A 288,358-nucleotide genomic window follows, 5' to 3' on the forward strand; every position below is an offset into this window, starting at 1 on the left:
GGGGGGGAAGGAAACAAGATTAAGGGGAAAAATTGTAAAATTCAAAAATAAATAAAATCTTTAAAAAAAACATGTTCCCTACAAGAGTGATTACAACTATTCTGCTTTAGATTCCCACTCATTATAGATTCTATTTATTTGTGACATATTATATTTCTCATTTTAGGGAAAATGTCTAATGTATTTACCATAGCATTTGAGTACCTGTCTTTGACCATAAAATGAGTTTACTGATTTATTATTAGGGGAGCATATAAGATTGAAGGATAGTTCAAAGATAGTTACTAATATGGGATTCTAGGTCTCTTTAAGCTGTAGAAATAACCCTACTGGAAACCTGTCCTGCAGGGTCATGATGAATTGAATGACTAAGCATAAAAGAGCTTGATTCTCAGGTTTATCAAACAATGATTTAAGGTAATATTTCCTGCTTTTTCCTTATTTAATCTTATCTTTCAGACTTGACATTTTTAAACCATTACTATGTAGATTTAATGAGTTTTGTTGAATGCAACTGATCTTGCCTTATGCCAGAGCTAAAAATTGTCTGAGGGCAATTGATACCATTTTAAAGAGGACAATTGAAAACCAATTTTAAAAAGCATGTTGATTGTAGACATCAAAAAGAACTACCTGACTCTGAACCCAACTAACTCCATAACTGAACCAGGTGCAAACATGTTTCCAGTTGCTGCTGCAGGAGCTTGGGTATATTCTTGTTAGATGTTACCCCATTCTCTAGTCTCCCTGGTCTTCTCTATGTACTTTTACCTGTTATGCAAAAAAATTTATATAATATCTCCAGGCTGTATCACCTATGACACTTTGTCTCTTTGTTTTGTGCCTCCTGTGCACTCCAATACTCTGATACTGTGTGGTGACTCCAAATTGCAATTCCTTTACCTTCATTAAAGATCCTAATTTTTCCTACTTTGGTAGACTTCATTTGAAGTTGATATTATTTATGGAATGTTTTGGGGTATGGAAGTACTATTTCCCTCTCATTTCCACCTTTTTATTTCATTATTTAATTTGAGATTAAAACTTTAATTCTTCCAGATTTAATTTGGTAATATGCAGAATCTCTTTGATAATTTGATTAGGATAGTATTAAGCATGACAATTAAAATAGAAGTATGTTTACTTTTATTATATAGAAATAGTCTAACAGGACTATACTCTTTTCAGTTACTGTCATTTAAAATTGAGTATTTTACAGCTTTTTATACATATTTATACATACATACATGTATATGTATACACACATATGCACACATATTATATATATTATATATGTATATACCTATGCATTTGGTGAAGGTGTGTGTGGGTGTGTGTGGGTGTGTGTGGGTGTGTGTGTGTGTGTGTGTGTGTGTGTGTGTACATATTTGCATGTGTAGATAGATTTGCTAATTTTCCCAGAGCATAAAAGTCAGACCTGGGGTCAGGAAGACGAATTTTTCTGAGTTCAAATTCAGGCTCGGACACTAACACTGTATAACTCTGTATAAGGGTCTTAACACTGTCTTTGTTTCTTCATTGATAAAACGAGCTAGGGAAGGAAATGGCAAACCACTCCAGGATCTTTGCTAAGAAAACCCCAATGGGGTCATAAAGAGTTGAATACAACTAGAATGACACAAAAACAGCAATATAATATATATAGTTTCCCATTTGTCATTAAAAATCATTCATAATCAGACATCAGCCTGTCTGTCCTGATTGAATACAGAGTAGTCCCTTTGTCACTTTTTTCTAGACAAACTTGTCTATTTACTGTCATTCATATCTGACATTCCATTGCCCAGTTTCATATTAGTGTATATACTGTTATCAATGCCTGGAATGCCTTTCCCTCCTTATTTCTTCTTTCCCAAGTTCATGGCTTTGCTTTAGCTTTCCATTTGAAAGAACTTTCTTCACTTCAAAAATCACTCCATATTGTAGATGCATAGGTGTGTGTGTGGGTGTGTGTGTTTATGTGTGTACACAGTCAGTCATCTTGACCTCTGTTTTGCCAGCATTCTTCTGATGACTCTGGAGGCTAGAGTGAGACTGATAACTTTGCACAATTCTAACTCACTGAAACTCAATTCAAATGCAACTCAAGAAATATCACTAAAACATCATTGATGCTTTTAGAGAAAGCAAGTCAAATAAAAACAAGAACAATTGACGAAAAGAAATCAAAAATGTTGACCTAGGAAATCTGGGTCCAGATAGGGGACTGCGAGATTGAGTTTTACTAATTTTCTAAAAATAATAATTATTATTGTTAAAATATGAAGGCCATTTGAATACTGTTTAATAGTTTATAAAATATCTTAGAGTTACTATATCTTGCAATGTTACAAGAGAAAGTTGAGAAGAAAATAGACTATATTTACCATTTTCTCATAGAGATGTCTGTTGAAGTTGGTACTATGATCACCACTTTTCTCATTGTTGATTTTGAGTCAATATTTAAAATCCAGAATATGGTGGTTTCTTGGATAGTACTTTTCCCATAAACTAACTTAAAATAACTCTGTTAGGCTATGCAAGATACCTAAAACAAATGCCATCCCCTATAAAATGTTTAGTGACAAATGTTAAGTCAATTTTATGCATTTTGCTTTGTTTGTGCAGCTTCCAAGAAAGTCATATTCTTTTTATCTGATATAGGATCTATTATATTGCTAATCTTTTTCAGACTGCAGAATGCTTGATGAGGGAAGACTAGAGAATTGTTTTGCCAATCATTTGATTCCATCTCTGTTTAGGTGGTTTTATTTTATTAGACTTATAATTTATTTGCATCTTATTATTTAAGACAAAAGTAAAATGACATAAAAATTCACTGAAAGATATTGCAAAAGGAATAATTGTTTCTAAGTAGACATTTTGATTGAGATATCAATGCAAGGTAAATTATTTTGGATTTGATCCCTATTTCCTTTCATTGATGGTTTTCTAGTTAGTGTAGCCCTTCTAAATATCTCCAAAAAACATGAGATCTCCCTGAGTAACACTTCCCTTTGCATTGCCATGGGGATAGAGACCCTGAGAAATAAGGGAGCAAAAACCCTGAGAAGTTTCACTTGGAGTCTCATGGTACAATGTCCTGGATAATGACCAAAGAATACAGTAGGAGAATAATCATACCTCTTTGCAAATCATATGACCCTGGAAGCACAAAAAATTAAAAAAAAAAAAAGAAATAACAAACGTGTTTTGAAAACAGAAGTGAAAAAAACCTGAAGCTTGATACACTGCTCCCCAAGTAGAGATAATAACCCAACTTTACTAACAAGTCAACAGGTAAAAAAAAACAGAAAATGAGTTAAAAACAAAACCAAGGAAACTGAATATGAAAAGCTACTCTGGTGACAATAAATGTCAAGACAAAAATTTTTGAGTAGAAAATGATATAACAAAGCTATAAGCTAAGTGTCAAAGAGAAAGAAATGAATTGGACTCAAGACAAACAAAAAAGTCAAGGATAGTTAAAACATAATTTTCAAAATCAATAGGATAAAAACATAAGTTAAAAAATGAAAGCAACGTAAGAAATTTTGGAAATTCAATTAAATGTAATTTGATAAATAAGTATCATAAGTATTGAAGAAGATATCTTAAAAAAAGAATTGCACAAATGGGAAAGATAAAATAAATTGACTGAAGAAAATAATTATTTAATAAAATAGATTGGCCAAATGGAAAAAGAGATATTAACAGTTCAGTGAAAGAAATTATTCCTTAAAATTATAATTGGGCAAAATGAAGTTAAGGACTCTATGGAACATCAAGAAACAAACAAAAAAAGTCAAAAAAATGTATAACATAGAAAAAGTTTTAAATATCTCACTGGAAAAACAACTGATCTGGAAAATAGACCAAAAGCAGATAATATAAAATGTATTAGACTACCTGAAAGTCAAAATCAAATAATGAGTCTAGATATCATAGTTGGAGAAATTACAAAGGAAAAATGCCCTGATATTTGAGATAGAGCACTGCTCCTGGAGTCAGGAGGACCTAAGTTCAAATCCAGCCTGAGGCAAACATTTAATATTTACTTAGATTTGTGACCTTGGGCAATTCACTTAATCCCATAGACTTGTGACAATCCCCCCCACACACACACATACAAATTTAACTTCCAGGAATAATATACTAAAATCAAAGAACTCTCAGAAAAAAGAGAAATACTGTGAAGAGGGCAGCTAGATGGCAAAATGGATAGAGTACTGACCTTGGAGTCAGGAAGACCTGGGTTCCAATCCAGCCTCAGACACTTAATAATTACCTAGCTGAATGACCCAGGCAAGCCATCTTACCCCATTGTCTTGCAAAATCAAAAAGAAACAAAACAAAAAAAAAAAACTATGAAAAACCCTCAATTCTTATAGAGCCACAGTCAGGATCACACCACATTTAATAGCTTCTGTGTTAAAGAAAAATTGTAAAGTTATAAACCAGAAGGCAAAGGCTCTGGGATTACAACCAAGAAAAATGTTATGTTGTTAAATCATTTTAGTTCTATATGACTCTTTATGTTACAAATTTTGGTTTTCCCAGACAAAGATACTGCAGTGATTTGCAATTTCCTTCTGTACTTCATTTCACAGATGAGAAAACTGAAGCAAACATAGTCACCTAACAGTAAGCATTTGAGGCCGTGTTTGACCTCAGGAAGTCAAGTTGTTCTGACTTCAGACTGTGGACTCTATCCACTGAGACATTTAGTTGCCCCTAAGAATTACCTGCCCATCAAAATGGAGTGTAATCCTACAAGAAAAAAAGTTTTGGTGTAGGTGCCACATGCTGTTGAGAAAAAGATATATTCTTTTCTATCCCCATTAAGTTTTCTCCAGCAGTCTATCATATCTAAGTTTTCTAAGATTTTATTCACTTTCTTAACTTCCTTCTTGTTTATTTTGTAGTTACATTTATCAAGTTCTGAGAGAGGGGGATTGAGGTCTCCCATTATTAAATTTTTCTGTCTATGTGTTCTAGTAATTCATTCAACTTTTCCTATACGAATTTGGATATAACACTAGGTGCATACATGTTTAATAATGATATAGCTTCATTACCAATGTTACCTTTAAAGAAGATGTAGTTTCTTTCCCTATCCCATTTAATGAGATTGGATTTTGCTTTTACTTTGTCTGAGATTAGGATCATTAACTCAGATTTTTTTTTACTTCAGCTGAAGCATAATATATTATGCTTCAATCTTTTCCCTTTTCCCTCTGTGTGTTTCTCTGTTTCAAATGTGTTTCTTGTAAACAACATATTGTTGGATTCTGGGTTTTCATCCATTTTGATATCTACTTCTATTGTATGGGATGGTTCATCCCATTCACACTTACAGTTAAGGTTACTAATTCTGTTTTTCCTTCCATGTTCTCTCCATTTATATTTTCCCTTTCCTTTTCTCTCATTCCTCCTCATCAAAATTTCTTTACCTTTCCCCTTTGATTTTTCTTTCAAAAATTTAACTTTCAATTTGTTTTCACTTATACCTTCCCTTCCATTTTTATCTGTCCATTCTCCCTTATCTTTTACTTTCCCTGTCCCCCTACTTCCCTGTAGATTAAGTTAGATTTTTAAATCCAGCGGGAATGTATTTTATTCCCTCACTGGGCAAAATCTATTGAATAGAATTTACTCAACATTCATACTCTCTCTTCTTTCCTTCTAAAATTATAAATCTTTATGCCTCTTCCCTTGGTGTTATCTTTCTAATATTTTTAATTGGATATCATCCATTGGATTATTTGACTGCTTGACAAACTCATATTGTTATCAAGATATCATCACAGATTGTTTACTTGATTGCTTAATAAGCAATAGTGACACAAATTGCATTGAATTATAATAATAATCATTTTTTATCTTACTCCCCTTTCAAGTATCTTTCATGTACACATAATCCTCCTCACAGTCAAGGTATCATCCCAAGCCTTATCTTTTCTTGAACTATTTGAGCTAATTCCCTCGGGCTATTTCTTTCAACACTTTACCTCCTCTCCTCCCCACATAGGGTACTTAACACCTTGTTAAGTGAAGCAAAGCCTATTCTCTCTTCCACTTTACTCCTGCCCCTCCAGCCAGGTACTTAGCTCCTCCCCTGTCCTGAAGCACTGGTTAAGTCAAACATAGATCTAACTAACTATAAGAATATTAAAGATGTCTATGTTCCAAGACACCCTGGAAGTCTCACCTGAGAACCTTACAAATGATTGTAAGTTAGAGAGACAACTGACTCAAGTCTTTCCAGTTTATGATGCCCGCATTAGACAAAGTGCTAAGCACCCGTGATTAAAGTGAGTCAAAGAAAATGATACACTTAAGATTAAAGTTAACCCCTTTTTCATCAGGGATTTTTATTTCAAACACAGTGATGTCATCCAGGATCTCTTCAAATGAGAGATAAGACCCAATTATACCCATATCCTTTAGGTCCATTCTCTTCAATTATATTCTACCCTTTAATTGCCCTAAGACAAGTAAAGTTCAAAAGAATTAGAAGTGTTATATCTTCCCTTTTAGGATTGTATACAATTTGATATTCTTGACCAAAGTTCAAGTTTTTTGTTTTGTTTTTTCCTTCCCCTTTTCCTCCCCCCCCCTTTTTTTTAAGGCAACTCATGAGTTGTGTATTTGTGATTGAAATCTCTATTCAGTTCTGGTCTTTGTGTCAGGAAATTCTGGAAGTCTTCTACTTTGTTGAACATCCATCTTTTTCCCTGGCAGTATATGCTGAATTTTGCAGAGTAGTATATACTGGGTTGCAACCCCAGGTCCTTTGTTTTCCAAAATATACTATTTCAGGTCATCTGATCCTTCAATTTTGAAGCTGATAGGTCCTGTGTAAGTCTGATTCAGTTTCCTTTATATTTGAATTGTTTTCTTTTTGCATCTTGCAATATTCTCTCCTTTATTTGGGAGTTCTGGAATTTGGCTATTACAGACCTTGGAGTTTTTATCTTGGGGGTCTCTTTCTGGAGGGTTCTGTGGATTCTTTTTTTCTTTTTTTTTTTTTTTTTTTTTAGGTTTTTGCAAGGCAAGCGGGGTTAAGTGGCTTGCCCAAGTCCACACAGCTAGGTAATTATTAAGTGTCTGAGACCAGATTTGAACCCAGGTACTCCTGACTACAGGGCTGGTGCTCTATCCACTTCTCCACCTAGCCACCCCTTCTGTGTTTTAGTTCAATGGTTATATTGCTTTCTTGTTCTAGTAGATTTGGATGGTTTTCCTTTATAATTTCCTATATGATATTTTTCAGATTCTTTGGGGGGGTTTTTTTGGTAAAACTGTGGGGTTAAGTGACTTGCCCAAGGTTACACAGCTATGTAATTATTAAGTGTCTGAGGCTATATTTGAATTCAGGACCTTCTGACTCCAGGGCCAGTGCTCTATTCATTGTGTCACCTAGGCGCCCCTCAGGTTCTTTTCTTGATAGGCTTTCTGGTAGTCTGATGATTTGTAGATTGTCTCTTCTAGAGCTATCTTCCAGGTCATTTGTTTTCCCAAAAAAAGGTACTTTATATTTTCTTCAATTTCTTCAGATTTTTAATTTTGTTTGATGGAATCTTTTAGATGATAGATTCATTGGTTTTTGTTTTGTAGATTCATTGGTTTTTATTTATTCAATTCCAATTTCTAAGGTTTTATTTTCTTCAATTAACTTCTGTGTTTCCTTTTCTAGTTGGTTATTTTTACTTTATGGAGTTCATTTCTTTGGTCAATTTTTCATAATTTTCATTCATGATTTTCATTTCTTTTTTTTTCCATTTTTCTTGTTCCTCTCTTCTTTCCTTTTTAAATTCTTTGTAAGCTCTATGACGAGTTTTTGTGTTTGAGTGCAATTTTTAGGCTATTTTGATATTTCCGCTGTGAGTGATTTTTCACTGCTTTCTTCTTCAGACATGGCATTGCAGTTATGGTTGTCTATAAAGTAGTTTTCTATAGTGAGTTCTCTTTTAGCTTTTTTGTTCATTTTTGCTATTTTAGCTCTGCTCTTGGGGTACAGAGAGTATAGAACCAAGATTCTTTTTTTATTTTTATTTTTGATTTTTTTTTTGATTTTTTGTTTTTTTGGCTGGAGCTGGAGTCCGATCCCAGAACTGTAGTTGTCTAAGATGCTACCTATGCAGTTCAGGCCTTGCCTTTGCAAAGGTTTTTTTTTCCTTTCTTTATGTCCAGATTCTAACTTAACAATGGTTTATTCCTGACCCAGTTCTGTCTTTTACCCTGGTGATCTCAGGGCTCAGATTTTGTTTGGTCTGGAGTCCCCCCTGCTGATTTGCTATTCAGCTGCTAGGAGCTCTTCTGTTTTTAAGCTGTTGGGACCTGGATTGTACTGTGGCTAAAAGTCTGCTACTGGCTTTCCTTGTTCTCTTCCTTCCTCAACTTTATTTCCACTTTTCCCCCAAGAGACAAACCTTTGCTGTAGATCTTCCATGATGTCTATAGTTGAAAACTTCTTTGAATCTCCTATTTTGATCTGTAATTTGAAAGTCAGAGTAGAGATTTCATGTATCTTTGTTAGGGAAAAATTCTGGGAGCATGTTAGATTCATACCTCCATCTTGACTCCACTTCAGAAGTCCAGTATATTAAAAATTAATAGGAAATTAAATTATATAATCCCAAAGAAACAGTGGATCAAAGAATAAGTTATAGAAGCAATCAATCATTTAATTAAAGGCAGTGACAAAAATGAGATAAAATACCAGAACTGACATGATTCTGAAAAAGATATACATAGGGAAAATATTACATTTTTAAATATTTACGTAAAAAAGAGAAGAAAAAAAGAGAAATCAATGATTTAGTGCTTTAAAAACAACAAAATAATCTCAATTAGACATAAAAATGGAAATCTCAAAATAAAAGAAAAAGTTAATAATACAGAACATAATAATTAATAAATAAAACTCTCATCATTTTATAGAAATAAATAAAACATGGGTTAATTTGATTATAAAAAAGAAAGTAACCAAATTATCAAAATGAAAAGGCTGAATGTTTCAGCAATTGTCATGAAATTAAAGAAATTTGTAGTTATTTTGCCAAATGCCAGTAAAACTGATTCTCTATATGAAATCAATGAACATTTACCAAACATAAACTTCCCACATAAATTAAAGATGAAATAGAATACTCAAACAATCGTATCTTAGAAAAAGACATAAAATAAGTCATCAATGTGCCCCCTAATAAAAAATTCCCAGGGGCCAGATTAATTTAAAATTTACTTCTATCAAACATTTCAAAACAATTCATATATACTATACAAATACATAATGAAATCCTACTTAATTCTTTTTTGACATAATTGTGTATTGATAATAATTAAAACAGAGAGATTTAAAAAAGAGAGAAACAATTATAGATAAATTTTCCTAATAAATACCAATGCAAAAAAATATTAAATAGGATTTTAACCAGAAAATGCCAACAGTATAACATCAATATTATGCCCCTAAAACCAGTGGAATTTATTTTCTTAAATTTTTTTCCTGATGGGAATTCAGCTATGGATGATCGATTTTTTAATTTATTTTTAAAATTATGTGTTATAAAAGTTTTTCAACATTCATCCACTTGTATATCTATGTTGCACACTTTTCTACCACCCTCTCTTTTCAACCCCCTCCCCTCAGGTTCAGTGTGTTAAAAATTTTCCTATACATTTGTGTTTAACATTTTTACATATTTTACATATGTTTGCATTTTGCATCATTTTGTGTAAGAGGAATTAGGACTAAGGGGAAAAAAAAGAAAACCATAGAAAGAAACAAGATGAAAGATAAAAATAACAGCAGTTTTAAAAAAGTGAACCTATTTTTACCATTTAGATTTTGGGTCTTTTTTATTTTTGTTTTTGTTAGTTCCAAGTAGAATTTAAATCAGGACTGTAGGATTGGTTCAGTATTAGGAAAACTATGAACATAATTTGCCATGGCAATGAAAAAAACAAGAACCATCTGGTTATGTGAATAAATGCAAAAAAATCTGACAAAATATAACTCTCAGTACCATAAAAATCTAGAAATTATGGGAATAAAAGGGATCATTTTAATGAAATGTTAGCTTTAGCAATTTGACAGGTAAAAAGAAATCAAAGAAATAAAAAACCTATCATTTTGTAGATGACTTGATGTTACACAGATCCCAAGAATTCCTATATACCACCAACTAAAACCAGTAGTAACATAGAAAGAAAAATTCTATTCTAAATGATTAGAGATAATATAAAATAATTAAAAGTTTGTATTCCAAGATAGGTCCAGAGGATATATGAACACAATTACAAAACATTTTATACCCAAATAAGGACAAATTTAACAAATGAAAATTATTGGAGCAGCTAGGTGGCACAGTAGATAGAGTACCAGCCCTGGAGTCAGGAGGACCTGAGTTCAAATGCAGACTCAGATACTTAATAATTATTGTGTGACCTGGGGCAAGTCACTTAACCCCATTGCCTTGCAAAAAGAAAGAAAATTATTAATTGCTCCTTTTAGACATTCAATATAATAAAAATAGAAATTCTAATAAGCCCTATCAATCAAAGTAGGACTAGGAATGATGAAAAAAACACTTGGAAGAGCAAAGTAATAAGATTTTCAAGGAAATCGATGAAAAATGTGAAGGAAGCAGTCTATTATGTCCAAATTTCAAACTATATTGCAAAGTGATAATTATCAAAACAATCTGGTAATGGCTAAGAAATAGAGTGTTAGATCAGTGGAAGAGATTAGATACATTATACAAAGAAACAAATGAACATGGTAATCAGGAGTGATGAACCCAAAGATTTAAGCCTTGCCTCAAGAATTCAACATTTGGTAAAATTCATGGGAAAACTGGAGAGCAATTTGGCAAAAACTAGGCATGGACCAATATTTCATATGATAGACAAAGGTAAAGTCAAAATGAATTAATGATTTAGGCATAAAGTGTGCTATCATTAGTAAATTAGAGGAGCACGAAAAAATATCATTTTTATAAGGTTTAAGACTGAGAAGAATTTATGAATAAACAAGAAATATTGAAAATTACAGGAAGCAAAATAGTTAATTATATGAAATTAAAGAGTTTTTGCACAAACAAAACCAATGTAACCAAAAATTAGAAAAAGAAAACAGGAAAACGGGAAAAACTTTACAGCAAGTTTCTCTGAGAAAAAGACTTATTTCTCAAACATATAAGGATTTGAATCAAATTTGTAAAAATAAGAGACATTCTCCACTTGATAGTCAAAGGAGAGGGCAAGTTGTTTTTAGAAAAACAAAAAAGCTATCTATAAGCACATAAATAGGGCAACTAGATGGTGTAATGGATAGAGTGCCAGGTCTGCAGACAGGAAGACTCCTCTTCCTGAGTTGAATTCTGATCTCAGAGACTCTCACTTCATGTAGTTTGTCCTAGTTCTTCATGTATAAAATGAGTTGAAGAAGGAAATGATTTTTCTATCTTTTCCTAGAGAACCACAAATGGGGTCACAACAAATTTTGCATTATAAATATGAACAACAACAACAACATTTCCCTCAGTAAATTCTTTTCTAAATGACCACAGAGTAGAGAGATGCAAATTAAAGCAACCTCAAGATACCATCTTACTCTGATCAGTTTGGTCTATGTTGCAAAAAAAGTAAATAACAAATGTTGAAAAGGATGGGCAAAATTTGGGTATTAAGAACTAATCAAACTATTGTGGAGAACAATTTGGAATAATACCCAAAGGATTTTAAAACTGTGCATGACCTTTGACTGAGAAATGTCACTACCATTATGTATACACACATATACATAGGGGAGCTCTTGCTGTCATAAAAAGGAATTAGAAATTTAGGGAATACTCATCAATTAAGGAATGTACGAACAGGTTTTGGCATATGATCATGACTGGACACTACTGTGCTATAAAAATGATGAAGAGTATGATTTCAGAAAAATCCTAAGAAGAGTAAGAAGTGAAGAGAACCAAGGCAGCATTGTGATAGTAGCAGTGATATTGTAAGGATGATCTACTGTGAAAAAATTAGATATTTTGATACAGATAATGATCCAAGACAATGTTTCAAAGAACCCATGATGAAAGATACTATCTGCCTCCACAGAGAGAACTAATAAAATCAGAATGCAAATTGAAGTGTACATTTTAAAACTTATTATTTTTATTTTTCTTGTTTTATCTGCTTTCTGTGTTTTTTGGCAACATGGTTATTATAGAAATATATTTTTCATGATTTTACATACATGATCAATATAAAATTTGGTTCATGGTGGCAGCTAGGTGGCGCGGTTGATAGAGCACTGGCCCTGGAGTCAGGATTACCTGAGTTCAAATCTGGTCTCAGACACTTAATTACCTAGCTGTGTGGCCTTGGGCAAGCCACTTAACCCCATTGCCTTGCAAAAATCTAAAAAATAAAACAAAAAAAATAAAATAAAATTTGGTTCTCAAAGATAGGGAAGGTATAGGAAGAGAAAAAAATTGGAACTCTAAAAAAAATCAATTTTGATTTTTTTTACCTGAAGGAAGTATTTAATGAAATAAAACATATGCTTTTCAAAAATAAAAGATTTTTAAAACAAATATTAAATTTAGAAAATTTCAGAGTTTTTTGCATTCCACTTAAGATTTCTGATAATGACAATGTCATCAACAGGCTGAAAAAGAGAATCTTAAAAAAAGGAACCATGTGGGTGGCTAGGTGGTAAACTAGGTGCAATAGCAGGAAATGATTATAGTAATCTGCAGTATGATAAACCCAAAGAGTCCAGCTATTGGGATTAAAACTCTCTCTTCAACAAAAATTGTTGGGAAAATTGGAAGTTAATATGGATGAAATTTGGATTAGACCAACACCTCACACCCTATACCAAGATAAGATCAAAATGGATACAAGATTTAGACATAAAAAGCAATGTTATAAACAAACAAAAGATCAAGGAGTAGTTTACCTGTCAGATCTATGGAAAGGGAAGAAGTTTATGACCAAGGAAGAGATGGAGAACATCATTAAAAACAAACTAGATAATTTTGATTACATTTAATTAAAAAGCTTTTGAACAGACAAAACCACTACAACTAAGATCAAAAGAAATGTAGTAAGTTGGTAAACAATTTTTTCAACTAGTATTTCTGACAACAGACTTTTCAAAAATATACTGAGACTGAGTTAAATTTTCAAAAAAATAAGACATTCCCCAATTGACAAATGATCAAAGGATATACAAAGGTAATTTACAGCTGAGGAAATCAAAGCAATCCATAGTCATAAGAAAAATTGCTGCAAATCATTACTTATAAGAGAAATGCAGATTAAAGCATCTCTGAGATATCACCTCAGACCTCTCAGATTGGCCAATATGACTAGAAAGGACAATGATGTTGGAAGGGATGTGGGAAATCTGGGACACTAATACATTGTTAGTGGAGCTATGAACTCATTCAACATTTCTGAAGAGCAATTTGTAATTATGCCCAAAGGGCAACAAAAATGTGCATACTCTTTGACACAGCAATACCACTATTGGGTCTATACCTTGAAGAGATTATGAAAAAGAGTAAAATCATCACTTGTACAAAAATATTCATAATGGCCGTTTGTGGTTGCAAAGAATTGGAAATTAAATGAATGTCCTTCAATTAGGGAATGACTTAACAAACTGTGGTATATGTACATCATGGAACACTATTATTCTATTATAAACTAGGAGGGATGGGAATTCGGGGAAACCTGGAAGGATTTGCATGAACTGATGCTGAGTGAGATAAGCAGAGCCAGAAAATCATCATCGTACACCCTAACAGCAACATGGGGATGATGATCAACCTTGGTGGACTTGCTCATTCCAACAGTGCACCAACCAGGGATAATTTTGGGGGTATCTGCGATAGAGAATACCATCTGTATCCAGAGATAGAATTGTGGACTTTAAACAAAGACAGACGAAAGACTATTGCCTTAAATTTAGGGAAAAAAGCCATTAACTTATTATGTAATTTTGCTATCTCATACTTCCTTAATAATGTGATTTCTCTCTCATCACATGTACCTAAGAGCAATGTATACCATGGAAACAATGTGGGGGGTGGGGATGGGAAGCAAGAATGGTGGGAAAATTGTAAATTGTAAAACTCAAAACAAATAAAACCTTTCTAAAAAAGCAAAACCAAATAATAAATAAATTTGCAGAAAAAAATTAAATTAAAAAAAAGATTTCTCTAATCTTTAAGTTTTATTATATAATCCATAGGGGTGTTTTCCAGTTCTATAATATGAATCCAGGAGAAACATGGAGGCTAGAGAGCTGACCTAGAAGTAAGTAAGAAAAAGATTCACTTCTTGCTACTAATTCTTAATGACTGTGTGACTCAGGCCAAGTTACTTACACCCTCCTTGTCTCCAGGTACCTTCAGAGACATAATTTGTGAAGTTATAGTTTGCAAAAATCATACTTTCCTCCCTAGGTGTTCTAAATTCCCATGATTTCACAGATTTGGATGATCAAAAACAACAAAATAAAAACAAATGACTAAAAATGATAACATTTTGTAGCATTTTAAGATTTTAGTTTTAATTTAATTTTAATACATTTCTTATAGGGAATGAAAGTGTTATCATCATTTTATAGATGAGAAGCTATACTAAGAGATGAAGTAAGTGACCCATGATCACAAATTTATAAGATGGGACTTTGGTCACCTTGGTCTCCAGAGTCTGAGACAATCTCTCTTCACTCTGCTATGTTGAATTTCCTTAATCTAAGTGTTACAACATTTTTAGCTAGGGTTCAAAATGTTATAGTCTTCCAGCCTATACCCTACTGCTTTTAAGTAGGAAAGCAACATCTATAAAGAAGGGATTACCCATCCTTGCCACCAGCAAAACATGAGCAACCAATATCTACCTAGAGATAAGAAAGCTCACTAACTGAAGTTTCAGAGGACCAAGAGAGATATATCAGTGGAAGAAAATGTGTTCTAGGTTGGTCAAAACGTAAATATGACCTAAACCAACTCCTCTTCACCAATCTCTAAGTCAACATTGTCCAAAACCTTGTCCCAAAAATTCCAGACCACCTCACTTATTAATCTGGCTTCCAAAACTATACTAAAGGGAAAAACCCTAGGAGAGAAAATTTTAACTAACTGTGACATCTCCAATATCAACCACTTTAATAGTAATCAATATTTTTTTCAGTCATTGTGTCTTCAAGTAACAATGTTCTCCAGTATATTAATAACAATATCTCATAATACTTAGATTAAAAATACTATAAAGGGAATGTGAGAATATGGAAATTTTGAGATCTATGGTGAGCATCTATATAAAACTCACAACATATGTATTTTTAATTAAACATATTACTTAGAGGTATTTATAAAAATCAGTGGAACATTCAAGTAGTGATTAACAAATGCTTTTGTTGGGAGCAAAATTTAAATTCAACAGAAAAAATAAAATCTTTCAGTTCCCTATCACCATTTTTTTGTTCCTGTATGATAAAAGAATCTCAATTAAATCAATTCTGAGGGTGGAAAATGTATCTATTTAAACAAATTACTTTCAAGATGAGGATTAGACCTGGTTACCAAAGAAAGTTGATGTCCTCCATATATATATTAATAATAACCATTACAATAAACTTCTTAAAAAGCTAAACAATTTAAAAATCAATACCAATGGAGGTTTATTTCTAATAAATATATGGATCTTCAATTCTTTACTTATAAATAAGAAATTGTAAAAAAAAATGCTTTCAAATGTTAAATCACAGGGCCATTGATCCTATTTTTCCAAGACTGTTGCAATTCCTAAGTGGACTATTCAACGTCTCTCCCCTGATTATAAGGTGTATAGGGAATAGGCAATAGAACATTTTCAGTAGAAGTAAAGAATATCCAGGGGGCAGAAAAATGTAGAATGGTTTAAAGTGTGAACTAAATCATAATTGATATTTGCCCTCTAGAAAAACAGTTCAGCATCATAACTCAAAGAATATTTTTCCACATTCCCTTTATAAATTGTCTAGGCAGTGATGTTTTTCTCCTTTTCAACAAATAACATTTATATTCATATAAAGCTTCCACAAATATCCTAAAATTCTGTAAAATTTTAATTTAGAATAAGCAAAACCAACTAAATTATATAGGACAAAATTACTTGGAATCTAGAAGACCTACGTTCCAATTCAACCTCAAGCACTTGTCTGTCTCAGATTCCTCATTTGTAAAATGGGAAGAAGAAGAAGAATACCTCACTACCAGGGTTAAATGAGATAATAATTTAAAGTATTTATCACAGTTCCTGGCAAATTTATAAATATTAGTTGTCATCATCATTGTTAAGAGCATGATGGAAAGAACACTAACTCTGGAATCATAATTGTTATTATTGTACAATTGTTAGGCCATGTCTGACTCTTTGAGATCCCATGACAGATCTTTTTAGACTCCACTGTCTCTCAAGGTCTTTCCAAGTTCATATTCATTGTTTCAATGATATTATTGGTTCAATGATACTATCTATCCATCTTATCCTCTGTTGTCCTTCTTTCATTTTGCTTTGATATTTACCAGCATCAAGGTCTTTTTTTCATGAGTTCCATCTTCTCATTATGTGGTCAGAGTGTTTTAGCTTCTGCTTCAGTATTTGACCTTCCAGTGAATAGTGTCAATTAATTTCTTTAAATGTTGCTGGATTTGATCTCATAACTCTCCAAGGGAATTTTAAAAATCTCTTCTAGCACCACAATTTAAAAGCAGGTTTTAAATTCTTGGTCTCATCTTGAAGATGGAAACTATAGCTATGAAATTTAAAGATGCTTGCTTCTTGGAAGAAAAGTTATGGCAATTCTGGACAATATACTAGAAAACGGAGACATGACCCTGTTGATAAAGGTCTTTATATTCAAAGCTACAACTTTTCCAGTACCAAGGTATGACTGTGAGTGTTGGATTATAAGTAAAACTAGTTATCACAGAATCAAGGACTTTGAACTGATCCCATGAAGATTCTAGGTAGTTTTTTATGTTAAGCTTCAAGTCAGTCTTTTTACTTTCTTTTCACCCTTAAGAGACTGAATTTTTCTTCACTTTATGCCATTAGAATGTATCATCTCCCTATTTGAGATTGTTGATATTTCTCCCAGCAACTTCAATTCCAATTACATATTTTTATTGAATGTCATTTTATTTTATTTTTTCAATTACATATGAAGAAAATTTTCAACAGTCATCTTTTTGTAATCTTTTGGGTTCCACATTTTTCTTCCTCCCTTTTTCCTTTCCCCTTCCCTTGACAGTGATAAATCTGATAAAGGTTATACACATACAATTATGTTTTTAAAATTTCCATATTAGTTCTAAACGTTCTAAAGTTCTAAAAGAAGAATCAGAATTAAAGGGAAAAAATGATAATACTAGTTATAAAAAGTGAAAATAATAAGCTTTGACCTGTATTCAGTTTCCATAGATTTTCCTCTGGATGTAGATAGCATTTTCCATCACAAGTCTCGGAATTATCCTTGTTCACTCACCTGCCTAGAGGAGCTAAGTCCATCCTAATTGATCAGTAATCAGTGTTGCTGGGATTTTTTTTAAAGTAAAAAAAGAGTATGTTTCATTCTGTATCCAGACACCATCAACTCTTTCCCTTGGATTCAAAAGCACTCTTAATAAGTCCTTCAAAATTGTCTTGGGTCACAGCATTGTTGAGAAAAGCTAAGTCATTCATGGTTGATCATCCTAAAATATTACTGTCACTTTATATACAGTACATCTCACATTGAATCTGTTCATGTAGATCCTGTCCAGGTTTTATTGAGAGCATCCTGCTCATCATTCCTTACAACAGAATTGCATTCCATCACAATCACATACAACAACTTGTTCATTCATTCACCAATTGATGGTTTCCCTTCAATTTCCAATTCATTGCCACCAGAAAAGAGCTGATATAAATATTCATATATGTCCTTTTTCATCCCATTTTTCATCATTTCAGAAATACAGTAGTGACATTGCTAGGTCAAAGTTTATACATGGTTTTATAGTTCTTTGGGCATAGTTCCAAATTGCTCTACAGAATGGTTGAATCATTTCATAACTCCTCTAATACTGCAGTAATGTCTCACTTTCCTTACATCCCCTCCAACATTTATCATTTTCTTTTTATGTCCCATTAACCAATCAAATAGAGATAACATAATGCCTCAGAATTGTCCTAATTTACATTTCTCCATTCATTATAGAGCTAGCATTTTTTAAAACATAGTAGTCATAGATAGCATTGATAACCTCAGCTAAAAACTGTTCATTTATATTAATCATTTATCAATTGGAGGGTCTTATTTTTTATAAATTTGACTCAGTCTTTTATGTCTGAAAAATGAGGCTTTTATCAGAGAAATGTTTCAACATTTTTTCCCCACAGTAACTATTGTTAACTGTATTTCCTTCCATCTTATTCCCTTCCACCCCATCTATTCTATTCTCTCTCTCTCTCTCTCCTTTCACCTTGTCCCTCCTCAAAATTGTTTTGATTCTACTCCCTCCCATAATTTTCCTTCCCTCTCTGAGTCAATTACAATGAGAGTAAGGTTCATTTGCTTTTACTCCACTGCAAAAGCTTTTTTGCTTCTTTTATGTGAAATAATTTATCCCATTATACCTCCCCTTTCCCTTCCTCTCAGTACATTTCCCTCTAACTCATTAGCTCCTTTTTTCATACATTACCCTTTCATATTCTGTTCCCATCTGTACCATTTATATATACTCCTAACTGCCCCAATAAATGAGAAAATTCTTATGAAATTCAGTATCATCTTCTAGTTTTCAATCTTTTAGTTTTGTTCATTATTTCTTGACTTTTCACAAAGTCATCAACTAACCTTTACTCAGTTCTTAATCCTAAGGAATTATTTTCCTCATTGAACTTTTGTATTTCCTTTTCCAGTTGGTCAGCCCTACCTTCTAATGTTTTCTTCTCCTCATTGTCTTTTTGTTTTTCTCTTTTTCATTTGGGCTGGTGTGGTTTTCAGGATGTTATTTTCTTCTATACTTTTGGTGTCTCCTTCACCAAAGCTACTGACTTGGTTTCATTGATTTGCACCCTATCCCTCACATTTCTCTTTCCAATTTTTCTTCTACTTCTCTTGATTTTTTTCATGATTTATTTTCACATTACTACAATATGCTTGTTGTGAAAGCAAATTTAACCTCCTCCTTCCCACTTCATCTTTGAATTCTTCTATGACCTAAGAACATTAAGATTTTTCTTATAGGCTTAGATGGAGGAGGTTTAACTTTGTTATATTCAGTGTGTATTTTGATCTTCCCTATCAACCCAGTAACATTCTATGACCAGATTTCCTCTTTTGTTTCTTCTTTTTTTTTCAGTCCATGATTTGTTATTAACTCTTTATTAAGGTAAGGCTCTGCTTCCAAGGGGAATGGGGGGAATATATAATGCCAAATTTTTGGACTTTTTTGCTGTTGTTTTCAGGAAATATTTTAGGGAATCTGCAAATTTTCAGTTATTTCTTTTGTTTTATTATTTTTTATTAAAGACTGTATTAATTTTGGGTTTCACAATTTTTCCCCTAATCTTACTTACCTTCCCCACCCCCCACAGAAGGCAATTTGTCAGTTTTTACATTGTTTCAATAGTATACATTGATCCAAATTCAGTGTGATGAGAGAGAAATCATATCCTTAAAGAAGAAACATAAAATATAAGAGATAGTAAGTTCAGATAATAAAATATCAGTTTTTTTTCCTAAATTTAAATTAGTAGTCCTTTGTCTTTGTTCAAACTCCATAGTTGTTTCTCTGGATACAGATGGTATTCTCCATTGCAGAGAGCCCCAAATCATCCCTGATTGTTGCAATGATAGAATGAACGAATCCATTAAGTTTGATCATCACCCCCATGTTGCTGTTTGGGTGTACAGTGTTTTTTTCTGGTTCTGCTCATCTCACTCAGCATCAGTTCATGCAAATCCCTCCAGGCTTCCCTGAATTCCCATCCCTCCTGGTTTCTAATAGAATAATAGTGTTCCATGACATACATATACCACAGTTGCTAAGCCATTCAACAATAGATGGACATTTACTTGATTTCCAATTCTTTTCCACCACAAACAGGGTTGCTATGAATATTTTTGTACAAGTGATGTTTTTATCCTTTTTCATCATCTCTTGAGGGTATGACCCAGTAGTTGTATTGCTCGATCAAAGGGTAAGCACATTTTTGTTGCTATTTCGGTGTATTTCCAAATTTTGCTCCAGAAAGGTTGGATGAGTTCACAGCTCCATCAACAGTGTAATATGTTCCAGATTTCCCACAACCCTTCCAAGAATGATCATTATCCTTTCTGGTAATATTGGCCAGTCTGAGAGTTATGAGGTAGTATCTCAGTGATGCTTTAATTTTATTTCTCTAATAAGTAATAATTTAGAGCATTTTTTATATGACTATGGATTGCTTTGATCTCTTCATCTGTAAATCGCATTTGCATATCCTTTGACCATTTGTCAATTGGGGGAATGGTTTTTTTAAAAGAAATATAACTCAGTTCTCTGTATATTTTAGAAATAAGTCCTTTTTCAGAAATGGTAGTCGTAAAGATTGTTTGCCAGTTTATTATATTTTTTTTTATCTTGGTTACAGTGGTTTTGTCTGTGCAAAAGCTTTTTAATTTAATGTAATCGAAATCATCTAGTTTCTTTTAGTGATGTTCTCCATCTCTTCCTTAGTCATAAACTGTTTCCCTTTCCATAGATCTGACAGGTAAACTAGTCCTTGATCTTCTAATTTGTTTATCATATTGTTTTTTTATGTCTAAATCCTGTATCTATTTGGAGCTTATCTTGGTTTAGAGTTTGAGTTGCTGGTCTAATCTAAGTTTCTTCCATACTAACTTCCAATTTTCCCAGCAGTTTTTATCAAAGAGATAGTTTTTGTCCCAATAGCTGGACTCTTTGTGTTTATCAAACAACAGATTACTATAATCATTTCCTACTTTTGCAACTAGTCTATTCCACTGGTCCACCACTATTTCTTAGCCAATACCAGACCATTTTGATGACTGATGCTTTTATAATATAATTTTAGATCAGGTAGTGCTAAACCACCTTCTTTTGCACTTTTTTTCATTAAATCCTTGGAAATTATTGACTTTTTATTTCTCCATATGAAATTACTTACAACTTTTTCTGATTCATTAAAGTAATTTTTTGGAATTTTGATTGGTCTGGCACTAAATAGGTAGTTGAGTTTTGGTAGAATTGTCACTTTTATATTAGCTCTACTTATCCATGAGCAGTTGATGCTTGCCCAGTTATTTAAACCTGATTTAATTTCTGTGAGAAGTGTTTTATAATTGTTTTCAAAACGTTTGTGAGTCTGCCATGGCAAATAGACTCCCAGGTATTTTATGTTGTCTGAGGTTGCTCTGAAAGGGATTTCTCTTTCTAGTTTTTCCTGCTGTATCTTGCTAGTCATATATAGAAAAGCTGAGGATTTATGAGGTTTTATTTTATATCCTGCCAATTGCGAAACTCGCTAATTGTTTCCAGAAGATATTTAGATGATTTATTTGGATTCTCTAGGTGTACCACCATGTCATCTTCAAAGAGTATGGGTTTTGTTTCTTCCTTCCCAATTCTAATTCCTTCAATTTCTTTTTCTTCTATAATTGCTGAAGGTAACATTTCTAATATGATATTTAATAGCAGTGGTGATAATGAGCATCTTTGTTTCACCCCTCATCTTATTGGGAATGCCTCTAGCCTATCCCTGTTAAATGTAATGTTTGTTGATGGTTTTAGATAGATACTGCTTATTATTCTAAGGAATAGTCCATTTATTCCTATACTCTCTAGTGTTTTTAGTAGTAATGGGTGCTGTATTTTGTCAAAAGCTTTATCAACATCTATTGATATGATCATATAATTTCTGATGTTTTCTGTGGATATAATTGAGTATACTAACAGTTTTCCTAATTTTGAACCGACCCTGCATTCCTGGGATGAACCTTACTCTGTCAAAATGTATTATCTTAGTGATTACTCATAATCGTTTTCCTAAGATTTTATTTAAGATTTTTACATCTATATTCATCAGGGAAATGTCTATAATTTGATTTCTCTGTTTTAACTCTTCCTAGTTTTAGGTATCAGCAACATATTGGTTTCATAGAAAGAGTTAGGCAGAGTTTTGTCTTCTCCTGTGTTTCCAAAGAATTTATATAGAATTGGAACCAATTGTTCCTTAAATATTTGGTAGAATTCACTCGTGAATCTATCAGGCCCTGGAAATTTTTTCTTAGGGAGTTCAATGATGGCTTGTTGAATTTTTTTATCTGATATAGGGTTTTTTAGGTATTTAATCTCCTCTCCACTTAACCTGGGCAAATTATATTTTTGTAAATATTCATCCATTTCACTTAGATTGTCAAATTTTTTGACTTAGAATTGGACAAAATAATTCTGAATTATTACTTTGATTTCCTCCTCATTGGTGGTGAATTCACCTTTTTCATTTTTGATTCTAGCAATTTGGTTTTCTTTTTTCTTTTTTTTAAATCAAATTGACCAGAGGTCTATCAATTTTATTGTTTTTTTTTTCATAAAACCAACCTTTGGTTTTATTTACTAATTCAATAGTCTTTTTGCTTTCTATTTTATTACTTTATCCTATAATTTTCAGAATTTCTAATTTGTTATTTAATTGGAGATTTTTAATTTTTCTTTAATTTTTTTAGTTGCATTTTTTTCATTGATTTCCTCTTTCTCTAATTTATTCATGTAAGCATTTTTCAGTTCTTTCAAGATGGTATGGTCTAAAGAGATTTTTACTACTCTTCTTGCTTGTGCTCTGGTCCTTGCTCCACTAAAGCAGCAAAGTACTTTGTGCTATTGCTCCTACATTACTGAGCCTGCAACCCAAGCCTGTGACCCAAATTAATATATGGGCAAAGCAACAGAGAGTCCTGTCTCAGTGATAAAGAAATCCCTTTTATCTCCTGATCTCCTTAACATCAGTGGACTGGGAGCTCCAGAAGTACCTACCACTGCTGATTCAGTGGTTCCCAAGTACTGATCATGGTCTTGTAGGCTAGGGTTTGTACTGCTGAGGTTTGTGCTGGAATGAATTTCAAGTTGTCTTTGGCAGTCTCTGTTTGTTTGTTTGGGTTGCTTTTTTGTATTTTTAGGTTTTTGCAAGGCAAATGGGGTTAAGTGACTTACCCAAGGACACACAGCTAGGTAATTATTAAGTGTCTGAGACTGGATTTGAACCCAGGTACTCCTGACTCCAGGGCCGGTGCTTTATCCACTGCGCCACCTAGCTGCCGCCCCTTGGCAGTCTTTGAATTAAGAGGTCTGGAAACCACCACTGTCACTGTCCCAGTCACCTCAATTCCTGTTTCTGGATTGCTGGGACTGGTCAGTGCTGGCAGGGTCTTTGATCTACTGTGTTCCTCTCTCACCCAGTTTCCACAGACCTTTCCCATCAATCTTCCAAGTTGCCTTGGTTTGGAAAAATGTTTCACTCTATCTTTTTGAGGATTTGACCATTGTAGACTTCATTTAGTCATTATTTAAAGGTATTTGGAGTAGTTTGGGAAATAGCTTAGGTAGTGAGTCCCTGCCTTTACTGCATACATTTTCTTATGAAATCTTTTAATTCCCTTTATATCAATCATATTTCTCAAAATAAATCTTCATTTTTAAAGTCTTGAAAATTACTTATTTTAGTTATGATTTGGGGAATTCTCACCTTCAGTTCTTCTATGTGTTGTCACTTCTATACTGATCTGAAATAGACACTACAGTAAGTGATGAACTGGGCCCAGGAATGAACAAGAGAGGGAAAAAGTAGATTACACTGCATTTTGTGAAATTTCAAAGTTCTCTTAATATTGTCAAAATTTTCTCTGAAACATTTTCATTTTCAAGTGCTTTGGAATAGTTCTTCATAATAGAATGCTATAGATTCTGATATCTAGATCTAGTTAGATTTGATATCGGTCTATCTACCTCTCTATCTATCTGATAAGCCACACAGGGAGAAAGACAGAGACATAGACAGAGACAAAGAGAGATACAGAGATAGAGACACCCATATACAGAGAAAAGAGAGAGAGAGAGAGGGAGAGAGAGAGAGAGAGAATTCAAATCTGTAAATCAGTCCTCAGACACTTACTAGCTCTATGACCCTGGGTAAATCATTTAATCCTGTATACCTTATTTCCTCACCTGTAAAATGAACTGGAGTGGGAAATCACAAACCATTCTAGTATTTTTGCCAAGAAAAGAAAGTCTAAATAAAGTTATGGAAATTCAGACACAACTAAATGATTAAAAAACAAATGTAATACATCCTTTCTCAGAACCTGTGATTTAAATGGTTTTAAGAATTGCTATTAAGGTATATTGGCAATCAAGGACTTGATTCAAATCTATCCTCAGATACTTACTTGCTTTGTGACCTTGGGTAAGTCACTTAATCCTGTATGCCTTATTTCCTCAACTGTCAAATGAACTGGAGTGGAAAATGGCAAACTACTCCAGTATCTAAATAAAGAGTCTAAATAAAGTTGTAGCAATTCAGACACAACTAAATTATTTAAAAAAACAAATGTAAGGGGCGGCTGGGTGGCATAGTGAAAAAAGCACTGGCCCTGGAGTCAGGAGTACCTGGGTTCAAATCCAGTCTCAGACACTTAATAATTACCTAGCTGTGTGGCCTTGGGCAAGCCACTTAACTCCATTTGCCTTACAAAAACCTAAAAAAAAACAAAACAAATGTAATACTTCCCCTTCCCCAGGACCTGTGATTTAAATGCTTTAAAAGATTTGCTGGTGAAAAATACTCTTCTATTATGGTATACTGTTAATCATAGAGTTTTTTTTTTTACATTGGGGCACTAAGAGTTTCAATTGTTTATCCAAGTTAACATAATTAGTTTTTTCTTTGTTTTTTTTTGTTTGTTTGTTTTGTCAGAAGAAGCAATTGAATTCAAAATATTGCTGAATTTAAGGTTAATTCTCCATCCAGTATAATGTATTGCTTTTTTAGTATATAATTTAGTACATGTATATGTTGCAAATATATTATAAAAATAGGAAGAGCATTTTTGGGTTTTATTACAATATTGAAAGAAGATTTGGTATTTTGAAAACATATAAAAAGTTGAACAGAGTTTCTTTTCCTTTTTAGTCATTTTTTTTATACCTGGGTCTAATTCAAAGTCTTTTACAAAATTGATTGATTCTGATTAATTACAATACAATTTTTTAAACATTAAATAGGATGGAAAGTTTATCAAATTCAGAATTCTCAGAAACTGATCATAAATATTATTATGACTTTATGAATATCTATATTCAAATACACACAAGACATGTCCCAGTTAATAATACTCTATAGAAAACATGCTAAGATTGTGAAAACAGTATATTTAAAACCTCATCTAACATATTACTCATACTTTTAAAATGTTTATCCACCTATTTAAATGGAGTACATTTTGTTACAAGTTTTCACTTTTTCTTCAAATCAGAAATTGAAAACAAAAAAGTCATAGAAAAAGCCCCAGAAACTTTGACCATCAAGGAACAATAATTTGTTCAGTACTCACTATGTCCTAGAAACTATAGTAGGTACTGATTTGTAAAGAATAAATTAAAAATATTCCCATAGAGCTCACAAACTAATAAAAGAATAGAGAAATACATATTTAATTAAACATTGAATAAATATATAAGATAGATCAGTAGAAAGAGCTCTAGCTAATGAAGTATAAAGTAGCTTCATGTAGAAGATTCAGAGGTGAAAAAAATAGAGTATTACAGGTATGGGACATTGTTTGATAAAATGTTTAGTGGGGTTTTATATGTATGAAACTGAAAGAAGAATTGCCTGTTGTAATTGTAGAGTGTTGAAAGATTAATGTATAATGAGACAAGAAAGATAGTTTGGGACAAGTTGTGAAAAGTTTTATAGGTCAAACAGGCAAGACTGGCCCCAACTCTTATTAAATAATCCAGAAAACAAACAAACAAAATACCCTTGCATTTTCATTTCTATATTAGTTGATTCTCTTAGTTGTAGGGAGAAAATGTTTAAACAAACTATCCAAGAAAATAATACCAAACATAGAATTTAGATGTGTATATTCCAGTGATTGTGTTATCTGTCAAAATGCTGACTCTTACCTCAATAGGATATTTCCATGATCAATGTCTTCTTTATAACACTTTCATTACCTGTAGAGAATATATTAAGCAAATCTTAAGATGATATATAAAAATACATTATAATTATGGGGAGTGCATAATAACAACAACATTGTCCTAAGGAATGCCACTAGGCCAACCTTTCCTCCCCACATGACTGAAAGAAGAGTGATAGCAGATAATCTGAATAACCCTGTTTTGTTTTTCTCATGTGTCTTCAATGGGGTTGGGTTCCTTTAAGCAAATTTTTGCTTCCCTGTAGCAGACTTCAGAATGTTATAAATATGCTCTTCAGTCTCCCATGACTTTCAAGATTTTTTGCTGAGTGGAACTAGAGAAGCCAGAAACTAAACAGTTCTCTAAGCAAGAAACATATGACCTTAATACAATAATGCATTTATGGGGGGTTTTTTAATGGCATGATATAAAGTAAAATAACTGCAGTGAAAGTGTTTTTGTTTGGTATTGAAAAGCTTCTAAATGTGAAAAAACAAATCCAGGGCTAAAATCAATTAAAAATGAATTCCCAATTAATATGTAACAAAAAATGACTACTTCCCCCCAAATTATGTATAATCCTTTCTTTTAACCCTTTCAGAACCTAAACCTATCAATGAAAAATTATCTTTGATGGGATATTTAAAACAATTTTATCTCTATCACTCTTCCCACTTCAAACAAAAATATCTCTTCACCCTAAATCGCTTTCCTTCCAAAACCCTTCTGTATTTTAAAAAGTTATTTAGATCTTATCCCTTCCTTTTCCAATATTTTCCTTCTTCCTTTTCTTCCAAACACCTCCATCAATGATTCATTTTCCTGCCCTGTCCCAAATTGTTTTTAATGCTAAAATCTCCATATCTAGGGTCTTTCCAACTATCCCAATCAATGCTCTAAAAAGGCAATATACTGGAATGGCACCCCCAGGGAAAATGTTGTTATTATTCACACCCCTTAAATGCCAAGTGATTACAATTTTACATAAAGTTTTCCTAATGTAGAGAGCATCTAGTAAAATTTCAAGTGTTATATGTTTTTATACATTGTTATGATATAATGTAAGTTGATGTAAATTAACATGATCTGTTATGTCCAGAGAATCTGTGAAAAGCTCCTTTGTAGACTACAATTGGCCTCTAAAAGATCTAGATAATAATCAATTCATTTTAGAGTTGATGGGAATTAGTTAAAACTGTCCCCCCTGGAAACAGACTGTTCCAAGGTAAATACCCACAAAATTGAGAAATATCCCTGAATATTATTTAAAAAGTGAAACAAATAATTGAATGTCACTAAAGAATGGATGACCTTAACTAGAAGGTATCATATACAGTAATAGAAACTTTTCCATAGAGACTAAAAATGAGAAAAACAGAAAATTTCAGTAAGCAATAATAGCATGGGAAGAAGTTGAACAACACAATAAAATTTTGGTAACACAACTGCTTTGTTCTCTCCCAACTAAAACCTTCATTTTGGGGCTTATTATAATAATAAAAATCAATACTACTTTTCCTTGAAAGGACATGTCAATCAGTTGATTCCATTTACTATTTCTGTCACTTCTTCCTTAGTTAAAAGTCTTCCCTGTCCATTTCACTTCTAGATGTATTGTTTCTCCAATTAGAATATAAATTCTTTGAGGGCAGGAGATGTTTTGCTTTTCCTATTTGTTTCCTCAGTGATTAACACAATGAATTTTTTTTCTTTCATTTATTTCCTATTCAATCATTAACCTATTTGATCCTTAATTATTATTATTATCATCATCATCATCATCATCATCATCATCATCATAATCATCATCATTATTCAAATTTTACAGATGTGGAAACTGAGACTGAAAGAAGGTAAATGACTTGCATAGTGTCTCCCAGCTAATCAAGGTATATTAGACTTGGCACTCAAGTTTTCCTCATTCCATGTCCTATGCTTTATTCATTCATTATGGCACTGCTTCACAGTACATATGACACAGTACATATGGCACTAATATTTCAGGAAGGAGTAAAGCAACTTTCCCTCAACAGTTTAGTTTATACTTAAAATACCTTTCCCACTACTGAAAAACCGATGCCAAAATTTTTAGTATAAAATGACTATTGTAGGTTTTCTATTACATGGTTCAAGCAAAACACTTATAAGAATTCATTAACGTTATCACTTCAGAGGCTATATTTTACCACTTTGAAAAAAACACCATAAATATTTCTAAAACTAATTCCTTTTGCCTTTAATACAATACACAATATTAGTCAAAACTAGAAACAGAGCAAGTGCCTTACTTTGTCAGGTATTCAAATCTATAATTATCACTAGGTTTTAGAGGTTATCTAAAGGCATAGGTGGCATAGTATATATTAGCACTATTGACAGGAAGATTTGAATTCACTAGCTATGTGATCTTGACAAATCATTTAACCTCTATTTGTCTTAATTTCCTCATCTATATAATGAACATAATAATAGCAAATACATCCCAGGGTTATTGTGAAGATCAAATGAGACAGTTAATGTGAAAAGCTTAGTGTCTGACACATAGTAATGTTAACTATAGTTTTTTGTTGCTGTTATTTTAAATTTATTATAACAGTTTAAAAAATAAAAACAAAGCTCCTTGTAACTCCCAACCATAATATCACTATGGGAGATGAAGGAGCAGAACATTTTCACAAATATAAAACATTTTCTAGCCCCCCAGACACTAATTTCTGGTCATATTTTTCCATCAGCAAACCAAATGCTTGCCCCTCCTCCATAATCAGGCATCAGATAAGGAAAAGGACTATAGCCTCTATACAAGATTTTTTCTGCACAACAGCTGCTTCTGGTGATCACTTAGCAACCCCTTGGTAATTTTTATAGAGGTACATTCATTCCTTTTTTCCTCTCTGCATTCTACAAGCAAATGAGGATGGTAATTATAGCATTAAAAAATGGTTTACCCCAAATTTTGTTCTCCATGGTAAAAAAGTCTTGACCTAATTTTGAATTTATAGCATTGCTCTGAGGATAAAGACACATAGTTCTCAACAAAGTTATCCAAACTTATAGTCTTATTTCACTAATTTGCATTTGTGCAATTCCTCTGAATATGATTTTGCAATGATCAACATGTTATCTGAATAGATTGAAGAGTATCCATGTATCTCAGCTACTAAAGAAGTGATTTAAGCAGTTCATTTCCAATTTGAATTACCACTCTCTATAAACAGTAAAAGGGGTACACATTTTACAAGTCAAATAATTATTGACATATGTAGTTTAACATCTAAAACAAATACCCATAAACTATTATTTATCATCCAATAGAGTAACAAAAGAAAAAAAATCTTATATCAAAATGTGATTAGCTAAAGTTATAAATGAAAACTAACTGGCCTGGTTCTCCTCCTAGTTCTCTCATGCACATTAAAAAAAAAAAAACTATTAATGGAAAACATGAGCTTTCATTCTTTTAAGCAAACCTTAAGATTATTCCAGGAAAACCCCTAATAACTCCATACTGGATAGACTTCCTATTTACATATTGGACTCAAATGGAATATGTTTTCTGTTTATAATAAAGTATTTAAAGTTCTTTCTCGACCACTTGATGCCTATTTGCTACAACCTCTAATACCCCTTTCAGCTGTATTCTGAGAAACAATTCTTTGTTGTTGTCCTGTTGAGCTCCAACTGTAGTGGAATGTTAGTTATCAGACAAATATTCAAGCAACAAACTGTGAAAGATCTCACTCACCCTGGGAAGCAGGTACCTCTTTCTCCTGCTATGCAATGTATTTCCCTCCCTAAGATCAAGAAAAAAACCTAGAATAAGTATGAGGCCCTCTGCCTAGAGACTTGATTGAAAGATATATATTTAAAAGGTGTCAAAAACAAGGACTTATTTAACTATTCCTTAATTTATAGTTATCAGTAATATAATTCCCAGTCTCCTACCCTAGTCCCTATAACCTTTTCACTCCAGGTTTTAGGTAACAAGATCATTTTTTATTATTATAGAAGGAATTGAGAAGGGTTCTTTATTTCTCTATGTTTGCAAATGGTTGATATAATATTTGAATTACTTGTTCTTTGAATGTTTTCTAGAATTCACTAGTAAATTCCTTTGGTGCAAGGACTTTCCCATGGTAATTAATTTATGGCTTATTCAATTTCATTCTTGTGGTTGTGCTGTCAAATACTCTGATTCTTGATCTGTTATTTTATTTTTTTGTAACTTTTACATGTTCTATCTATTAGCAAGTGTTATTACATGGAGATAGGGTCATTTCTTTCAAATAATTTCCTATGTTTTCTTTTCATGTGATAGGAATTTTCTTTTTAAAAGTTTTTGAAATTGGCAGTTTGACTTTTTCCACTTTTTCCCCACTTAAATTTATTTATAATGATATTTTATTATAAATTGTAATTTCTATTTATTTTTTATAATTTTTATTTTGTTATATAAAGTTTTATAAAAATATTGCTATTATTGCTTGTTTTATTTGCATACCCAATTCAATTATTTCTTTTTATATGAAAAAGTTTAGAAATCTAAATTTTATTCAAAGGGATGTTTAAGATATAAATATACTTTAAAATTTCATGTACTCTCTCATTGTTCTTATTTTTAACCTTTTCTTCAACTGTTATTTATTATATACCCACACACCTAGGTCAGTAGATAGATAAATAAGATAGGTACATAAATATAACATATGTGTTGCTTTATTTTCAGAAAAGTATGTTAAATATATCTGTCTTTCTCCATATTGTTATGAGATTCTTATATCCTAGTACATAGTCAGTTTTTGTAATGGGGCCATGATCAACTAACAAATATGTATAATCCTTTCTATTATCCCCAGCAATTATGAGACATCTGACTAGACTAACTTTTTAAAAATTCTATTGAGGTCCTTACCTACTTTCTTTTTTGCCTTATTTATTTAATTGGTCTTCTTCTGAAAGATGAACATTGAAGACCTCAAACTAAAATAGTCTAGCTATTTTTTCCTCCTTGTAATTAAATTAACTCTTACTTCAATTACATAGATGCTCTGACCTTCACTGCATGCATTGTATTGAAATGTAGTAATATGTGTTTCCTTTAAAAAGATGTAGTTTTTAATCTTGTCATTTTTTAAACTTGTCTATTCTTTTTTAATTGATTTGAAAATGAAAATTATGATTCAGTCTCTGATTTAATTTTTAACAATTTTTTTTCAAATTGTTACTGTAAGAAAAGTTAGGACAATTAAGTGATGCAGTGGATAGAGCAACAACCAGGAGTCAGGAAGATCTGAGTTCAAAATTTGGCCTCACACTTAATACTAACTGTGTGACTCGGAGCAAGTCACTTAATCCCATTGCCTTGCATAAAAGAAATAAAAAAGAAAAAATGAAGAAACATGTTAAATTCTTCCTTACATTATGCTACTTTTTAGGTTTTATGACTGAATTCATCTCATTAATATTCATAGTTATGATTAATTATGTATTTCCTATAAAAATATCATTCATTTTACATTTTTCATTTATCTTTGCTATCAATTACTCCTTTTACAAAGAATAAGGTGTGCAAAGAAGTGAAATACAATCAGTAATCTAAGATGATAATGATGATGATAATAATAATGATATTTGTCCTTCATTCTTGAAGAAGACCAAGATATTAAGGGAGATGATATGACACACATGAATTGATTTTTGAGTGAGGGAGTGCTGTGCTAAGTAACCAAACTCACTTTCTTTTCCAGTGCCATCTGGGTCCAGTGACCAGATATGAATCTGGATGCCTGAAGATGGTCCTGGATGTGAGTCAATCAGAATTAAGTAACTTGCCCAAGGTCACACAGCTAGTAAATAACAAGAGTCTGAGGCTAGATTCAAACTCCTATCCTCCTAACTCAAAGGCCAATACTCTATGCACTACACCACCTAGCTGCCTTAAGTAATCCATAACTGAAGTTGACTGTTTCTGCAACACTGGCCTTCCTCTTTTCTGTTCTTGTAAACATTAATAATTTGATTTTGTTTTCTTATTTAAATTTAATTTCCACTTAATCACCTATTCACTAATGTTGAAATTTATTTTTCTTGTGACTCTTCCCTTCCTGATTTAATCCTTGTTTTTAAAAATTTCTCTTTCATCCCTTGTCTTTGTCAATTATAATATAAGTAGTTAAAATATGTTAAACTTTCTAATTTTCTCTTGCCTTGCATTTCTTGGTTGCATTTCAAAGTTTCTGGTCAACTCTGTTTTCTTCATTGGAAGTATAAAATTTTTTCTATTTTATTAAAACCCCTCCTTACTTTTTTCCAACCAAAGGAAAACCAGCAAGATTTTCCTGAATGTAACCTGTATATTTTACCATTTGCTATCTTTTTTACTAGATTTTTGTCTTCTTTTTAACATTAGTCTACAAGTTTTATGTGATCCTGACTATAATTCTTGAGTACCTGAATTCCTTTTTTCTAGATGTTTACATTATTTTTTTCCCTATCACCTCTTCTCCTAGCTGCCTTGTGAAGTCTAGTTAAGTCTCTTTTGTAATGTGTGAAAGGAAGGATTGTTCTTTTCCTGATCCCATGTTTTCCTAAATTATTTCTGATGTAATTCTTTAAGTCAAAATTATGTACCAATTTTGACCTTATTCCAGAATAAAGTGTAAAATGTTGGCCTAAATCTAATTTGTTTCAATGGTTTTTCCAGTTATTTTCATTTTGTCAAATAATGAGTTTTAGTTGCAAAGTCTTAAATATTTGTATTTATCAATTAGATTGCTATGATAATTTAATTATCATGTAATGCCATTTATCTAATCTATTTCACTAACCTATTGCTCTATTTCTTAATTTCTATTTCTCGGATTGTTTTGATAAATACTACATGGTAATACAGTTTGAGAAGAGGTACTACCTACCTTCCTTTACTTTTTTCCATTGATGACCTTGATATTCTTGACTTTTTGTTCTTCCACATGAATTTTATTATGATTTATTTCAATCTCTATGAAATATATTTGGTAGTTTGATTATATAGAATAAAAAAATTAAATTAGATTGAAATGCCATTTTTATTATAGTGGCTTGCCCTACTCAAAAGTAATTACTATTTATCCAATTGTTTAGAGTTAACTTTATTTGTGAGGAAATTGTTTTGTAAATATTCATATAGTTCCTGGTTTGTCTTGGCAGGTAGATTTCTGGGTGTTTTATATTGCCAACAGTTATTAAGAAGAAAGAGTTTTAGATAGGTGCTACTCATCATTTTAAGAAAACTTAATTCCTTTGCTTTCTAGTATTTTTAATATATTTTGTCAAAAGTTTTTTCTGCATCTATTGAAAAAATTAAGATTCTTGCTTTTGTTATGATATCAATTATACTGCCAGTATTCCCCATACTGAACCAGCCCTGTATTTATAATATTAATACCACCCAGTCATAATGTATGATCTTTGTGATATATTCTCCTTGCTAGTATTTTTTTCAATATTCTTTAGGGAAATTTGCCTACAGTTTTCCTTCTCTATCTTTGTTTTTTCATGATTTAGACATCATCACTTAAATGGAAATGAATAGGATGCCTTCTTAGTCTATTTTACCAAGAAATTTATATAGTTTTACAATTAATTGTTCTGTAAAGATTTGATAGAATTCACTTGTGAATCCATCTGATCTTGGGGATTTTTTCCTAGAAAACTCATTTATAGAATGTCCCATCTTTTTTTACTAGGTATTGAATACTCTAGTTTTTTCTTCTGTTAATTTGGGAAATTTGTATAATTGTAAATTTTCATCCATTTAATGGATAATTTTGATTACATTAAAATTAAAACATTTTGCATAATTAAAATCAAGGCAATCATAATTAGAAGAAAAATAGAAAGTTAGGAAACTATTTTTACAGTGAATGTTACTGTTAAAAGATTCATTTCTAAGATATTGTTTCAAATTTATAAGAATACAAGTTGGGACAGCTAGGTGGCATAGTGGATAAAGCACCAGCCTTGGAGTCAGGAGTACCTGGGTTCAAATCCGGTCTCAGACAGCTGTGTGGCCTTGGGCAAGCCACTTAACCCCATTTGCCTTGCAAAAACCTAAAAAAAATATAACAATACAAGTCATTCCTCAATTGATAAATGGACAAATGATATAAACAGGCAGTTTTCAGATGGAAAAATTAAAGCTATCTGCAGTCATATGAAAATGTTCTAAATCTTTATTGATTAGAATTACAAAAAATAAACAATTCTGAGGTACTACCTCACACCTATCAGATTCATTAAAATTACAAAAAAAGGAAAATTAACAGTGTTGGAAAGAGTGTAAAAAAAATTGGAATACTAATGCCCTGTTGGTGGAATTGTGAATTGATCCATTCTTTCTGGAAAACAATTTGTAACTATGCACAAAAGGCAAAAAACCTACTCATAGCATTTGATCTGGCAATAGAACTACTAGTTCTATATCCAAAAGTGATCATAAATATTTATCAGTTTCTCTTACATCATTAGATTCATATGGAATATAACTAGTAAAAATAGCTCCTAATAATTGCTTTAATTTTCATCTTCATTGACAGTTAATTCATGCTTTCATTTTTGATACTGGTAATTTGGTTTCCTTTTTTCCCTTAAATTAGATTAATCGATGTTTTTTCTATTTAATGGATATTATTTTAAATAAGCTCCTAGTTTATTTAACTGTAAATTTTAATTTCAAATTTATTATTCTCTCCTTTGATTTTTTAGGATTTTTAACTTGGTGATTAATTGAGGATTTTGAATTTGTTCTTTTTTCTAGATTTTGTTGATATTGTTGCATGCCCAATTCATGACTCTGTTCTTTATTTCATTGATGTGTTTAGATATATACATTTTCCATTACTATCTGACCACATTCCATAAATTTTAGTGTACTGTCCCATTGTTGCCTTTGGTTCTTTCTAAAATTTGTTCTTGAACCCACTCTTTCTTTAGATCTAGATTGTTTTGTTTCCAATTAATTTTAGTTGATGCTTTTATGGTCTTTTATTGAATGAAGTTACTTTGCATTATTATTCTTAAGGAATACATTTAATATTCTGCATTTGGTTTTGAGATTTTTATCTACTAATAAATTGTAAATTTCGGTGAAATTATTATATAGAACTGAAAAATTTGTATTCCTTTCTATTATCACTCAATATTTCCCAGAATTCCCACATTTTTTTCTAAATTTTTATTCATCTCTTTAATTTCTTTCTTGTTCATTTTATCGTTAAATTTATCTAGTTCAGAGAAGGAAACTGTTAGGTCCCACAATAGTATAGTTTTGCTATTTATTTTGTCCTATAATTAATTTAACTTTTCCTTCAAGATTTGGATGGTTTGGTTTATGTCGCTTCTTTTATATCTATTTACTATTGATATTAATTTTTCGTCTATGATATTTTTGACGAAATGTAGTTTAACTGCTCGTGTTTTTTCATTAGACCTATTTTTGTTTTTGCTTTTTCTTTTGCTGAAATCATGATTTCTACACCTGAATTTTGTTTATATTTTTGCCTCAGATAAAGCATAATAGATTCTGTACCAACCACTTATTCATGTTATAGGTCTGTACCTATTTCAGCTGTGCTTCTTCTGTATATTCTGATTTGTTATCAATTATATTATCTGTTTCTAATATATGGGTGATTTCATACTATTCTTATTCACAGTTATGATTACTGTGCAAGTTCCCTTTATCGTGTTTTTATATCCCATTTATCCTTCTCTCCTATCCTTTCTATTTCTATACAAACCCTCCTCAAACTTTTGTTTTACTTCTGATCTCCTTTAATAATCATCATCTCTATTATGAACCACCACCTCTCATTTGATTGTTATCAATTTCCCATTCTTTCTCTCCCTTCCACCATCTTCTAGTGCATCCTTTTCTTACCTCTTAATTTTTTTTTCAAAATCATCACATCATAGTCAATTTACACCCACTGTTTCTGTCTTTGTCTCCTTCTAAATGACCTAATAATGTTTAAGGTTTTAAGAATTATCACTGGGGGTGGCTAGGTGGCATAGTGGATAAAGCAGCGGTCCTGGAGTCAGGAGTACCTGTGTTCAAATCCAGTCTCAGACACTTAATAATTACCTAGCTTTGTGACCTTGGGCAAGCCACTTAACGCCGTTTGCCTTGCAAAACCCTAAAAAAAAAATAAAAAATAGTTATCACTGCTATCCTCCCAAAAGGAATGTAAACAATCTAACCTTATTAAATTCTTTATGATTTCTCTTTTGTGATTACCTTTTAAAATCTTCTAGAGTCATATTTGAAAGGTTGGATTTTCTATTTACCTCTAGACTTTCATCAAAATTGATTGGAAGTTATTGATTTCATTGAATATACATTTTTTACTTGAAAGTTATACACAATTGTTCTTTGTAGATTACTTCTGGTTGTAATCCATTTTTTTTTCTTTTAGAGTATCATATTCCTAGTCATTTAATATGAAAATTTAGCCTTCTTTATCATGGAAATTGCTAAATCTTATAAGATCTTGATGGTTGTTCTAAAATAGTTAATTTGTTTCTTTTTATATGTTGTTATTATTTATTTGTTTTTTCAACAACATGCAATAATAGTTTTGACCAATCTTTTTTGGTCAAGGTTTTGAGTTTTACATTTTTCTCCCTCATTATCTTCTCTCCCCCCTCTCCCAGACAGAAAACAATTTAATATAGACCCTACCAGTAATTATGCTAAACATAGATTCATATTAATCTTGTTGTGAAAGAAAAATCAAATTCAAATGAAGGAAAATCTTTGAAGAGGAAAAATACACATAATAGTTAAGACAAATTTTAAAAATTGAAGACTGCAAACTTTGATTCTTTTTTAACTCCATAGTTACCTCTCTGGAAATGGATGATGTTTCTTTCACAAATCTTTTTAGAACTGTCTTTGGTTATTGTACTACTGAAAAAAAAATTGATCATCACCTAATGTTATTGTTACTGTATATAATGAACTTCTGGTTCTACTCATTGCACTTGGCATCAGTTCATGGAAGCCCTTTGTAGTTTTTTTTTTTATTTTTTTGAATTTTTTTTCTATTTGGCTAATTTTTTTAAGGAGATCTTTTCTTCAATGAATTTTCTAACCTCCATTTTTTTTTAGTCTTTGCAAGGCAATGGCCACACAGCTAGGTAATTATTAAGTGTCAGGCTGAATTTGAACTCAGGTCCTCCTGACTCCAGGGCTTGTGCTCTATCCACCACACCACCTAGCTGACCGACAATGTTGCTCTTAATGTGTATTGTCTCTGCTCACTTCACTGTTAGTTCATGCAGCTTTTACTGGTTTGCACACTCATGATTTCTTACAGAACAGTGTTACTCCATCACATTCATGTACCAAGATTTGTTCAGCCATTCCACAATTGGTAGGCATTCCCTCAATGTCCAATTCTTTGCACTGCAAAAAGAGCTGCCATGAATATTCTTGTGCATCTAGATTTTTCCCTTTTTCTTTCTTTGGGATGTAGACCTGCTGTTGATATTGCTGGATCAAAGGGCATGCACAGTTTTATTGCCCTTTCTGTACAGTTCCTAATTGCTCTCCAGAATTCACCAACAATGTATTAGTGTCCTAGTTTTCCTACATCTTCTCAAACATTGATCATTTTCCATTTTTATCATTTTGTCCAATCTAATAGGTGTGAGTTGACACCTCAGAAATGTCTCGATTTCCATTTCATTAAGTAATACTGATTTAGAGCATCCTTTGATCATTGATCAATTGGGCAATGAAGTATATTCTTATAACTTTAACAAAGTGCCCTGAATATTCAAGAGATAAAGCATTTGTCAAGAAGATCAAATGACAATATAAGATACCAGAATTGAGATACTTTCTCAACTTAAACTATAAAGCATTCAAACATTATTACCCAGAGTGCAACTTACAGAGAGTTCAACAAAGATGGATTGGCTGTACTGTTCGAAAAAAGACAATTTTATGGAGAATTCACATTGGGTAAGCACTCACAGGAAGGTCAGAAGAAGTAACACAGTGTCACCCTGAAGGGTCTCCTATTTTGGAATTGATAGTGCAACATGAGACACACTGGCACAGGCCAGGCCAGTATGGAGAATCCTCATCAGAGCAAGAGAGAAGACAGAGTAAGACAGAATGGAAGCAACTCAAAGGAAACATGAGATACATTAGTTTACAGTAACCATCACAGTTGTTGACATGGATTATTTGTGCTCTACCTGTGGTAGAGCATTCTGAGCTCATAATGCTCTGTCTGATGAGCAACAGTCGGACACATTGTAATTTATCTCTAATGTAGTGATGTCATTTTGGTCTTAAACATCAAAGGAAAAGAAGCAACCATAGAACTACTGATGATTAAGTGGGCTCATTTTATATCCTGCAACTTTGCTAAATTGTAAATTGTTTCAAGAAGTTTTTAGTTGATTTTCTAGCATTATCTAAGTGTGCCATCTTATTATCTGCAAAGAGTGGAGGTGTTTCCTCATTGCCTATTCTAATTCCTTCCATTCCTGATCTTCTATTGATATATAATATTTCTAATAAAATTTTGAATAATACTGATGAAAATGGGTATCCTTGCACCACCATGATCTTACTGGCAATACTTCTAGCTTATCTACAGTACATCTAATGCTTACCAATGGTTTTAGATATTATCATTTTACAAAAAAACTCCATTTATTCTTATTTTCTACAGTAATTTTGGTAGAATTGGTGCATTTTGTCAAAAAATTTTCAGTATCTATTAATATAATCATATAAGGTTTTTGTTAGTTTTGCACTGATATGATCAATCTTTGCTTTCCTATTTAAATGTCCCTGCATTCTGGGTATGAATTCCATCTGATCATAGTGCATGATTCTAGTCATTATTTACTACAATCTATTTACTAATATTTTATTCAAATTTTTTGCATCAATATTCACTAAGGAAATTAGTCTGTAATTTTCTGTTTCTTTTTTGGCTCTTCTTTATTTGGGAATCAGCAGTATATTGGTGTTATAAAAAGAAGGTGGCAGAACTTCTTTACCTACTTTCTTTGAGAGAGTATTGAATTAATTGTTTTAAATGCTTGCTAGAACTCACTTGTAAAATTATCTGATCCTGGTGATATTATTTATTGGTTTATTTTTAGAAAATTCCTTGAGGAATTGTCACTTTTTTAAAAAATGGGGATGAGTATTTTATTTACTCTTCTGATAATCTGGGAAGTTTATACTTTTGCAAATATTCATCCATTTCAATTAGATTGTCTGATTTATTGACATACAGGCAAAATAGTTATAAATTTTACTTTAATTTCTCCATCATTGTGAATTCTTAGTCTTTTAATTAGATCTATGTTGTTTTTGCTTTTACTGAGATAAGACTTGCTGTTCCTGTTTTTTTTCTACTTTAGCTGAATGTATTCTGCTCCAATCTTTTATCTTTACTGTGTATGTATCTTTCTCCTTCAAATGTGTTTCTAATAGACCATATTTTGTAAGATTTTGGTTTTTAATTCACTCTGATATCCTCTTTTGTTTTATGGGAGAGTTCATCCTATTCTTCTTATAATTGCTAACTCTATATCGTCTTCTGTACTATCTACCCCTGTAATTTTTCTTTTTCACCTTACCCTTCTTAACAATGTTTTGCTTCTGTCCCCCACCTTCCTCTATTTGTCATCCTTTCTATCAGCCACACTCACATTTCTTCCCCCTTTGCCTTTTTACTTTTCTCTTCCCTTCTTCCTTTACTTCTATCAGCCTTCCTTCCCCTTTCTCTCTGCTTTTTCCATCAATTTCCCCATAGAGTAAGATAAATTTCTAATGTATGTTATTTTCTCTTTAAGCTAAATCTGCTGAGAGTAAGATTTATTCAAAGCTCACACCCTCCCTTCTTTTCCTCTGTTATATAAGGTCCTTTGTACCCCTTCTTTTGGTTTTAATTACTCTCTTCTGCCTCTCCTTTTTTATTATAATCCTTTCTTTCTTTAATCTCATAATTATTTTACACCTGTCTTATACTCACCTTCTGTTAATTTATACTTCTTTCAACTATGCTAAGAGAAATAAAATTCTCAAGTTATAAGTATCATCACATAATAATCAATTATTCCCACACACTCCTTTCAACTATGCTAAGAGAAATACAATTCTCAAGTATTATCTTCCTAGTAGAGATGCAAATTGTTTAGGCTTATTAAGTCACTTTTTCCCTTTTCATTTCCCCTTTTTTTTACACATCTCGTGACTCTTATATTTGAAGATAAAATTTTCTGATCTGTTCTTTTTAACTCATATGTTTGAAAGTTCAATTATTTCACTGAATACCCATTTTTCCCCTGAAAGTGTATTTTGCAGGATGGTTGATTATTGGTTGTTATCCAAGCTCTTTTGCCCTCTGGTAGATCATACTCCTGTCCCTCCAGTCCTTTAAAGTTGAAGATTCTAGGTCCTTGCATAATCTTGATTTTGGCCCTTGTAATTTGAATTGTTTCCTTTTGACTTCTTACAGTAAAGTCTCCTTTAGGTGACAACTGTGAAATTTGGTTATAATAATTTTTTAAAATAAAATATTTATTTAAGGCAACAGGGTTAAGTGACATACCCAAGGTCACACAACTAGGCAATTATTAAGTGTCTGAGGCCATATTTGAACACAGGCCCTCCTGACTCAATGGCAGGTACTCTTCTGCTGCACCACCTAGCTGCCCCTTCAATATTGCTTGGAGTTTTTATTTGGGGATTTCTTTCTGGAGGTGATTAGTGGATTCTTTCAAGATTATGTTGCCTTCTTGTTCTAGGTTATTAAAATAGTTTTCCTTGATAATTTCTTGAAAGATATTTTCTTTTTTAAATTTTATTAGTGTTGCATTCTTGTTAAAAATATATTTAAGGCAATGGGGTTAATTGGCTTGCCCAAGTCCACACAGCTAGGCAATTATTAAGTATCCAAGGCTGGATTTGAATTCAGGTCCTCCTCAGTCCAGGGTTGTTGCTCTATCCACTGTTCAAACCAGCTGCCCTATGAAAGATATTTTCTAGGCTTTTTTTGATTGAGTCTTTCAGATAATAAATAATTCATAAATCACCTCTCCTGGTTCTATTTTCCAGTTGGTCATTTTTCCTGAGAGATATTTTATTTTTTTCTATTTATAAAGTCTTTTGGGTTTTGATGGATACTTGATGTATCACAGTATCATTGGTTTCTATTTGCCCAATTCTAATTTTTAAGAATTTACTTTCTACAGATAACTTTGATGTGCCATATTCTATGGGTCAACTTTATTTTTAAAGGAGTTGTTTTCTTTTCACATTCCTTTTTCCAGTTCTACTTTTAAAACCATTAAAAAAAATTTTTAATGGAATTTTTTGTGTTTTCCAATTTTTATATATCTCATTTTTTCTCACCTTTTCCTTCTTCCTCTCTATTTTTGTATTTTAAAATCCTTTTTTGAGCACTTCCAAATGGACTTTTTGGCCTTGAGACCAATTTTTAATGTTCTTTGAGGCTTTATATGTAGGCATTTTTGTCTCTCTGATTTCCTGTTCTGAGATGGAATTTTGATCTTCCTTGCCACCATAGTAACTTTCTATGGTTAGCATTCTTCTAGAATGTTTGCTTATTTTTAAAGTTGTGCTCTGCTCCTGAAGCAGAGAGGGCACAGTCCTAAGCATTTTGGGTTGAGTTTCTGGGGGGTTTAGTCCTTGGCTTTCTGCACTGGGGTCTCAGATGCTCCCAGCTTGTTCCCTGTTTTAGGGCAAAGCCACCTAGTCCTGCTTGTTGCACTTGCATTCTGGATCTTGAGGTATGCCTTCCATATCTGGGTGCTGGGGTGCTGAACTAAGACCCAGATGTTTTTGTAACTAAACTTCACTGTGGTAAATAGTCTCCCACTGACTTTCCAGTTCCCTTGAATATGCAAGGGTGCATTTCCTTTTTTACCTTTGGGAGACAGAATTTTATTGAAATGCCTTTAAGTTATCTCAAGCTAAAAAGTTGCTTCACTCTCTCTTTTTTGTGGGTGCTATCACTTTGCTGTCTGTTCAGGAGCTTCATTAAGGTTATTTCAGAGGGACCTTCCTAGTTTCTCTACACTATCTTGGCTGCTAGTGTTCATCCTAATTTTGAAGCTATGATTCAGGTCCCTGATCGACTTAAAGATCTCCTTTTTTTTTTTTGCTCTTGAATTTTGACCTAGAAATTCATCTCTAATACAACAGGGTTGTGAATCAAGTGCCAGTAAACAGTTCACTGTTATTTCTTTCTGTTCAGTTATCCTGACCTCCTTCACAACTGTGGATTGACAACTCCTGAGTCCACTGCATCACCTCACTGCACCCTAGATAGGATAGATCTTTAGATTAAAAGCAAGCAAATAACTTTCATGCCATACTGTAATCAACAAATTATTTATTTCCAAGTAAAATTAAACTTCTAAAAGATTCACACAATTATGATGTATATTTTTATTTTTTTAAAAATATATCACAAACAATTTTAACGACAAAAAAATTTAAAGACTAGATTAGCATTTGTACTTTGATAGTCTTCAAAACATTTTTTGCTACATTCTATTTTTTGAGTCAATTTGATCAGCATTTATGAAGTGACATATATTTAAGCATAAAACCAATAATATCTTAGCTTTGCTTTTTTTTTTCTTAATCTCAGTGATATATATATTTTTTAAATCTAGGAGGGACTTTACAAGTTAGAGAATTCTATTTCATCTCTACCTTTATTTTGTATAATTCTGAAATCCAGTTTAAGTGATTTGCCTAAGGTCACATGACAATTTAATGCTTGACCTTGTAATCAATACTTCTCTTTACATTGCTGTATCCAGGTACTTAAATTATCTTCTGATATTGTACATAATATTTTTATATTGATTTAGATGTTGTCCCCTCAGTGAGATTTAAAGTATTAGAAACAACTGTAGTACTTTGGTTTATGAAATTTGTCAATTAACCTGATCTTATATTTAAGCTGAGAGGTTTTGCATACTCAAAACAGGATTCCACAGAACAGTGTCTTTCTTTGTCTGACAACATTTATGGACTCATTTGAATTAAAACTAAGATCACAGTCAATCATGTAATAACTGTTTTCCTCATCAAATCCTTGTCCTTTCTTGTTCTTGGATTTTATTTAAAAAAATACCCTTGAAACATTATTTCTCTTTTTTCATTGATGTCCAGAACTCTCAAATATCCTGGGTCTCCTAGACCTGGATCAATTATTTTATTATATGATGAAATACGTCTTTTTCTTGCTTTTATAACTTATTCCTTTTAGCTATAATGAGTTCTCACAATGGGGGAAATGTTGTCTTTAAATAACCTAACTTTGTAATCTTATCATTTATTAGGGGATTATTTTTCAATGAAGATAATTTTTAATTTCTCAATAAATTCATAAAAATGATAAAACTGAAAAGTATTTTTAAATAGATACAACATCAAAACAACAACCACTATCACATCAACAATAGCTATAACTACTACAACCAAAAATATCTACTTCCTTTTATATTTTGTTTAGGTCTCCACTGGCAGTAGTTTCCTTATTTGCTACTCTGATTCATATCTTTATTATTTACTCCCATTTGTGCTTCTTATTTTTCTCACTTCAATAACCTTGCAATGTAAATATCAATATTATTTTGTCCATTTTTCAATTTAGGAAACATATTCTTAGATGCAAATTAATGCTAATACATTGTACAACTTAACCTCTATTTCTTTAATTGGGTGAGGATAGATATTATTGCATTAATCAGAGTCAGGAACTAGGCATGAAAAAGTGTCTGACTATTAATCGATCAAAAGTTTTTTTAGGGTTTTTTTTTGGCAACGCAAACAGGGTTAAGTGGCGTGCCCAAGGCCACACAGGTAGGTAATTAATAAGTGTCTGAGGCTGGATTTGAACAGGTACTCCTGCCTCCAGGGCCAGTGCCCTATCTACTGCGCCACCTAGCAACCCCATCAAAAGTTATTTTTAAGGAGCTAGATTGAGTAGGAAGTTTTTTCAGATTGGCTGAAGGATTCATTTTTTTGTCTTGAGGGTTTTGATAAAAACTTATGCATATTCTATAAAAATAGCAGACCAGCCAATTTAAACTCCCAATATTTGAGCATATAATAAGCTCCCCAAAAGCAATGATTCATTGGGGGGAGTAAAGGGGATATGTGTTAGCCTCAGGGTTTTTTTTAACACTACTCTTTGATTTTGTGAGCTTTAACACATCTTAAACATTGTAGATTTCTCATTTTATTAGTATCAATGATTAAATTAACTTTACTCTGGAATCTGTATAAACTATGAGAGAATTTTTTAACAGAATTTGCTAGATGGAACAACATTTTTTTACCAGTTAATCTTTCTATAGCAATATATACTTTTGAAAACTAATTTAATATGTGTTAATATTTAATTGTGTTCATATTAAGTTAATATGAACTTTTTATCATGGAGCAAACACACAAGTGAAGCATATAATCTTCATCCAATATCTTCAGTCAATATCACACTACTAATCCTAGAATCTGAGTGAAGGCATAGTGGTCACCCAAATGCAAGTTAAAAGAGTATAAATGCTGATTATCCACATAATTATATAGTATGTTATGGTTTATCAGGCACTTTCCTCATAGTCAGAGAATCACAGAACTTTAGGGAAACTTAATAGACATTTAGCCAGTTTCAAAAAAAAGCTTTCCAACATATCCTACAGAGTTTCCTCCCTAAATTCTAGATGGAGATAGGCCAGAACTCTGAGTTCAAGACATTGGTAAAGAGCAGTGCCTCCTGAAGTACCACATCTGTTTCCAATCCAATTTTGGGGGGAAGCAACTAATATAGAGAAGAGGTAATCATTTCTATTAGCTAACAACTAACTGTCAAACATATTATAGGCAAGTCACACCAAAGATGAAAAACATTTTAAGAGAGAAAGAGGAAGCAACATATGCCGGGAAAGTCAAACTACCAATCTCATCACTACCACTGCCATTTTGACTGCCAACTACCCTCAGATCATGATAAAGACGTCAGGAACCTTAAAGTCTGAATATTGGGAATCAACACTAGTGTCCCAGTCTACATCCTAGAAATCAATTCCTTTAAATATGGGGACTTACAACTGTTTCTACAGGTGCTTCGGTAACAGTTACTGAAGAACTAGCAAAGTCCTTGCCACCAAAAGCCTTGCCACTGTTAATGGGTTCATTACTGATAACATTCTGTCAGTGGAAATTAGATTAAAGAAGTATTAATATCTGGTTTGTCACTTTGTCTCATTAACCATGGGATTCTTCCATCTGACTGCTGCTGAACCTTCCCATATGTATTGTTTTCCCTTTAAATTGTGGATTTCCAAATTCACTACTGTAGATGGAGTCTTTGAAGATTTTACTAATGCTACTTTTGCCTTCTAATGATAAATAATATATTAAATCACTCACATCACATTTTTAAATCAATTCACTTTTAATACTTAATACATTTAACAACTTTTTATTGTTAAGTCATTTTAGTCATGACTGACTTTCCATGGCATTATTTGAAGTTTCCTTGGCAAAGATTCAGTAAAGGAAATGAGGCTAATAGGGTTAAATGACTTGGCCAGAGTTCCACAACTAGTCAATATCTGATTTGAATCCATGTCCTCTTGACCTCGAAGCCAATGCTTTATGTACTGTGCCACTAGCTGTCTCATAAGAGTACTTGTGCCTCCTTTTTATTATTTAGACAAATATCTTCAAATTACTTTATCTGATTCTCATATGGAATCAACATAGGTCTTTATCATACCTATTGGTCAACTCTGGGAACTCACTAGCTAATCAGTATTCTTTCTAGATTGATGCTCAGAAGGGAGCATAATACTCCATTTGTTCTTCCATGGATTCCTTATTTCTGGATATTATACCTTTATTAATGCAACTTAAAAATCTCATTAGCTTTTATGATTTCTATATCACATTTTCAGCTACTCATTTGATATAAAGTTCTATTAAAATTCCCAAATATTTTTCAGATAGAATTCAAAATAGACACAAATCCCTCATTTTGGATGCCTAAAGTAGATTTTCTAAATCTAGTTATTCCAGGTGATATCTAACCTCTGAAGTAGATAGTATTGAGATTATTTATAAGCATTCTATAGAGAGGAAAACTTAGGCTCAATCAGTTGGGTAATAAAAGTTAGAGAGAAGATTTAAACAATCTTCTTTCTATTAAATGTTAAATCAAATATCCCTATTAAGTGAGTTGCCCAAGATCACATGATTAATAAGGGACCAAAATAGAATTTAAAACTATGTCACTGATCCCCAAACTCAATGCTTTATGCAGGACATTCTAGAATTGTCCTATTTCCCCATGCTATTTGAAATGAACCTAAATAATCTATTCAGTCATAAAGAATGAAATTTTAGAAATAATACTGGAGTCATTTTGAAATTAGAAATTAGCTGTCTATATTATGAACTCTGAGTAAACTTGACTAGATTACTCATGGACCAATTTCTTTCTTGCACCAGTCCAGGTCACTAGTATTGAAATGAAATTCATCCTTCTGTTTCACTTTTGAATAATTATCCTGGGATAACATCAACTCTATAGGAAGCATTTCAGCATCTGTTCACCTCTTCTTCACCTTCCAGCTAGTAATTGTTTAACTCACAAGAAACTGAGTACCAAATCTCTAAATTGGTTTGTTCTTGATACCTATTGTGCTACACTAAGCATATGAATGTCATATAGGGTATTTTCAGGGAAAATATACAGGTTAGGAGACAGAAGTGAAATCTTCTAGGATAGTCAAAAAAGTTTAAATAATGTGAAGGGGACCAGTCTCACTTTTGAATGATAAATCAAATATGATAGAACCTTGGCTTTCCAGATCTCTCAGAAAAATGAGTTATTCTGAATAGCTGAATCAAAATAGTTGAAGAAATTAAAACTTCAAAGACTCAAAGAATTTTTGAGTTACCAATATTTCTAAAATATACACATGACTGAATTTTTTAAACCTGTGGTATTGAACATAATTTTCTCTATCTGCAATGTCTTAACAATGTTTTACTATAAATTCTGGGGCTATTTAATCACATACTAAATGGGTTCAGGTTACTACACATTTTGAGTTATTATATCTAATGTCTTTAGAAATCATCAGAGATCTATTAATTATAAAATTTATTGGCTTTTGCTTAGAGTTCAACTTTTTTCTTTCCTGAAACCTCTGATCTTTTGATCACCTCCTCTTTGATATACCATTTTCTCTAGATTTTTGTGACAGTGTTCTCTCCTGATTTTCTTTCTATCTTATTAATCACTTCATCTCAGTCTTCTTTGCAAACTCTTCAACTAGGTCATGCTCTGTTCCTATGGAATTCCTCCAAGGCTCTGCCCTGTTCTCTCTATTCTTCTCCTTCCATGATCTTATACTTTGTTTTCTTATCAAGTCCTACAGGATCAATTATTATTTATTCATCTCCATTCTCTTCTCTGAGTTCCATCCACTCTTATATTTAATTATATTTTCGAACTGGATACTCCCATAGATACCTTAAGTTCAATGTGTTCAAACTGAATACCAACCCTCTTGCTGTCAAAGATGCCACTATCTTCCCACTTGCCCAGGTTCTCATGATTGAATCCTTTCTTGAAATTAATCTAAATATTCCATTTGTTTCCCTTTATTGTCATTTCTACCTTCATAACATATATACCTATTTCTATACAGTCATATAGATGTCACCCTAATGAAGACTCATTATATCTCAATACTATTGCAATAGATTTCTCATTGATATTCCCCTCTCAATTCTTTCCTCAAGTCATCTACCCTCTATTCAACTCCAAAAGGGTTCTTATTAAAGTACAAGTCCTGAATATGACTCCCCACTTTTCTTTTTATTCTTTTTTATAATATTTTTAATTTTTGTACAAATGACATTTTGATGAATTACTAAATTATTCTTGTTTAACAGTGAACCTAATACCACTATCCCCCCAAAAAATAAAGATCCTCATGAGCAATAAAAAAGGAAAGAGAAAAAAATTAAATTAAAATTAAAAAATAATAATAGGGCTAGCTAGGTGGCACAATTGGCAGAGCACTGGTCCTGGAGTTAGGAGCACCTGAGCTCAAATCCGGCCCCAGATACCCAACAGTCACCCAACTGTGTGACCCTGGGCAAGTCACCCCAATCCCATTGCCCTGCAAAAAACAAATAATAATAATAATAATAATAATAATAATAATAATAATGATGATGATGATGATGATGATGATGATAATGTGCTTCAGTCTGTGTTCCAACACCTCCAGCTCTGTCACTGGTGGATCACATTCTTTATGATAAGTCCATCACAAAAGTTAATTTAAAAATTATTGGCATACCTGAAAGTCATGATCAGGAACAGAGCCTTGACATCATTTTTAAAAAATCCCTACAGGAAAATGGCCCAGATATCCTAGAAGCAGAGGGCAAAATATAAATTGAGAGAATCCACTGATCTCCCCAAGAAAGCTATACAAAAAGAAAGAATCCCCAGGAATATTATAGCCAAGTTCCAGAACTCCCAACTCAAAGAGAAAATATTATAAGCAGCCAGAAAAACACAATTCAAATATCATGGAGCTGCAGTCAGGGTCACACATGACTTAGTAGCAACTACATTAAGGGCTTGTAGGACTTGGAATATAATATTGCAGAAGGCAAAAAAGCTCAGAATGCAACCTAGAATCAACTACCCAGCAAAACTTTTCCAGGGAAAAGGATGGACTTTCAATGACTTTCAATATTTTTCCATTGTTGCCACTGCTAATTGCAACTCCCTTCATTCATATTTCCCCACTATCATACACTATATTTTCTCTCTCCTTCTACTCTGTCCCTCTTCTTAAATGTGCTGTAGGGGAGCTGAGTGGCACAGCAGACTGATCACTGGCCCTGGGGCCAAGAGATCCTGAGCCAACATAACACCCTTAAGACCTAACAACCACCTGATCCTGTGGTCCCAGACAGGCCACCCAATCTGAGTTCCTTGCAAGAAGTAAAAAAGAAAATGTGTTAAATATGACCACTCTCCCCCATGGTCCACCCTCTCTTCTGTCACTCACATCCCCCTTGCCCCTGTCCCACTTCTTTCCTTCTTACTCTAGATGTCTGTACTCCATTGATTATATATGCTGTTTCCTCTCCAAGTGACCTCTGATGAGAACAAAGGTTCCCTCATTCCCCCTCTCCTTCTTCCCTTCCATATAATTTCTCTTACTCCCATTACATTTCCCTTTTAGGCCATTTTTACAATATATTATATCTTCAAATTTAGCTCTCCCTTGTGCTTCATCTATAAAATCTCCGTTTACTTGCTCTATTAAATGAGAAGTTTCTTATGAGTATTATCAGTATCATTTTTCTATGCAGGAATTCATCATCATTAAGTCCCTTATATTTTACCCTACTCCTCCACTCTCTATGCTTCACCTGACTCCTGTATTTGAAGATCACACTTTCTGTTCAGCCCCGGCCATTTTAACAGGAACATTTGAAATTTCCCTTGTTCATTGAAAGCCCATCCTTTTCCCTGGAAGAGGACGTTCAATTTTGCTGGGTAGTTGATTCTCGGTTGCATTCTGAGCTCTTTTGCCTTATGGAATAATATATTCCAAGGCCTACAAGCCCTTAATATAGTTACTGCTAAGTCATGTGTGATCCTGACTGCAGCTCCATAATATTTGAATTGTGCCTTTTTTGGCTGCTTGTAATATTTTTCTCTTTGAATTGGGAGTTCTGGAACTTGGCTATAATATTCCTGGGGATTCTTTCTTTTTATATCTCTTTTTTGGGGAGATCAGTGGATTCTCTCAATTTCTATTTTGTCCTCTACTTTTAGGATATCTGGGCAATTTTCCTATAGGAATTCTTTAAAAATGATGTCAAGGCTCTTTTCCTGATCATGAGTTTCAGGTATACCAATAATTTTTAAATTATCTTTCCTGAGTCTGTTTTCCAGATCAGTTTTTTTTTTCAATGAGATGTTTCATATTTTCTTCTAATTTTTCATTCTTTTGGTTTTGAAGTATTGTGTTTTGACTTCTTGTAAAGTCAGCAGCTTCCTATAGCTCCATTCTAAGTCTGAAGGATTTGTTTTTCTTAGAGAGATTTCTTATCTCTTTTTTCTTCTGGCCAGTTCTGCTTTTTAAAGAATTCTTTTCCTCAATAACTTTTTTCACTGTCTTATACATTTGACCTAGGCTGGTTTTTAACATGTTACTTTTTTCAGTATTTTTTTGGATCTCCTTGACTAAGCTGCTGACTTCTTTTACATGTTTTTCCTGCATCTCTCTCATTTCTTTTCCCAATTTTTCTTCTATCTTCATTTTAAAAACTTTTTTTGAGCTCTGTGATAACCTGAGTCCAATTTCTGTTTTTCTTGGAGTCTTTAGATGCAGGAGCTTGTACTTCCTCATATTCAGACAGAGTATTTTGATCCCTCCTGGAATCGTAGACAATGTATTTCTCAATAGTGTTCCTCTTTTTTCTCCATTTACTCATTTCCCCAGCCTGTGTCTGGTCTTGGGGGTGCTTCCTGAGCTTTTCAGTATTATTGGCACAGACCCCCCCCCCCACAAGGGTCTCAGTATGTGTAGCTCTGTCTTCCCTTCTGGTCTGTGAATGGCCACAAATGAACCCCTCTCTCACAGGACTGAGGTGGGGGGAGAAGCTGTTCTATGGGAAGCCTAGACTGAGATCAGGATCTGAATGTGTTCAGAGACCCAGAGTCCTGTTCCAGGTACAGAGGACAGACCTCCAAAGTCTCTCTCCACTCCCCTACTTTTGGTAGCCTGAGTACTCAATGCTCAGTTGCCTGGTGGCTCCTGTTTCCCAGCTCTGCCTGCTTCCATTTCCTGGATCTGGGTTGCCTTGGTCACCACTGCTTATCGAGTGTCCTGAGGGCTGGATTTCACATGCTCACTCTGGCAGAGGTTCCATGGGCTGATATTCCAAGATGTGCCCAGTGCTCCCCAGGGTTTAGATCAGGAAACTTCCCCTGCTGCCATACTCCTAGGCACCCTGGGACTGCCTCTGGAAGACTGAAGTTTCTTCTCTCTGGCAGGTCCACCCTCTAACCCCGTGGAGTGGAGTCTTTCCACTATTTTTGAGGAAGCCTTGGGCTGAAAAATTGCCTCACTGGATCTTTCTGTCTCTTGAAAATTTAGAGTCATTATTTTTTAATTTTTGAAATATTATATAGAGAGACCCCCTAAGAGAGGCTCTTCTCCTGTTGCCATCTTGACTCCGCCCCTTAACTCCCCACTTTTCAATAAACTCCAATGGTTCCCTATTATTTCTTAGACCAACTATAAAGTTTTCCAGTTGAGATTCCCCTATATTAAAGTTCCTCAAGGGCAGGACCTGTCTTTTTTTAATTAATTGCATCCCTAAGTGTTTAGCAAGTGCCTGGAACATTATGGATCCTAAAACATGTTTTCTGGATCAGACTACAATGCATTTTAAATTCTTATGACCTGATATCTTTCTAACTATCCTCTTTCTTGTCCTAGCTTGTGTATCTTGTTTCATTTTACTCCTTTTCATGTAACAAAAACTATTTGGTTTTTCTCACACATGGCTCTATTTTCCAATTCCATGCTTTTTTTTTTTTTTTTTAGTTTTTACAAGGCAATGGGGTTAAATGATTTTCCCAAGATCACATAGGTAATTATTAAGTGTCTGAGGCTGGATTTGAATTCAGGACTGACTCCAGGGTTGGTGCTCTATCCACTATGCCACCTAACTGCCCCAATTTTTCATTTAAGACAATGGGATTAAGTGACTTGCCCAAGGTCACTTAATTATTGAGTATCTGAGGCTGGATTTGAACTCCGTTCCTCCTGACTCCAGGGCCAATGCTCTATCCACTACACCACTTAGCTGCACCCAATTCCATGCCTGTTAAATGACTGTTCCTTGTACCTGAAAATTTTTCTCTCATCATCTTTACCTACTGGCTTCCATAACTTCCTTCAAGACTCACTTGAAATTGTACCTTTTAATTAAGGACTTCCCCTGTCTTCTAATAACTTCATTCTGATTTTAGCTCTCATTTATTCTGTACAAAGTTAATTATCTGTTTTGTTTGCCATCAGAATGTAAGATCCTTGAGAGCAAAGGCCATATTTTTTCTTTTCTTTTTCTGATTCTGACTGAATATTCAATAAAATAAACACAAGCTAAATTGTATAATACATGCAAGAATCTGAGTAACATATTGTGTATACAATATTTAAAATAGTATAATAATATACTTCTTGTCCTTGAAGAAGTGATGGCCTAGTGGAAAGAAACCCATTCAATTATTTTCAAGGCAAGCCTAGTACAAAGGTAAGAAAAAAAAGAAAAATCAAAATTGGGTAGGATGATGTATTCCACACATCTCAGGTTAGTAGTACTCACTGTTGGACCATACCTTGAATGAAAAATAAGTTTTTTTTAAAAGCCACTAAAATATTTTGATTCAACTATTATATTGATAAGATTAAGGAGATGAATTTGGCAGCTATGTGATTAATAAATAGAGGTGCAATAGAGCAGAGTTAGAAAAATCTATCAGAGGGATGGTTATAATAGTTCAACAAGATGTGATTTAGTTTTAAATCAGGGTGGATACTTTAATTACTTTAAACTAGGATGGTTTTGAGGATGAAGAGAATCAATGTGAGAGATACCAAGTAAGAAGATTCGTCTAGACTTCTGTAAGAAACCTTTAACAAGTCCTGGTGTCCTCCCTCATAAAGTGACTTAAAGTTAACTGTTTCCCTTGATAACTAGTAACCTTGGCACTGTGACCTTCTCAGCCTGAAAAGTTCTTCTCCCTTAATGGGTCCTCTTCTCCCAAAGATTTTTCTCCTAGAACCTTCAATTTGAAGAAGCACTCAGTTTAGACATCTTCATTCCTCTCCTAGTCCTTTTTTCTGACTTTCCATAATTTGTCACTATTCCTCAGCTACTTTCTGATCCTGGAAATTTCTTCAGCCACTTTTTTATTTTTACTCTGGAACATCTTTCTTCCTTTGGTGAGTCATTCATGAAACTTCATTTTGAGGAACTGGAAATAAACTCAACAATCGAGATATACATTTAAGCATTACTCCTATCAACATGATAATTGAAATTATGGATATTGATGAAAATTCCAGGGAGAGTTTGGAGACACAAAAGAAAACCAAGGTAATTTCCTAAGAACACAAATATTTAAGGAAAAGAAAGAACAATAAGAGTTGACAAAAGAGAAGTAGTCAGAGAGTAGAAGTCCATAAAATTGTGTATCATAGAAGTCAAACAAGTGAGGAATAAGGAGAGTAAAATACCATATGAATTATATGAAAAGAGTGAAGGAAAATGTACACTGTAAAAAGGTCATTAGATTTGGCAATAAAGAGCTCATTAAATTACTTTGGAATACAAAACTTATGTGAATTAGTTATGAAGGCCAACAGAAATGAATGTAACAAATTGCTATTTTCTTCAAATTTGGCAATGAAGAGAAGGATAAAGAATAATTTGATTGTAAGGTAATACCAGTGAGAACTTTTTTAAGATTAGGGAAATCTGCATTTTTTAGGCATGTATGAAGTCATAAAATGAGAAATTTAAACTGTATGAAAAAGGGGAAGTATGAGGAAGGGAATAAGCCCTTTTATAGTACCTAACATATACAGTTAAGTGTTTGACAAATCTTATCTCATTGGAAACTTTGCAACTGTAACAGTAAATGCTGTTATTATCCCCCTCTTATCCAAATGAGGAACCAAAGGCAAACAGATGCTAAGTGATATGCTAAGAGTTTGTTAGAGTCTGACATTGAATGTAAAGTTCTTCGTGATTCAGTCCAATGAGCCACTTACCTGCCTATGAAAGGGGATGATTGAAAATAAGATGATTGAGGAACTGCAGGACATGGGATGAGCATAAGTAAAAGTATTAGTTTTGTCAAACAGTAGGGTGACCATATTTTCTTTAAGTGATTGGAAGCAATGAAAAGATGAGTTGAGAGAAAATCAGGATACTTAAGTCAAAAAGGAGGAATGCTGAGCTAAAACTGACTTAATACAGACTCAAAGACAGTTGAAATACCAATAATCCAATTCAAGGAAACATGAAGTTAACAACAGTAAATTGATCTAGTTTTTTGAGGAAAGATACTCACAAAAGGAGGAAAGTCAGAGAAAAGAATGGAAACAAGTCCATTGTCTTCCTTGATAGACCCCAAAACCCTCCTAGATTCCTAGAGGTAAGAGGGGCACCTCTGACTCACCAATAAAGTCTTTTAATATGGTTTTTATAATTTTTTAGGGTTCTTACCTGCATCTAGCAGGACAGGCATTGGCAATATGAAATGAGGAACCTGAATCTTAGGTCCTGGTTCATGCTAACTGGAATAGGGAAGTCTCTCTGAAGTGGCTAATTGACTAGTTCAAATCTCTACTAATTGGAGAGATGGATTTGGGCTATTACTTCTACTATTGCTCTGTTGGAGTGACCTTTTCTGACAGGGATTTTGAAGCTTCTCCAGGGACTTCTTAATTTAACTTATAAGGGATACTAGCAGAGACCTCACACTCAATTAGATCATCTTTCTACTCTGAATGAGAGATAATGTCATCTGGTTAGAGAATGCTAGAATAGGATTAAGATTAATGTAGAATTCTTGAATTTAGAAGATGCACTGAAGGAAAAGATAAAGAATAAATAAGAAATGACTAAAACAATTGTTTTGTGTCAGTGAAAGCCTATTTAAGGTTAGATAGTATAAATATTTTATAGTCAACATAACTGCGTCAAATTGCTTTCATGGATTTTCATTAGTAGCATTCATTAGTTCAAGAATAAAGAGAAAGGAAAAAAGGTAAGTTGAAGGAATTAGCCATGTTTATTATATTTGTTATGTCTTTCCTTTTTGTTGGCTCTCATAGTTCAATATTATAAACATTGGTTGCTCTTATCTCTTCTTGCTACTTCTAAATGACTTTGGGGTTAGAAAACATAGTCATGTTGCTTTTCTTTTTAAAATTAATTAAAAAATAAGCAAGATTGGACTATTTGAATGAACATACAAGCATAAACTATGTTAGCTTTCCTGGCAGCTGGAAATCTTTTTTAAACTGACTTTCTAGTGCTTATCTATTTTCCCTAATAAATATGTATGCATTATTTTAAGTTTGATAAAGCAATACTATCTGAACACACATTTTGAAAGCAAGATTCTAAACATACATTTTCATTTTAATACTCGGATTGCAAAAGTTTAAAACCTTAGTCATTTTAGGTCTTGTGTTTTGGATATAGTATTATTAGGTGGTGTTGTATGAAAGGAGAGGTTAGTATTATTAGGTGAAACAAAAAACACCTGTAAAATTCTATAGAAAATCATATCAAGAAAATAGTTCTCAAGAAAATAAAAAAATATTTTCATTAGTAATATTAGTATTTCATAATTAGAACACATAAATTCATAAAAGATAATTACCATAACTCTTTTGGAAATGAAATGAATTTTATGGAAAAAAAGATTTAGAATCAAAAGCTCTGGATCATCAGCTTTCCCACTTTGACCTTTGTGGTCCTGATCAAGTACCTCTCTATACCTCATGTTTTCAACTATAAAATGAGGAGATTTGATTAAATGATAACTAAGTCCCTTTACATCTATATAAATCTCACAATCCTTTAAATAGAGAATGCAGTTGATAGAAATAAATGAGAACTCATTTGATCTTAGTCTTATACAATAAAATGTAAGCAATTAGCAAGTGTTTGGTAAGTTCTGGAAATTCTATGAAGTAGGAAGACAAAATAATAAACTAATTTTTATGTTGACTTTATGGAATCTGATTCACTATTTTAGACTCTCTCTCCTTATATAGACAAGCAAGTCTATTTTTCTTCATTATGAAAATAACTTGAATAAAACAATGTAAAAATACAGACTTTTGTTTTGTTTGTTTTAAAATTCACAGTGTGGGTCAGCAATAGGAGAAAAACATGCCTAAAACCATTTGGATAAATGTGACCAAACCTTTGCCTTACACTAACTTTATTCCTTAAAGATTGATGTCCAAAGCAATTAACAGAAAAGCATTCTTGAGATTTAATATTTCTTTTTCTTCTTCATTCTTTTTCATTAATATATTTGAGAAGATCATGGTAGATAATAATAAATATGTTTTTTCTTTTCCCTCCAGTCAAAGACTTTTCTTATGAGTGACAAATGAATTTCACATCTAGAAAAGTTTATCCTGTTTTTGTTTGTTCATTATTGAAAATTATCTCAAAATTGGTCACGTTTACTGCTCACTTTTTTAATAACTAGGTGAGAGATCTTGTAAGGACTATTCTTTAAATCTAGGTACCTAAATGATTCAGTTTAGGACTTTTGTCACAATTTTATGTCTCAATGATCAAGTCCTGTGAAAAGTGTAAAATATTCTTATCAGTAACTTTCCTTAAAAGCTTTATTAAAAGGTCAAACTGTCTCAATGTGAGAATTTAGCACTCTTTTATCTGCACTTTCATCCTTAAGAAAAGCACTGGAATTCTCAGGAATTATTGTTTGATTGCAACAGTCACGCAAGATTGTAAAAGTTGAAGCATATGAGATATCTAGTGAAAAATATTATAATTATCATAAGTTCACTTAGGAATCCTTAAAAATGCATATGCCAAATTTGAAAAAACTTGAGTTCTTTCTAGAAGAAGATGAAAGGAAGATGATTGATCACTCTGTTGTCATCTGTCAATTAGAATATTTTTGCAACTAAAGTGTACCTAGATAATCCATCAGACTGCTCAAAGAAAATACTACAAATGAATATTCTCAAAACTATTTTACCATATTGCAATCAATGTCTCCTGCTGCCGCCATTTCCCTACAATTAATCCACTACAGAGGTTCCTCTCTAGTTATCAGGCAAGCAAGTGAGATAGCAGGTAATCATTAGGAACCCAGTTTATATTCTCTCTTCTCTCCTCCTCTTTGCCCCCTATTCTACTTCTTCAACAGATATTACAACAATTACTATGTCCCACATAAATACCTTGTCCAAAAATGGTGGCATTTTTTAATAAAGTAAATGAAGCAAAATAAAATAATGTAAAATATTCTATTTTATCTCTTATTAATTTCTACTTTCTATCCATGTAACATTAATATATTAGAATTTTGTAATATATATATACACATATATTTAGGAGATACAATTGAATTCTGATCAAGATGCATCATAAAAAAGTAATAAGTTTAGAAGTTTCTGGTCTAAAGAAAACATACTCCTGAAATGTTCAGAAAATGTTATTAAGGTTGTAATAAAATTTTGTTAACTCTGAGGAATCACTAAGACAAATTTTAAAATAATTCTGTAATTGCTCATTGAGAAAAATGGTATATTCATAAGATATTAATGTTTTGTTTTCATTTTTATGTATCTTGGGTAACTTCCACTAAATAATACCTAAGGTAACTATTAGTATTTGTAGAAAAATTATTATAAAAGCACCTTCATTCCTTAAAATTGGCTTTAAAAAATTATCCTAGATTGTTAGATAATTAGATATAAGGTTTTCATCTTTGTATCTACTCTAGGACTTTTTACCATGCTATGTTCTGAATAGGTATTTCAAAAATGTTTTGAATCAAATTTACTTTAGAATTAATTCAAATTTTATTTCATTTTTTCTGACCAGTTAGAATTATTTATTGTACTGATTATCAAAATATGTAAAAAGATAGGGCTTTTGAACCACTTACTTCAGGGTTTTAGTACAAAGTATGCCTTTTACACTCAATCTAGAACTGGGAAATATTTTCATAACTAAACAAACTATATTGTACTTGCATCCTTCCACAGTTATACGTTAGTTTCAGTGATACTATTTCCTAAAGAATTGTATTCTTAAAATTGGAACTTTTGAGGGGGGAAGAGAAATAGAGAAAGTCACACAAATTCAGATATAGGGAAACAGAGTGAAAGACAGGCAGAGAGAGAGAGACAGAGAGAGAGAGAGAGAGAGAGAGAGAGAGAGAGAGAGAGAGAAACAGAAGAGAATAATCCCTCTAGATACAAATAGCAGCACTTGATGCAGTCCCTACTCACAAAGAGGTTACATTCTTTTTTTTTTTAGGTTTTTGCAAGGCAAATGGGGTTAAGTGGCTTGCCCAAGGCCACACAGCTAGGTAATTATTAAGTGTATGAAACTGGATTTGAACCCAGGTACTCCTGACTCCAGGGCCAGTGCTTTATCCACTGAGTCACCTAGCCACCCCAGGATGTTACATTCTAATAGGGAAAAAGATAATAAAAGTTTGAGGGAAACTGTAAAGGGAAGGGATGCACTAAAGTAGAATGGCTAGAAGTATTTATGTCAGCAGTCATCATAGTTACCTAGAAAAAATAGTTGGGAAGGTTTTTTTTTTTTCTGATGGAGAGTTTGAAGAGATCCAAAATATTTGACAGACTGGAAAAGAGGCATTGAAAGCTATAACTATTCCTTTTAAAATCAACTGAACAATAACTCTTGTTTAAATAAACAGCCCCCTTTGATATAGCACCTCCTTCCATTATGGGAATCAAAGGACCAACCACTGTTCTTTAAAATCTGGAACTCAGTCTCAACTCTGCATTATCAATCAACCCCAATTCTTTTATTTCATCAATTTTTGTCTTAACCACCACAGCATGTCTTGTATCCATCTAAAGTCTTCTTTCTATTAACACAATCACCACTCTCATTTTGGTCATCACTTTTTATATAGGCTATTGCAATAGCTTTCTTATTAATTTCATTGAAACCAGTAAGACTCCTTCCCAAAAGCTTTTAAATTCCTTTACAGTGTAACTCCTTTTGAACTTTCCAGACTGTATAAAAATGTGCAATGTTTCCTCATACATTCTTTATTACAACCAAACTGTCCTACTTGAAGTTCCTTATAAGATGGTCTATTTTGCAACTCAGCACCTTTTCATCCTGTATTCTGAAACATTCATATAGGGTAAGAGAGATTGGGAAGAAGTAAAATCTGAACAGGGACAGTATTTATTAGTGAAGTGGTTCTTTAAGTCTTGTATTTGCATAAATAAAAGATTCAAAACTTCATTATCTATATATGGTGTTCAAAGCAGAAATAGAATGGTGATGTGAATAGAAAAATAGACTGGGGGAAAAGAAAACTGTCAATTAAAAAAAGATCATATGCTTTGGGGAACATCTCAATGTCTATTTGACTCAATTGTGCATCTGAAAATGAGAGAATTGAAGTAGATTATTTCTAAGCTCCTTTACAGCCTACTAATATGCCATCAGAGAATGTAAAAATGGAAAATAATGATTCCTACACTTTTTTTGGTGAGCTCTTCCATTTTCATTATTCAACTATTATCCGTATGCTAATGACTTTCAGAACTTAGTGCTGATTCTTGCCCAAACTCTAATATTGTAATTCCAATTTCCTACTTGACATTTCACTCAAAGTTCTGGGTCATGTCAAATTCAACATACCTCTTTATTCATCAATACCAAGATCTTAAATTCTTACTTCTGTCAAAGATATTATCAAGACTTAGAAAACTTGAAATTGTCTTTCATTTATCCTTCTGATTCAACAGAAAAAAGCACTGGGTTTATGGGGGGGGCATACTTAATTCAAATTCTGGCTTCAAAGGTCACCAAATATGTAACCTTAGCCAAGTTGAGACTTAACTTCCTCAATTATTAAAAATGGAATTTTAATTCAACAATTCAAATTCAAAATTCCAAAGTCAATCCATTCCTTTTCATGACTGTGGCCACCACTTTCAAACAATAACAATCTCAAAGTAGGAAGGGAATTGCATCTTGTTTAGTCTGCTATCTAGTTTGATTTTTAATAGAATACACACACAAATATATATATATATGTATATTAAACATGAATTGTTTAATACATATATATATATATAATATACTGTTGTCATGTGAATTCCCAGATAGGAATAAATTATAAATAAAGATGGAAAGATAGGCAGTCATAGACAAGAGGAATCATAAATTTCTTAATCATAGATGATGAGAAATTATAGGTCATATTGTGATCAAATTATAACTAATCCTTTATGAAACTGAGGTATAATGCATATGTAGGTCATGGGATTTTGAGGACATTTTCTGAATATCATTTCCCTGTTCAAAAAAATTTCTCATGTATATCCAGGGGTCTAAGGATAAAACTTTGTGGAAAATGGAAATGCTATTGTTATATGGGAGGAGAGGGGGGGAGTAATTCTAACTCCATATCCTTTCACCCTGAAGTCTGGAATATAGTTCTATTCAGCTTGACTCTCCACCAGACATGATCCACTCTTAGATATCTGCTCTTGATTTGAACACATACAAAGATATTTTCATTGAAGATTTTGGTGGAGGAAAATGGAGAAAGCAACCTTAGCTGTATCATTAGATAAATAATTGACTCAGTTTACCCTAAGAGAATATTTCAAATTCAGTGTTTCCCCCTTAATGGAAGGTTCTATATAGCTGTGTTTGTGTTCAATATGATTCTATATGTTCTTGTTTTTTGCTGTTCAGTAATTTTAAGTCATTTCTAACTCTTTGTAAGACCATTTTGAGTTTTCTTATTAAAGATACTGAAGGGATGACTAGAGCATTGGCCTTGGAGTCAGGAGTACCTGAGTTCAAATTCAGCCTCAGACACTTAATAATTACCTAGTTGTGTGGCCTTGGACAAGCCACTTAACCCCATTTGCCTTGCAAAAATCTAAAAATAAAGATACTGGAGTATCTTTTCCAGCTCATTTTGCAAATGATGAAACTGAGGGAAAGAGGCTCAAGTAACTTCCCCAGGGTCACACAGCCAGTTAGAGATTTTGGATCCATTTGAACTCAGGAAGATGAGTCTTCCTAATTCAAGGCCAGCATTTGATTCCCTGTACATATAGACACACACACACACACACACACACACACACACACACACACACACCTGTGCAATCATAACTAATATAATCATATATATACATATATATATATATAAAACAGATATAAATTTATGTATGTTTGTGTGTGTGTGTCTAAAAGATCAATATGATACTCAGGTACCTCAGGAGCATGGAGAAAAGCAAGTATTGCCAATCAGAGAGAATATCTTTTCCTCAGTACTCTTTCATTTTTGCCCATGAATCTTCCCATTACTGCCTCTTTGTCTTTGGTAGTTCTCAATTTTCCAATAAGGAAGCAAATGAGAACAGTTATGATCAATCAAATGAAAAATTGATCTAGGCAGCATTTAAACTAATATTCAGGTATTATTATAGATGTAATTTTAAAAGAAATGATATATATATATATATATATATGGCAACACACATATATCTATACAATATATCATAAACACAATATATATGTGTATGGAGATATGTATTTTGTTTTGTATATATGTGATTACACACACACAACATAGGATATGATCTCAGTTGGGGCAGGCATTTCATAATCTATACCTATTCTCACAAATGGTAAAACCACACTAAATAGTAAATTTAGATACCCTTTCCTTCAGACTTTATATTGTCCTTGTCCTTGTCTCATGTTGTCACTGAAAAGAGGCAGTTATACAATGCATAGGGGCAATCTTCACCAATTGTACTATCTTAGTCCCAATGTTCTCTTGTTTCTTGATATCCCAAATGTACTTCCAAATCAAACTCAACATTTCCCTCAGTTCTGAACTTCTCTCAAATGAGATCTTTTCTCTTAAAGTCATGGAGAAAACAAGTAATTTAAAAACAGGTACAACTGATTCTTTAAAGAAATTAAAGAGTGAGATTTAAAGTCTCACTCCGGTCTTAAAAGATCATGGGGCTAAGTGCTAATGATTTTTTTTCCTCTCTTACATGCAAAATTGACATTCAGTATCCTGCTAAAAGAGTTTCAAATAATTATTGAAAATTTGGTAAGTGACTGCTATTTGATAGGCACTGTACTAAGCACTTTTACTTGTTGATGCTATTATATTGTAGTACATTGTCCCCTATTTATTTTACATATGTTAATTGTATCTCAATAAATACTTGTAGACTAGGGCAGGAAATATAACTCCCCAATTGCATCCTTTAACCTCTCCTGCTGACCAGTGTATTTGTGATAGATGGAAAAAAATTAGAAACAATTGATCAATAGTTTTTGAGATTATGGACAACTATGACAGAATTTCCTGCCTATGTTAATTGCAAATTCAATAAAGTTTCTCTCTTCACAAGTTTTCTGATTCAATGAATGATATAATTTCATTAATATTCAACCTCTGACTGAATAATTTTCTACGATACTTCAAAAAATCTTTAGCTATTAAGGACAAAGAATTGCATGATTCTTATTCACATGCTGTCTTCATTTAGTGGTGAGTTATTTATTTGCTGTTCTCCTGAAAATAAAGGGCCACTGGCCCTTCATACCTTTATGCTAGAGAAATGACTTCACATTGCCAAGTCCAATATTTGTCAATTCAATTTTTTTTCTTTAGGAAAAACTTGTAAAGTTGAATAGAGGTATCTATATTAATGAAGAAATGAATTAGAAATAATATTCAAATGAATTTATTTGCTATATAAGAAGCAAATTCTTTATCCTAAAAATGAGTTTCTAAAGTCCCTAGAAATTTAGAAGAGATTTTAGTGACTAAAGTTGCAAAATTTTCCTTTTAATGTAGGGAAGTATTCTAACATTTAAAATTAAGAATATTATTGAAAATTATTGTTCTGAAGCTCAAATTTCTCTTCCTAGTTGAAATAAATATGTATGTGATATGTACAGATATATCACAAATTTATAGAATGATTTATAACTTTATAGATCTATCTCCATCATGATGATTTTTTAGGATGAATTTTAAATAAAGTGTTAGTTTTTTAAATAAAAACAAATTAATTATACATCAAACCTCATTTTTCATTTTCAAAACCACATTCCCCTTCTCAAAAAGGGATAATTTCTTCTTTAAATGGTATCAAATCATTACTTTTTGATAAAAAATATTCATAAAATATCAATATTTGATACCTTAAAGGCACTGGAATGTGTTTATCATCAAAATCATTCTGGTATGTACAGTCACAGTGTTCTCATTTCTAATTTAGTTTCAAGTGATTACATTTGTGTTAATATTGTAATAAAGTATGACAAAATTATAGTTGTCATTATATTCTTATACAAAAATTTTTTTAGTGAGTCAGTGGAATAATGGAAACAAAGCCTAGACACTCCAGTTTGTTATAAAACTTTATAATATAACTGACACATTGCACATTGCCTATTTCTCCCCTAGGATCTGTAAGAGTGAAACAGTTTGCCTCTCCTGAGGCCAGCATTATGAAGAAAACATTTTAATGAAGAAAAACACATAGTAAAAGATCATTTTTAAAAGCAATATGAACCTAAGTTTTAACACTTACAATAAATGAAGCTTTTGGAGCTAAAATTCTCTTGAATTCAGATGAAAAGTAAAAAATGTCTGAAGGGTCTTTTTTTTAATATAATCAGTAGATACCAAGAAGAAAATGTGGAGAATTTATAGTGAAATATTTAAAAATTTAGGCAAAAATGCCAACAAAGAAAATACCCTGAAATATCTTAGCTCTCACTAAAATCACCTCAGGAACCATGGCAAATAGCAACAAATTAATAAGAATAATATCAAACCGGAAAGAGAAGCTAAGAAAAAAAAAGAGTGAAGCCAAATTCAAGAAAGGAAGGAAGGAGGGAGGGAAGGCAAAAAGAAAGAGAATCCAGATTATATACTTTAGTTCTTAGAGAAACCTCTCTGAAGTTCCACCTCATACCTATCAGGTTGTCAAGGATGCTGGAAAAGGAAAACGAGAAATGAAGAAAGGTTTGGGGAAACAAGAAAATTAAATCATTGTAGGAGGAGCTGAGAATTGCCTCAGCTTTCCTGAAAATCAGTTTGGAAAAGAAAGTGACAAAGCATGTTTTACTGATAGTCATAAGAACAATGATTAAAAATCATAAACCTGTATACACCCAAATACTATAGTATATTCTAGTAGCAAAATAATTGAAATAAAGTAGATTACCATCAATTCAGGAGGGATTAATAATGTGAGGTGCATGGATATAATAGAATATTACTGGACTTGAAAAAAATTGAATATGAAACAAGAGAGGAATGGATAAGAAGACATACATAGAAACTGAAGTAACTATATATGAAAAAATACATATATGCAAATAAAAAACAAAAATAGTTATTACTAAATATGAAATAATAATATGATGAATATTATATATATATGTACATATATGTGAGAGCTATAATAATCTTATAGTTACATAGTACCACAGGTAGCATATTGTATAGCATATCAGACTTCTTAATTATGTTGGTTAAATTGTCAAATATTAGTTTTTAAAATTTATAAGCCAAAGAGACTTCAGTTAATCTAATTATATTCTTTATGCAATGCGATTATCACAGAGAATGATTCTTATGGATAGTTAATGGATCAATCAAAAGTATATAATATGTGTGAACAATCCATTTTATAGTGTAGGGAAGGAATGTACCACTTTCCATTTCTTATTCTGGAAAAATTTAGTATTCATTCATCTGTATTATGATAACAATTGTACTGTGAAATGAAATATATCTTGAAATTTATTGTCTTCACCCCCGCCAAACAATAACAAACAAAAAATTTAAATATCTTGAATTTTAGGTTCTATGACTTTTCAAACCAATTTGATTTTCATAGAGTTCATCATAGATTCTAGTTGAATACCTCATTAGGCCACTTTACTGTTATTTTGTAATGAGCTTAAGGGATCTTAAATAGCCTTCCTTACTTAGCTGTGTTATTTTTCTCCAAATCATGTGTTTATAGAAAAGAATATTATATATGCTAGAAATTTATTGTAAAGCTCAGAGAAAAACACATTCTCTTTGTAATCATCTTATCTCTGGAAATACTGTAATTTTCCTCTTCATTTTGAAAGCATGCTACTGATTGGCATTGCTTCTTGTTGCTGTTGGTATTGTTGTTGTTAAGATCTGATACCAATTCACAAATTATAACTACTTAGGAACACCAACAAACCCACAAACCTTGCTACATGGTTAAAGAACCATGGTAATCATTTTAAATACTTAATTCAGGTGAGAACTATTATCACTGAGATGTAATAACACTATTTGTAGATCTTTCAGAGAAAACCTAGAACTGAGACAATAAATTCAGAGAATAAATAGTTCAAAGGTTTTAACCTCGTATCTTTATGTTAACCTAGTTAAATACAAAAAGCTACATTAATGGTCTAGTATAAACTAATGTTGAGTCTTATTTTTAAATTTTAATTATTTAATGATTAGTAGCTTGTTGCTAAGAGATTCTGAAAAGAAATTACGAAAAAACTGTAACTATGTTTTAATTTTTTTCATTTGTGTTTAACATTTAAGTTTTCATCTTGTTTTCTCTAATCAAAAGCAGATCTGGCAGAGCCAAGAAAACACAAAAATGAAAGCAAAAGATGGTGTCATTAGAAAATATTTATTGAACATGTAAATCAGTCTAATGAAGCATAAGAAACAAAGTCACTTTGTCTTTGTCAACTCATTATTAAATCAGAATATTGAATCAGACACAGATCCTGATTATGTTCTCAATGTACCTAACATATCCTAATTAGTTTTCATATAATGCTCAATTTTGTGACTTGAACTGCAGAAACAATTGCTGCTCTCCAGTAATTTTCAATTCAATTTTTTGTGTGTATTCTTCATTTCAGTTTGGGGGATATAATGATCTAAAAACCAGACTTTATTTTGAGAAGGCCACACAGTGTTGCTTAATCAAAAACATTTTTAGAAGTTAAAAATGTGTTGAATTCAACATATTATAGCATAATGTGAACAAACCCTGGTATAAATTTCCCGTGGTTATTGTTGTGGTAATCCTAAAAGAAAGAGAAAAAATCTTAGAGCAAATATATCTGTGCTTTTTCTTCAATTTCTTGCTTTCATCTTCTGTTAGAATGTGGAAAGAAATATGTCTCCCAGTCTACTTAAGAACAAATAAAGCTATTCTTAAAGAGGACCAAAAAATTCCGTCTGTGAAAGCCTAAAAAAGACAATGATGTTATCCATTTCTGAAATTTTTTAAAATATATTTTTCCTCTTTATGCTTACTTAGAAACATGTGCTTCAGTGGATTGAAAAGGGTTTCTTCCCATGAAAGCAATTAAGATTTTACTGGAGAGAAGCTTTATGGCTCATCAGGGACCTCATAAGCCAGTCAAAAGCACCTAACCAAGGCAAAGAGGTAGGATGATGTCTAGCTTTCAGTTTTAGTAAACCTGCTTCATATTTCTACATTCCCACACATGGTTTCTGAACATGAGTATTTTTTTCAATATATATATGTAGTTTTACTATAATAGGAAACTCCCAGTAAGTGATTTTCTTTAGGTTTAAGTTTATCCTACCCTTTACTGAAGTAGGAGGAAAAGGGGAAGGAGGAGATGACAGAAGGGCTAGCAGACATAATAAGGGAAAGGCGAAAGAAAAGGGGGGAAGATCAATAGAAGAGAAAGCAACTTCGAGGAAGTTGCTAATCAAAAGCAAAATACTGATGAGGAGGGATAGAGTTAAAAGAGAAGAAACATTGAAATAGGTGAAAGAGGATTCAGGGAAATATAGAATTAGTCATGATAACTGTTAATGTAAAGGGGATGAACTATTAAATTGTAATAAAATAGCAGATTGGATAAAAAACAGAATCCTGTAGCATGTTGTTTACAAGAAATACATTTTGGGTTGGCTATATGGTGCAGTGGTTAGAGCACTGGCCCTGGAGTCAGGAGTACCTGAGTTCAAATCCAGCCTCAGACACCTAATAATTACCTAGCTCTGTGGTGCTGAGCAAGCCACTTAACCCCATTGCCTTGCAAAAAAAAGAAAGAAAGAAAGAAAGAAAGAAAGAAAGAAAGAAAGAAAGAAAGAAAGAAAGAAAGAAAGAAAGAAAAGAAATACATTTTGAAGGAGAGAAACACAGAGTAAAGGTAAAAGACTGGAGCAAATTTTTGTGCTTCTGCAAAAGTTAAACAAAACCAAGATGGGAAATAATCCTGATAACAGACAAATCAAAAGCAAAAATAGGTTTAATTATAATAGATAAGAAAAAAATTACATCTTACTGGAAGACACCATAGACATTGATGTAATATTAGTTCTAAACATATATTCCCCAAGTGTTATAGCATCCAAATTGTTAGAGGGGAAATTAAGTGAATAACTTGAAGTCAGAAAAAACTATGTATTAGTATGGGAACTTAATATGCCTCTCTCAGAATTAAATAAATCAAAGCACAAAATAAACAACAAAGAAGTGGAGGAGGTGAACAGAATCTTAGAAAAATTAGACATGATATCCCTCTGAGAATACTGAATAGAGATAAAGTAAAATAACTATTTTTCCACCTATGCAAAAATTGACCATATATGAGGGTACAAAAATCTCGCAACAAAATGAAAAATGCAGAAATATTAAAAGACATCTTTGTCAGATCATGATATATCAAAAATACATGTAATTAAAAGCCATGGAAAGAGATTGAAAATTTATGAGGGTTATTTTATATTCTTCAACTTTGCTAAAAGTGTTAATTGTTTCCAGTAGTTCTTGGATGATTTCTTGGGATTCTCTAGGTATAATATCATGTCATCTTCAAAGAGTGAGAGTTTTGTTTCTTCCTTCCCAATTCTAATTCCTTCAATTTCTTTTTCTTCTCTAATTACTGAAGCTAACATTTCTAATATGATATTGAATAATAGTGGTGATAATGGGCATCCTTGTTTCATCCCTGATCTTATTGGGAATGCCTCTAGCCTGTCCCTGTTGCACATAATGCTTTTTGATGGTTTCCAATAGATACTGCTTACTATTCTAAGGAACAATTATTCCTACATTTTTATTCCTACACTCTCAAGTGTTTTTAGTAGGAATGGGTTCTGTATTTTATCAAAAGCTTTTTCAGCATCTGTTGATATGATCATATAATTTCTGATAGGTTTGTTGTTGACATAATTGATTATACTAACAGTTTTCTTAATATTGAACCAACCCTGCATTCCTGGCATGAATCCTACTTGGTCAAAATGTATTATCCTAGTGATAACTTGTTGTAATCGTTTTTCTAAGATTTATTTAATATTTTTGCATCTATGTTCATCAGGGAGATAGGTCTATAATTTTCTTTCTCTGTTTTAACTCTTCCTGGTTTATGTATCAGCACCATATTGGTTTCATAAAAAGAGTTAGGCAGAGTTCTATCTTCCCTTATTTTTCCAGAGAATTTGTATAGAATTGGAACCAACTATTCCTTAAATGTTTAGAAGAATTCACTTGTGAATCCCTTAGTCCCTGGAGATGTTTTCTTAGGGAGTTCAATGATGGCTTGTTGAATTTCTTTTTCTGAGATAGAGTCGTTTAAGTATTTAATCTCCTCTTAATTTAACCTGTGCAATTTATATTTTTAAATGTTCATCCATTTTGCTTAGATTGTTAAATTAATTGGAAGCTAAATAACCTATTTTTTAAGAATGAATGCTTCAAACAATAAATCATTAAAAATTTAATCCATTGGAATAACAGTAATAAGACAACATAGCAAAACTTATGTGATGCAACCAAAGCTGATTTTGGTTAAAAATTTATATCTCTAAATACATATATATATATATATATATATATATATATATATATATATATATATATATATATATATATATATATATGAATAAATTTGAGAAAGAGGATTCATTGAATCAGGCAATCAACTAAGAAACCTAAGAAGAACAAATTAAAAATCCCCTAATACCAAATTAGAAATTCTAAAAATCAAAGGTGAGATTAGTAAAATTGAAAGTAAGAGAACTATTTAACTAATAAATAAAAGTGAGCTGTTTTCATGAAAAAATTCCAATAAAATAGAAAAAAACTTTTGTTTAATTTGATTTAAACAAAGACAGAAGATAAACAAATCACCATTATCTAAAATGAGAAATTCACCACCAATAAAGAGAAAATTAAGTCAGTAATTTAGAGCTATTTTCTGAACTATTTGCCAATATAATTGACAATCTAAGTGAAATGAATGAATATTTACAAAAACGCAAATTGATTCATTTTAGCAGAAGAGGAAATAAAGTATGGAAATGTACCTATTTAAAAAAGGAATTGAATAATTCATCAATGAACATCTTGAGAAAAAAAAATCTCAAATGCCAGATAAGTTCACAAGTGAATTCTACCAAACATTAAAAGAATTCCAATATGATAAAACATATTTGAAAAATGATTCTACCCTTTATGAAACAAATGTGGTACTGACACCTAAACCAGGAAGAGTCAAAATCAAGAAAAAAATTATAGGCCAATTTGTCTAATAAATATTCATGGGAAAATATTACATAAAATATTAGCAAAGAGTTTACACAGCATGTTAACACCAGAATACACCACTGGATCAGGTGAGATACATATTAGGAGTCCAGGACTGATTAATTATTAGGAAAACTATCAGGATAATTGACCATATCAATCAAGAATCATGATTATCTCAATAGATACCAAAAAAGTTTTCTACATAATCCAACATCCATTCCCATTAAAGGACTAGACAGTATATGATTAAATGGAATTTTCCTTAAAATGTAAGATATTAATTATCTAAATCCAGCAACAAGCATTATATGATTTCGGAATAATTTAGAAGCTTCGCCACTAAGATCAGGAGTGAAACAAGGGCACCCATTAGTGATACTGTTGTTCAGAATTGTGTTACAAGTGTTAGAATTAGCAATAAGAGATGAAAAAATAAATTAAAAGGAATTAGAGGCAATGAGGAGGCAAAACTATCACTATTTACAGATGATATGACAGTATACTTAGAGAATTTGCTAAAAATCTATTTGAAACAATTAGGAACTTTAGGAAATCACAGACTATCAAACATCCACCATTTCTCTACATTTCCAGCAAATCCCAGCATCAAGAAATGGAAAGAAAAATTCTATTCAACACAAATGTAGACACGATGAAACATTTGGGTGTCTACATGCTTAGACAAAACAAGTTCCTATATGAATAAAATTGTGAAACATTTTTCACAAAAAGCCAGATCTAAATGACTGGAAAACTATCAGTTACTTATGAATAGACCAAGACAATATAATAAATTGAAAATTTTGCCAAATCAATCTGCTAATTTTATGCTACACATAGAAAACTACCCAAAATTATTTTTTAGAACAAGAAACAGTTTTAAAAGTCCAATGAAAGAAAAAAAAGATAAAAAAATATCAACAAATTAAAATTTAAAAATATAAAAGGAAGATACCCTAGCTTTTCCAGATCTAAAACACATTTGATTACATTAAAGGAAATGTTTCTGAACCAAAAAAAAAAACCAGGACAACCAAGATTAGAGGAAGATAGAAAACTGGAAAACAATTTTCTTTCTTTCTTTCTTTCTTTCTTTCTTTCTTTCTTTCTTTCTTTCTTTCATTCTTTGGTTCTTTGGTTCTTTGGTTCTTTGGTTCTTTCATTTTTTCTTTTGTTCTTGTCCATTCAGTTGGTCTGGAAGACTCAGGCGTTGAGCCCCCTGTGTTTTCATCAGAGTCTCATGTTTCTAGCTGTCCCAATCCCCTTTCCTGTGAGTGAACAGTGACTTTCTCCAAGACAAATACAATAACAGCCCCTAGATGTTTGCACCTTAGCCCAAGATCTGGGAGTGGACTGCAGATCTCCCCTAGCACTGATTGCTGATTAAGTTGATTTGCTTTCTAGCCTGTGGGGCCCAGCAAAGACTGTGTGCAGATACCTATGATCCTGCCCCCCACTGCCCAGACTAGTTAGTGGGCCACAAATCAACACCACAGACAATCCAGAGAAAGCTTCTGGCATCCCTTACTGATGGGTCCACTGAGAAACCCCTGGAGCTCTTAAGCCCAGTGATCAAGAGCTCTGGGGATCTCAAAACCAAAGGTCTGTGAACCAGGCCCTCACCAAACTCAAGACCCCAGGTAAAGGACCCAAAATGAAGACAGACTAGCACAAAACAGGGTTCATTGAATGTTACTTTGAACACAAGGATCCTAACTCAGAGAGGATGGAGCTTCAGAGGAGAATATGAATTGGTCTCTAGTCCAGAGAGACTTCTTAGAAGGGATCAGGACGGAGTTTAAAAATTAAATGGAAAAATAGGGAAGATAAATGCAAGAGAAAATCAGCAAGAAAACAAATCCTTTTAAAATTCATTGAACAGGGGTGGCTAGGTGGCTCAGTAGATAGAGCACTGACCCTGCAGTCAGGAGTACCTGAGTGCAAATCCAGCCTCAAACACTAAATAATTACCTAGTTGTGTGGCCTTGGGCAAGTCACTCAACTCCACTGCCTAGCAAAACCCTACCAAAAAAATACATTGAACAAGTGTAAAAAAGAAAATAATGCTCTCATTATTGGGCAAATGGAAAAAGAAAGCAACTCCTTCAAAAATAGAATTGACCCAATTGGAAAAGGAGGTGCAATAGGCAAATGATGAAAACTCTTAAAAAAAGATTGGCATCTGTGGAAACTGATTTCATGAGACACTAAGATTCTGTTAAACAAAATGAAAAAATAGAAGATATAAAATAGCTTATTGGCAAAACAACTGACACAGAATAAATAGATCCAGGAAAGACAAGAATCATAGGACATGCTGAAACATTTGAAGAAAAAAAAAAGCCTGGACTACATACTTTAAGAAATGGCTATTAAGAACTGCCCTGAAATCCTGCAATCAGAAGGCAAAATTGTCACTGAAAGAATACATTGATTACCTCCTGAAAGGGATCCCAAAAGGAATAGTGTGGCCATACTCCAGAACTATCAGATCAAGGAGAAAATTCTACAAGCAGCCAGAAAGAAACAATTCAAATACTAAGGTTTCACAATCGGGATTACACAGGACTAACTGCATCAACATTAAATGATCAAAGGGTCTGGAATATGATATTCTGGAGAGCAAAGAAACTTGGATTACAGCCAAGAATTCACTATCCAGGTACACTGAGCCTCTTCTTTCAGGAAAGAAGATGGACATTAAAGGAAATAGGAGATTTTCAACTTTTGCTAAAGAAAAGACCAGGACTAAACAGAAAACTTGTTTTTCAAATAGGAAACTCAAGAGATACATGAAAAGGTAAACAGGAGAAAAAAAATGTATCCAATTAGATTAAAATGGTTATATCCTCACCTTGGAGGAAGATTCTTATAAGTATTGAGAACAGTAATTCTATTAAAGGCAATATACTTTTCCAGAAGGAATGGACAGCCATGACATCTATTACTGATGGAATGATTTAAAATAATATCTAATTAAAAAGGAGACAAAGTAAAGAGATGGGAGGAAGGGGCAAGATCAATTGGGATAAATTAAAATACATGAAGAGGTGCAAATGCCCTATTGGAATAAACGGGAAGAAGGGAGGAGATGAGAAAAACCTGTATCCTACTTTCATCAAATTTAGTTTAAAGAAGGATTAACACACACACACACACACACACACACACACACACACACACACACACATACAGACTCAGTTTAATTTAAAAACTTATCTTACCTTTCAAGCATTAAGAGGGGAAAGGTGGGGGAGGAGGAAAGGATGGATTGACAGAAAGAAGGAAAGAAGGAGGGGTAAATGGAAAGGGGAAAGAAAAGGGAAAGGGTTGATAGAAGGGGATAAACGCTAAAGGAGGTGTTACATAGGAGCAATATACTGGAAATACAAATTAGGTGAAAAATAGGGGAAAAATCAAATAGAAGAAAGATAGCATGGGGGATAATAAAGAGTTAGCAATTATAACTTTGAATATGAATGGGATGAACTCTCCCATAAAACTGAAGCAAATAGCAGAGTGTATTAAAAACCAGAAATCTACAATATGTGCTGCTTACAAAAAAATGCATTTGAAGCAGAAAGATGCATGAAGAGTAAAGGTAAAATACTTGAGTAGAATATATTATGCTGATCATGGAAAGAGTAACCAAAAATGAATTGGAAACTAAATAACTTACTTTTCAATAAACTGATTCCAATAATCAAATTCAATGAACTGAATTCAATAAATAGTGAATCAAACAACAAATCAAAGAAATAATCAATAATTATATCCAAGAAAATGATAATAATGAGACATTATATCAAAATTTTTGGGATACAGCCAAGGTAATTTTGAAAGGAAATTTTATATCTCTACATGCTTTTATGAATAATATATTCAGAGAGGAGATTTAACGAATTGAGTATTCAAATAAAAAAGCTGGAAAAACCTAATTAAAGATCCTGAATTAAATACCAAATTAGAAGTTCAAAAAATAAGGAAGAGATTAATAAAACTGAAAGTAAAAAAAAACACTTACCTAATAAATAAAATTAGGTGTTGGGTTTATGAAAAAGTCAAAAAAAAAGATAAACCTTTGGTTAATCTGATTTAAAAAAAGAAAGAAGGTAGGTAACGAAATAACCAATATCTAAAATGGAAAAGGAGAACTAACTACCATTGAGGAGGAAATAAAAGAGATAATTCAGAGCTATTTTGCTGAACTGAATCCTGATAAATTTGATAACATGAATGAAATGGATGAATATTTAAAAATATAAACTGCCTAGAGGAAATAGCATACTTTATCCCATTTCAGAAAAAGAAATTGAAGAAACCATCAATAAACTCTCTCAGAAAAAGTGTCCAAGTCCAGATGGATTTACAAGAGAATTCTACCAAATATTTAAGGAGCAATTAATTCCTATTCCATATAAACTATTTTTAAAAATAGGAGAATAAGGAGTTCTACCAAATTCACTTTATGACATGAACATGGTGCAGATATTGAAACCAGGAAGACCCAAAACAGACAAAGTAAATTATAGACCAATCCCCCTAATGAAATTTGATTCAAAAATCTTAAATAAAATTTTAGCAATGAGATTACAGCATATTATTACTAGGATAACACACCATGATCAGGAAGAATTTATACCAGGCAGGCAGGGATGGTTCAATATTAGGAAAACACTCAACATAAATGATCATATTATTAGCAAAACCAAAAAATCATAAGATCTTCTCAATAGATGCTGAAAAAAACCTTTGATAAAATACAACATCCATTCCTATTAAAACACTAGAAAGTTTAAGAATAAATGGAGTTTTCCTTAAAAATAGTAAGAAGTATCTATCTAAAAAACCATCATCTAATAGTATATGTAATGGGGATAAACTCAGAGAATTTCTAAAACAATCAGGGATGAATCAAGAATGCCCATGACCACCATTAGTCTTCAGTATAGTTTTAGAAATGTTAATTCTGGCAATAAGAAGAAAAAGAAATTGAAGGAATCACAATTGTCAATGAGGAAGCAAAGCTTTTACTCTTTGTAGATAATATTATGGTATTCTTAGAGAAACAGAAAATCATCTAAAAAAGTCCTTGTAGCAGGATATAAAATAAACCCAAATAAATCATTAACATTTCTGTATATGAGCAAAGCCCAAGAGCAAGAGACAGAAAGAGAAATTCCATTTAAAGTAACTTTAGCCAACATTACAATGGTAGTCCTTCATTTTTGAAGAAGACATTTGACATCAGGGAGGTGATGCCGTGACAAGAAAATGCATTGGATTTGAGAGAGAGGATGTCGTGCTAAGTCACCTCCTCCAGGGTTATCTTTATCCAGCCTCTGTCTATGGCTAGATTCAAATTCACAACCTCCTGACACCAAGGCCAGTCCTCTATCCAGTTCACTGTCTAGTTGCCCTTTAAATACTTGGGAATCTACCTCCCAAGATAAAACCAGGAATTGTGTGAAGACACCTGTAAAAAATTATTCACCCAAATAAAGTCAGATATAAATAATTGGAAAAATATCAAATATTCATGGTTAGGTCAAGCTAATATAATAAAAATGACAATTCTACCCAAATTAAATAACTTGTTCAGTTTCATCCCAATGAAACTACCAAATAATTATTTTACAAAGCTAGAAAAGAATAGTAATAAAATTCATCTGGAGAAACAGAAAGTCAAGCATTTTGAAGAAATTGATGGAAAAAAAATTAAAGGGTGTTGACCTAGCTCTTCCAAATCTAAAACTAGACCATGAAGCAGCAGTCATCAAAACTGCCTGGTACTGATTAAAAATAATACATAATAGATCAGTGGATTAGGATAGGGTCAAATGACTACAGTAATCTACTGTTTTACAAACATTACAGACCTTAGCTTCTGGGAAAAGAACTCACTAATTGACAAACATTGTTGGGAAAAACTGGAAAATAGTATGCCTTCTCATACTCCATACCAAAATAACATCAAAATGGGTATATAATTTAGACATAAGTGAGACACCATAGATAAATTAATAGACCAAGGAATGCTTTATCTGAAGGGACAAATTTATGACCAAACAAGAAATAGAGTATATTATCAGCTACAAAATGAATGATTTTGACTATATTAAATAAAGAAAATTTTGCAGCAATAAAATCAATGCTGCCAAAATTAGAAGAAAACATCAACCTGGGAAACAATATTCACAAGTAGTAGATCTGATAAAGGTCTCTTTTTTAAAATACATAGAGAACTGCATCAAATTTATAAGACTGCAAGTCATTCCCCATTTGATAAATGGTCAAAGGATATGAATAGATAGATTTCAATTGAAGAAATTAAAGCTATATAATCATATTGAGAAATGTAAATTAAAACAACTATGAGGTATCACCTTGTACCTATTTGATTGGCTAAGATGACAAAAAATGTTGGAGAAATTGTGCGAGGATTGAGTCATTAATAGATTGCTGGTGAAGTTGTGAAGTGATCCAACCATTCTAGAGGGTAATATGGAACTGTTCCCAAAGAGCAATATAGTTGATCATACCTTTAATGCATTAATTCCAATTCTAAGCCTATATCCTGAAGAAACCACAAAAAATAGGAAACGTCCCACACATTCCAAAATATTCATAGCAGCTCTTTTCATAGTGGCAAAGAATTGGAAATTAAGGGGATGCCCATCAATTAGGGAATGGCTGAACAAGGTATGGTAAATGAATGTTATGGAATACTATTGTTCTATAAGAAACCATGAATGGTCAGACTCTAAAGAAGCATGGAATAGGGGCGGCTAGGTTGCATAGTGGATAAAGCACCAGCCCTGGAGTCAGGAGTACCTGGGTTCAAATCCAGTCTCAGACACTTAGTAATTACCTAGCTGTGTAGCCTTGGGCAAGCCACTTAACCCCGGTTGCCTTGCAGAAACCTAAAAAACAAAGAAGCATGGAATGAATTACAGGATCTGATTTTGAGCAGAACCAAGAGAACAATGTACACATTAACAACAAATTTTGAGATGATCAACCTTAATAGATGCAGCTCCTTTTATCTAGGACAACCTTATTAGATAACCATGGACAATGCTGTCCCCAGAGGAAGAAAAATAAAACAAACGAACAAAATAAAACCTTCAGAATCTGATGAACAAAACTTTCCTTTTTAAAAAAAAAAATTCTCTTATGCATTTCTTTCCCATCCCATGGTTCTCTTTCTTTTCCCCAATTTTTATTCCCCAAACCAAGCTAACTAATTTTTAAACATGATTAACAGAAATGAGTATGTATAATATTCACCTGACTGTTCAACTCTGAGAGGAGGAGATGGAAGGGATGATGGAAGGAAATTTCATAATCTAAAAAATATGCATATGCATATGCATGAATGCTGAAAAACTTTTATAACATGTATTTGTAAAAATAAAATATCAATTAAAAAAAGAATTTTCCTTGGCATTTTCATTACCTTTTTCATAATCATGTAATTTGTACAATGTTTTATGAAATAGTTTTTCTGTATGTCAAATTAGAAAAAAAATACTAGCAACGAAAGTCTCCCAAACCTAATTTCTTTGATTGGGTCTCTTTTATTCTCTAAGTTCTTTGTGATCACTCCCTCCTGAAATAATCAAAAATATTACCTTTACCTAGGGTCTCCAAAATCTTAATAATATACATCTATTGGCTTGTTGGAAAACTGTTATACTCATACATGGCTAGTGGAATTGTGAAATGATTCAACCTTTTTTGGACAGGAATTTGAAACTATGACCAAAGGACAATAAAACAGCATATTCCTTGATTGAGCAATAGGCCTTGAATCTCAAAGATCATTAAAAGAACAAAGGACTCATGTGTACAAAAATATTCAGAGCAGGTCTCTGTAGTGGCAAATAATTGGAACTTGAGTGGATATGTATCATCTGGAGAATGACTGTCATATGAATGTGATGGAATAATATTGTTCGATAACAAATCACAAGCAGTCAAATTTCAAAAAGACATCACAAGACTGACATGAACTGATATTGAGTGAAGTGAGTAAGAACCAGGAGAATATTGTACACAGTAACAGTAACATTGGATGATGATCAATTATAATTGACTTGACTCTTCTCAGTAATACAATCAGCAAAGACAATGTTAAAAGAGTTTTGATAGAAAATGCCATCCACATCCAGAGAAAGAACTATCTAATATGAATGTAGGTTGAAGCATGTTATTTTCATTTTTTTCTTTCATGTGGATTTTCTCTTTTGTTCTTATTCTTCTTTTTTCACAATATGAAAATATGGAGATATGTTTGATATGATTGTATATGTATAAGTCATGTGATATTGATTGCTGTCTTGACATGTAATTGAAAAAAATACTATTAAGATGAAAAAGAAACATCCCTGTCAGAAAAAAAATATTTCTAGTACATATAGTACCTATATATAATGCATTTTCATTATATATATGCACCATATGGGGAAAGACAGCAGAATGTACTCATGTTCACTCATCTTTGACCTGGAACACAAAAGGTACCTGTTATACCCATGAGATGATCTGGGGGAAAACATACAAACATACTTGACACAGAAAAGTAGCCATGATATTTTCCAGTGACACCTGCATAGCTGTTAATGTGAGTTATTACTGATACTCGATCACAACTCCCTGAGGGACCATGTTGGAGCAGAAGGGTAGAGATTTTGAGGTTCATCAAAGAAGTGAGGGGTTGGAATGAAAAAATATGGTTTCATTGGAGACAAGACCCTCAATTTAGCTATGAAAAATAAGGTGAGAAACTAACCCCAAATAGTATGCAATAATCTGAGTGGGAACCCAATTTTCTACCTTCTTACTGCTTGTTCACACATAATTTGGACTCCTTCTAAGTCTCTATGGGAGTGAAAGTCCTTATTTTGGAAACCACTGATTTTTCTTCTCACTGAGAACTTATGTTATTTTCAATTATCATTGACATCCCATCTTATATTCTATCTTCAGTTAATTGTGCCCCTTATCGAGAGAGAGGTTGTCATACTTTTTTTTTCCCCCCTTTTTTGACAGGGCCCTAGTAAGGTTAGTAATGAAAAAATCTGACTTTCTCCTTTGTTCTTTCATTATGAAGGAATTTTTATATATCTTTAAAGCAGTTCATTGCTGAACAAATTCAATATATACATATATGTGTGTGTATGTATGTGTATGTATGTATATATTTCAACGCAATATTGGTGGAACTATGAACTTATCCTACAATTTTGGAAAGCAATTTAGGACTTTGCACAAAAACTACATAATTGTGCATGAACTTTGACCCAGGGTTTTCTCTAATAAGTCTATAACAGAAAGATTTGAAAGAGAGAAATGATTCATATGTAAATAATATTTATACCAGTGCTTTTTAGTGATGACAGAGAAATGGAAATTGAGGACTGTCCATTGAGGAGTGAGTGAACAAGTTATAGTACATATATGTTATGGAATAATGTTGTGTTGAAGGAGTTGATTTACTTTCAGGGCCATTTCCAGTTGCCCTGATCATATCTGGTCACTGGACTTAGATGACTCCAAAAAAGAAAGTGAGACTTATGACTTAACACAGCTCCCTAACCCACCTCAATTCACACATATGTCATTGCATCATCTCCCTGATATCTTGGTCCTTTTTGAGAAGAAAGGACAAACATCAGTGACAGATCCCCTTCTGATTTCTTCAGCTACCTTCATGGCCATTGTAACAAATTGCTCTCATATACCCATTCCACCAAGAAAAGTGCCTATGTGCTTTGGGAAGAACACCAGTGGTAAGCAATCCTGGAAGGACTCAGCAGCCCTCACATCAGAAGAGCTAGTCCTCCCTGAGCTCACTTTACACCTTTAACCAAGAATAATTCACCTAGCAAAGCTGAGTATAATACTGAATGTAAAAAAGAACATTTAATGAATTTAAAGATTTTTCACATATTTGTGAGAATAGAATCAGAAAACTCAGTGGAAAACTTGATATATGAGACCCGGAAAAAGATTAAACAAAAAAGTTAAGCATTAAAGACCAATTATGAGGTACTCAACATGATCAGACAATTTGCTTCTTATTTGGACAAAGAGATTTTGAATTATTAAGAATGTTATTAGTACTTGGGTAGTTTGAAAGATAGATGGATTGGGGTTGAATAGAGTATGATGGGATACAAATGAAGTGTGATAGGACATCTGATGCTGGGGGAGTAGATAGTGCTAGTAGTGGTGGAACCTTATTTTCATTGGAACTGGGTTAAAGAAGGAGTAACATATACATCTAGAAGAGTATAACTTGTAAATTAATAAAGAAATAGGAAAGTGAGGGGGCAGAATAAGGGAGAAACTTTTAGTAGGCTGTGTAAATCAAGAAATAGGAGGGTGGTGGAAGAGCATAAAGGAGGGATTTTAAAGTCAAGGGTAGATTAAGGAATAGAAGCGAAAGAGGAGAGAAAAGGAATAGAATCCTTTATAAAGTGTTGATGAGGAAGGAGGGATAATATTAAAAGAGAGAGTGAGAAGGATAATTAGGAGGAAAATTAAATGAAGGAAAAGAACTGTTAAACATTGAATATGACTAAGATGAACTCAACTATAAAACAAAAAGCAATAATTTAATGGATTGATGTTGTTTTCAAGAAACATTTAAAAATTATAGACACAGAGCTAAAATAAAAGGTTAGAGTAGAATTTATTATGATTCAGCTGAAGTTAAAATAGAGGTAGCACTCACAATCTCTGAAAAAAAGTCAAAGATAGAATAGATTTAATTAGAACAGAGCACTTTTGAAAAATGAATTAATATCAATACTAAATCTTTATTCACCAAATTCTAAAGTATCTAAATTTTAAAGGAAATAGATATTCATAATAGTGTTGACACTTTAACCTTCTTATCTCTGAATTGGATAAATCTAACTAAAAATAAATAAGAAGTTAAAGAATTAAATAAAATATTGGATAAGCTAGAGAGAGAGAGAGAGAGAGAGAGAGAGAGAGAAACAGAGAGAGCAAGAATATTGAATGGGAATATAAACAAATATACCTTCTTCTCAGTGGTAAATGGTATCTATAAAAAATTGTCCAGATATTATTAGGGCATGAAAACATTGTAATTAAATGGAGAAAAGAGGAAATATTAAATATATACTTTTCAGATCTCAGTACAATAAAATTAATTTCAATAAGGTCCAAATAAATACAGATTAAAAATTAGAGATTAATTAAATATTAATTAAGCTTTAAGAATGAATGGGTTAATGAACAAATCACAAGAACAATCATTAATTTCATTAGATTGACACTTATTAAAATATATCAAACCCTACAAGATAAAACAAAGGCAATACTAAGAGAAAAAGTTATATCTCCAAATGCTTACATCCCTAAAATTGAGAGAGAACCAACCAAAGAATTGAGCATTCATTTAAAAAAAAGAGCTAGTGAAAGAAATATTACCAATATCAGTGAGAAGAAAAAGAAATAAAAAATAATAGAAGAGAAAATATGGTAATAAAGCTATCACTTTTTGAATTTAAATGATGATATCCTTGGAAAATCCTAAATATGCAACTGAAAAGTTGTGGAAACAATAATTTTATCAAAGTAGTGGGATATAACATATATCCACACAAATCATCAGTATTTAAACATATTACTATAAAAACCCTAAATGAAATGATAGTGAAAGACTTCATATAAAATAATTGCACTCAGAATAAAATACCTGAGATTATAACTACCAAAACAAACCCAGGAATATATGGCCATAATCATAAAAAATTTGCATACAAAGAAAGATTTGAATATTTAGGGGAATTTTAGTTGTTCATGAATAGGCAAAGCAAAAATAATCAGAATGACATCTTTATTTATATTCAATACCATGCCAATTAAATTACCAAAAATATTTTGAGTGAGGAAAAAAAGAACAAGAAAACATATTTGGAAGATCAAAAAGATAAGAATATCAATGGAATTATATTCATTAATATAATGCAATTAATATAATGTAAAGGAACCAGATTAATAAGTAGTAGATGTCACACAATACTAAAATGCAGTAATTATCAAAACTAGAACTAGCTAAGAAATATATAAGTAAATCGAAGGAACAGAGAAGATATATACTGTATAGTAGGAAATGAATAAAGTAACCTTGTGTTATACAACTTCAAAAGTTTTGGGATGAGAATTTATTATTTAGTAAAAATTGTTGAAAAATAGTTTGGCAGAATTTTGACCAAGACCAATATCTTATACTATTTACAAAAAATAAGGTCAAAATGGATAGCCGACCTAGATATAAAGGGTGATATGGGAAAATTAGAAGAACATAAAATTTATTATCTATCAGACTTATGAATAGGCAAAAACTTTATGAATAAAGAAGAGAGCAGTGCAAAGAGTAGCATGGAAATTTTAACTACATTAAATTAAAAAGAGTAGTCAAGATTAGAAGAAAAATAGAAAATTAGGAGAAAATTTTATAGGCAATTTTGCAGATAAAGGTTTCAAATCTCAAATAAACAAAGAATTCTGTTAAATTTATAAGATATAAATCATTCCTCAATTGATATATAGTTAAAGAATTTGAATTGGAAGTCTTTTGATGAAATCAAAACTGTATATCATATCTAAATTGCTATTGATTAGAGAAATGTAAATTAAAACAACTTTGGACTAATCAACTCTCAGATTGGTTTAAATGATAAAAGTGAAAAGTAAGAAATGTTGGAGAGGAAATGAAAAATTATGACACTAATACATTGTTGGTGAAACTGTGAATGGATCTAATCATTTTGGAGAGCAATCTAGAATTATGCCCAAGGAACTACAAAACTGTGAATATATCCTTTGATATATTCAGCCACAACTAAGACTGTTTTCAAAGGTGACTAGCAAAAGGGAAAAGAAGAGCAGGTCAGCAACGAGGGTCCTAACCCCAGTTCCAAAGGCAAAGTTCAAGACCCAGAAATGAATATTGGGTCTACAGGAAAAATTGGGTCGGGCTACCCTAATGTAGAGAACAAATCACTAACACCTGAGACACAAGAGATACTGCCACTGGGAAGTGGTAAAACAGGGACCATGTCCCCAACCCCAGCACAAATGGCTTGGGATTGTGCCCCCTTTGTCCCAGGAGCAGAACTCAAGTATCAAAATGAGCAAAAATATAAAAGATGTTAACCATAAAAAGCTCTTCCTCTGATGGGATGATAAAAATGCCATCTCAGAAAAAGAAATCAGTGACAAAACACTTACATATGACACCTTCAAGGTGTTTCAAATTGGTCTCCAATTCAGAAAGACCTTGTAAAAACTCAACAAGGATTTTAAAAGTCAAAGAAGAAGAAGAAAAATGGGGGGAAAGAAATAAAATTCATGCAGAATTCCAAAAAACTGAATGACAAAAAAAGTATCTTTAAAAATAAAATTGATCAAATGGAAAAAGAATTTCACTTCTTTAAAAGTGAAAATTTCCAGCTAGAAAAGCAAAAAGTAAAATTGATCAACTGGAAAAGGCCATACAAAAGTTCACTGAACAAAATAAAAACCTAAAAATTAGAATTGGCCAAGATTCCAATAAAGCCAAAGTGAAGGAAAAAAAAAAAGAAGAAAATGAAAATTTTCTTAAGAAAATTGACCAACCTGAAAAAAAAAGATTTAGGAGAATTAATTTACAAGTTCTTGGTCTACCTGAAAACAATGATCAGAAAAAGAACCTGGACAAGATAAGGCAAGAAATTATTGTGAAAACTGCTGTAATATTCTAGGACAAGAAAATAAAATAGTTCTTATAAGAATTCACCCTGGAAAGAGATCCTGAAATAAAACAATGAAGAATATTTAATACAAATTTCAGAAAGCTCAGTTAAAGGAGAAAATCTTATAAGTATTCAAAATGGAAGCAATTTAAATACCATTGAGCCACAGTCAGGGTTACACAAGATTTATATGTTTCAAAGGGCTGGAATATCCTCCAGAAGACAAAGGAACATGGATTACAATCAAGATGTAGTTACCCTGCAATATTCAGTATATTTTACAGAGGAAAAGATAGATTATCAGAAAAATAGAGGACTTTCAAACTCACCTGATATAAAAAGCCCAGAAGTGAACAGAAAACTTCTAATGGGGCAGCTAGGTGGTGCAGTTGATAGATCATTGACCCTGGAGTCAGGAGAACCTGAGTTCTTATCCTGCCTCAGACACTTAATAATTACTAGCTGTGTGACCTTAGGCAAGTCCCTTAACCCCATTGCCTTAAATAAATAAAAAAATTTTAAAAAGAAAAAGGAAAATTGCACTTCTATTATGAAAATTAAAAAGAATATCCTTTAACAGAGGGTGTGGGTACAAGACAGATAAAATAAAAGCTTTGAAATAAAGGAGAATGAGATGGAGATCTTGTTAACACCACATGAAGAGGTACAAAGAACTTATTTTAAGAGAGGGAAAATAATGAAGATATAAACACTGAACAGTATTTGGCTCAAAGAGGTAATGATAAACATTCCCAATTGGGTTTAGAATTTTATGCTACCCTAAAGGGAATTAGGAGGTAACAGGAGAAAGGACAGTGTGAGGCACGTAGCAGTCAAAAAAAAAAAAAAACATTGGTTAGAAGGAATAAGAGGAAAGTTAGAAAAAGATTTTGCATAAATAAAGCCAATGCAATCAAGATCTGAGGGAAATTTGAAGGATTCCCAGAAAGTTGGGAAATAATTTTCATATCTGCTGTTTCTGATAAAGGATTCAATTTTAAAAAAATAATTCATATTTATATGAATATAAATTATACCTCAATTGATGAATGATCAAAGGATATGAATAGGCAATTTTAAATGAGGAAGGCAAAGTTATCTATAGTCATATGACAAAATGCTCCAAATCATTAGTGATCAAAAAAAACAAATTTAAGTAACTCAGGTACTACCACACACCTATAAGATTGGCTAAAAAAAGGAAAATGATCACCATTGGGGAGGATGTGGGGAAAATGGAATATTAATGCACTGCTGGTGGTGTTGTGAAGTCAACCAACCATTCAGAGAGCAATCTGGAATCATGTCCAAAAGACAACAAAACTATGCATACCTTTGATCCACCAATACTATTACTAGGTATATATCCCATATAGATCACAAAAAAAGGGAAAAGCCCCCTTGAAGAAAAATATTTAAAGCAGCTCTTTTTGTGGTCACAATGAATTAGAATTTGAGGGGATGCCCATTCATTGGGGTCTGGCTGAACAAATTATGGTATATATGAATCCTACGGAATACTATTGTTCAGTAAGAAATAATGAGCAGACAGACTAGTAAAGTCTGGAAGACTTAAAACTGATGTTGAATGAAAGGAATAAAATCAGGAGAACTTTGTACACCTTAACAGCAACACTGTGAGATGATCAACTATGGTAGACACAGCTTCTCTCAGCATTTTAGCGATTAAGTACAATCCTGAGAAACTTGTAATGGAAAATGACATTCACATCCAGAGAAAAAACTATGGAGTCTGAATGCAGAGAAAAGAATACTTTGATCACTTTTTAAAACTTCTTTCTTTCTTTCTCATGATCTTTTTTTTCCCACTTAATTCTAATTCTTCTTTCACATCCTGTTTAATATGACAAAAGGTTAAATATGTTGGTACATGTACAGTTTATACCAGATTGTTCACTTCCATGGAGATTGAGAAGAGAATAAAGGGTAGTAGAAAATGTGAAACTCAAAAGCCTGCAAACGGATGAATATCAAAAACTTTTTTTGCATGTAACTAGAAAAAATAAAGGGAGAAAAAATGAATGTGGTTGTGCAAGAGACCCTCTCCACCACAGTTCAAGTGTTCAGCAAACAACTTAGAACTTGGTCAAAGTAGGGTATCCAAAGTAAAGACACCAAACAGTGTCAAACCAAGGTTTTTCTTAAATAACAAAATGTATTCAATTACATAGTTAACACATAAGAACTTTTAATAAGTGCAAATAATTTTTGAAACACTGAATATTGTTTATTTTATTTTTATCAATGTAACTTCTGAAACTGAAATGTAACAAAATATGGATAAATTTTCTGTTGCTTGTATTAATTTTGGCACTCCATCAGACAGCACTATAGTACCCACATGTGGACCTATTTGTTACAGCCATTGGAGAAATTTTGAATTCTGTAGATAACTTCACTTACCTTGACTGTATACTTTCTAGGGATGCACACATCGATAATGAGGTTGATGCCCACATTATCAGAGATAGTTCAGTATTTGGGAGACTCCCAAAAAAAAGTGAAAGAGAAGAGATATTAAACTGAATATCAAATTGAATGTGTACAGAGTCTTATCAGATAGTATACCAGAGCCATGCCAGAAACCTGAATCACTTCCATTTCAATTACCTTAGGAAGATTCTGAAGATCACTTGGCAGGATAAGGTACAAGACACTGAGATCATTTCTTGAAATAAACTACCCAACATTCAACTCTTTTGAAAAGAGTACAACTCCAACGGGCTGGCCACATTGTGTAAATGTGAAAAAATACCTGCCAAAAAAGATTATTTTATGAGGAACTCTCACTGGGCAATTGCTCATATGGTAGACAGGAAAAAGGAGATGTAAGAACAATCTCAAGGGATCTCTAAAGAACTTTGGAATTGAATGTGTGATTTTGGAGACATTGGCACATGACTGCTCAGAAAGGGCATTAGAGAAGGTGCTGTGCTCTATAAGCAAAGCAGAATTGAAATAGCTCAAAAGAAACACAAGATGTTCAAAATTAGAGAATTCATCCCAAGTAACAAGAACCATTTGTACTTGATCTGTGGTAGAGTATTCTGAGCCCATCTTGATCTGATCAGTCACAATTGGACACAATGTAACGGAACTCTTAAGATAGTGATGTAGAGAGCAAAGGAAAACAATCTCATACTTTAAAAATTTTGAATGTTTTCTCATATGCAAACTTTATTAATATAATCATACATATATAGGAAATAGACCTAACACTCCATTGATCCATGTCATTTATAGTTAAGAAAATTATTTTTAACATTATATATATATATATATATATATATATATATATAAAAAATTCAATATTTCCCAGTTACATGTAAAAAGACTTTAGAGAGTGGCAGGTGTGAGATCCAACTTTAGCTGCAGAGTCTTTGGCGGGGGGTGGGGGGGGGGAGAAGAGCTATAGGAGGGTGAGTTCCAGCACAGAGACTCAGAGCACACTGGGAGAACAACCAGCTGGGCTAAGGGAACTGAGCTCCATACTAGCATAGCCCTTTGCCCAGAACAAACAATAAACAACCCCGCCCCCCACCATCACCACCCTTTCAGGACAACAGAGTTCATTCAACAGAAAGAGATTAACTCCCTCCCCCAGTGCCCAGCCCAATGCTCAAGGTCAACTTAGACCCTGCTGCTGAGCACCTCACTCCAGAGAAAGCAACCAACACCCCCTACTGGCTGGCCTTTGTAATTACAAAGCCAAGTGAACAAAGCCTCTAGGATCTTCAAAAGCAAACCTCTGACAGCCAACTAGGCACCCCAAACACAAGATGATAAAAGGTCAGAGAAAAGGGGGGTCCAAGGAGAAATACGTAGAAGGGACAGATTCTAACCAAGAGAGATCTAGCATTGCTGAGGAGAATATGAATTGGTCACAAGCCCAGAAAGACTTCTTTAAAGAAATCAGGAACAAGTTTAAAAATAAATTGGAAAAATTGGGAAAAGAACCTCAAAGGAAAATTAGCAAGTTGCAAGAGAAATTAACATCATGCAACAAGAAAACAAATCAGTGGAAAATACAATTGGACAAATACAAAATGCAAATAACTCTCTCAGATCTTTAATTGGGCAAATGTAAAAAGAAAATTATTCTCTCAAATCCTCAAGTGGGCAAATGCAAAAAGGAAATGATTCTTTCAAAACTACAGTTGTGGGGTGGCTAGGTGATGCAGTGGATAAAGTACTGGCCCTGGAGTCAGGAGTACCTGGATTCAAATCCGGTCTCAGACACTTAATAATTACCTAGCTGTGTGGCCTTGGGCAAGCCAGTTAACCCCATTGCCTTGCAAAAACCTAAAAAATAAAAAAAACTACAGTTGGGAAAATAGAAAAGTCCTTCAAAAATAGAATGGACCAACTGGAAATGGAGCTACAAAAGATAAATGAAGAAAAATCTTCTTCTTTAAAAAATAGAACGGAATCAGCAGAAATTAATAACTTCATAAGACAACAAGATTGTGTTAAACAAAACCAAAAGATCAAAATAATAGAAAAAATGTTAAATACATCATCAACAAAACCATTGACCTTGAGAACAGGTCAAGAAGGGAGAATCTGAGAATTATTAGTCTTCCTGAAAACATTGAAGAGAAGCCCAGATTTAATAATATTACAGGAACTAGGGATGGAAAATTGCCCTGATATCATGGAACCAGAAGGCAAAATAGTTATTGAAAGACTGCATCGATGCCCTCCAGAAATAGCTCCTAAAATGAACACACCAAGGAATGTTGTGGCCAAATTCTAAGACTATCAGATAAAAGAAATAATCCTACAAGAAGCCAGAAAGGAAAAAAAATTAAATATCAAGGAGTCACAGTAAGGATTACGCAGGACCATAATCATCAACATTAAGGGATCGAAGGGCCAGGAATGAGATATTCAAAAGAGCAAGGGAGCTTGAAATGCAACCAAGAATCCACAATTGAGCAAAGCTGAGCCTTCTCTTCCAGGGAAAAGGATGGATATTTAATGAAATGGGAGAATTCATGATTAAAAGACCAGAGCTGAATAGAAAAATCTGGTCATTAAATAGGAGGCTCAAGAAACACATGAATAGTAAAAAAAGAAACAAACAAACAAACTGCTATACAGTAAGATAAAACTGGCTATATACCCACGTGGAAGAAAGAGTCTCATAACTTTTGAGAATTGTAACTCTTCTAGAGAGAGTATACATAGCCATAAGTGATGGACATGCATAACTTTTCTGAGACTAAGATACAATGAATTAAAAACAATACCTCCTTAAAAAGGGGGGGCAGTAAGGAGAAGGGAAGTTGGAGGGAGATTGAATGAGGTAAATCTCATTACATCAAGAGGTACAAAAGACTGATTGTAATTGAGGGGAAGAAGGGAGGAGTTGAGAACCACATGAATTTTCATCTCATCAGACTTGGCTTAAAGTTAACTTAGACACACTTAATCAAGTTAAGAAACTTATCATACCTTTCAAGCATTAAAAGGAGAAAAGGGGAGGGGGCATTGGGAGGGGAAGAAAAAGGGGAACTAACAGAAGGAAGGGAAGAAGGGGAAAAGGGAAAGGAAAACATGGGCAGGGGGTTTTATATAATAGGGCAAACACACTGAAGGTGGGGGTATTCAGAAACAAAGCACTGGTAAATATGGATAAAGGGGAAAAGGGGGAATACAAACAGAAGGAAGATAGCATGAAGGGCAATAAAGAGTTAGTAATTATAACTTTGAATGTGAATGGGATGAACTCTCCCATAAAACTTAAGTGAATACTGGAGTGGATTAAAAACCAGAATTCTATAATATGTTGCTTACCAGAAACTCATGAAGTTTGAAGCACAGAGCTACATATAGACTAAAAGTAAAAGGATGGAGCAAAATATATTTTGCTTCAGCTGAATTGAAAAAGGCAGGAGTTACAGTCCTTATCTCAGAAAAAGCAGCTGCAAAAGTAGGTAATGTTAAAAGAGTTAATGAAGGAAACTATATCCTCCTAAAATGTACCATAGATAATAAATTAATTTCAATATTAAATATATATGCACCCAATGGTACAGCATCTAAATTCTTAGAGGAGAAGTTGAAAGAGCTCCCGAAAGACATAGAGAGCAAAACTCTACTAGTGGGAGAACTTAACAACCCACTCTCAGATTTAGATAAGTCAAATCATAAATTAAACAAGAAGGAAGCTAAAGAAGTAAATAGATTGTTAGAAAACCTAGATATGATAGACCTATAGAGGAAATTGAATGGGGCTAGAAATAAAAATACTTTTTTTTTCTGCAGTACATGGCACTCACACAAATATTGACCATGTACTAGGACATTAAAAACCTAATGATCAATTGAAGAAAGGCAAAAATAGTGAATACAGCTTTCTCAGATCATAATTCAAGAAAAATCATATGCAAGCCTGGGCCATAATTAATTGGAAACTAAATAAACTCATATTAAAGAATGAGTGGATATGGGACATCTAGGTGACACAGTGGATAGATCACTGGCCCTGGAGTCAGGAATACCTGAGTTCAATTCAGACTTCAGACACTTAATAATTACCTAACTGTGTGGATTAACTTAAACTGATTGCCTTACAAAAACTAAAAACTAAAAAAAAAAAAGAATGAGTGGATCAAGCAACAAATTATAGAAAGAATTAATTGCCTTACCTTAGATAATGGCAATAATGATACAATGTTCCAAAACCTATGGGATACACTCAAGGTGGCTGTCAAGGGATATCTTATACCTTTAAATTATTACATGAATGAATTAGAAAAAGAAAAATATCAATGAACTAAACATGCAACTAAAAATTAGAGAAAGAACAAATTAAAAATCCCCAATTAAATACCAAATTAGAAATTCTTTTTTTTTTAGATTTCTTGTCAAGGCAATAGGGTTAAGTGGCTTGCCTAAGGCCATATGGCTAGGTAATTATTAAGTGTCTGAGGTCAGATTTGAACCCAGGTACTCCTGACTCCAAGGCCGGTGCTCTATCTGCTGCACCACCTAGCCACCCCTAAATTAGAAATTCTAAAAATTAAAGGAGAAATTAATAAATCAAAATCAAGAAAACTATTGAAATAATAAATTAAACTAAGAGTTGGTTTTATGAAAAAAACAATAAAATTCATAAAGCTCTGGTCAATTTGATTTAAAACAAAAAGAAAGAAGAAATCCAAATTGCTAGTAGTATAAATGAAAAAGGTGAACTCACCACCAATGAGGAAGAAATTAAGGTAGTAATTCAGAATTGTTTGCTCATCTCTTTGCCAATAAATGAACAATCTAAGTGAAATGAATGAATATTTCCAAAAATATAAATTGCCCAGATTAAATAAAGAGGAGATTAAAAACCTAAATAATCCTATTTTAGAAAAAGAAATTCAACAAGTCATTATTAAACTACTTAAGAAAAAATCTCCATGGCCAGATGGATTCACAAGTGAATTCTATCAAACTTTTAAGGAACAACTGGTTCCAATTCTATATAAACTCTTGGGAAAAATAGGTGAATGTGGAGCTTTGCCTAACTCTTTCTATTACACCAATATGGTGCTGATACCTAAACCAGGAAGAGTTAAAACAAAGAAAGAAAATTATCAAACTATCTCCCTGATGAATATAGATGCAAAAATCTTAAATAAAATCTTAGCAAAATGATTACAAGTTATCACTAGAATACTATATTATTATCAAGTTGGATTTATCTCAGGAATACAAGATTGGTTCAATAGTAGGAAAACTGTTAGTATAATTATTTTAATAATATACCTATCAGAAAATATATGATCATATCAATAAATGCTGAAAAATCTTTTGACAAAATACAGCACTGATTCCTACTAAAAACACTAGAGAGTGTAGGAATAAATTATTTGTTCCTTAAAATAAAAAACAAAATCTCTCTGAAACCATCAACAAGCATTATATGAAATGGGAATAGGCTTGAGGAATTCCCAATAAAAGCAAGGGTGAAACAAGTATGCTCATTATCACCATTACTATTCAATATCGTATTAGAAATGTTAGCCTCAGCAGTAAGAGAAGAAAATGAAATTGAAAGGATTAGAATAGGGAAGGAGGAGACAAAACCCTCACTCTTTGCAGATGACATGATGGTATACATATATATATATATATATATATATATATATATACATATATATACATATATATATATATATATACATATATATATTACTAGCACGATACAGCAGAAACAGCTAGAGAGCTAGAAAGAGAAATCCCATTCAAAGTAACCTCAGACAAAACAAAATACCTGGGAGTCTGCCCGCCAAGGCAGACTCAATAAATTTTTTGAAAACAATTACAAAACTCTTCTCACACAAATAAAATAAGATTTAAATGCCTGGGCAAACATCAACTATTCATGGATAGTTCAAGCTAATATAAAACTGACAATTCTACCAAAACTAAACTACTTGTTTAGTGCCCTACCAATCAAAATTCAAAAAAAAAAATTAATGAGTTAGAAAAAGTTGAAGTCAATTTATATGGAGAAATAAAAAAATCAAGAATTTCCAGGGATTCAATGAAAAAATATTTTAATGAGTTAAAAAAATGTAAATACATTCATATGGAGAAATAAAATGTCAAAAAATTCCAGGGATTCAATAAAAAAAGTGCAAAAGCAGGCGGCTTAGCCTTATTATGTCTGAAATTATATTATAAAGCATCAGTCATCAAAGCTTTCTGGTATTGGCTAAAAAGCAGAGTTGTGGATCAATGAATAGACTAGGTACAATAGCAGGAAATGATTATAGTAATCTGTTGTTTGATAAACGCAGAGTCCAGCTACTGGGATAAAAGCTCTCTCTTCGATAAAAACTGTGGGGGAAATTGGAAGTTAGTATTGAAGAAACTTAGATTAGCCCAGCACCTCACACCCTATACCAAGATAAGATCCAAATGGATACAGGATTTAGACCTAAAAAAAACAGTATTATAAGCAAACTAGAAGATCAAGGAGTAGGTTACCCACAGATCTATGGAAAGGGAAGCAGTTTATGACTAAGGAGGAAATGGAGCACATCACCAAAAACAAACTATATGATTTCAATTACATTAAATTAAAAACTTTTGCACAGACAAAACCAATGTACCCAAGCTCAAAAGAAATGTATTAAATTGGGAAACAATTTTTGCAATTAGTATTTCTGACAAAGGACTCATTTCTAAAATATACCAAGAACTGAGTCAAATTTTCAAAAAAAACAAGCCATTTCCCAATTGTCAAAAGGTCAAAGGATATGCAAAGGCAATATATAGCTGAGGAAATCAAAACAATCCATAGGCATTTGAAAAATTGCTCCAAATCATTACTTATTAGAGAAATGTAAATTAAAGCATCTCTGAGATACCAACTCACACCTCTCAGACTGGCCCATATGACCAGAAAGGACAATGATCAGTGTTGGAAGGGATGTGGGAAATATGGGACACTAATACATTATTGGTGGAGCTATGAACTCATCCAACATTTCTGGAGAACAATTTGCAATTATGCCCAAAGGGCAACAAAAATGTGCATACTCTGACCCAGCAATACCACTACTAGGTCTATACCCTGAAAAGATCGTGACAAAGGGTAAAAACATCACTTGTACTAAAATATTCATAGTGGCCCTGTTTGTGGTGACAAAAAATGAGAAATTAAGTGAATGTCCTTTAATTGGGGGATGACTTAAACTGTGGCATATGTATATCATGAAACACTATTGTTCTATTAGAAACCAGGAGGAATGGGAATTCAGGGAAACCTGGAAAGATTTGCATGAACTGATGCAGGAAATGACTATTACTGTCCAATTAGAAAAAAAATTATTATTATGTAATTTAACTATCTCATACTTTATTTTTCTTCCTTAAGGATATGATTTCTCTGTCATTACATTCAATTGAGATCATTGTACAACATCAAACCAATGTAAAGACTAACAGAATGCCTTCTTTGGGGGTGGGAGGAAAGCAAAAATAGAGGGAAAATTTGTAAAACTCAAAATAAATAAAATCTTTCTTAAAAAAAATTTTCCTTACTACTCTTAAGCATGCAATCATTTAGCAGTACAGACTTTTTCTCCTTGTTTTGTCTCCTAACATGGCTCTCAAAATGTACAGTCCTTTCTTCCCTTTAAATTTGTAGAATTATTCATATTAAGATACATTTATACTTACTATATATATATACTATATATATGGTATATACTTACAATTCTTTATACTATATTATTATTAGTCAGGAGTTGTTGACTAAGGCTTACCTTTTTTAGAATACTTTTTATATTATCTAAATATTGCCTGTTGCCTTTTCTGAAATTCACTCACTATAGCCATCATTGGTAAAGACAAAATTAAAAAAAACAGTAAAAGTGAAGATAATTTAAATGTCTGAGATATGTTTTATTAAAACCCTTGTGTACATCACAGGACTGCAAAGTGATAGGGTGGGTGTATCTTCTGTATTCCTATTCATTGGAGCCATGCTTTCTTTTTTTTTCCCTCTGGAGGGGGTAATTTTGCAATATTCACTTGTGATTTTGTTGTGGTTATATTTTTCTCATGCATTTTTTTTAGTTAGTTTCCTTGGCTCAGCTGATTTTATCCTGATTCATTTCCATGGTCCTCTGTATGCATCATATTTGTCATTTCTTATAGCACAGTAAAATTTCATTATATTAATGTAGCAAGACTTATCTATTACCAAAATGATGATTGTCTATTTTGTTTCTCATGCTTTGCTTATCTCAGAGTGCTGCTATAAATATTTTAGTATATATGCTGGCTTTATTTTTATCACTGGCTTCCTTGAAGTATATCTAATGGTGAATTCTCTGTGACTTCATAGTCCCAATATATAAAACAAGGGGAGTTTTTTTTATTGCTCTCACTTTTCCTTTGAAACGAATACAATTTAGCAGAAAGAAAAACTTGGAAATTTCCTTGGAGTTGGAAGAATCTGGCTAACCTCATATTTTAATTATATAATCTCTATTTGTGACAGCAAAATTAAATCTTATGGGTTCAATAAAGACTTTGAGTACCAAAGTGTCAGTTAGATAGTAATTCTTCAATATCTGATGCTTTTCAAGCTAGTTTTTGAAATTTTCTCAAGAGTAGTAATTAACTATTTTCAAAAGGAAAAGTTTCAATTTTACATAATTAGAATCTGAACTTGAAGGAAATCAAAATTTTAAACAATATTCAAATTTGTATATTTTCTCATCTGTTTTAGTTGATATTATTTTGAAAAAGAAAATTTTTATAGGATTTGAAATCAGAGAAAAAAATGTCAATTGTATTAATTCTTGTCCAATCATATACTCACCATCTGTCAATTTACCAAGACATTAGGAAAGGTCTGGCACAAAAGACCTGGTAAGTATTCTGTGCTCTGCATTTCAGTGCAATTTTTGGCTCTGTGATTCATTCTTCCTTCTGTTCTGTCTAATGACAGAATATTCAGAAATATTATATTGGTGCAAATTTCTGTAAAGGAAAAGCTAATAGCTATAGGTATTAAATGTCTTTTTTTTGTTTGCCTTTCATTTCAGATATTTATCTTATGAAATAATCACTGTACTACATTAATGTTTCATCTCAATCTTGTGTTATGTTGTGCTTTTAATATTAGTTCTCTCAGAATTGTGCTAATGGACCACAAGTCCAAAAGCTTTAAAAATTTTAATATGGTCCTGTTGACAAAATGCTTCATCAATATAAGTCAGAGAGATTCCTTGCCAGAAAGCTGATGGCAAGATGAAAAATATTTTTGACCAAAGGTACTTATGAAACCAACTACTACAGTGGGGAAGGATTGTGATCTACATGATTAGGAGGAATAAATATATTAATAAAATCAATGAGTTTCTGAAACAACACAGTAATATTCCTAGCACCAACAAAACACTTTAAAGGGGCATATCAGAAAAAGTACTATGGACATATAATTATATAGTACATGTCCACTTATTTTAGATCATGTTTATGATTAGGCTATGTAGCTTGAGCAAATAATATTTAATATTACATAATATATTTTATTATATTTTATATTGTTTAATATATATTATGCATTTGCATAATTTATATTTGTATATAATTTAATATTATATAATATATAAAATAATATGTGCACATACATATATTTATACATATATCTGTACTATATTATTATATATATATACATATATATATATATATACATTTATACTCACATTTAAATACATCATAGTCAAATGAAAGGGCAAGCATCTATTAAGTGCTTAGTTTATGCCAATCATTATGCTGAGTGCTGGGGATATAAATCAAGTATATCCAAAAGAAAAAGAAGATAATTCCTGTCCTACATTCTAATAGGAAAAGATAACATATTTAAGGAAAATGGAAAGGACTGCATAGGTTTATGGTGAAGGAGCCTAGAGATACAGAGGAGGAGTTCAAAGAGATTTGAAGGCATAAACGTACCTGACCTGAAGCAGTTCTTAAAATAAGTTACAGGCTCAACATGCCAACAAGAGGAAGAACTGCAGTGTTAAAGATGTCTTGCAAATAAGGAGGGTGATAGAGCCTGATGGAAAAAGAAGCCCAGAGTCAGGTGTGTAGCCTAGATATAAATGAAGGAGTAAATGAATGAGATAAGAAACTGTTTCACAGACAGAAGATCTAGGTGGGGGTGCCAACTTTTACCTGTTTATTTTACCTTTCTGACTTTTTTTTTCATCTTTTGAGACAATTATAAAATTCTTAATCACTCTCTCACCATCCTACTTTTCTCTCTCATTATTTGTCCATTTTAATTGTCTCCCTAATTAGTTTCCTTATCTCTAGTTTTTCATTTCACCAGCTCACTCTACTAAAAAAAATAGCAAGATCACATATTTGTTTGTTTTTTTAAGCTTTTGTCTTTGTCAAAAAACTAATGCCTTTCAGTTAATAAAGAAAAATGAAGGAATAAAAAGATAAATGAATGAATGAATGAACTATTTCATAGTACCTAGCCTGCACCAATAGGCTAAAGTACCAGGGACTACAGACCACCTATTCTCTTACTTTATTTGCCTGAAATTAATTACACTTTATTTAAATTGCCTGATTGTTCAAAATGGAGAGTAGGCTCTCCCTCTCACAAGCATTAATTGAAGCCCCTCACTTGACTAAATTCAGGAAAATTTTAAATTATTAGAGTTGCTAATTGTAAAATATAGTTATGAGCTGAAAATCTAAGGAGTTTTCTATTGCAGAGTAAAAAATTAAAACTGCCCAGGGTACAAATAAGAATCAGGTATGTACCATGTATTTATTTCCATACAGGAAAGTAAATGTCAAGAAAAAAATCTTAGAATGATTGGAGAAGATTCCAGTAACTTTACAGGTCTCAATGAGATATCATTTAATTATGAAATCTGTATTTCTCCTCCAGTAAACCTAAAATGCAAAATATAAAATGGAATCTATCTCTAAAATGGTCTCCTTCCATGAATCCCTTCGGCCTGTCTACTTTCACGGTTATTGCCACTGTAACCTGTCATTTCATGGCTTCTGTGTTTTCAACTAGAAAAGTGAGAGATGCCTTTCTATATCTCAAAAAATCCTTTGCAAAGGCTATGTTAATCAGAGATCCTGACTTTGAGGGATAAGAAAGCAGTTAGTTTCCTTATGTAACTCTACCCATGACTCAAAAAGCATGAATAGTTTAGTCACTTTACTTACATTTTTCAAAATGAAATATGAAAGATGATTTTGTACAATCCTAAGTGGGATGGGAGTATATAATTTAAACTTCACAACTCAGTATCCCAGTGATTGATTTTGATGATTTTTAGATGCTCCCAAAAATGATCTCTTATTTGATCATTGAGTAAATATGCCAACTTTTATTTAATTTTCTGGGTTAGTTTATTAGTCACTCTGTTAAATCTTTCAGTAGATGACACAAGAACGAGAACTGGAGGTGAATCTAGGAAAACCATGATTCAAATATTGTATCAAATTCTAGCTATGTGACCATGGGGAAATCACTTAACCTCTGTCTTTCTCTACTTCACAGGATTATTTTGAGGACATAATGAGAGAAAAGACCAACCTTAAAGCACAAAATTAATGCTATTTAATTGTTTTTCTAAGCACATCATATTTCTTTTATGCACATATTTCTTTTATATATCTTATTATATTTGTGCATACTTTTTCATTTTTAATTGATTTTTCATCTTTCTGAGTATTTTTTCTCCTTAGATATTTTTTCTTCTTTTCCTCCTCACTGTTTTATTTGAAAGATCCTTTTGTTTACTAATATAATATAATAGAAAGGACAAGGATCAGTAATTCTATCTTACTTGAACTCTTATTGTATAAATTCTATTTCCCAGCTATTAGTTTGTTTACTCTTTGTAACTCTAACACCTAGCAGAATGGTTTATAGGAGACAATCAGTGTTTATTGAACTGGATTAGCTATGCTTGCTTAAAATGCTTTTCATGTTATAACTTATTTTAGTCTTTAAATTATATGATCACATTGGTAATCTCTCCTTTGATACAATTTACAACTTTTCTAAATAACTTAGAACAAAACCTTTGGGAAATGTCATGGCCAGAAAGACATCATCCTATGAAATCCACTGTACTGAAATATACTTGTTCTTGATCAATAAATATGCAATTCATCACTGAGTCTTTACTTGAAAAATCTTCAATTTACAAGAAATTGTTAGAGGTTGTGTTTCTCTGGCATAATCTTTGAGAATGAAGGCTCACCTCCACATAATAAGCAATAGTTCAATAGGACTTTAGTGAAGACTATTCTACCTATGAAAGTTATAGTGTCCGGAACAAGGAAACCTATAGCTATAGTCCTATTAAAATTTCCCTAGTCAAACTTTATCTGCATTATTACACTACATTTTGTATAACACTCTTAGAAAAAAACATAGACAAACTAAAGAATTTCTGTAGCAGCACACTAGGATGATGAAACTAGAATGTTTGTTTTTGAGGATCACTTGAAAGAACTAAGGATGTTAAATCTGGAAACCAGTGGATGTACAAAATAAATAATCTATATATATTTCCATATATTTGAAGTATTACCATATAGAATGGGGTCATAACCTCTACATTACCATGTAGAAGGGAAAACTAAGATTAGTAAATTTAACTTTCAAAGAAATTGATTTGTCCCCCCATTAATGATTAGAACAATATAAAAATGTAAAAAATTGCTTTGGGAGCTTTGTGTTCCTTCTTACTTCTAAAGTTCTTCAAATGAAGACTGAATAACAACTTGCTTAGAATTTATTATGTGTATAAAATGTATGGGATCTTCATAGACAACCAGCACTTCTGGTATGAGATCTTTCCACACCTTTTTCAAGGCTACTCATTCACTTTTATTGTCTACCTGTACTCAATTCTCATTTGTGAATTTAAGAAGCTGGAGTATCCACTTCAGTCATACCTAGGCAAGCATCTTGGCATACAGGCTGAATCAGTTACCCTCAAACCCCATCAAAGAAGTAGGAAGATGTCTATTACAAGCATTCCTCTAAAGGAATGGGATGCTGAGAACAATTTGTTCCAATAATCATGAAGGTGGCTGTAATGGACACTGTGGAACACTTAGAACTTGGTCACACATCAAAGATGCCAAAATCATTCACTGCAAACTAGGACATCAACAATTATCTTGAGTTTTAACTTTCCACTGGTCTTTGATGAATCAGGAAGAAAGAGTAAGGTTGATAATATTGTGCCATTCTGCTAACTCAAAAAGAATTCACTAGATGTGTAAGTCAAAGACAAACAACATGTAGAGAAAATTGTTGTTCAAGAACAGGTCAACTTAAATGATCTCTCAGTTCTTTTCTAATTATGTGATCTAGATAATTCTAGTCTAAAGCAATTTCAATACTTAATAGATGTGAGACTATTTGAATGTATTTCCATTTTGGATTAAAGTTTCCCTGGAATCCTTGACACCTCTGATGATAAGGACTGATGAAAATGGAGTTTTACGGGCCAAAGTTCACATGCACTATACATTATTTTATTTTCAACTAGTGTAAGACTGAAATAATGGAACTGAAAATATTCACTGTGCCATCTAAAGAGATTTGTGGTGCTGTAGTCATAGAATAGTATGGTAGTCACCAAATGGATCACATTTAGTGATGCAACCCTATTATGAAATATTTCCAGAAACTTAGGTGTCCTGATTCCAAGGCTAGCATTCTTTTTATTGTCAGAGCATATATTTTTTACTGTTTAACTGCATTCATATAATGGATAACAAACTCACAAAAATTGACAATAGGAAGGGGGGGAAATAAAAGGAGGAGAAGAAATACAATTTTTTATTGGTCCCATAGTAGTTGGTCTAAATGGAGATTCCTTTAACACTATTTTGTTCTATTCTTAAAGTCACTCATGCAAATTTATTGGTGTATTCTTTTTTTATTATCAGTCACCTGATGATAAATTTGTTAGTGGCAATAATATTAGCACCCAGAACAGTAATCACATAATAAATAGTTGTATAAGACAAAATATTAAAATCAAGGTTAACATAAACTTGTTCTCAGAAATTATTTATCATATTATTCTGCTGTCAAAGGAGATAACTATAAAGTCAAAATCATATCTGTTTAGCTCTCATAGCTAATGGATGATGCTTTCATGATTTCCCAGTCAACAATGGAGTGAAACAAGGATGTGTCCTTGCTCCCAAGCTTTTTCATCCTGATGTTTTCAGCTCTCTTATCAAATGCCTTCACTGAGGATGAATACAGCATCAAGGTCAGATACACACTGATGGTAAAGTCTTCAACTTGAAAAGGTTACAAACAAAAACCAAAATGGAGGAGCGTAGGTGCATGATCTTCTGCTTTCAGGGATTGTGCATTCAATGCAGCCTCTGGAGTTGTGATGCAACAAAGTAAGGATCAATTCTCTGCTCCTTGTGCTCATTTTGATCCAACAATTAACACTAAGAAAACACAGGTTCTTTATCAACTAGTACCACACTTTCCATATGTGGAATCATCACTTACAGCAAATGGGGAAGTTTTTGAGTCTTGTGGATAAATTCCTTTACCTTGATAATGTCCTTTCCAGGGAGGTACATATTAATAATGAGATTGACACACACATTACCAAAGCTAGCTCAGTATTTGGGAAACTCCAAAAAAATGTGGAAGAGGTATTAGACAGTACTACCAAACTGAAGGTCCACAGAATTGTTGTGCTGACCTCATTTGTTATATACCTGTTAAATCTGGATTATCTACCAGTGCCATGTCAGGAAACTGATTGACTTCCTTTTAAATTGTCTTAGGAAGGGGGCAGCTAGGTAGCACAGTGGAAAGAACACCGGCTCTGGAGTCAGAAGTACCTGAGTTTAAATCCCATCTCAGACACTTAATAATTACCTAGCTGTGTGGCCCTGGGCAAACCACAAATGGGGTTCCATTTGCCTTGAAGAAAAAAATTGTCTTAGGAAGATGCTGAAGATCACCTGGCAGGAGAAGATACCAGACACTAAGGTCCTTTCTCAGGTTAAACTGCCAGCATTTAAACATTTCTATAGAAAGCACAGCTATGATGGGCTGGGCATATTGTATGAATGATAAATATAGTCAAAATAGTCAAAGAAGATTATTTTATAAATAACTCAGCCAGGGCAAGTGCTCATGGAGGGGGGGGTTCAGAAAAACTGACAAAGGGCCACCCTGAAGCTCTCTCTTATGAACTTTAGAATTGATTATGTAGCACGGGAGACACTGGCAAAGGACTTATCAGAGTTGGTACTGCACTCTACAAGCAAGGTGGAATTGAGTCACCTCAGAGGAAACATGTGGTATCTAAGTTTAGAGTAAAAACTCCAGGTGTCCACATGGATTATTTATGCCCAACCAGTGGTAGAATATTCTGATCTCATATTACTCTAATCAGCCACAGTTGGACACATTATAATTTGTCTTCAGCATTGTGATGTCATTTTGGTCTTCTTTGATAACAGAAGACAAAAACCTAATGCAGTCCTAAGTTAAAATACTTTCCCTATTATACTAATTATGGAGTCACTACCCAAATGTCTTGAAAGCATGGGCCAAGTTAGATATATCTGTAAGCAAATACAATGATTTTTCATTCAATAAATACTCAATAAATACTAATTATTAAATTAGATGAAAAATTAGCATTTTCTTTATACATTTTTATTTGAATCCCCTAGAAACTTTTTGTGGTCTTAAGTTCATAGCATTTCATAATAAATGGATATTTACATACTAAGAGTGTAAAATATATTGCGGTGGATCATATGATCAGAAAAGGAGGTACCAACACAATAAAAATGACAAAAAAAAGTGGTACGCTCATTGCATGTGAGATATTTTTAAATAGAACATTTTGGGGGAATTAATTGAAAAATGTGGATAAATATTTCCTAAGAGAGAGGAAATATTTAGGGTGTTTTAAATTACATTGATATATGAAATATAGATCCATCAAAGTACAAAAATTTCCCAAGCGATAATATATTGGTCTATCAATTTTCATTTCAGTGGGATGTTTTCTAAAAATACTTCCAGGTTGTGATGTTTTCTGTAAAACTTCCCTGTAACTTTTTCAATGACTCCATCATCGAAGGCTCCCTACTAAATTACATAGCTAATACTAGTGCATTTATCATTTAGAGTTATGTTTTATAACAGTTTAAAACTATAGCATGACTTTTGGCTTCAACTATATTGAGCTACTCATAAATACTGAATTTTCAATTAGACATTAAGTTGGTTATCTATTTTAAGCAATTCTAGAGTCATGTCTAATAGAAGAATATAACACTGAAGCACAATAACTTTACAAATATGATTTATTTTTTAATTTGAATTATCACTGTTATTTGAAATGACATATGATCAGTAAGAAAAGAAAACTCATATCCAAGTTAGGCATGGACTTGTTCCAGAGGCTTCACCTTTTAAATTAAATGACCCTTCCTCCCCCATAAAGGTTTGTCACTTCTACATCCTCTTTGAAGCATCAGGTTTGATTGAGCCAAGCTAATTAGCAATAATCTGCCACAACCCACTCAAAATATTCTCCTAATTAATCAGAGGAGAAACAGATGAATTAAACATTTTATTATGCCATGTAAGAAGACATCGTTAGTCACTGGAATTATTAACTGATTTTTTGGGGGTTTTTTTCCCTAACAGACCCAGAATCATTTAATTTTCACATTAATTTGAAATTTTCTGGTCACCTGGGAGGAATGCTTTCTAAAGGCACCAAATAATTGTGTTTCTCAGCTAGTTTATAGATACTCAAATATACTTTATCATAGCAATTTGGGTTTCTTCTCTCTGTTCATGACATATAATACCTGCCTCCCTCTCGGTATCATAAGTAGTTCTTTACACTTTAAATAAGGTTATTCTGTCAGTTCTCTTTCATTTGGTTTTTTTTAGGATTTTTTTTTTTGCAAGGCAAATGGGGTTAAGTGGCTTGCCCAAGCTCCACACAGCTAGGTAATTATTAAGTGTCTGAGGTGGGATTTGAACACAGGTACTCCTGACTCCAGGGCCAGTGCTTTATCCACTGCACTACCTAGCTGCCCCTCTTTCATTTGTTTTTAACTGGGCTTTCATGTGCTTTTCTTTATTGCTGCCTTCATAATTGTCAATAATCATATCCAAAATAAAGTATTTACTTATTTTTCTCTGAAATTTAAAGTAAAATTAAAGGATACAGGTGGCTAGGTGGCTCAGTGGAAAGAGCACCGGCCCTGGAGTCAGGAGTACCTGAGTTCAAATGTGGCCTCAGACACTTAATAATTACCTAGCTAAACAAGAACAAAAACAAAATTAAAGGATAGCAACATGTTTCTTTAAAGACTTAACTCCTCAATTTCTAATATTTAGTTATCTATATGAAGATGAAAATAATACTTTCTAACTTCTAGGCATTCAAAACTTACTTTGTTTTTAATGTATGCATCCTTATGTATTTTGTGCATGTTAACAGTATCTGATTATCTTTCATGTTCTTTCTTTAATTTCAGTCACTGAACCATATGAATTTCCATGATAGTAAAAATTCTGTTATAACATTCCTAGTTTAAAAAGAAAGAAAATTTCTATAAATTTAACTCCTTTCAAACTCAGAAAAGCCTTTTCTTACCCCCCCACCCCCACTATACCCTAAAAGTATATGTTCTTTAAGATTTTATCTAATTTCTCTTCTGAATATCACAGGTGTGACTCTTAGGCAGATTCTTCTGTGATAATTCAAGAATTGTTAAATAAAGGAATTAATCACTGGCTTTCATCTTGATATAAGTGATAATGGTTTGAGCTTTATGAGCAGTAATTTCAGTATAAGTCTTGCAGGCAATGGACTATTTATAACTTCAACATTTTGAAATAGTTTTGTCAGTAGTAGGTTTCCATTTTCAGAAAAAATGTCCCTAATGAGATATAGAACACTCACATGAGAGTTTGCATTTCTATACAACTTTAAGATTCATAAAATACTATCCTAACAACAGATCTATTAGATAACTAAGTCAAATATCTGAAATTGGGAGTTTAAAATGGGTTATTTGATTTTTAATTGTAATAAATTTTACTATATTAAGAACTGTGCTTAGCACTAAAGATATAAATATAAAAGAGAAATAGTCTTTGCTGTCCAGCTGTCAAGGAGTACACAATCTAATTGGATTCAGGTAAAGAGAAGATAAAAAGGCTGGGGGTCTTTAAGGCCTCAATGTGAAGTCAGTTGGTAAAATCCAGGTGTCTAGAGAATATTGCACAAGTTAAATTTGGAAGTTCAGTGATTTTTATCACCTTAGTTTCCTTCTTTTGCACATTTTCCTGCTTATCAATCTTCTTCCTAATCTGTGATGCTCAGACTTGAAATAATTCTTTCTATAAGGTTTGGCCAGAACAGAGTTCAGAGAAATGAACATTCCCTTACTCCTCAAAGCTATGCTTCTCTTAATAAGGTCAAAATAATATTAACTTTTTATGCTACTATATAAAACTATTGACTCATAAAGCTTACATTTCTCTAAAATTTTCAGATCCTTTGCTGGCAAATGGTTTCTTAATCACACATTATCTTCTTTGTAGCTGGATTATTTAAAACCTTGAAGGACTTTCAATTTATCACTGCGAAATTTCACTTTTCAATTCACCATTTTAGCTTGTCAACTTTTTGATAAAAGCAAATATATGATGCAAAATATAATGTTATTTAAATAAAAGAAAAAGGTTGGATAGAAAAACTGATTTTAATAAACAAATAGAAAAATAAGCCCAACATTTTCAAATATTTAATGGCATGTATCTTTTTTTTCATATTGTAGTAAAGTACCTAGTAAACACACATTTCTTGAGAAGTCACTGTGGGTGAGGTACTGTTCACAAAGAAAAACAAAAGGATTCAAAGAAAGCATTTAAAAGAAGACAGAGTCTATTGTATTAACAAACTCATTTTTTAATAGAGGAAATAAAATATAAGATTTTATGATTCATACAACTCTCAAGCTCTGTAAGAATGATTTGATTTATTAATTATTGTCCATTTCATATGATATTCAAATGATTTTTTTTATGTGTTGTACTTATTTAGGTACTGCATAAAATTGACTTTTTTAGCATCTGACTCAAGCCACTACATACATTGGAGTATTTGCTAAATAAAGACTTTTTTAGAATGAATAAACTTATTGACATCTTTTCATGTAAACTATCACATTCAATTTAAATTCTAAATTCAATAATATTTAATTTATTTTAAAAGAATATATCCCCCCATTGAAACTTAATAGCCCAAAATTTTTTGGCTTGATGACCAAGATACACTCACTCTTGTCTTAGCCTTTCAAACCTTTCACTTCCTTTAAGCCTTAAGATCAGCTGCCATATTTCACTCAAAACCTTCCTTGATCCCTTCATCTGTCTGTGGTCTCTATATTTTTAATTTTCCTTGTACCACTTTTATATGCATATGCTCTCTTTCATGATTCCCATCCTCCAAGTAGAATGCAAACTCACACAATGAAATTTTTGGATGTTGCTATTTTTCTTTTTTTTTTCTCTTTGTATTTCTAGTGTCTAACAAAAAACCTTGATCATGACAGATTCCCAATAATAGTGATATTTTTCTTGGCTCCTCATTCTGATATCCAATGTTTTAGCTCCTACATCTATATTCAAATCAATGGTGAAATAGTTGCATGGCAGAGAACCAAGAACAGATCCTTGGGAGATTTCGCTGAACACATTTGTTCACTTAAACCATTAATGCTTTTTTAAAAAAAAATCCCATTTTTTCCATCAATATTGAATTCTTATCATTGTACTAGCACATGTATCTCAAATGCACATATTTTCTACAATAATAGCATGAGAGACTTTGTCAAATGCTTTTGCTAAAAATCAGGTAATCTCTCACTATTAACTTCTCATGTTCTAAGTAACCTATTAGTTTAGTAACCCTGTCAAAAATGGTTGATTTGATATGAATCATTCTTGCTGAAATCATGAGTCCTTTCTTGTGATCACAAAGGCTTTTTTAAAATGTTCTACAGAACATCATTTTAATGACATATTAACTTTTTCAAAGAATTAAAGTCAAGAACAATGATCTTTATTTTCCAACACCTTTCTATTTTTGAAAATTATGATATTATGCTTCTCTAGTCCTTTGGAAATTCTAACTATATATATATATATATATATATATATATATATATATATATATATGTGTGTGTGTGTGTATATATATATATATATATATATATATATATAACATGTATCCATTATTTTACTATGCAAGTATACAGTTTACCTACTAGACTAAGAAAAAACACAAGCTCTTTATATGAAATATAACACAAAATACCTGTCTTTAAAAGATAGTTCATTTTATTTTCATTTATTCACTGTATATTTCAAACTGGCCTGTTTGCTGCCCTCAATGATATTATTCTATCTCCTACTTTTTTGCCTTACTTGTACAAACTATTCCATATTTTTGAAATGTACTCCTTCAAATCTCAGTTCAACCTTCAACCACTTTCAAGAAGTTTGTCTCCCTATTTTCTTCAGTTGTTTCTGCACTTTCTTAATGACTATATATTTTATGCATATTCTATAGCTGCTTTACCTTGAAAATGGAATATAGCATGAGTTTTAATACACTTGTAATGGCTCCATTTTGTGCTTGTAGTGCCAGAACGTAATACAGTGTATGACATATAGTGAATTCTTAATAGGATCTGGTTGTTGAATTGATAGGTTGACTTAAATTTATCAAAAATAGCAAAATGGTCTTTGTACTTTACTTGGATTTTGTAGATTAGGTGTGTCTGACTCTAGAGTTTTTTTTTTGACAAAAATACTGAAATAGTTTGCCTTTTACTTCTCCAGATCATAATACCGATGATGAAACTGAGGTTAAAAGAAATGAATGATTTGTAAAAATTCATCCAACTAATGTCTGAGGCTGGATTTGAAACGAGTTCTTCATACTCAGATGCTCTATCCAATGCGTCACCCAGCTCCCTAAACTTAATTTCACTAATTACCCCATTGCAAGTTTTTTGTGCTTTTTTTTAAGTAAATTTGTTTGCTTTTTTTGTATTTGCTTTTTTTAAAAAAATATAGTTATTTATTTTCATCACTATGCACAAGTATATTTTTAAGGTACAAAGTTTCATTCAACCCTCCCTTCCTACCTCCCTCCCCTCAGCAGCAAACAATAACATTAGCATTGAACATGCTTACTTGGATAAATATGTTTACATATTAGTCATTTGTGGTATGATGAATTAGGATTTAAGAGAAAAAGATACAAAAGAGATAATTTTTATAAAGTGTTCAATCAGCTTCATCAGGTTGGTTTTTTATTTTTTTTTATTATTTCAAGTTTCATTGTCCTTCATAGTTAAAAGAGAAGTAAAAATAACAATTGAACAAATTTTTTGTTTTCTTTTGAAGTTTATGATCTTGATATCTATTTCAAGTACTGATCCTAATTGTACTTTAATTCTGTTCTTTCTGCAAATATAACTTTATCCTCACCAGATCCAGTTCATTCTGAATTATTCTTAAAAGTGTCACCCTTCGTTATCTGCTCTTTTTTCCATATTCACTATACACAGTATTGAATGTATCATCATCCTCTTTGCATCCACAACAAACGTCTTTTTTTTTTAATTTTTTTACAAGGCAAATGGGGGCTAAGTAGCTTACCTAAGGCCACACAGCTAGGTAATTATTAAGTGTCTAAGGCCAGATTTGAAATCAGGTACTTCTGACTCCAGGGCCAGTGTTCTATCCATTTTGCCATCTAACTGCCCCCCCCCCCCAACAAACTTTTTAGGTAACTTCTGTTTTGTTTTGTTTCTTCCTGTTTGAAATTGTCCTTACATCTCCATAACCTAATTTTACAGGTTATCCATCTACCATGGGCTGATGTCTGTAGAATTTCATGCAGAAGATCTTACTCATCAAACCTTTGAAATCTGCTCTCTCATAAATATAAAGTTGTTAACTGGTTATGCCCAGTTTTTAACCGTTCAATCACAAAGTACTGGAGGAAGTCACTTCCCCCATGACACCAATCATTTCAGCTTCAACAACCAATTCTTCTTTTATAGTGAGACAATTATCCAAATTAGAATTTTTCCTCATTGATTCCTACACTGTTTTAAAGATGAAATTATGATTAAAGTACCTAATATTCAACCTTAATCCTTAAGGAATTGACCAGGACAATAAGAAATTAAATGACTTGGATTAGACACAAAAAGTTTTGGTATAAAAACAAGTTAAACTTAACAAGAAAACAGGTTTGGAGAGGAAGTAAAGAGTATAGTCCTTGAGAGATGGAATGAGTCAATTAGTGAATAGTCATAAGCAGAATAAATTTTAATTTAAGAAAGAATTTCATATAAAATTAAAGAGAGAAAAGAACAAGATAGAAATAATATTGAGAATCTCCACTACTGTAGAAAAGATAGAAGGGACAGGGTATTGGGATCACACCCATGTAATTTTAGATTGCCAGTGTTGATTGTATTCCTTTCTTTCACTACCATTTCTTCAGTGTGAAGAGAAGTAGGTAAAGAAGGGAGCAAAGAATAAGAGCATGTGATGAGAGAAAGGATTAAACCTATCTGTAAAATGCAGGAAGATCAGAATAAAATAGAAATAAAAGCATTACAAGAAACATAATTGAAACATGAAAATTCACAGATTTAAAATGAGAGGATAGAATAAAATTAATATGCTTCAAGCATATCAGACAAAGTAAAACTAGCTTTGAAAATGTTAAAAGATAAGGGTAGATTTGAAAAAAAATTGTGGGGAAAACTAGAAAATAGTCTGGCAAAAACTAGGCAAAGGAAAAGATCCACATCTCACATCCTATACCAAAATAAGTTCAAAATGGGTATGAGATTTAGACATAAAGAGTGATACCTTAGATAAATTAATAGAACAAAAAATTATCTAACTGATCTATGGAAAAGGGGATAAATTTATGACAAAACAAGAATTAGAGCACATTATAAATTAGAACACATTATTTTCCATTAATAGAATAAATGCTGCCAAAATTAGAAGAAAAACAGAAAGCTTGGAAACAATCTTTACAACTAGGATACTGATAAGGGTCCCATTTCTAAACTATATAAAGAATTGCATCAAAGTTATAAGATCACAATTCATGCCCCAATTGATAAATGGTCAATAGACAGTTTTCAAATGAAGAAATTAAAGCTATATATAATCATATGAAAAAATGCTCCAAATAACTATTGATTAGAGAAATGCAAATTAAAATAATGAGAAATCATCTCACACCTTCTAGATTAGCCCAGATGAGAAAAAGGAAAGATGATCAATATTAGAGAAGTTGTGGGAGGATTGAGACATTGATCCATTGTTGGTTGAGTTGTGAACAAATCCAACCTTTATGGAGAGCAATATGGAACTATGCCCAAGGAGCAATAAAACTTTACATACCTAGAAATTCTAATTCTAGGACTATATGCAGAAGAAATTGTAAAAAATGAGAAAAGTCCTACATGTTCCAAATATTCATAGCAGGTCCTTTTGTAGTGGCAGAGAATTGAAAATTAAGGGGAAGCCCATCAATTGGGGAATGGCTAGACAAGTTATGGTACATGAATACTGTGGAATATTAATGTTCTATAAGAAACCATGAATGGTAAGACTTTAGAGAAGCATGGCATAATTTATGGGATCTGATGATGAGCAAAGGTAGTACAACCAAGAGAACAATATATACATCAACAGCATAATGAGATGAACAACTTAGATGGAAGCCACTCCTCTTGACAATCCAGAGAGCTAGGACAACTGTGTTAGACTGATAATGGTGTATATTATCCCCAACCAGAGGAAGAAAAAGAAAACAACAAAACACAAAGAAAAAAAAATACCCCTACAAAATCTAATGAACACTTTATAAAAAAATATCTCTTATGTATCTCTTTTGACTAATCCTAATTCCTAATGCCAAAAATTACTACTTTGCAAATGTTTTTAACTAAATATGCATGTAAAATGCAAACCTGGCTGTTCCCTACTATGGGGAAGGGGTGGCAAGGAAGGTGGAGGGAAATTTTGTAACATGAAAATATAAATATACAAATGGAAGAAAATAACTAATTAAAGAAACAAATGACAGATAAGATGGAGAAATTACATTATATCTAAAGGTATCATAGTTACTGAAATATCAGGAGTTAATATAAATGTGCTCTATGGCAGAAGAGGTCCATCCAATTTTCTAAAAATTGAACTCAGATCTTTCTTTTCTTTTTTTATTAAGGATGTTATTTGAGTTTTATAATTTTCTCCCAATCTTGCTTCCCTCCCCCCACCCCCACCCCACAGATAGCACTCCATCAGTCTTTACTTTGTTTCCATGTTGTAACTTGATCCAAATTGGGTGTGATGAGAGAGAAATCATATCCTTAAAGAGAACAGAATTCTCAGAGGTAACCAGATTAGGCAATAAGATATCTGGGTTTTTTTTCCAAATAAAAGGGAATAGTCTTTGTACTTTGTTCAAACTCCACAGCTCCTTATCTGGATACAGATGGTACTTTCCTTTGCAGACAGCCCAAAATTGTTCCCAATTGTTGCGCTGATGGAATGAGCAACTCCTTCAAGGTTGAACATTACTCCCATGTTGCTGTTAGGGTTTACAGTGTTTTTCTGGTTCTGCTCATCTCACTCAGCATCAGTTCATGCAAATCCCTCCAGGTTTCCCTGTAATCCCGTCCCTCCTGGTTTCTAATAGAACAATAGTGTTCCATGACATACATATACCACAATTTGCTAAGCCATTCCCCAATTGAAGGACATTTACTGGATTTCCAATTCTTTGCCACCATAAACAGGGCTGCTAAAAATATTTTTGTACAAGTAATGTTTTTACCCTTTTTCCTCATCTCTTCAGGGCATAGACACAGTAGTGGTATTGCTGGGTCATTGGGTATGCACATTTTTGTTGCCCTTTGGGCATAGTTCCAAATAGCTCTCCAGGAGGGTTGGATGAGTTCACAGCTCCACCAACAGTGTAGTAGTGTCCCAGATTTCCCACATCCCTTCCAACAATGATCATTATCCTTCCTGGTCATACTGGCCAATCTGAGAGGTGTGAGGTGGTACCTCAGAGAAGCTTTAATTTGCATTTCTCTAATAATTAATGATTTAGAATATTTTTTCATATGGCTATGGATTGTTTTGATCTCCTCATCTGTAAATTGCCTTCACATATCCTTTGACCATTTGTCAATTGGGGAATGGTTTTTGTTTTAAAAATATGACTCAGTTCTCTGTATATTTTAGAAATGAGTCCTTTGTCAGAATCATTAATTGTAAAGATTGTTTCCCAATTTACTACTTTTCTTTTGATCTTGATTACATTGGTTATATCTGTGCAAAAGCTTTTTAATTTCATGTAATCGAAATCATCTTAATTGGTTGTTAGTGATGTTCTCCAACTCTTCCTTAGTCATAAACTGTTCCCCTTTCCATAGATCTGACAGGTAGACTAGTCCTTGATCTTCTAATTTGCTTATAGTATTGTTTTTTATGTCTATGTCCTGTAACCATTTGGATCTTATCTTGGTAAAGGGTGTGAGGTGTTGGTCTAATCTAAGTTTCTTCCATACTAACTTCCAATTATCCCAGCAGTTTTTATCAAAGAGGGAGTTTTTATCCCAGTGGCTGGACTCTTTGGGTTTATCAAACAGCAGATTACTATACTCCTCTCCTGTTTTTACACCTAGTCTGTTCCACTGGTCCACCACTCTATTTCTTAGCCAATACCAGATGACTGATGCTTTATAATATAATTTTAGATTGGGTAGTGCTAAGCCACCTTCGTTTGCATTTTTTTCATTAAGCTCCTAGCAATTCTTGACTTTTTATTTCTCCATATGAATTTACTTACAATTTTTTCTAACTCATTAGAGTAATTTTTTGGAATTTTGATTGGTAGGGCACTAAACAGATAGTTTAGTTTTGGTAGAATTGTCATTTTTATTATATTAGCTCTACCTATCCATGAGCAGTTGATATTTGCCCAGTTATTTAAATCTGATTTAATTTGTGTGAGAAGTGTTTTATAATTGTTTTCAAAAAGATTCTGAGTCTGTCTTGGCAAATAGACTCCCAAATATTTTACACTGTCTGAGGTTACTTTGAATGGGATTTCTCTTTCTAGCTCTTCCTGCTGTTTCTTGCTAGACATATATAGAAAAGCTGAGGATTTATGGTGGTTTATTTTATAACCTTCAACTTTGCTAAAATTGCTAATTGCTTCCAGTAGTTTTTTAGATGATTTCTTGGGATTCTCTAAGTAGGCCATCATGTCATCTGTGAAGAGTGAGAGTTTTGTCTCTTCCTTCCCAATTCTAATTCCTTTAATTTCTTTTTCCTTCTCTAATTGCTGATGCTAACATTTCTAATACAATATTGAATAGTAGTGGTGATAATGGGCACCCTTGTTTGACCCCTGATCTTATTGGGAATGCCTCTAGCCTCTCCCCATTGAATATAATGCTTGTTGATGGTTTCAGATAGATAATGCAAATTATTTTAAGGAACAGTCCATTTATTCTACACTCTCTAGTGTTTTTAATAGGAATGGATGCTGTATTTTGTCAAAAGCTTTTTTAGCATCTATTGATATGATCATATTATTTCTGATAGATTTGTTATTGAGTATACTAACAGTTTTCCTAATATTGAACCAACCCTGCATTCCTGGAATAAATCCTACTTGATCATAATGTATTATCCTAGTGATGACTTGTTGTAGTCATTTTGCTAAGATTTTATTTAGGATTTTTGCATCTATATTCATCAGGGAAATAGGTCTAAAATTTTCTTTCTCTGTTTTAACTCTTCCTGGTTTAGGTAACAGTACCATATTGGTTTCGTAGAAAGAGTTAGGCAGAGTTCCATCTTTCCATATTTTTTCAAAGAGTTTATATAGGATTGGAACCAAATTTTCCTTAAATGTTTGGTAGAATTCACTTGTGAATCCATCAGGCCCTGGAGATTTTTTTTTAGGGAGTTCAATAATGGATTGTTGAATTTCTTCTTCTGAGATAGGGTTGTTTAGGTATTTAATCTCTTCTTCATTTAACCTGGGAAACTTATATTTATGTAAATACTCATCCATTTCACTTAGATTATCAAATTTATTGGCATAGAGTTGGGCAAAATAATTTCAAATTATTACTTTAATTTCCTCCTCATTGGGGGTGAGTCCACCTTTTTCATTTATAATATTAGCAATTTGGTTTTCTTCTTTCTTTTTTTAATCAAATTGGCCAGAGGTTTATCAGTTTTATTGGTTTTTTCATAGTACCAACTTTTGGTTTTATTTATTAATTCAATAGTTTTTTGTTTTTGATTTTATTAATTTCTCCTTTAATTTTTAAAATTTCTAATTTGGTATTTGGGGATATTTGATTTGTTGTTTCTCTAATTTTTTTAGTTGCATGTTTAGTTCATTGATTTCCTCTTTCTCCAATTTATTCATATAAGCATTTAGAGCTATAATATATCCCCTGAAAGTTGCTTTGAATGAATCCCATAGGTTTTGTTATGTTGTTTCATTATTATCATTATCTAGGATAAAAAGGTTAATTTTTTCTATAATTTGTTTTTTGGCCCACTCATTTTTTAAGATGAGGTTATTCAGTTTCCAGTTTGCTCTGGGTCTATATCTCCTTGGCCCAGTGTTGCATATGACTTTTATTGCATTGTGATCTGAGAAAGATGTATTCACTATTTCTGCCTTTCTGCAGTTGATCATTAGGTTTTTATGTCCTAGTACATGGTCAATTTTTGTATAACTTCCATGTACTGCAGAGAAAAAGGTATATTTCTTTCTATCCCCATTCAGTTTCCTCCATAAGTCTACCATATCTAATTTTTGTAACAAGATATTTACCTCCCTAATTTCTTTCTTGTTTGTTTTATGATTTGATTTATCTAGATCTGTTAGTGGGAGGTTGAGGTCTCCTACTAGTAGAGTTTTGTTGTCTATGTCTTCCTGTAATTCTTTCAGCTTGTCCTTTAAGAATTTGGGTGCTGTCCCACTGGGTGCATATACATTCAATATTGAAATGACTTTATTGTCTATGGTACGTTTTAGGAGGATAAAGTTTCCTTCCTTATCTCTTTTAAGGCTATCTATTTTTGCTGCTACTTTATCTGAGATAAGGATTGCTACCCCTGCTTTTTTTTACTTCAGCTGAAGCAAAATATATTTTGCTCCAACCTTTGACCTTTACTCTATATGTATCTCTCAGCTTCAAATGAGTTTCTTGTAAGCAGAATATTGTAGGATTCTGGTTTTTAATCCACTCTGCTATTTCCTTATGTTTTATGGGAGAGTTCATCCCATTCACATTCAAGGTTATGATTACTAATTCTTTATTGCACTCTGTGCTATCTTCCCTCTGTTTGTATTTTTACCCCTTTCCCCCCCTTTCATGCATATTCCCCAGTATTTTGTTTTTGAATACCACCCCCTTCAGTATGGTTGCCCTCCTATATCACACCGTCCCCTTTCTTTCCCCTTTCCCTTTTTCCCTTTTCCCTTCCCTTCCTTTTGTTATTTCCCCTTATTTCCTCCACTCCACTTCCCTTTCTCCATCCCCCCCTCCCCTTTTCCCCTTTTAATACTTGAAAGGTTAGATGTTTTATAAGTTTACTGAGTATGTGTAGGTTGACTTTAAGCCAAGTCTGATGAGAAGAAGATTCAGGTGTTTCTCCTCTGCTCCCTTCTTCCCCTCTATTACCATAGGATTTTTGTACCTCTTAGTGTAATGAAATTTGTCCCATTCAGTCCCCTCCCTCCTCCCATCTCTTTCCTGTCCCCCTTTTTAGGGAGGTAGTGTATTTTTTTAGATCATTCTATCTAGGTCATAGAAAATTCTGAGTGTCTGTCCCTTCTAGTTCAGTATATTCTATTGGATAGAGTCAAAATTCCTGAGAGTTATTAGAGCCTTTCTTCCAAGTGGGGTTAAAGCCAGTGACATCCCATTAGATAGCAGTCTCATGGATAGGTCATGGATATCCATCATTTCTGGCTAGGTGTATTCTCTCTGTTAGAGTTACATTTCTCAGGATTTATGAGAGTCTCTTCCCCCCCACCCCCATGCTGGAATATAGCCAGTTTCAACTTACTGGATTGCATTGTTTTTCCTTTTACCGCCCCCCCCTTTTTTTTACCTTTTCATGTGTCTCTTGAACCTCCTGTTTGATATCCAAATTTTCTTTTTAGCTCTTGTCTTTTCATCAGAAATTTTTGGAACTCTTTCATTTCGTTAAATGTCCATCTTTTTCCCTTGAAGAGAAGGCTCAGCTTTGCACGAAAGTAGATTCTTGGCTGCATTCCAAGCTCCCATGCTCTTTGAAATATCTCATCCCAGGCCCTTCGATCCCTTAAAGTTGATGCAGCCAGGTCCTGTGTGATCCTTACTGTGGCTCCTTGATATTTAAATTGCTTCTTTCTGGCTGCTTGCAGGATTTTCTCTTTTATCTGATAGTTCTGCAGTTTGGCCACACCATTCCTTGGTGTTTTCATTTTAGGAATTTTTCTGGTGGGGATCGATGTACTCTTTCAATAACTACTTTGCCCTCCAATATTCCATGATATCAGGGCAGTTTTCCATCACTAGATCCTGTAATATTAAGTCCAGGCTTTTTTCCTATTCAATGTTTTCAGGAAGTCCTATAATTTTCAGGTTGCCCCTCCTCCATCTATTCTCGAGGTCAGTAGTTTTGCTGATGAGGTATTTTACATTTGCTTCTATTTTTTCTATTTTTTGATTTTGTTTAACTGACTCTTGCTGTCTCATGGAGTCATTAGTTTCTGTAGACTCCATTCTTTTTTTTGGGGGGAGGAGTTTTCTTCATTAACCTTTTGCAACTCCGTTTCCAATTGGTCAATTCTAATTTTGAAAGAGCTTTCCATTTGACCAATTGAGGTTTTGAGAGAATTAATTTCTTTTTGCATTTGCTCATTTGAGGATCTGAGAGATTTATTCTCCCTTTGTGTTTGTCCAATTGTACTTTCTAAGGCTTTTTTTTTCTTGTTGCAAGATATTAATTGTCTCTCCCAAATTTTTAAGCCCCTTCTTTATTTCTTCAAGGAAGTCTTTCTGTGCTGGAGACCAGATTGTATTCTCCTCAGAGGTTCCAGGTCTCTCTGAGTTGGGGTCTTTCCCTTCCAGGAATTTTTCTATGGATCCACCATTCCGTTGACCCTTCTTCATTATGCTAAGACCTTGAGTTGGGGGGTGGGGCTGATTCACCTGGGCTTGGGATTCGCTAAAGGCTCTACTGATTGCAGTTTCTCTGGCTGGCTAGTAGAAGGTGCTGGTTGCCCTCTCTGGAGTGTCTGTGACCTTGGTTGGGAGGCCTTCTCCCTTTGCCCAAAGGGAGGAGTTGGAACTATTGAATTCTTTTGCCTTCAATCAATGGTGGGCTTTACCCTGGCCTGAGGTCATACCTCAGCTGGGCTGGTTCTTCTGCTCACAAACCTGGGCCTGAGGCAAAATTAGTTTGCATTTGTCTGGGAGGAGGCCTCTGTGCAATGGAAGCATGGACTCAGAGTTTCTCAGACCTGAGGAGCCCAGAGATGGAGTTCGCAGCTCTCCTGCACCAGACCTCTCCCAGAAGCCCCTTCCCCAAGCTCCAGGGGGACAGCACCAACACCAGCGCCTCTGCTTCCCCACGGACCCAAGCCCCCTTCATACAGCCCTATTGTTGATCCAGCAGGTCTGGCTCTTGGGCTCTCAGACTCCTGGTTCCAATTCAGCTGCTAATCTGGCTGATCCCGAGCTGATCTTCCCTCGGAGCCCAGACTCACCTGCCGTTACTCAGCCAAGGCTGCTGAAGGAGACAAATCCTGAGCTAGATTTTCCTCTCCTGGCTTTTTTTTCTGGGTTTCCAGGTTCGAAATTCTTTTAAGAGGTTTGTTTCATGTGATAGATGGGGAAGAGATCAGGAGACTTTAGAACTGTGCCTCTCTTCTCTCCGCCATCTTGGCCAGAAGTCTTCTTTTTTCTTTTTATATTTTTGTTAAATTTCTATAAGGGGAACATTACCATTGCCAAAATTTTTATTTTTCTATTTTCTCCTGTAATGTAATGATTTTTTTCATCTAGGTACGTAGATATTTTGCCATTTAGGACATGCATAGTTAACACTGATATTACTTATGGAATCATCAAATATAAAGTAGTTTCCCTATTTAACTCTTTCTTTTTTTTAAAGATTTTATGTATTTTGAGTTTTACAACTTTTCTCCCTAATCTTACTTCCCTCCCGCCACACCCCACGGAAGGCAATTTGTCAGTCTTTACATTGTTTCCATGGTATACATTGATCCAAATTGAAAGTGTTGAGAGAGAAATCATATCCGTAAGGAAGAAACATAAAGTATAAGAGATAGGAAGATCAGAAAATAAGATAGCAGCTTTTTTCCCTTAATTTATGGTAATAGTCCTTGGTCTTTGTTCAAATTCCACAGTCTGGATACAGATGGCATTCTCCTTTGAAGAAAGCCCCAAATTGTCTCTGATTGGTGCATTGATGGAATGAGTGAGTTCATCAAGGTTGATCATCACTCCCATGTTGCTGTTAGGGTGTAGTGTTTTTCTGGTTCTGCTCATCTCACTCAACATCAGTTCAAGCAAATCACTCCAGGCTTCCCTGAATTCCCATCCCTCCTGGTTTCTAATAGAACAATAGTGTTCCATGACACACATATACCAAAGTTTGCTAAGCCATTCCGCAATTGAAGGATATTTACTTGATTTCTAATTCTTTGCCACCACAAACAGGCTGCTATGAATATTTTTGTACAATGGATATTTTTACCCTTTTTCATGATCTCTTCAGGGTATAGACCCAGTAATGGTATTGCTGGATCAAAGGGTAGGCACATTTTTGTTGCCTTTTGAACATAGTTCCAAATTTCTCTCCAGAAAGGTTGGATGAGTTCACAGCTCCACCAACAATGCAATAGTGTCCCAGATTTCCCACAAGTTTTCCAACAATGATCATTATTCTTTCTAGTCATATTGGCCAGTCTGGGAAAGGTGAGATGGTACCTCAGAGATGGTTTAATTTGCATTTCTCTAATAAGTAAAGATTTAGAGCAGTTTTTCATATGACTATGGATTGCTTTGATCACCACATGTGTAAGCTGCCTTTGCATATCCTTCGACCATTTGTCAATTGGGCAAAGGTCTTTCTTAAAAAAAAAAAAAAAAACGACTTAGTTCACTATATATTTTAGAAATGTGTCCTTTGTTCAGAAACACTTGTTGTAAAGATTCTTTCCCAGTTTACTACATTTCTCTTGATATTGGTTGCAGTGGATTTGTCTGTGCAAAAACTTTTTAATTTATTGTAACCCAAATCATCTACTTTGTTCTGAGTGATGTTCTCCATCTCTTCAGTAGTCATAAACTTCTTCCCTTTCCATACAGCTGAGAGGTAAACTAGTCCTTGATCTTCTAATTTGCTTATAGTATTGTTTATATATCTAAATCCTATATCCATTTGCATCTCATCTTTGCATATGGTGTGCGGTGTGAGTCTAATTCTTTCAATTTCTTTTGCTTTTCTAATTGATGAAACCATCATTTCTAATACGATATTGATTAGTAGTAGGGATAATGGGCATTCTTGTTTCACCCCTGATCTTATGGGGCAAGTCTCTAGCCTCTCCCAAATGAATATAATACTTGCTGATGGTTTCAGATAGATATTCTTATTATTTTAAGAAACAGTCCATTTATTCCTACACTCTCTAGTGTTTTTATTAGGAATGGGTGCTGTATTTTGTCAAAAGGTTTGTCAGCATCTATTGATATGATCATATAATTGTTGATATAATTGATTATACTAACAGTTTTCTTAAAATCGAACCAACCTTGCATTCCTGGGATGAATCCTACTTGGTCAAAATATATTATCCTAGTGATAACTTGGAATCATTTTTCTAAGATTTTTGTTTAAGATTTTTGCATCTATATTAATAAGGGAGATAGGTATATAATTCTCTTTCTCTGTTTTAACTCTTCCTGGTTTAGGTATCAGCACCATATTGGATTCATAGAAAGAGTTAGGCACAGTTCTGTCTTCACCTATTTTTCCCAAGAAGTTTCCCAAGAAATAGAATTGGAACCAATTGTTCCTTAAATGTTTAGTATAATTCACGTGTGAATCCGTAAGGCCCTGGATATTTTCTTCTTGGGGAGTTCAATGATAGCTTGTTGAAATTCTTTTTCTAAGATAGGGTTGTTTAGGTATTTTATCTTCTCTTCATTTAACCTGGGTAACTTATATTTTGTAAATCTTCATCCATTTCACTTAGATTGTCAAATTTATTGGCATAGAGTTAAGCAAAATAATTCACAATTATTTCTTTAATTTCCCCTTTATTGGTGGTAATTTACCCTTTTTCATTTATGATACTAACAATTTGGTTTTCTTCTTTCTTTTTTAAATCAAATTGATGAGAGATTTATCAATTTTATTGGTTCTTTCATAAAACCAACTTTTGGTTTGATTTATTAATTCAATAGTTTTTATTTTCAATTTTATGAATTTCTCCTTTAATTTTTAGAATTTCTAAGTTGGTATTTAATTGGGGATTTTTAATTTGTTCTTTTTTAGTTGTATATTTAGTTTATTGATTTTTTCTTTCTCTAATTTATTCATATAAGCATTTAAAGATATTATATATCCCCTGACAGCTGCTTTGAGTGAATCCCATAGGTTTTTGTATGTTGTTTCATTATTGTCATTATCAAGGATAAAATAATTAATTCATTCTATTATTTGTTGTTTGATCTGCTAATTCTTTGTTTTTAGGTTTTTTTCAAGGCAAATGAGGTTAAGTGGCTTGCCCAAGGCCACACAGCTGGGTAATTACTAAATGTCTGAGACCAGATTTGAACCCAGGTATTCCTGACTCCAGGGCTGGTGCTTTATCCACTGTGCCACCTAGCTGCCCCTTGATCCACTCATTCTTTAAAATGAGGTTATTCAGTTTTCAATTAGTTCTGGGTCTATATCTCCCTAGCCCAATATTGCATAGGACTTTTATTGATCTGAGTGATCTGAGAAAGATGTATTCACTATTTCTGCCTTTCTGCAGTTGATCATTAGGGTTTTTATGTCCTAGGACATGGCCAATTTTTGTATAAGTTCCATGTACTGCAGAGAAAAAGGTATATTTCTTTCTATCCCCATTCAATTTCTCCCATAAGTCTATCATATCCAGTATTTCTAACAATCTATTTACCTCCTTAACTTCTTTCTTGTTGATTTTATGATTTGATTTATCTAGATATGAGGGCAGGAGGTTGAGGTCTCCCACAAGTAGGGTTTTGCTGTCTATTTCTGCCTGTAGAGAACTACTTCTCTAAGAATTTGGGTGCTATCCCATTGAGTGCATAAATATTCTGTATTGAAATCATTTTATTGTCTATGGTACCTTTTATTAGGATATAGTTTCCTTCCTTATCTCTTTTAATGCCATCTATTTTTGCAGCAGCTTTGTCTGAGATAAGGATTGCTACCCCTGCTTTTTTCATTTCAGCTGAAGCAAAATAAATTTTGCTCCAACCTTTTACCTTGACTCTATATGTATCTCTCTGCTTCAAATGAGTTTATTGTAAACAGCATATTGTAGGGTTCTGGTTTTTAATCCACTCTGGTATTCATTATGTTTTAAGGGAGAGTTTATCCCATTCACATTGAAAGTTATGATTACTAACTGATTATTGCTCTCCATGCTATCTTCCCTCTGTTTGTATTTTCCGCTTCCCCCTTTATCCTTATTCTCCAGTATGTGATTTCTGAATACCACCCCCTTCAGTGTGTGTTTGCCCTCCTATATCCACCCCCTCCACTTTCTTTTCCCTTTCCCATTTTCCCTTTTCTCCTTCCCTTCCTTCTGTTAGTTCCCCTTTTTCTCCCCCTCCCTTGCTCTGCCCCCTTTCCCCTTTCCCCTTTTAATACTTGAAAGATAACATATTTTTTAAATTAACTGGGTAGTGTGAAAGTTAATTTTAAGCCAAGGCTGTTGAGCAGAAGATTCAGGTGTTTTTCATCTCCTCCCTCCTTCCCATCTATTACCCTAGGAATTTTGTACCTCTTAATGTAATGACATTTACCCCATTCAATCCCCTCCCTCCTCCCATTTCCTTCCTCTCCCCCTTTTTAAATAGGAGGTGTTTTAAAATCATTCTATCTGAGTCATAGAAAATTTGGAGTATCCATCACTTCAAGCTAAATACATTCTATCTAATAGTTACAGTTCTTGAGAGTTATCAGAGTTTTTCTCCCATGGAGGGTTATAGCCAGTTTCATCCCATTGGATAGCAGTCTCATGGATAAGTCATGAATGTCCATCACTTCTGGCTAGGTATATTCTCTCTGTTAGAGTTATAATTCTCAAGAGATGAGAATCTTTTTCCCATGCTGGGATATAGCCACTTTCAACTTACTGGATAGCAGTTTTTTTTTTTCTTTACTCCTCTTTTTTTTACCTTTTCATGTGTCTCTTGAACATCCTGTTTGATGACCAAATTTTCTATTTACCTCTGGTGTTTTCATCAGGAATTCCTGGAATTCTTCCATTTCATTAAAAGTCCATCTTTTCCCCTGAAAAAGAAGGCTGAGCTTTGTGAGCTATTAGATTCTTGACTACATTCCAAGCTCCCTTGCTCTTCAGAACATCTTGTTCCAGGCCCTTCAATCCTTTAATGTTGATGCATCCAGGTCCTATGTAATCCTTACTGTGGCTCCTTGGTATTTAAATTGTTTCTTTCTGGCTGCTTGCAGGATTTTCTCCTCTATCTGATAGTTCTGGAATATGGCCACAACATTCCTTAGTGTTTTCATTTTAAGATCTCTTTCTGGAGGGGATCAGTGTATTCTTGCAATAACTACTTTGCCCTCTGGTTCCATGATATCAGGGCAATTTCCCATCACTACATCCTGTAATATTAAGCCAGGCTTTTGTTTTTCCTCTTCAATGTTTTCAGGCAGTCCAATAATTCTCAGATTTCCCCACCTCAATCTATTCTCGAGGTCAGTGGTTTTGCTGATGAGGTATTTTACATTTTCTTCTATTTTTTTCTATTTTTTTGTTTTGTTTAAAAGGCTCCTGCTCTCTCATGAAATCATTACTTTCTGTAGACCCCATTATTTTTAGAGAGTTTTCTTCATTTAGCTTTTGCAACTCCTTTTACAGTTGGTCAATTCTAATTTTGAATGACCTTTTCATTTTACCAATTGAGTATTTGAGAGAATTATTCTCATTTTGTATTTATCCAATTGTATTTTCCAGTGATTTGTTTTCTTGTTACAAGGTGTTTATCTTCTCTTGGGTTTCTTTTCCCAAATTTTTCAATTGATTTTTAACCTCCATCCTTATTTCATCAAGCAAGTCTTTCTGTGCTGGAGACCAGATCATATTCTCCTCAGAGGTACTAGGTCTCTCTGAGTTAGGGTCCTTTCCTTCCTAGAATTTTTCTATGGATCCACCTTTCCACTGACTTTTCTTCATTTTGCTAAGACCTTGAGGTGGGGAGGGGCTGGTTCACAGAAGTTTGATGTTGGGATCCCTAGAGGCTTAACTCACTTTGTGCAGTACCTCCAGCTGGCCAGTAGGAGGTGGTGGTTGCTTTCTCTGGAATGTCTGTGACCTTGATTGAGGCCTACTCCCTTAGGCTGGAGGGAGTGATTGGAGCTGTTAAATACTTTTTTCTTCAATCAGTGGTAGGCTTTACCCTGGTGTGAGGTCATCCCTCTCCTTATTGTCAGCTGGGCTGGTTCTTCTGCTCACACTCCTATGCCTAGTCTGTAATAGTGTTTGTTCTGGGAAGAGGCCTCAGGTATAGTGGAGCCATGGACTTGGAGTTCCTCAGACCAGAGGAGCCCCCTGGGATGATGTCCACAGCTCTCCTGCACTAGAACTCTCCCCACCCCCAACCCCGTTGTTAAGCTCTAACACTGATGCCTCTGCTTCCTAGTTGACCCAAAACCCTGCGGTGGACCAAGCTCTAGCCCCCTCCCCTCCCCCATCAAGCAGGTCCAGCTCTCAGGTCCTCAGGCTGTCCAAGCTCCAACTCTGTCACTAATCAGAATGATCCGCAGCTTATCCACCCCCTGTGACTGGACTCACCCATGGCTGTGGAAGACAAATCCTGAGGTACATATTCTTTCTTCTGGTTTTTCTTTTTGGGTTTTGTGGATCAGGTTTCTGTTAAGAAGTTTGTTTCATATAATAGATGGGAAAAGATCAGGATACATTAAACTCTGCCTGTCTACTCCGCCATCTTGGCAGGAAGTCTCTTAACTCTTTCAACATGTATATTTTTACTGTTTTTTTTGACTGAGATATATATTTGGATTAATATACATATATGTATATATATATTTATATATATATATATATATATATATATATATATATATATATTCAATTTGGGATTTATTTGAGAAATTTCTAATTTCATTTGCTTATTACCTTTATTACTTCTGAGCAGTTTTTTATAATTTTTAAAATATGGTATCCAGCTTTTGTTGATGATTTTCAAGAGAGTCCACCGAATCTTAATTTCTCTCATTTTGTGCTCGTGATTTTATAATAATGTTATCTCTCTACCTCAGCCTGGAGCATATTGGACCATAAGTTTCTCTCATCACCCTCAGCCCCAGAGCCTAGTTTCTCGTTTGATCAATTGACTTCTCTTTTAAAATTTTTATTTATATTCTTTTTATGTTATAGAATAAAAAACATATTCCTGTGACTTAGTTTAATTTAAAAAAGGTAATTACACATGAAACTTCAAATTAATTATGTATAACCTGCTATTCCTTTTAAACATATCATAAAGTTATCATATCATTTTTTTCTTCCCCAGTGTCAACCATTATACATATATCTGTGTGTATATGTGTATATTTATAAACATATCTATGTAAAATAATTCCTACTATACTTCTATTTATTAGATTTCCCCCCCTGGATATGGATAATGCCTGCATATCGACTTTATAGTTAATTTTGAGTATTATTAACAGTCATAATGATTTAGTCTCTCAAATTTTTTCTTAAACCAATATTGATGCAACTATATATAATGTTCTCTATATTGTGCAAAGATAGAGAAGAAAGATGCTAACTTAATAAAACTAACATGTATACTTAATATATATACAAAACATAGGAAATTACATGTACACATTTAAGTATATAGAAAATACATGCAAAATAAAGGTTGAGGTGGTATGAGTTAACAATGGCTAAGGAAATGAAGAAAGATTCTTGTCAGAAGTAGTAATGAAGAGAGATTTAAAGCAAATTAGAGCTTCTACAAGATAAAGTAGAGAAATTAATATGTTGTTGGCAGGGGATCAGCCTATGAAAAATTTTGTGGATTTCAGAAACACACAAAAAGGATATTTTGCCTAACTATCAAAGGGGTGATGCATGGGTGTAATGTGTAATATTATTATAGGGGTACATTTGAATTTGAAAAAGTGAAAGACTTTAATGATCATTGAAAGGGGTTTGAATTTTACAATTCAAGTGAACCACTGAACAACCAGTAGCTAGTTGATGGTTTTACATAGATAATAATTATTATGTTAAAATTATTTATGCCTTTGTTCTATAATATTTTTGATAGGAGGGGCAGCTAAGTGGCACTGTGGATAAAGCACCGGCCCTGGAGTCAGGAGTACCTGGGTTCAAATCCAGTCTCAGACACTTAATAATGACCTAGTTGTGTGGTCTTGGGCAAGTCACTTAACCCTATTTGCCTTGCAAAAACCTAAAAAATTATTTTTAATAGGAAGAGGTGTTATATTTTGTCAAAAGATCTTTTTCTGCATCTATTGAGATTTCTCTTATTTGTTATTGATATGATCAGCTATGTTGATAATCTTCCTAAAATTGAACCACCCCTGCATTGCTAGTATAAATCTGACCTCACATTGCTGTAATCCCTTTGCTAATTTTTTATTTAAACATTTTGCATTGGGACTTCTGGTCAAGATGGCTGGTAGAAGCCAGGCAATGTGCTAAGGTCTCTTGGTTTTCCCTCAGAAATAATATGAAACAGATATTTCAAAGAGCAATGGACATAACTGACTTTAACCCCACTTGGGAGAAAGACTCTAATAACTCTCAAGAATTTTAACTCTATTAGAAAGAATGTACTTAGCTAGAAGTGACACATACTCAGAATTTTCTATGACTCAGATAGAATGATGTAAAAAAACTACCTCCTTAAAAAGGGGAACAGGAAGGAGATGGAAGGAGGCGGGGATTGAATGGGGTAAATCTCATTACACTAAGAGGTACAAAATACCTATAGTAATAGAGGGGAAGAAGGGAGGAGATGAGAAACACCTGAATATTCTTCTCATCAGACTTGGCCTCAAAGTCAACTTACACATACTTAGTTAACTTATAAAATATCCAACCTTTCAAGTATTAATAGGGGAAAAGGGGAGGGGGTTGGAGAAAGGGAGGGGAGGGGGAAAAGGGGGAAACTAACAACAGGAAGAGAAGGGAAAAAAGGGAAAGGGGAAAGAAAGGGAAGGGGTTGATATAGGAGGGCAAACATACCATAGGGGGTGGTATTCAGAAACAAAATACTGGGGAATACAGATAGAGCGGGGGGGGGGGGGGGGGAAGGGAGAAAATACAAACAGAGGGAAGATAGCATGGAGGGCAATAAAAAATTAGTAAACATAACTTTGAAAGTGAATGGGTTAAACTCTCCCTTAAAACTTTAGCGAATAGCAGAGTGTATTAAAAACCAGAATCCTACAATATGCTGCTTACAAGACACTCATTTGAAGCAGAGAGATACATATAGAGTAAAGGCAAAAGGTTGGAGCAAAATATATTTTGCTTCAGCTGAAATAAAAAAAAAGCAGGGGTATCAATCCTTATCTCAGAGAAGGCAACTGCAAAAATAGATAGCATTGGGGCAGCTAGGTGGCATAGTAGATAAAGCACTGGCCTTGGAGTCAGGAGTACCTGGGTTCAAATCTGGTCTCAGACACTTAATAATTACCTAGCTGTGTTGGCTTGGGCAAACCACTTAACCCCATTTGCCTTGCAAAAAAACCCCTAAAAATAATAGATAGCATCAAAAGAGATAGGGAAGGAAACTTTATTCTCCTAAAATGTGCCATAGACAATAAAGTGATATAAATACTGAATATATATGCACCCAATAGGATAGCATCCAAATAATTAGAGGAGAAGCTGAAAGAACTACAGGAAGGCATAGACAGCAAAACCCAATGAGCAACTGCAGAAAGGCAGAAATAGTGAATACATCTGTCTCAGATCACAATGCAATAAAAATCTTATGCAATTAGGGGCCAAGGAGATATAGACTCAGAACCAATTGGAAACTGAATAGCCTTATTTTAAAGAATGAGTGGACCAAAAAACAAATTATAGAAAGAATTAGCCATTTTATTCTAGATAATGACAATAATGAAACAAAATATGAAAACCTATGGGATTCAGTCAAAGCGGCTCTCAGGGAATATATTATAGCTTTAAATGCTTACATGAATAAATTGAAGAAAGAGGAAATCAATGAACTAAACATGCAACTAAAAAAATTAGAGAAAGAATGAATTAAAAATCCCCAATTAAATACTAAATCATAAATTCTAAAAATTAAAGGAGAAATTAATAAAATCAAAAGCAAAAGAAGTATTGAATTAATAAATAAAACCAAAAAGTGGTAATATGAAAAAAACAATATAATTAATAAACCTCTGGTGAATTTGATTAAAAAAAGAAGAAAACCAAATTACTGGTATGATAAGGGAAAAAGGTGAAATCACCACCAATGAGGAGGAAATTAAAATAATAATTTGAAATTATTTTGCCTAACTATGCAAATAAATTTGATAATCTAAGTGAAATGGATGAATATTTACAACAATATAAGTTGTCCAGGTTAAAAGAAGAGGAGATTAAATACCTAAACAACCATTTCTTAGAAAAAGTATTTCAACAAGCCATGATTGAACTCCCTAAGAAAAAATCTCCAGGGCCTGATGGATTCACAAGTGAATTCTACCAAACATTTAAGGAACAATTGGTTCCAATTCCATATAAACTTTTTGGATAAATAGGGACTCTGTATAACTCTTTCTATGAAACCAATATGGTGCTGTTACCTAAACCAGGAAGAGTTAAAACAGAGAAAGACATTTATAGACCTATTTCCCTGATGAATATAGATGCAAAAAGCTTAAATAAAATCTTAGCAAAATGATTACAAGTTATCACTAGGATAGTAAATTATGATCAAGTAGGATTTATCCAAGGAATGCAGGGTTGGTTCAATATTAGAAAACTGTTAGTATAATCAATGATATCAACAACAAACCTATCAGAAATTACATGATCATATCAAAAGATGCTGAAAAAGCTTTTGACAAAATACAGCATCTATTCCTACTAAAATCACCAGAGAGTGTAGGAATAAATGGACTGTTCCTTAGAATAATTAGCAGTATCTATTTGAACCCATTAACAAGCATTATATTCAATGGGGAGAGGCTAGAGACATTACCGGTAAGATCAGGGGTGAAACCAGGATACCCATTATCACCACTACTATTCAATATTGTATTAGAAATGTTGGTTTCAGCAATTAGAGAAGAAAAAGAAATTGAAGGAATTAGAATTGGGAAGGAAGAGATAAAGCTCTCACTCTTTGCAGATGACATGATGGTCTATCTAAAGAATCCCAAGAAATCATCCAAAAAACTACTGGAAACAATTAGCAAATTTAGCAAAGTTGCAGGTTGTGAAATAAACCCTCCTAAATCCTCAACTTTTCTATATATGTCTAGCAAGATACAGCAGGAAGGGCTACAAAGAGAAATCCCATTCAAAGTAACCTCAGACAATATAAAATACCTGGAAGTCTATTTGCCAAGACAGACTCAGAAACTTTTTGAAAACAATTATAAAACACTTCTCACACAAATTAAATCAGATTTAAATAACTGGGCAAATATCAACTGCTCATGTATAGGTAGAGCTAATATAATGATAATAATAATAATAATAATAATGACAATTCTACCAAAATTAAACTACCTTTTTAGTGCCCTACCAATCAAAATTCCAAAAAGTTACTTTAATGAGTTAGAAAAAATTGAAAGTAAATTCATACAGAGAAATAAGAAGTCAAGAATTGCCAGGAGCTTAATGAAAAATAATGCAAAAGAAAGGGGCTTTGCCCTACTTGATCTAAAATTATATTATAAACCATCAGTCATCTGAACTGTTTGGTATTGGCTAAGAAATAGAGTGGTGGACCAGTGGAATAGACTAGGTGCAAAAAGCAGGAGACGATATTAGTGATCTGCTGTTTGATAAACCCAAAGAGTCCAGCTATTGGGATAAAAACTCTCTCTTTGATAAAACCTGATGGAAAAATTGGAAGTTAGTATGGAAAAAACTTAGATTAGACCAACTCCTAACACCCTTTACCAGGATAAAATCCAAATGGTTACAGGATTTAGACAGAAAAAAAAAAATACTATAAGCAAATTAGAAGATCAAGGACTAGTTTACCTATCAGAGCTATGCAAAGGAGAGCAATTTATGACTAAGGAAGAGTTGGAGAACATCACCAAAAACCCAATTAGATGATTTTGATTACATTAAATTAAAAAGCTTTTGCACAGATAAAATCAATGTAACCAAGATCAAAAGAAATGTAGTAAATTGGGAAACAATCTTTACAACTAATGATTCTGACAAAGTACTCATTTCTAAAATATACAAAGAACTGAGTCATAGTTTTAAAGCAAAATCCATTCTCCAATTGACAAATGGTCAAAGGAAATGCAAAGGCAATTTACAGATGAGATCAAATCAATCCATAGCCATATGAAAAATTGCTCTAAATCATTAATTATTATAGAAATGCAAATTAAGGCTTCTCTGAGGTACCATGTCACACCTCTCAGACTGGCTCATATGACCAGAAAGGATAATGATCATTGTTGGAAGGGTTGTGGGAAATCTGTGACATTATTACACTGTTGGTGCAGCTGTGAACTCATCCAAACTTTCTGGAGAGAAATTTGGAACTACGCCCAAAGGGCAATAAAATGATCATACCCTTCGACTCAGCAATACCTTCCCTAACACAAGATCTTAGGAAAATGAAAGAAATTCAGAGAAAAGGGGGTCCATTGAAAACTACTTTCAAGGCAAAGATCCTAACCCAAAGAGATCTAGAACTTCAGAGGATAATATGAATTAGTCTCCAGCCAAGAAAGACTTCCTTGAAGAAATCAGAAAGGAGCTTAAAAATCAACTGGATAAATTGGGAAAGGAAACTCAAAGAAAATTAATATTTTGCAAAAGAAAATTAGCATCTCACAACAAGAAAACCAATCCTTGGAAAATACAATTGGACAAATTCAAAAAGAAAATAATTATCTCAAAACCACCATTGGGCCAATGGAAAAATGATTTAAAAATAGAATTGACTAATTGGAAAAGAAGTTGTAAAAGGTAAATGAAGAAAATTCTTCTCTTAGAAGAAGAATAGAATCTGTGGGAACTAATGACTTCATGAGACGACAAGAATCTGTTAAGCCAAAAAATCAAAAATAGAAGAAAATGTAAAATACTTCATCAGCAAAACCAGTGACCTTGAGAACAGATCCAGAAGAGACAACATGAGAGTCAATGGACTTCCTGAAAATACTGAAGAGAAAAAAATCCTAGACTCAGTATAGCAGGATTTAGTGATGTAAAACTACCCTGATATCATGGGGAAAGGGGGCAAAACCATTACTGAAAGAATACATTGATCCCCTCTGGAAATGGATCCTAAAATTTAAACACCAAGGAATATTGTGGCCAAATTGCAGAACTAACATATAAAAGAGAAAATCTTGCAAGCAGCTAGAAAAAAAATAATTTAGTCACCAAGCAGCCATAGTAAAGATTACACAGGAAACTGTATGCATTAACATTAAGGGATTGAGGGTCCTGGAATGTGATATTATGAAGAGCAAAGCAACTTAGAATGCAGCCAAGAATCCACTATCCAGCAAAACTGAGCCTTCTCTTCCAAGAGAAAAGATGGACATTAATGAAATTGGAGATGTCCAACTTTTCCTAATGAAAAGCTAAATATAAAAATAGGACATCAAGGGGCAGCCAGGTGGCACAGTGGATAGAGCATCAGCCTTGAAGTCAGGAGTACCTGAGTTCAAATCTGGCCTCAGACACTTAATAATTACCTAGCTGTGTGGCCTTGGGCAAGCCACCTAACCCCATTCACCTTGCAAAAAAAATAGGACATCAAACAGGTGACTCAAGACATGCATGAAAATGTTTAAAAAAAGATGAAGAAAAAAAGACTGCTATTTACTACAATGAAACTGGCTATTTCCCCACTTGGGAGAAAGATTCTCATAATTCTCAAGAATTGTAACTCTATTAGAGACAATATATTTTGCCATACATACTGAACACTCATGACTTATACCTGACTCTGATAGAATAATTTAAAAACAATATATCCTTATAAAGGGGGAACAGTAAAGAGACAGAGAATGGAGAAAATTGAATGGGGAAAAACAAATTACATAAAGAGGTACAAAGGATCTATTGCAATAGAGGGGAAGAAGGAAGGAGGTGAGAACCTCCTCATCAGATAAGTTAACATACACACACTCAGTTAAGTTGAGAAACTTACCTTAACTATCAAGTATTAAAAGGGGAAAGGGGGTGGGGGAGGATAAGAGGCCTTAACAGAAGGAAGAAGGTGCAAAGATAAAGGGGAAAGGAAGGGGAGGGACTTGGATACAAGGGGGCAAACACACTGAAGGTAGTGATATTCAGAAACAAAATATTGGGGAATGGATAAAGTGAAAAAAGGAGGAAAATATAAACAGAGGGAAGATGGCATGGAGGGCATTAAAGAGTTAATCATGATAAAATTAAAGGTGAATTGGATGAACTCTCCCAGAAAACACAAGGGAATAGCAGACTGGATTAAAAATTAGAAACCTACAATATAGTGCTTACAAGAAACTCATTTGAAGCAGAGAGATACATATGAAGTTAAAGTAAAAGGTTGGTGTAAAATATATTTTGCTTCAGCTGAAGTGAAAAAAGCAGGATTAGAAATCCTTATCTCAGACACAGCAGTTGCAAAAATAGATCTCATTAAAAGAGATAAGGAACTATATCCTCTTAAAAGGAACCATAGACAATGAAGCTAATTCAATACTGAATATGTATGCATATTTAGTAGTGTATAGCATCCAAATTTCTTAGAGGAAAAATTGAATGAGGTACAGGAAGACACAGAAAACCTCTAATGTTGGGAGATTCCAACACCCTGCTCTCAGATTTAGAAAAATCTAACCATAACATAAACAAGAAGGAAGTGAAGGAGGAAAATAGAATGTTAGAAAACCTAGACATGATAGAGCTATGGAGAAAGTTGAATGGGGATAGAAAGGAATATACTTTATTTTTCCTGTAGTACATGGCACTTACACAAAAATTGACCATGTACTAGAACATAAAACCCTAATGATCAAATGCAGAAAGGGAGAAATAATGAATATATCCTTCTCAGATCCTAATGCAATAAAAATCACATGAAATAATGGGCCAGGGAGGGATAGATCTAAACCTAATTGGAAACTAAATAATTTCATCTTAATAATTGAGGGGATTAAACAAAAAAATTATAGTAAAATGAATTTATTTCATCCAAGATTATGATAATAATGAGATAACATGCCAGAATTTAGGGGATACAGGCACAGCAATTGTCAGGGGATATATTATATCTTTAAATGCTTAAATGAATAAATTGAATATGCAACTAATAAATTGAACATGCAACTAAAAAATTAGAGAAAGAACATTAAAACTCCCAATTAAATATCAAATTAGACATTCTAAAAATTAAAGGAGAAATTAATCAAATTGAAAGCAAGAAAATTATTGAACTAATAAAACTGCTCATTGAAGGTGTCTTCAATTTGGGATTATTTAAGTATTTTATTTCCTCTTCTGTTAATCTGGTCAATTCATAATTTGCTCATCCATTTCATTTATTTTGTCAGATTTATTGGCATACTATTAGGCAAAAGAGCTCCGAATTACTTTAATTTTCTCCTGGTTGGTTGTGAATTCACACGTTTTCCTTGTGAAAAAAGGTAATTTGATTTTCTTTCTTTTTTAAATCATATTAGACAAAGGTATATCTATTTTATTGCTTTTTTTCAAAAAAATCAGCTCTTAATTTTCTTTCTTAGTTCAATGGTTTTCTATAGTTTTCTTACTTTCAATTTTATTAATCACTTTGACTTTCCAAATTTCTAAATTTGCATTCAATAGATTTCAAATTGCTTCTTTTTCTAGCTTTTTTTAGTTGTATGCCCAGTTCATAGATCTTTCTATTTTATTCATTAAAGCATTTAGAGATATAAAATTTCCCCTATTAACTTCTTTGACTATATCCCACAAGTTTTGGTATGTTACCTCATTATTGACATTGCCTTGGATGGAATTATTAATTATTTCTCTGTTTTGTTATTTGATCCTTTCATTCTTTAAAATTAGATTTTTAGTTTCCATTTAATTTTTAATCTTTCTATGGTTTTATATTACATGAATTTTATTGTAATAATCTGAAAAAACATTCAATATTTTTGCCTTTCTGCATTTGATAGTGAACATTTGGTGCCCTAAGACTCGATCAATTTTTGTGGGGGTGCTATATACCACTGTGAAAAAGTTATATTCCTTTTTATTCTCATTCAGTTTTCTCCAGAGGTCTACCACATCTTATTTTACTAAAGTTCTATTCACCTAATTAACTTCCCTCACATTTATTTTGTGATTAAATTAATCTAATTCTGAGATAAGAAGTTTGAGGTCCCCCACTAGTATAACTTTGATCACTTTCTTTTGGTAACTCATTTTGGTTCTTGAAGTATTTGGATGCTGTTCCACTTCGTCTATGTATGTTTAATATTGATATTACTTCATTGTACATGATACCTTTTATGAAGATGTAGTTTGTAGTTTCCTTCCTTTATAACTTTTAATGAGAAAAATTCTTGCTTTTTGCTTTGTCTAAGATCAAGATTGCTACCCCTGATTTTTTCCACATCAGCTGAAGGATAATATATTGTGCTCCTTTTTATCTTTTACCTTTTACCTTTACTCTGTGTGTATCTCTCTTCTTCAAATGTTTTTCTTTTATACAAAAATATTGTGGAATTCTGAGTTTTAACCTGTTCTGCTATCTGCTTCCATTTTATGGGAAAATTCATCCCATTCACATTTAAAATTATGATAATTAACTTTGAATATCCCTCCATCCTATCTTACCTCCATTTTTACTTTATTTTCTCCTTTCTTCATATTTCTCCTCACTAGTATTTTTCTTCTGATCCCTACTTCCTCAATCTACCTTCCCTTCTGTCAACCACACTCCCTTTTCTTTCCCCTTTCCCCTCCTACTTTTTCCATTTCTACTTTCCTCCTTCCTATCAAGCCTTCCTTCCCTTCACTCCCCTTTCCCCTGCTAATTCCCTGTAGGGTAAGATAAATATTTAACACCAAATGATTGAAAAATTATTCCTTCTTTGAGCCAAATTGAATAAAGGTGAGAATCAAGCAATTCTTACCACTTCCTTCCCCCCTACTGTAATAAGTCCTTTCCACTTCTTCCTGTGATGTAATTTCCTCCATTCTGCCTTTCTCTTCCTCCCTTACAGTTCAATCCCTTTTCTAAATTTCTTAATTATTTTATACCATCACATCCAAATCAACTTATGCCTAAATCCTCCATATAAATATACTTCTTTTTTTTTAGATTTTTGCAAGGCAAATGGGGTTAAGTGGCTTGCCCAAGGCCACACAGCTAGGTAATTATTAAGTGTCTGAGACCAGATTTGAACCCAGGTACTCCTGACTCCAAGGCCAGTGCTTTATCCACTACACCACCTAGCCGCCCTTAAATATACTTCTTCTAATGGAAATTCAGTTCTCAAGAGTATCATCTATAGGAATGTAGTCAGTTTAATCTTATTGAATAACATTCTTCTTATTTTTCCTTGTTTTCCTACGTGTCTCTTGAGCCTCATGTTTTGGATTTTCTGTTCAGCTCTGGCATTTTAATCAGGAAAATTTGAAAGTCACTCCTGCCATTGAATGTTCATCTCTTCCCCTTAAAGAGGGAAAGTTTTCTGGTAAGGTAGTTGATTTTTTGGTTGCAATTAACCTCCTTTGCCCTATAGAATATAATATTCTAGACATTTTGATACTTTCATGATGAGGCTGCCAAGGATTGTGTAATCCTGATGGTGGATCATTAGTATTAGTATTGTTTTATTCTGGTTGCCTGTTATTTTTCTTCTTGACCTGATAATTCTGGAATTTGACTACAATGTTCTTTGTTGCTTTCATTTTGGAATTTATTTTTAAGAAGTGATTGATGGATTATTTCCATGACTACTTTCCCTTTTAATCTAGGATATCAATGCAGTTTTCCTTAATTATTTCTTGAGAGTTTTTGTTGTCCAAACTTTTTTTTGATCATTGTTTTCAGTTAATCCAATAATTCTTAAATTATCTTTCCTGTATTTACTTTCCAGGACAGTTGTCCTTCCAGTGAGGTATTTTATACTTTCTTTTATTTTTTTAACTCTTCATTTTGCTTCACTGATTTTTGATGTCTCATAAAGTGTTTTGCTTCCACTAGCCCAATTCTGTCTTTGAAAGAATTATTTTCTTCAGTTAGCTTTTTTCATTTGTTCAATGGTATCTTTGAAGGAGTTGTTTTCTTTGTCCATTTGCCAAATTTAATTTTTAAAGGACTTATTTTCTTCAGTAAATTTTTGTGCTTCCTTTTGTAAAATAATGTATTCATCTTGCATTTGTTTTCCCAGTTTTTCTAATTGATTTTAAAATCATTTATTAGCTCTACTAATAGATCTTTGTGGGTCTGGAGACCAATTCATATTCCCCTCTGGGGTTTTACATGCAGAAATTTTTTTTGCTGTCCTCTTCTGGGATATAGTTGTGATCTTCCTTCTCTCCATAGCAGTTTTCTAATGTCATGATATTTTTTGACTTTTCTATTTTTAATTGGCACTTTATTTTTCCAATACATGTTGTGAAAATTTTCTAACATTCATCCATATGCATATGTACATTTTTAAGCTACAAAATTTCCTTCCACTATTCTTTCCCACCTCCCAGCAAACAGTAAAGTTAATCTTATACATATTCATTTGTGTTAAATATACATATACATATGCATAATATTGTACATATACATTTGTGTTAAATGTTTACAGATTAATCATTTTTGGTATGAGGAATTAGGATTAAGGGAAAGAAATGTATGAGATGTTTTTCAAGAAGTTAATGTAGTGTTCATCAGATTCTAAAGGTTTTTATGTTTTGTTTGGTTTTTCTTCCTCTGGATGGAGCGAAAATTGTCCATAGTCAATCCAATAGGGTGTTCCTAGCTCTTTGACTTTTCTTACTCACTTTGAGATCTATCCTGGATCACAAGGGTACCATCCCAAGCTTCTTTTGCTGGATAAAGGGCATATTCTCATAACTTTGTAAGTTGAGGATTTGCTCACTGGATAGAGGCTATCCAGTCCAGTCAAGAAGGCAGTAAAGAGAATCCAGGGCTCTCAGTTTGCACCTATATTAGAGTCCTCTCAGCCTGTCTTCTATGTGAGTAACACACTGAACCAGGATCCACCAATCTTGGCCACAGATCTTTGCCGTGGTTGAGAGTCTGTGACTGACCTCTTCTTCATCCTACTAATGTTTCAGCTAGTCTCTGCTGGGCTCTGCTCCCTGTACTAGGCTCCACTCTATGTGTTAGGTCATGGACCCCCCTCTAGCCTATTAAAAGAGTACTTTCTTGAAATCTTTGCTAGATATCTTAAACTGGAAAAAAAAAAACTCTGTTCTTTTGTGGTTCCTTTCACTCAAGAATTCATTTGGGGGGCTGATAAATGTTTCTGAGGAAAGCCTGGGAGAGTTTAGGAAAGTTGCTGGCTTCTCTCTGTCATCTTGACTCCACCCCCAGGATCAGATGCTTCTGAAAAGGGAAGGTGAATCCCTTGGTTTCCATACTTCATTCTTCTGATTATCAGTTTACTCCTTCAGATATTATATATATTGTATTTTTTAATATGCTAAAGATTTGTTTTTCTTTTCTTTCACTAAATTCTTCTTTCAGTGCTGTCTGTGCCAGGTTTCTTTAATCCCTAAAGTGAAGGCTGTCTAATAATGACCTTAAGGACATTTACATGGTGTCAGATCTTCTAAAAGTCATTTAGGATTTACTGACCAAAGAGCTAAATTGAAAGGAACAACAAAACTAAGACTCCTGTCACATATGAAGACTATTTTCCACTAAAATCATTTGAAACTCTACTTTAGAATTTATTCACATTGGTGTAGCTTCCTGTTCCCTAAGTGCAAAAACTAAATGCAAGAAGAAATCTTCAGGTTCAACACCCCTTTTTGAGTTAATATATCCTTGTGTGCCACTTTGAAGAATTCAGAAGAGCTGAACCAACTCCATTAATATTAGATCCTTTGGTCAAAGGATATGAACAGACAGTTTTCAAATGAAGAGATTAAATCTGTATATAATCCTATGGAAAAAAGGCACCAAATCTCTATTGGAGAAGTGCAAATTATAACAATGAGATATAATCTCACACCTATTAGATTAGCTCAGATGAGAAAAAGGGAAGGTGATCCATATTGGAGAGGATGTGAGAGGATTGGGACATTGATGCATTGCTGGTGGAGTTGTGAATGAACCCAACCTTTCTGTTGAGGAATATGGAACTATGCCCAAAGATCAATAAAACTGTTCATACTCTTTGCTCAAGCAATTCCAAATCTAGGACTATATGTAGAAGAAATTGTAAAAAGAGGGAAAAGTCCTACATGTTCCAAAATATTGATAGCACCACTTTTTTTAAGTTGCAAAGAATTGGAAATTGAGGTGATGCCCATCAATTGGGGAATGAATAAACAAGTTATAGAACATGAATACTATGGAATATTATTGTTCTATAAGAAATCATAATTTAGTCAGACTCTAGAGCAGCATGGAATGACTTACAGGACCTGAGGCTGAGCGAAGGGAGTAAAACCAAGAGAACATTGTACACATCAACATTATGAGATGAACAACCTTGATGGAAGCAACTACTCTCAACAGTCCAGAAAGTTAGGAACTGTATTAGTCTGGTAATGGTCTATATTTTTCCCAACCAGAGGAAGAAAGGCAAAACAAAACAAAACAAAACAGACAGAAAAAATAAACATCCCTATTGAGTTGGATGAACATTTTATAAAAATCACCTCTTACTTTTCTCTTTCCCTTAATTCTAATTTCTCATGCCCAAAATGACTAATTTGTAAATATGTTTAACAAAATTTATATGTAAAATGCTAACCTGACTGTTATCTACTGAGGGGAGGGGGGTGGATAGGAAGGTTGAAGGGAAATTTTATAATTTGGAAATATGTATGCACAAATGGATGAAAATTAAAAAAAATAAATTAAAAAAATATTGGATACTTGCTGATTTCTTTCCTTTTTCTTTCCTTCTTGCTTCCTTTCTTTCTTCCTTCTTCCTTCCTTCTTTCTTCTTTCCTTCTTTCCTTCCTTTTTTCATTCTTTCTTTCTTAAGTGAAATAAAATTTTATTTAACATTGGAAGATCTAAGAAACTCATTTCATTCATTTGTGAATATGAATTACTACCTCAGTTTGATTCAAACCTGGACCTTAACATCAACTAATATTTATATGGAATAAACTAAAAGTCCTTTGGATTCATGGTCCTTTTCAAAATTATCTTGTCTATTAAGGAGTAGCACACAGAAGTCAATCAAGAAATAGAACAATGAAATCATTTTCTGGTCAGTATGGATACACAATCTCTTTTAAAAAAGCTTTTATTAGTGCATTTTGGATTTACATTGTCATTCCATCCTTTTCCCAGTATCTCTCCTAACCTCTACCCAGAGAAGTATTCTGTATAACAAGTTGTAATTTAGCTACATTCACTTTTGATTTTATTAAAAGTAATTTTAGTAGTGAATTGTTTTCTTGACTCTGCTTTCTTCATTCTACATCAGTTCATACATGTCTTTCCTTTCTCTGTATTCATCAAATTCATTATTTCCAACAGCACAATAATACTTTTACTATAATGATACCATAATTTTTATCCATTATCTAAACTATAGGCATCTACTTTTCCCATTTCTTTGATTCTCCAGATATTCTATTATAAAAAATTAAGCAACAATGATGTGGACTTATAATTAGCTATATTTGCATATTTCCCTTTTTATTTTCAAAATTGTTGCATTAGTTCTGAAGTCCAACAATAATTCATTATTGTGCCCTTCTTCCCACAACCTCTTCAAAGTTGAATATTATCATTTCTTATCATTTTTGCCAAGTTATTAGGGTATCAGTAAACCACAGGTTTGATCTTGTTTTATTTTATCTTATTACATTGATTTGGAGCATTGTTTCACATGAATGGTAATATTTAGCAATTCTACCTTTGAGAATACATTTTCGGTTTTTATCTTTCCAATTAGACTTTTCCAAAAATAAAGGAATATTGAAGTCTTCTGTCACCATTATATTACTGACCATGTACTCTTCTAGTTCAGTTAATGTTTCCTGAATTTCTGTACAAAATCATTCAGAAGATATAAATTTAATATTTATATTAATTTTCATCTAAAATTCCTTTCAATATAATATAATTACATTGTTTATCCTTTTTATTGTTTACTTTTGCTTTGTTAGCATGATTGCAACTAGTGCTTTTTTGATTCAGGATAAATATCAAATTTATTTTTTCTATATCTTCAGTTGTATTTTGTGTATTTTGTTTTAAAACATTTTTCAATATTTTGATTTTATTAGATTGTTAAATACACTTACATTTAAAATTATGAGTTTGTTTTATTTTTCCTCAAATTGTCTCTATTTTTTTAGGAATGATTTTTTTTCTTCTATACCACTTGAAACATTATTATTTTTTCCTGTTTTAATTTAATGTGTTTATTTTCGTCTAAGATGATTCTGCTTCCTCTCTCTTTCCTGTTTGTTATCCTTTCCCTTTGGGGAGCTTTTTTAAGTTTATTTTCCTTTACTACTTTTACTTGGTTATATAATTCGCCCCTTCTATTTTCCTGTCAGTGGGTCAACAAGAACCCTTCCCTTATTTTTCCCCTTCAACTTTTCTTGTTGATTATTTTATTATCTTAATATCTTAATTTTTTTGTCTTTCTTTACTGAGATGATTTCTCTGTCTCTCACTTACTTCACTATCCATAATCCCTTTATTTTTCTTCTAGATATTCGTTCGCTGGTTCATAGCTTATCCTATATTGAGTCCCCTTACATTCTCTACATTCCTCATGGAATCAAAACTTCTTAACTATACATTCATGGATGTCCTTTGTAAACATTTTCTGCCACTGCCTTGTGTAGCAAGTGATAGGATATTTTTCTATGGCAGGATTCCCCTCATCCAATTTTGCCATAACAATTGACCTTGTCTTTCCTCTGCTCAGTTTTCTTTACCATTTGCATGAAAACTTCCTTGCTGGGCTCAAGTGTACATACTTATCAAGGTGACCCCATGGAGCACTGATGATTCCTTTCTTAAGACAGGATAAGTCCTGGTTCAAAATGTCAAATTTACACAGAAAATATCCTCCACAAGATTCTTATCTATCCTCTCAAAACTTCTCTGGCATAATAATAAAGACCACTGGCACATTGATACTATCACATCCTGGACAAATTTATGCCATTTAGTATCTGCAGCAATGAGAAGAGGCAGAAAGAAATCAAACTGTAGATCTGTGAGCCAACTTTAACTGCTAGCACAGGACTTGAAGGAGCACATTATGTACAGCCTCTGAGCTTTTTCCCCTGTGCCCTTCCACATTTCCTCTTATTTTATAATTTAGTTCCACAAAATTAAAAACAATCAAACAGCAATTCACCTGTAGGCAAGATGACCAAGGTTAAGTTCATTTTTCCACCATCACCTCCACATTTCTTTTGCTTTCATCTTATTTTCATATATATATATATATATATATATATATATATATATATATATATATTTAGAAATAAAACACTGTTGCTGTTGTTATAGTTATTTTTGTTTATTGCATCCATTGATAATTCTTGCAATTTTGTCTGAAATGTTCTCTTTTTTCATTTTGGGAATGTTTTGACTACCTTTTCATTTTTGAATGCTTATTTTTTTATGGTTAAGCTCAAGTTTCTGGGACAAGTCACCCTGGGTTACCTTCTGAGCTCCATTGCTCTTCAGAATTCACAATTTTTATATCATCCCTTTCTATGTGTTCTGGTGGATCCAGAATAGACTTCTGCTATTTGAATATTCTTTTAACTTATATTTGGCAACTTTTCTCCTTACTCATAACTTTTTTAACCAAAAGGAACTTTTCAAAACCAATAAGGAATAGCATGCTATTTTTCCATGCTCTCCTCAAAAGTCAGATTCCTCTCACATGAGATGTTGAATCATTTACATTTCTCTTATTCTATTTATTTATAGTTTCATGAACTCATTTATTAGCCCTGGAGGACATATTCTCTTCTGCTGTTTATACCTTCCTTATTGGTGTATCTATTTATGTGAAAGATCTTTGAGTTTTCTTCCTCATGAGATATTTGGTAATTTCAATCTTCCCCCTGTCACCACCTGCCTAAATTTTCCCCTAAATACTCACTTTCTGACTTTCTTTCCTCTGACAGCAGTTTTTCTGGGGCCTTGATTTCAAAGCATTGCAGCTTTTTCCCACAGCAGACAATTCATGATTCACTAGCCTAAGTTGCTGCCCAAGTGAAACTTGAGGCCACAGAACTGGCCCTAGATGGAGCCTCGGCTATTTCCTTTAGGCATAGAATGTCACATATGATGTCCCGCCTCATTCTATTTCTTAGTTCTCTGGCACAGCAATGAAGTATCTTGCCAAACAACTACTATCACAAGATGAATACATTTCCCGACATTTGGATTTTTGTACAAGTGGAAGGATGCAGCTACAGGGTCCAGAAGCAAGCTCTATTACAATCCAGAAGCATATTCTTTTTCATTTCTTCTGTTCTTCCATTTGCTTGTAGATCTTTGTTGCAACATTGATTGCTACTGAGGTGCTGACTATCAAAACGAGAAAATTTTTGCAGTTTGGAGTTTGACTATCCTTCTGCTAGAAGGATGGAGGAGGTGGGGGTCTGGATGTGAGATAATACTCTGTTGTAAACTTTCTTCTATGACCTTGGTTCAGGGAGATGAAACTGAGTGAAGTGTTAAAAAAATGAGTGGAATTTAGGGGTCAATTGATGGAGGATTTTTTTCCCCCTTTGGATTCTTGGTGTCCTAAACCACAGAGAGAACTAGGCTTATTTTATCACTTGTGTATAATTTTTACATTGAAGGTGATTAGAAGGTCATGAGATTCATAGAAAATTTTTGTCCCCCATTTTGTTGTTATATAATCTGGAATAATCTACATTCTCTTAATTGGCTTCATACTGATTTGAATTGGATTTTAAGTTCATTAAAATTCCTCTTTTTCTCAGAAGAATTCCTGTGTAATTCAACCCTTTTGTCCATCTATCCTTATGAAATTATTTTAAGTCATGACTCTTTAGGGAAAAAAAAATTGAGATTTTTATATAAAGTTGATAAGTAATGATAGAGACAGACAGACAGACATAGAGAGAGAGACAGACAGAGAGACAGAGATGAACAGAGACAGATAGACAAAAAGAGAGGAAAGAGACAGAGAATGTGGGCATAAGGAATAGCCTAGTAGTCAGAAAGAACTGGGTTCATACTACCTGAATGAATGTGATCAAATATTTAAATCTTCATTGGTACATTCATTAATTCATCTTAGAGAAGTTGCGTAACTGTTTGGTAGAGGTAGTTTCCACATAGAGAGAGGTAGAAGAGCAGATTACTCATTCACCATAAAAATAGAAAGAAGATAATTTTTTTTAGGTTTTTGCAAGGCAAATGGGGTTAAGTGGCTTGCCCAAGGCCACACAGCTAGGTAATTATCAAGTGTCTGAGACCGGATTTGAACCCAGGTACTCCTGACTCCAGGGATGCTTTATCCACTGTGCCACCTAGCTGCCCCTAGAAGATAATTTTTGATGGATGTTCTAGAATTTATTCATCCAAAGATTTATATATATATAATATATATATATATATTATATATATATTATATATAATATATATATATTGCTTTACAGTTTGCAAAACACTTTAATAAACTGTAATGCTCCACTTAGTGTTTCTCCTGATATGCTGTTCTTCAAAGCAGTTCTTTTTACAGATTATGAGTTACAAAAAAAATATTCAATTTTGTTTTATAATCAGTTCAGATTTTCTCCCTTAAAAGACATGAAAGTCATGATTTTCTCTATTAAAATCAGAGGATTGTATAATCCTAGGCTAGATAATATTATAAAGAAAAAAAAAGACTCATCTGTCTGGATAAATTCAGGCTCTTTCAAAATAGGGTTCTAACGTCAAAATTCTAAGATATCTAATCCCTGAGGATATTCAAGAGTTTTATAAAGTTTCCTTTTTTTTAAAGATTTTTTTGCAAGGCAATGGGGTTAAGTGGCTTGCCCAAGGCAACACAGCTAGGTAATTATTAAGTGTCTGAGGCTGGGTTTGAACTCTGGTACTCCTGACTCCAGGACCAGTGCTCTATCTAAGGCATCACTTAGCCCCTCCCTTTGATAAAGTTTCTAAAGGTGATTTCAATGCATGAAGAGGGATAACATAGTTAGAAGCATGTTTTCTTACTGCCAATAAAAATATCACTTATATTATTGATATGTCTGGCATGCAGAAATATGCTATGCAGTTCAGATGCAAATATATGCAGGTTTGTATATGTACACATACATGTATATGTATGCATATATATGTACATATATACCAATATCTATACCTACTCATGCATGCATGCATACTCACATAGAAAATTGGAGATAACCTCAGAGGGAAAGCACTTTTTAAGAAGGACTAGATAATGTTTATTGTAGAAGGTGGGACTTTAATTGCAACTTGAAGGAAGCCAGGAAATAGAGATAAGGAAATCTCAGTATGAGGGACCACCAGTAAAAATGTCCTAGATCAGGAAGTAGTTTTGCCTTAAAAGAAAATCAAAGAAGTCACTGGATCTTAAGACTGGCAAAGTAGGAATGTGCCTGATTATGGAGGACTTTTAAAGCCAAAAGAAAATGAATAATTTACTCAATCTCTCTCAGCTGTAGTTTCCTCACCAATAAAATAGGATACTACTTTTGCTGCCTATTTCACAGGGTTATTATGAGTAAAATGCTTTTAAAATATTTCTTTGCTACATAAATATAATCTATTTTACTGCCTCCAGAAACAGTTTATTTCCATTAGCAGAGCTCTAATTGTTAGGAAATTGTTTGTTATCCCCTCCCTCCCTTAATATACTAAGGTGAAATCTACTTCTCTGAAACTTCCAGAGAGAATGTTATTCTTTTTGTTATTACATATACTAAATCTGTCCAAAACTGTTCTATCACTGACAGAGATTTTGATTTTCTTTTGGAAATCAGCGATATCTAAATATCTCAACTGGTTTGAATATCTTTATTCTCTATTTCTTTCCTTACTCCATTTTTCAGAATGAAATTGCTGTATTTGATGTTAATTTACCTGAAAGGAATTTGCTCTCTCATGTGTAATTTCTTAATACAGAACAAAAATATTCACCTATCTAGAATGGAAAAATATGAGATGTCCATAATAGGCAGTGTTTATTGCCCACTTAGATTGAAATCATATTTCTATGAGCAAGCAAGTCAGTACTAATTCCATTCCTTCTAATTATCTAATGGTGAATACATTTTTAATGATTACATGCTTTCCTCTGAGCAGATGTTTCCTGAACAGCCCTCTACTTGTTTTTCTGGTGCTAGACCATTTAAATAAGTTGGCACTAATTTGCTGAGTTATAAAACTGGGTAGTTTTCTGGAACCAATTTTATATTAGCATAAAACTTTAGCACACTTGGCCCTGAGTGTTTCCCCCATGGAAAGGAAGTAGCCTTCCTTACAGTTTTATTGCTTCATTCTTCAGTATTTTATTTGCAAATTGAAGTTTCTTTTCTTGATGTGAGATTATTTTTTTCCCCTCCCCATGCTTAGCAACAAGAGTCAGAGTGGCTTACAAGGCCTTCAGGGTTAATTTTGATAGCAAAGTAATTGAATTCCCAGACCATTTCTTTGTGAAAGATAAGTACAGTTCATAATATTTGCAGTCATAAGAGCAGATCTTAAATGTTTCTTCTAAGATATTCACTTGCACATTTATCTCCACCCTTAAATTTTAATTACAAAGAATGTTTAGAAATAATGACATTATCAGCTCTTGTGATCACTTGTTGTGACATAGTGTGAAGGCTGACTAAATAGATAGCTAGTTGTGAAATATCCCAAGTTGAGTTTCTTCACTCCATAGGTGAACGTTTCTATATCTGTGACGACAACAAAGAAAAGAAAAGAAAAGAAAAGAAAAGAAAAGAAAAGAAAAGAAAAGAAAAGAAAAGAAAAGAAAAGAAAGTCACAAGCTCAATTTAATATTCTAACTAGTTACTATACAGTGTTTGTCACATGTCACAAATTAAGAGTGACTCCAGAGTACTGAAATATTAATGAACTGCTTAAAGACATGTTCCTAAATTCTTCAAACCTTATCTCTTGACTTCCTCTTATATATCGCTTCTTTCTACATTTTCCATCCTTACCAGGAAAGCTGAAAGAGAGATGATTGATATAAAACAGAAACTAAATCCTTTCCTCACTTCATGGAAGAAATGAGGAAGCATTTGAATCATTTCATTGCTTAGACCTTACAAAAGTATTGGCCACATTATTGTTGGAGACATTATAAAAAAGACAAAATCATTTTTTTAAATCATTGTTCATATGTAATATTATCATGGGTTTTAAATGAAGGATTGCCTCAAATCAGACTATTACTTTAAGCATCACTTCATTTCCACTACAAATTAGCACTGAATTTGTAGTAACTTACAAATACATTATTTCTAAGTAGGCAATAGACATTCTGTTTTTAGATGAAGAAAACAGAATACAAAAAGGGTGATCTTATCTTCTTTTTTAAAAGGAACATCTGTCTAATAGAAAACTTATATGAAAAGCAAATTTATAAAAATAGGTACTGTGCTGGGCTGCTTCATTCACCTCCCTTAACCATCCTTTCATCACACATCCATCATTAGAAAGGATGATAAATTATCTTCTCCAAAAAATCAGATATGAGCTTCTTAGAAATTCCAGTCAAATTAAATCTTTCTAAGTTATTCATTTTACAATATATGCAATAAATCAAAACTAACTTCATTTCCTATGTTGCCAGTAGCTCCATATGAAGAGTGACTAGAAAGTAAAAAAAAAAAAAAATTGCATACCTTATGATATTCTGCTCATCATGATGTAGTCACACCTTATTTACAAAGGGAACTATGTATCTTAGTTCAGGTTTTCATCCATAACCTACTATGTATTTATTATTGATGTAAAAGTCATTGTTTCAAGGTCCAGATAGAAAAACATGGAGTAATAGTCTACCAAACAATATAAGGACACATATATACATATTTGCCACTTAAAAGTAACAAAGAATAGCAATCTTATTTAGTGATATTGAGGTCTTTGGAGATTCATAATCTATAATGGTGAGACCTTTGGGGATTCATTTTATGAACCAAGCACTGTGAAAGCTGGGAGGGAAAGGAAGGAAGAAAAGAAGGAAGGAAGGAGAGAGAGAGAGAGAGAGAGAGAGAGAGAGAAATAAAAAATAAAGCAAGAGAGAAAGAAGCAAGAAAGGAAGGAAGGAAGGAAGGAAGGAAGGAAGGAAGGAAGGAAGGAAGGAAGGAAGGAAGGAAGGAAGGAAGGAAGGAAGGAAAGGAAGGAAGGAAGGAAGGAAGGAAGGAAGGAAGGAAGGAAGGAAGGAAGGAAGGAAGGAAGGAAGGAAGGAGGGGGAAAAACCTAGATCTGGACATGCAAAGGATATTTTAAGAGATGAAAGATATAGGGATGGAAGAATCCTATGCAAGCAATAAAAAGGAAAGAGAGAGAAAAGTACACTACCTATTTATCTGAAACTAGGATGATCTGATTAGAAGGAGGAAGAGAGAAAATTAGGAAATAGAAATCATTATAGATAGTTTCTGTTGATTCTCTTAAGTCTCTGCTTGTTTCCCTCAACTTTTCCTTTTAAGGAACAGGGACAGAGTCAAAGAAAGGAAACAAGACAGGTGCATGTTGTACGGGGGGGAAATGCTAATATTATGAACATAAGTATGAATGGAATGTCAGAGGGTGGTAGAGTGGGTTAGAAGGTAAAACTCAATAAGCCATTGTTTGCCAAAATAACTCTTAAAATATCACATAAAATGATTTTAGAATTTGTACCTTAGCTATTGTTGCTTTTTTCCTCATTCTCAAAGAGAACCATGACATCAGAGAGGGGATGCCATGACTTGCAGTGAATTGGTCTTTAATAAAGAGAGGTTATGCAAAGTCACCAGCTTCACTTTTTCCTCCAAAGTCATCTGGGTCCAGTGCGGGATATGGATCAGGATGACTGTAAATGTCCCTGAAAGCCTGAAGGGAGACCTTGGTCCTTTTAATTTAAGGTCTTTAGCAGGTCTCAGCTTTACTGAGGCAATGCCCATTTAGTGATCAATGCTAGATAAGAAATGAGGCACAGAATGACCTTTTTTACCTAGTAATAATAATAATAATAACAATAGTTATTATTATTATTATTATTATTATTATTATTATAAACTGGGAGGGGAGTTTCTGGCCAAAACAGGAACAATTGTTTTTTGCAGGCAATGGGTCTGGGACCTATTGTTGGTCAATCAATGAGAAGCAGAATGATTTGGATTAAAAGTAGTTAAGTTTCTTTCATCTAGGACTAGAATATAGCCAAAATTTTCATGGTTAAGAGAGAGAAGTATGAAAACTACATTATGCATTAATCATAAAAGAATAAAAATTGTAAGAGGATTTCTTTCTAATAGGATATTGCCCTGAATAGTGAAGCTAATTTTCCCTAGAGGAAGACAAACCTGGGAGTGGATTGGCATGTGAGTGGGTCAAGGCTTAAACTATACCTTTTTGGACAATGTCTCCTATTAGCTTTTGAACATATTGGCATAGCTTCCTTGTTATCAAATGATATAAAAATTACCCACTTGTGTGGGATTGGGACTCCTCAGACTTCACTGACACTGTACTTCAGATGTTCTGTTGATCACATAGATTTCTTTTTGAAAACAAGAGAAGGGGTCTACAATTGCTCAGTTTCCTTTGAGCACTTGAACCTAAACATAATAAAATCCTGAGTGACACCCACCTTTTATTTCAATATTTAATATAAGTGCATCAAATCACAATACAACTGTCTTAAAGACACACCTAACTCTAATATATACTGAGAATTAGATAATAAAGTTATAATTATTGTGGACTTTAACATAACTCTTCTAAATTTGGAAAAATTTAACAAAGAGAAACAGGAGATAATTTAAGTATTTAAATTTTTAAAAATAAATTTTGGTTATTACTGAATGAAAATCATAAAATTTGTACATATATATTTAACTTTTTCTGGAAGTATCCTAAAAATTGACCAATTATTAGGGCACAGAAATAAACCTCATAAACAAAATGAGAAATGAATAAAGATTATATATATGATAAATATATTTAATAACAGAAATTTTAAAAATGATTCAGACTTGAGTGGAACTGAATTATTTAATTACCAAAGTTAATGAGGCAAAGATATCAATAACTATATCAGAGTAAACATTACAATGAAACATGATACCCTAACTTATGCAAGCAACCTCAGTTGTCCATATTTTAGGAACCTTTATATCTTCCATTAGAGAAAAATAGAGAGGAAGTAAAGATCTATAATTGATCATGGGACCTTAACAAAAGCTAATATTATAAACATTAATTTTCTAGATAAATACAAAAATATAAAATTTTAACAACAAACAATTGGAAGCAGCAGAAATGCCCCTAAAGAAATTAAAGTCATAGAAAATGTTCCATATATGCCAAAGCAATTAAAACAGCAATTTTTGAATAGCCTTAAAACTTAATTAAATTGAATGACAACTAAATGGCAAATGACTAAACCAATTGCATTGAAATAACATATGTTTTAACAAATGACAGATATGAGTAATTCAGAGAAACATAGAAAGGCTTCTATGAACTAATATAGATGAAATTCAATAGGATCAGCTTCCCATACTAAAGGAAATAGTAAAACACGGCATAATTATGATGATCAACTTGGCCCTGGAGAAGCAATAGGGAAATGTATCTCCTTCATTGTCTCTAATTAGTGGGAGTCTGTGGTAATCTAAATTATCATACATCTTGAGTATATTAGGGAAGTTTACTTTTCTTCAAAACAGAAGTTGAGCTGCTTCCTGATAACAAATGAAATTATTAACACAAAAAATTTAGAAAAACTTAGACTTGGATGAACTCATGCCATGCATAGTAAGGAAAACAAACTTAAAAATGGAATAATTTATACAAAAACCACTATGACTTAAAGGAGAACAACAATGGGAGACACCAGAATTCTGATTAATGAAATGACTCTTACTGATTTAAGAAGATTTTTGTTGAAACACATCTTCCCCCTTTCAGCAAAGAGGTTTTGGACCCTAGAATTAGAATGAGCAATATTGTGTTAGACTACATCAATATATTTATGATTTTTCTTTTTTTTCTTAGTTATAAGGATGGGTTCTGTCACAATGGGAAGAAGCACTTGAATTTAATTACCAATTTAAAAATATTTTAAAATGAATTTTCAAGATGCAAACTGAATGCATAATTTGAGTTATTCCTTGTATCCAAAACATCAATACTATTCAAAGCACCTTTAAGCTTAAATAATCAGTATCTTAATTAATCACATTTTAATTATAACTGAAAAACTGGTTCTCTCTCTTTTCAAAAGAAGTTCATTTTTAGTGCTCTCACAGACTATTGTCCACTCCATATACTTTCCTTTAGCACTTAGAATTGAAGTTAATTTCTTTATCTCTTACCTGGCATGTTCATATGATAATTTCCAGTAACTGCTGAAACCTAGTTTGTTAAAGATAATTATTTCAAATGGTCTTCTAAAACTTCATGTTATCATCACTTTCCACTTTAATTTTCTACCAAGAGAATCTTTTAAACTTAATAAATATTTTTTCATAAATTCTTCCACCTTTGTCTACCCTTAACCCTTTCTCGAAAGGAGAAGAGTTCTATCATCTATTTAAATGATTTTTCTCTTCATGCATCTGTTCCAATTAATTGTGGTTGAATTTTATATGAAGTCTTTGATTTGGAACATTTTCTGCTTTGGAAATGGCCAATTTTTCCTTATATTTTGCTTTTGTTTAATATGTTTTTCTTAAATAAGTTTTTCTTAAGTAAATGTATCTATCCTTCTGTCTATCAAACTATACCCATATAAACATTATACATCTATAACTACACATCTTATTTATAAAACATATAACAAAATTTTAATTTTGTATTAACTTCTCCACTAATCATAAAGCATTGAACATGTTGGAACTGTATTTTTAAAGGAATATAATGAAAAGGAATAGAGAGGAAATAAGCTTGTGGTTTCAGTGGTACTGGGAACTTCCAGGTTAGGAAACTCCTACTAGTTTGGATCATCAATTTTCTTTAAACTTACAGTCTTACAGAATTGTCTGTGGAACTGAAGTAAAGTAAATTGCCAAGAGTCACACAGTCAGAATGCGTTAGAGCAAACACTATACTATAGGAATCCAAGGTTGGTTCTCTGTTCATTAGGAAGAAAAATTCATTTTTAAAAAAGGTCTGTTATATATTTTCAATGGTTTTTTGGATTATATGCTCTTTAAAATAATTCAAATCTAAGGTTCATAAGATTTATTCCCCAATATTTCCTAAATATAATGAATCCATGTTACAATTGTTAAAAACTCATTTTCCAGAAATTATATCCCATTTGACTTCATATTCTATTAGTTATTAAAAAAAATTACATGTAGTATACATTCACAAAGTATAATGTATATAGTTTTACTATTTTTATCTATTTTCAATTTCATAGACATTCCTCTTCCTTTTTCATTGATGTGTCAATATCATTCCTCTGCTGAAAAAATCTTTAGAATATTCTAACCAACTTGCTCTAACAATTATTTTAGATTATCTAAAATCTAATACTATTCTATAATTTCAGCCTTTTATTTCACACTATTCTGCTTTGTGCACTTTATGATATAAGTAAAACAGGTTATTCGCTACTCCTCATCCGTCCCCTAAAAAACACTATCTTATGGATCTTAAAATATTTACACAAACTGCTTCTATTTTCTGTAGCAAATGCTCAACCTTCTTATTTTTTGTTTATTGAATACTTTAAAGTCCAATTCATATGATATCTCCTACTTTGTCTTCCAGGATCTTCCTAGTGAGTAACAAACCCCTCTTCCAAACTTACCTCCACACCTGCTTTCACTAATGTACTTATAAATTTTAATAGCTTGGCACGGCACTGATATTTTAGTCTATTACAAAACCATAAGTTCCTTTGATGAAAGAATTTTATTTTATCTGCAGACCTTATTTTCTTAGCTCCTACAACTGTACATAATTATTTGTTTTGTTGTATATGGGAGGCAGAGTAAAGAGGCTACAAACTATAGGATAAGTATCAAAAAAGAGTGAGGAAGAAGATGACATAATACTATACTTACTTGGCAATTTCAGAAAATGTGATTCAAGAATGAGTATCATGGAACTGTAGTAATTTTATTTATCATACCTTGAAGAGTTTATATTAAAGGCAGAAGAATCTCAGATCCCTCTTCCTAAATTAAGTAGAAATATTGTTAACCATATATATCATTCATAAGTTAATGTTTTCAAAAGTTCCAAGTTCTTTTTTATTTCTATGCCACTATGGAAACTTTCTCTGCATTAAGAATATTAAAACTATTCAGATGAATAAATAAATAAGATGCATTCCAATACAGAGATATTCATATTTTAATAGACTGGAAAAAATTAGATGTCAATCTAGTGAGGATGGAAGAGGTAGAAGAAGGAGAGTCCTTGTTAACTATCAAAGAAATCACACAGTAGAGGCATTATTTTCTTCAATGCTGTTTGCTCTATGGTCAGCTCTTCAATAGTCAATAGGGATATTTCTTTGCTGTGCCAAGAACAAACTTGAATAAACATACCTTAGCATGATCAGGGAATGCCCAATATGAAGTTGAAAGAAAAATATTTTCTCCACTGACTCACCTGAATGATCACTGCGTAATACTGTCATTTCAAATCAGTAATTGTGCATTAAACCCTTATTATGTACATGTCAATAAATTATATTGCAAGGCATGAAAAAAGAGGGGAAAATGAATTCCCTCCTGCCCTTAATAAATTCCTTGTATACAGAGGATACATCTTAATAATCTTTGTATCACTTCCCTGCCACCTTGCATAATGTTTTACAGAAGAAAACATTTAATAAATGCTTGTGGAATGATACACAGATGAATCAATAAAAATGAATCGAGTTTGGAATCTAGGGAAGAAATATGACATGTACACAAATATTAGAGTATAAGGATTTAGTAATGTAATCACACAAATACTATCTTTTTCTCTGAATTTCAGATTCTAAAGTACTAAGAGGGGAATAATAGACAATAAACTTGAAACTATATTGTTCCAATGACATTCCATAACAAACACCATGTCATATCTGACTCATATTTGACCCTTAGCTAGTGCTGATCATTCTTTTTCTTCACTCTCTCTTCAGAATTCCTTCATTGTAATGTCACTTTCTGTCAGAAGGAATGAATAAGTGGATGAATGATAGATATGTAGATAAATAGACAGACAGACAGACAGACAGACAGAATGGACAGACAGATGGATAGATAGACAGATAGATAGATACATACATACATACATACATACATAGCACTTAAATATGTTTAAGCGATATAAAGGGAAATGGTAGCCAAAAAAAGAGTCATCATGAAATAATATAATTTGACCAATGTATTGTGGATTGACACAACATTTCAAGAAGCAGTGGAAGCATTGGTTTGAACATGATTCTAGAAGTAGAGGTTGGGGTACAAGGTACGGCAGGTAATGAACAGTAAAGCAACTATTAAAACTTTCCAGAGGATAGCCAGGCGTAGAACATAAAACATTCTTGTGAACTGCCTGAAATATTTGATCAAGTGAGAAAGTCCCCAGTCTGAATTATTAGGATAGAAGATTTAGAGATGCTAAGGTTAAACAATCCTCTATTACCACCATGTTCCTCCACTATAACACCAAGCAGTGTTAATTTTTTGTTTGTTTTTCTTTCTTTTTCTTCTTTTGACTTGGATAGAAACAATTTTAGTTAAGGTTCAAAGAAATCAAGACTTAGGGCCTTATGGATAGTAACAAGTTGTTTGTGTTGTTTTTTCTAAACACTTGTCCTTTTCAATTTCTTTGCATTTTTGCCTCTTAAAGTTCAATAAAGAGCAAGCTATAACTTATAAAATAAAAGTGATATGAGGCATTCATAATGACCCTTTGAATAGAATTGCTTGTTATTTTTAACTTCTTACAATACTTAGCATCTCCACTGAATTAATGTAAAGTGAATGTAGATTCATTTTCAACTTTAAAGTAATAATAGGACATTGATTTTTAACATAATAAATTATGTAAGGGTTCTTTATTTTATTATTTTATTAGTTTAAGCTCTATGCATGACACTACATAATTAGGATTTGTAATAAGTTGCCCAATTAATCGGGAATATTCAGTTTTTCTTATTAGTTATTACTTAAAGATTATAAAACTTGATGATTTTACACAGTTGTGGAGAGTTTTTAAATTATTTATTTTGGGGACAATTTGAGGGTCAAAATCATATATAACTAGAACATAACTCAGTATGCAGTTAGCAAAACCTTTCTTAACATTTTGTGATTATTAAGGAGCAAGGCATCTGAAGACTTGGTTTTATTAAATAATTTGCTTTTTATTTATTTATGCATTATTAAAATAATCTTGTTGTAAGAGCAAACATAATGCCCCTCCCCCCACAAAAAAATCTCACAAAATAAAGTGAAAGAGAAAAAAAGTGCTTTAGTCTGTGTTCTGATACTATCAGCTCTGTCTTGTGGTGGATTGCATTCTTTGTCATAAGGGAAGTTACTTTCACAGTTGATGCTGCTGATTGTAATTCCCTCCATCCATTTATCCCCACTTACAATTATTATATTTTCTCTCTTTCACTCTGGTCCTCATCAAAAATGTGCTGGGGCACAGTCAAATGACACAGCAACAAAGCATTGGCCCTGAGACCAAGAGGCCCCAAGCCAATATCCCACCCCAGGGATGGGTGATGACCCATCCATCCTTTTGGTCCCAGACAGGCCATCCAATCCCACCACCTTTCAAAACATGAAAAAGAAAATGTATTATAGCTGACTATCCTCTCCCATGATCTAAGATCTCCTCTATCCCCATCCCACTACCCCAATCCCCTTTCTTCCATCCCCTTTCTCTACTTTCAGTTCTAGATTTCTATGCCCTAATAATGTTGTTTCCCTTCTGAACCATTTCTGATGAGAATGAAGCTAACTCATTTCCCCTCACCTTCCACCCTTCCATACCAAGGCAAAACAATTTCTTGGCTCTTTTATGTGAAATTTCTTAGTTTATTCTACCTCTCACATCTTTTCTCCCAGGATATTTCCTTTTCATGCATTGGCTCTATTTTAAAAATATATTATACCTTCAAATTTGGCTCTCTCCTGTGTCTTGACTATAAAAGCTCATTCTAACTGCTCTAATAAATGAGAAGGTTCATATGAGTATCATTCCTATCATGTTCCCATGCAGGAATACACACAGTTCATCATCATTAAGTCCCTCATAATTTACCCTTCTCATCCATCCTCCCTATTCTTCACCTGAGTCCTGCACTTGAAGGTCAAACTTTCTGTTCAGCTCTGGTCATTTCAATGGGAACATTTGATATTCCCCTGTTTCATAGAAAGTTCAACTTTTCCCCTGGAAGAGGATGTTCAGTTTTTCTGGGCACTTGATTATGAGTTGCATTCCAAGCACTTTTGTCTTCTGGAATATTATATTCCAAACCCCATGAGCCTATAATGTGGATGCTGCTAAATCCTGGATAATCCTGACTTTAGCAGCACAATGTTTGAATTGTTTTGTTCTGGATATTTGTAGTATTTTCTCTTTGACTTTGGTGTTCTGAAACTTGACTATAATATTCCTGGGAGTTGTTTCTCCTCTTTCAGTAGGAGATTGGTAGATTCTGTCAATTTCTATTTTTTCCCTCTCTTCCTAGGATATCAGGGCAATTTTCCTATAGAAATTCTTTAAAAATGAGGTCAAGACTCTTTTCCTGATCATGACTTTCAGGTAGCCCAATAATTTTTAAATTGTTTTCATTAGATCTGTTTTCCAGATCTGTTGGTTTTTCAATAAGATATTTTACATTTTCTTCTAGTTTTTCATTCTTCTGATTTTGATTTTGATATTTATATTCCTCACAAAGTCACCAGCTTCCTTTAGCTCCATTCTACATTTGAAGGATTTGTTTTCTTCAGAGTGCTTTCTTATCTCCTTTTCCTTCTGGCACATTCTGCTTTTTAAGGTATTTTCTCCTCATTAACTTTTTGGATTGTTTATTCCATTTGACCTAAACTAGTTTTTAGTATGTTATTTTCTTCAGCATTTTTCGGATCTCCTTGACTAAGCTATTGACTTGGTTTTCATGTTTTTCCTGCATCTCCCTCATTTGTCTTCCCAATATTTCCTCTACCTCCCTTGCTTGATTTTCAAAACCCCTTTTTGAGCTATGAAATAGACTGAGACCAACTTCTATATTTCTTGGAGGATTTAGGTACAGAAGCACAGGAACTGGAACTTTCTTATCTTCTGATTATGTGTTTGGTACTCCATGTGACCAAAGTAATTGTCTATGGTCATATTCCTTTTTGTTTTTCTTTTTACTCATTTCCCCAGCCTGCTCCTTGTTTAGGGTGCCTCCTGAGTTTTTGAGTACTATTGAGACTCCCACCCCCCCCCCACCCCTGCCAAGGACCTCTGTATGTGAGGTTCTTACTGCTCTCCTACCTGTGTTCTGGTCTGTGGATGGCAATGGGAGCTCCCAGCTTCTGACCAGAGTCTGAATATGAATGAAGCACAAGAGTCCTGTCCCAGGGCGAGAGGAAAGATTTTGGCAGTCTTCCCCCTCCCCAGCTCCTTACCTTCTGTGGGGGTGAACACTCTAGTGGTAATTACCATGCATTTGCTGTCAGGTGGATCTGTGTGCCTGCTTCCATTTCCTGGAATCTGGCCTGCTCTGAGGCCCACAGCTATACAGTTAGGCAAGGCTATGCTGAGGGGCATACTGGCTCCCAAGTTCTGCTTTGTGTTTCCTGGGTTGCCTGGTCAGGAAACTTCTGCTGCTGGAAGCCAGCTCTCTCTGAGACCCAGATGTCTAGGAACCCAGAAAACTGTTCCGGGAAGACTACAACTCCTTCACACCAGTGTGATAATCCTGGTTGCACCGCTCCCCCCTCCACCCCCATGAAACAGTTTTCCTATGATTTTCAAGGTTATTTTGGGCTACTGAATTGCCTCACTAGAGCTTCTGTTGGGTTCTGTCTCTTGAAAAATTAGAGCCATAATTTTAAGGTTTTTGGAATATTTTTGAGAGAGCTCCTAGAAAAGGCAATTCTCATGCTGTCATCTTAGCTCCAACCCTAATTACATCTATTTTTACTTTAACTTTGTCTGAGATCAAGATTGTTACCCTTGCTCATTTTTTTACTCAGTTTAATCATAATATACTCAGTTTTAGTCTTTTATCATTATTATGTGTGTGTATCTCTCTTTCAAATTTGTTTCTTACAAACCACATATTGTAGGTTTTTAATAAACTTTAATATCATTTCCAACTTATTGAAAATTTTATCTAGTCACATTCACGGTTACTAATGATTATTAATTCTGTATTACCTTCCATCTAATCTTCCCTCAATTGTTCTTTTTTTTCTTTCCTTTCATCTTTACCCTCTTCTCCATTTTGTGCTTTTGAACTCTACCTCCCTCAACTTACCTTCTATTCTGTCATCCCTCTCTCCCCTTTTCCCCCCTTCTTTACTATGTTTTCTTTCCCCTTCCCCTCTTACATCCCTTCTATCAATCCCTCCATCTCCTTTCTTTCCCCTTTCCTCTTATACTTTCCTGCAGGGTAGAATAAATTTCTAAACTCAGTTGAGAATTTATGTTATTCCCTCTATGATCTTTAAAGCTATTGGAAGCAAGATTCACTTGATGCTCACAAATTCCCTCCCCCCCCCAATTATATAATAGGTGCTTTGTACATCTTCATATGGTATTATTTACCCTCTCTGTATACCCCTTCATGAAAAAAGATATTTTCCCCTGTCTTAATTATTTTATACCTGTCTTATACCCATATCTTCTGTCAATGTATACTCCTTTCAACTTTCCTAATAGAAATACACTTTCTGGAGTTGCAAGTATCATCACATAATAATCAACTTAAACCCAAATTCCCGAAGTTGTTCCTTTCAACTGTTCTAATAGAAACACAATTCTTAAGAGTTACAAGTATTACATTCCTGGTAGGGATACAAGTAGTTTATTCTAAATGACTAACAATATTTTTTTCATTTTTTAATGCATCTCTTGAGTCTTGTATTTGAAGATCAAATTTTCTGTTCAGTTCTGCTTTTATTATTGAGCAAGTTTAAAATCCACTATTTTGTTGAAGTCCACATTTTTCCTGAAATGATATGACCAGTTTTGCAGGGAAGTTGATTGTTGGTTGCAATCCAAACTCCTTTACCCTCCAAAATTTAATAGGCCACATCATTAAATCCTTTAATGTTGATTCTTTCAAGTCCTATGGCTCCATAGTGTTCAATTCTTTCTGACTGTCTGAAATATTTTCTCCTAAACTGATAATTCTGGAACTTAACTATGATGTTCCTTGAAATTTTCATTTTTGTTGTCTCTTTCAGGAGATGATCATTGAATTCTTTCAATGACTATTTTACTTTTTGATTGGCTATTAGAGTGGTTTCCCTTGATAATTTCTTGAAAGATATTGTACAGGCTCTTTTTGTGATCTTGACTTTCAGGTAGTCTGATCATTCTTAAATTATCTCTCCCACATCTATCTTTTCCATTCCTTTTTAATTTGTCCATTTATATTTTTAAGTGAGTTGCCTTATTCAGTGGATTTTTTTTTTCATTTAGTCAATTCTAATTTTTATAGAGTAATTTTCTTTCCCACTTGTATTTTTAATATAATTTGCCCAGTTGTATTTTTAATACAATTTGAATTTTTTCTTCTGCAAATGTTTGTGCTTCCTTTTTCAAACTTTTGAATTTCTCTTGCTTTTCTCAATTTTTCTACTCAGTTTTTAAAATTCTTTTTGAACTCTTCTAAGAAGTCTTTTGGACTTGAGACCCATTCATATTCTCCTCTGTGGCTCCACATATAGTAGCTTTTCTGCTGTTCTCTTCTGAGATGGGATATTGATCTTCCTTATTGCCATAGTAGCTTTCTAAGGTCAGGGCTTTTCTCTGACTCTTATTACTTATTTTGAATGCTACCCCTGGGTCCTTATGAATAACGTTCCAATTTTCTGGTGTTGGAGGAGGGACCTACTAACAGACATTCTGCATCCAGTTCTAGTGGCTTCTTCACTGTCTGGGGTTGCCTGGGGTCTAGACATGCCAGCTGCACTGTGAGCCCAACAGCTGGCTTGCTATGACATTGGTCTGCTGAACTGATCCCAGAGGACTGGGTTGCTGATGTTTGCTGTGACTAAGAGTCTCCAGTTGACTTCCTCCATATGCCACTTGCTCTAGTCTCTGCTCCCTGAACTGGGCAATGCTCCCCTCTACCCCAATGAAACTCATCTTTCCTGAAGTCATTCCAAGATATCATAAACTGGAAAATGTTCTATGCTAGTTTTTTTGGGAAGTTCTGTTGCACCACTAATCTTTTAGAGTTTTGAGTGATGTTGGTTCTGAGGAACACTGAGGAGAGGTTTGAGAAGTTCCTGACTTTTCTCTAACATCTTGACTCCATCCCTTCAGTATTTATCTCAGTTTCCTCAGTAATATAATGAACTGGAGAAGGAAATGATAAACAACTCTAGTATCTTTGCCAAGAAAATGGGGCCATGAAGAATTGGACATAACTGAAACAATTCAACAACTATAACATTATGATATTTAATATAGTTAATATATAATATATTATATAATTTGTATAGTATACATATTATATAGTATATGTATATGTATATGAATGCATATAAACATATACATATGCATATGTGGACAATACATTTATATATACAAGATACACCATTAAGTTTAATTTATATTATTTATATGTTTTCCATAAATTTCCATTTTTTGGTAAAAAAAAATCAATAAATCAGGTACAAATACTGACACTAATCATTTAACAACTGCTTTTGAAAGCTGTTTTCAGGGGCAGCTAGGTGGTATAGTGGATAAATCACTGGCCATGGAGTCAGGAGTAGCTGGGTTCAAATCTGGTCTCAGACACTTAATAATTACTTAACTGTGTGGCCTTGGGCAAGTCACTTAACCCCGTTTGCCTTGCAAAAACCTAAAAAAAATTTTTTTAAAAAGTTGTTTCAATCTGGTTTCACCACATCTCTGAGTGCAAGAAGTGGGTTTTTTTGTTCGTTTATTTTTTTGTTTTCCTTTGTATTCACAGAGTTTAGCTTTCCTGGTATCAACTAAGGTCTTAATAAATGCTTATTGAATGTGCTGTTTGGGGGGATAAGAGTACAAACTCTTGCACTTTTTCCTTCATAGAAATATTAGACATGAAATAAATTTGACAATTTAAAGTATACTAAGTACTCATTACTTCAGAGTCATTATTTAATGGAATGATGATTTAATATTTAATAAGCAGTTCATGTAATCAATCTACATGTTTTGCCTTAAGTTCCCAGACTTCCTTCCATTCTCTGTGTTTTATCATATTTTTCTCTCTTTCTATTTCCCCCTTCTACTTATTCTTCATAACTATGAATGATCTAATTTGAGAGAAGTCATAATTTACAACTGATTGCTCTCATTTGAAATTACTTGGTAATTAATGGGAAAGGATAGTAACTTAACATTTTTCTTTTAAGTTTCAATCTTCTTTTGGCTTAAAGATAATCCATATGGTCCTGAAAAATAATGCTGAAAAACAATTTTATGAAAGATATATTTGTCTAGTATAAAAGCAGCCTATCTAGATAAGTAATATTGACATTCAGCAATCTCATCTATCCTGTTTAATCATATGTCTAAGACTCACATGTAGAAATATATGGGAGCATAAATAATGTTTCCTAGCCACTTATTCTCCATCAAAAAAATAAAATCATTATGCTAAGAATGTGAGATATTTTAGAGAGTTTTTCCCTGAATGGAGGCAAACTCAAATGTGTACATTTGAAGATCATTTTGGTCTTAATCATTTGACCTCCGAGTTGCTTGGCAAAACAACTTGAGTTTCTAGTTCATGGAGGCAGATTGGTCTAAGCTCATTGCAGTTCTTCCTTTGAGAATTTAGTCATTAAAAATATAAATAGCTCATGTTGATTCCCATAAAGAGGAAGAGACTAATATTGGTTGGATATTGGGTTTTTAGACTTGAGGAAAGAGTCACAAAAGGACTTGAAAAAGAAATTCTCCAATGTCTGTGTTGCTCTGATAATTATTCCCATTATCTCATGCTGCAAACCAATGAACACACAGCTATTCACATGCTTGAATGCATCACAGGAGTTTATGAGAAATATTTTATTAAATCAAATCAGAGGATGCAACAAATTTAGGTATAGTCAGCAGTTGCACTTAGACAAAGAGATTGGAAAAGGAAATAGTTCATTTTGCTATAGCCTACTATCAATCAGAGCAGTTTATGAATTTTAATCTTTCATCTTGCCATCATTTCCCTGTGGTCAGGAATGAGAAAAAAGAAATCTCTGCTAATATTTACATTGATACACCAGCCCATCTCTGCCATCTGGCTTCCACCGTACTCTTTGTTTTTCCTTCTGTTGAACTTCTGGGTCATTGGGGCAAACCTCCCTTCCCACTATTCTTTTATTATGTTATGCTTGATCTTTGTGCAAGCTATTTTTTTACTCTGACTCCAGTCACAAGAATTCAGTTGTTTCGACTTTTATTCCAATATACTTTCATACAGGTAATTGCAGACAGATCTATAGGAACTCTTATAAGGGCATCAGCCATTCCAGAGGAGAAACTTCTGGTCTCCCCATTTCTAGATTAGTGGCTAAATAAGGTTTTGTCAGTCAGCCCACAAGGATCTTTAACTTTCAAGTCAGGCATTGGACTAAACTAAAATCACAAAGAATTTTTTTTTAAATCCCTTCCCACATGAAACTTGCATTCTAATGAGAAAGACAGCATGCATATGAGACATAAATAGATTAAAAAGAAAGTGATCTGAGAGGACAAGACAAAGGGGAACAAGAATTGTTCTCTTTATAGCAGGATTAGAGATGAGAATCAAAGGAAACCAGAGGAACTAAGAGTCAGTGGTAATGTTCCAGACATAAAGAAAGCTAGAGATGGAATGCCAAATGGCTGGTAGGTATAACACAATTGAAAAATAAATACATGGAAGGGTGTAAACAGACTAGAAAAAGACTAGAAATGCTGAAAGGATCTAGGTTATGGAAAGTTTTAAGTACAAATACAGGAATTTATAATTCATACTGGAGGCAATTGGGTAGTACAGTAGATAAAAAACTGGGCCTGGAGTCAGAAAGACCTAAATTCAATGCTAGACTCAGACATTTACCAATGGTGTTATCCTAAGCAAATCACTTAATATCCATTTGTCTCAGTTTTCTCAAATGCAAAATAGGGACAATAATAATAAGCACTTTTATTGCCTTAAATAATAATAATAATAATAATAAGCACCTTCCAAAATGTTTGTAATGATCAAGTGAGATTGTATTTGGCAGTGAATAAATGAGTCTATATTGTTTTCTTAATAGGAATCCACTAAGATTTATGGGGTCAGATCTATGCTTTAGAAAAATTATTTCTTTACCTGAGTAGAACATAGAGTAGAATAAAATTCTGAAGCAAGGAGACCAACCAGAAGGTTACCAAAAGAGATTAGGCAAAAGCAGGGTGAGTGGAGTGAAGGGGACCATTATGAGAAATGTTGAGAGTAAAAACAGATTTAGACTGAGTCATCAATTGCTTCTAAATTCATCATCATCATCTTAAGGTTATCCATGAAATTTAGGGAGCTTTGAAGGACAAATTTTCAAGTTCTAAAGGATGGAGAAAAGGAAGGTATTTAATGAAACCATGGTCCTCCAGCAAGTCCACAGGAATCATTTCCTCCCATGCTTCAAATATTCCCTCTCAATCAGCACGCATATTCATGAGCACTCTGAGAAAAGATAGATAATTCTAGTCCTTCAGAAGCATCTCCTGATCCCTGGAGTAATACAGTCCACAGGGGAATCTGATATCCCTGACATTCTGACCAATATCCATACTCAGAGTTTCAGGAAAGTTTGAAGAACAGAAAAGCAAATCTTTGGAGAAAAGAGAATATCCTCAGGATCAGAGGCAGAAGTGCTTCTAGAGGGACTGGGTTTTTGGTTTGATTTTTTTTTTCCTTTAATGTTCAATGTTTATCTCTTAGGGCTGCTAATTGGCACAGTGGATAAGCTCCAGCCCAGGAGTCAGGAGGACCTGAGTTCAAATTCGGCCCCAGACACTTAATAATTACCTGTTTTACACAAGGAGCAGAGCAGATAACAATTATTAGAGTTGTGTGATATAGATGGGCTACCTCAGTGGGCAGGAACATTAGGACATGGATTACAATATTAGAATCCCCAAATATAATGCCAACTATATTGAAATTTCTATTCATTTCTGTAGACTAAAATAAAGGATTTTAAAAACCAACTTTTCCATGTGATGTTTTTTCAGGTTGTTGCTTGTTCTTTTAGTTGATTTGTTTTTATAATTCAATTCTATAAGGAGTGTCCTAGGAATTTTCTAAAAATATTGCTGTTTTTGAAATGCTTATTATGTAAGAATTCCCTAGTAAACATCAATTTTAATTTGAATTAAATTAATAAATTTCAAGGGACAAAAACAGTAATAACAATAAAGTTACATAGTGATTAAAATAAGTTTAGTCCTATGGCAGAAACACATAGACTACAGGCAAACTCATATGTGCTGGCGTAAGTTTATTATATAAGTAGAGCACAACTCTGGGTGAATTACTTTTTTGTTTTCCTTAAGATCAGATGTTTTATTAGGGAGAACATGGGAATACATCTAAGGTACTACCCTCTTCCACACAGATACCCTCTAATAGGGGAGCCCTCCCTTGGCTACTTCCTCACATAACCCTACAGAGAGCAGGTAACCAGGATCATCATGCCCAGGAGCCTCCTGTGATTCAGAGGGCTTTGGAGCTTTTGGGTACATTGCCATGGCTCTCCAGGAGGCTGCGGTAGGTAGCAATCTCTTGTTCCAGTTGACTCTTGATATCCATGAGAAGCAGGTATTTCTGGTTCTGGTGCTCTATATCTGCTTGGATGTCATTCAACTGAGCCTCAATGCTGCTGATCAGGACGTGTTTCTGTGACAACTGAGCCCACTTATGGGCCTCTGTTTCTGCCAGTATGCTTTCGAGGGCAGCTTTCATGCTGACCTGAGATTGCAACTCGATCTCTAGCCCCTGAAGGGTCCGCCGGAGGTCAGTGACTTCAGTCTTGCTGGCCTGGAGCTGCTTTGTGTGGACAGCTACATTTTGGTTCAGCTCCCCTGTCTTGCTATTGAACCAAGCCTCAGCATCATTCCTGTTCTTCTCTACCAGGGCTTCATACTGACTTCTCATGTCAGTCAGGATCTTGCCCAAGTCGATGCTTGGAGCCTAGTCCAAATCCACATTAACCTAGGCACCCGCCTGCCCACTCAGAGAACTCATTTTCTCCTCATGCTTCTTGAGGTAGGCCAGCTCCTCTTTCAGGCCTTCAATCTGCATCTCCAGGTCAGCCTTGACCAGGGTCAGTTCATCTAACACCCTGCGCAGACCAATGATGTCGGCCTCCACACTGAGACGCAGGGCCCGTTCAGTCTCAAACTTGGTTAGGAAGTCATCCGCAGCCAGTTGGGCATTGTCAATTTGCAGAACAATCTTTGAATACTCCATGGTGGCACCAAGAATCTTATCTCGGAGGTCCTCGATGGTTTTCATGTAGGCGCTATAGTCTTGGACAGGTGTAGGTCCTTGCTTCTGATACCATTCCCGAATCTTGACCTCCAGGCCACTGTTGTCCTCCTCCAAGGCGCGCACCTTCTCCAGGTAGGAGGCCAAGCAAGTCATTGAGGTTCTGCATGGTGATCTCGTTACCCAACAGGAGCCCTTGGCTAACCCCATAGCCCGAGCTGCTGCTGCTGCTGCTGCCCCCATAGTTCCCACTCAGGCCCGGGGAGGCAAAGCGGGACACGGACATGCCCCAGACCCTGGAGCCTCCGTGTATGCTGGGAGCAAGGAAGGAAGACCTGCAGCCAAAGCTGTGCAGACGGCGGAGGACTGTCAGAAGCTATAGGAAGTCATGATGAGGGCCTGGGAGGGTAGAGGATAGGACCCTGGAGGGTGAGTAGCTGGGCGCTGGTGAGGGACTGGTGCTTGAAAGTCTGGGCAAATTACTTAAGGATTCATTGGTCCTGGCAACACTGTAAGACTAATCCAGAACAGCCTTTGTGAATTGCCAAAAAGAATTTCCTTAAAAAGCAATTCCATAATAAGTGAAATCAGAAGTTAAGATATCAACATCATTATATTATAGATGAAAAAGTATTAGATTGTACAGTGAATAAAATATGTAACTCGAAGTTATGAAAATCTGAGTTTGAATCCTGCCTCATATATTTACTAGCTATGCGGCTTTGAGTAAATGGCTCAGTTTCCTCATGTGTAGCAAGTACTTTACAGGGTTACTCTGAGGATCAAATGAGATAAATGAAAAGTACTTTGCAAAATTTAAAGAGTTATATAAAAGCTAGATATTCTTTTTTATTTTCAAAATCAGACAATTATTTCAAATAAAATGATAAGAATATAAAAAGAATAATTAAGCCACAAAAATATCTGATACATGATTAAAATTAAAACTATAAAAAGTGTTTACACATAATAAACAATTTAGAAAACTTATTGAGGATAGCAATATAGTAAAAGTTTCAGATAATTCATTTTATCTTGATTTTTGAAGCTAGAAATATCAGGGTCTAAACCAAGAGCTCCAGAGTACCACTACTATGGCTGCTTCTTCTTTTTCTTATAAAAAAACACACATAGATACATATTTATCTAAAAATGAATAAAGGTTATGTATAGAACCTTCTTTTAAAGGGAGACTATGGATATAGTCTTCAATCTAAATATATTTTGTTCAGTGCTCATAATATGAGGTAAGGTGGGCAGACACATATTGGGAAAATGTCATTTAGTACCAGAGGGAATAGGTGAAAGGCAAAACAATTTTCAACAATTTCTTAATAATTATCACCACCAACTAGGGAATTGAGAAGATGAATGGAAGCCTTGAAGCATTTATTTAGTCAAGTCAATTAAATAAACTCCTTTCCAGGAAAATTCATGCTATATAGAAAGAACCAAAGTTATATATGCAGAACCACAAAGGAGAGATTTGATGCCCCAGTTAAGAACTTTGAACTCATAAAGTCTGAGAGAGCTCATTTTCCCACCCCTAATTTAAATCGTTTACATATTCCATTTAGTTCATAATGAATCCAAAATTTTCAGTGCTTTGTTTCTTTCAAAAATTATGTAATTTTCAAGTATGTATAAATCAAGACTGAAGCATAGGTAAATTCTTGCTACCAAAAGACATTCACATGGCAATTACCTAGACTTTTTTTAGTACCCAACCTGCAAATTACTTGCAAATATTTAGCTCAAGTGATTGATACCAAAACTAATTACCTGAAAATGATTGCCTGGAATTAAACCAAGTGTTTCCTAATCAGCATTCAGAGCCATCACATATAATGCTGGAGAGAAAGACAGACCCCCCCCCCCAAATGTCAAAATCTGAGTTATACAAATAAACCTAAATGGATAATATATTTCTAAAGAAATATGAACACACTCTGGGACTTGATCTGACATCAGAATAAGGGACAAATATTATCAATGGTTATTTATTAATTATTTATTCTCTGTAGCATTTTCTGTTATGTACTGGAGATACATGAAGCCTGACCTCAAGTGGGTAATAATCTACATGGGGAAATGGGACACATGCATATGCAGAGTAACTAAACCAAATGAGTGGCATAATTAAGTGCTAAAGAAAATAGAAGATGAATTACTCATTAAGAGATAGGTGAGGCAAAGAGTTTCACAGAGAAAGAAAAATTTTCACTAAGCATTGAAAGAAGGATACACATAGATATGACTTGGTAAAAGAGAAGGATATTTTAGTCAGGAAAAATTATATGAGAAAAGGCTCAGAGATGAGAGGTAATTCCAGTATCAAAAAAAATTTAAATGTATGATGAATACACCCACACTCACACACACACACACACACACACACACACACGCAGCACATTTCTAGATCTTTATACTGTGTGAGATAAGGAGATCTGTTAGACTAGAACTGAAGGAGAGCAATACTTCTAAAGCAGATAGTAGATAGTTTTAACATAAAAGGAAATATTTTAAAAGCATAGGTCTTGAACTTTAAGGAGGTAGGATTCATAAAATTCTGTATATTATAAACTATGATGCATTCTTCAGTATTAGAACCCTTAATTTCTCATTCTATCCATAATCAAATGTTGAAGGAAAATAATGTCTTTGGAATCTTGTAAAGTGTCCATTACTTAAAAAGCAAATTCTTAAGAAAACACAACTTAATACTTACAATTTGATAGCATTCTTTGGGATTCCCATAATAGGAAAGAGGATTCCAAATAAACTTATGGAAAACTAATATACATGAGAAAAATTCACTTATTTAAAATGAAAATTTAAAAAACAACTTAGCAGAAATCAATTTTAATCACAGCTTGAATATCTAAAGTAGCATGTAAAATATTCAAAATAATCAAATTTAGACATAAAATCTTAAATTCCAAAATGAAGAAAAGAATGAAAAGAGAGGAAGAAAGAGAGAAGATAAGAAAAGTAATGCTTTTTCTTTGTCCTTCTTGACCCTCATTTGTAAGACTGATTGGGGGGAAAAGATCATTAAACAAATGTAAATAAAACCTTTCAGAAGAACTACATGACTGTAGTTCTTGCCCAGGTGTCAGAGTGACTGATGGGGTTATCCATTCTATCCATTCACACTTGCATGCCATCATTGCTCACAATAATACATCTCCCTTTGCTTTCTAAGTTTGTGCAAAAGAAATATCCTTTCCTATTCCCCAAATAGCATATCCTTTAGCTGATAAAGGCTTTTTTAATTCAAAAAGTCTTATCAGAGTAACAGAACTCTAGTCAAATCCAGCAAACTGGCTAGGTGGAAAATAAATTAGACCACATTTACCCTCAAAGACAACCTGGGGAATAAATGAAACAAGCATGCATAATGAAATTCAGGTTTGCCCTGTAAGCTTTCGGAATTGTACTACATTTGAGACTCAAAAGTCACTGCCCTGGAAAGTGTATATGGGTATGGGTGGGAAGAGTGAAAGCAAAGGGTCAGTTCTTGGTCTTTATGAAGTGTGCTGGTCAAAATGTTTTGTTATGGTGAGTTTTTTTGGGGGGGAGGGAGAAGTGTATAAAAAATTGAACACTACTCACTTTATCTAATGGGGAGTCTTTTCTATCTTAAATTTTGCTTCATATAATTCCCCAGCTATGCTTACATAGAGTACATATTCATGCTCTCTGTTATACTAAGGTTGGATAAAAGCATTTATCTTCAAATTGATCATAATTACTTAAATGTTTAATGTTAAGATGAAGTTCGTTAGTACATTAGAATTACAATTCATTGACTGACTATGGTGATTGCTGCTTTCAATATAATAAAGTGACATGAAGATTGAGATCACCTTAGCAGAAAGGAAAACAAAAGAAAGAAAGAGCCTTTCAGGGATGCACCTAAAGGTGGAGAAGACTTCCAAGGGTGATCTCTAAAGAAGAAAAACTTCTTAAGAGCTATATAATTCAATTCCCTCATATTTATGTAAAAGTTTTTACTATTAAAATAAGTGGTGGAAATGCTAAAGAGAGTCCACTGGAAGGAATTTCATTAGAAGTAGGAAGACAACTATGCTCCTAGTCATGGTTTTTCCATTCGCTAGCACTCTAATACTGAACAAAACATTTTGGCACTTAAATTTTCTGTATCTGATTTTCCTCATTTATAAAATAGTTAAGAACAGTTGTGCCCCCTTTGTATCGAAGATCTCTGACATGAGGGACTCTGACTCACTTTGGAAGTATAATTAATTTATTATCCCTACCTTAATAGAACCTAAATACTTCTTTTCCTACCTTTTCCCTAAATATAAATACAAGATCCCATTACTTGCTTTCATTTTCTTATGAAATAAAATAAAAAATAAAATTTATATTTACAAATTAAAGAACATCAAAAGAAATCAAACACAATGAAAATCAAGAGATCTCTGTCCCCTCCCAGCTAAGTGAGTCACTTCTACCCCCCAGCAAGAGATCTAATTTCTTTCAATCTTTAAACATTGAATGCTACTTTGGTGGTTTTCACAAATGGGAAATCCCAGCCTATTATATTTCAATAAATCAATGACTGCTTTGAAAATCCATTCTATTTTACAAGTTTATCTATAGATTTTTTTCACCTCTCCCATAGATGGTTTTGTGCTTCTCCATTATGTGGCCCTCTTTCTCATCTTCTGCAGAACCTGTTGTTCTCCTGTTCAATGGTGTCATTCAGCTCAGTTCTACTGTTGCTATGCTTCTTCAATCAGATAGTATTTATTCATTATCTATTGTCTAAGGTGCCTTCAAACAGCTGGCCCAGGAAGAACTCACCCTGACTTCTCAAATCACTATCTTTCAACAATTTCATGCCTCTGGCTCACAATGATTCTAGACTTTTGAAACTTTGTGTTTTTGATTTGTTTTGTGGTTTTTTAAAATCTTTGCACCAATATTTCAACCTTCATATAAAGGGAATCTTTCAGTAGTGATAGAAATATTTTCATTATTTCTCAAGTGTATCTTTATTATTCTTTGGGTTAGCTAATGGTGACTGCCCTTTTGTTTCCTCCCTCTTTTAAAATTTGGGCTTTGGTGGCAGCTAGGTGGTATAGTAAATAGAGCACCGGTGCTGGAGTCAGGAGTACCTGCATTCAAATCTGACCTCAGACACTTAATAATTACCTAGCTGTGTGGCCTTGGGCAAGCCACTTAAAGCCATTGCCTTGCAAAAAAAAAAAAAAAAAAAACTAAAAAAAAAAAATCTGGACTTTGTCCCTCCTGAATCATGTCAACATTATGACATGGGATCCTGAAGTGATATTCTCACTCAGGATTTATGTCTTCCCATAGAACAGATGGGAAATTTATGCAAATTACTTTCAGATGCTTTAAGAGAGCAAAAAAGAAAAAGCAAAAACAAAGAAAGGGTAAGAAAAAGAAAAAGGTAGTGGCTTTCTTTAGCTATTGATAAAAGGAAGAAAGACTAATTGGGCCCTAGGACAAAGATTTGTGTCCTGGGTACAATGAAAATCCATCTTTTTCAAAATATACAAATTAGAATAGGTAAGTAAAATGCTCTGTAAAACCTAAAAGCATCATATGAATATGAATTATCTATTTTCTATTTCATACCATTGTTTTGAGGGAAATGCTTTGTAAATTGTAATGTCCTACATAAATGTGAGTTATTACCAAAAAAGTAAGCTAAGTAATGTTTGAAAGATAAAATAAAAAGCAGGTTGCAAAGAAAAAAGGTCATGTTGAAACATTTGCGTATATGTCATTTGCATGTGGGAGTGTGGTTTCTCTAAAAATTATATATGACAAGCTTATTACTGCCAATGAAATATTTCCATTGCTTTAGTTAAAACTAATCAAATGGTTTAAAATGTTTCAATTTAAAATGATTTCAGGCTGAGGATAATGAGATATTTGTAGGTCAAGGTGTTAATATTTTCAAAGAGCCATAGAATCAAAACCCAATATAGAGAAGGGATTTTAGAGAATGCTTATCAGACCTCTAGGCCACTGCACCACGGAGATTCTCCTTTCTTTCTATTGTGAATTATACATGATAAAGCATAAATAACTAGCATTATGTAAAGTCTACTGAGTTGGTAGGAACTCAGTTCTGTTTATTAGTTTATGAACTGAACAAAATAGTCTTGGGTAAAAAAAATAACAAGCACTGTTTGTTTTTTCCTTTTCACAGTAAGATAGCAAAGGATCTTCAGTAACTCTTTCTATTCCTGAGACAAATATGCAATCAAGTCTCTAAAGGTTAGCAAGTTGACAAAAAAAAGCAATGTCCAAATATAAAAGTCTAATAGTAATGAGACATTTCTTCGAGTAAATAGGCTTAACCATTTCTAGAAGGTAAAGTGTTCAAAATTCTTTCTGGAAAACTTACAGGAACTGAAAAAAAATATTCCATTAGTTTGGAAAGCTGTTTCAAAGTTGATTTTCTTTCCTTTCTTTCCTTCCTTCCTTCCTTCCTTCCTTCCTTCCTCCCTTCCTTCCTTCCTTCCTTCCTTCCTTCCTTCTTTCCTTCCTTCTTTCCTTCCTTCTTTCTATCTCTGCTTCCTCTCTCTTGCTCCCTTCCTTTATTTTCCTTCCTTAAAATTTATTGTATTTTCAACCCTCAAAGAAAAGATCAAATTAAATTCAGTCAACTAGATTTTTAAACACCTACTATGTGACAGTATAACATTGGACAAATTATGTATTTCCTATCTTCTGACATTTCTATTATATATGTGATTCTCTTCCTATCTCAGGTAGAATGAGCATTGTATTCTGATACCAAAATGTGTTCCAAATGCATAAGAAAAAAGGTTAAAATAATACAATTTTTAATTTTAGAGGAAAGCTGATAGCCATAGCTTTCATAATTATTATTTGAGTAAGAAATCTTAAATGAGAAATAAAAGAGATCATGAAAACAATTAAATGATGGCAAATTATATGAAATTAAAAATTGCTGCACAAGGAAAAGTAATGCGACTAGGACAAAGAAGAGAAACTTAAGTGTGAAAAATATTTTGCATTAAACAACAAAATATTTTCTATTTAAGAAGTTTAGGGAATCAGTACAAGACCTTAAACCATTATCTAATACATAAAGAAAATATGAATAAACAATTCTAAAAGTTGAAAACTATTAGCATATCTCTTATAAGAGATGATAATACAATATCATAAAGTGAAAAATTAGCTCTTCTTCTCTGATTTCTGAATCAATGCTCTCTCATTTATGTCATTTTAACTTCAAAAGGTGGGTAGGAATTCCTAAGGTAAAGAAAAAGTAAGAAAGTTTTCTAGAAAGAAGACAGAGTCTGAGTAAATGTATAGAAGTATGAGAGATAAATTGGATGTTTCTAGTGCAGAATTGGTCAGCTTCTCCAGAACTCAGAATAAGTAGTATTGTCTACGAATCAAGATAGCTGTATGAGAATCTGGTAATAAATTTAAATAATAATAATAATTTAAAAATTCATTCTGCCCAAATGGAGAGATTTAATATGAAAAATATCTGGAGATAGTAGAGGAGAATATAAGAGTCCGCTATGCTATGGTCCATTGAATCACAAAGGGTCTGACTATGACTGAATGGTTGAATAATAGCAAAAGCAAAAAGAAATTGAGCCACTAGCAACTGCTTTTCCAAGAATACAAGCTAGAAAGAAAAACAATTTCTTCCTACATTCAAAAATTCCTGATGCCAAATTCTGGTCAAGGGGTATGGTGGAGAAGGGAGACTTGGGTCCAAACTGAGGTAATCTTCTTTCCTCCACTAAGAGCTCCATTATCAGTAAATAGAAGCTAAATAAAGAAAGGACAGAACTAGACGCAAATAGAAAAGTTAAGCTAAGTTTCCAGACAATAAAATTTTTTAGGTACAGAATTAACTCATTATTTTATCGACAACACATGGACTTGGAACAGGTATGGCAAGTTTTTCTTCACCAATTGCAAAAGACCAGTTGTACTACTTTGATTCATTCAGTGGCTTTTAAGGGCTTTAGTCACATAGTGTAAAATCTTTGATTGATTTTTTGGTTAATTGAGATTGTTTCACCTGAGGAAGATAGCAAAATATAGCATCTTATCCCTTTAAGTTTCTCAGGGAGTTGATCATCTAACACACACAAATTCTGTGTGTGTGTCTGTGTGTGTGTGTGTGTGTGTGTGTGTGTGTGTGTGTGTGTACATAGCCGTAATAGTAGATTTTATCACATTATTAAGCCTGATGTAGCTGAATTAGAATTACCTAATGAATGCAATTTAAAAAACTATTCAATGTTTAATAAATCTAATTTTAACCTTGCTCATTTGAAAAAATACTGTAAGCATCTACAACTCTCTTAGGAAAAGAAGAGGCAGTAAAGCTGAAGCAACAGGAGTTAGTAAATCTAGAATAGAGAAACCTAGTAGGGCAAAAGAAGATGGTCTTCTATTAGTTAAAAAACTGTCAAACTGACTATATTTAAGCTACTATAGCATTACAAATGTATGGTTAGAAGTTTCAGGAAGGCAAATGTAAGATCAATAGAACTTTCTAAATGGAACTCACTAAAAAGGGAAGGAACTGTCTAAATAGATAACAAGGACTGAGGACCCTAAAATAGAAGGGATTTGAACAGATAATAGACGTCTTTTATGAGTGTTCATATTGTAGCTGAGATATTGGAAAACTCCTCTGACATTTAAAATCCCTCACAATTTGGTCATAATCTTTCTAGTTTTATTACCTATCATTCCTCTTCATATAGTCTACATTCCAGCCAAACTGTGCTACTTGAACAGAGTTGAACAGAAACATACCTGTGAATGCTTTCTTTCTTTCCTCACTTCAAAAATCATAGTAGTCTATCTTCTTTCTCTAGAACACATCAATAGACTCAACATATAATAGGAGACTTTTCTTGATAAACCCTCCCTGTTGGTGCTTTTCTGTCCTTTGTTTCTTTTTTATTTCAGTTGTGTCTAACTCTCTATGATAAAATTTGGAGTTTTCTTGACAACAATAATGGAGTAGTTTTCCATTTCCTTCTCCAGCTCATTTTACAGATGAGGAACTGAGATAAGTTGCATTAAATGACTTGGTCAGGGTTACATAGTTAAGTGTCTAAAATTGGATTTGAATACAGGTCCTCCTAACTACAGGGCCAGTGCTCTATCCACTGTGCCATGTTGCTGCCATTCTGGCCCACTACACTACACATTTTCTATTTATGTGGATATATATATATATATTTTTTTCTCTTTATTCATCAGTAGAATTTAAACATGTAGGCCAGGACTTCCTTTATTTCTATCTGCAGTGATTATCAGTGTCTGGTCTATCATCAGAGTCCAATAAATGCAAATTTAGGTAAAAAAAATTACTTCCAAATCTCCTTCCCCAGAAAAGTTATAATGATATCACCAGGTTAGAGTTTTTAAGAAAAAGTTTTAATAGATCCATTAGCCAATAAAATAAGAAGCAATTTATCATTTTTTTATTTTTATATTTGGAACAAACAAAAAAACCAAAATAATTAATTTTTGTTGAAACTCTCCTGCCTAGGAAGGGATCTCAGAAACAATCTAATACAACTTCCTCATTGAGATCTGAATATAGGTTCTGTTATATCAGAGACAGCACTCTTTCCATTTTAATACATTTTTCCCTACCTTTATTTCCTAGAATCTGAAGGAACAGGAAGAGTCTGTACAAAAGTATACTCCACAATTTAAGACTATTCATATAAACTTACCAACTTGGTCTGACATATCATCTCTACAGAATCTCTAAATAACTAGCATTTAAAGGATAATCATACTCATTTTATCCTTATTGATTTTTAATTTTAATATGCTTCTTATCATAGATGTGTAACAATTATTTACTTTCCGGACATGGAACTACTTGCTGATGCATACCTCAGGCACACATCTTTTAGAAAATGACATCTGTTTATAATCCCCAACAGAAGCTGGGAAGATTTTAGTTGTATTTTTTTGGAAGAAAATGTAAAGATATCAAAATTCTCCATGTTTTTGTAATTGTAAAGCTATTTTGAAATAAAACAAAATCAAAGAGCAAATACTTAGTGTATAAGTGTTTATCAAAATATAAGATCTCCTTGAATTATTGGTCTTTCATTCACTATCACTGTTTTTTTAATATCAAAAGCAAAACTATTATCCAGCCCCTTCAGTGAATGAAGGATAAAGTGACTATCAAAATGTCTTTCTTTATAATATTTACCGTTTTCAATCAACAGATTTTCTGTCATGTCAACCATTAGATCTATGATCCATATATAAAATTCTGTTTTGAAGAGACATTATCATTCTGCTTCATATCTAACATTTTTGAAGCTGTAATTATAGAGTTCTTGCTTTTACACCCAAAGAGCAATAAAAATGAGCATACCCTTAGAACCAGCAATACCACTACTGGGTCTATACCCTGAAGAATTGATGAAAAAGGGTAAAAATATCACTTGTACAAAAATATTTATAGCAGCCCTGTTTGTGGTGGTAAAGAATTGGAAATCAAGTAAATGTCCTTCAGTTGGGGAATGGCTTAGCAAACTGTGGTATATGTATGTCATGGAACACTATTGTTCTATTAGAAAGCAGGAGGGATGGGATTTCAGGGAAGCCTGGAGGGATTTGCATGAACTGATGTTGAGTGAGATGAGCAGAACCAGAAAAACACTGTATACCCTAACAGCAATATGGGGGTGATGATCAACCTTGAAGGACTCACTCATTCCATCAGTGCAACAATCAGGGACAATTTGGGGCTGTCTGCAAAGGAGAGTACCATCTGTATCTAGATAAAGAGCTGTGGAGTTTGAACTAAGTTCAAAGACTATTCCCTTTACTTTAGGAAAAAAAAAACAGATATCTTATTGTCTGATCTTGTTATCACTTAGACTTTTTGTCTCTTCCTTAAGGATATGATTTCTCTCCTATCACACTCAATTTGGATCAATATACAACATGAAAACAAAATAAAGACTGACAGATTGCTTTCCATGGGGGGTGAGGGGAGGGAAGTAAGATTGGGGGGAAAATTGTAAAACTCAAATAATATCTTTAATAAAAAAGAGTGCTTGTTTTGTCATTTCTATTTGATACATTTTATAATCAAGGATATTATTCTCTATATTTTTCATTTTTCCCCCTTCTGATACATAATTATGATTGTAAGACATAGGAAAATAAAAAGAACAAAAATGATTGAAGTTTTTAAAAACTCCATTACAAGCCATTTTTTTAATTTAATAAAAAATTGCAACCAAAAAATCTTCATGATAAAATAATTTTAGGACATTTCTACTGCTTCACATTCTATGAAAAGAGTGGATTTAGAATATTTAGTCAAAATAGTGAAGAAGATAGAGAGAAATAGAAGATAACTAGATGCAAATGTGATTTTAAAATCTGCTAGTATTTTAAAGATTTTATTTCTGAACTAAACTCTGAAATTAAAGATCTATTAAATTTAAACAGAAAGCAAAACACTAAAAATTTATTGACTGCTTATTCTTTGCTCTTGTACTAAAATCAGAAGTTTGTTCATTGATTCACTTTACCCAGTTTTGACATTTATGGAGAAGTCTTTGGAACAGCTTCCAGTAATATATCATTTAAAATAATCTAGCCACTTTTAGGCATATATATGAATACACATGTATTAGAATTACATATATGTATACACCCATATACACATATATACAAATGTATCATTGGATAGATGGATAGATTCAGTGATTTTCAAGTCCAAGTCAGAATTTCTTGTGACCATACTTGGCCAAGTAGTAAGATAATAGGATGCTTTAAGATCATTTCTCTTACTATATCTACATAGGATTTTGATTAATACCCTTGGCTTTTTAGCTCTTTCAAAATTACCCAAGAGCTGCAAACTGTTACAATGAAATTTTTCTTCTTTTTCAACATCTCTCAATCAACTTTCTTTTTAGTATATTGCAAAGCTGTCAGTGTTTTATTTTATCTCCAGAGTCGAAAAATACATCTGCTTTGGACACTATAACTTTATCAAAGACCCATCATCAATTTCATTTCATTGATTATTGCCCAATTGGGCTGATTCTGACATTAGTTCTGAGGGAAATGCCAATAACTTTTAAAATTCTCCTCCATTAATATATAGTTAATGGAAAAGAGACAAGTGTAGACAGGATGTCTGAAGTTCTTTCATCACACAAAAGCATTGATTAAGCAAGTTGAGACGGGATGCAGAAAGTGGAAGATTAATTTGTCAGAAGGATGGCATGTGGCTTCATCATGGATTGAGGGTCCAGAGTAATGACCAATGATTTCAGCTCATAAGATCTTCTGTATTATTATATGCATTGGCTTTTGACACTATAAAGTCTGAACAGTGTGATTTTTGGCACCTTTCCCCTTATCACTCTCACTGCTGAAGCAAAAGTGCAGTTGTGGGTAATTTTCTAGTGCAAAACTTTTCATTTATCATTAGTGAATAATGGAACTTGGATATTGACTGCCCAAGAAGAAGATGTCCTTAAAAATGTGTTGATTTTTATTTTTATGATTTATATGATCTGAGTTTTTCCAAATTCCCTCATCTAAGCACCACTGATGTGGAGCTAACCCTCAATTCTTGCAAGTTATGTTAGTAGAGAACAAGCTTTTGTTGGTTTAAATCTTTGAAAGGCTTCAAATGCAAACCTGGGAATTCACAAGTTCATTCCTGTGAACTATACTATCTCTTTATGGAAAGATTCATCTTGACAAGGCTGTGTTCTATAGTAATCCATAAAATAAAGAAAATTAAATACATTCCTCAGTGCTGCACAACATCACTTTTGCTTCTTTAGTGAGAGTGACAGGAAAGGAAAACATAAGGTGCTAAAAATCAAACTGTGCAAACATTGTATAACAACCAAAGGGGGGGCATTACCACTGAAACTGAACCATTAATTTTGACATTCTTGCTGTAAACAAAGCAACTTCTGTCATTGGAATGATTATCTAAGAATAGTGTTGAATGGACTGCTTGGGACTTTTAAAGGCAACATTTGATAGGCTATTGATAGCTACTCCTCCTAGATTGTCTTAGGACTCATTACAGAAAGACACTTGAAAAGATAGTGCTTGAATTCTTTTGGACCTTAGAGATACAGAATTAGAGAGATGGGCAAATATCCCAAATATGCCAACTCATTAGTTGAAAATGTGTGGGTGTTTGTGAGTAGTGGAAGTGGAAAAGAAGTGGAGTTGGAACCATCTCAGTTTACAAGAATAAATAGTTTCTTCTCTATGGATCATAACTCTCCTTTTCCCTAGGATTACCAGTGAAGTGATGGGTTCTGGCAGTGTGTCACTTCCAAAGCCCTCATTTAAAAGGACAGCTGCTTAAACAGGATTACTAGTCCTAGGAATGTTCTGTGTTTCTTTCTCTGAACAGAGGCAAGCAAACAGCAGCCCTGAGATCTACATTTTGGTCCTGATAGTGTGGGTAGTAGTGCAGGTCTCCATGACAGTGTGGGCAGTTACACAAGCCACATTCAAGAAGAACCTTGCATGGGAAGTAATAAAGGCAGGCCAAGCTTTATCTTTAACTAAGTCCTAATAAGAAACTATTAAGGAATTGCTATAAATACAATATACAGTGGTTAAAAACAACTTCTTCCTTTAGGAAGATAAGGGTAAAATTATTGAGGAGGTGTCTTATTTTCTGGAAGCTAGGGGAGATAATATTATGTATTCATGTCCTAAAGTAAAGAATGCTCTGTCTCTTGAAAGATGCCTCTTGTATGCCATGCCTCTGGCTATGGCAAACCATAAGACTACCATGGATGGAGACATCCTGAATGAGTAGGCTAGGAGATTCTGAATGGGGAAGAAAACAAAATTGCTTTTGGAATAGCCTTTTCACTGAAGTTGGCTGCACAAGAAAGAGCAAGGGCCATTAAGCTATCTTATTAAAGATAACCTTGACCTACAAAATCAATGTTTCAAATGTGTTATCAGTTATGTTCTGGTCCTGATGGTTTTAATGCTGTTTCTTCTGCTCAGTACTGATCTGATTGCTTTACATATGGTGACCCAGTATTTACAGCAAAGATTTGGCATCTTCTTCATGGATCAGATTATGAAGAAGCACTTAATAAATGTTTTGCCTATAAGTCTCTGATGGTTGAGGGGCAGAATGCATTATTTATTGTATTTTTATTATTTTTACAGCTTTGTTTTTTTTTCTTTTACTACATTCTTTCTTTTGGTGATGGCAATGCAATGTAATTGCATCCAAGGATTGCTGAGCCATTCATGCAAATCTATCCTATTTAAGCTGTTTTTTTAAGTAGAAAACCCAACCATTTTCAGTCCTCAAATCATTGATACAACTTCTTCCTATCCTTCTCCAAAAAATATATGAATGTATAGAAGATACTCTTTAGCCCTTAATGAAAACTGTGGTAATGATTTTTAGTTGCTTTAATTATACTCTTGACCTTTCTTATTTGAAACAATAGCTTCTATTCTTAGCTTTGAGATTCCATAAGAAATTTTCACTCTAGTAGTCACTGAACTGCCTCTGAGCTAAAATATACCCCAACCACCAAAAATATGTTTTTCCTCTTCCTTTTGGCCTCTTCTAAACATTTAACCAATTTTGGGAGATTTTGAGACTTGAATCATAGTGCCTGACAAAAAAATATCAAGTTTTAATAGTAGTTCCTTTTCTTTACTCTTTAATTATAGATTTATAGTTAATCTCCTCCTCTTACTTTTTCAAGTTTATGAAAGTATCCATCACCCTATAGTATGAACCATATATGTTTCAAAGCTTAGCATATAGGTGAAAAATTCTTCAATTTATGTTGTTGAACTAAGTATTCTTTTTGGTTACATCATTATGTAGCTAAGAAATGATCATTTTCTATGATATGTGAATATATTCAGCATTTCCCTACTTTGAATTAATATAGCTTATTTCTCTTAACCAAGTAACTTCTTGGAATGAATCTCTATTAATATACTTCTAAATTATCTTCATCTATTTGATATAAATTTTCCTCATCTATAACAATCATTATGAATTTTCATCATATCATCCAGGATCTTAATCATCCCTTCCCCAAATATGAAAAGTGATGACTTTTCTTTTAGAATCTGATCAATTAATGAAAATGATAGAGCTCTTCAGTGTTCAATTATACATGTAGTTCTTCTGCCTACTCACTAATAAAAAGTTCTAGCACAAAACTTGTTTTTAGTATGCCTAAATCACAGGATAATAAACATATACATCCCTTATAGAGCCACAATTGAGGAAATAAGCTACATGCTGAACTCCCTTCAACAGGTGGCAAGAATTCATTTGAAAACTGAAAAAAAAAGTTTAAAAAATAGGCAGAAGTCAAAATTGGACTGTAATTCTTGAGCTTAGTAGAAATCAGGGTGCATTTTATGAATGCATGAGCTGATAGTTTTTCTGTTTTATTCATTCTCCTTTTCAAAAAATACAGGACCAGAGATGGAAAGATAAGGGGATATGAATCCTTTCATTTGAAATATGAAATTGAAACTCAAAGTCGTTGTTACAGGCACAACAAAATGCATGCTCTATATATGATGCCCTGTAGTGTCAAACTGACATTGATTGGAAGAGAATAAGCTGAAGGAAGCATTGCTAGAGTTTGTTTCTTTTTCTCCAAGGCAAATCAGAGACAGTTAATTAACATTTATTAATCACTATATGTCAGGCATGTCACTAAGCTCTGGGAGATAGAGAAAATTGCAAAAGAAAGCCCCTGTTCTCAAGGGGATTATAGTCTAATGAAGGAGACCACATTCAAACAACCACATGAATACGTGATATTTATAAAGCAAACTGGAGATTGGTTGGTTTATTGTAGTCCTTTGTTCTCAAGGAGCACCAAAATGAATCATTATGTTAGACCAAGTTACAGTGTGATTGACTGTGGCTGATGACACCAATATAAGCTCAGAATGTTCTACCACAGGTCAATCATAAATGGTCCATTTTTTATGTTTTGATTGCAGGGTGTGATTCTTACCTACTATAGTAAAGAGGTCAATGTTTATAAAGCAGATACTTTTTAGAGCATCTTCTCTGGCCCCTTCTGAACAACAGGATGTGAGTTAGAGGGTTCTTTAAAGACTGCCTAGAAACCTGAGGGACTGCTGAATACCCCTGCTGCTTCCAGTGAGAAGATAACCATATGATATGGGTTGTCTGTGCATAGGGTTGAGACTACTTCTCTCAATATATCTACACAGCTGCATGCTGTTTTGTCAGTTGTCTATTATCACAGGCATTTCAGATAAGTAAAAATGTTAAAATGGTATGACTGATATCTTTTGATTCAGGCATAAAATAGATTTAAATAAGCAAGAATTGCATGAAGTTATTGGTCTCATTCTTTCTCCCAGAGTTGTCCTGGTTCAATCCAATGTCAGGATTGAGTCAAGAGGATTGATAGTAGATAGAGCATTTTGCTTGAGGAATAGATAGAAACAGTGTCAGTGGATCACAGAGGAGTAAAGATGGGAGAAGGTGTGAGACAGAAAAAAAATTAGGAAGGGACATATTATAAACAGCTTCAAAAGAATTTTGAAGAAGAATTTATTATTTGATCCTAGGAGACAAAGGAGACCCTGGAGCTGATTCAAAGGAGAGGGTGGGAGCAAGGGGTAACGTGGTCAGACATGCTTAAGGAAGAACAGTTTGATGACTGAGGAGAGAATGAACTGGAGTGGGACTAGAAGTCTAATGAGAAGGCTATTTTAATGTTCCAGTCAAAGTTGATAAGGGTCAGCAAAAAGATGGTGGCAGTGGCAGATGAGAGAAGTTTAGGTGCATATAAGAGATGATTCAGAGGTAAAAGCAATAGAACTGATTGCATATGGGGGTAAAGGTGAGAAAGTGAGTGAAGTGTTGAGAATAATGTCCAGATTGCAAGCCTGGGTGTTTGGAGTATGGTGTTGCCTTGTTCAGTATTAGGAAACTTAGGAAGAGGGGAGGTTTTGGGGGTTGGAAAGATAATGAGTTCAATAATGGACATGTTGAGTTTAAGATGTCTACATGCCATCCAGTTCAAGAAGTCTAATAGAAGTTGGACATATGAGACTGGAGATAAAAGGAAAGGTTAGGGCTAGACAATGTCAAAGGAAGATGCAAGTGCTCTTGGAGATAAATATATATATATATATATATATATATATATATATATATATATATATATATATATATATATATATATATATATATACACATAGTTAGAAAAAGTAGCTGACAGACTAAGATCAGTATAATATTCAATCTAATTGTTCATGTATCAATAGTTGTGTGGTCTTTCCCATATTTCCAAGTTTACTGATGAGCATGTTGTGCAGGATAGAATCAAAACCATGATAAAGAAAATCTACTATATCAATCATTTATTTTCCTTATTAAGAATTTAATAAGATTCTGAGAGTCAGTTATATGGTATTTATTGAGATTTGATTGGAGACAAAACCATAAAATAAGCTAGTTGTGAACATGAAAGACTGGTGCACATTCTCCTACAGATTTCAGGATTTAATGTTGATCTGGTACAGGAAGGTTATTTATTTCTCCATCATAAGATAAATAAAACACAGAGGACTTATAAGTACACATAGTAGACTTTCAAAAATTAAACCATTATATCTATACACCAAAGATACCCTATATCCTCCTAGGAACACAATATTTAAGATATCAAAACATGAAACACTTTATAAGCTAACAGAACAGCCACTTCATCCTTCACCTCAGTTTTGAATAGCACAAATAATTTCATTAAGTTCCTAATGGATAATCAGACCCTGACTTATGTGAATTCTCCTATCAATCAATGGTCTTCTTCCATAAATAGGAAGCAGAAAACACCTCATATTCCTGAGGGACATGACTTCTTGTACTCTCAGGTTTCAAAGTCTAGAAACATCCCTCTCATGGTCAGTGTTTGGGCACCCATTCTCAGAGAAAAAATATATGCACAATCAAATCATAATAGGCAGTCCAAGGTCAAAGCTTAGCTTATCTACCCAGAAATGTATGTTCAAGTAAATCTCCATAGATGCTAGGAAGTACTTTCTTTGCAAACACGAATTGTTCCCACTACCACCCCACACCCCACCTCCTAGAAAGTATAAGAAATTCTATACATATATAGCATACTGATAGGGAGAGTGTCAGAAGGCAGGGTCATTCTTTTTAAGGTCTACTGAATGACTCCTTCCTAACACAGGATCCTATCCTCTTTGATGCAGAGTCTAGTTATAGAAGAAAAAGGAGAAAGATATATGTGCAGGAATTAAAAGACCAATAAGGTATTACTTCATCATAACAAAGCACAAATCCTTCAAGATTGAATACATGTGACCAAGGAATCAGCACATGTACAATGAAGTAGGCTCTACCCTGTTACATACATAAAGTAATTCTTGCCTCTAGCAGTGTCTTATTCCATTCAAGGTGTGTGCAAAATTATTTATGACTCTTTCTACACAATTTCTAAATTTAGAGGTCCTAATATCCTGGGTCAATCTCTTTTCATTTTTACATTTAAGTGAACATGTTGAGATTCTGTTTGATCCTTAACCAGTACCAAGGCTTCTATGAGATCTTGAAAAACAGCAGCTATTTGGTTCATTATTGTGAAAACCCTGGTATGCTAGTCATCTGTAAAGCAGATGTTAATTTAACAAATCTTTCACCAGGTCTTCACCTACTGCAGTGTGCTTTATCATCCGCCCATTGATTTTTCTCTATTCCAAACTGTGGTTTCTCAAAAGCACAACAAAACTCAGCAAATAGAATGACCAGTTAAATTTTGCATCAATATTGAATTTAAAAAACATATTTGGAAGAGAAAAAGAATGAGTTTGAACTTGGAAAACTTTAGAGAATCTCTTCTCCTTTTGATGCTCTCATGCCCATTTCTCATTCATTTTGACACTGCTGCAGGGAATGTAGAATTCAAGAAACGACTACATCAAGTCATTGTTAAGTGGTATGTCTTTATAATTATAAGCACTTAATTGTTAATTTATAATTACCAGAAAATAATTTTATATCATTTTATTTCTATGAAGAAAATTAGAGGTTACATGTAAAGCGAAGATTTTGAAAAACAAAAATGTGATGTCATTTGTTACCAATGCTTGTAAACAGAAATCTAAGATTAAAGCTATGACTGGATGATGTTGTAGTCTATGGAATGTGATCTGGGAGCTTTCAGTAAACTTGCAAAATATCCACATTTTGCTTCTTTTCCTTCCTAATCACTTGTTTACAATTTATTTCTTTTTCTTTAAAATTATGCACATTTTATTAGAAAATGGAGAAACTGTATATGCAAAATTTTTAGTAAATGAGATATGTTTGTATGTTGGCACAGCTCTCCAATAGATGAATGAATGAAAGAATAAATTAGTAAATATGTGGTACTCACTATTGAAAACATTTGATCAAAGTTCCTTTGGTTTATTTCTATTTTCTCATTCTTACCTTTTAATATACTTCCCATTACTCAAGGAACAAAAGAGGAAAGGGGCTTCAGAGAGGGGAAGAAATGTGGCCAAAATCTTTCAAGATCCTATCGTTATGTATGTTTCTGTGTGTCAGTAGGGCAGGAAGAGTGAAGAGAAATGAAGCTGCTGAATTTTTAATGTTGTATTTGTTTGCTTTCTGTTTTCTGCTTGGACTTTTTTCCTAAGTTCCTCAGAGGTGTTATGACCAATAGTACCCACTTCTCTCTCCCCCATTTTTTCATTAAAGGAGAAACACACATAGATGCATTTCTCAAAATTATCCATTTCAGATTTCATACCTTTGGGAAATTACAGGCTTCATTCTAAATACACAAGGAATAAGGAAGGGTTCAATATTATTTTCTTAAGCAAAATTAAATAATACTCTCCAGATATGTCACTTTTTCCTTCCCAATTTATGTTTATATATTGATGCCAAGAGTGCACTATATCTAAAAATAAGCAAACAAGGCATCCATGCTTTCAGATGATCAGACAGAGACAGACATTGACTGAACTTCTACACATTAAGGGGAGGTTATCTCAACTTTTGAAGCCTGGTTTTCTCACTTATTAAAAATCACAATATTTCTTTGTCTTACAAAAACCTAACTGAGGCATCATGAAATCTTATTTTTCTGACTTCCCCAACTTCTATCTTGAAAAATAGGGAAAAGTAGCTACTTCTCTGAAGAATTATAGGGGAATTGGAAATAGGAAAATATCTGCCCCTTTATGTTTAGGATAGTTCAGAAATGGTCATCTGGAGTGCTTTAGTCCATTATTCTACTGGGATAAAGCATACCTAATCAAAATTCTAGGAGAAGAGAAGGACTGATTCAACATCCATTAACTAGCTTTGAGTGAGAATGTGGGAAAATTTGGGAAATCATAACAATTCCAATCTTATCAGAAAAATAAGTTTATATTCCCACAGAATTTCTAATTCTTTATATTTGCCACAATTTCTTCCATTGAAACAAATTCATATAGAGGGATCCCATGGATAATTTTCAGAAAGAACAGCTTTTTTTCTGAAAACACAATTCAACTCAGCTTTTCATAATAATAAATAGAGGAAGATCATTGAATATTTACTATACATAAGGAAGTGTAATGACACTATTAAAAATGTAAGCTATAGATGTTTCTTCTTACTTTTTAAAATCTGTTTCTTAGGAACTTGAAAATATATAAAACTGTACCAAAAATCAGGATGAATATTTCTATTCTCTGCAAAAACTTGATGATTCACAAAAGAGGAATGTCTATAATATTTATCCTTCATAGATAAAATTTCAAATAACTCATATCAGTTCTAATCACATGGCAAACTGCTGATCAATTCATGATCTCTAGAACTGGATCTCTAAAGAGATGAGAATACAAACAAGAAAAATAAATACTTTTTTGATGCCTCAGAAGAAGAAATTGACATTATTTCTTTGTATGTTCCTGCTTTGATAAAGAATTAAAGAATTCTATAGATCAGGGAGAAGAAAATTTTAATTATCTTAACTTCTAAGAAAAAAATCAAAGATTCAAACTCAAGCTTTCACAACCCTTGACCACAAGACTAGGAAATTTTGTTTGAATTAAGGACCCAATGACGCAACACCCCTCAAACTTTAGTGCCAGGAAGCATTTCCTTCCATTAATAATAAATTAAAATGCTTTCTTACCTTGTGCTACTTATAAAACTTGTACTGTGGTTAAAGAGGATGCAATATCACACATTCATTTATTTGTAGTCTTCTTCTCTGGTAAAGATTATTCAGAAACAGTATTAAACATGAATTCAAAATAAGATCAAAAGGCAGAATTGTTTTAAATAATGATGAGAAAAAAGAAATGAAAGCTAAATATCCCATTCCCACTCCCATTAGTAATGATTTTCTTCTTCTAACCATGTTACATTGCTTTACATATGCCTTTTTTAAATTTTTTAAAAACTTTTTAGGGGGGTTAAGTGGCTTGTCCAAAACCACACAGCTAGGTAATTATTATTAAGTGTCTGAGATCGGATCTGAACTCAGGTACTCCTGACTCCAGGGCCAGTGCTCTATCCACTGCACCACCTAGCCACCTGCCCCTACATATCTCTTAATTCATTTATACATGTAATTGTATTTGTGTTATTTTACTTTATGAGTCTGGTATCTCCTTGAGGTGAGGGAATGGCTTATCCAGATGTGTAGCCTTCCAATGAGCAATGCACAATAAGAACTTCATAAATGACAAAATGAATTATTTATGCACAATTGTAACTTAACCCCTTATTTTACAGATTGAAAATTTAGGTCTACAGAGAAATAACCATCGATCACCTTATATAATCATTATGTACCTGACTCTATTTATGGTATCAAACTCTATTGTATATGATTGCCACCTTGTATTTTGAAGTCCTTAGCATATCAATGCTCAGAATCAGAAAAAGAACACTTTAATCTATGCTATTTTCTGTATTTCAACTACTTTGAAGAAAAAACTTAGACCACAAATACATATAATTTCTGTCACTTTGAGAAAGCCACAAACTGCTCTAACCTACTCTATCAACCAGATAATGTCAATAAAAAGGTAGGCCAAGATATCAATCACCTTTGTTCTGGGGCATCAGGATTGTTTGTATTGTGTAAGAAGAGAATCCCAAACAACTCACTCCCTTTTTTGGGACAAGATTTTTTCATATGAAAGCAAGGAAGTTTGCCTTCCATAGAAAATTTAGAAAAAAAATGTTTTTAATGACTTCTCATTTAGTGACTGCTAATTTACCCACCTTGCTTGAGTTAACTTTTAATTTCAAAAATCATGAGAAACCTAGGAAAGTACCAAGCTGTTCAAACCCTTCAGATCAAAAATAGCTGATATCTTCTAGCCTAGAAACTATGTCTAATTCACTATTCCACCTTTGCCCAGTCCCACAAAAAAATGAAAAGAAAAAGAAAAAAAAGCAAGACAAAGTGAAAGAAAGTTTCTAGGGATAACCTGGATTTAGATATATTGGATACATTTTTTTTCAGTCTTGTAACAGTCTAACATCAGTCCAAACTCCTCATTACACACATGAATCAAACCTTAAAGCTCAGTATCTAAGCTTTATATCAAATGACTTTTCTATAAAATGGAAAAAAATTCTTTCTCCTCTTTCAAAAAAATACACACATATAGAAACATATGCCTATGTGTCCATACATACATGGGTTCATACATGTAACATGTATGTGTATATATATGCATTAATATCTTCTTACCAGGGAGTTCTTCATAGCAGTAAAATAAAATGTCTGTTCCTATCATATATCCATTATAATACACACATATATAGACACACATTAATGTTTACATATATGTGTGTGTTCATGTACACACATATATGTATATAGTATAGATATACACATAAATACCATATTCCAGACATCAGTAGACTCAATAGGTCCATATCACAAAAACCACTAAACACTGCATCTCAACTATCTGCTCCACACGGCTTCTCTATAATATCCTCCTGTCCTGTTACAGTTAAAATTCCACTTTTCACTAGTGAATCCAATCTTGAATCTTCCCCCTTGCCCATGTCTTCCACCTTGAATCTGCTTATTTATAATAACTTCTTCCTTTTTTACTCTATAGTCTAGTTTCCTGCTCCTCCTATCAACAAGAACCCTTCCATTTCTCCCAATTAGTCATGATAGTCTGGAACTTAGAATTCTAGATATTTGCCAGACCTACAGGTTGGTTTCCTAACAAGTTTCTTTCCTCCATGTAGTTATAAATAGAGATTGCTCTAATACCAAACAAATACATTTTGGACAACCTATTAATGCTAAAACATATGGAATTAAATTATAAATTGAACTTTTAAAACTGATGATTTCATTCATATTGTAATGACAAAGAATTGGAAATTGAGGGAATGTCATTAATTAGAGAATGACTGAACAAGTTATAGTATATGAATGCTATGGAGTGCTATTATTCTATAAGAAACCATAAATGGTCAGACTGTAGAGAAGCATGGAATGAATTACAGGATCTAATGCTGAGCAAAGGGAGCAGAACCAAGAGAAAAACAACATTATGAGTTGATCAACCTTGCTGAGTTCCTCTCAGCAATTCATAGAGCTAGGACAATCCTAGGAGATAGGCTATGGACAATGCTATCCCCGTCCAAGGGAAGAAAAACAAAATAAAAGCCCAAGAACGAAATCTTCATTCATATTCAAAATTTTTTCTTGGGTATTTCTTTCCTATATTATGATTTTCTTTTTTTCCCCATAATTCTAAGTTCTCATACCAGAAATGATTAATCTTGTAACATGTTAAATACAAATGTGTGTGTGTATATACATATATATATATATATATATATATATATATATATATATATATATATATATATATATATATATATATATGATTCATCTGACCATTCACCACTGAAAGGAAGGGAATGGAAAGGGAGAATGCAAGGAAATTATGTAACTTAAAAATATGCATGTAGATGAATGTTGAAAATTTTTCATAATATGTAATTGGAAAAATAGAATAAAATATCAATTAAAAACAATAAAAACTTTCTTATTTCTTTTGACAATTTTTTTTTCAAAGAAAACCATGAACATTTTTATGATGGTCAGGTATCATTTTAACCACTGAAGGACTTTATACACTTCCTAAAATGCTAGTAAGGAGTAAAATTTTTGCTCAGAACATGCATAGACATATAGATGGAAGCGACTTTAGAGGTTCTTTGGTATAAACTCAGTTTTTTTTAGATGAAAAACTAGAAGTTTAGAGAAATTAAGTGGTGGCCAAAGACATGTTGCTAATAATTGTCAGAAGCACAATTTGAACCAAAGCTCTCTGATTTCAAATATATTATTCTTTACACAGTGCTATACTGTCTGTCTTGACATGTTCATGTTTCACTTTATACATTTAAAGGAGGTCTCTTCTTGAAGTGTGAATGGGAGTTTTGAGGAAGGCAAATGTTCTTTTAAGTTTATGGATGTCGATGTTATTGGAGACCTGTAACTTAAAAATGAATCATTTGCTTGAACTTTAGTAGTAGTGTTTTACTCTAGTGTTTTCAGCCATTTCGTTGAAATGCCTGCTATTCTGTTTCTAATTCATCAATCCTCTTTCCCCTACCTCATTAAAAAGAAGAAAGAAAAGGAAAAAAAAAAGAAAGGAAAGCAGTCCCTGGGATTCTAGCTGCTAAGTGGCAAGATTGAGGTTCACCCCTCTTCCCAACAATCTCCAAGCTAACATTTGTACTCAAGACTGTTGATTGCTTGCCTGAAAAAACAAACTCCAACCCCTCAAACCCTGGACCCTGATAGATGAAATTTTTATCTTATTTCGATATTCTCCCCAGTCCCAATTTCCCAATACATTTTGCTTTTGCTTTTTTTAGAGTATAAGATTCTTGAAGGTTCAGGTAACCTTGCTTGCTTATCTTTGTATGTCTAGAAGCATGGCATAGTGCTTTGGACATAGTAAGCTATTTTTAAGTGGCCTTTTCTTTTCATTAATTCTCTCCCTGATTTCCTATCTATGCAGCCACTAAAATAATAATCAGGGCAAGTTATCTCTATTATTACCCTTAGTCAGAAGATTTCCATGGCTTTCTATTGCTTTTATAATCTATTCAAATTTGTTAGTTAATTATTGAAGTTTTCTGGAAGAAGCTATCACTCACTTTTCTAGTCTTTTTTGTTATCCACCTCCCATGCTCTAGGTGCTTTAGTCAACCTGATCTATGAGCTCTTCCTTCCTCTTCACATTCTATCTAAAGGAATGAATTCCTTCCAATTCCATCCTTTTGAATCTTGGTCTTAAAACTGAACTCAGTTGCCCTTTCCTCAGCAAAAACTTTCATCTCTTTCTAATTAGAATTATATTCCTTTTCAAATAATGCATTTTTTATGTATTCCACTCCACATGGAAGAACATTTTTTGTTCTTTTTGTCCAAGTGTTGGACTTTATTTATACTAAAAAACAAGCAAAGACAAAACTCATGACACAGAATATCAACAATTACCAACTTACATGCTTTTCAATCCAATAAATTTACATCTTTATGAGACTTATCCACATATACATTCAGAATATCTACAATAAGATTATTGACTTTGATTTTTTGGTATTCCACATTAGATCATGTCTATACCAACACTTAATTGATTGAAGGCTAATGTGATGTTCCACTATGCTTGCTAAAAATATCTTTGATTCAATAAAGTGAAACATATAATTTGTTCTCTTCCTGCATCCTACATGAATACATTTACACTTATGAAAAATTTATTAAAACTTAAAGAGAAATAGACAACCTTCTAATCATTTATATCAAGTAAGGAGTGAAAAAAAGAAAACAGGAAGAAATACACTCACTAAAGTTGTTTGGCATTTTCTTAAGAAGATCTAGCACGCAATAAAAGTTGAAGAGATATTTACTATAGATATGAAGTAATAAAGATGTGGATTTGGAGATAATGTTATATTATGTTTGGTTGCAAGAAGTTCAGGAACACTCCACATTCTGCTAAAAGAGACCTAGTAAAAATGGGAGGCCCAGTAGAACTGTTCCAAGAGTAAGGAATACCTGAGTTCAGATAAAGACTCAGCTACTTACTGGTTATGAGACTGGACAAGTCACTTAACTTCTTTCTGATTCAGTTTTCTCATTGCAAATTAAAGATAATGGCCCCTATCAACCTCCTAGGACTATAGGAATGATAAAAAGAGAGATAATATTTTAAACTTTAAAACACTTTAAAAATATTAAAGGATGTTATAATTTTTATTATTATTATTAACTATTACTATTATTATTACCTACCAGACCTCCCTGATTAAAAAGAAAATACTGCAAGCTACCATAATAAAATAATTCAAATATCATGGAATCAAAGTAGATATATCTTAACATTACTGTAGACAACATTAAATACTTCCTAAGACAAATCCAGAAACTGTGTGGACACAATTGTAACGCACTTCTCACCCAAATAAAGTCAAATCTAAATAATTGGGAAAATGTCAACTAATTAGATTAGGTCAAATAATATAATAAAAATGACAATTTTACCCAAATTAAATTATTTATTCAATACCATACCAATCAACCTAGCAAATAATTATTTTAACTGAGCTAGAAAAAATAGTAATAAAATTCATTGGAACATCAAAAGGTCAAGAATAGCAAGGGAACTGATGGGGAAAAAATGTAAAGGAAGGTGACCTAGCTATACCAGATCTAAAACTATTCTATAAAGTGTCAGTCATCAAACTTCCTGGAGGAAATAGAGTAAGGACTTAGTAAATTAGGAGAGGTTCAAAAGAAAGAGTAGTAAATGAATGCAGTAATGTCTACAAACTCAAAGACACTGGCTTCTGGGATAAGAATTCATTATTTGATAAAAATTGTTGGGAGAACTGGAAAATAGTATGTCAAAATCTAGCCATATCTCACACACTATATCAAAATAAGGTCAAAATGGGTACAGGATTTAGACATAAAGGATGTCACCATAGATGAATTAATAGACTAAGAAATTATCTATCAGACATATGGAAAGGAGACAATTTTATGACCAAACAAGAAATACTGTACATTAAAGACTGCAAAATGAATGATTTCAAATACATTAAATTAAAAAGGTTTTGCACTAATAATACTTCCAAAATTAGATGGTAATCAGAAAGCTGGGAAACAATCTGTTCTGATAAAGTTCTGATAAAGGTCTCATTTTTAAAATATATAGAGAATTGCATCAAATTTATAAGGGAACAAGTAATTCTCCATTTGATAAATGGTCAAAATATAGGATTACATGATTTTCAAATGAAGAAATTAAAGCTATAATTAATCATATGAAAAAATGCTCCAAATCATGATTGATTAGAGAAATTCAAACTAAAACAACTCTGAGGTATCACCATGCATCTATCAGACTGGCCAAGATGAGAAAAAGGAGAAATGATCAATGTAGAGGAGGTTGTGGGAAAATTTGAACATCTATGCATTGATGATGGAGTTGTGAATGGATCCAACCATTCTGGAGAGCAATATGGAACTAAGCCCAAAAAGCAATAAAACTGGTCATACCCCTTAACTCAAAAATTCCAATTCTAGGTCTCTATCCAGAAGAAATAAAAATGGGCAAAGATCCAAATGTTTCAAAATATTAATAACAGCTCTTTTTTTGTAGTGGCAAAGAACTGGAAATTTAGGGTATGCCCACCAACTGGGGAATGATTAAACAAGTTGTGCATGAGTAGCATGGAACACTATTATTCTAGAAGAAACCATAAATGTTCAGACTCTAGAGATGCTTCGAATGACTTAAGTGAATAAAACCAAGAGAACAATGTACACATTAACAACGACATTGCAAAATGATCAACTTTGATGGATGAAACTCCTCTCAGCAGTTCAGAGAGCTAGGACAACCCTATTACAATAGCTATGAACAATGCTAACCCCATAAAAGAAAGAAAAACAACAACAACAACAAAAACCCTTCAGAGTCTGATGAACAATATATTCACTTTTCAAATAATATCTCATATATTTCTTTCCTTTAATCCTAATTCTTCATACCCCAAATTAATAATCTGTAAACATATTAAACACAAATGTATATATACAATAATAAACGAATTGTTCACAGCTGAGGAGAGGTAGATGGGAAGGGAGAGTGGAAGGAAATTTTGTAACTTAAAAATATACATAATCATATGAATGAATGTTAAAACATTTAATAACATGTATTTGGAAAAATAAAATATCAATAAAAGAGATATATAACATTGAATAGTTTCTACATTAAATGATCAAATGAGGGGAATATAATATTTTGTAAGGCAAATGAGCTTGGATTATAACCAAGAAACACCTGCTCAGCTAAAGTGAGTATAATCCTTCATGGGGGGAAAGGATATTCAATGAATTTAAGCATTCCTAATAAAAAGACCAGAGTTGAATAGAAATTATGACTTCCAAAAACAAGACTTAAGAAAAGCACAAAAATTTAAACCGAAAAGAGAAATCACATGAAAATGGTACTTATGATTCCTTTAAAAAATTCTCATTATTAGGGCAATTAGAAAGAGTATGCATGGATGACAAGCTAAAAAGAAATCAAGGAGTTGAGAAAGAACAATACATTGGGAGAAGGGGAAAAGGAGAAGAAGAAGAATAATCAAATTTTTTACATAACAGAGGCACAAAAGTGGAGGGTAAGATGAGGAAATTATGGGGAGATTGTGAACCATACTTTCTTTGGAATTGTCTCAAAGAGGGAATAGTACACATGATCCATTGGATATAAAAAAGTAGGAGGGACAAAAAGTTAAGGGAGTAGGAATGATAGGAGAGAAAGCCAAAGAGAGGAGAGGAGATAGTCAGAAGCAAATTACTTCTGAGGATTGACAGAGTGAAAGGAGAAAATAAGATAAATGGGGTGGAATAGATTGGCTAGAAATAGACAATAATTATAGCAAGTTTCTCTGACAAAGATCTAATCTCTTAAATACAAAGAGAACTGAGACAAATTTATAAATAAAAAAGAACCATTACTCAATTGATAAATAGTAAAAAGAAATGAAGCAGTTTGCACAAAGTTACCAAAACTATTTATAACATTAAAAAACTCTAAATCAGCATTGATTAAAGACAGACAAATAAAATAACTTTGAGTTACCTCCTTACACCTCTCAAATTGACTAATCTGACAAAAAAGGAAAGCAACAAATGTTCGAGGAGATGAGGTAAAATTGAGATATCATTGCATTGTTGGTGAAATTGTATACTGATTCAACCATTCTGTAGAGAATTTTAGAACTATATACAAAGGATATAGTTGAATATCTTTTCATCAAGTCATACCACTACTGGGGCTATATCCGAAAGATTTCTTTTGAAAGAAAAGGATTAATAATTGCAAAATATTTATACAATTCTATTGCAGTGACAAAAAATTGGAAATTATGGGACCATCCATCAACTGGGTAATGACTTAATAAGTTGTATAAGACTGTGTTAGAATATGTATGTGCTGTAAGAAATGATGAGCAGGATGATGTCAGGAAAAACAAGTGGAAAGGCTTACATGAAGTGATTCAAATAAAAAGAGCAGAACCAGGAATCCTTTGTACACAGCAGTAGCAATATTGTCTGATCATCTCTATTAATGATTTAGCTATGCTCCACAAAAAAAAAGATACAAGACAATTCCAAAGAACTCATGAAAAATACTATTCACCTCCAAAGAAAGAATATATAATATCTGAATGTAATTAAGCATAGTTTTTCTTTGCTGTCATTATTTCTTTATTTTTTTGGTTTGTGCTTCTCTCACAATGTAACATGGAAATGTATGTATATGTATATATATATGTGTATATATATATATATATATACACACATACATATTCCTTTTTTAAATTAATTTAAAGAAAGATTTTATTTATTTTGAGTTTTACAATTTTCCCCCATTCTTGCTTCCCTCCCACCCACCTCTACAGAAGGCATTCTGTTAGTATTTACATTGGTTCAGTGCTATACATTGATCTCAGTTGAATGTGATGACAGAGAAAGTATATCCTTGAGGAAAAATATAAAGTATGAGACAGTAAAATTACATTATGATATAATGCTTTTTTTCTAGCTTAACATAAATAGTCTTAGTCTTTTTTTCAAAGTCCATAATTCTTTTTCTGAATACAGATATAATGTTCTCCATTTCAGGTAGCTCAAAATTGTCCCTGGTTGTTGCACTGAAGGGATAAGCAAGTGCATCAGGGTTGATCATCACTTCTATGTTGCTGTTAGGGTGTACAATATTTTTCTGGTTCTGCTCATCCCACTCAGCATCAGTTCATGCAAATCTCTCCAGGTTTCCCTGAATTCCCATCCCTCCTAGTTTCTAATAGAACAATAGTGTTCCATGACATACATATGCCACAGTTTGTTAAGTCATTCCCCCAATTAAAGAACATTCACTTAATTACCAAATTTTTGCCACCACAAACAGGGCTGCTATAAATACTTTTGTACAAATGATGTTTTTACCCTTTTTTTTATCTTCTCTTCAGGGGATAGACCCACTAGTAGTATGGTTGGATCAAAGGGTATAGTAATTTTGTTGCCATTTGGACTTACTCCCAAATTGCTCTCCAGAAAGGTTGGATGACTTCACAGCTCCACTAACAATGTATTAGTATCCCAAATTGCCCTCATCCCTTCCAACATTGAACCATTGTCCTTTCTGTTCATATTGGCAAGTCTGAGAGGTGTGAGGTAGTATCTCAGAAATGCTTTAATTTTCATTTCTCTAATAAGAAATGATTTGGAGCAATTTTTCATGTGACTATGGAATGCATGGATTTCCTCAGCTGTAAATTGACTTTGCATATCCTTTGACCATTTGTCAATTGTGGAATGGCTTGTATTTTTTGAAAATTTGACTCAGTTCTCTGTATATTTTAGAAATGAGGACTTCTGGGCAAGATGGCAGAGAGAAGATAGGAACAGTTCTAAATTCTCCTGATCTTTCCCCATCTATCATATGAAACAAACCTCTTAACATAAATTGGCCACACAAAACCCAGAAAGAAAAGCCAGCATGGGGCGGCTAGGTGGTGCAGTGGATAAAGCACCGGCCCTGGAGTCAGTAGTACCTGAGTTCAAATCCAATCTCAGACACTTAATAATTACCTAGCTGTGTGGCCTTGGGCAAGCCACTTAACCCCATTTGCCTTGAAAAAAAAACTTAAAAAAAAAAGAAAAGAAAAGCCAGGAGAAAGATCATCTACCTCAGGATTTGTCTCCCATAGCCCTGGGTGAGTCTAGGCACAGAGGGTTGATTAGCTGTGGATCAGGGGTTGATTAGTGGTAGGGTTGGAGCCCCATTTGCCTGAGGACCCAAGTGTGGGACCTGCTTGATCAGCATCAGGGCTAGACTGCAGAGGCTTTGGTCTACTAGAGAGCAAAGGTATTGGTGTTGGTGCTGACCCTCTGGAACTTGCCACCAGAGCTGGGGTGGAGAGTTCTGCTGCAGGAGTGCTTCAGACACCATCCCTGGGCTCCTTTGCTCTGAGGAACTCTGAGTCCAAGCCTCCATTGCTGCTGAGGCCTCTTCCCAGAACAAACACAATTATAGACTACTTCTGCCCCAGGCATAGGTGTGTGAGCAGAAGAACCAGCCCAGCTAATAATAGGTAGAGGGATGACCTCACCCCAGGGTAAAGCCCATCATTGATTGAAGGCAAAAGTATTTAAGAGCTTCAATCTCTCCCTTCAGGATAAGGGAGTAGGGTTCAATCAAGGTCAGACACTCCAGAGAAAGCACCTTCCACTGTCCAACTGAAGAAACTACACTCATTGAGTAAAGCCTCTAGGGATCCCAACACTAAACCTCTGTGAACCAGCCCCTCCCCAACTCAAGGTCTTAGCAAAATGAAGAAAGGTCAGCATGAAGGTGGATCCATAGAAAAGTTCTTGGAAGGAAAAGACCCTAATTCAGAGAGACCTAGAACTTGTGAGGAGAATATGATCTGGTCTCTAGCACAGAAAGACTTTCTTGAAGAAATAAGGAAGAAGTTTAAAAATCAATTAGAAAATTTGGAAAAAGAAACCCAAGAGAAGATTAACACCATGCAACAAGAAAATAAATCACTGGAAAATACAATTGGACAAAAACAAAATGAAAATAATTCTCTCAACAGTTCAATTGGGCAAATACAAAATGATTATAAATCTCTCAGATCCTCACTTGAACAAATACAAAATGAGAATAATTCTCTCAAATCCTCAATTGGTCAAATGGAAAGCTCTTTCAAAAGAAGAATTGGCCAAGTGGAAAAGGAGTCGCAAAAAGTAAATGAAGAAAACTCCTCCCTAAAAAAAAAAAATGAAGTCGGAGGAAACTAATGACTTCATGAGATAGCAAGAGCCTGTTAAAAAAAATAAAAAAAATAGGGGAAAAATGTGAAATACCTCATCAACAAAACCACTGACCTTGAGAATAGACCGAGGAGGGATAACCTGAGAATTATTGGACTTTCTGAAAACATTGAAGAGAAAAAAAAGGCTGGACTTAATATTACAGGATCTAGTGATGGAAAATTGCCCTGGTATCATGGAACAAGAGGGCAAAGTAGTTATTTAAAAAATACATCAATCTCCTCCAAAAAGAGATCCTAAAATTAAAAGACCAAGGAATGCTGTGACCAAATTCCAGAGCTATCAAATAAAAGAGAAAATCCTTCAAGCAGCCAGAAGGAAACAATTAAATACCAAGAAGCTACAATAAGGATTTTGCAGGATCTGGCTGCATCAACATTAAAAGATGCAAGGACCTGGAACAAGATATTCCAAAGAGCAAGGGAGCTTGAAATGCAGCCAAGAATCAACTATCCCGCAAAGCTGAGCCTGCTTTGTCAGGGGAAAAGATGAAATTTAACAAAATGGAAGAATTCCAAAAATTCCTGAAGAAAAAACCAGAGATAAATAGAAAATGTGGACATCAAACAGGAGGTTCAAGAGACACATGAAAAGGTAAAAAAGAAAAAAGGGGGGTAAAGACAAAAAATACTGCTATACAATAAGTGGAAACTGGCTATATCCCAACATGGGTAAAAAGATTCTCAAAGTTCTTGAGAATTGTAACTCTAACAGAGAGAATATATCTAGCCAGAAGTGATGGACATTCATGACCTATCCATGAGACTGCTATCCAGTGGGATGAAAATGGCTATCACCCAACTTGGGAAAGAGACTCTAATAGCTCAAGAATTTTAAGTCTCTTAGATAGAATGTACTTAGCTAGAAGTGAAGGATTCTCAGACTTTTCTTTGACTCAGAATTATTTTAAAAATACTAGCTCCTCAAAAAGGTGGACAGGAAGGAGACAGGAGGAGGCAGGGGATTGAATGGGGGTAAATCTCATTTCACGAAGAGACACAAAATACCTATGGTAATAGAGGGGAAGAAGGGAGGAGATGAGAAAAACCTGAATCTTCTTCTCATCAGACTTAAAGTCAACTTACACACATACTAAGTTAACTTAAAAAAAGTTTAATCTTTCAAGTACTAAAAGGGGAAAAGGTGAGGGGGAACAGAAAGGGAGGGGAGGGGAAAAAGCAGAACTAACAAAAGAAAGGGAAGGGAAAAGGGGGAAAAGGGAAAGGGGAAAGAAAGGGAAGGGGTGGATATAGGAGGGCAAACACACTGAAGGGGGTGGTATTCAGAAACAAAATACTGGGGAATGCAGATAAAGGGGGAAAGGGGGGAAAAATACAAACAGAGAGAAGATAACATGGAGGGCAATAAGGAATTAGTAATCATAACTTTGAATATGAATGGGATGAACTCTCCCTCAAAACGTAAGCAAAGAGCAGAGTGGAGTAAAAACCAGAATCCTACAATATGTTGCTTACAAGAAACTCATTTGAAGCATAGAGATACATATAGAGTAAAGGTAAAAGGTTGGAGCAAAATATATTTTGCTTTAGCTCAAGAGAAAAAATCAGGGGTAGCAATCCTTATCTCAGACAAAACAGTTGCAAAATATATATCATTGAAAGAGATAAAGAAGGAAACTATATCCTAAAGGTACCATAGACAATAAAGTGATTTCAATGCTGAATATATATGCACCCAATGGGATAGCATACAAATTCTTAGAGGAGAAGCTAAAAGAACTACAGCAAGACATAGACAGCAAAACTCTACTAGTGGGAGATCTCAACCTCCCACTCTCAGATTTAGATAAATCGAATCATAAAATAAACAAGAAAGAAGTTAAGGAGGTAAATAGATTTTTAGAAAAACTGGATATGATAGACTTACAGGAGAAATTGAATGGGGATAGAAAGGAATATACCTTTTTCTCTGCAGTTTGTGGCACTTATACAAAAATTGGCCATGTACTAGGGCATAAAAACTTGATGATCAACTGTAGAAAGGCAGAAATACTGAATACATCTTTCTCAGATCACAATGAAACAAAAGTCACATGACATGTTGGGCCAAGGAGATATAGACCCAGAACCAATTGGAAACCGAATAACCTCATTTTACAGAATAAGTGGACCAAAAAACAAATTATAGAAAGATTTAATAATTTTATCCTAGATAATGACAATAATACAACAACATACCAGACATATCGGATACAATCAAAGTGGCTGTAAGGGAAAATATATTATATCTTTAAATGCTTACATGAATAAATTAGAGAAAAAGGAAATCAATGAACTAAATAAGCAACTAAAAAAATTAGAGAAAGGACAAATTAAAAATCCCCAATTAAATACAAAATTAGAAATTCTAAAAATTAAAGGAGAAATTAATAAAATTAAAAGAAAAAATTATTGAATTAATGAATAAAACCAAAAACTGGTTTTATGAAAAACTGATAAATCTCTGGTCAATTTGATTAAAGAAGTAAAGAAGAAAACCAAATTACTACTATCATAAATGAAAAAGGTGAACTCACCAACAATGAGAAGGAAATTAAAGTAATAATTCAAAATTGTTTTACCAAATCTATGCCAATAAATTTGATAATCTAAGTGAAAAGGATGAATATTTACAAAAATATAAGTTGCCCAGGTTAAATGAAGAGGAGATTAAATACCTAAACAAACCTATCTCAGAAAAAGAAATTCAACAAGCCATCATTGAACTCCCAAAGAAAATATCTCCAGGGCCTGATGTATTCACAAGTGAATTCTACCAAACATTTAAAGAACAATTGTTTCCAATTCTATATAAACTCCTCGGAAAAATAGGGAAAGATGTAACTCTGCCTAGCTCTTTCTTTGAAACAAATATGGTGCTGATACCTAAACCAGGAAGTATTAAAACAGAGAAAAAATGTTAGAGTCATATCTCCCTGATGAATATAGATGCAAAAATCTTAAATAAAATCTTAGCAAAATGATTACAAGTTACCATTGGGATAATACATTATGATCAAGTAGGATTTATCACAGGAATGTAGGGTTGGTTCAATATTAGGAAAACTGTTATTATAATCAATTATATCAACAACAAACTTATCAGAAATTATATGATCATATCAACAGATGCTGACAAAGCTTTTGACAACATACAGCATCCATTCCTATTAAAAACAATAGAGAGTGCAGGAAGAAATAGACTGTCCCTTAGAATAATTAGCTGTATCTATTTGAAACCATCAACAAGCATTATATTCAATGGGGAGAGGCTAGAGTCATTCCCAATAACAACAGGGGTGATACAAGGATGCCCATTATCACCACTACTATTCAGTATCATATTAGAAATGTTAGCATCAGCAATTAGAGAAGAAAAAGAAATTAAAGGAATTAGAATTGGGAAGGAAGAGACAAAACTCTCACTATTCGCAGATGACATGATGGTCTACCTAGAGAATTCCAAGAAATCATTCAAAAAACTACTGGAAACAATTAGCAATTTTAACAAAGTTGCAGGATACAAAATAAATGCTCATAAATTCTCAATGTGCATATATACATTTTATATATATATATATATATATTTATATATGTGTGTGTGTGTGTGTGTGTGTGTGTGTGTGTGTGTGTAAATGTATATCTAGCAAGATATAGCAGGAAGAACTAGAAAGAGAAATCCCATTCAAAGTAACTTCAGACAATATAAAATACCTGGGAGTCTATTTGCCAAGATAGACTCAGAAACTTTTTGAAAACAATTATTGAACACTTCTCACACAAATTAAATCAGATTCAAATAACTGGGCAAATATCACCTGTCCACGGTAGGTAGAACTAATATAATACAAATGTCAATTCTATCAAAACTAAACTACCTGTTTAGTGCCCTACCAATCAAAATTGCAAAAAAATTACTTTGATGAGTTAGAAAAAGTTGTAAATAAATTCATATGGAGAAATAAAAAGTCAAGAATTTCTAAGGATTTAATAAAAAATAGTGCAAAAGAAAGGGGGGCTTAGCCCTACCTGATCTAAAATTATGTGATGAAGCATCAGTCATCAAAACTGTTTGGTATTGGCTAAGAAATAGAGTGGTGGACCAGTGGAATAATAGATTAGGTTCAATAGCAGGAAAAGATGATAGTGGTCTGCTGTTTGATAAGCCCAAGGAATGCAGCTATTGGGATAAAAACTCTCTCTTTGATAAAAACTGCAGGGAAAATTGGAACCTAGCATCGAAGAGACTTAGATTAGACCAACACCTCACAGCCTTTACCAAGATAGGATCCAAATGGATATAAGATTTAGACAAAAAATCCCAATACTATAAACAGAGTAGAAGATGAAGGACTAGCTTACCTGTCAGATCTATGGAAAGGGGAACAGGTTATGGCTAAGGAAGAATTGGCAAACATCACCGAAAGCAGATTGGATGATTTCAATTACATTAAATTAAAATGCTTTTACACAGATAAAACCTCTGTAACCAAGATCAAAAGAAATATAGTAAATTGGGAAACAATCTTTACAACTAATATTTCTGACAAAGGACCCATTTATAAAATATACAGAGAACTGAGTCATATTTTTAAAAAAGGCATTCCCCACTTGACAAATGGTCGAAGGATATGGAAAGGCAATTTACAGATGAGGAGATCAAAGCAATCCATAGCCATATGAAAAATTTCTCCAAATCATTAATTATTAGAGAAATGCAAATTAAAGCTTCTCTTACGTAACGACTCACACCTCTCAGACTGGACAATATGACTAGAAAGGATAATGATCATTGGTGGCTGTGCTGTGGGAAATCTGGGACACTATTACATTATTGGTGGAGCTGTGAACTCATCCAACATTTCTGGAGAGAAATTTGGAATTACACCCAAAAGGCAAGAAAAATGAGCATACCCTTTGATCCACCAATACAACTACTGGGTCTATACCCTGAAGAGATGATGAAAAAAGTGTAAAAACATCACACGTACAAAAATATTCATAGCACCTATGTTTTAGTGGCAAAGAATTGGAAATTAAGTAAATGTCCTTCAATTGGGGAATGGCTTAGCAAACTGTGGTATATGTATGTCATGGAACACTATTGTTCTATTAGAAACCAAGAGGGATAGGAATTCAGGGAAGCCTGGAGGGATTTACATGAACTGATGCTGAGTGAGATGAACAGAACCAGAAAAACATTGTACAATCCTAACTGCCACATGGGGCAATGATTAAACTTGATGGACTTGCTCACTCCATCAGCGCAACAATCAGGGACAATTTTGTGCTGTCTGCAATGGAGAATACCATCTGTATCCAGATAAAGAACTGTGGAGTTCAAACAAAGTTCAAGTACTATTTCCTTTAATTTAGAAAAAAACAGATATCTTGTCTAATCTTGTTATCTCTTATACTTTCTTTTTCTTCCTTAAGGATATGCTTTCTCTCTCAGCACACTCAATTTGGATCAATGTATAACATGGAAACAAAGTAAAGACTGACAAATTGCTTTCTGTGGGGGGGGGAGGGAAGTAAGATTGGGGGAACAATTGAAAAACTCAAAATCTTTAATAAAAGAAAAAAAAGAAAGAAATGAGTCCTTTGTCAGAAACACTAGTTTCAAAAATTGCTTCCCAATGTACTACATTTCTTTTGATCTTGGTTACATTGGTTTTGTCTGTGCAAAAGCTACTTAATTTCATGTCAAAATTATGTAGTTTGTTTTGAATGATGTTCTCTAGCTCTTCCTTGGTCATAAACTGTTTCTCTTTCCATAGATCTGACAGGTAAACTACTCCTTGATCTTCTAGTTTGCTTATAATATCATTTTTATGTCTAAATCCTGTATTCATTTGGATCTTATTTTGGCAAGGGGTGTGAGGTGTTGGTCTAATATAAGTTTCTTCCATACTAACTTCCATTTTTCACAACAGTTTTTATCTAAGACAGAGTTTTTATCCCAATAGCTGGACTCTTTGGGTTTATCAAACACCGGATTACTATAATCATTTTCTGCTGTTGCACCTAGTCTATTCCACTGATCCACGACTCTATTTCTTATGCAATACCAGATGGTTTTGAGGACAAATGCTTTATAATATAATTTTAGATCTGGTAAGGCTAAGCTACCTTCTTTTGCAATTTTTTTTCCATTAAATCCCTGGAAACTCTTGACTTTTTATTTCTACATATAAATTTACTTACAACTTTTTCTAAGTCATTAAAGTAATCTTTTGGAATTTTGATTGGTAGGGCACTAAACAAGTAGTTTAGTTTTGGTAGAATTTTCATTTTTATTATATTAGCTCGACCTATCCATGAATAGTTGATGTTTGTCTAGATATTTCAATCTGATTTTATTTGCGTGAGAAGAGTTTTGTAATTGTTTTCAAAAAGTTATTGGGTCTGCCTAGCAGGTAGACTCCCAGGTATTTTATTTTGTCTGAGGTTACTTTGAACAAGATTTCACTTTCTAGCTCTTTCTGCTGTATCTTGCTAATCATATATAGAAATTTTGAGGATTTCTGAAGGTTTATTTTATATACTGCTACTTTGCTAAAGTTGCTAATTATATCTAGTCATTTTTTAGATGACTTCTGGAGATTCTCTAGGTATACCGTCATGTCATCTGCAAAGAGTGTGAGTTTTGTCTACTTCCCAATTCTAATTTCTTCAATTTCCTTTTCTTCTCTTATTGCTGAGGCTAACACTTCTAATATGATATTGAATAGCACTGGTGATAATGGGCATCCTAGTTTCATCCTTAATTTTATTGGAAATGCATCTAGCCTATCTCCATTGCATATAATGTCTGTTGATGGTTTCATATAGATACTGCTTATTATTCTAAGGAAGAAACCATTTATTCCTACCCTCTCTAGTGTTTTAGTAGGAATGGGTGCTGTATTTTATCAAAAGCTTTTTCAGCATCTATTGATGGGATCATATGATTTCTGATAGATTTGTTGTTGATATAATTGAGTATACTAACAGTTTTCCTAATATTGAACCAACCCTGCATTCCTGTAATGAATCCTACTTGATCATAATATACTATCCTGGTGATAACTTGTTGTAATCATTTTGCTAAGATTTTATTTAAGATTTTTGCATCTATATTCATCAGGGAAATAGGTCTATAAATGTTTTTCTCTGTTTTAACTCTTCCTGGTTTAGGTAACAGCACCATATTGGTCTCACAGAAAGAGTTAGGCAGAGTTCCATCTTTCCCTATTTTTCCAAAGAGTTTTATATAGAATTGGAACTGATTATTCCTTAAATGTTTGGTAGAATTCACTTGTGAATGCATCCCCTTTTTGCCCTTTCCCTTTTCCCCTTCTTCCCTTCATTCTGTTAGTTCCCCCTTTTTTTCCTCCTCCCCATCCCTCCCTCTGCCTTTCCCCTTTTAATGCTTGAAAAGTAAGATAAGTTTCTTCACTTGATTAAATGTGTCTAAGTTAACTTTAATCCAAGTCTGATGAGATGAAGATTCAGGGGTTTCTCACCTCCTCCATTCTTCCCCTCAATTATAATAGGCTTTTTTGTACCTCTTAGTGTAATGAGATTTACCCCATTCATTCCCCCTCCATCCTCCCTTCTCCTTACTGCCCCCCTTTTTAAGGAGGTACTGTTTTTAAATCATTCTATCTGAGTCACAGAAAAGTTATGAGTGCCCATCACTTCTGACTATGTATATTTTCTCTATTAGAGTGACAATTCTCAATAGTTATGAGACTCTTTCTCCCAAGTGGGTATATAGCCAGTTTCATCTTATTGTATAGCTTTTTTGTTTACCATTTCATGTGCCTCTTGAGTCTCATGTTTGATGTCCAAATTTTCTATTTAGTTCTTTTCATTATGAAATCTTGGAAGTTTCCCATTTCATTAAATGTCTATCTTTTTTCCCAGACACAGAGGCTCAGCTTTGTCAGTTAGTAGATTCTTGGCTGCATTCCAAGCTCCCTTGCTCTTCCAAATTTCTCATCCCAGGCCCTTCAATCCCTTAATGTTGCTGCAACCAGGTCCTGCATAATCTTTACTGTGACTCCTTGATATTTAAAATTTTTTCTTTCTGGCTGCTTGCAGGATTTTTTCTTTTATCTGATAGTCCTGAAATTTGGCCACAACATTCCTTGGTGTTTTCATTTTAGGATCTCTTTCTGGAGGGGATCTATGAATTCTTTCAATAAATATTTTTCCCTCTGGTCCTATGATATCAGGGCAGTTTTCCATTACTCAATTCTATAATATTAAGTCCAAGCTTTTTTTTTTAAACTTCTATGTTCTCAGGAAGGCCAATAATTCTCAGATTCTCCCTTCTTGATCAATTCTCAAAGTCAGTGGTTTTGCTGATGAGGTATTTTGAATTTTTTTCTATTTTTTCCATCTTTTGGTTTTGTTTAACACAGTCTTGTAGTATCATGAAATCATTAGATTCCACCAATTCCTTCTTTTTCTTAGAGAAGATTTTTCTTCCTTTATCTTTAGCACCTCCTTTTCCAGTTGGTCCATTCTATTTTTGAAGGGCTTTTTTATTTGCCAAAATGTAGCTTTGTGAGAATCCTTTCCTTTTTACATTTGCCCAATGGAGGATTTGAGAAAATCGTTTTCTTTTTTGCATTTGCCCAATGGAAGATCTGAGAGTTATTCTCATTTTTTATTTGTCCAATTGTATTTTCCAAGGATTTTTTTTCTTGTTGCATCATGTTAATTTTCTCTTGCAATGTGTTAATTTTCTCTTGAGTTTCTTTTCCAAATTTCTCCAGTTGATTTTTAAGCTACTTCCTGATTTCTTCAAGAAATTCTTTCTGGGCTGGTGACCAATTCATATTCTCCTCAGCAGGGCTAGATCTCTTTGGGTTAGAATCCGTCTTTTCTAAGTATTTCTCCATGGGCCCCCCTGTTCTCTGGCCTTGTTTCATCTTGTGTTGGAGGATGGGGAGCTGGCTCTCAAAGATTTGCTTTTGAGGATCCTAGAGGCTTTGTTCACTTTGTTTTAGTAATTCCAAGGGTCACCCAGTAGGGGGTTCTAGTTGCTTTCTCTGTAGTCAGGTCCTCAGCAGCAGGGCCTGAGTCAACCTTGAAAACTGGGTTGGGCCCTGGAAGAGAGAGTTAATGTCTTTCTGTTGAGTGAGCTCTGCTGCCCTGAGGGGGTGGGGTGGGGGTTGTTTATTGTTTGTTCTCCAAAAAGAGTTTAGGGTGAAAGCATGAAGCTCACATCCCTGGCCCAGCTGGTTCTCTAGGCATGCTCTGAGACTCTGTGTAGGAACTCACCCTCCCATAGCTCTTCTCCCCCTGGCCAAAAACTCTTCAACTAAACCTGGATCTCACAGTCACTACTCATGGACTTCTCCACTACTGAGGTGGACCCTCTGGGCAATCCCAGCTGCCATCCCCAGCGCTGATCCTCTGCTCTTGTCTCCAGGTTCACCCACAGACCCCTGAGACAGACCTTCTTGATAGGTGATCTTCTCCGAGCTTCCCTTTCTGTGTTTTGTTGATCAAATTTCTGTTAATAGGTTTCTCTCATCTTATTTCTTAGAGGAAGAAAGAGCACTTCTCTCCGCCATCTTGGCCAGAAGTCCCATGGAAATATATTAAGCTTAATTACACATGCATGACATATCAAATCACTTGCCTTCTCAAAGAGTGAGGGAGGGAGAGAATTTGGAACTCAAAATTTTAAAAATTAATATTAAAGATTATTTTTGCATTCAATTAGGGAAAAATAAAATATTAAATCATAAAAAAGAAATGAAATTTTTTTCAAATGTCAATATTCTATCAGTGATTTCATATGATTACATATCATAGATCACTGCCATCTTCAAAAAGAAGCAAAATAAAGGTGCACAGTGGGGTATGAGGAGGCTATAATTCATATCAAACCACAAAAAGGAATGGTTGATGTATCAAAGAAATGTTTAGAAATTTCATTAAAAAAAGAATTTCCTTGTGATATTAGCAGAAAGGAATGAAGGCAATTTTCTTCCCCATGTACTTTGTATGGAGCCCTTGTGGAAAACTTCTGTAATATGTTGACAATGAATGAAGAGACATGGATGGGTTGCAATATTTATTATATGATGAAATATATCATAGGTTCATCTGAATATTTGAATGTCCTACACTACTTACATAGCAAATGTTTAATAAATGTTGGAGTGAGTTGAATCAAAATAAGGAAGAAAATTTTTGTTCAATCTTTTTTCAGTTATGTCCAACATTTTGGGAATTTCTTGATCAATATACCAGAGTGGTTTGACATTTCCTTCTCTAGCTCATATTACAAAAGAAAAAAACTGAGATAATCAGGATTAAGTGATTTGACCAGGGTCACATAGTAAGTGTCTGAGGCTAAATTTAAATTCAGGGAGATGGGGGATGGAGACAAGATGGCAGCAGGAGAAGAGCCTCTCCCAGGTGTTCTCTCCAATATATTTCAAAAATCTTAAAATTATGACTCTAAATAAATTTTCGAAAGACACAACCCTCAGAAAGATCCAGTGAGTCAATTCTCCAGCACAAGATAACCTGGAAAATAGGGGAAAGGCTCCACTCCACAGGCTTAGAGGGGCAGCCCCCATCAAAATGAAGAAAATTCAACCTCCTGGGAACAGCCCCAGGGTGCCTGGGAGTCATGACTGGGACAGTAGAAACAGTTTCCTGACCTGCACCCCAGGAAGAACCAAGAACAACTTGGAAGATCATCAGGGAGACCTCTGACAGAACAAGTGGAAAGTCCAGGTCTTGAGTGTGGTCATGGCACTCAGTGCGCTCATGGTACTTAGCCCAACCAGCAGCCTAGATCCAGGTAACAGAAGTAGGCCTGGTGTAACCAGCAAACAAAAGCTTCTAGGCAGCTGCACACTGAGTGGTCAGCATGCAGAAGGTAAGGAAGAGGTTGGAGATTTCCAAGGTTTGTGCTCTGTCCTGAGAACAGGACTCTGGGGCTCTGACCACATTCAGATCCTGATCTCAGGGACCTATCCCTCCCTCAGCCCCATGACAGAGGGGTGCATTTGTGGTCATTCACAGAAGAGGAGAGCAGTCATAGACTCAGACATTGAGTTCCTTGTGGGGATGCCCCAATAAAACTCGAAAGTCAGGAAGCACCCCCAAAACCAGGCACAGACTGGGGAAATGAGTAAGTAGGGAAAAAAATGAACCTGGCCATTGACAAATACTTTGTCTATGATCCCAAAGAGGATCAAAATATTAAATCTGTGGATGAGGAAGTAAAAACTTCTGCATCTTAAGACTACATGAAAAATGGAAGTTGGGCTCAGGCTATGACAGAGCTCACAAAAGATTTTGAAAATCAACTAAGGGAGATAGAAGAAAAATTGGGAAAAGAAATGAGAGAAATGCAGGAAAAACATAAAAATGAAGTCAGTAGCTTCATCAAGAAGATACAAAAAAAGCTAAAGAAATTAACATGTTAAAAACCACTTTAGGTTAAATGGATAAAATGGTTCAAAAAGTTATTGAGGAGAAGAATACTTTAAAAAGCAGAACTGGCCAGATGGAAAAGGAGATAAGAAAGCTCTCTGAAGAAAACTAATCCTTAAGATGTAGAATGGAGCCAAAGGAAGCTGATGACTATATGAGAAATCAAGACACAATACTTCAACACCAAAAGAATGAAAAAAATTAGAAGAAAATGTGAAATATCGCATTGAAAAAAGAACTGATCTGGAAAACAGATTCAGGAAAGATAATTTAAAAATTATTGGAATACCTGAATGTCATAATCAAGAAAAAAGCCTTGACCTCATATTTTAAAGAATTCCTAGAAAAAAATTGCCCTGACATCCTAGAAGTAGAGGGCAAAATAGAAGTTGAGAGAATCCACCTATCTCCCCTGGAAAGAGATCCAAAAAAAACCAACCTCCAGAAATATTATAGTCAAGTTCCAGAACTCCCAAGTCAAAAATAAAGTATTACAAGCAGCCAGAAGGACACAATTCAAATATCTTGGAGCTGCAGTCAGGACACACAAGACTTAGCAAAAACTATATTAAGGACTTGTAGGGCTAGGAATACAATATTCTGGAAGGAAAAAGAGCTTGCAATGCAACCAAGAATCAACTACTCAGAAAAATTGAACATCCTCTTCCAGGGGAAAAGATGGACTTTCAGTGAAACAGGGGAATTTCAAATGTTCCTGTTGAAATGATCAGACCTGAAAAGAAAGTGTGACCTTCAAGTACAGGATTCAGGTGAAGTATAGAGAGTGGAGGAGAAGGATAAATTAGGAGGGACTTAAAGATGATGAACTACATGTATTCCTGCATAGAAAAATGATCTTGATAATACTCATATGAACCTTCTCATTTAATAGAGCAGGGAAAAGGAGCTTTTATACATGAAGCACATGAGAGAGCTAAATTTGAAGAAATAATATATTGTAAAAATGGAGTCAAGGCTAAAAGGGAAATGTAAGAGAAAGGAGAGGTAAAATAGGCTAAGCTATTTCATAAAAAAGATAAATTTTGAAATGATATGGAATGGGGGAAGGTGAGGGGGAAGGAGGGGACCTTCACTCTCATCAGAAATGACTCAGAGAGGAAACAGCATAAACACTCAATAGGTTATAGACATCTAGAGTAAAAAGGAGAGAAGGGGAACAGGGGGAGGGGGGATATAGGTGATAGAGGAGAGGGTAGATCATAGGAGAGAATATTGAGATATAACACATTTTCTTTTTTACTTTTTGCAAGGTGCTTGGATTAGGTGGCCTGTCTGGGACCATGGAGCCTGGTGGTTACCGGGTCTCTGGGGTGGTATATGGGCTTGGGGCCTCTGAGCCTCAGTCAGTGCTCTGTTCACTGTGCCACTCAGCTACCCAAAGCACATTTTAGAAGAGGGACAGAGTAAAAGGGGAGAGAAAATATAATATATGGGAGTGGGGAAGAACAGATGTAGAGAATTACAATCAGCAACAGCAACTGTGGAAAAATACAGAAGTGACTTCTGTGATGGACTTATGATAAAGAATGTGATCCATTAGAGACAGAGCTGATGGTATCAGAACACAGACTGAAACATATTTTTTTCTCTTTCTTTTATTTTATTTCTCATGCGGTTCTATATTTTTGTGGGGGAAGGAGTATTATGTTCACTCTTAAACAAGAATATTTTAGTTATGTATAAATAAAGTCATATTAACCTACAAAAAAGAAAACAGGAGGGAATGGGAATTCAGGGAACCATGGAAGGATTTGCATGAACTGATGCTGAGCGAGATGAGCAGAACCCTAACAGCACTAGGAGGGTTCATCATCATCCTTGATGGACTTTCTCATTCCATCAGTGCAACAATCAGGGACAATTTGGGGTTATCTGCAATGGAGAATACCATCTGTATCCAAAGAAAGAATTGCAGAGTTTGAACAAAGACTAAGGACTATTACCTTCAATTTAGAAAAAAGTTATCTTATTATGTAATTTTGCTATCTCTTATACTTTATTTTTCTTCCTTAAGGATATGATTTCTCTCTCATCACATTCAACTTAGATCAGTGCCTACCATGGGAAAAAAATGTAAAGACTAACAGAATGCCTTCTTTTGGGACTGGGGGGAGGGAAGCAAGAATAATAGTAAATTTGTAAAATTCAACATAAATAAAATCTTTCATTGATTATTAAAAAATAAATAAATAAATTCAGGAAGATGAGTGTTTATAACTCCAGGCCCAGTATTCAATCTACTACTCCATCTGACTGCCCCAAGGAAGAAAATTAATAACAGTTAATTAGATATTAGACATCATGAATTGAGGAAGAGAGGCTGGAAATAATCAGGGAAATGGGGAGGAAAGAGGAGATGAGAAGAGGGAAGAAAAGGAAAAAGGAAGGGAAACAAGAGTAAGTAAAAGAAAATAGGAGTGGAAGACTGAGAGAAGTAGGGGAGAGGAAAGGAATAAAAAGGATAAAGTAAAATAGAAGAAAAATATTTTTTTTCAATTAGTTATCAAGACCAATCCCAACTATTTAATTTTGACAATAATTGGATACAATGAATGGCAGGATATGTTACATAATCTTTTTTATTCAATATATTATTTTTTTTCAAATTCATTCAGGTTTGCTCTTGTTTGGGGTTCATTTACATCCTTTCATTAAACTTCCTCTTCAAAATTAGCATGTCTATTCAAAGAATCAAACCTTTCTGGAAACTTTTCCTTCATTTCTGTGAATTGTATGGAAGTATATGAGTACTTGTTTAGTTGCACTTGCTTGCATAAGTACCTACATATTTTAAAAAGTCTCTAAATTTATAATTTAGGGCACTCATTCTTCTACCAACAAAAAATCACTACCCATCTCTAAAATAAAACATGGTCTTCAAGATATGCTGTGATTGAGAAACTCAATATATTAAAATGAAACTTTTGATCAGCATCTCTGAAATTATTTAGATTGTTCCTTTGCACATAGCTAGGATATATATAGTCCATCAGCAGACCCAATAGTGAAGTTACTTGATCTGGATAGGCTTTGCTAGATATCATGCTCCACTGGTAAGTATTGTGAAAAACCGAGGTGGCTGATGTAACATAATGAAGCATCAGAATGAAAGAAGTTGTGTGTGGATTTCCATTATGAAAATACTCTCAGGCTTATATCCATAAAATGATTACAAATGGACATTTCAGGAATAAGTGAAGTGTACAAATGATGGTCTTTTTCAAAGCAAAGGATTATAATTGATACTTTTAGAGAGAATTCCTTGTTTTCAACTTTATTTCTTTGCAATAGATTGCAACTTATCTGATTCAGTTATGATTATACTTGGCCCAGTTGTTTTGCCCATTAAGACAGCCAGATTCAGTTAACCACATTAGCAGATTGATGTATTATACGAGGATTAACTCACACAGAGTTGATTTAGAACATTTTGTAGTCTCAATATAAGGTTGATTTTTTTCAAATGTAGCTTGTTTGACTGAAGTGAAATTTTGAATCATAATATTTGTATCCATCAATGTGACAAACCTACTTTCAATGTGGGACCTAAACTAATATTCCCCCTTTTCTGCCCTTAGCTACTTGAAAGTTATGAAAGGAAAGATTAACAGTGCTGCAATGACCTTGATGGCATAAATCTCTGACTGGAAAGCTGCTCAGGATCAATTCTTATATATATTTTTAAATTTTTCTTCAAATACTTATTGAACATCTACTAAGAATCTCTGTGCAACCCATTTTGCTAGAAATTCATGCAAAGATGAAGAAATCATAATATTTGCCTTCAAGGGTCTTAACAAAGATGTAGAAAAATCACTGTTGAAAAATAAACTCTTAAAAGGGTCTAGGTTCCACAAAGCTTTCATCTCACTTTTCCTAGGTAGATTTGTTTCCTTAAGCATTTGAGATAGGTTTTGAGAGGATTATCAACAACCATATTTTACATAGTGAATACATTTTTTTTAAAACCAGAAAAATCCAATTCAAAAAAGATGTTTCAATTGTCTACTACTCTGATATCAGTGATACTGATACACTACTCTGATAAAGTAAATATCAGGCAAGATAGCATATATACATATATACATATATACATACATACATATATATATATATATATATATATATATATATATATATATATAAAACACAGACATATTCTATATACACATTGGTGCCTGGATTTATATGCACCTGAAAACAAATACATTTACTTTCTTCCTTTTTTTCTTCCTTCCATTCATCTTTTCATCATTTATTCCTTTCTTCCTTCTTTCATTCTGGGATTTTCACACAGAAACACACAAATTATAAAAGCCACTGCTAAATCTGATTGCCATTTCATTTTAGGCAAAAAAGAGAAATGGTCAAAAAAGTATGCAAAAGATAACTAAGCAGTGTCAGAAGAAATTATCTATAACAGCAAAGTAAAACTTATGAAAGGCATTAAGGGTAAAAAGAACAAAAAAAAGTAATTCTATTATTTGTAAAGAACTATTATTTCCCTGTTCCTATAACTCTGTTGTAGATTTATATAAAAAGGTAATCTGAATGATTTGTGCTTCATGTTTTTAAATATTCAATGAAGTTTACATTGCATGTAACATTACGACACATTTTCTTATTAAATATTAATGTAGAAGTGTCTGAATGTTAATCATTTATTAGGTCCATAATAGTTTATCTATTTTTTCCTTCCTAAATTATTTAAAGTACAACCTTTTCTCTGGTAATTCTTTTTGAAGGACTTGGGTTTTGGTGAATTCAGAGAGCATACTGAATGATTGGAGATTAAAATAAAATAATTTTACTTCTAAATAATGGTTTTATAAACTACTCAAACAGAAAGGTGATTTAAAGTTATAAAAGATATAGATATATATCTACAAATATGATAGATAGATAAAAAGAAGTATAAATTTTCTAAATCACAATTTACACTAACCAAAGAGAAAGGAATAAGATTAGATGTCAATCAACTTAAGAAAATATCTATTCACAAAATAATTCTACTGATTCACCAAACAATGCCTCATTCAAGTATGTATGAGTCCATCAATTTCTATCAATTTACTATTGTATTTTGACACAATCTTTCTGAAAGATTTTTAAAGAGAATATCAAATCAGTAAGTGTCAACACCTCATATAAAAATGTAGATGACTTATTTCTTCACTTCATCTAAACAGATAATTGTCTGAAAATCTAATAGAGACAGATTGTTTCAATATAACTAGTTTAAGAAATTGTAATGGTATGAGAAGTTCAAAAGGTAAATAATAGTTTCAAAACCATGTGTAGTGATCCCTGGTATGAAATTTGTTTATATTCATAATTCATATTTTTCTTCTTAAAAAAGACAGATTCTCAAAAGACAGATTTTCCTATGAAGTTTTTAGGTAGAATGTAAGAGTTTTAGGTAGAATATAAAAGGAACTGGCAGAAGCAGCCTAGTTTGACCATGATTATGTAGCTAGTAAATATCAGAGGTAGGATTTGAATCTGCCTACCAGTACAGTAAGAAAACTGCATGCCAGAACTTCAAATTTATATCTATTCCTAGGTGATGAAATGTTTCTTCTTTTGTATTAGAATAATTGATTGATGAGTTGAAAAATAGATCTTAGAAATCAACTTCTTTCCATCAGAGATGAAGAAACTCAAAGAGAATAAGTGACTTATCTAGAGTTACTATCTTGCATTCTTGTTATTTGTCCTTTGTCCTTGAAGAAGACCATGACATATAATTGATGAAGCCATTTCACGTGAGTGAACTGGATTTGAGTGCGTAGGGCCTGTACAAAGTTACCAGCTTCACTTTCTCCTCTGGAGTCATTTTGTTCTGATGTTCAAATATGAACAATTGGAGATGACCCTGGATACAAGGCAGTCAGGGTTAAATGACATAGATAGTAAGAGTCATATCTGAGGTCAAATTTGAACTCAGGTCTTCCTGTCTGCAGGGAAGGTACTCTATCCACTGCATCACCTAACTGCTGTCTTGATATACACTGTCAACAGCCTCTTGCAGTAAATACTGTGTTTATTGCCTATTTATCCTGATTTTAAAGATAAGCATACTGACACTGACCATGATCATATAGCTAGTAAATATCAGAGACAGAGGTTAAACCTGACTACAACTGAAAAGTTCTCTTTCATCAGTAATAAGTAGAAGATATGGTATTCTAACCAAGGTGTCCCGACTCCAAGTTCACTTCTCTCTTACTTCAATCACTGAAATCCCAGAATTTCCAAGTTAAATGGAACTTCAGTAGCCATCTAGCTCTCCCTCTTTCACACACACACACACACACACACACACACACACACACACAAGAATATCCATTATAGCTTTCCTGACAAGTGATTGGACAATCTTTAATGAAGGTATTGAAGGTCTCCAAAGAGACAAAATCCACTACCTCCCAAGGTAGTCTTTTTTTTTTTTTACTGTAGGGATCCTTTTTCCTAACTTCAAGCCTAGATTTGCTTCTGTAGTTTCCACCCACTGTTCTTAGTCTTGTTCTATGGAGCAAATATATCTAACTTCTCTTAACACGACAATCCTTCAAATATATGAAGACAGTTATGATGTCCATCCTGAATCTTCTCTAAAAATACCCAGGTCCTTCAACTGATCCTAATGTAACATGGATACAAGATCTTTCACTATTCTTGCTGCTCTCTGAACAATCTCTAGTTATCCACGTCTTTTGTAAACATGACTTCCAAATTATATTTTATTTTAAGTACTTTTAAGCTCTATTGTTAGTTTTTATATACATTGTTATTTTTGGAGCCTTATGATAACCATATCAAGGAAATATTGCTTTCCACATTCCACAGATTTAACTGATGTTAAAATAGTCTAAGTTACCTGTCCATTATTGCCAGAGTTAGAAATTATGGGACAGATTCTGTTAATCAAATTCTTTGTTAAAATGAACATTTAAAAGGTCAACCCAGGAAACCTCAGAATAATATGAAGACACACAAACTTGCAGAACCCATAAAAAATTAATTCATTATTAACCATTACTAACTTACAGAAGATTCAGACTAGCAATCTAGCAGCTAAAATTTACTTTTTATGCATGTTTCAATGCTTCCTATACTCTGTTTTCTTAGTTTTCTTTCCTCCTTTTTGTGTAATGTAAGATTGATAAAAGTAAATTGTAAGTAAAAGTAAGTAAGTAAAGTAAGTAAAAGTAAAAGTAAACTCATGGCTATCTGAATGTTTTCCATTGCTTTGGTGCTTCTATATGTAGCACTAAATGCAGCAACAAAGCCTTTAAGAGGCAAAATATCTGTACTGTCTGATGCAAACTGACTCCCAAGGGCTCAATTTCAGATAAAATGTTGAATTGCTCTCCACACAATCATCATTAGAGATGCATAAAATATAGGACCTTTAGACTTCTTTCATGGGTGTGCTCTGAAGTCAGTTGAGACTTGAAGCAAAATTTCTCATTGAGGTAATATATGTCTATTTTTAAGATATTAAAGACCAAATTGTGCCCTCATGTGAACCTTATGAAATAAAAAAGATCAAGATAATGATGACTTAATATTTGTTTATCAAGCCACATTCTTCTTATTTATAAATGATTCTCCAAGACATCAAGCTCTTTTACTTAACCCCAGTGGAATATAAATTGGTGCTCTGAAGTAGTGAATTATTAAATATTGTCTAAAGGGACTACAAAAGTTTGTCATTCCAAGTTACTGACTGTGTTCCAGCTTAACTAGCCATACAATAGTATCAGAGTCAGACCTCCATGCATGGATGGTCTATTGCTGCTGCTGCTGCTGCTGCTGCTGCTGCTGCTGCTGCTGCTGCTGCTGATGATGATGATGATGATGATGATGATGATGATGATGATGATGATTCAAAGAAATTGACAATTATTATGGGCATTACTTACACTTCTGAAAGTTTTTTATATTTTTTCAGAGCACTTGCACATACACAACATAGTTTAACTCATGTCAGTTCTGTAAAATATGGAGGATAGGCATTTTCTTCATTTGACAGATGTAGCTAAATGATTTGTGAAAAGTCATTCAGGGAAATAACTCAATAGAGTTTGCTATTCAATCTGAGATAAAATCTGACCCAGTCTGTCTCAGTTTTCTCAATTATAAATGGAGATAATAAAAGTATCTAATTCCCACGGTTGTTGTGAGGATTAAATGATATAATTTTCAAAATGCTTATCTGACACATTGCATGTGCTAAACAAAAATTTTCTTCCTTCCTTCCTTCCTTGCTTCATTTCTTCTTTCCTTTCTCTCCTTTATTGTTTTTCTCTTTCCTTCTCTCTTCCCGCCTCCCCTTCCTTTTTGCTTTCTGTCTAGGACTCTTTCATTGTTGCCTCAATAATGTATTTATAAAACTCTCATCACCATGAATCCATGAATTAATTAATCAATAATGTTTTACAAAGCAGTTAATATATGCATGGAACTGTGCTAGACCTTGGTTATATAAAGACAAAAATGAAATAGTCCCACCTTCAAGGAACATATACTGTAACTGAAGAAGCATTATAACTAAGTAATAACTAAATAACAAAACATATACAAAATGATAAAAAAAAATTAGCTTTGAGAGGGAAGGCTCTAGGAATCAATGAAAGCAAGAAAAATTCATGTGCTGATTGGGATGAGATGAAAAAAATAAGGATTCCAAGAAGCAGATATGAGGAGGAAATGTATTCCTTGCAAGGACCTCATAATATGAAGCTGACCAAGGATAGGGCAAATTATGAATTAAGGGACTCTATATGTATAATGTACTGCAGAAAATTATGTGAATAGTTAAGAACAACATTGTGAGATGATCAATCTTGATGGAAGCAGCTCCTCTCAGCTGTTCAGAGAGCTAGGACAATCCTATTAGACCTGCTATGGACAATGCTATCCCTATCCAAAGGAAGATAAACAAAACAAAACAAAATAGAACAAAACAAAAAAACCTTCAGAAATTGAAGAACATTATATTCACTTTTTAAAAAATAACTCTTATATATTTTTTCCTTAATCCTATTTCCTTATACCAAAAATAACTAATCTGTAAATAATGTTTAACACAAATGTATATGTGCAAGATTAACCTGACTATTTGCTGCTCAGGGGAAGGGAGTGGGAAGGGAGGGTGGAAGGAAATTTTGTAACTTAAAAATATATAAATGCATATAGATGAATGTTGAAAATCTCTTATAACATATATTTGGAAAAATAAAATATCAAAAACAAAATTAAAATTAAAAAAGAAAGTTATGTGAAATGGAGGGGTGGGAAGAAGTATTTGTCTAAAAGCCCACAAGCAGAACACAATAGAACATAGTACTAATTACTCCTATCAAGTAGAAGAAGTGAAGCTGCATATATTCCCTTTATGAAGGAGAACATTTTCTACTTTGGTAAATAGTTTTTTTATATATCAGGCCTTGAATTCAGGGTCTTATTTCTCATGCTCACATACCAATGATGTTTGAAGTTTTATTTCTCTGCTAAAAGAGGAAAAGGGTGGAGAATACTTTTTTTAAAATTACAATTATTTTCCCTTTGAGGTGAAACCTTGATGTGCATTTGTTCCTTTAAGTAGAAACTCCAAGGAGAAATCTGTCCCAGATGACCATGTGTAAATAATTATAATCTCTTTTATTTGGCGTAAGCCTGTCATCAGAAACACTAATACTGGCTCTGGAGATATCCTACAAAAACATCTGAGCTCAGAAATACTTGAATCATTTCTGTCAAAAATTTACCGTAATGTGGTTTTTGTTCTTTCAAGATGGAAGTACTTTAAAAAATGGCCTAGAAATAAAGTACTTACTGATATAGAGGTATTTTATCAGCCTGACTATCCACATGAGTAATTACAGTGTCATTAATGCTAATAGGAATTGTACAAAACTCAAGAAAATATTATAATTTTCATGACATTATTTGGGAAAAGGAAGAGGTGGAGGCAATTTATTTAAAAGAGATGAAATTTCTTCTGTTTGAAAGTTGCCATTCAAAATTTTCCTCTTAAATGGTGAATTGAAGTTAGATGTTTTTTGGAGATATATTTAGACATATATGAGACACAGTTTAGTGCAGTAGATAGAAAGCCAAACTTTTCCTAATTTATACTCTCTCCTACTCCCCACTCAACCTTTATGTTAGGAAGATTGACTTTCAAAGCTAGCCTTGTATACCTATGGACTCTGAAACCTAGAAAATTCACTTAATCTTAGTGTTCTAGGAAACTAAGGGTAACAGTTACAGGTCTGCATTGATAAGAGTTTTTTTCCAACAGCAGTTGAAATTGAAAGTCTGATAGAAAATAAATAAGATCAAATCCATGTATCAAAGTATCAAAGTAGTTTTTACTGATTTCCTGAAATGGAAAATTAGATTAAAGTAAAATGGAATGAGCATCAAAAGTTTGTGACCCAAAGTCTCTGGCTCAATATCACAGTAAATAGCTATAAATCAGAACCCCCCCCCAAAAAAAAGGTTTTTTAAGAGGAGTCTTCAACACAATAAAAAGGTTCATTCATTCATTTCCCAGCATCATTCATTTTGAGGTTTGGAGGAATCAACCTAGCTGTAACTACATAGATTATGTGATATTAATGTGGTTAATGTGATAGTTGTTTGCATAGCATCTCTTCAGGTAAAGGAAATTCAGATGAAATTGGAAGGCATGTCTTACCCAAACATGACAAAATTTAAAACTTAAACCATGAAACTATCAAGTGAGACAATTTAATTCTGCTCTGGTATGAATATAGTACCTGCTTCCTTCCCATCCTAGAGACTGAAATGTGAACCTTTAGCCTCACCTAGCAAGGCTTCTGTCAGACTTTATTGTGATTCCTGATTTTCACCCTATTTTCACTTTAGAAACCACTTGCCACGTCAAGTAGTACAATCTCTGCTTCTCTGAGTAGTTCTTGAGCATGATTCATTAGTGTAATATTCATGACTTTTAGTTACATAGCAACTTACAGTTGTTTCTGCTTCTCCAACTGGGGACCAAGAATATAAAGGAAATCTTGCTGAGAGGCAAAGTTTTAATGCTTAGAGGTTTTTTCTGAAAAAAAAAACATGCTCTACACAAATTTATGCACATATTTCATAATGGCAAGACAGCAATAGAATTAAATGACTAAATAGAAAAATAGCCTGAAGGCCACAAACTTAGAGTGAATCCAATATATTCATACTATAAATGAGGATTTTAAGACACAGAACAATTAGGTAACTTCACATAGAATCACAGATTTAATTATTATTGGAGGTAAGATCTGAACCAAGGTTTTCCTAATGCCAAATCCAATCCCCTGTCATCTCCATCTGAAATAGTGAACACATAGATGTGATGTAACCCATAATACTCCTGAGTACAAATAGACCAGATTAAAATATAATTGGGAAATAAACATAATAAAATAAATGAAAATATGATAAAACATAGAACATTAATACTAATATTGAGTCAACAGAGATCTTCTTATAACATTCATATTTCTATTTGAGTTTAACACTGTGACTCTACATCATGATTCATGGTAAAGGGAGAAAATACCCATTTGGGGAAGCTTTCCAGGAAGAAAAAAATACAAATAATTTTTTCAAACAATGTTCTCAATAAGTTTTGCCAGATGAGTCAATAGGTTCTAACCATTCACCCTAAGAACAGTAGTTTGCCAAAGGTCAAACAGATAAGTTCAATTGTCAACGTGTTTGTAACTGAAGCCTCTATTTTTTAATGATCTTAAAGCCCACCAAACCATCAACTCCCTTTATTCAATGCAAAAAACTTTTGTATTGGAACTATTATATAAAACAAAAACACAAATATAATATATATTACCATATGTGCTATAACAACTAATCATAGTTTTCCTTTTGAGAGAAAAAGTGAATATTATACATTTACATACACTTATTTCAGAAGGAAAGGAAAATTAGAAAAGAAAATAACTGATAGGAGAAAGAGAAATTTATTTGTAAAGGACAGGATACCAACCATAAGTGTTGTTGCATGAAATAATGGAGTCACATTCTGGGAATAAGTAATCACACCCTTGAATCTGGCACTAGCATTTGATGTTTATGAACACTACTACCAACAGAAAGATTTGGGAGCACTAAATGATAGAGAGAACAAGAAATGGATATCATTTACTGCAACCTCTAGATGGAAAGCTAAGGAAAAATGAAAAGTCCAATTTGAAAGATTCACAAATTTTTTCTGAAAAAAATAAACATGCTCTACCCAAGCTCTACATATCCATATATTTCATAAGGGCAAAACAGCAATAGAATTGTATGACTAAATAGAAAACTAGCCTTCAGGCCACAATTCTAAATGTGCTATGCATCTTAAATATATTTTTTTCATAACTCCATCAAATTATTTTCTGAAGTTTTCTACCTGTCTTATTTCTTTCCATTTAAAAATGATGAATCAATACCAACATTTTTCTTAATGATTGTCTCATCATGCTTGCAAAGTGTTCCTGAAGCAAGGGAACATTACAGAGTGTTTTATGAAAACAGGAATAGATTAGTTCAATTTATGTAACATAGTTTTGCATGTGTTTGGTTATGGTTACTTATGTATGAGTAATAAGAAATCAGTATGAGTTTATTTGCAATCAAACTAACTTTCAATTGCTAATGTAGCTGACCTAACGGTGAACCCATTCTATCATATTATGGCTAGCAGCTGAAAAATACGCTTCTTGAAATCACAGAATCATAGTAAAGGAGACCAACCTGACCTTGACTTCTCTACTATACCTGTGATTTATAGTCATTCCCCCTCCACTTTAAAACCTCTGGTAAAAAGTTATACTTAGTCAATTTCATTTGTGTAATACTCTAATTTTTAGGAAATGCTGCTTTATAATGCATTAAGTTCTTCTTCATTGCAATTTCTAACGAAAAGTCCTAGTTTTACCTTCTAGGGGTACAAAAATAAATCAAAGGCTGATTCTATATGAAAAGAAAACAACAACGTTTCTCCTGTGTATTCTCTTTTCCAGTTTGAATGGATCCTTCTGTGTCATTGTTTTTAGTCACCTCACTTTCCTGATTTCCTTTCTCTGGAAGAACCAGTTTGTAGGTAATATAAATATCTAAATTCATCTGTGATCTTACTGATGTGATTGGTCCCTCTAGCAATACAGATCACAAACCATTCATGTGCGCTTGTCTTGTATAACTCATATATATCCACAAAGAATCTTCCCATTATGGTGAAAACCTTCCATATGACTCCTGACATCACAAGGACACTATGTCCACAGCATATATACTTCCTGGATAACCTGCTTTCTATTTTTTTCTTTTATTCCAGTTTGTTTTTCAAAAGTCCCTACCTTATTCTATGTTAACTTCTAATCACACACACACACACACACACACACACACACACATATAAAGAAATCTTTGAAGAACAGCTGGAGTCAAAGAAATGTGTAATCAAAAGTAGATTTTATCTTATGTAATTCTAAAGATAATTCCAGGATACAATGGAAAGAAGAAAAGAAAAAGACATGCAGCCTCACCATCAGACTAAATTGGATATAAGAGAGAAACCATATGGTACAAATTTATAGAATTTTCCAGTCACACACACACAATAACATACAGACATATCTGCCTATGTTCTATATTACTACACAAGTATATTTGTGTGATTATATCTATATGAGCATGGTGGGATATTCAAGAAGCACTAGTACCTCTGGTGTGATGACATTTTTGAGGGCTGCTCACCCACATGGGGTGCCCTCATGCTGTCTAGTTCTTATTGGTGCCTCCAAGAAGCTAAGATGTGCCATGGCTACACATTGGTTAACCATTGTAGCTAATGGGCTAAGACTTGTTGAGCATAAACTGATGGGCCTTAAACCTGAGCATATGAAGACTTCCCCAGAGGATTATATGGGTGTGAACAATTTGTTCCAATGACTTATGGAAATGACAGAAGGAGGCTTTATAGAACACTTAGACTTTGATTAAATACTGAAAACTCCAAAGTCTTCCACTGCTTCCAAAACCACTGACAGTAGTCTTGACTTTGTCTTGTCCCTGAATTTGATTGACTCTGGAAGAGAAAGTGAGACTAACAAGTTAACATGACTCTTAAATCTAATTTATGTGCCAGTCATAAGATATTGTGCATAACATTTTACAACTTCATTAATTTATTTTATTATTTTACTTTTGAATTATCTCACCTCACTGTTTTGTGAGATACTTTTGATTGCAACTATTTTATTATGCTACTATTTTAATACCTTGTGTACCTTGAAGTCACAACCCTTCACATAGGTTCTCAGGCAATATAGTCATCTTTTCATTATATTGATGTAGCCTTAAACTTCAGCATTCCTATGCATATGTAAGGAATCTTTTTTCAATTCTTGACATGATGAGAGGACTAAAAATGTGCCCTAAGATTACCTGCATCACCTAACCTAACCCTGGTCTAGAGTAGACAGAGATCCTAGGAGGCCATCCACAAACTCTCTCTCTCTCTCTCTCTCTCTCTCTCTCTCTCTCTCTCTCTCTCTCTCTCATTCACAAAGTACAAAAATTTTTGCCTTAGATGATTCCACTCTCCATTGCTATATGAATTTGTACCTGCTCATGGACAACACAAAATCCAGTAGAAATGAAAGATGAAAAACTTTATTTGCAAAACCTCGGCAGGTTTTGCATCCAAATAACATTCTGAGTCAAAAAAAGAAATGAATGTCAAATACAGATTGGTTTATCAAAGGCGGAGTTGCTACACATTTTTCTGAAGAGACCACAGTGATGGGGTAGCACTGTGAAACTGGTACAGTTTCACAATCAAATCTAATCTAGTAAATAAGTTGTGTACTTCCCAAAAGGAGTGAACAGAGGCTTATGACAATGTGATTGCCACTTGTGTGAAAGTTCCATATCACCAGTATTAGTGTGAATGATTTGATCTCGATAAACCTTGATAAGAAAGAAAAATTTTATGATGACCTGGAGATCCTCATCATCAATGTATCAAAAGAGTATAAGCTTTTAATTTTGGGTGACTTTAATGCCAGAATAGGCCCAGACTACTAGACATGACAAATTGTCCCTGGGAATAATAGAATCAGAAAAAGCAGAAGTAGTAAGTGATTACTTACTACTGAAGATTTGTGCATCTCATGACATTCTCAACACTAACATTATCTCCCATTTACCCAACTGCAATAAAATTTCACAGATGCACTCTCACAACAAATATTGATATTTAATAAACTAAGTCATTTTAAGACACACAAGATGGGAGAGTAATGAATATGAAGTGTGGCATAGTGCTAGACTAATAATAGACTTATCCTTTCCAAGTGAAACATATACATTCAACAACAGTGGTAACCTCAAGACAATATGATTGCTAAAAGTCCCATTGTAAATATATTATGGCACATCTGTAAGCATGAACAGTTGTTTCTAAATTGGAGGAAAAGTTGAACCAACACACAAATTGCAACAATGGAGCAGGAAAAATGTAGACAGTTTTCAAAGATTTGGTGTACAACAATGTATTTGCTCATCTGAGACAGAACACTCGAAAATATCAAGATTGATTTGACAAAAATGATGGGGAAATGCAAAAGCTGCTAACCAAGCAAACAAAAAATAAAACCCTATAGCTCCACAGGATTTACCAGCAGATTAGTTTACCTGTCTCTAAAAAGGCAGTGTTTAACTCCATAAAAGGAATATTGCAAGTAAAGTTTAGAGAAATACAGAATTCTTGGCTCAGTAAGAAAGTAGAAGGTAGAAGGTTTTACACTAATAGAAACAATCCAAAGCATATTTACAATGCTCTGATTTATGGACCAAAGTTCTTTGGTGCATCTCACTTGCTTAGTGTTGATGGAGTCACATTGATTAATGATAAGACTATGATCCTGGAGAGATGGACTAAATACTTTCATAGTGTATTCAACAGACTGTCATCAGCCAATACTGAAGTCATTGACTGTATACTTCAGGTTGAAGTCAATCCCTCTCTAATTAAACTTTCAACTGTAAAAAAAAGTTTTGAATTCCAGTAGATGCCTTTCATGTGGCAAAGTATCTGGTACTTATTCCATTCCAACAGAAAGTATCCATTGATTATATCAAAGCTAAAATTTTATGTTATATAGTAAGATCAAAGATACCTCCACTATCCATCTCATTAAAGGTAAAAGAAATAGATTTTTTTGTGACAATCACAGTAGAGTTGCTCTCTTGGTCATTGTTGTCAAGATTCTTGCCAGAGTCCATCCATTTAATAAGCTGATATTTTACTAAAATATGGTCATCTTCCCAATAGCCAGTGTGATTTCATAAAGGTCCAAGTAATAGTAAATATGGTATTTGCTCCCTGAAAACTAGATGAGAAATGCCGTAAGCAGAATAGAGATCTGATACATTGCTCTCATTCTAACCAAGTCTTTTTAATACTATCTGGCATGAGAGTACTGAAGACTTGCATCTCATGACCTTCTTGCCAACAATAAGATGATGGTGAAATGTAGGTGAGGGGAAATGTGGTTGCCCGGGGAAGTTCATTAGTATTGTTCACCAGTTTCATGATTGCATAACTGGCAATGCTCTTATGCTTTACCTGTCACCAAAGTACTAACTAAAGTAAGGTTGTTAGCTTCCTCCCATGTTTTCTCAGCAATGTTTTCAGTGATGCTGTCAGACATCTTTATTAATGAATGACAGAATCATGGTCAGCTAACATACTGATAATAGATTATTTAATTAGAAATAGCTATAAGCCAAGATTAACGTGAAGGTAGAGTTCATTCATGACTTTTTGTTCACAGATAATTGTACATTCACTGAAAACTCTGAGGTTAAAATGCAGCAGAGTATATGAATCAGGGTGATATGAATCAGTTCTAAACACATGTTCCAATTTTGGACTGAAAATTAACAACAAGAATACAGAAGTTCTCCATTAACCAGCACTGCACTATCTATATGTGAAACCACCAATTATGCCAGTGGAGAAATTTTGAATGCTATTTATAATTTCACTTACATTGGAAGTATACATTACAGGGATGTACACATAGATGATGAAATTGGCACATGCATTGCTAACACTTGCTCAAAATTTGGGAAACTCCGAAAGTGTTTGAGGAAAGAATAGACTGTCTATGAAACTGAAGGATTCTCATTGTATGCCTGTGAAACCTAGAGTCTACCAGTTCCATGCTAGAAAATTGAACCACTTTCATTTGAGTTGATTCACTAAGGTTCTGAAGATCACCTGGCAAGATAAGGTACCAGTCACCAAAGTTCTTTCTTGAGATAAACTGCCAAGCATTTACACTCTAATATAGACTACAACCCTTGATAGTCACGTTGTTGAAATGCCAACCATACATTTTCCTAAAATTATGTTATATGGAGAATACATGCAAGGTAAGTGCTCACATAAAAGTCAAAAGAAAAAAATACAAGGACACTTTGAGGGCTATCTGAAGAACATTGTTATAGACTGTGAGACATGGACACAGCATAAGCCACCTAGCATGGGGTACTTCCATCAAAGAAGGTGTTGTATTCTATGATCAAAGCCAAATTGTAGTAGCTCAAAAGAAATCTATCATGGGCAAATTTAAAGAAATGTCCTTCCCTAATGTTTACACCATGTGATACTGATTTATGGTAGAACCTTCCAAGCTCATTCTGAACAGACTCTCTGCTGATTCCAACATTATGATATCATTTTGATCCTCCGTTGTTACACAAGACAATAACTATTGATATCTATAATCTAGCGCTCTCTCTCTCTCTCTCTCTCTCTCTCTCTCTCTCTCTATATATATATATATATATATATATATATAGAGAGAGAGAGAGAGAGAGAGAGATATTTATATCAATATTGATACTTATATCTATCTCTATATACCAATACATATATTATTTCTTTGTTACTAGGGAGGAATTCCTAGAAGAGCAACCTTCCTCCGCCAATGTAGGATGGCACTTTCTCTTCAAGACAAAGTCTTCTAGGAGAATGAGAAGTTAAATGACTTGTTAGAGAGACACAGCCTGGTTACCAGGACCAGTTCTCTATCCTTAGCAATTCTTGTTCTTTTCAGTGTGTGTGTGTGTGTGTGTGTGTGTGTGTGTGTGTGTGTGTGTGTGTGTACACATATGAATACATACACACATGCATGTATACATATATACATATATGTTGGTGATGTCTACTTTTCTCTAATAAATAGCAAATATGAATCTCCTAATATTATCAACAATCACAGGATGGCTCAGACATCCTTGAAGGGGAGAATTGCCATGTTTTGTGGAGATTTTTAGCATAAGTCCTGAGACAGGAGTAGGTACTCTTTCTGACCTAATGGAACTTCTGATAAGACCTTTCTCCCCCTATGCATGTCACATGAAGCATCATCCTGAATTAAGGTCAAACCAGAAGCAGTTTTATCAGATCCTGCCTTCTGTTTTGTGCAAGTGTTTGGGATAAGCTTCTCCAAAATCCCTCTTGAGGTCTGATTCCTAACTGGATCCTATGCATGCATGACTGAAGGCCTAGAGAATGAATAAACACATATGTTAGTCTAATTTCATTTATTCCTTATTAGGATAAACTCTGGAGATTGACACATGTAAGATTATTCTGTTTGTTTTTTTCTAAACACACCAAAATCTACATGCACACACACACATATGTTAAGGGTATTATTTAAGGATCCATTGAGAAGGTAGCACATGAACTTGGTCTTAAAAGAAGGAGATAATTGCAACAGGCAATTTCCACAAGGAGAGTTTGATAAGGTTTAAGGTTATTGAGCTATAAAGTATCTAATGTGTATCCTAATGGAGAAAAGTCAGTGAAAGACCATTAGTAAATGACAGCCTGATGAACACTGGGCTTATAAATAATAAGAGGAGGATACGGATTGTGATTATACATCTACAATGTAATCACTAAAAAGGTTATTTTATATAATAGCCTATTATTAATTCTTGAAAGTTACATGAGAAGCAACCTGGAATAATGGAAATATTCTTGGATCAGTTATCAGGAGGTTCCCAGAGAACTCAATTCTATTCAAAGCCTGACCTGGTACATAGTAGAACCATAGGGAGTATTTGTTGACTGAATGATTCAGATACCATTTGTTGGCCTCATTTTCCTGCTCATCTGTAAATGGAGTTGTGGTAGTCATCTCTTAAATTTCTAGAAGTCTCTGAATTGATAAAATTCTGTGTTGTAGCTTTCTACACATTCACCTTCTAAAAAGTTTTTTTAAGATATGATATGGGTAGGACCTAAATCTATTCTATTTCTTTATACTTTAAAAACTTCTCATCCTATTAATAATGAAAATATTCTCTTTAAATATTTCTTCTGAATAATTCACACCTTTCTTACTTTGATTTTTTCTTTCCATAGAGGAAAAAATATATTATATATAATCTATTATAACTAATAAATGCATAATATCATCATACATTACTATTATTACAAAAATAATTATTATATATAATGTAATGTGTAATATATGCATATTATGCATAATATATGTATATATGGAGAGAGAGAGAAAGGGAAAAATAGAGAGACAGAGAGTGCCATCTTAAGAATTTTTTCTAGATTTTTATTTTATTTTGTAATTGCAATGAGAGGAAATTTAAAAACTGAAGATTGCATGCTGGAGATATTTGTCATCTCAAATCTCTAAACTAGGATACAATATGAATCTACAAGTGTTTCAGTGATCTTTTTCTTTTCTGTCCTTTTTCCCCCCTGTCTTTATATTTCTTAACTTTATCATGAAATAAATGTTACATTTAATGAAAACATGAATTGCAATAGGAAAAACAGAATTATACAATTAATATTTCATTTGTGCCAGTATGTCACCAAACAATAGTTTAGAATTCTTTCTTCCCTCTCAACACACAATTTCTTGAAGTGAGATTACATAAGCACCATGAGGATATAGTCTTGAATGACCTCTCACATAATAAAGGTCTGCATTTGAAGTGAATTGGCTTTCAATTCATTCTGATCTTCAATGTGTGGATATTTGCTGTTAGTTTGTGTTTTCAAAGAACTATCAAATTGATCATTTTGATTCAATTAATATCAATTCTATAAAATGACTAATTTGAGTGCATTGTCATTATACTGAATAGTCATTTTGTTGCATTTTCCTTATGGCCTTTTTTAGTCACAGTCCTGATCACTACAGACAATTCAGTACTAAATAGCTAAAGACTTTCTCATAAGGCAGATTTGAGAATTTGAAGGTATGGGGCAAGGTGTGAAAATTTTGAAAAATGAAGAAAAAGAAGGTACCCCTTTCAAATATACTCAAATATAAGTTCCATCCCCAAAATATTCTACCATTCCTTATCTCTTCTTTAAACACAAAAGTGTTGAAAAGTTTTCCAAACATAATTTTCCCGAGCTTTGGTCTATTCTTATTTATGAGTCCAAATTAAACAAACATGATCCTTAACAAAAAAAGAGAATAAAAAAATTCCTGAATGTATTATTAGGAAAAAAAAGATTAGTAGGTTATAAATAATAGTGTACACACAGAGATTATTAAACCTTCAATCTGGGTTTGATTTAAATCTATTTATAAGACTCTAGCATAGCCATTGGTCCAGTTGTCCCTAATGTACATTTCAAGATATGTGCAAAAAACTCATAATGGTGATGTTAAGAAGAATAGAACACATGTGACCTTTACTTCTCTATAACTGGGAATGCTTCCTGAGCAATTGAATTCTATGTGAGAAATTGATAATGATGAAATTTTTAAAAAGAAAACCTTATATTAAATTATTTATATATTACATTCATTATAAAAACACATGCTTCATTTTAAATAGCTGATTTCTCAAACCCACACCCCCAAACCACTATATCCAGTTTCACCTGGATTATGTATTAATGGTCTTTCATATCTAAAAGTCTGTGGGACAAAATGATAGAAATTTAACTATTTGCTGTTCCCATTGGAATTTTGAAAGCCATAAAAAACTTATTTTAAGCTTATATAACAAACTACATATCCATGGTAATATATTCAATAACATCCCAGACCAAAAAAGATAGACAATTCTGTCTACACTCTTCATGCCTTTTGACTGAACTATATTATATCCAGTTAAAGGGCAGGATCATTATTACAGAACTGTAGATATTTAAAGAAACAGAAGGAAGTTACTAAATCACAAGTAGGTATCAGCTTATATATAGAAATTCCTAGTAGACATGCAGGTACAGCATGGGTCTGCTACAAAACAACATTCTGCCTCTTAATCTAATCTACTCTAACCAAATGTCTCATGTCTCACTCTTCTCTGGTTCTCCATAGGAATAAAAATTGCTAACATTTTAAAAGCACTTTCAGACTCACAAAATATTTAAGATAAATGATCCCATTTGAGTCTTGTAACAATTTTGTGAACTATCTTTAGTCATCCCATACAAATGAGGATGAATAATAATGGCTGGCATTAGAGCTAGGAAAATCTGAGTTCCACTTCTTCCTCTGACATTCAGATCCTTACAGATCTAGTAGCCTCTGGCTAACTTATGCAACCATATAAAACTGTAATTTGCACTTATTTCTCAAAAGTTGTTTGAAAAGTCATGTCCAATGCTTCTTGATTCCATTTGGGGGTCTCTTGACAAAGATACCTGAGTGCCATTTCCTTCTTCAGTTGATTTTACAGATGAGTAACTGAGGCAAAAAAGATTAATTAACTTGCCCAGATCACAAAATTAAAAAGTATCTGAAGTCAGATTTGAACTCAGTAAGATGAGTTTTCTTGATTCCAAGTCTAGTGCTCAAGCCACTGAGCCACCTAATAGTCCAATAAATTGCTTAGAAATTCTAAATTTACTTTTCTAAAAAGGATTTTCCTCATCTCAGAGATTCATATGCTAATGGAAACACTTGACTGTTGTTATCCTGATTCTAAAGGGAAGAAGAAACAAACTGGGAGTGTTTAATTGACTTTCCTATGCATATATGCATATATATATATATATATATATATATATATATATATATATATATATATGTGTGTGTGTGTGTGTGTGTGTGTGTTTAAAAAACACTGAAAGGGAAATTCAAACCAAAATCTTCTAATAAGCTTTATTGAAAGATGAGAAATTAAGCGTCTTCAATTTTTTTGGACAAACAAGTCTTATTCTACATAGAGTTGTGTATATCCTTAAAGTTAGAAAATCCTCAATAATTTGTAGTCTTAAGAACTGCAATATGCAATATAATATTTTTTGACCAGTGAGGAGTCTTTATCAGACAATGTTTTGCAGAAGGATTTCTGCATAAGGTATGGGTAGAACTGAATACTCTCTGAGGCACCCTAACTCTGCATATTGTGCTAGTTTGGTGGTTCTGAAACATTTTGATCTCAAGATCCCTTTAATAATCTTAAAAATAATTTGGGAGGTCTTTCACCCCCAACAGCTTTTGTTTATATGGATTATATTCCATTAGTATATATCATATTGGAATTAAAACATATTAATATTATTATAAAAATGGACTTGACCTTTAGACCTCCTAGAAAGGCTTTCAGAAAATTCTAGTAGATCACTGACCCTCTAAGATCTAATAACCTTTAAACTGAAGGCAGGAGAATGGGGTGACCTCAGAGAAATGTGGCTCATTTTGAGTGAAAAATTCACATATATCTGTGAATTTGACCCCAGAGTTATGAATGGCTTAGATTTTAATTCACAGGCTACTGCACAGTTCAGTTGTTATTACAAAAAGTTCACAAGTTACTACATAAAGTTCACAGGTGACTACAAATAGGTCACAGGTTAGGCTGTCTGGAAAGGCAGCAAGATAGAAAGCTAAATAAAGGACAGGCTGAATAACAAAAGTTGAAGTTAAAAGTACTTAAGGGAAAAAGAGGAAAGAAACAGCCAAAAGATATGATCTAGTGTGGAGTTAGGGCCATATTGGTAGTTTCAAGCATAGAAAAAAAAAATAATCAAGTTAAAAAGAGAAAAGAGAGGATAAGTTTAGGAGAGGGATGAAAGAAAGAAAAAAGCAGAGAAGCTTAGATGAACATAGATCCAAGTACATGAGCTGGGGCCATATTGTTAAAGAGAAGAAACTTAGAAGAGGAGAGAGATGGGAGAGGGAGAGGGAGAGGGAGAGGCAGAGGCAGAGGCAGAGGCAGAGGCAGAGGCAGAGGCAGCTTGTGACTAGCAGGGGAAATATTAAGTAGGAAAGAAAGGATTACTTGGAAGAAGTTCACTCAAACACCTTTATATAATAGGTGGGAAAAGGGAGGAGTGGTTCAGCATCTGGCTGAGGTTACTCTCCAATACCATGTCACAGGAGTGACCACAAAGGAAAGGCTAAGACAGCACTCATTGCACATAGTACTATGTACTAAGCCTTTCCTGCCACAAAGGATGTGACATTTGAGTCCAATGTGGAAAGAAAGCAAAAAAAAGTATTAAAAGATATCAGCATTTTCCCTATATCCTGCTTCAATACTAGGTGATTATATGTTTCTCCCTTTTAGTGTTCTTTGTTCCTTCTTGTTTTGCTTTGTTTTTTGTTAAATTTGAAATTTAAATTAATTTTTTTTTTAATTTTGAATTAAAACACTCACCTTTGTGTTAGGGCTCTTTAATGTCAACTATGTCTAATCAATGTGTATGTGTCTTGTTTTTCTTCTGATTTTATTATCTAAAAGTGCTCTGATAGCAAATGAATTCCAAAACAAAAATCTGCAGATTTTTGTTCTTTGTTTATTTGTTTGTTTTAAGTCCAGTACCCCAGACAAGCTCAGTTGACTAAGAATAAACTGAAACTGTATTCACAGGTCAATGAATTGTCTGGAACTGACCATACCAATTACTTTGAATATCTCTCAAATTCTCAGCTTCCTGAATTCTCTTTATGAACTTTTTTACTTGTTATGTAAAACAATTTGCTTTGTGAAACTATAAGATTCCTAATCCCTTCCATCTGCAACCTATTCATTCTCTCTCCTTTGCATCCTATATAAATCCTGTTTCAAGTCCCCTCACTGGGTACACCAGCATTAGATGTGTGCCACTTGGAACTGCCACTCAATCACTAGAAATAAAGACGTCTATTTTTGTTGTATTGACTCTTTTCATTAAAATTCAAGTTGATAACCACTATGTTTAAAAAATTTTGTGCAGTTATATCCAGTTTGATCATATTTACTTCTTTATAATTTGAATGTAAATTAAATTATATTATATTATTATCAGTATTATTATATGTAGTATTAGCATATTATTATTAGTGTATGAATTATATTAATATTAATATATATGTACTTATAAACCTTTACATTAGACATTTTAAAAAAAAGAGATAGAGATGAAATAATATTTGATCCCAGGGATATTAGGGAGTCACAGGAGTGTATTAGATTTCATCAGACATATGTTGATTTTTTTCTTTTCTTTTTCTCCAGTTACATGCAAAAATATTTTTCAGCCTTCATCCTTTTACAGCCTTCAAGTTCCACATTTTTCTATCATATTTTTTTCACTCATTCATTCCCAATGGCAGTAAGAAATCTGATATACATTTTACATGTACAATTGTGTTTAATGTAATTCCATATTCATCATAGTTATGATAGAAAGGTAAGTACTAAGGGGGGAAAAGCATGAGAAAGAAAGAGAAAACATAAAAGAAGTTTTAAAAAGTGAACATAATATGCTTTGCTCTGCATTCAAACTATATAGCCCCCCCGCCATGTGGATGGAATTTTCCATAATAGGAGAAATGTTTTAGCTTAAAAGTTGTATGGAGGGGCGGCTAGGTGGTGCAGTGGATTAGAGCACTGGCCTTGGAGTCAGGAGTACCTGAGTTCAAATCCAGCCTCAGACACTTAATAATTACCTAGCTGTGTGGCCTTGGGCAAGCCACTTAACCCCATTGCCTTGCAAAAACTAAAAAAAAAAAAAAAAAGTTGTATGGAAGATGGATGAGGCAGAGAGATCAATTAGAAGGTTTTTGTAATAGAACAAGATAAAGGTGATGATGGTTTAAACTGGGAATCTTATGTATCATAAAAGGATTTAAAGAATGCTGTGACTATAAATAAAAGATTTTGCAATTGATTAGATATGTGGGAAGAGTGAAAAACTGAAGTTAATATTGAAGTTTAGACTCAAAATATAATAGTACTCTCTCCACTTCAATGGAGGAATTAAAAAAAGTTGTGTTTGATGAAAAATATAGTAATCATATCTGTGATCAGCCCAATAACCAACCTGTTCATTCTATGTCACTCATTGGCAAATTCGAAATGAAAATAGGACAGACAAGGAAGTGGGATTTTTTGACATCCAAGGCATACTTTAAAAGTTCAGGTGAGGCTTCTGGTCAGGATGGCAGAGAGAAGACAGACACTGTGATAAGCTGTCTCTCTTTCCCCTCAGAAATAACATGAGAGAAACCTCTTAACAGAAATTTGATCAACAATAACCAGAAAGAGAAGCTAGGAAAAGAACACCTACCAACAAGGTCTGCTCAGGAGACCATGGGTGAACCAGGAGATGAGAGCAGAGGATCAGCACAGGGACCACAGCTGGGGGAAGCCAGAGGGTCAGCCTTAGCCATAGAGAATTCTGTGAGTGGCTGATGTGAGATTTCAACTTCAGGTACAGAGTCTTTGGTGGAGGGAGAGGAGCTATGGGAGGCTGAGTTTCAGCACAGAATCTCAGAGCATGCCTGGAGAACAACCAGTTGAGCCAGGGACCTGAACTCCATACTTTCAACAGAGCCCTTTGCCTAAAACAAACAATAACCCCACCCCACCCCACCACCACCACCATCCCCTCAGAGCAACAGAGTTTACTCAACAGAAAGAGATTAAGTCCCTCCCTCCAGGGCCCAGCCCAATGTTTAAGATCAACTCAGACCCTGATGCTGAGGACCTGACTACAGAGAAAGCAACCAGCACCTCCTTACTAGCTGGTTCTTGGAATTACTAAGACAAGTGAACAAAGCCTCTAGGATCTTCAAAAGCAAGCCTCTGAGAGCCAGCTCCCCACCCCCAACACAAGATGAAAAAAGGCCAGAGAACAGGGGGGCCCATGGAGAAATACTTAGAAAAGACAGATTCTAACCCAGAGAGATCTAGCACTGCTGAGGAGAATAGGAATTGGTCACCAGTCCAGAAAAAATTTCTTTTGTTTTTTAGGTTTCTTTTTTTACAAGGCAAATGGGGTTAAGTGGCTTGCCCAAGTCCACACAGCTAGGTAATTATTAGGTGTCTGAGACCGGATTTGAACCTAAGTACTCCTGACTCCAAGACAGGTGTTTTATCCACTATGCCACCTAGCCACCCCCCAGAAAGAATTTCTTGAAGAAATCAGGAAGTAGTTTAAAAATCAACTGGAAAAATTGGGAAAAGAAACTCAAGAGAAAATTAACATCATGCAACAAGAAAACAATTCCTTGGAAAATACAATAGGACAAATACAAAATGAGAATAACTCAGATCTTCAATGGGCAAATGAAAAAAGAAAATGATTCTCTCCAAACTACATTTGGGCAAATAGAAAAGTCCTTCAAAAATAGAATGGACCAACTGGAAAAGGGGTTGCAAAAGAAAAATGAAGAAAAATCATCTTCTCTAAAAAAAAAAGAATGGAATCAACAGAAACTAATGACCTCATGAGACAACAAGATTGTGTTAAACAAAATCAAAAGATCAAAAAATAGGGAAAAAATGTGAAATACCTCATCAGCAAAACCACTGACCTTGAGAATAGATCAAGACAGGAGAATCTGAGAATTATTGGCCTTCTTGAAAACACTGAAGAGAAAAAAAACCTTGGACTTAATATTACAGAATTTAGTAATGGAAAATTGCCCTGATATCATGGAACCAGAAAGCAAAATAGTTATTGAAAGAATACATCCATCCCCTCCAGAAAGAGATCTTAAAATGAAAACAGCAAGGAATGTTGTGGCCAAATTCCAGGACTATCAGATAAAAGAAAAAATCCTGCAAACAGCCAGAAAGAAAAAATTTAAATACCAAGGAGTCACAGTAAAGATTGCACAGGACCTGGTTGCAGCAACATTAAAGGATCGAAGGGCATGGAATGAGATATTTTGAAGAGCAAGGGAGCTTGGAATGCAGCCAAGAATCCACTAACCAGCAAAGCTGGGCCTTTTCTGCCAGAGGAAAAAGATAGACATTTAATGAAATGGGAGACTTCCAAGATTTCATGATGAAAATACCAGAGCTAAATAGGAGGCTCAAGAGACACATGAAAAGGTAAACCTGGAAAGATTTGCATGAACTGATGCTGAGTGAGATGAGTAGGACCAGAAAAACACTGTATACCCTAACAGCAACTTGGGGGGTGATGATCAACCTTGGTGGACTTGCTCATCCCTTCAGTGCAACAACCAGGGAAAATTTGGGGCTATCTGCAATGGAGAATTCCATCTGTATCCAAAGAAAGAATTATGGACTTTGAACAAAGACCAAAGACTATTACCATCAAGTTAGGGGAAAAAAGTTATATTATTATGAAATTTTTACTATCTCATACTTTATTTTTCTTCCTTAAAGATTTAATTTTCCTGTCATCACATTCAACTGAGATCAATCCATAACATGGAACCAATGTAAAGACTAACAGAATGCCTTCTGTGGGCAGGTGGGGGTAGGAAAGAGAATGGGGAAAAATTTGTAAAAATCAAATATAATAAAATCTTTCTAAAAATAGAAAATAATTTCAGGTGATAATGTTGTTGATGGGATTTGGGGTTGTCAATTGAAGAAACTGAGGGTTACTGAAAATGTAGGAATTCGTCTGTTTCCTGAGATTTTAAAACTGCTCAGGATTTATTACAAAGTATTACAAAGTAAACAGGTTAAAATTTTCTCCTCTGAGAAACAAGAGGCACTTTAGGACAGGATGACTAACAAAAGGCTAGGCAACCTTGCTTGGGAAACAGAACTAGATATAGAGAGAAAGAGAGAAATAAGGACAGTCACAGACCAGACTGACCCCAAGCAGAGGTCCTGCTCAGCTTTTATAGCTTTGTCCATTATCTGGGCACTGAGGGAAAATGGAGAAATACCTCTCCCCTTATATGACCAAAACTAGGTAGAAGGTTGGAAGCTAGGGGTTGGGAATGAAGAGGCAGGATACAAATTTTAAATTTGGAGTCAATTTATATCTCAAGAGCAAAGAGTCTTCCACAGTTTAACAAGATTTAAAAGCATGGGGGGGGGGCTAGGTGGTGTAGTGGATAAAGCACTGGACTTGGAGTCAGGAGTACCTGGGTTCAAATCCAGTCTCAGACACTTAATAATTACCTAGCTGTGTGGCATTAGGCAAGCCACTTAACCCCATTTGCCTTGCAAAAACCTAAAAAAAAGATTTAAAAGCATTAAATATTATAGAATTTGTTTATAATTATAAATTTTCTACATTCATAATTCTTTGCATCAATATGGAAGTTATGAAGGGTATATGTGAAATACTCTGAGTCCCCATCCAGGTTTAGGTTACAATTCCCTGAGGGACTAACTTCTACCTTTTAAAAAAAAAAAGAGAAGGGAGACTGAGAGCTCTCACAACAGAGGAAAGGGGCAGAGTTAGGTAGTATTGGGAGATAAGCTTAGAAGGTTTTTGTTTATATTTTTGGTTTTTTGTTTGTTTTTAGGTTTTTGCAAGGCAAATGGGGTTAAGTGACTTGCCCAAGGCCACACAGCTAGGTAATTATTAAGTGTCTGAGACTGGATTTGAACTTAGGTACTCCTGACTCCAGGGTCTGTGCTCTAGGTGTTTTTGCTGGAAAATAAGTCTCCCAGTTAGCTACAACCAGTAAGATGGGATACAATCCATGTGCCCCTTTAGCTCCCTCTTTGATCTACATGATGAATGACAAGAAAAAAATGAATTCTGTCTTTGCAGGAATTTTTTTTTTAGATATCTTACACTATTTATGGTCTAATTAGGAGATTCATTGAGTTTTGTTTGGTTTTTTTTAAGTCCTAAACTGGATATTTCATCAGTTAGTTCCTTTTAAGGAAACTTCCTCTATTAAAGCAGACTACTCTTAAAAGAAGCCTGAGGCACCAAAACACTGAATTGAATGTCTTGGTCCTGATCACATAGGCTGTATAATATGTGGCAGAGGGGATACTTATACCAAGGTTGTGCTGACCTGAAATCAGGCTCAAGATCCAGTAAGCTATTCTGTCTCTTTTAAAAATAAAAATTATTTTCCCTCTTTCTCTGCCTTCCCAGCATTGTATTTTTGACCATAGGCTAAAAGCCTGCAGTATGTTTACTTGTTGGCAACACAAAAGATCAGTAGGAAAAACAAGACATACCTTTGTAAGCACTCAAGATCAGAATGCAAACCAAAGCCAGTTAAGGAGTGCTGCCTTTATTCTCACTGACAAGTGCCCAGAATAAAAAGGAAAATTATACTAAATGGTTGAAACTGCATTGATTTTTGTTGTTGTTGATAGAGAAAATACAAAAGATTTTCCTTAAGACAATTCTTTTAATGACAGGATGATAAAATTTATATCCCAATAGCTTTCAGAAGCAAAAAAGTGAGCAATATTATTTTTTTATTCTGAAAAGACAATAGCCCCTTTGTATAATGAAAAATAAGGGAAAGTGGACACAATATCATTATCCTATATTATAAGTCATTGAAAGCAAGAGGAATGTAAATCAGCTTATTTAGCTTCCCCAAAGGAGTTTCAAAGCAGCTAGAGAAAAAAAGTTGGGGTTTATGCATTTTTGTGAAAAGAAAGAAAATATCAAAGAATAGATTTTTTTTTCTTTCAAGTACTACATTTACTGTGTCTGCTCTTTCAATGAAGAAAAGCATACTAGACAAAGGAGGCTAAGGAAAGAAGAGGGAATGGTAGATTTTCTCTTTTTTAAGAATTAAAAAACCCTTAAAATATAGATTTAAAATAAAAAAATAGTGCACTATCATCAATCAAGTAACCAATATTATCTGCAAATCATAGGAATAAATCCTGCTGTTATATAATTTAGAATCACTTTTCTTCTATCAAATTAATTCTGGAGATGATGTTTGTGTAAGGTCACAAGTTTCCAAACAAATGTTGTCCAGAAGCTAGGCAGGAATATAGAACAGTTATTCTATACCCAAACCTAGAAAAATTGTTCATCTCCTAGTAGTTACTTGGGCTTAAGTAAAGTCAGTTTTGAAAACCCAAATTTAACTCTACTGATATTTTGGGGAATATTTGAGCATAATGAGTATTTCCAGTTTACTGATATAAGATTTTTTTTCCAGAGTAAACAAGATGAATGCACTTCACCATAACTCATCTGAACTTCTACAGCTGCAACTTCAGATGCACCCTTCTGCCATTCACTTTAAAAAGTAAACTTCAGGTCTTTGTCAAGGTATGATGCCATATGCATCACATGTTTCTTTGTCCTTCGTTTTTGAAAAAGATCACAACTTCAGAGAGGTAATGTCATGACAAGCATGTGAGTTGGATTTGAGTGAGGGATCATGGGGCTAAATCACCAATCTCACTTCTTCAAGTCATCTGGATCCAGTGGCCAGAGAGGACTCAGGATGACTGGGATAATGGCCCTGGATGCAAGGCAAATACATAATGATATAAGTGATTTGCCCAAGGTCACACAGCTAGCTAAGAGTCAAGTTTTTTAGGTTGGATTTGAACTCTTATCCTCCAGACTCCAAGGTCAGTGCTCTGTTCACTGCCCTTTCTAATTCTCTTCTGATGCATACTAAGGAAGATCTGCCCTATACCCATATCCTTCCAAACCATGGCTCAGATTTGCAAACTCCCAAACTTGCTCCTGCAGCCCAATACCAATGATAAATCTGACACAATTTATTATGGAATTGACATTATTTCTTAACCATTTAACAAGAATAAAATTGTTTAACAATAATAAAATTTTTATTTACCTTCCATATTTTTATAAATATGCCAATATTTAAACTTTCTTTACATATTACCCATTTTTTAAATAATTTTTGTGGTTTTGGCTGTGTAGTTCTACATAGCTCAGTTATATAGGAGAACGTACCTCATATTAGAGTAGAATTCAATGTACTACAATAAACTTGAGATCTTTATGTTGTCTCTAAGTTATCTATAATAAATTTCAAGGGTAGAAAGATCAAACTTTGTTTAGTTGTTGTTTTTTGGTTTTTGGTGTGTTTGCTTTTAGTATTGGTCAAAAAGGAATCAATTACAAAAGGAGAGATTTTTTAAAATGTAATGATTTTTGTTGCTGAAGGAAGGAGAATAAAATTTATCAGTTTGTTTTAGTTTTACACCCAACCCAGTGTCTATTATCCTCTAGAAATTTGAAAGGTATGGAGGGAGTGAAGTGGGTGAGCAGATATTTGCTATGGAAAGGTATCTCCCCACTACAGTTTCTCTCTCTTGGTATTTTGACAAATGGAACTGTGCTTATTTCCTAATTGCTGAGAAAGTGATGGGGGGGGGTAAGGGGGCAGGACCAGGTTAAAGAGAGTTATGATAACAACAAAAAAAGACTTTCGGACTTTGATGGATAGCAATACTGGCCAGAACAAAGGATTTAATCTCAGCCTGAGGCATTCTGATGGGTTTTGTTGCCTGCTTAACTGGGACTGAAGGTTCACAACCCTTGGTAATGTACTAAAAAAAAAAGATAGAACTCTTTTTGCAGCAGAGAAAATTACTAGTTCCTCTACTCCTAACACATGCTATCAGAGGCCAGCAGATCATTTATACAATCATTGATTTAGAAATAAAAGGAAGTCTAAATTAGAGCCAGGTCAAACATGCTCACAAAAGTTAACATTTCATGTGAGTATTTACATATCAGATATAAGCAAGTGCTACAAATCAGTTGTATTTTTTTAATTGTTAGACTTAAGAAAATGATGAAGAAAATGCTAATCATTTAGATTTAGTTTAAAAACATACACAGTTGTCCCCCTCTCCTACCCAGAGCTGGTTGTGAAATTTTTACCAATATACATAAGACTAGAAAAGATCTCAGACATCATCTAGTTCACTTAACAGGGTTTGCCCCTAAGTAAGTCAATTAAATTTTTGATCTTAATATTCACAAATTTAAAGGTCTGGAGGAAAGGACAAACCTGTCTTTAACTAACATAGAATTGCTGTGAGGACCAATTAAGATAAAAAAAAACATGAAAAATGTTTTATAAAACCTAAAGGGCTATTGAAATGCTAGCCAGGATATTGCATTTTCCTTAGAGTAAATCCTTAGTCTCAATCATTAGAGGAAACACTAGGTTATAGAAGAAATTCTTCTTAAGTTAGAATCATTACTTCCTTGTAATTCATTATCTCCTCTATCTTATTCCACTTGCAGAGCTGAGAGGGGAAAGCTCAGGATGCCAAATCTAGGTTACCTAAGATCTGGTCTCTGTTCAATAGGATTTGTTACAATTAGCTCAATTGTTCTGCTCAGATGTCACAGAAAAATTAACTGGATTGAGTTATCTGAATATGAATAATGTTAAGATTATATGCCAACGGGGCACCTAGGTGGCGCAATGAATAGAACAGAATAGAATAGAATAGAATCAGGAGTACCTGGGTTCAAATCAGACCTCAGACACTTAATAATTACCTAGCTGTGTGGCCTTGGGCAAGCCACTTAACCCCATTGCCTTGAAAAATCTAAAAAGAAAAGATTACATACCAACAATTAGCTCTCTAATATAAGGAGAAAGAGAAAAATTCATATAATACAAAAAGGATGAAAATTTAGAATTTAGAAAATAACCAAGATAAGATGTGCTGAGATGGAGTTATAATGACAAACCAATAAGCTCAGAAATTGTGCTGCTTGATCAGAGTAATAAAATAAATTAAATTATGAAAATGTAATAGCCTCCTCAACAGATGGTTTCTAAGTGCTCAGAAATCAAAATAATGATCAGGATGGATGAAACATCTGGGATTCAGTAAGAACAAATCATACCAGCTAACCTCATTTCTATTTTGTTTTGACATTTTGCTTATTTAAGTGTGACATTGTAGAATTTGTAGAATGTTCTATACATATTTTTATTTCAGTAAAAATTTGACAAAATCATTTACCCTGTTCAATGATTTTCTCTGTAACTTAGATAAAGATATTGATAGCATATTTGGTGATATTGAAGATTATATGAAGATGGTAAAAATAGCTAATAAGTAAAATGGAAAAATTTGAGAAAAGGATTTTGATGAGTTAGAATGATATTATTAAGCTAATAAATGAAATTTGAGCAAAATGCAATTCAGTTACTGTCTTAGGTCACCATTACCCTCTCTCTTCTCATCTCCCAGAGAATACTGTCCCAAATTCTAGGTATTCTGTAGCTATACATTCACTAAAATAATAAGTCATAAAATCTAACTAATGTAAATGTTTAATAGTCAGCCAGAGGACACAATTGTTTCAAAGGATAGACATCTAATAGAATGACATAGTAAGAAAAATACTAATAAAATCATTTTCTTCATAAACTTAGGGTCTACTCTGAAAGAAACATATTCACTCTTTGTAGGAAAAGTAGGCATGTAAAAGACACATGTGAAAAGGCACACACATAGGGGACTTCTAAAGCTGTAGGTTGTGAAAACATTTTGGAGATAGCCACTTTCTCAGAATTTAGCAAGTAGACTGTGCCTGGAGCATAACAATAATCTTTTGCACTCTGGAATGGTATCACCTTCTGACAAAGTATATTATTTGGACCAGTAATAAGTATGCACAGAGGTATTAAGTTTCCTCTTTTTCCCAGGAATCTGAGAACCAACACCCATAATGTGTCTGTCATGCTCATAATCCCTGTGCTTTATACTCTTGTTCCCATCACAGAACTCTGGTTCTATATTCCACATAGTAATCACCCCCCACCCAAACTTTAGTCAGTACTGTTGCCAATGGATCCATGGGTGGAGTAACTCAAGACCTAATGATGATTCTGCATAAACCTGACTGTTTTTTGCAGGGGGTGGGGTGGGGGGAGCTTCTGTTTGCAGATGTCATTTTATTCACTAAAACTAATTAAACTTCTATTTGTATCTTCTCCTTCATGTCTCTAGCTTGTTCTGTTTAGGTTCCAGAACCTGTCAGTTTTGATCCAGTTGGCAAGGGTCATTAGAATCGATCTCCCCAAGTTGTGTTGTTTCCAGCAAATGTAGGATTCTTGCTATGCTTCACTGCTGAAGACACAGTTTCCAATGGATTCTGTCTCTAAGATGTATAATATAGAATCTTCTGTTGTCAGTCCTGGTTCACCTTTCCTAATTTTCAGCTTCTAGTTCAACTGAAAATATTTGTTATCTCTACATCCTGAAAAGATGGAATAACATCACAATCTTTTACTTTAAAATCAGAGACTTTTTAATAACTCTTTTAGAAAAGTAGCCACCTTTGATTTTAACAAGAAATTATCCATCTTTGCTTGGAGAGAAAGGGAGGGGAAAGTGAGTCTTTCTAGCTTTTCCCCCCAAAAAAGGTGATATATATTTTTTAACTGAATCTGACATATATTTTTTTTTTATTAATTGTGAATCTTTGCAAGTCATCTGATCTTCTACAGAAGATCCTCAACCCTGGAACCAAATTCTTTAGAAGAAAGATCAGAGTTCCTCTTACCTAAAGCTAATACTTTAGACTAATTTTCCTAGTCACTAGCTAAGAGATTTCTATGAGTAACTTATACCAGTCCATATTGATTCTTTTTGCATACCTTATTTTAAGGTGAAGATTATATTATAAATTATCAAGGTATATTTGACTCAATAGCTCTTGCAATCAGGGCTGACATTTCTAACTCTGAATTCCTTCAGTCTTCCCATTTAGATAAGTAAAGTGGGGGTAGATGAGAAGGGAAGGCACAAAGACAAATTAAAGTAGTGGGCACTTCTAGTACCTGCCTGACCACATTCTAGGCACACACCCTACTCAATAAACTTCCTATTTCTTCCAGGAGCAAATACAAAATGATATAACCTAGTCCCCTGCTATCTTTATAGTCTTTTTAGACTTTACACTTCAAAATGTATTATTATTTGATGCATTGACACTGATTTCCTAGCTATTCTACCAAGATAATACATTTCTTGACTTTAGGATTCTCTCTGTTTGTCCCCCTATCTGGAATGTTTTCTTTCCTCCACTTTAACTACTGACTTCCCTACCTTCCTTTAAGTCCCAATGAAAATCTCACCTCCTAAAGGAAGTCTTTCTCAGTCGCTTAATTCTAGTTTTCCCTCTCTTAATATTTTCCATTTTTTCTGAATATATCTAGTTTTTTATATATTTGTTTATATGCATAAGTTCTTTGAGAGCAAGGAGTATCTTTGAAAGGACAAAATTTAGCACAGAGCCTGGCCCATGGTAGGAGTTTAGTAAATGTTTATTGAATTGAATGTAGATTTTTGCCTTTCAATGTCATCCTCAAAGTGAGGATGTGGGTTCATATCCATAGCCATACTCACACTAACATCATATAGACAGTCCTCCACTGCAACAAATGCAATATATCCAACACCAGATCAAGTAAAGGATGCAGAAGTTTATGTGAAAAACATTTTGAGGTTATATGAATGTGTTGAATTTATATGGCTACTAAAATGGTAATACATTCTTAAGTAATATGAAAGAAGCATAGTTCATAGAAAGGGAAATTATAATCCCATTACACCCTCTGCTTATCAGATCACATGTACAGAGCTATGCTCATTGCTGAACATCTTGTCTTATAAACAACATTGAGAAGCTGGACCATATGGGGGCAAGATGGCAAAAAGGAATTTGAGATTATGCTGATAAAGAATATTTGAAGGAACTGGAGATGTTTATTCTAGAAAAGATAATATTAAAGATTGAGGGAAATTAATGTTAATGCTGTCTCATTTGATTATTATTAATTTTTACTATCCCTTTCTCTGCCAAAGGGCCATCTCATACTCTAGTTTAAGAGAAGCCCCTCCACAGCCAATTCTAGTTAAGAAATGGCATAATATTAAAAGTCTTGCCAAGGCACTGATTTCTTAACTAGGTTTGATGGTTCCACCCAATTGAAAATACAAGTTCTATTTACTCTATAAACAGGACCAAGCTTAAGCTAAATCCCTTCTAAAAGGGATTTTCTTCTTCATTAGAGTTTGGGATAACTGAACTGATAAAGGAAAAGTAAAATCTGGGTGGTCAGATTGCAGAGCAAAACTCATGAGCAAACTTCATTCCTTAACTGACCTTTTACCTACTCCCCCATCTGATAATGAAATAATTAAGAGGAGTTGAGAATTCTCAGCTCACTTCCACATTAAATATCCATCAATCAGTACTGCTATTGTCTTGTCAGGGAAGAACACTATCACAAAGAGAACAGGGAGATTAAGAGAATCTAAAACCCTGGCTTTTTGTCTTTGATTTTCAAGAGAATCATTGATTATCAAGTTAATGATTACTGATTAGCCTAATTAATGAGTTGATTTTTAAAACCCAGAAACTTCACTGTGCTAAGAAATGAACACTTAAAGTAAAAAAATAATAATAAATAAATTCATGACTTTGAGACATTTAAAAGGCTTTCATAAGAAGGAAGATTTTTTTTTTTTTCTGATGGGCAGAAGTAGATATTTCAAGGACATAATTTTTTAACCAATAAAAGGGAGAATTTCTTAAGAATTACAAATAATGATAAAATGGACATAATTAATCCTCTAATATTTACATTTCAAGAATAATTGGAGAATAAATCAGTCAATAAACATTTATTAAGCACATACTTTGTGGCTTGCACTGGTTTATGGATATATAAAAAGATGTAAAAGACAGTTCCTGACCTTAAGGAGTTCACAATTGAAAGGAGGAGATATATTTGAAAAAAATGTACACCTGGGTGTGATGATTGAAACAATTTTCTAGTCCGAAACAACTTGAAAAATCCAGGGAAAGGGTCTGTTATACTGGAGTTAGAAAGGACCCGTGGCACAACCTGGGCCAAGCTAGAACAACCCCTCTCCAGACATACAGGAATAAACCTCATGGTACCTGGACCCAGGGGACCAGGAGCAAGTCTAAGAAGTCACCTGGCAGGGAGCCATCCAGCAACTGCTTCCAGAACATTCAACCCACCAATGATAAGGTGGTTGGAGGAGACTACAAAGCTTCTTTACTATCCATGAGGAAGAACTCTGTTGCTTCACTCACTCTCAGATCGAGGTTGTAGTCTAGGGTCCCAGTCTCAGGAAAAGGAGCAGAAGCACATAAACTTTATTGCCTGCAGTAGAGCAGAGATCCTGCAGTAGAGCAGGGATCTTTCTCATGGATACAGGGCAGAAAGAAGTCCTTGTGGTCACCCATAGACAGGAGTCAGGCCAGGATAGCAGTCAACACCTCTCATAAGATCTTGGAGGAATTAAGAACTTGTTGGTGGGGGGGGCGGGGTTGCTCCAGAAAACAGATGCAAAAACCCTCAAAAGCCTGGGGTAGTGTTTCCTCACCCTGGAAACAGAGGTATACCTTAACAAAAAGTTAAGCAAACATCAGAAGGAAAAAAAATTGACCATAGACAATTACTTTGGTCTTATGGAGGATTAAAATACATATGAGAACATAACTAAGTCAAAGCTTTTGAATGCAAAGCATCCAAGGAAAATATGAATTGCTCTAAGGCTATTGAAGAGCTCAAAAAAGATTTTGGAAATGAAATGAAGTAGGTAGAGGAAAAAATGGAAAGAGAAATGAACCAAAAGTTAGCAACTTGGTGAAGGAGATACAAAAAAATACTGAAGAAAGTAACATTTTAAAAACCAGTTTGGATCAAATGGAAAAAGCAGAAAAAAAGTTTAATGGGAGAAGAATGCCTAAAAAAAGCAGAATTGGTCAGATGGAAAAGGAGATACAAAAGCTCTCAGAAGAATTAATTCCTTAAATGTATAATGGAGCTAAGGGAAGAAACAATAATAATTAAAAGAATGAAAAACCAGAAGAAATTATGAAATATTTCATTGGAAAACAACTGATCTATAAAACAGATCCAGGCAGAATAAATTAAAAATGATTGAACTACCTAAAAGTAATTACCAAAAATATCCCTAGAAGTCATTTTTCAAGAAACTACCAGGAAACCTTCCATGATATCCTAGAAACATAGGGTAAAATAGGAATTGAAAGAATACACCGAATACCTCCTGAATTGCCAGGATTATTTTATTAAAATTTCAGAACCCCTAAATCAAAGAGAAAATATTACAGGCAGTCATAAAGAAGCAATTCAAATAAAGTGGAGCTACAGTCAGGTTAGCACAAGATTTAGCAGCTTCCATGTTAAAGGCTCATAGGGCTTGGAATCTAATATTGGAATATAATATTCTAGAATTCAAAAGAACTTAGATTACAACCGAGAGTCAGTTGCAAAACAATTTCTAGAAATAGCCACTGCTTCCAAGTTATTTAGTTGCTCCCAAGACATACTGATTGTTTTCTGGAACATGGCCTGTATTGTATTATGTTTCACTCTCACTCCAATGCAACAGACATTTCATGCACATCTTCTAAATTGTCTTGAGCTGGAAAATTGTTTCACCCTATCATTTTGTAGATTTTGCTGCTCCAGAATTTGTTTTGAAGCATTCTCTAAAAGTTTTCTGGGGCAGCTAGGTGGTGCAGTGGATAAAGCACCGGCCCTGGAGTCAGGAGTACCTGGGTTCAAATCTGGTCTCAGACACTTAATAATTACCTAGCTGTGTGGCCTTGGGCAAGCCACTTAATCCCATTTGCCTTGCAAAAACCTAAAAACAAAAAACAAAATAAAAAAAAAAAGTTTTGGGAGGAGCTTCAAAGAAAGTTTAGATGAATCCATGCCTTTTCTCTTATATCTTGGCTCCCCCAATCTGTCTCATTTATTGAGACATTATTTTAAAGTTGTTTTGGACTGAAATTTGAGAGAATCCAGTTAGATAGTTTGCTACCTTTTATCTGACATCTTGATTTTTGTCCCCTTAATGCTCCTTTCATTCATCTCCTAAAATATATCATCTACATCAATTATTTAATACTATATCTCCCTGAATAACCTTTCTCTAACCAATGTTACTCTATATTGGCTCTTTGTTCAATAGTTAGAATCTCAGTTCATACATCCTCAATTCCAGTAACCTTCATCTTTGGGGAATCAATTCCAGTCTACATTGTCCTCTAGCATAAATTCCTTCGCTACTTTGTCAAGTCCCACTCCTGGATTGTTCCCACCATCTGTCTTCTTCAATACTAATCACAAAATGCTAAATGGAAATAGAAGCTATCACAAAACCATACTTTTTAGGTTCAATACAGATTTACATTATTTAACCTCAACTAGACCACTTCTTGAATCAAGACATACTTTCTATTCCTTCCTAATTGACTTGCTAACTCAAGGTTTTTGGTCAAATTTCCCAAGATTTTCATCTCATAAGTATCTCATGGATATATTTTCCCTTTCCTTTCCAGTCAAATATTTTAATTACCCCCTCAAATTCAAACCATTAAGTGACAGCTTACCATTCTACCCATAATTCTTAATTAATTTATAAAATTATTGAATGAGACAGGCATATCTGGTTCTTTGAGTACTTATAAAGGGCAGTGGAAAATAATTCTTCAATGCAATAAGAGGTGCAGGGGAAAATAGCACAAAAAAGTACAGATACAAGCAGCAAAATTGACTCAGAAGTATATGTAGTGGGGTTGGGGACAGGGTAGTGTGAAGGAGGTAGATTTGGGAACACTTGGATAGAGATGGAAGAGTGCCTAGGAGAAAGAGGTTGAGGTCTCATTTTCATATGGTTTTTGTCGCAGACAGACTAGTTCATATCCATGCCTGCTTGAGGTTAGTTCATTAACATATCAAGATCAGTTGTCAGTAAAACCTTAGAGTTAGCATATCCATGCCATCTCAAAGTTATCAATAACATTTGGTGTTCTTATGGTCTTACTAAAGATGTCTGGAACTTATCTTTGATTTACATATCATAAGAACAAAAGGCCCTGACAGAAAAGCCCAGATGGATTCTTCAGATTCAACATATTATCAAGATGTTATTTTTGGTTAAAATATGATACAATTTTCAAATTATGCTCCTTTGATCTTGGGTATGGTTTGTATGTGACTCCTAGACTCCCCTTTGAAATCTGACTTCCTGCTATTTTTATCTGATACTGGCTACTAATAAACTTAGTATACTGATCATGGGGGGTGGGCAGGGGGACCCAGAACAACATACAATTTTAACACTTCCTCTCCTTTTCTTCTCATTTCACATAGACATCTTCCTTCACTATCTCTTTTTTCTTTCCAGCTGCAGATAAAGACATGGACCTTCTCTCTAACAAAGGAAATCTCCACTTCTTTGGTAAATGGCTCATATTATCTTTGCTTTCCTTTTTTGTATTCAATCTCTCCTTATCTATCTCCCTTTCTCTGCTACAAATAAACATGCCTATGTCTTCTCATCAGAAAAAGAGAAAGATAACCAGACAGACACAGACACACACACACACACACACACATACACACACACACACACACACAGAAATTTAAAAAAACAAAAGACAAAATCAGTTCATTTGATCATCACTCTTAGATATCATGGAGTTTGCAGGGAAAACTAATACCTCTGGTGTGAGGTCTTGTTAAGTCCTTTACAGAACTTCTCATTTACCTGTCACCCAATTCTCACTTGTGGCTCCAAGAAGTTGCAGCATATTTAGTGTCAACACCCAAGTTAAACCATCTTAACAGATGGGCTAAACCAAGTCAAGGGTAATCAATAGGCCTCAAACCCATCAAAGACTTAGGGAGATGTCTACCACAAGAATATGAAGACCCCCTTCAAATATAAGGTTAGATGAGAATAATTTTTTCCCCATGGCAATGAAAGTGTCTAAAAGGAAGCTCTGTGAAGTGCTTAGAGCTCGATCAGACATCAAAGATGCCCAGGACATCCATTATATGCTAAGCTATCACCAGTTTCTTGAATTATATCTTGCCACTAGATTTCAATATTTCTGAAACAAAGAGTGAGGCTTACAATTTTGGGTTATTTTGTCTTACCTAAATCCAATTTACACATAAGGCAAGTCATCATTCTTCTTTCATCTATTTAAACCGTGTGTATTTTGGTTTATGACTTCTATAATCAATAGAAACTGATTTCGTGATTGTTACCATTGATCTCTTAATGTCAAATACAGAGGCTTTTCTCAATCTTCATCCTCCTTCAGCTCCCTTTAGCATTTGAAAATGGTGATCTGTTTCTTCTAGTTAATCTCCCCTCTGAGTTTTCCTGTTAATGTCCTTCCATGGTTTTTCCTTCTTTTTTTTTTAATTTATTCCTGTGTCTCCTTTTCTGGTTCATGAGCCATGCCATGTCCATTAATTGTGGTGGTAAGGCAGTTACATAGGTCAAAGAAGACTTGAGCTCAAATTCAGTCTTAGCCTATTGGGTATGATTCTGAACTAGTTTCCCAAGTTCTCTCCTCCTCACTTTCCCAAATGTAAAATGGAGAAAATGGCACCAACTTAACAGGGTTGATGTGAGGATTTAATGAGATAATATTTGTAAAGCACTAACTTTAAGTAGCTATATAAGTGCTAATGAGCATTAAGGCTTTATTATAGTTGATTTATCTATGGAGAAATTGAAGTTAAGAAAAATTAAGTGACTTATTCAAAGCCATATACACTTGCTAATGATATTGAACAGGAGTGTGTGGTTTTTTGTAGCAGCTGAATCATATAACCTCTGAAGCTCCCTTCAATTTTTTTTTTTGTTTTGTTTTTGGTTTTGGGGGGTTTAGCTTTTTTTTTGGTGGGGCAATGGGTTTAAATGATTTGCCTAAACTCTCACACTTAGTAAATATCAAGTGTCTGTCTCCAGATTTGAATTCAAGTCCTCCTGACTCCTAAGTCAGTGCTCTAACAAACTGTGTTATCTAGCTGCCCCTAAGCCCTTCAATTGTAAGAAATGTATAGATGAGGTGATGATTTATTGATATAATAGCTGTCTCATGAGAAATCTCACAAAATGTACATAGAAAGAAAGAAAGAAAGAAAGAAAGAAAGAAAGAAAGAAAGAAAGAAAGAAAGAGAGAAAGAAAGAAAGAAAGGAAGAAAGAAAGAAAGTGTGGAGTTTAATGAGAGGAAGTGAATTCAGAAAATTGAGGGACAAATAAGTAAAGTTAGGTATTCCTAAAATTTGTAGGGTTTTTTTGAACATACAGCTTTGGTGCATTTTCCCAAGATGTTACAGCCAGAAATTCAACTGATTAGGATATTTCTATCCCAGTAGAAGATTACTTTAGTTCAGATATCCATGAGGCTCCATGTGGTTTTTAATGAATCCCCTTCAGATTCATCTAAACAATAGAAACATAGAGATAATAGTTATTTTAATTAATAATGGTAGCTTGAATTTGTTAAGTGCCTCTTTCCAAAGAACTCAGAGCAATCATCAAGGTTTGCAAAACAGAGAATCAATTATAAAAGAACTCTGCATTTAACTTAGGCTCCCATAAAACCTTGGTTGAATTGAGATTGGAATTGAGATTCACATTTTAAGCCATGTAGAATAGAACTCTTATTGATTCATGCTCTAATAAGTACAGAAATAATGATTAAAAACAAAACAAAACAAAACAAAAAAACCTATAATATTTGAAGAAACATAGTGATAGTTCTGTTAAACAAATACAAGCTCACAGGGGTTAAACATAGAAAGAGAAAAGTCAGGGACCTTATTCAGAAATTATGTGGAGCCACTGAAAACAAGAATATCTTGTAGATTATTTAAAACTTCTGTGATAAAGTTTCTCTACATCTGTGAATGCATTATTTGAACGGATTATTTTCTTTTCTTATCACAAAAATCTAGTTTTATAGAAAAGATAACAGCAGAGTAATTAATGTCCTACAAGAATATTTCCAGTGGTGACTGAAGACTTCATAGTTCTTTCATAGGTTCCTTTATTCTCAGAAGTCTACCTTGCTTTTACATGAAGATAATGATAACAAGAAAGAATATAATAATAGCAAGAACTTATATTATACATTACAGTTTGCATTATATTTTACAAAAATTATAAAATTTGATCCTCACAGCAATTCTTCTGGTTTATAGATGGAGGAAATAAAGACAGAGAGGTTAAATTATTTCCCCAGTGTCACAGAGCTCTAAATGTCTGAATTGAATTCAGTTATCTCTAACTTCAAATCAAGTATTCTACTCACTGTGACAGATAGTGAACTTTTTGAACACAGTCCCACTAGCAATGTTTAAAATAATACATTTTAAAAATATTTATGTGGACACTTCTGCAGATAATTTATTCTGTATAAATCATGTTAATCCAGAAAATCTTTTATCATGAATAATCAAAGTATTATTTTTTTAAAGAAACTTTCTAAATTCCAAATTTGTAAATGTATCAGTTGTGGACTCCTGGCAAGATCATAGAATAAAGTCCTGTAGAATTTTTTTGAATCATCTTCCAGAGTTTTGGTCAAAGGATTCACTACTTTTAAGTCAACTTAAGGATGAGTCTCATTGAACTTAGCTGGTTTTGCCATCAGATGACAAACATAGAATCCACCATTGGGTTTTTATTCAAAATTTGTCCAATTTGGCAAGTCAAGCCAGAGCTGATACTCTAGCAGTATAGTCTTAAAAAAAAACCTGAGTCATCTCTATCTAAAAGTAAGATTTATGAATTGAATATGATTTTATTTATATATATAAATATATGAAGAATTAATTAAACAAAGTACATCTATATATAAACATATGCTATTGAAAAGTATCCATATGCTGTTAATTGTGAATTTTTATTTTATTTTTTCTTCTAATACAAATTCAGAGGATAAAAATAAATATTTGCACAAAAACAATAAAATATTAAAATCGTGATAAATGTGCAAAAGAAAAAACTTTTAAAAAACTTTTTTTTAAGTTTGAGTAGAAATTATACAAATGAATTTTATGACACTATATTATGGAAATTTGATCTATTATACTTTTGGGCAGGTGATGATACAGTGATGAATATAGAAATTAAAAAAAATTAGAGTCATAGTCTAAGAATTTGTCTAAGATATAGAAAATATTTGAAACTCCAAAATCAGAGTTTGGGAAAGACCCTCATTTTCCTAAAATTATTGTGCTATGGTATTTTTAGAAAGAACCACTATTTGAGAAAAAATTATAATAATGTAATGTAAATGATATGTAAATGATAATCACTAGCAGGTTGGTGATGTGCCCTTCAGTCATTGCAATGAATTAAAGAAAGAAAAATAAAAAATGACCCTAACTTCTCTGCTTCTAAACTAATAGAGACAAAAGTTCTGAAGTGAGGGTAGATAATGCAAAGCCAAGTTTCATAGATTAAATATAAAGATAAATTTAATGGGCATTCTACTCTGATAACATTTTGCAATATCAATAAGTTGATATACAACCAGGGAATACATTTTACTCAGTTTGATGTATAAATATGTACTTTATAATCAATATATCTATAAATGAAAATAGAAAACATAAGTTATAACTAAGTAGAAAGCTTGAAGAAGAGAATTAAAAAGTTGACAGAGTCAAATTCTATCCTGTTTTAAAAAGCAGAATTTCATGAGATAATTGATACTTGGTCATCTAAACTTATAGAGTTCAATATGATTCTAACTTATCAATTTAAAAAATCAACCTATTAAACAAAATCTATTGTATAAGATGTAGTAGAGAATTATTTCAAGATATTTTAATTTTTTTAAATTTATGTACTTTATCCCTTGGTAATCCCTTTTTTTTCCTAATGAAAGCATTGGAATCATAGTGAAGCTAAAGAAAAAGAAGAGTTTGAAAATATAGATCAGAATTAAAACTCTCAAAAGTCAAAGTATTATAGTGATTTAGCTTTATCACCACAGTACATCAAGATTTCTTTAAGTCAGATGATATTGATTGTCATGGTCAGAAGAGTGTGATGAGCTCTGAGAATTAGAATAAAAATAAAGACATATCTAAATAGATTCAGGTCTTAATAAATTAATGGTCTTCCAACAGTCCTGTGTTTTAAAGCTCAATCTGAATATCAGGAGACACATAAGGAATATGGTCACCTGGTAATAGATACTTTGGCCAAAGCACCACATGAAATAAAGAAATATATAAAATGAATATGCATAATGTGTTCCACTTCTTTCACTTCTGTAATGACAGTGCCATATATTGGCAGAAAAGGGTAGAGAGAAGAAAAGAATTACAATGGTTTTAGACTGTCTATAAATGTTAGTTTAATTAATGGTTTTCTAAATGTGAAATGTTTTGTCTGTGACCCATAAGTGCACAAAACTATTAAAGGAACTAAATCATTCTTGTTATAAATAAACCCAAACTGGAATTGTAGTTAATAGGATGATCATTTATTGCAGGGCAAAAAATGATCTCTAGTGCAGTCCAAATCAGATTGGAATGTAATTGGGAAATAATTAACAAATAAATAAAAAATGTAATAAAATACCTTTTTTATGATAAATAAATATGAAACCCATAGGGTTTTGTCTCCCATTTCTAGTTGAGTTTGACAATACTGATATACTTGTGGACTTTCTGTTCATTCAATTTATTTTGTTTTAGAAAATGTCTTAACATCAAGAAACAGAATTTTATCATTTCACTGGGTTATCTTATAAATCAGTGCTTTTCATAAGAAGCAACAATAACAACACTATGAAGATTTTTTACAATTTTGGAACCAAGATCTATTTTAGAAGTTAATAATCAAAAAATTATATGAAAAACATAATAAAATCTCACAAATTAATTAAAAATACGTTTCAATATTTAGTGACTGCTGCATTTTTAAAATTTAAAACAATTTAAGATTAAAAGACAAAACTCTTTATCATGCAGAAGTATGGTGTCTATTTATTATTAGTACATATATCTAGACAAATACACACAGACGTAAGTATAAACACACATAGGATATCAATATGATAAAGGAATTAGGAATCAGTATATATGGAAAGCACTGTATAACATCATAAAATTATATTGCATTTTTATTAGATACACTGATTATTAATGGGAAAACTATAGCTGAATCAGTTTTCTATGAGCACTGTTTTCAGTGAGCTAGAAAAAAAAATAAATATTAGAAAATGTGGTGAATAATTGTAACAATTGAAGGTGTAAAGACAATGACTTTCCTGAGTCCTCCTAAATTCCCCTCAAAGAAATTTAAATAATGCCTCAAAAATGGGAATTCTGGAATTGGAGGAATCAAAAAGAATGGGGTAAAACAAGACAATTTAAACTGGTGGCAAGAAAAGTCTGTATCACACAGAGTGAAGGTGGAGCATAATTCAGTTCCAAACAACATTGTGTTAGCATCGGTTACACCCCAGGAAGCCAAGAGTAGGGTTTGTAAAGCAACTGAATCAACAGCTGCAATGACAGATTAAATATTTCTCTTTGCACAGACATTAAAGGGGGTCAGAAAGAAAATGCAGAAAACATGAAAGGTGCAGGATTCTGCTGCACTGAACATTTGAGGACCCAGGTCATAAAACTGGTTCCCAGTCACAGGGTGAGAAGGAACATTAGGACATCAATGTCTGTGACTGCAGTGGGACAAAGACTCTATTCACAGTTCCAAGGTGGGAAAAAGATACTTATGGTCACTCAACTAGAACACCAGTTGGGGAAGAGTTAACACACCTCTCCTTAGATCTTACCACCTGGGAAGAACTGAAAACTTACAGACCCCCCCACAGCTAAATCTGAAAACAACTGCATAAAACCCCTAAATCTAGGGAGAGTGTTTTCATCACCCAAGAAGCAGAGCTTAACTTGGACATAACAAGTTTAAAGTCAAAAAATAAACTGGAAAATTAGTAAACAACAACACAACGTACATTTGATCATAGAAAGTTATTATGGTGAAGTGGAAAATCAAACACACAAACTCAGAAGAATACAAACAAAATCAAAACTCCTACATCTTAAGCCTCAAAGAAAAATTTGAATTGATCTCAGACCATGAAAGAGTTCAAAAAGAATTTTTATAATGAAATAAGAGAGGTGGAGGAAAAATTTGGAAAAGAAATGAGAGTAATGCAAGAAAAAGATGAAAAAAGTCAACAGATTGGTAAAGGATGCACACAAAAAAAATGAAGAAAACACCACCTTAGGTAACAGAATAGGCCAAAAGGTAAAAGAATAACAAAAGCCTACTGAAGAGAAGTATATATTAAAAAGCAGAATTAGCCAAATTGTCAAAAATATAAAAAAAGAGAATTGTCCACATGGATGAAAATGTAAAAAAAATTCATTGAAGAAAAAAAAATTCCTTACAAAGTGAAATTAGTCAAATGTAAAAAGAGATACAAAGGCTCACTGAAGAAAATAATTCTTCAAAATTTAGAATTGGGCAAGTGAAAGCTAATGATTTCATAGGCATCAAAAATAAATCAAACAAATCAAGAGAACTTAAAAAATTGTACATACAATTTTGGAAAAAAACAGTTGACCTGAAAATAGATTGATAACCAATAATTTAAGAATTATTGGACAATCTAGAAGTCTTGTTAATAAAGAAAGGATTTTAAACATTATCTTTCAAGAAATTATATGGGAAAACTACTCTGATATTCTAGAACCAAAGGCTAAACAAAACAAAAAAAATCCACTAATCTCCTGAAAGAGTTTCCAAATTACGACTCCCTAAAATATTCCAGTGGTTCCAGATCAAGGAGAAAATGCAGTCAACCAGAAATAATTTTCAAATATCCTGTCAGGACAATACTTGATTTAGCAACTTCTATATAAAGGGATCAGTTAGGAGCATACCTAGATGTGAACATGGGTGTGAATTGAATATGTTTGATATATATGTGTATATATATATGTATGTATGTATATATGCATATATATATAAAATTAAAGACTGAGAAAGATCAATATTCTGGTAGGAGAAAGAGATAGGCAAAATAGGGTTAAATATTTTATGTAAAAGAGGCACAAAAGAACTTTCAACATGGGAAGGGTGATGGGGGGCTCTTGAACTTTACTCTCATCAGAATTGACTAAAAGAGGGACTAACAAATATACTCATTTTGGTAGAGATATATATCTTGCTTTTCAATAAAGTAGGAAGGGAATTGTCTAAGAAAAGAGGGAGGCTAATAGAAGAAAAGGCAGATGTGAGAAAGATGTAATGAGAAACAAAACACTTTTGAGGATGAATAGGGTGAAAGAGAGAGAGAGAGAGAGAGAGAGAGAGAGAGAGAGAGAGAGAGAGAGAGAAAGAGTACGATAAGCAAGGGAAAATAGAATGCATGGTAATATGCATTTAATAATCATGACTGTGAAAAACATTTATAGCAATTTTCTCAAATAATGACTTCATTTCTCAAATAGATAGAAAAACTGAAAAAAACTTATAAAAATAAGAATCATTTCCCAAATGATAAATGATCAAAAGTTGAGTAGGTAGTTTTCAGATGAAGTAAACAAAATTATCTATAGTCATATAAAAATGGTCGATACAACTATTGATTAAAGAAATGCAAATTAAAATAACTGTACCACTCATATCCATCAGATTTGTTAAGATGACAGAAAAGAAAAATCTATAACATTGGGAAGGATGTGGGAAAACTGAGACAATGATGCTCTGTTAGTGTAGTTGTGAACTGATTAAACCATTCTGGAAAGCAATTTGGAACTATAAACAAAAAGTTATAAAATTAGGAATACTCTATGTCCCGGCAATATCATTGCCAAATGTTTACTCCAAAAAGATTTAAAAAAAGAAGGAAAAGGATCCATATATACAAAGTTATTTATACCAGGTCTTTTTTATAGAGGCAATAAATTAGAAATTATGGAGATACTCATCAATTGGGGAATGGCTGAACAAAATGTGGGATATGATAGTTATAGGATATGATAGTTATAGAATACTATAAGATGTAGTGAACAGGATGCTTTCAAAAAACAAAATCCTAAGAAGATATACATGAACTAATGCAGTGAAACAAATAGAACCAGGAGAATATTGTACACAGTAATAGCAATAATGTACAATGATCCACTATGAATGCCAGCTATTCTCAGAAGTACAATGATCTAAGACAATTCTAAACAGAGTTGTGAAGAAAAATGCTAATCATTTTTGGAAAAATAGTATTTTTAAAACTTCAATAGTCATAATAGTAATGTTATACAAGAAAACATAGATTGAAATAACCTCAGGAAAAATAAAGTTAAAAATTTATACTTCAATCTGTATTCAGACACCATCAGTTCTTTCTTTGGAGATAGATAGTAATTTTTCATCATGTCTTTAGAGTTGTCTTGAGCATTGAATTGCTGAGTCTAACCAAGTCATTCACAGCTGATTAATTTACAATCCTGGTGTTACTTTGCACACAATACTTTTTACTTCACATCACCTCATGTAAAGCTTTCCAGGGTATTCTGATACGTTCTTGTTCATCATTTCCCACAGCAGAATATTATTTACTCACAATGATATGCTACAGTTTCTTCAACTCTTTCCAATTCAGGAATTCCCTGAATTTCCAATTACCCACTACCAGAAAAGAACTGCTATAAATATTTTTGTAGACATGGGTCTTTTACTTTCTTATTTTTGTTTGTTTTTTATCTCTTTTGGGATACCAATCTAGTTGTGGCATTACTAAGTCAAAGAGTTTCACATGGCTTCCTGGCCCTTTGAGTATAGTTTCAAGCTGCAGAATGGTTGCATAAACTTCCATCTCTATCAACAATGCATTAATGTCTCATTTTTCCCATGTCCCTTCCAAAATTTGTCATTTTCCTTTTTGCCCTATAAGTCAATCCAATAGGTATGAGGTAGTACATCAGAATTGTTTTCATTTGAATTTCCTCAATCACTGTTGAATTCCAGCATTTTTAAAAAAATTGGCTATACATGGCCTTTATTACTTCATATGAAAACTGATTATATCTTTTGATAATTTATGTGTTGGAGAATGGTTCTCACATTTATTAATTTGAATCATTTCTCTATATGTCTGAGAAACCTTTATCTGAGAACCCTTTATTAAATAAACCTGCTTCAATCTTTCTCACAATTATATTGCTAACTCCATTCATTCTATTTTCTCTCCTTTCACCGTGTATCTCCTCAAAAGTGCTTTGCTTCTGACTACCTCCTTCTCCAATATGCATACCCTTCTAAAACTCTTCCCTTTTGCTCCTATTTTGCAAAAAGGGTAAGATATATTTCCATGCTCGATTGAATGTGCATTATTATTCTATCTTTGAACCAATTCTTTGCCTGAGTAAGTATAGTAACTCTTTGAGTCAACTCTGCTGAGAAGGTTCATTCACACCCCCCTCTTATTCTCTCCTCTTCCCCTCCACTAAAAAGCTATTTCTTGTGTATTTTGTGAGTTAATTTAACCCATTCTGTACCTTTCCCATTCTTTCTCACCCCTTAAATTTATTTTTATATATTATTTCTTCATATTTAATTTATACTTGTGTTCTCCATCTATTTATACAACTTTTAACAGTTATAATAATGAGAAAGTTCTTATGAGTTATCAGTATTATCTTCCCATATAGGAATATTAACAATTTATTCTTCTTAAGTCCCTCATGATTACCCTTTCTTCTTGTCATTTTATGCTTTTCTTGAATCTTGCATTTGAAAAACAAATTCTATTCTATTCAGCTCTGATCTTTTCATAAAGAATGTTTGAAAGCCCTCTATTTCATAGAAACATTCATCTTTTTACCACAAAGTATTATATTCAGTTTTCCTAAGTAGCTGATTCTTAGTTGCAATTCTATCTCTTTAACTGTGAAAAATCATATTTCAAGTCCTTAGATCCCTTAATGTAGAAGTTGCTATATTGTGTGTTAACCTGTCTCTACAATAACTCTACAATACTTGCATTGCTTCTTTCTGGCTGCTTGCATTATTTTTCTCCTTGAACATGGAATTTGGCTAAGAATCTTCCTGTTTTTTTTAATCTCTTTTAGAAAGTGAAAGATGGCAGTGGAAAGCTAACATGCTCCCGGAACTTTTCCCTACCAAAGATAAATGAAGCCTCTACTCTGACATTCACACTGCAGATCCCACCAAGAAAAAGAGAAGATTCAAAGAAGTTTTCAACTGTAGACATCATGGAGGATTTCAGTGAAAGTCTGTCTCCTTGGGGGGAAAAGGGAAAGCAAAAATCCAGGAGGGGAGAGAATGAGAAAGTCAACAACAGCAGGCTTTTAGACACAGTACAATCCAGGTCCCAACAACTTAAAAATAGCAGAGGTTCTGGCAGCTAGATATAACAAGACAACAGGGAGGTACCCAACCCCCAAAAAGTCTGAACCCTGAGAACACCAGGGTAAAAGACAGGACTGAATCAGGAACAAACCACTGTTAATCAGAACCTGTTCATAAAGGAGGGAAAACCTCTGCAAAAGCAAGACCTGGACTACATAGGCATCATCTTGACCACAAAAAGCCAGGGATCAGACTCCATCCCCAGAAAAAAAAGCTTCAATTTATACATCCTATACCCCAGGAGCAGAGCTAAAACAACAAAGATGAGCAAAAAAGCTAAAAGAGTGCTCAATATAGAAAACTACTTTACAGACAAAGATGATAACAATTCCATGTCTGAAGAAGAAAGTAGTGAAAAACCACTCACAGGGGAAGTACTAGAAAAGTCTATAAATTGGATTCTAATGCAAAAGTTTATCAGAGAGCTTTAAAAAGAATTTAAAAACCAAAGAAGAGGGTGGCTAGGTGGCACAGTGGATAAAGCACTGGCCCTAGAGTCAGGAGTACCTGAGTTCAAATCTGGCCTCAGACACTTAATAATTACCTAGCTGTGTGGCCTTGGGCAAACCATTTAACCCCATTGCCTTGCCAAAAAAAAAACCCTTAAAAAAAGAAACCAAAGAAGAGAGGAAGAAGAAAAATGGGGGAGAAAAAGAAATGAAAGTCATGCAAGAAAATCATGAAAAATTGACCAAAGAAATCAATTCTGTTAAAAAAGTAAAAATAACGAACTGGAAAAGGAAATACAGAAGCTAATTGAAGAAAATAGAACCCTAAAAATTAGAATTGAACAAAAAGAAACAAATGAATCTACAAGACTACAAGATTCCATCAAACAAATTAAAAGGCTAAAAAAATTGAAACAGAAAGTACCTTTTAGAGAAAATGAATGACCTGTAAAATAGATCCAGAAGAGACAATCTATGAATCATCAAACTACTAGAAGGCTTGGATCAAAATAAGAACCTGCAGGAAATTATAAAGGAAAATGTCCAAATCTACTAGAAGAAGATAATAACTATTGAAAGAATCCACAGAACCCCTCCAGAAAGAGACTCCATGATAAAAACTCCAAGGGCTGTATTAACCAAATTCCTGAACTCTCAAATAAAGGAAAGAATAGTGTAAGCACCAAAAAAAATTTCAAATACAAAGGAAACAGAATCAGACTTATACAGGATCTATCAGCCCCAACACAGACAAAATAAAAGCAAAAATCAATCTCATTAAAAGAGATAATGAAGGAAACTAAATCTTCTTAATTAAAAGTCACCACTGGTAAGAGCTAGTGCTTCTCTTTTCTTAAGAATTGTAAGCAGGTCCCCTGCTTTCTTTTGATTGACCACCAGCTCTTCTCTCTGTCCTGGAACTGGAACTTAGAAGTACTTATGAGCAATAGAACTGCTAATCATTGCCAGTTTAAAGTCCCCTCTAATATCTTTCTGACCAGCTGTCCAACCTCACTTTTTCTGAGCTATGAATTCCTGAAGCTGTGGCTGAGATGGCTATGGCTGCCACTATATATATACATTGACTATAGTCAAGTCTTCAGCCTAGTGACACAGATTTTTGTTACTGATCTCTTATGCTTTATTAGGCTAGAAAAATGCCTCATGCTGATTTTGATTTGAAGCATAATTTTTAAGCCATTTGAAAAGCAATGTTGGGAGATTTCTGTCAGGAGATCCACCTGCCATCTTGGTCTATTCTCAATTCTGATCAAGTATGTATTTGATAAACCATTTTGATAAAAAATGATTTTTGTCTAGTTGAAAATATATTTTTAGCTGTCACTGATATCTTCTCAATAATTTTGATAATACTGCTTTCTAAATATTATTTTAGTTTCCTTTCCTTTTTATATATTTTTGAAAATCAATTTCTCAGGATTTTGTAAATAGAGGGTTTTTTTCCTTATGTATACTTGGATATGTTCCTTTATCTTCTCTATTTATCTTCCTAGATGATCTCTCATCTCTCTCAAATTTTGGAAAAAGTACCAAAATATTAAAGTCCAAATACTGAGTTTCCATTCTCTTTTTTGTCAAGGATAGAAATTCTGGCAACTATTCATTTTTCTTTGTATTTGTTGTCCTTTCAGGTTCTCCTATAAATGTCCTCTTTATGATTTGTCTCAGTTGACTCTTCTAACAAGACTTCTATTTAGACTGATTTTTTCTCTCATTTTTTCCGAGGCAATATTTCTTTAAATCTTAGCTATTCAATGAAAAAATTATTTAATGTCTTTTTTGTGTGCTAGGAATTATGCTAAGTGTTGGGAATATATAAAACCTTCCCCCCAAAAAAGGAAACTGTCTCTACTCTCAAGCAGTTTGCATTCTCCTTGAGGGATTCTCAGATAAATAACCAAATATAAATGTAGACCCAGCTATGAGAATGCTTGCTATAGAGATTTTTGAGTACTTACTATATGGATAAATAAAGGAAAAATACACTGTCTGGATTGCCAGGCAATTGTTATTTTAGAGGACTAAGTGATCAATGAGAAAGGACTAAGAGAATGTCTTTCCTAGGGAGAGTTAGGGAGTTAATAGTCATCAATAAAGAGTTTGTAAGACACTATGGTTTTTGGATAAGGATTCTGTGATTGATGTGGAGAGCAATCATCTTTGGAAGTACTTGAGAAGATATTTTGAGAGGATTGAGTTTAACTGAATTCCAAAAGGGGAAACAGAATGAATTGGACTATATTTTTTGTCTGCTGTAAACTAAACTGAGCTAACTCATTCTGTGAATAAAGAATTCAAAAGAAAAGTCATTCTAAAAAGAATTCTTGAGGAAAATAACAACAAAAATTTAAAACAGCCTTCCTGAAAAAGCTGAACTTTTTCAACTTTTGGTCCAATGTTTTTGAAAGAATCAGTAGTTATTGCTGTTTGTAAGAAAATTAAAGTCAAAAACTCCTTTCCCTACTACTACAGAAGAACATAGAGGCTTTGAATTTCCTCCTAGTTGATGCAGTATGCAAATATCTGAAGAATAAGTGTCTTTTGTTACTGTTAAGAAAGTATATATCAGTAACACTAATTTTTGCCTAAGCCTATGGATTTGGGGTTTGGACTGAGAAAAGAGAGGAAAGTAATGGGAATTGTTTCTACAGGGAAGAAATTTATAACTAATTAATTAATGGAGAGATTTTATGCTTAAGTACTTCCTGAAGTAATTCAAATACATATATATATATATATATATATATGTATATGTGTGTGTGTGTGTATATATACATATATATATTTAATTGTCTTTCAATCTAGTAAGAGAAATAATAAGGTAAGAAGTTAAATAGTAGACTCTATAAGGATTTGGGAGTGTTTATCTTTGAGCATAAATAAAAAGTATTCCTCAACTCCCTGTATCTCTCACTTGTAAAGGGATTACTAAAACTAGGTGACCATAAATCTATTATATATAAAAAATACAAGTAATTTTATAAAGGTAGAACATAAAAAACTGGGAGGGTCAAGAAAGATTTCTTTTTTTTTTTAAGTTTTTGCAAGGCAAAGGGGTTGCCCAAGGCCACACAGGTAATTATTAAGTGTCTGAGGCCAGAAGAGGGAAATTAATTAAACTTTAAAAGACATTGGGTCCTAAAAAAAAGGCACTGGGTGTTCTAAGAGACAGATATGAAGAGGAAGAGTCTATCAAACTAAAGGGACATATTGCATAATACTAGAGAGGCAAGAGATTGCATTTTATATCTATAAAAGTAGTTATTCTGATCCACTGACTGAGGGCCAGATATATCAGTTTTCAACCTTCTACCAGAGTTTTCTAGTAAGTTATGATCCTTGGGAGAGTATCTAAAGGAAAATGGCCTAAATGTCAAATACAGCAGAGGAACAAGAAGAATAGAAAGTGAAAGGGGGAAAAATCATGATGAGAGAGAGAGAGAGAGAGAGAGAGAGAGAGAGAGAGAATATTATATGTAGTGCTCATAGGAGGTTTTCCTTTTTGGCTCCAAGGAATGTTTTATTCTTTTTATTTCAACAAAACCTAACTTCCTTAATATGAAATGTGTGCTTTCAAAGGGTAGAAAATGGGTGTCAGGTTCTGATTTCTCAAAATTTTTGGATGAACAGTTAGAGTCAAATAAAATTTAGCCTACTCCATTAAGTTAGGAACATTTATTGTAAGAGTGACAAAAGTTTCTCATGGAAAACATTATGTCACCAGTACCAATCCAAGTTAGGAACTTATGACTGGTGAGATCTTGAAACCCATAAACTACTTGGATTCAGTTAATTTCCATAAGGTGCAAGTCTATGTTCTGCCTTTCATTCACTTAGAAACTTCAGAGATTCCCCATTATTTTGATGATCAAGTATAATTTTCTCCACTTTGCTTCTCAAACCTTTCATTACCTACCTTTTTTGGTCTTCTCAAACCTTACTCCCTTCTATGATCCACTAACAATACCTTCAGTATTCCTCATTCAAAACCCTCCATCTCTTACCTGAGAGCAATAAGGCCATATTGTCTTCAAGACCTGCATTTCTGTCCTTCTTTATCTCCTCCTACTGGCTTCCTGAAAGTCTCACCCAGTATCACATTCTGTAAGAAGTCCTTCCTAGACCTCCTTAAACTTAATGCCTTGCCTCTGAGTTTATCTTGTATATATCTTGTTTATACATAATTATTTGTTCCCTGTTGTCCTCCCCATTAGAACATGAATTCCTTGTTGGCAGGGTTTTTGTCTTTCTTTGGAATCCCACTGTTAGCACAGTCCATTGTAGAGAGTTGTTTCTTAATAAATTTTTGTTGACTTGATTTGACTAATCTTGACTTTTTTCCTCAACTAGAAACAACTGCTTCCACCCATCTTGTGAAAATTTCCTCTCAGATTACTTGCCAGTATCTTTCTCTTAGTGACTTCTCTGAACTACTCAACTTTTTAACTGCCCAGAGAAGTTGGGTAATTTTCTAACAGTCAGTTCTACTTTGAGTTTTTCCAAATTTGTAAACAACATTGGATATTAATGGAAATTAATGGAACAGACCTAACTTTAATATTTCTAATATTTCCTTTTTTTCTTCCAAGAGTCATATTTTATTAGTAATTTTTCTTCATCTGGAAAGTTTTCCAACTAATAACTTGGCAAGTGTGTGTGTGTGTGTGTGTGTGTGTGTGTGTGTGTGTGTGTGTGTGTATGTTTCTGTGTGTGTATGTGTGTATGGTGCAGACCTGGAGAGCTTAATCCTAACTGGTCAGTTCAGCAATTTGAGATAAAATAAGATATTGGAAAAGCAAATAAAATTATAAAGCAGTGTCAAGTGACAAAACCGAGAAATTAGGAGGATAAAAAGAGTAGACACTTTACCAATCAAGCCTAAACTTTTAGCTTGTTTAGGCAGACAGGTTGTTTCAGCATTTTCTTTAACAAGTACTGATCAGCAAATTTGGATGTTGAAAACTCATCCCATCCTTCAGAAAACAGAACAAAGTGATTTTTACATCACAATTTGACAAACTGTTTCATTTTATAATAAAGTTCACACTACTTGAACCATACCCACTTTTCCCCACTTCAAAACATTTTTTATTCTAGTATAGACAGATTCCATGTCACACACATCAATATTTCTTAAAAAGATATTGCCATATTTAGTTAATATAAAGAGTCTGCCTTGGCAACTGAATATCAAATGTACACAGTAAATCAATTCATCTGTTTTCATGCAGTGATTTTTAAGAGGAGATTACTGCTGCACAGTGATTAATATATATCTAAGTATGAGCATGGACAGAATCATTGATCTACACTGACTGAATCTTCCCCATACATTTATCCCAGAAATATCACAGCTGTATAATCAATCAGTACCTAGATTGCAAGTTTGCAGAGGACCACTCTATCACATCAGCATTCTAATTGGAACCTTGGGGCTAGATAGTTATAAGATTTTTCATAGCAACTACATTTCCACATCAACAATGCTTGCTTCTTACCATCACCCTCCCTGATTTTCTAATCTATAATAGCAAGTATAGGGACAAATCATCAAAACCCCTAATTCTTCTAATTATTCTCTTTTTTAACCCAGCCTTTTTCTTAAAATACCTCATCTTTCCCTATGAGACTCCATTTTCTAAATCATATAAAACACCTCATATTTGAGTGTTTTATAGTACTTGAGCATATAATGCTATAATTTTAATTCTAATATCTTATTTTCTTATAAATATGGTTGTCATCCAATGATATCTTAAATTATCAATTATACTCCCACTGTATGATAATCAGTGTAGGAAGGCACAGTTATCTCCATGTGTCTATTAAGTATTTGGTATAATTTAAATATAAGAATAAAAAACTGGTTGGAAAAGAATCTTTAAGTTTCAACTTCATTTTACTGAATAAATTTAATCAAATTTTTCAATGGAAAGGAGAATGATTTTTGGTAATCAACAAAGAATAAACACAGTAAGATTTTGAAATCCTGGAACCACAGAATGTTAAGAGTTGGGAGGTATATCAGTAAATATCTAGTTGAACTCATATTTAAAGATAGACCCTTTATAATGTAACCAACAAGATATCATCTTAATTCTGCTTTAAATTCTCTAATCAGGGTGAATCTTACTATTATAATCTTTAAAATTTTATTTTCTTCTGTAGAACAAATAACTCCAATATCTTCCACTAGATTTCACATAATATAGATTCACGGATCTTCTTTATAAAGATTATTCAACTTTGAGTAATCTATATTTTATCAATTTCCTTTATATATTGTAGTGCTCAGAGAGAACAAAGTGATTCAGAAGTGATCTAACTATAATGAAAAATAAGGTCTGTCAACTCAATATTACTGAAAGCAACTGCTTCATTTTATTAAATCCAAGCCTACAATGACTATTTTGGTAAGTAGTACATCAAATTTCTGGTTCATATTGATTTTTAAGTAAACTGAATTCCCTCAATTTTATTAAACAGCTTATTTGTTAAAACAGTTTATTAGTTCATTAGGATACCTATTTTCCTTTATCTCCTTCAGTGTTTTTCATTTCTGATGTGTGAGTTGGTATGTCAAAGTTGTTTTAGTTTTTCTTTTTTCTAATAATAATGATTTGGGGCATTTTTTTTTCATTTGGCTAGAAATAGCTTTTATTTCTTGTTCTGAAAATTGCCTGTTCATGTCCTTTGACCATTTATCAATGGGGGAAATGGCTCTCATTTTTATAAATTTGACTTGGTTTCATATATGTCTGAGAAATGAGACCTTTATCAGAGAAGTGGTGTAAAATTTTTTGATATTACTACATTGCCTGGGGTATTTTTTAGCAAAATTATCTAGTTTAATCAGATCCAATTTTGCTTTTGCTTTTTCTGAGATCATGATTCCTGTTATTGCATTTTTTACTTCAGCTGAAGCATAATACATTCATCTGCAATCCCTTATTTTTGCTTTTCATATGTCTTCTCTTTTAAGTGTGTCTCTAAGCAACATACTGTTGGACTACAATTTCTATTCCATTCTGCTATCTGCCTCCGTTTATGGATGAGTTTATTCCATTCCTATGAATAGATACGACTACTAGTGTGTACATTTTCCTCTTTTCTGTTTTCTTTTATTTATGCTTCTCTCTTTCCTTTTACTTCATTCCTCCTCAATATCTGCTTGCTTCTGACTACCTCCCCTTCCCTTCTTATTTTCCTGTTGGATAAGAGATATTTCTACACTTAGCTGAGTGCGCATATGATACTTGCCTCTTTGACATAGCTATCATTTCCAATTTGTGTTATCTAAAAATCGATAGCATATCATCTATACTATTAAACAGATAATACTAACAAGTACAAAAACTAAATATTTTCTTCAGTCATTCCACACAAGAACTTATAAATGTCTTTGCAGACTAAAACACCAAAAAGTCTGAGAAGGTTACATTAATTATTATTAGTTACTATTAATCTACATTGTTGCTTATTCATGACTACACTACTAGCCCCACACTAGGGAGCATAATCCAACCCACCTCCGTGAGCTCAGAAATTTCTCTGCTTCTGCTAATGGTGTTTCTGTCAGCACATTCAATCCTGATCCCACCATTCTGTGGCAACAAGAAGTATATCACAACTCTGCCCATGTGTGAAGAAAGGGAGATAATCATGCCTAGTATTTATGCAGAACATTAAAGTGTGCAAAGTGCTTTTGAAATGTAATCTCATTTAATCATAAAGATCTTGTGAATAGGTTTACTGCTATCTCAAACAATATCTATATTTTGCAAATAAAGAAACTGAAGGTGAGAGAAGTTAAATTATTTTTCTAGACAGCTGGAAAGTGTTTGAGATGCACTCATGTCTAAGTCTTCCTGACTCCAAATCCACTGCTCCACTTAGATATAAAATGATGTACTCAGCCTGGAGTGTAAGCATTCAGCAAAAGAAATAAAGAATAGAGGAAATTGGGACAAGGCTCCAGAATGCAAAATCGGCTTCATTAGGTCTAAAAGAAAAATTAATGGTATACAGTTGAGATCACTGCTATCTTCCCAGAAGTCTCTTAAGACAGGACCTGGGACCAGAGGAAAATGAATTCAATCAACATGGGAGAAGGTTGAAACATCTTTGAAGTCTAATGCCTGAGGGTGTCATGATTTAAAGGAATCAGTCAAGGAAATAACAAATATTAAATAAAAGAAGTTGAAGTGGAGAAGATGAGAGAGAATTTTAATTGATTATCTGAGAGAAAAATGAGGAATAAAATTAGACAATTAATAGAAGAAAAATTAGAAAAATAAGCTTAAATTTCAAAATTAGGAAAAGAAATTACAAATAGAAGGAATCTGGAGGATGAGAAGAGTATCGAAAGGAAGAGCCTTACTTTAAACTATTAGAGATGAACATTATATCTTTACAAAGGAAGAGGAGAGAAATTACTAATTCAGGAGAAAAGCTATCAATATACAAGAAAAGAAATATTTACATCTACTTTAAATACTAACAGATTAATAATCCAATAAATTTAGTGACAAATTGGGTAAGAAAAGAAAATCCTGCCAAATGTCATTTTATTAGAAACATTCCAAAAAAGCAACAATTTGCATAGTATAAAAATGAGGAGCTCAAACAAACACACACACATACATAGGTATATAGTTTACTATATATATATATATATATATATATATATAGAGAGAGAGAGAGAGAGATACATATGAAAGGGGAGGGGGAGAGGGAGAGGAAGAGGATGTGAGAGAGAAGCCAGAAAATTTCATTATGTTGAAAGTATGGCAATAAAGCAATAACAATATTAAATTTATATAGCATTCTAACTACAATAACATCTATGAAAAGTATTATAAAATTACATATATAAGAACAAAGTAGTAGTAAGGAAACTTTGTTTTAGTTTTAGTTTTTCTTTTTTTTTACAAGGCAATGGGGTTAAGTGCTTTGCTGAGGGTCAAATGCTAGGTAATTATTAAGTGTCTGAGGTCGAATTTGAACTTCGGTACTCCTGACTCCAGGGCTGGTGCTCTATCTACTGTGCCACCTAGCTGCCCCAGTTGGGAAACTTTCATAACATTTTCACAGTTTTAACAAATCTAGGAAAAGATTAAAACAAGGAATACAGATGAATAGAGAGAGATAGAGATATAATAAATGAGAGATATTTGTGAAGACTCTAGAAATGAAATGTTTAAGACATCTTTTAATTGGAACTGCTAAAGAATAAGTGTGTGTGTATATATATATATATATATATATATATATATATATATATATATATATCCACAGAAGATAGAAAAAGAAAGAGAAATAGTCAAAATTTCAATAATACAATTTTTAAAAGTAATGAAGTTAAGGAGATCAAACAAAAAATAGATACAAATGGAGATTTAATAATGGAATCACAAACAGCAAGTCAGTTAACAAACTATAGCAATGACAAAAAAAGCCAAAATTTGGGGAATGGAATCATCAGTAGAAAGTGTATGTGTAAATGTGTGTGTGTCAATCTTTGTCTGTTATGTGGACATGTGCATTTGGTATATATATATATATATACATATATATGGTGTTTTAGATAATTATAAATATAATGAATACAATTTAAAAGAAAGCTGCAGAAAGCTGCTATTGAACTGAATATTTTAAAAAATTAGAAACATCTCCAAAAATTATTTATAAATTAAGTAAAAGATGGTATATCATAAATTATCATAGAAAAAGATAAACTGAAAAACTATAAAATTCACAGACATGATTATTAAAAATTAAAATCCAGTTCTTTGAAAAGAATCACAAAATTGGTGGCGTCAGGTGGTACAGTGAACAGAGCACCAGCCCTGGAGTCCAGAGGACCTAAGTTCAAATTCGGCCTCAGACACTTAATAATTCTCTAGCTGTATGACCTTGGGCAAGTCACTGAATTCCATTGCCTTGCAAAAACCTAAAAAAAAAAATCTCAAAATGAATTATTCTTTATTCCAATGATGTGAACTTTAAATAGAAATAGATCCTGGCATATTGACTTAAAAAAACAACACATATAAATTGACATTATTTATGCATTTTTATTTATTTGGCTAGAAATTTTCCACTCACATTTTAGTATAGTTCAGGGATATCATAAATGTATCATTGATGGACTATGAGTTTGACACCTTCACTATAACCAATTTTGTTAAAAAAAATTTTTCAGAAAATCAAATCAATAAAATATAAAATGAGCACTATTCCAAATGAAATTGCTAGAAACAACCTTTGCATTCCTGGTAAAAATTCAACTTTATCATAGTGAATAATCTTTGTGATCTATTATCTCTTGTGCTTAAGTCTCCTTGCTAACATTTGTTGTTGTTGTTGTTGTTATCATTATTATTATTATTATTATCATTATTCATTAGAATTATTGGTCTTTACTTTTGTTTCTTGTTTTACCTCACTCAAGTGAGGTAAATTGGAAAATAAGAAGCCCACAAAATTATTTCTATTTATATCATAGAAATAATTTTGTGGGCTTCTTATTTTCCAATTTTCAAAATAACTTTTATATTATTACAATTAATTGATCTTTTAAGGTTTGATAGAATTCACATCTGTTTCTGGTTATTTAGTTTTTCATCTTTAGGCATTATTATTAGATTAATAATTTTTTCTGACGTAGAATTATTATGTTTTTTTAGAAAATAGAGACCATTCACAATCACCCTCTTCTCCTTTCTACAATTTCATGAGTTTCTCACAAATTCCTGACCTCATTTTCATTCTATATTCCTTTACTTTGGTGTATGGTGAAGAATTGACTCTTCCCCTCTACATATGTGCTTGAAATCATCCCCTCTCCTATTTTCTAGGAGAATGTCTTTCTATTTCTAATCTACTGGGACTTTTCTCCCTAAAAAATAAAAATGCTTAAGACTCCTCCACCCTTAAAGTATGAAACTTTCATGAGACCCTTTCAGATTCTAAAACTATGTGCTATAACTTTCTTTCTAAACTAATTTTCCAGAAAAGTTGTCATTTCTATTGCTTTCACTTTCTTCCTAAACAATAATTTTTCAAGCCTCTATACTCTAACATCCAACTACATTTAAATAAAACTGCTTCCTCCAAAATTAACAATTATTATCCATAAGATATAATATAAACTTCTCTTTGACTTGTAAATCCCTTCATAACTTAATCACACACTACCTTTTCAGGTAAAATTTTGACCTAGAGAATGAGAGCTTCTCATTGAAAGATACCTGTTTGAAAAATCTCCTTTATGTACATTTAATCCATGTGTAAGTGTGTGCACTTGTGTGTGTGTGTGTGTGTGTGTGTGTGTGTTGGAAGTTATGAGGAAGGGTGAAGAATATGTTGGATCTGATTTCATCAGTAGAAGAAGTTTATCAGGAGGAAATTCGTTTGATCAGTACAGATTTGCAGCTCATATGCAAGAGAATTGTCTGGCAGGACACTGAGAGCATGTGACTTTCCCATGGTAACATAGTCTACATATATCAGAGGTAGGATATGAATCTAGATTTTACTGACTTGACAGCTGGTTTTCAAACTGTTATACCTTAGCTCTGCTTTCATTTGATTCATAGACAAAATTCCAAAGAAATATAAATTTTTGAATTCTATTTCTAATAAACCACTGTTAATTAGTAGCAAGGACTTTATAGCTTGGTACCAAGAGACCCTTTAAAAAGTGAAAAAAAAACATTTTTATACATTTAAAATTCCAGGGACACCTTAGTGTTAAGCATTAATAGTAGTCTATTAAAATATTCATGTTAATTAGCAAAAGTCCCAATTAGTACAGATCTTAAAGAATTCAAATTATGGTCAATTAAGAATTTAAAATTCCATTATTTTATTAGTGAGTGTAATCCCACTATTAATGCCAATCATAATTATGCCAGAATTTATATTCTCAGTTTAAAAAATCTTTTTTTGAGTTTCAGGAAATTGACAAACATCAGAAAACAAAAATATTTCCTGTAGAAACAAAGTATAAATGAAACTTTGAATCTATAAAATGAATAACTTCTTATTATTATTGTGATATATTTCAAATTTAAAATGGTTGTTCTAACAGTGCCATACTTGTCATTGTTTTCTTCTGAAATTCCTTCTTCTTCTTCCTGCTTATTTTTAATGACTCATAAATATGTGTTTAATATTTCTTCCCTTTTAAAATTAACACTTGATAATTCAAAACTTCCAACAGTTGTCTCCAAAAAATATGATAAAATGGAAACTTTTGCTTGCAATAAATAACTGTAACTATAAAAAGTCAAATGTTGTATCTAAAAATTCTGGACCTCTGCTCCATGATCCCTCTGCTAGAGAAGTAGGAAGCATAAATTATTATCTGTCTTCTGACACTGTGATTGGTTCCTGTGTTCAAAACTGATCTTCAGTCTTTAATCTAAACTCAAATCTGACTTTTGACACTTACTAGCTGTGTGAGCCTAGAAAAATCATGTAATCACAATTTGCCTCAGTTTTCTCAACTGCAAAATAGGGATAATAATAACATTTATGTTCTGATATCATTTGGAGGATCAAATGAGAAAATAAATTTAAGAGCTTAGCACAATGTTTGGCATACAACATAATAAGCATTATATTAATGCTAATTATTATAATTATCATTATCATTATTTCAGAATTGTAGACATTGTCTAAATTGTTATCTTTGTTCTCTTTACTTCAGGTTGTATCAGTATATTTTGCTCCTCAAAGGTTTTTTCAGAATCTGTCTATTTCATTTTTTTAAAGAATGATAATATTCTATTACATTCACATATCATAATTTGCTGAGTCATTTTCCAAATTGTAGGAACAATATTAATTTCACATAGTGTGGTGCATTTTCCCTTTATGGAAGGAAGGAAGTAAAGATGGTGGAGAGAAGCCAGGAATTTCACTAGTCTCTACTGGTCTTTCCTCAGATACATCATTAATCAAACCATTAAATGGTTTCTGGAATGACAGAACCCACAAAAGAACAGATTGCAGCATTTTCCAGCTTTAAAATATCTGGAAAAGGCTTCAGAAAATATTGGTATTACTAGCAGAAGTGTGGCCCAAGGCAGGAAGCAGAGTGCAGCACAATCCAGGGAACTGAGACCAGTGTGGGCAGAGTGCAGAGATGGCCAGTCTGAGACTTTCAGTCACAACAGAGATCTGTGCCCCAGACCATTGGATCCTGACTCAATAAGTCAGTTGAAAGGGCTCCAAACAAAAGAACCCCAGATCCCCTGTTCAGTCAGCTGGGTTGGATGCCCAAGCCTCTAACGTTCCAAATGCTGAAGGTCTGGAAGTAGGTAAGACACAAGAAATTTGGCAGAACCTAAAATGAGTAAGAAAAGTCAGAGAAAAGTCATACCAATGGAAATTACTTTGAAGGTAAGGAAGGGCAAAACATGAACTCAGAAGATGATGGCAAAAAAGTAGCACATGTGAACAACCAGAGGGGAATACGAATTAGTCTCCAGGCCACAAAAGGACATCTTAGAAGAACTCAAAATTATTTTAAATAGAAAATAGAAAAATTGGAAAAAAGAAATGCAAGAGAAATTCAACATCTTACTAAAAGAAACACAAAAATTGAAAAAATCCTTTAAAAATAAAACTGGGCAAATCATCAAAAAAACTTTTTAAAAGTTAGAATAGATGTATTAGAAAAAAGAGATACAAAAAACCTGAAGAAAATAGTTACTTGAAAAATAGAATTGAACAAGTCAAGGTGAATAATTCTCTGAGACTTCAAAAACTAGTCCAGCAAAAATAAAAAAGAAAGAAATTATAAAATACCTCATTGGAAAAACTACTATCCTGGAAAAATATGTCAAGGAGAAATAAATTTAAGAATTATTGGCCTAACAAAAATCCATGATCAAAAAAATGCCTATCTAGATAGAATTTTTCAAAAATTCATCAAGGAAAATTACTCATATATCCTAGAATATCCTAGAACCAGAGGGTAAAATTGTCATTGAAAAAAATTCCATTCATCACCCCCTAAAAGGGTTCCCAAAGTGAAAATACCAAGACATATTGCAGTCAAATTTCAGAATCATCAGATCAAGGGGAAAATACTGTAGGCAGCCAGAAAGACATAATTTAAATACTGAAGAGCCACAGTCAGAATTATGCAGGACTTGACTGTATTAACATTAAAAGATCAATGAGAACAAAAGATTTTGGATTATATTAAAGATTCAATAACCAAGCAAAATTGAGCATACTCTTTCAGGGAAAAAGATGGATATTTAGTTAAGTGGATTGCAAATTTTCCTGATGAAAATGTAGACACAAGTTGATTTTGATGGTATAATTAAAAAAAAATAAGACATTTTAAAGTACAGGATTGTACTGAGCTGAGAGGAAGCAAAGAGACAGAATGAGGTAAATTGCATCACATGAAGAGACACAAAGGACTTATTACACTAGAGGGGAAAAAGAGACTGGTTGAGAATTGCTTGAATCTTAATTTCATCAGATTTGGATCAAGGAGGGAATAATACTGGTGAGGAGGAATAAAATGAAAGGAGAGAGAAAGTAGGAAGATTAGGATTATAGAATGTAGAATTAGTAATTATAACTGTAAATTTGAATAGGATGGACTCTCCCATAAAATGGGAGTGAAAAGCAGAATGGATTTTAAACCTAGAATTAAACAACATGCTATGTTCAAGAAACACTTTTAAAGCAGAGAGATACATGAAGAGTAACAGTAAAAGACTGAAGCAGAATATACTAAGTTAATATATTAAGTTAATATTGAAGTGAAAAAAACAGGGATAACAATCCTTATCTCAAATAAAGCAAGAGAAAAAGATAAATCTCATTAGAAGGGATAAGGAAGGAAATTGCATCTTCCTAAAGCACCATAGACTGTGAAGTAATATCAATACTAAGGATAGATGAAACAAGTGGTATAGCATCCAAATTCTTAGAAAAGAAGCTAAATGAATTAAAGAAAGACATAGTAAAACTATGCTAATGGGGAAACTCAACCTCCTTCACTCAAAATTAGATAAATCTAACCACTATATAAGCAAGAAGGAAGTGAAGGAGGTAAAAAAAAATTTAGAATAGGGCGGCTAGGTGGCGTAGTGGATAAAGCACCGGCCCTGGAGTCAGGAGTACCTGGGTTCAAATCTGGTCTCAGACACTTAATAATTACCTAGCTGTGTGGCCTTAGGCAAGCCACTTAAGCCTGGTTGCCTTGCAAAAAACCTAAAAAAAAAAAAATTTAGAATAGATGTTATAGACCTCTGGAGAAAATTGCATGGATCAGAAAGAAATATACCTGCTTCTCTGTGGTACATGACACCTACACAGAAATTGACCATGTATTAGAGCAGGACAGGAAAAACCTTTCATTCAAATGTAGAGAGGCAGCAATATTAAATGCATCCTTTTCAGATCAAGATACATGGAAAGATAGACTAAAAATTAATTGAAAACCAAAGAACCTAATTTTTAAGAAAGAGTGAATCAAACAAAAAACTTTTGACATACAACCAAAGCAGTTATTGGTGGAAATTTTATATCCATAAATATTTACATGAATAAAATGAAAAAGAGAAGAACAATGAAATGGGAATGCAAACAATAAAGAAGCTAGAAAAACAAATTTAAAATTTCCCATTAAATACCAAATTAGAAATTCTGAAAATCAATGGAGAAATTAATAAAATTGATTTTAAGAAAACTAATAAAAAACTAAAATTAAGTTTTATTTAAAAATAGATAAATGCTATGATAATAATAAAAAAAGAAGGAAGAAAACTAAATGATCAGTATTAAAATGGTGGGAGAACCTCAGAAGAAGAGGAGGGTGAAGGGAGGGGAAGGAGAGAAGAGGAAGGAGGGAAGGGAAGGAAACAGTCCTGTAAGGAAAATCTAAAAGAGCTTCAAAGTTTACCTCAAGGGTCTGTTGATGGAATCAGAAAGTGAGTCTTTTGTTTTCCTTTACTATTTAGAGGATTGTCTCTCAGGCCTAATTACCTTAAGGTACTCCCTATTCCTCTCAGTTCACTAATTTAATCCTCCTGTATAACATGAAATTGGGCAATTTCCAGGTATTTTGTTACAGAAACATAAGCTTAAAACTCATTAACTTTTGACAGAGTAAAATCATTTTAATGTTGTTCTAAATAGTTTAGATAGAAACTTCTGGGACTGTCAGTGTTATCTTAAGGGCTAGATAAAATGAGGGACTTGAGAGTCAGAAGTCTTGAGTTCTAATCCAGTCTCAGATATTTAGTAGCTATATGACTATGAACATAGCTAGGTAGCACAGTGGATAGAGCCTTTGGGGCAGCAGAACAGGAGTTCAAATACAACCTCAGACACTTGCAGTTAACTAGCTGTATGTTCATAGGCAAGTCACTTAACCCTAATTGCCTGGTATCCAGGGCCATATCTAGTTATACAGTATCAGATCTTACTGTCACCAGTAGAGTTTGATTATTCACCTGTGATGAATCAAGATTCAGACCCAGGAATGTATGTGTAGAAGTAGAGATTTATTAAAAGAAATTACAGCACAAAAGAAAATGATAGATAAAGAGAGACAGAGATAAAAGAACAGTCAGAGTTGACTGGTCCAGAAAGTCAGAGACTACTGGCCCTGAGCAGAGGTCCAACTCAGATTTTTATGGTCTTGCCCCTTATCCAAGAGGGCAAAAGTTGAATTCCTTTCTCCCTTTATAGACTGGAATTAGGTAGAGTGTCTTAGACTGAGGAGATAAGGACAAAATGAAACAATGGGAGTTGTTTTACATCTCAAGAGTGGAGGACCTCTACCCATTTAACAAGATTAAACAGCCTTTAAGATTACAGATTTTGTTTCTGCTACATTCATAATTCTCTACATCTTTTCCCTGCATGATTTCCCCCCTCAAACTTATTCAGGACCCGGATTCTTCTGGACCTTTCAGAGTCCCTTTGGAGATGAAAGCATTGCAGTGAGAACTTTATTGAGGCAGGGGCCAGAGATTGATTGGCTGACAAATTGACTGACATCCTGCAGAGACTTGTCTTAGGGATATGCTCTGAGAAACAAACTCAGAGAAACAAAATTCAAGGGGGAAAAAAATTGAGCGAGCAAAATTATTACAGAATTATAATTCTATTTAACAGAGGTCCAATAATTAGGAAAATCTAGAAAGTCTATAAAGAGCAAGAATTATACTTTATGTTACTAAGCCAGTATTAAAATACCTTTTATAAGATATTGGGTTGCAATATAAGTCAAATTTATTAATGAATGCCACATTAAGTTATAAACAAAAGCTCAAAAATAGTATAAACAAATGCACTGAATAAGCATTTTAAAACTGCCTGTGTCCAAAATTTTCAACAAAAATTTCTATTTTTGCTTTTTTTTGGTTCTATTTTGTTTAGAATGAATAAAAATTCTAGTTGAAGATTGGACCTCTCTTTTAAAGCAGTTTAAAAAATAGATCAATAAGCATTATCCTGATATAAAGAGTCATTCTGATATTTCTTTTCCTTATGGAACCTATCATGATAAAAAATTCATCTCCTATGCTAAAAGACAAAGACAAAGTACTTGTCAATCATTTAAAATTTAGAAGATAGAGTTCTAATGACTCACTCTCGTACATAATTATGATGCACCTGGAATGATCATGGCAATTTGCTATTACAGAGCAGAGAGGGACATAAGGATATGTAACCTTATGAATTAGATGTCCTTTACAGGCACAAGTCATAAATACAATCCTTTTCAGTGAGCCAGGGTCCAGGTCTGCTTGGTGAGGGATTCCTTTAAGAGAATCCTACCCCATTTGAGGCTAAGATTGTTCTTTCAAAGGCCACTCACTCCATCTGCAGTATTTAACATCAAACCCCATGGGGCTAATTGCTTCATTGGCATATTGTCTTTTTATTTTAACATACCTGAGGTCAGACAGATCAATTTACAGTAAAGTGTAATATAGTAATTACCTATAACCAAAGCTTCAGGTGGCTTTGAGCACTAAGAAGAACCAAGAATGTGCCAGGCCGTAATTTGGTATAAAAGATTCAGGGAAAAAATTATAATTCTATCACCACTCATGTAGCTAAGGACAGTGCTGTAAATGAAATGCAATAAACAGATTTTGAGATGCAAAAAACACAACGATCCCAATACATATAAAAGCAAATTTTTACAAAGAATCCATTTGGTTATTAATTAAGTTTAAAATTAACTAAACATCTCCTTTTGGCTAGGAGGTTGCCCATCATCTCCAGACTTCTCATATAATGATTGGCTAGAGATTACCACAGAAAAATTTCAAATTATTATCATTATTTTATTTTCCTCCTGTTATATAAGTGCTTTTCCCTCAAAACCAATAACCATGGTTTAGTCCCAGTTTACATATATAACTAGAAACTTCTATATGTAGACTTTTAACTACTAGCCACCTTCAAAATACAAATATTACTTTCAGAATTATTCAAACTATTAGAAAAGCTTAGGTAACCTGAAATTTCTAATGTGGCATTGATTTCAATGCAATAAAACAATAGTAAAAACAACCAGGTATTCAAGTAAATTAACACAAGTTATTAAATTATAGAAAATAATGTTTCCATCATTATATTATGTATGAATCCACAGATTTATCCCAGAAGGGATCATAATTTGTGATATTTCCCTTTCCACAGATCAAAAAAATCACATGTTAATTCCAGGTTTTGACATTACAGTGTTCAAATAGCTTATATATTCACAAGAGATAACCAAATATTGTAAATATAATTTCTTTGAAGTTACAAAAGAATAATACATAACTATAAATACATCTTATTCATCAATAATTTACTTTACAGTGGGACTACACAATTGATTTGTTCAGTCATCTGTCAGAGGCCACCCCCCATATCACTTGTCTGCAGTTAACATGAGAAAGACTACAGTTTTGACTTCTTTAAAATTAAGCATACTTATTAATTTACAGTAAACATAAGATTCTTATTTAAACAGAGCAAAATTTAAAAAGAGCAAAATGTTATAAATGTTAGGCAATGTGGCAATGTTAAAACATTTTGCTATTTTCAAATAACACGTCTTAAGTACATTTTACTTTTAGCCATATATATATATATATATATATATATATATATATGTATATAAGTATGTATATATATGTGTATATATATAAGTAGATTTTACTTTTAGCTATATATATATATATATATATATATATATATATATATAGTCCCTTCCATAAACATGCCATAAGAGGTAAAGATTATTACAAATGTTCTTCCTTTATCAAAAGACCTTGTAAGGTTGTTGACAATGTATCAATATCAATTTAAGAACAAAGCAAATCAGATTACAAAATTTAGGACAGTATTTCTCTTTCCCAAAAGACATCAGTAAATATATTATAAATGATTCAATATTCCCAAAATTCCTTGACATATGGTTTATTCCAATTATAGTTTCCTTCTTAGTGCACATATAAATTCCCAGATTTGTTACAGAACTTTCAAATACTTTGAATTCAAAGGTGAATAAATTACTCTCTCATTAACTCTCAGATAGTTTTTTTTAAACACAAAGTGGTCACCTTTTCCTATCAAAGGCCTTCCCTCCCTCTTTTCAAAGCCTCTTGAGGGCAGAAAGTTTACATTATCTAAACTTTAAAGTCCCAATTAGCATAAGTTGAATACAGATGTCAATAAATATTAGGTTAACAAAAATTTAGCTCACAGCTGAGAACATTTCACAAACTTACAAGGAACACACTTTCAAATGTACAAATGGTATTAAGATTTCCAAGTAAAGGAATAGGCTCAGATCCCAACTCCATTATTTAATTACTTAATTTTAAATTACTTTTTTAAAACAATTAAATTCAAAACCTAAACTAAAAAGAATAACATGAGTAAACTCAGGTAATTGTTAACTATTTCAGATCTTAATCACACATACACACCCACACCCGCACCCTCCACACACACACACACACAGGAGTTTAGATATAGACACACACTAAATACAGCTCTTTTGTATAATGGTTTCAAATTTTCCATAGTGAGATTTTTGAACACTCTGGCAGGAACAAAAACTCAATTTAAAGAAACATTTTCCCATCTCTCCAGGCCAGTGGAGAGATGTGATTATGTCTGTTAGATGTTTAAATACACATATGCATATATCTATATTTATATTATATTTTTTGACTATCAATGAAGACAGTCAAAAGTATTTTTAGAATCAATTAGAATATATATATATGAATATATACATATATATACTCAATAAGATTTTGAAATAGAAAAACAAAAGTTAAATGCATTCTTAAGTTACTTTATAAAGTTCAAATCCAGTTACTCTATTATAGAGATATCAGTTATTAGCACAGGCTTAATTTAAAGATGAAATCTGTATTTTCTAGTCCCAGAAAAAAGTTATCTTCCTTTTTGTCCTTATTTTTTCCCTTTAACTGTCTACTAGATTTGTCAATCAAACTGTTTCCCCTTCCCCCTCCCAAGGGTGGGGCTTTCTCAGCCCTGGTGGAATGGGGCTTGGAATTGATAACCATCATTCATCCAGTCCCCCCCCTTCCCAATCCAGGAAGAAAGCATAAGTTGTCTCCTATTTAAAACAATGGGGAAAAACAAATTTTGGGGGGATCTTACCCTTCCTACAGTGAAGCATGCATTCCAGTTGGGATATAGGTTTGAGGGGTAGAGGGGGAGAGAGGGAGAGAGTACTACCCAACAATAATTTCTGGGAGCTGAGGTGTTGATAATAGTTAGCTTTTGTCAATCTAATTCCTTCCAATGAGAGCACACAGCTGGGGGTGGAAGTATTTGGTACCAAGTGTTCCCCATGTTTTAATTCTCCTAAACTTCTAGGTAAGGGGAAAACCAGTTGAGTTGGATCTACAGTCAAATGTCCTTCTTTGATAACCCATACTTCACAGTGAGGGACAAAAAACTCAACACCTCAAGTCAGCCTGATTTCAACACAGGGTAGGCCCACATGAAAGCTCAGTCACCAACACCAAATGAGATCAGTGTCCCATCTGACACCAGGCTCTGCTAATCTCTCAACATCTCAACCTGCTTTTCCTATCCCTGGGGAGAAGGCAGGGAATACAAGAAGGAGAACTAAAGAGGTCCAATAATTTTCCTATGAAACTGGATCCAGTTTCCCAGGTCTTGGCAGAGAGTCCCTTCATGGCTCACCAAGAATGAGGCCACTAGATTTCGATTATTTGCCTGTGATGAATCACGACTGGGATCCAGGAATGCAGGTGTAGAAGAAGTAGAGAATTATCCAAAGAAATTACAACACAAAAGAAAGTGATAGGTAAAGAGAGACAGGGATAAAAGAACAGTTAAACAAGGTTGGCTGGGCCAGAGTCAGAGACAACTGATCCCCAAGCAGAGGTCCAACTCAGAATTTTTATGGTCCCTTATCCAGAGAGCAAAAGGTGAATTCCCTTCTTCCCTTATCTAGAATTATGTAGAGGGTTGAAGACTGAAGAGACCAGGATACAATGAAAGATTGGTAGATGATTTGCATCTCAAGAATGGGGTTCTCCACCCCACCCATTCAACAAGATTTAACAGCCTTTAAGATTACAGATTTTGTTTCTGCTACATTCATAATTCTCTACATCTTTTCCTTGTATCATAGTCACTGAACCTATATGGCTCTGAAGGAGAAAGTGAGACTGTTGATTTAGCACAACACCCCCCTCACTCAAATCTAATTCATGTGTATGTCATGGCAACACTTCCCTGATGTCCTGATCTTTGAGAATGAAGATAGCAAGTTACTTAACTTTTCTCAGCCTCAGCTTCTGCATCTGTAAAAAAGGGATAATAACAGTACCTACACAGAAGTATGTAGTGAGAGTCAAAGGAATACATAGATAAACATCTATATTCATATGTTATATGAATGCTAAATATTATTTTTATTTTGGCTGTTGTCTTTATGTAGACAAAAGTATTTAGAAGTCTTCAAGTCTAGTCCCTTTATTTGATAGACGAAGAAACTGAATTCTAGACAGTTTTAATTGCCTTGTCTAAGGCCACACAACTAGTAAAGGGCCAGTAGCAGAGTCAACTATTTACAATAGACTTGGGTTTGGGGTTACTAAAAAGAATAAGAAAGACTCAAAAAAAAAGAATATAAAAAATGCAAAGGGTGAATTCACCACCAATGAGGAGTAAATTAAATGATTTGGTACTATTTGGCCCAACTGTATGTCAATAAATTTGATAATTGAAGTGAAATGGATGAATATTTACAAATATTTGCAACTACAAGTACAAATATTTTCAAAAATACAAATTTCCCAGAATAACAGAAAAAATACACTTAAATAATCCCATTTCAGAAAAAGATATTGAAGAAACCATCAATAAAAGAAATAAATCTCCAAGCCCAGATGGATTTACAAGTGAATTCCACCAATTTACTATTTTGAATTTTGTAATGTTCTAATTCCAAATCTATATAAACTATTTGAAAATAGGTGAAGAAGGAGTTCTGCCAAATTTCTTCTATGACACAAATATGACACTGCAGGAAGAGCCAAAACAGAAAGAAAACTTTAGACTAATTCACCAAATGAATATTTTTGCTAAAAATTTTAAATAAAAATAATAGCAAGGCAATTACAGCAAATTAGTACTATGCTAATACACTATGTTCAGATAGGATTTATATCAGAAATTCAGGGTTTGTTCAATATTAGAGAAACTATTAGCATAATTGACCATATCAATAACAAAACTAACAAAAATTATTTTATTATCTCATTAGATACTGGAAAAGCTTTTGATCAAATACATTGTCCATTGCTTTTAAAAAAAATGAGAAAGCACAGGACTAAATGGAGTTTTCCTTAAAATGAAAAGTAATATCTATCAGTAAACATTATATAGAGAGAAAAAGTTAAAAGAATTCTCAATAAAATAAGGGGTGAAACAAGGATGCATGTTATCACCACTATTATTCAACAATGTATAAGCAATGCTAGCTTTAACAATAAGAAAAGAAAAAGAAATTGAAGAAATTAGAATAGGAAAGGAGGAAAAAAAATTCTTATTTTTTGGTAGATGATGTAATAGTATACTTAGAGAACCCCAGAAAATCAACCAAAAAAGCAACTTGAAGCAATTAGTAACTTTAATAAAATTGCAGGAGGTATATTAAATCACATAAATAATTAGCATTTCTCTATATTACCAACAATCCAACAGTTAGAGACAGAAAGGGAAATTCCACATAAAGTAACCATAGACAACATAAAATGTTTGGGATTTTACCTGCCAAGACAAACCTAGAAACTATATGGAAACAATTACAAAACACTTTTCACACAAATAAAATCAGATCTAAACCATAGGAAAAATGAGAATTGCTCATGGGTAGAGTGAGGTAATATAACAAAAATGACAATTCTACCTGAATTAAATTACTTAATCAGTGCATTATCAATCTAACTATCCAAAAATATTTTATAGAAACAGAAAAAATAGGGGCAGCTAGGTGGTGTAGTGGATAAAGCACTGGCCCTGGAGTCAGGAGTACCTGAGTTCAAATCCGATCTCAGACACTTAATAATTACCTAGCTGTGTGGCCTTGGGCAAGCCACTTAACACCGTTTGCCTTGCAAAAAAACCCCAAAACCTAAAAAAAAAAAAAAAAAAAGAAAGAAACAGAAAAAAGAGTGACAAAATTCATCTGGAGCAACAAAAGGTCAAATAAAATGGCCTAGTCATACTGAAACTGTTTAGTATTGATTAAGTAACAGAGTGCTGGATTAGTGGAATAAATTAGATACAAAAGATACAGTGACTAGTAATCTACTACTTGATAAACCCAAAGACCACATCTTCTGTATAAGAACTCATTATTTGACAAAAATTTCTAGGAAAATTAGAAAAGAGTATGGTGGAAACTACATAGATCAACATCTCACACCCTATACCAAAATACAGCTGAAATGGGTACAGGATTTTGACATCAAGAGTGATACTATAAGTCAATGATTTCTTCAGATCTTTCAGATTTGTAGAAAAAGGAGTTTATGATAAAACAAAAGAACATTACAAAGTACAAAATGGATAAATTTGATAACATTAAATTAAAAAAAAATTTTCACAAATAAACCAATGCATCCAAGAATTAGAAGGAATGCCAAAAGCTGGTAAACAATTTTTTATGCTTAGCATTTCTGATAAAGAACTCATTTCTAAAATATATAGAGAAATGAGCCAAATTTATAAGAAAACAAGTCATTCCCCAAGTGATAAATACTGAAAAATATGAACAAATAACTTTTAGAAGAAATGAAAACTATCTACATTCATATGGAAAAAAATTCTCTAAACCATTACCAATTAGAAAAATGCAAATTAAAACAAGTCTGAGTTATCACTTCATACCTTTAAGATTGGCTAAATTGACAAAAAAGGACAATGATTATTATTGGAGGGGATATGGGAAAACTGGAAAACATATTTTGTTTGGGGAGTTGTGAACTAATCCAACCATTCTGGAGAGCAATACCAAAAACTATACCCAAACTAGCAATATCAGTACCAGGTCTGCCTTCCAAAGAGAGCATGAGAAAAGGCAAAAAACAAAACCCCACATGTACAAAAATATTTATACCAGTTTTTTTTTGTAGTGGCAAAGAATTAGAAATTAAGGGAATGCCCATAATTGGGGAATGGATGAACAAAAAGTGGTCTATGAATGTGAAAAAATACTATTGTCGTGAAAGAATTATTAAATGGGTAGACATAAAAAAATCCTGGAAAGACTATCATGAACTAATGTTGAGTGAAATGAGCAGAACCAGAATAACATTGTACACATTAACAACTGCATTATGAGATTATCAAATAAGATGAACTTCTCTCTCCTCAACAGTAGAATAATCAAAGATAATTCTATAAGATTATGATGGAAAATGTCATCCACATCCACAAAAAAAAACAAACCCGTGGAGTCTGAATGCAGGACAAAGAATACTATATTCCATTTGAAAAATTTGTTTTATGTTTTATTGTTATTTTTTTATTCTTTCATTTTTTTTGGTTCTGATTCATCTTTCATAATGTGACCTATATGGAAATATGTTTAAAATAGTTATACATTTTTAATCCACATCAGATTGCTTGATGTCAAGAGAAGCCCAGAGGGAAAGCTCAGAGGAAGAAAAATGTGCAATTCAAAATCTTACATAATAATGAATGTTGAAAACTATCTTTGTATGTAGTTGCAATAATAAATACTTTAAATTTCGAAAAAGGAGGCAAGGAAGTTATTCTAAGGATTTCTTTAGTCCAAAATTAAAGGTATAAAAGCCATGAAAACATCAAGCATTAATTAAATATTTAACATATTCCAGGTACTGTACTAGTGTTAGGAAAACTAATATAAGAAAATAGTCTCATCCCCCAAGGTATTTACATTGTAAACAAAGAAGATAACACATAAAAAGGAGTTGAAAAAGTAGGGAAAGGAGGGACAGATAAAGATAAGACTATGTGAACAGAGATGAGGGGGGAATAGTAGAGAAAGTTGTGGAAATGAATAAAGATGTAATTGGTCTAGGTGTTCTTCATAAATTGAAAGTTTTAGGAGAAACCAAGCAATTGCAAGATGACATCCAATTTGCAAAGCAGTTCATGGGTAGAATGAGCCTCTAGGGTAAAAAAGTCTCCATAGAATGACAGAGAGTCCTCTGGATATGAAACCTTTAGGATGTTGAACCCTATTGCAAGCTGGAGTTCCTGTGATTTGGCTACAATTCCTGATGCCCCAAGGGACATCTTTCTGACCAAATTTTATAACTATAATGAATATAAATGCAGATAGGAATCAGGATTTGATTCTCAAAAATAATTGTATACTTACAATCTTTTGTTATAACTAAAATATTTTTAATTTAAATTTATCATTTAAAAACTATATTATATTCCAATGCCTGAATTGCTAGACTGGATTAGATCTGGTATAGGATAGGTAGCTATTATCAGTAGAATTGGATTCACAGTTAATTGTGTGGATGAAGAGGGAGTAGGAAAAGGAAATATCAAGTGATAGGTTGATCAGATTGGTAAATCTAACACTTCAATTGCATATGGGACTGTTGCAAAAGCTAGTGTTCTCTCACTCTAAGAGTTTTAGAATAGTTGGATTGCTAATATAAGTTAAATGAAAATAAATTATCTTTTGTACATATACCAATGAATCATATCTGAATGATCTTTTGGTTTTTAGGAACTGTGCTTTGAAGAGAAGGAATCAATTGATAAATAAAGGTGAAAAGGTCAGGGATGATGTTATGAATAAAATTCCTCAGTGAAAGATTTTCTAGGTCAATTTATTAGTCAATTTATTAATTAGGCTAGTCAATAATCAATAAATTATTTATCAAGGTTTCTCTAAGAATTCAAAGATGCCAAGGAAGACTATGAAACACAGAAAATCAGGTGTGTTTTCTTATGACAAGGAATTCACTAATAAATGAAATTCAACCCTAATTGATAGGCATTTAATGAGATGGGCTAAAATCCTTTGGCTCTCCTGCTAAGAACACAGTCTGATCATGATATTCAGAAGTCTCAAGGCATCTGGGAAGAGGAAGCTATTTCCACCAGACTTCTCTAGCTAGCTTTTTTTCTTTCAAGAACTGAATCTACCCTAATCTCTAAATGAAGGTATCAAACATCAGGAGTGCAGGTGACTTTTATTTTCAGAATTAAAATAAAAAAATGCAACTTCATGCCATTTGCTTTTGTTTACAAACAGAAGTAAATGTCCCTGCCCAGGAAGATGTCTTGGAACTAGGAAATTACCTTACTCAGCCATACCCATCAGAGATTGACTAATTTTTTTTCCTATGTATATCTTACAAAAATAGGAGTAAAAGGATGAATCCAACTAGTTATTCATATAATATTATATTGATTTCCTTCAATGGGATGAAGACAAGCTACAGGTAGGAAATACTGTCTCTGAAACCAGGAGAAAGATTTAGGGAAAGGGGGTTTAAGGATCTATGTGGGTTCTTTTTGAATGAAAAAATTGCCAAAATCTGATTCACCATTATAAGAAATTACATGTTAATTTATTTGGTTCTTGCAAAAGTTCGCAGGTTACTACCAAAAGAACACATAATACTACCCAATATTCACAAACTTTTACATAAAGTTTATGGGTTAGGTTCTTGGGAGAAGCAACAAAATAGTGAGTTTCAGTAGAAGTGAAATTAAGCAGAGACAATTACAAGTAGAGAGGTGAAAACATCAAAGATTTCTAAGAGGAAGGAAAGAGAAACGGTCACAAAACATTGACTTGGTTTAGAACAATATGGTTCCAACAACATGGAGTAGAGGATGGGAGAGTTTAGGGAATCATGCTGTCCCTGGAGTGGGCTGGCCTCCAAAAAAGAAAACAAGCAAGCAGAGTATAAGTAGTAAGGAAGGGTAATAGGGAAGGGATAATTTACTGTGATTAGAAAAAGTTAAAGGAAAGCAGAGAAGGAAAGTAAAGGGAAAAATAATAGCAGATCCCTAAACTACCATGAGAGGTTGAGGAAAGGTATGAGAGGGAGACAGAATAGCCCCATGGGGAAATAACTCCTCCAAAGAAGGATGATCTTGCAGAGGATAGGTAGTAAAGAAGGGTAGGGGATGTGAGTATTTGGGGATAATGCTCCCTCAGAACACGGTGTCCTCCAAAGGAAGAGGAACAGTTCAACTGAGGAATGAGAAATCTTTTAAGGAGGACCTAGAAACATTCTCCTCTGGATAAATTACAAGTATTAACCATATTTTTCTTAAATTTTTTTCACAATTTCAGTGATATTATATCATATTCATATGCCATATATTTGTGTATATATGTATATGGATGGGTTTATTTGTTTACATGTGTATGGATTTATATGTATGAATGTAGGTATATGCATACTTATATGTATATACATACACTCATATTCTTCAAAAGGAAAGAAATAAGGCTAAACCCTAGAACCAGAAAACATCCACCCTTGCCAGAAAACCCAGAACATGGATCTACTATTGGAATCTACTAGAGTTGAGATCACCAGAAAAGAGAAGATGAAAGGTATTCCTGTAGAGATTTGGAGTGTAGCTATTCAGAAGGGATGACATAGGGCTGATGATCATGCAAAAGAGAATTAGAAAAACAAATCCTTCAAGTAGAATGAGATCCACAGCTGATGATTGCCATAAAAACACAAAGGATTTTTCTAGTGTCCAAAAGTACATTAAATTCCTAAAAGATATGGATTTATTTTGGGACTGGAATTTATGCTGCTTAATAATAGCCCCACTTATTCTATGACCATATTGTATTAGGAGAAATTAGATTGGGCCTTTTGGTAAAACTCTACCTGGTTGATGTTAAGTTTTAGGGATGGTTCTCCCATACCAC

The 288,358-nt window shown here is 33.3% G+C and overlaps 1 long non-coding RNA gene and 1 pseudogene across 1 annotated transcript; one reads left to right on the plus strand and one right to left on the minus strand.

Annotated features, from left to right (window-relative positions):
* The first annotated feature begins 29,964 nt into the window (after positions 1 to 29,964).
* On the plus strand, positions 29,965 to 173,932 carry LOC141498145 (uncharacterized). Its single transcript, XR_012471570.1, has 4 exons — positions 29,965 to 30,015; positions 66,552 to 66,680; positions 170,098 to 170,165; positions 173,759 to 173,932. It is a non-coding gene; the product is annotated as an uncharacterized LOC141498145 (long non-coding RNA).
* LOC141503356 (keratin, type I cytoskeletal 19-like) lies at positions 163,110 to 168,614 on the minus strand (annotated as a pseudogene).
* Positions 173,933 to 288,358: the final 114,426 nt, after the last annotated feature.

The sequence above is a fragment of the Macrotis lagotis genome, chromosome X (genome assembly GCF_037893015.1).
Source record: "Macrotis lagotis isolate mMagLag1 chromosome X, bilby.v1.9.chrom.fasta, whole genome shotgun sequence".
NCBI classification, from domain to species: Eukaryota; Metazoa; Chordata; class Mammalia; order Peramelemorphia; family Peramelidae; genus Macrotis; species Macrotis lagotis.